General features: G+C 39.3%; 11 protein-coding genes across 25 annotated transcripts; 7 read left to right on the top strand and 4 right to left on the bottom strand.

Annotated features, from left to right (window-relative positions):
* Positions 1-2,417: 2,417 nt before the first annotated feature.
* On the bottom strand, positions 2,418-7,457 carry slc25a35 (solute carrier family 25 member 35). The gene is made up of 5 exons (XM_028595783.1): positions 6,886-7,457; positions 6,697-6,762; positions 6,422-6,574; positions 4,840-4,974; positions 2,418-3,521 (listed from the first exon to the last, which is right to left on the bottom strand). The coding sequence occupies exons 1-5, from the start codon at positions 7,255-7,257 to the stop codon at positions 3,336-3,338; spliced, it is 912 nt and encodes a 303-aa protein (XP_028451584.1). The 5' UTR covers positions 7,258-7,457; the 3' UTR covers positions 2,418-3,335.
* A 6,735-nt stretch (positions 7,458-14,192) lies between these two features.
* On the top strand, positions 14,193-18,242 carry grk1b (G protein-coupled receptor kinase 1 b). The gene is made up of 7 exons (XM_028595985.1): positions 14,193-14,888; positions 15,931-16,058; positions 16,478-16,635; positions 17,108-17,191; positions 17,363-17,487; positions 17,617-17,818; positions 17,959-18,242. The coding sequence occupies exons 1-7, from the start codon at positions 14,193-14,195 to the stop codon at positions 18,240-18,242; spliced, it is 1,677 nt and encodes a 558-aa protein (XP_028451786.1).
* An 8,113-nt stretch (positions 18,243-26,355) lies between these two features.
* Positions 26,356-30,352, top strand: LOC114567022 (claudin-15). Its single transcript, XM_028595910.1, has 5 exons — positions 26,356-26,572; positions 29,032-29,196; positions 29,813-29,894; positions 30,041-30,151; positions 30,253-30,352. The coding sequence occupies exons 1-5, from the start codon at positions 26,356-26,358 to the stop codon at positions 30,350-30,352; spliced, it is 675 nt and encodes a 224-aa protein (XP_028451711.1).
* Positions 30,353-31,998: 1,646 nt separating this feature from the next.
* On the bottom strand, positions 31,999-36,100 carry sat2b (spermidine/spermine N1-acetyltransferase family member 2b). Its single transcript, XM_028595259.1, has 6 exons — positions 35,965-36,100; positions 34,959-35,010; positions 33,092-33,175; positions 32,672-32,773; positions 32,491-32,531; positions 31,999-32,394 (listed from the first exon to the last, which is right to left on the bottom strand). Exons 1-6 carry the CDS (start codon positions 36,025-36,027, stop codon positions 32,215-32,217), a joined length of 522 nt encoding a protein of 173 aa, XP_028451060.1. The 5' UTR covers positions 36,028-36,100; the 3' UTR covers positions 31,999-32,214.
* Positions 36,101-36,965: 865 nt separating this feature from the next.
* taf6 (TAF6 RNA polymerase II, TATA box binding protein (TBP)-associated factor) lies at positions 36,966-42,871 on the bottom strand. 3 transcript variants are annotated; one of them, XM_028595564.1, is made up of 15 exons: positions 42,563-42,871; positions 41,070-41,245; positions 40,842-40,928; positions 40,546-40,699; positions 40,384-40,440; positions 40,173-40,292; positions 39,935-40,056; positions 39,607-39,684; positions 39,393-39,494; positions 39,117-39,299; positions 38,805-38,879; positions 38,595-38,720; positions 38,255-38,428; positions 37,806-37,997; positions 36,966-37,536 (listed from the first exon to the last, which is right to left on the bottom strand). In XM_028595564.1, exons 2-15 carry the CDS (start codon positions 41,223-41,225, stop codon positions 37,246-37,248), a joined length of 1,917 nt encoding a protein of 638 aa, XP_028451365.1. In that variant the 5' UTR covers positions 41,226-41,245; positions 42,563-42,871; the 3' UTR covers positions 36,966-37,245. The 3 variants fall into 3 exon arrangements, with proteins under 3 accessions (XP_028451365.1, XP_028451366.1, XP_028451364.1); XM_028595565.1 differs by having other exon boundaries at positions 41,070-41,260; XM_028595563.1 differs by having other exon boundaries at positions 41,070-41,227; positions 42,563-42,870.
* Positions 42,872-42,923: 52 nt separating this feature from the next.
* Positions 42,924-47,285, top strand: mrps31 (mitochondrial ribosomal protein S31). Its single transcript, XM_028595566.1, has 7 exons — positions 42,924-43,213; positions 44,569-45,063; positions 45,240-45,392; positions 45,978-46,121; positions 46,198-46,274; positions 46,536-46,676; positions 46,762-47,285. The coding sequence occupies exons 1-7, from the start codon at positions 42,981-42,983 to the stop codon at positions 46,995-46,997; spliced, it is 1,479 nt and encodes a 492-aa protein (XP_028451367.1). The 5' UTR covers positions 42,924-42,980; the 3' UTR covers positions 46,998-47,285.
* A 1,796-nt stretch (positions 47,286-49,081) lies between these two features.
* On the top strand, positions 49,082-62,952 carry LOC114567305 (forkhead box protein O1-A). The gene is made up of 3 exons (XM_028596359.1): positions 49,082-49,879; positions 60,436-60,627; positions 61,773-62,952. Exons 1-3 carry the CDS (start codon positions 49,283-49,285, stop codon positions 62,937-62,939), a joined length of 1,956 nt encoding a protein of 651 aa, XP_028452160.1. The 5' UTR covers positions 49,082-49,282; the 3' UTR covers positions 62,940-62,952.
* Positions 62,953-96,662: 33,710 nt separating this feature from the next.
* f11r.1 (F11 receptor, tandem duplicate 1) lies at positions 96,663-105,821 on the top strand. Of its 3 annotated transcripts, none has more exons than XM_028595140.1 (11): positions 96,663-96,750; positions 96,871-96,979; positions 100,535-100,594; positions 101,207-101,323; positions 101,821-101,967; positions 102,141-102,343; positions 102,442-102,544; positions 102,846-102,953; positions 103,456-103,468; positions 104,273-104,333; positions 104,503-105,152. In XM_028595140.1, the coding sequence occupies exons 2-11, from the start codon at positions 96,910-96,912 to the stop codon at positions 104,536-104,538; spliced, it is 918 nt and encodes a 305-aa protein (XP_028450941.1). In that variant the 5' UTR covers positions 96,663-96,750; positions 96,871-96,909; the 3' UTR covers positions 104,539-105,152. The 3 variants fall into 3 exon arrangements, with proteins under 3 accessions (XP_028450941.1, XP_028450940.1, XP_028450939.1); XM_028595139.1 differs by having other exon boundaries at positions 96,679-96,783; XM_028595138.1 differs by having other exon boundaries at positions 96,704-96,979; positions 104,503-105,821.
* Positions 105,822-106,783: 962 nt separating this feature from the next.
* Positions 106,784-127,765, top strand: ubash3ba (ubiquitin associated and SH3 domain containing Ba). The gene is made up of 14 exons (XM_028595532.1): positions 106,784-107,636; positions 120,776-120,829; positions 121,088-121,274; positions 121,353-121,551; positions 121,878-122,047; positions 122,251-122,459; positions 124,117-124,261; positions 124,483-124,603; positions 124,710-124,832; positions 124,962-125,054; positions 125,597-125,741; positions 125,836-125,942; positions 126,473-126,582; positions 126,681-127,765. The coding sequence occupies exons 1-14, from the start codon at positions 107,509-107,511 to the stop codon at positions 126,816-126,818; spliced, it is 1,929 nt and encodes a 642-aa protein (XP_028451333.1). The 5' UTR covers positions 106,784-107,508; the 3' UTR covers positions 126,819-127,765.
* A 902-nt stretch (positions 127,766-128,667) lies between these two features.
* On the top strand, positions 128,668-225,829 carry snx19a (sorting nexin 19a). 10 transcript variants are annotated; one of them, XM_028595524.1, is made up of 17 exons: positions 128,668-128,726; positions 135,940-135,988; positions 158,515-158,567; positions 180,966-181,057; positions 206,940-207,031; positions 215,951-216,119; positions 217,352-218,863; positions 218,944-219,082; positions 219,173-219,273; positions 219,361-219,480; positions 220,221-220,339; positions 220,799-220,889; positions 220,974-221,124; positions 221,581-221,704; positions 222,456-222,640; positions 222,777-222,864; positions 223,560-225,829. In XM_028595524.1, the coding sequence occupies exons 7-17, from the start codon at positions 217,376-217,378 to the stop codon at positions 223,687-223,689; spliced, it is 2,736 nt and encodes a 911-aa protein (XP_028451325.1). In that variant the 5' UTR covers positions 128,668-128,726; positions 135,940-135,988; positions 158,515-158,567; positions 180,966-181,057; positions 206,940-207,031; positions 215,951-216,119; positions 217,352-217,375; the 3' UTR covers positions 223,690-225,829. The 10 variants fall into 10 exon arrangements, with proteins under 10 accessions (XP_028451325.1, XP_028451322.1, XP_028451324.1 ...); XM_028595521.1 differs by having other exon boundaries at positions 128,715-128,808; XM_028595523.1 differs by lacking the exon at positions 215,951-216,119 and having other exon boundaries at positions 128,715-128,808.
* On the bottom strand, positions 205,032-215,098 carry LOC114566784 (beta,beta-carotene 9',10'-oxygenase). 2 transcript variants are annotated; one of them, XM_028595533.1, is made up of 12 exons: positions 214,954-215,098; positions 212,672-212,876; positions 212,359-212,570; positions 211,709-211,860; positions 211,494-211,596; positions 211,147-211,275; positions 210,883-211,043; positions 210,603-210,770; positions 209,545-209,682; positions 208,362-208,544; positions 206,973-207,083; positions 205,032-205,738 (listed from the first exon to the last, which is right to left on the bottom strand). In XM_028595533.1, the coding sequence occupies exons 1-12, from the start codon at positions 214,994-214,996 to the stop codon at positions 205,622-205,624; spliced, it is 1,722 nt and encodes a 573-aa protein (XP_028451334.1). In that variant the 5' UTR covers positions 214,997-215,098; the 3' UTR covers positions 205,032-205,621. The 2 variants fall into 2 exon arrangements, with proteins under 2 accessions (XP_028451334.1, XP_028451335.1); XM_028595534.1 differs by having other exon boundaries at positions 205,033-205,738; positions 211,745-211,860.
* Positions 225,830-288,358: the final 62,529 nt, after the last annotated feature.

Below are 288,358 nucleotides of genomic sequence, written 5' to 3' on the forward strand. Positions count from 1 at the left end.
CTTAGAGAGCAGTTTTGAATAACTTTAGAGTTCAAAATGTCCATTTCATGGTAATTTGTGATTGGTAATAAGGCTTAACTGTAGTCACATCACCGAACCATAAGACTACTGCGCACTGGTGCAGGAACTATGATAATAACTAATGATACTGACATTTTTAAACTGTGTGAAGAACCCATATTTAGTTGTAATTAAACGTTTTAATGGTCACTACTTATTGTTTCATGTTTTGTTAAAAACCAGATTCATTACTAAATCACATTAGTTGTAATAATCCGATTAAGTATGCAGTGCACAGATCATATTAAGAAGAGATAACAAAGTAAAGTTTCTGTATGGGAGGGGCGAGGTCATTTTAACTGTTCTGCACTGAAGCGACGCAAAGGCTCATGGAAAAAAAAAAGACATGTTCTGAACGTTTTTTGTCCTAGTTAAAGTGTGTTTTAATAATTTTCTGTTAATGTTTTGGGTGTGCATTTACGTTATCTGGGTTTTAGTTATGTATGGTTGATTAAGTGTTCATGTTTATCTACATTTACTGTTGCACCATGACTGAGACCCGGGTGGGGATTCATGGCTTCTGGGCAGAAGTGTTTAATGACATACACAGGTTGGAAATGAGTAACTCTTATCTATGGAGTGAAACCTTTTACACATTACATTGGAAAGCTTTGGAGTTGTATGTGTTGGTATTTGTTTTATTGGAGCAAATGGATTGAATACATTGGTCCTAAAATTAGATTGTTATAAAGTAAAAACAGTATTTATGAGAATTAATTATACCAGTTGATGTCAACTGCCTATTTTGACAGCCCGGCTGGGTTGCCAGATATACCTGTAAAAACGCAAACCCAACGCGTTACAGCTGTAATACAGCCATGAAAGCAGCAAACAAACGAACGGGATCAACGGAGATAGATTCATTCTACCCACCCTAAAAAAACTAAAAACACTCGCCATCTTTCTGAACGGTTGCATAACCAGAGACAAGGTAAAACACGGGTAAATATTGGAGATAGCTTAGAGCCCAAAAGGACATAGAGTTGACACATTTTCTCCTGAACAGGTAAGCGTTGAGCTTCATTCGTTTGTATCACAGCTAACGTAGGGATAGTCATTTTCATTCATTTCAACATTCATGTGCTCACATTAAATTATATAGAGTACTCAAGTTAGTTACTCACAAAAAAATGTAGACACAGCCGGGGAAGTGATCTGGTAACGCAAGACTAGCATCAAGCTAACATTGACATTGTGTGACGTTGGATTTAGCGTTCTCAATCTGGTAACTCCTGTGAACTTCGACGCTGGGGTGGAGGGGCCGGGGGAAACGAGTCTTTTCAGTATTTTGAATTTGGACTGCAATAACCATTTTAAACACTAGCTGTCAGTATTACATATTGCACCTTTAAAACTATAGTGTGTAGTTTCTGTCGCCCCCATGAGGAATACTAAGTAATGACAACAAAACTGTCGGCGCATCCACATGACACAAGCCTTCCGTGATCGCGCAACCACCCCCTACCCTCCTCCACGCAGTTGCTAGTAGCCAAGGAAGACACATGACACATTCAGAAGAGTTAATTATCTTCACTCGATTTTCTGTGCGCAAAAGTCGCCGGACGACACCAGTTTCTGAACATAGCCATACTGAGAAATGAGCTGATAGTCTTAATTAGCTTTGTAGCAACTCATTTGGCAATGGCTTGAATGTAACAGACATTCATTAATTTCAAAAAGTTACACACTAAAGCTTGAAGTTAACATGCTTATTTTAGACTAAATGATTTATGTTTACTAATGATTTTTAGTAATGACTACTAATGTAAACTTGATTTGTCTACTGCATCGACGTACCGCTCTGCGTTAATACAACTTGACCTAGTGTAAAAACGTCAGATGGTTTAAGGCAACGGGTTCCCACGCAAATTTCTAGTAAAGTCAACTAATTCGGGGTAACAGTGTATATCGTATGGTATGGAGGACCTGTTGACCCAACAGGGTGGAAAATTTTTAGCTAAGTTAACAATAGCTCTGTGTGAGTGATCCAGATTTAGCTAGCTAACTTTCTTCATAAACAGAACTTGTATAACTATATCAAATATGTTTGAATTTTTTTTTTTTAAATCAGACCATCTTTCTTCATTGTTTAGACTAACAGGCTGGAACTTTAATAGTGTGACAAATAGATTCACATCATGAAACACACTTTATGCTCACCCTACTTTACTCCTTTGAGTTCAATCTAAATAAATTATGTAATTTCCTGAAAATGGTCTCAACGCAATTATAGTCTTTTTTTGGAAGGCAAGAAACTACTAATTAACAGGGTGTAAAATTACTACAGGGATAACATGGCCTATAAAATAATAAAAAAATATTTGGAGTTTTTAAAAAAATAATTTCATGTCTTATAGTTTGTGTAAAAGGTTTATTACTTCGCACTGGCGACATAGTATGAAAAAGTATTTTTAAAGTGCATTTTTCTGTTTATGTGATAAGAAATAAATACCTTAATATATAATGAACATTTTTTTTATAAATATTTGACACATTTTAAAGAAAATATGAGGAAGTAATAAATAGGGACATAAATGTTGCTGCATAACAGGAATGACCCAACTGTAATGGCTCACTTTGTTGAATATCACCAAACCCAAATGGTGTAACCAGCAAACATTCCTCAAAACTTTGCTTTCAGGTCTATTTTAGCAGTTTTACTGGACAAGCTGCGTGCTTCATTTCATAATGTCATAATACAGTATGTTTAACTTTTTAAAAAAAACACTGGTTTAAACTATAACTTGTGCCAACTTGTAGAACAGCTGCTACTGAAAAGCATGGAGCAACAAGCACATTTCCAGCAATCATTTCAACATTAAGAGTTTTTGTGCCACTGTTTTGGCTGTTGGCACGATCCATTTAATGTCTCAAATGTGTGCCACATTTGATGCTTTCTTTGGAGGGTACAGAGTTGTGTCCAGTGCATATTATTTTAGGTCTTTTAAAATGGCATACACTAACTAAGGAGTTAAAGAGCTATGAAAAAAAGCTATGAGGTTTGACATATAGTATACTGTATATGAGGTCCAAGGGTTACCCTCTAAGATCCTATGTAGGTCATCATCATATCGGTCCACATGTGCAGTTTTAACATTTTCACCTTCTTACTGAGGCATTTTGACCCTACTAATGTGTTTTCTTATTGGAGTGTAACATTTTACCTTTGCTCTCTTTTTCCCCATCAAGACCATATTCTGGTTTTTCTTTTACCTGATAATAGTATCCTCATTAAATGAGGACTCATTTAACCTATGCACTCAGAGATTAATCAGTTACACAGTTTCCTTGTCCCTGAACTGCTGGTGCAGTTTGCGCAGTTCATCCCATAAAAACAAAGACAGAATGGTGTGTGGACCAATCCGGAAATAAGAGGCTCCCAATCCTTTGTAGAGTCCAATAAAGCCCTCCTTCTTCAGCATCTTAGAAAAGCAGTCAGCGAATCCTTTATAAAGCTGCCCCTAAAAAGATGAGAATGAAAGTCAGCCTGGATCTGATCAGCTGATTGTCCCAGCTAGATGTCATGAGTGTTGAGCTCTCCTTTTTATCAGTCACTACTTATTAGTTATAATCCTTAAAAACTATATATTATTATATTAATATTGTGATGCGATACTAGATATCATCTTAGATTTTGGATATCATTATATTGTAATATAACACAAGTGTTGTCTTTTCCTGGTTTTAAAGGCTACATTACAGTAAAGTGATGTAATTTTTGAACTTATCAGGCTGTTCTATTATTTGCCTTTACCCACTTAGTCATTATTATCTACATTATGGATGATTAAAGATCAAAAATCTTATTGGGTAAATATTTCTTAAGATACTTTAAGCTTTTCCGACTTTGATTGATAGGAAAGCTGTCGACAGAAAAGAGGGGAAATAGAGTGGGGAAGACATGCAGAAAAGGGCCCCGGGTTGCAATCCAATCTCCAGCCACTGCCTATAAGGACTGAGCCCTGGTACTGTACATGGGGCGCATGTTCAACTAGGTGAGCTACCACGGCGCCCCTTGTGTAAATAGTTTGTGAAAGCAACAATAGTCAACCCTACAATATCGTCGTAATATCGAAAGTTATTTTGTAAAAACTATTGTGATATTTGCCTCTAGCCTCTAGCAGAAACGAGGGCCGTGCTACAGAGGCCTGGTAAGCTCACTTCTTCCGAAAATAAAAATGTCCCAATTTCTCTCATTTACAATCTTAATAGTCTTCAACCCCAACCGACTCTGACTAAAGTGACATCACTTGACGCAATTTATCAGACTTTACACAGCTCCCTCTGGAGACAAACTGCTTTATACAGCTTTTTTTTCCACATATGCAGTTGTATTTCCCAAAACCTGTAAACAGACATTGATGTGGAAAAAGATTTCAGCCTTGGTTGATCTGGCGACACCTGTGTTTACAGGTGGTAACGGCTAGTACATATTTATGACTTGTGTATCAACCACTGAGGGTGGTAAACACACCAACTGCTGTTTCATAAATGCAACAAACAATGCATCACGTTGTCTTAATAAATGCAGTCGACAATGTTAACTGACATGGTAATACTGAACTCACAATTAAATGTTGTCTTGTGTGAAATGCGCACATGCACTAGCTTTCTGCATCAAGTTCATTACGTACATTTATCAATTCCTGTGAGGCACACATATACATAAAATATGTACATATAAGTACAGTATACTACATACATATAATATGTACATATAGTACATATAATATGATGAAAACCTAAAGTAGTGTAACTAACATATCAGTCTCTCCTCACCTTGCCCAAATGATCCACAGGCTGGTTGTAGAGCCGTGTGCTCACTACATCAAAAGGTGTCATAGCCATCACCACCACCAAACTGCTGATCATGCCAGCAGTTAGGGCGACCAACCAGCTGTCCTTTGGGAACACCTTAGGTAGAAGAAAATAATGTGGTTAAGTTACCAGACCATAAGGATATGTGAGGCTCCAGTCGCAGGATGATAGAGGTGAGAAATGATTACTATTATTAGTGCCTATGTTACACAAACACATACTCTCCGGTAGATACAACTTAATTGACCATTGTTATACTTCTGGCTTTTAGTATGAAAGTGCCCCAGTGAAGTGATATTACACCATATCATCATCATCATCATCATCATCATCATCATCATCAGGGTACCACCTATGTGCAGCTACTTCTAATTTGAACTGGCCATTAACTCCTACATGCAGTGAAACAGAAGAATGGTTCTATTATTACTGCCACACACTCTTTAGTAGCTACAGTCAAAGGTGTTTTTTTATGTGAACCTGATGTTTTACAACAAGTATAAAAAAGACAACTTTATTATGCACAGAAGAGGACATTTGTGTCACGCTTGATATGGATGGTCATACTAACAGTAAATAAAACAATAAACAGACAACACAGCAACAGCCAAAGCAAAACACTTTTTACCTCTTTGGAGGTATTTTACTTGCACCCTCACTGACCCAACAGCCAATTAAAACAGCTTAAGAGGAAGTCTGGGAAATCAAGGAAGTAGTGCAAGAAAACTAAACCAGGATGTGACGATTCTTTTCTGAACATTGTTTCAGACTCATTCAACTGTTATCAATTGGCCATTGTTATAGTTCTGGTTTTCAGCATGAAAGACCTGTTTAACTATAACTAAGTCAGAAACACCTTGCATCCCGTAAACCGGTGCACTAGTTATGTAAGCTCCGTATTTAACTGGAGCACTAGTTGTGTAAGCTCCATGTTTTCAGCCAGGGGGGGCCAATGAAAGGTGTCAAATTTCTATTCCAGAAGAGTGCAATGCCCCACGCATTGTCAGTGCCACAATGACTGCTTTTGTAAACTGTACACAGCTACAGACTAACAATTATCTCCTATTAAGCCTGCGAATAATGATTATTTCCATGATCAATAATAAATAAATAAATAAATAAATCTGCTGAGTATTTTTCTAGATCTAGACAAATCTAGACTCTAGATAATAGTAAATACAGAAAAATGCCCATCACGGGTTCAAAGAGTCCGATGAAACGTCTTCAAGCTTGTTATATCCTAAACCCAAATATCTTCAGCTTACTATCATATAAGAGAAAAGCAGCAACTTTTAACATTCAGCAGCTGGAACCAGCTAATTAGGGCTTCTTTTTTTTTTTTTTTTACCAGAATATTTGCTAATTCATTTGCGGCCTCTCAACTAATCGTAGCTACGGTATGTGAGTCATGCCAGACCCCAAAAACAGAAATGTTTATTATTGAACAGTGTGGTTATACGAAAGTATCACCACTGAATTTAGACTTTCACGTTGAGATTAAACCTCAGCAAACCCCGTTTAGGGAGTAGTAAAGTAGTCTGACCTGTAGGTCAATCACAAGCTCCTTGGAGGAGGAGAAGGTGGAGAGTTGTGCAGATGACCCCACGCTGACCCTCGGTACAGCAGCACTGGAGCCCCTCCACAATCCCAGAATGCCATGCTGTTTGTAGATGGCTGCCAGAGCGTGGATCATCCCCTGGCAGAAAGAGAAACAACATGTGAGGAAAACGTTGATGCTTGACACTAATATATATATATATATATATATATATATATATATATATATAGCCATATAATAATAGAATATGTTTGGGTTACCTTGTGTTTATATTGATGTCCAACTGCAATAGAGGAGCTAGACTGACTCTGCAGATGAGTCTTTACCTGTCAATGGAGAGAATTGTGTTTACTTTTCTCCTTAGTTGCATAATTGAAAGCTCAGCTTGAAATGCCACACATGACAAACCTTAAAAGGAACAGTACAAGGTAAATGAAGCAGCTACTGACCAAGTATACAGGACTTCCCACCACGGCTCCCACTACTCCAGCCAGAGCCCCTGCTAACGTGGTTTTGGCCGCGCTGACCCTTCCATTGGTGTGGATGTAACCAGTGTTCTCAATGATGGCGTACGAACCGAGCCTGACTCCATTCATAAAAAACTGATAAACGAGCCCGGGTGCCAGTCCCTTCTGTAAGCCGGCCAGTCCGTCCACTTTACCGATAGTGTAAAAAGCGTGGAACACGTTGCGATAGTAAACCTGGTATGAGCCCCGGCTCTTGAGCTCTCCCTGAAGCTGCATTCGCGTTTTGACGACCTCCAGCGGGTTGGTGAACAGGCACGCTCCGCACGCCGCAACTCCGCTCAGCACGAAATCCATTACGACTGTTCGTTGGGGGGACTGATGTGTGAGTGTAGGCCTGCTACAAGTCCGACCTGCCCTTCATATCGGAGGAGTTGTCCTCAGCGTCGTTTCTTCCCCCTCCCACTGCATAGATATGTAACAACCGACACACACCCACGGCTGTATGTATTACAAAAATCCTATTAACATACACCACAGTGAGACCAGACGCAACCAGGACGCAACGGCGCGCAGACATTGTATCACTTCAAGAGCTCCTCGTAAATTCGTATTTCGGAAACGAATTGGTAACGGTAAATTGTTGCTAATCGCCGAGTGTAGCCTACTATTCAATAAACCCAAAGCAGAAATATTCATAAGTAGCCCAAACCTTCATTTTAATGTATGCATTTATCTAAATAAATGGCCTAATGAAATACATTTCTTTAACATTTGAATTAGACTTTGCAGCAAATACCGCATTTTACTCTAACTCAGTTTTCCACTTAGTTTTGGACAAGAAAATATTAATTACATCGACTAAAAACTGTTGTTTGTTACTTTTCTTGTTGCTTTTCTGTAATGTCATCTTCCCTTCCACTGTGCTTTATTCGTTTTCTCATTAGAACCTAGAATTAATGGCTGAAGAATTTCTCAGAAATTGTTAAACTTTCCAGAAAACAACAACTGCATGTTTCTTCAGTGTGACATGCTGTTTGAATTAAGCTATACAAAACTGATAAAAGGGAAATCATGCTTTCATTAAAGAAACATTAACACCAACATGGGCTAACTAACAATAATGGATACTAGTATTGGACGTACACTCTATCCATCCCGTAAATGTCTCATCAGAGCGTACGTATGACGCAAATTTCCACAGGTATGACGCTCGTCTTCTCAGCCAATGAAAAGCCCTGTAGTGTCATAATGACTGTTTAAACTAGTTTTCCTACTTCCTGTAACTCAGACATTAAAACCATGGAGCTGTTGGAGCATCTTTTTTTTCCGCTTGCAGATTAAGAGCTTTTGGGATGCTTTTCAACATTGGATGATTTATAGCCTAATGATCAAAGAATACCATTTCTAACATGAAAAAATATAAAGTTTGGTATTCAACTGGAGTAGAAGAAAGTGGAGTTTGGGACTAATTTCATTATTTTGGCAACCTTTTTTATTTTTTACACAAATGTCGTTTGAAAAAAATCTGTATTATTTTGAATATGACATGCCTTTTTGATTCTGCAATAAAAAATAAAATAAAGTAAAAATGAATGGGCAGCCATATAACCACATATATCGAGTTGCCCCCATGTCTTTATACAAACCACATGGATGTAGCAATGACCCCATCGAGACCCCAGGATAAGTATTTATTGTCAAAATGCAGTAGCTAATGGTGATCTAAACAAAAACAAACAAGGTTTGTAACGTATACTTTGGGGCCAGTACATTGGAGGGACTGGTTTTCATCTTCAAACTTCATGCTGCTGCTGTAACCAGTCACAACCACATGTGAGCACCCTGAGAGTTTTTCAACAGCGTTAAACTATTTATTAAATAATAGGAAGAATTTTAGAATGAAGAAAACTGAAGGGAAACATTGTCTTTTTAGTCCAAAGTCTGAATTGGTATCCTCCCATTGTGATAAGGCCATAATGCAGGAAACTGGAGAGACAGCCTAGGTTAGCGAGGTTTTCTCGCCGCCCCATCAAGAGCAGATTTGGACTATCTCAGTTCCAAGTTGAGGTGGAGAGGCTGGATTCGGGGGTTGAGCAGGAGACCTTAGACAGAAGGCACCATGTCAGGGCAGAGGTAGAACCAGAAAACCCTGGAGGCCCGCCCTGGGGCAGGGCAAATGGGTGAAGTTAAGTAGCTCTGGAAGACAGACAGGCGGTCAAATAGACCAGTGGAGCTGCTCTGGAGCTCGGGCAGACCAGCAGGGCCGCTGTGGAGCACAGAAACTGGCAAGATTTTAGTCTGAAAAAGGCAGGTAATTAGTGTGGCTTCCTCCAGTTCTCTCTCTGCCCTTCTGAGCCTCCTGGCTCCAGAGATCTGACCGGCCAAGTTCGGCTGATCAGCTCTTGTGGCTTCACATGCTTGATCATTTAACCGAATGCTTAGCTTTCTTCTCCCCTTGTTGCCTCCATCTTTCTCAGTAACTACTTTAACGCCACAGACTGGTGTCAAAGCTTCTCTAATAATGGCTTTTGATGATGATGCTTCTTTTTGATTTTTTTTGTGGCATTTTAGGCCTTTATTGGACAGGAAAGCTTTAGACATGAAAGGGGGAGAGAGATGGGGGATGACACGCACTCAAACTCGCGCAGCTGCAGGACTCAGCCAACATGGGGCGAACGCTCCCACTGGGTGAGCCAGAGGCCGCCCCAGCTCTGCTTCTCCTTGAGCCAGAGGAGGCGTGGCTATGGCGTCCAGAGCTAGTGGAATATGAATGGTCCGAGCCAGTTTTTGGGTTCTGTTCATTTCCAATTCGGCAAGAAGCGTGTTGTCCATGTGGAACACTCAGTGATGAGGTGATAATCCTTGAGATGAACCGGAGGACGCCCCTCTCGCTGGCCCTTGCCGCTTCCTGAAGGCATCAGTCTCGGCCTGGGCTCCTTGATCAGTCTGCGTAGCTCCAGACGTTTGGTGAGAGTCTCTATCAGCCTTGGGCACATCAGCACACAGGTCTCATGACAGAAAGTCATGAGACCTGTGTGAAGTGAAGTAAGTACAAGTAAATACTGTGTCAACAGAGCAACACCATCACTCTCAATTAGAGATTATTGTCTGAGGGAGAACAGTGACTTCTATTTCTGTTTTTAACCACATATCTGTTTAATAAGCTAAAGAGCACTTACAGCTCAGCTGCATGAGGATCACAGGCATTTTGACAACTTCAATGTGTGTACAAATGTAATAGGATTTTTACTTTAATTAAACCCAGATGAGGTTTGATATTGATGTCTTTCCAGTTGTGTAAAGATGTAGACACACTATTTCTGTGCTCTTACCTTTGGATTATTAGATGAAAGGGCCGTGTTACAGATCTATGCAGATATCAGTGTCTTTGACCTACAAACTGAACTCCTTGTCCGGGTGGGTAGGTGAGTTTGTTCTTCGTCACTGAGCTGGATTAGAATGTGAATGTAAAATCGGTTTCACCTTTACTCCCTTTTAAATAGGATTTGGGCTTTGAGTCTTTTGAAGAGCCCCAGCCTGATGCACCGGACAGGAAGTGGGTTTAAACAAGCCTAAATAGAACTACATTTTATGTTTTGGGTCAAATGTTTCTGCTATTGAGCCACCTGTTTGTTTTGTACGGTTTTTCTTCCTTTGTATAAAATATCATCTCGCCTGGGAACATTAGCAGCGTCTAAATGTCAATTGTAGAATAAATTGAATAATAAAATATATAATAATAAAAATGCCAAAACCTGAAATTCTTGTAAGGCTGAACACATTTATTTATCTAAAATCTAAACTTGAGGGTTTTTTATATTAATGAAAATGCCTGATGTGTGCCTAAGTGTGATTTTAAATACAATAATGTTTTAGCAAGAAATACCTAACCTCTCTACAGATTCCTCAGTCACAACAGTCCATTATTTATTTAAAACCTGCACACACCAACACATTTTACGATTGCTTTGCCTCAGTTCTCACAACCAAGTTTCCACTGTGCAAAACTCAAATTAATTGGCCTATTTTCAGCAGCTACATTGATGCAAGCAGCTTTGTGTTTATCATAAATGACCAATTATTTGATCTCAAACCGGTGATCTGATGTAGTTTCTCTGATGTTTGACTGTCTTCAGCTCCATGATCTCAATCCCTCTTCTCTGTTTCCTATACCACCCTAATCCTCTTACCTGAAATGTATCCATGCCGTTTCTTCCTCTCCTGCTCGAGCATGTATGAATACTTTTGTAAAGATCTGGATTCACATGCAGTATCTACAATTAAGGGAAACAGTATGTTCTCATACAGTCATATGTATGTCGTTTATACAGACAATTTCAAAGGTTATGTAAAGACTTGCTTTAATTTACTCTGCATCTCACCTTTCATAATTTCTTATCCGTATGATTCAAAATATAGATTGCACAAGGAAAATAGGACAAATATCAATCAAGAATAGCATCATTCCACGATTATGGTTCATATTTTATTTTATTTTTTATATGGAATCCTTGAAACCAAGCATACATTCTGTGTTGAACAGTTGAAAGATGCCCACTAAGTTAGCACCTTGTCACTAATAACTGCTGCTGCTCACTTACACTAATAGCTTCTGCTGAGTTGCTCCCTCCAATAATGTCAGGGTGTAATCCTCACCATCTGATGAAGAGCCAAGTAGGATTTCAGGTGCAGATGCCCCTACCTTTTCAACACACCACACTAGGAATGAGGTCGAGGAGGGGAGAGTCAGAGACTTGAAAGAAAGAAAGTCTGTTCAAGACCTAGAAAGTACAGAGATGATTTCTATTTGTTCTGGTTGATTGAAGAACAAGGAGTAAAGAAGAGAGGAACATATATGTTCAATGCTACCCGGTTGGATTTAATTTAAGTCCTCATTTGACTCCCTGCTAGAGCAAGAAAGTACGGTGAGTGCTGCTTTATCACTATTGTGTAACTATGATGTAAAAAATGGTCTTTTTAAAAATAAAAAAAACTATTATGTGACATTATTAATTGGTTTTGCCATAAAATAGTATACATTAAATATTCCCTCAAAGATTTTGTTTCATGATCAATAATATTTCATAATTCAAACTTAAAAACTAAACGCTGATTTCAGCTGAATCTTCATCTCAGAGGCAAATATTGTAGTTTTTACTGCACTACATTTGTCTGACAGCTTTAGTTTTAGCTTAGTTCATTTTCAGATTGCAAATTTTCTGCTATGCCTTGCTGCGTCCTGTAACGCCCTGCAGTGCCCTGCTATGCCATGAACTACTACAACTACTATTTCTGGTCATTGTTCCATTATCTTTATTGTGACTATTATTGCCACAGTTCACCACACTCCCAACCGGCACTGGCAGACCCCGCCTACCAAGAGCCTGGGTCTGTCTGAGGTTTCTTCCTAAAAGGAGGTTTTCCTTGCCATTGTCGCACTAAATGCTTGCTCTTGGGGGAATTACAGGAATTGTTGGGTCTTTGTAAATTATAGAGTGTGGTCTAGACCTACTCTATCTGTAAAGTGTCTTGAGATAACTCTTGTTATGATTTGATACTATAAATAAAATTGAATTGAATTGAATTTCACACCCTTACTGTCCAGTGAAAACCATGTATCTCCAGATTTGGTGATCTTGAAAATGAATTTTTCTGATAAACTAAAGGATCAAGTGTTCCTAGCACAACCTTAGACATATACAGCAGTAAAATGCTACATTTACATTAACGCAGCAATACAATTAATCTAGCATCATCATATTATATATAACAGGAAAACACAGAAAGGGAACATTTTACTGCACAATGACTACTTCTATTACGTTTTGCTGATAATACTAACATACTTTTACATTGGCGACAATAACATTTCTAATACTTAGGGAGACTAATAAAGATACTTTGACTTTGATTTCATCTGTGATAAAATCCTCACTTTTAAGTGCTCCGCCTGTTTAAACTAATTTAGAAACAAGTCTAAAAATGTAGGTTAATTAACGAGGAGGTCAATCATCTATATTGTTAATCTCTGGTATCAACAGTTGGAGTTAAATGGATTATAAAAGATCAGGAGGGCACCTGAAGCCAGCAGTACCATTTTAGTACTACATGTACCAGGTCAAGACGGAGCAGATTATACACCCAGAAAGACTTCACACAGTGCGCGATCCATTGATCCACTTTACAATTTCTGTCCCATGTGTTTTGCAGGTAGATGTATTTATTTACATGTTGCACAAAACATGAAGGGCCCGGCATGAAGTATGATATCAGCAGAGATACAATAATGTTTGATCCCACAAATGTTCAATAATACATACATAAATCTAATGCAACAGATGCAGAAAATTTCTCAAACTGCGATTTAAATAAACAAGAATCCAACAAAAGCAGGCTGAGGAAAACTTCTGTTAACAATATATTTCAGTTTGGGAAATGCACTTTCTAGTTCAAATTACAAAATCAGGAAGGTAGCCTAATCAGCAGAATGGAAAAGACAGAGAGGAACCAGGCTGAGGAAGTGAAAAGCCTGAGCTGATGCTCTCCTTCCTCACAGCTGCCCAAATCCTTTGCCTTGCTTAATTGTTTGCACACGCAAGTGTATGCAAACTTAATCCTGCCCTGTCTGTAGAATCTGAAATAAAAAGCCCTCTTCCGTAACCTTTGTCTTTTGAACAGCAGGGTGCAGCATATCACAACATTATTCCTTCTCCACCGCCAATACTTTATCTGGAAAAAGTCATTCTGCTATCCTAATGCAGTGCACTGACAAGGTCTGTGTATAAGCAGACCATGGGGAAATTAGTATACGGAAAAAGTGCCATGGAATGCACTCAATATTGATGACTGATGACATACATGATATAAATGTCAGTATAACGTTATATTTAACTATTACAAGAAAAAAACAGCTTCTCTCATCATATAGCATTTTGTACAAAAATGTGTTTTAATGATTACATAATAATTGAATAGGTTTATAGAATTGTGCTGGTGCAATAGAAGTTATATCTGCTACTAAAAAAAATGGAAACACAACAAAAAAAAGCTTTTAACTGTAAAAGAAAGAGAGTAAAAGCAGAGTAGCAACATCAAAAATGGAATATGATAGCAGATTTAATCAAAATGCATCCCTCAATTATAATTTTTGTGTCTTAAAAAAGTCAAGAATCTGCTGTCACCAGAGTCCGTGGGGTCATAATGATTGAAAAGGCTCCTTAAATATACATTTTCAGCAGCATTAACTTCCTTACTGGTTTTGTGTGTGTGTGCCAGACAAACGTGCAGCCATGGACCTCGGTGGTTTGGAGACGGTGGTGGCAAACTCTGCCTATGTTTCAGCCCGTGGTAGTATGGATGGATCATCAGCAGCAGCCATGCGTGACAAGAAGATGCGGGCCAGGCTGAAGCTCCCACATATCAGAGATTGCGAACACATGAAAACATCTGTAGACACAACCTTTGACAACATGTGTATCAAACAGCCCATTGGCAAGCGCCTGTTCCAACAGTTTCTGGAGAGTGATGCAACCTATAAAAATGCTGGAGAGCTGTGGAAAGACATTGAAGACTACACCATATGTCAAGAAAAGGAGAGAGAGCAGAAGGCCCAAAAAATTGTCAATAAATACTATAAGTCCGCTTCAAAGAATTTTTGCAGCTTCCTGGAAGAGAAGGCCGTCACTCGAGTTGTTGAAGACTTCAAGCATGTCCGTGGTGACCTGTTTAAAGAGAGCGAGAGGCAGCTGCTCAAACACCTGGAGAAGGCCACAGATGGCTTTAAGAACAGCATGTACTTCCTGCGTTATGTTCAGTTCAAATGGCTGGAGAGCCAGCCTGTTGATGAGGAGTGGTTCAATGACTTCAGGGTCCTGGGTAAAGGAGGTTTTGGGGAAGTGTTTGCTTGTCAGGCTAAAGCAACAGGCAAAATGTACGCCAACAAGAAGCTGGAGAAAAAGAGGCTGAAGAAACGCAAAGGCTATGAGGTAAAGCACTGATGTGGAATCTAATGTTCCACCTATAGCCATTCATAGTGTCAATCAAAAGAGTAACAACCCAAAATCAGATAATTCTACTGGTAACCTTGTGATGAACTAGAAAGAACAGGTTGTGTGAGGATATAACCCAGTGAGTGAGCTAGTTTTTACCTTAACGGCTCAATGCAAAGAAGCTTGTGACTTTCTTAAAGACCTTACAAAGCAGCTCAGACATAGTACTCTATACTAAAGCCCACTGCTTCTAATAGCATAAGTAGATAATGAACTTTGAATTTGAGCAGCACTGTGACAAGGTATCACTTTTGTTGTTGAGTTAAAAAAAAAACTGCTACGCTAGTTGGGCCTTACCACAAGAGGAATAAAAACACAACCATCAATGGCAATAAACTACAACAGCCACATGATCCATGTATGGGGGCATATGCAGAATATCATTAGTATATATGTACACTATATTCACCTATCATAACCAGACCAAAAGTTCTTCAAATTAGTCCACTCAATTACACATGTTACAGTATGTTGAAGTCCACCCAATCAGGTGTTTTCAGTTATGGCTGATTAGACATCTGCTCAGGTTAACTTAACGTACTGATAAGAGTAGACCTATTTCTCACAGCACAGATGTAACTAGCATTAACGTCTCTGTTCCATTTAGGTGTGTCAGAACTAGGCTCAAATGTAAAATTGACATATTTTTGAAAACAGACTTTTTGACTTGTTATAGAAAGAAAAGCAAAGGCATGACTAATAATTGACTAAAGACTTCACCTGATTAGCACTGCTTGAAGTAGAGGGGAAGAAGACATCTGCTGAAATGACCTGCTTGAAACGAAAACCTGCGGACTAATGGCTCATCACGGCACATAGTTGGCCAACCCTTGAATAAGCCATATCAGAGAGCCAGCATTTAAAATACAAAGAAATGAAATGACATGTGAGGACATCAGAAGATGTCTAATCATTATTGACATTGTACATTCTTGCTTTTGTTGGATTAATCATGTTCTGATGTTTGATTTGTGGTCAGGGAGCAATTGTGGAGAAGCGCATTCTTGCAAAGGTTCACAGCCGCTTCATTGTGTCGCTGGCTTACGCCTTCCAGACCAAGACTGACCTCTGCCTAATCATGACCATCATGAATGGTGGAGACCTCAGGTGCTTTATATAAACACCAAATACAGCTTTCACACACACACACACACACACACACACACACACACACACACACACACACACACGCTCTATCTCTTTCTCTCCCTTTCTAATATACATTACATAGACTAATCTCTAAGCACGATGCCTCTAAAAACACACGCTACATACTGTTTTCTCTAGTTAACAACATGGGAACAGTGTTTTACTCCTTCTCTCATCTCTACTAATCAGCCTAAAGTAAATTATCCTCACGGTTGACATAGAGACTAGTCTCTCAGGTGCATCATGCTTTAAGTCAGAGACTCACTAAAGAAGTCTTGTGTAGCTTCTCTTCTCTATTCTAAATTTCTTAATTTCACAGCGGTTTCAGAAAGCACTACCATTGCATTAGCCCACTAACATCCCAGGCTCTCTTACAGGTTTCATATGTATAATGTGGATGAAAAGAATCCTGGTTTTGATGAGAAGAGAGCATGTTTCTACACAGCTCAGATCATCTGTGGGGTGGAGCACCTTCACCAAAACAGGATAATCTACAGAGACCTGAAACCAGAGAACGTGCTGCTGGATGATGCAGGTGAGCCATTTCCTCTTGCAGCATTTCATGTCTCTACATCTATGTACTGATACCACAGTCCCAAAAACACTGTCTCTGCCCTACCCTATCCACATTTGCTCTTCAACCACGTGAATGTTTTATTTTTATTTTTTTACAATACAGCAGCTGAAAACCCTGATTTATTCAGTCACTTGGGGGCCAGTATTACATAGCAATATCAGTGGGTTAAGCAGCTAACTGGCTTGAGCCATGACATTAGCTCACTTTTAACTGGAGAAAATCATCATAGTAACCTATGCATTGCCACTAACATGCTCAGACTGTTAATTATCTGAACATCAACTCACTCATTTCAGTCAGACAGCCTTTTTAAGCTTTTATCAGTCATTCTTTTAGTGGTAGTTTGGAGTGAATACATAATGTACAAAAATAGTTGGTTGTTTATTCAATAGCCATATGCCACTGTGGTAATCAAAGCCTTTTCACTCAGGACATGTCCGCCTGTCAGATATGGGTCTGGCTGTTGAACTTCCGCCAGGAAAAGACAAAACTACTGGATATGCAGGAACTCCAGGTAAGTGACCAAATCAAATATTTTAAGATCATGTCAAACAAAACTGGCCTGGTGGAAAGGAAATGCTAACCTCCAGGGTCAATGTTACCATGTAACAAAATATTTATCACCATAGACCAAGTTTCTCTATGCAGTTTATTGTGTGTGAAATTGTGTTGTCTATGAATATAGGTTTCATGGCTCCAGAGCTGCTCGAGAAGAAGGAGTATGACTACACGGTGGACTATTTCACACTGGGGGTCACCCTGTATGAGATGATTGCCGCCAAAGGGCCCTTTCGAGTACGAGGAGAAAAGGTACTAAACATGAACAGACGCATTAGGTGACTTTTTATGAGCGAAGAATATCCTGAATTCTCAAATCCTGTTTGCTCTTGGCACCAATTCTCTGTTGCAAAGTCATACTTCCATGTTCTCTTTCTTCAGGTTGAGAATACCGAGGTAGCTCGCAGAATCTTGAACGATCCAGTTTCATATACACCAGCCTTCAGCAAAGAGTCCAAAGATATCTGTGAAGGCCTGATGCACAAGGACCCTGCGAAACGCCTCGGGTTCAAAAATAACGAGTGCGAGGAGCTCAAGAACCAGCCCTTCTTCAAAGATATTAACTGGGGCCGTCTGCAATCAGGTGGGTGGCGTCTACAAAATCAGGTTACAGGGATAAACTCAAGATATGGATGGCACAAATAAAGGTAAAATACAAAAAGAATAGGTAATTGCTATATGCCATACTTTAATTTCTTTATGTCCTCTGTGTTCCATCCGAAGGTTTGCTACCACCACCATTTGTCCCTAGTGCTACGACGGTCTATGCCAAAGATATTGGTGATGTGGGCGCCTTCAGCACAATCAAAGGTGTGGTCCTGGATAACAAGGACACTGAGTTCTACAATGACTTTGCTTCTGGCAACATCCCGATCCCATGGCAGGAAGAGATGATTGAGACGGGTGTGTTTGGAGAGCTGAATATCTGGGGAGAGAACGGAAAGCTGCCCAATGACCTCAACCCAAACTACGTGGAAACCAAAGGTGGAGGATGTGTGCTCCTGTGAGCTGCAACAAATGGAATATGGAGTATTTATTGACATTAAAGACATTTAGATTCAGTTTGTGCTCATTTGGTGCCACCTAATCCTAATCTGTATTATCTGTAATTTCTATAATATTATGTTATTGTTGTATTGAATTAATATTATTTGTGTATTTCCGTATTAAGGTATTATTATTATTATTATTATTATTATTATTATTATTATGTACCTATATTGTAATGTTTATAGTGCGAATGTAAAACGAACAGCATGGTCAAACATCACATAATATTATGTAATACAAAATGTAAATATGGTTACACTAATAATGACTGCTGTAATCTTACCCCATATGCCAATTCTTTTGTTTAGTAGCTCACCTTAATTACAGACAAATTAATTAAGTTATTTCTTTTTTTAGAAGCTACATGTAATGTTTATATACCATACATTATTGGGACCAAAGAAAAGCCACTGTTTTGACATTGCAACATCATGTAATTATTATTTATTTATTTTATATAACAAATGTATAGTCATGTCATTATTATGGCAGACAGAAGACTCAAAAGAAATCAATAAAATCTGGTAAAGCACAAATATATGATTTGAGTCTCTTTTCTATGGCTTTACTGTAAACATCAGACGGCTGTCGACAAATGAGGAAAAGACAAAGAAAATAGAAAATAGAAGAAAAATAGTAAATTTGACTGACAAAGAATGTTGACATTAAAATAACTATTTTTGAACATTATTATTACTAGATCTTCAAAATGTTACTTCTAATTGACTTCTTTGATTTTGTACTGTCAATATTTTGTCCATTAATGTGTATTTGAATGGTGCTTGTTTGTCTTTTGTTTTCTTTCTGTGCCCAGCTCCTGCTTGAAACACAGATACTGATCTCACTTAGACTGATTTGTTTATAACAATTACTAACCCATAACCCGCTCTGATAAGAACAATTAAACAGAAACATGATGCAGTTCCCGGAACAGAAAGTACATCATGTGGAAATCTTGGAAAGCTGGATATTTGACGTGTTAATTACACCTGCCTAATAACGGCCTATTCTTTTTCTTTCACACAGGACTTTTAAGGTCAATTAAGTATCAGTTTTTCAGATTTATTTAAATTTACTTTGATCAATTTAATCTAGTGTAAGATCATGGTAGTGGACTGTCCATTACATCTAGCCCTGTTAAAACTTTCAATTAAGTCTCATTAATATAAATTAAGATAATCCTCGATTGAGCCCCAAAGGAGAAAATAAGGTGTGTCTATATTAGGGCTGTCAATCAATTAAAATATTTAATCACGAATAATCGTATGATTGTCCATAGTTAACCTGTGATTAATAGCAAATTAATCTCCCATTTTTATCTGTTCTAAATGTAGGCTAGTTCAAAAGTTTAAAGTAATGCTCAAGTGGAATGTGACACTTGACGTACTCCGGTGGTAACTCAATTCGCATTGACCGTACATGCAAATAACTTTTAGTCTTGTCAAGAGAACCATCTGTCTTGTAATAAAGCCTGAACAGGACGGCTCTCTTTACATGAAGTGTGTGGAAAAAAGCCTTTTATCTGTGATTCAGGATCAGGTTTAACCTTTGAAGTTGTACCCGGTGCAGCCCTGCCTGTTATGAGGTCAGGAAGTGATGAGACTTCACAGATATGACTCATATATACTGTATGGCTCGGATGTCTTTCAGATCACGGCAGCTTTATTTGAACACATGGTATGGGGAGATGCATTCAGCTCAGCGTTCAAAATCATCTCAAAATACATGGTGACTTTCTACTGTATTTATCCATCTCTTTCTGCTTATGTACAGTATTCTGGTTACATATTTTAAATAATAATAATAATTTTAATAATTGATACTGTTTATTGATCCCCAATGGGGAAATTACAATAATATATATAAATAACCTCCTCTTAACATGATTATGAACAACATGTTTATCCCGCCACTCTGGTGCCACCTCAGCTATCGTCAAAGGTGAACAGATGAACTTGGACCTAGTAGGCTAGGCTATCGGGACTTCTCATCTGACACTTGTAGTGGCGCCTCTGTACACACATGCCCAGCTGTCTTTTCTCACTGTCTAAAGTCACTCGTTTCAGTAAACACAGTAGGCTACATTTAAAGTCAAACAGTAAATGATTATGATAATTAACACACAATTCATACATTGGCATTGCACATAAGCACACATGAATTTCAATCCCAAACACTGCCTCACCACATCCATACATCTTCCTCTTGGCGTGTTCGGTGTAGGTGACGGCATCAAAGATCACGTTCTCCAAGAACGCCTTCAGCAGACCGCTCGCTCCTCGTAGATCAGACTGGAGATGCGCTTTACGCCCCCCTCCACGCGAACCACATGGCGGGTTTGGTGATTCCCTGGATGTTATCTTTTTTTTATTGATGCAAAGTTCAAACATCAAAAATACAACACATCAAATCATCAAACAATCATCAATTAATGTATTTGATGTAATTTTATATTTTGTACTTCATGGTCCCGACAATTTGAACTATCCTATACTGTGCAGCTCTTCATCATACTTATACAATTCCACATCCATCGCTTCAGTGTTGAACTGAAACACTACTGCACCTGTTTATTTGTTGTTGTTGTATTTTTGATGTTTGAACTTTGCATATATATATATATATATATATATATATATATATATAAGTTGAAAATCTGAGCAAACAATTTTTGCATACAGTATATCACATATGTATCATATATAAAAGTGATGTGACATTTCTTTATCGGTGATGCTTTATTTTAGATAACAATACACCAAAGTTTCTATTATGGACGATATTGTGATCTGTTACATTCCATTTCGTGAAAAACAAACCTCAAAAAACAAACAAATCATCAATTAATGTATTTGATGTAATTTTATATTTTGTACTTCATGGTCCCGACAATTTGAACTATCCTATACTGTGCAGCTCTTCATCATACTTATACAATTCCACATCCATCGCTTCAGTGTTGAACTGAAACACTACTGCACCTGTTTTTTTGTTGTTGTTGTATTTTTGATGTTTGAACTTTGCATATATATATAATATATATATATATATACAGTGGGGGAAATAAGTATTTGACCCCTTGCTGATTTTGCAGGTTTGCCCACTTACAAAGAATGCAAAATCTACAATTTTAATCATATGTACATTCTAACAGTGAAAGACAGAATCCCAAAGAAAATTCCAGAAAATCACATCATATGAATTTATTAAAATTGATAACCATCTGATGAGGAAAAACAAGTATTTGACCCCCTGGACAAACAGCAAGTATTCTGGCTCCTACAAGCCAGTTAGTCTTTCTTTAAGACACAGCCCCAATCCGAACCAATTATCTACATCAAATATACCTGCCTCACCTCGTTACCTGTATAAAAGACACCTGTGAACACCCAAACAACCAGCATCCAACATCACTACCATGGGCAAGACCAAAGAGCTTTCTACGGACATCAGGGACAAGATAGTTGATCTGCACAAGGCTGGGATGGGCTACAAGAGAATCGGAAAGCAACTTGGAGAGAAAAGATCAACTGTCGGTGCAGTTATCAGGAAATGGAAGAAGCACCACACCACCGCCAATCTCCCTCGGTCTGGGCCTCCACACAAGATCTTGCCTCGTGGGGTGTCCCTGATCATGCGAACGGTGAGGAATCATCCCAAAACCACAAGGGGGGAACTGATGAATCAACTGAAGGCAGCTGGGACCACAGTTACAAAAGAAACGGTTGGTAACACACTACGCCGTCATGGATTGAAATCCTGCAGCGCACGCAAGGTCCCCTGCTCAAGAAGAAACATGTACAGGCCCGCATGAAGTTCGCCATTCACCACCTGGACGACTCAGAAGAGGCCTGGAAGAAGGTGATGTGGTCAGATGAGACCAAAATAGAACTTTTGGCCTCAACTCAACTCGTCGTGTTTGGAGGGCAAAGAACACAGAGTACAACCCAAAGAACACCATCCCCACCGTCAAGCATGGTGGTGGCAACATCGTGCTTTGGGGGTGCTTTTCAGCCAAGGGGACGGGACAACTCCATCGTATTGAGGGGAGGATGGACGGGGCCATGTATCGTGGAATTCTGGACCGACATCTCCTTCCCTCAGTGAGAGAGCTAAAGATGGGTCGAGGATGGGTGTTTCAGCACGACAACGACCCTAAGCACACCGCCAAAGCAACAAAAGAGTGGCTGAAGAAGAAGCACATCAAGGTTCTGGAGTGGCCTAGCCAGTCTCCAGACCTGAATCCGATTGAAAATCTTTGGAGGGAGCTTAAAATTCGAGTTGCCAGGCGACAACCTCGAACCTGAATGATTTGGAGGCTGTCTGCAGGGAGGAGGGCCAACATCCCTGCCGAAATGTGCACAAACCTTGTCACCAACTATAAAAACCGTTTGACATCTGTGCTGGCCAATAATGGCTTTTCTACAAAATATTAACATGGTGTTTGTCCAGGGGTCAAATACTTGTTTTTCCTCATCAGATGGTTATCAATTTTAACAAATTCATATGATGTGATTTTCTGGAATTTTCTTTGGGATTCTGTCTTTCACTGTTAGAATGTACATATGATTAAAATTGTAGATTTTTGCATTCTTTGTAAGTGGGCAAACCTGCAAAATCAGCAAGGGGTCAAATACTTATTTCCCCCACTGTATATATATATATATATATATATATATATATATATATATATATATATATAAGTTGAAAATCTGAGCAAACAATTTTTGCATACAGTATATCAAATATGTATCATATATAAAAGTGATGTGACATTTCTTTATCGGTGATGCTTTATTTTAGATAACAATACACCAAAGTTTCTATTATGGTCAATATTGTGATCTGTTACATTCCATTTCGTGAAAAACAAACCCTCTCTTATCTGCTTTGTTGTAATTGGTGTCATAAATTGCTGTTTCCTGAAGATTTATCTGCTTGAACCAATCCTTTTCCCATGGTGCCTCTGTCTTATCTATCTATTCTCACGTCATCGAAGTAAACAGAATGATTGTTAGAAAATGTATATATTATTGTGTGTCTCATTAAAGCTTTAGATCATTGTGAACTGAACCCTGCTTCGTGTCATTTTGTTCTCCGAGCTCTTAACTGCTTTCAGGATCAACTCAGAGGATAAACCAGAAAACAATCATTATTGGATTGTTTGACTAACAGTCAAACTGTAATGATTGTTATTGAAAGGTTAAAAGATAAAGATGACCAAGCCTTTTCAGTGGCAGCTCCAAATCTCTGGAATAGTTTACCTATCATATAAGAACTGCTCGGACCGTTGAAGCCTTCACGTCCTTGCTAAAGACCCACTTCTATTCGTTGGCTTGCAATTCAAGTTGAGCTTTGACACCTTGACCTTTTTTCTACTGTTGGTTATTTTGTATTGTGTATTGTTTTTGTATATTATCCATTATTATTGTTCTGTTGAGCTTGTTAAGCACTTTGCTCAACTATGGTTGTTTTTAAACGTGCTATAAAAATAAAATTCAACTGAACTGAAAGGACACTTGTTAAAATTGGCTCAGTTTTTTTGGGTTACCGTTAAACGGATAAATTATTAAACAGCGGAGCATTTCATGTCTAACTTCAAAAGTTAATCTTAAATTAACACAGAGCAGTTCAGCAGTAAAAGTGAATGTTGGATTATATTGTATTACATGCCATTTTCAGGTATACTACTGTATATGTCTCACTGGCAAATAAAGTAGTGCAGAGGTTATGAATTATTTTTCAATCAAGGACTCCATACAAGATAGAGAATATACCCGGGCCCCCCTCATGTATATCCCTTGGAATAATTTAATGTAGCGTTTTTTCACACTTTCTGTAGTCTTAGTTATGTGAAAGAATAACACAAGAAATGTATAAGACATTTTAGACATTTATTAAAAGTTGCAAGTAACACTGTACATAAACAAAATATCATAGACAAATCAAGAGACAAGGGCTAATTTGAAATGCATTTCAGATACACGCATTTCAAGAGAAGTGTTAACTGAAGTGTTTCACACTTAGTATACATAGGCTAAACTAGAGACCATGCTGCGATGGGGTCACACCAGCCGCAAACCAAAATTGGGCCAGTGCCGTAAAGTGGGGCCCTCCCCTACTTCCTACCCATACTTCCGGTGCCCTTGCTTTGTCAACACCCATCTTCAAACTTGGCTTTTATTTTGCTCTCCAAAATTTCATGACTGGATCTTGCCTGTGGCCAAAATCTGGCAGACAGACAGACAGAAATAAAAACAAGGCAAAGTACTCTAAATCGCCTCTGTGGTAGTTCTCGCTACATCAGGTGTCTCTAGGAGATTTTTTTGCCATGATGACACACACACATACACACAGGGACTCATAAAGTGAAAATAATACCAGCGTTGCTGTTGAGGATAGTAATTACACCAGCAACTATGTGGTCAACTAAAAGTAGCTTTGGTGTGTGGGTGTGTGTGTGTGTGTGTGTGTGTGTGTGTGTGTGTGTGTGTGTGTGTGTGTGTGTGTGTGTGTGTGTGTGTGCACATTCATGTCCCATTAATGCATGTTACTGACTTAGCTTTAACCTTGTGCTTCCTCGCCTTGCAGATTTCTTTGGATTGTGGTGGCACCTGGATCGTGGATGCAGCTGCTGCTGTGGTCCTGTAAGAAACCCTGCTACGTGCTGCAATGCTATAACTATTATTATTATTAGTCATAGTTCTATAATCTTTATCTTTACTGTTACTATAATTGCCACTGTTCATCATGTCATTTTATTATACATACTGCTATAATTATTGAGTCATATTTCTGTATCACTCTCTCTCTGTCTCTGTCTCTCTCAGAGACAGAGACATAGAGAGTTGTGATCTTAGCTATCGATCATATGAATTAATAAGACCAGGTATTGAAACAGTGACTTTACCAAAAGTTATGCAAACGTCACATTTAAACAGCTTTTACTGAGAGCACATTACCAAACCCAAACATGAATCGTAATTTAAATTTAGCACAGTGGAGAAGTGCAGGTTTGTTCAGTCAAGTAATAATCTAAATTATAAAAATCATGGCCAAAAAGATAATTTACTGATCAATATCATTTTGTGCAGCATCATGGTTACATGGTCAATCACATCACTACCGTGGCTACTGTTAGACTCACATCTTCCATATAAGATTTCATATGAATAGATTAAAGAAGAATTTAAATAATTTAAGTAAAAATGTAAGATTTAAAATGTACAGTAGATTTTTACACCCAGGAATTCACTGCGGATGAATATATTAAAAGTTGTGAGGTCAATGTGGACACAACTAAATAAATCTATTACTTGACTGGGGAAAGGGCAAGGAAATTAAATATTGACAGATAAAAGATTATGTGTTGAAGCCTGCATATCTATTCCCTACTGTAAGTATATGACAGTACTTTGAACTGTGTGCTTCTGATTACTGGTCGGCAAATGTTTCACATTTGAATAGATACAGACTATACATTTTTCATAAGTTTCTCATAAACAAAGAATAGTTTGCCTCAAACAAAGGGTAAACATCTCTGTTTACTTTTTAAATAGTCATCCACACGGAGTATTGAGGAGGTGTATGCAGTACAGGTGTAAAGACTGAATATAAAATTGTACTGCATACACATCAGTACGCATTCTTGCATAATACTTATTGTATAGAACCAAACAATTCATTGTAAGGGTGTCTTTGAACAGCCTTGTGTTAATGCTTAACAAAAATAGACACTTTCTGCCTGTAATAAATCACGTGTCCCAGCCTTGTGTTTGCTCTGCCCCCTACAGAAGAAAAAGCTCATTGTATACCTACAGTTCTATGGTTACATGCCAGGTATGTGACATGTGTCCATTTTGGGCGGGAATAGAAAACTTGTAATGTAACTACAGCCACCAAATCAATGTTCTAATTTGTCCAGGTTTGAGTACATGAGGGGAAAAAATCTTTAGTCAGTTCTCCCACTCCCAAAATGTATATCAAATACAGAAGTTGTGAATAGAGCTCCTTTACAGAGGTATTATTATTACTAGTTTTGCTAATTCTTAATAGAAAACTAGTTTCAAGATGAAAGAGATCATCGAGGTTATAGCACTTTTTCTAGGTTTTGCAGGCTGGATATTGATTTTCATATCATTACAAGATCATTATTGGAAAAAATCCTCCGAAGATGGCAGCGCAATTACAACCTCCGCCATCTATGAGAACCTCTGGATGTCTTGTGCAAGTGATTCAACGGGGATATTTAACTGTCGTGACTTTCCATCCATTTTTGCTCTTCCAGGTAAGTAGAAGTAGCAATTATCTAATAGCTGGATTATCAATTTTACATTACAACATTTTGGAAAAGTTACTTTTTGGTATCTGCTTTAATGTATCTATTTAAATGAAAGTGACTTTTTCTGGTAATTAATTAATTAAAACAATTTGCTTAGGCTTTTATTAATATTTTATTTTCTGCTATTTTTATTTTCTCACTGCTGATTCAGCTTCATATACTGTAACAGCTGACTATGAATTTTCTAAATACGGCTTTATCAGATATCTGATTGAGCCAAGTACTTTTCTTCCTAGAAAAGTACTTTGAACTATACATACAGAATCAGACAGACCAACTAAACAAAAAGAAAAATAATACACATACAGTATGTAATGCAATGCTTGTGCTGTAATCTACAGCAGCAGCTGTGCAATCTAATCCAATAGCTCGGTAAAGTTTGTGAAGCTTGTGAAGTTTGAGGTTGTATAAGAGGAATTTACATCCACCTAATGGACATTTCTATTGGACTAATTACATTATATTTGTAGGTAAACACAGTCTTAATCAAAACAACCTCATTAACTTTGAAAACAGTATTAGAGAGCTATACAATTACCCTTACATTTTACAGATGCTTCTTTTTACTCTGCATCTTTAATTGTATCCATTGTATTTAATGCAATGCATGTGGTAATTGCATACGGTTTACTAGTTTTTGTGAAATGTTACTTCATTTTTTCAGTGTCCTCCTAAAAATATGATGTAATGTAAAACCACTAAAACAATGCATTTAGAAATGTCCATAAAGTCAACTTTGACATAAAGCAGTTAAGTCAAGCGGTTCTAAGTTCCTGTGTTTAGGTTTGAACCATTTGGAATGGAGTAAAGTGTAAAGTAAAAGGGTTTTTGTATTTGTGGCCAAAAGGCTGCAGTGGTACTTCATCACCATAATGATTAAGGTCTGATAACAAAAAACGCTACATTTGTTAAACTAAAGAAGACAAATCCTTTGAGCTCAGTTGTCAGACAAGCAAAGAGATTACCGGTATCTGCGGGGCAACAAACCTGGTCATCTGCTGGTCGGGATGGGATGAAGCACCCTCACCCCTCAATTCCACTAACCTACCCATCATTACTCGGACAAAGGGTGAAGTGAGGAGCCAAAATAAGACTTGATTCCATCAATAATGATTTGATATTATTAACACAGTGTTCAAAGCAAACGTCAAAAGGTGACAAAAAGCTTTAAGTCTATAGACGTTGGTAAGCAGACTTGAAGGCTAGACTTCAACTTCTTGTTGTCCCTTAAGTTGGGTCGTGCTAAATGGTATGTGGCCAACACAGAAATTGTTTTAGCAACCACTCAACAGAATGTTGAAGGCTGTGAAGTAGAAAACAAGAACGTCTTTACTCTTCAAGCTGTATAAAAGTTTGACTCCAAAAGATTCACATGGAATTCAGCTGAATCCCTTCACCACTGTATCAAACCCAGCAGTGGAAAAATGGCTGTTCTTATTTGCCTTTGTTTTCCTTGATCTAGACAGGATCTTAGTGTGCCTTTAGAAGCCTATCAGGAGCAATCTAGTACTGGCTATAATCTTTAGTAAAGACGAGTAATATAACATATGATGAAACAAGAGAGCACAACCCCAGTGAACCCAATGAACCCCAGAGCCCAGCCCCAGTGAACCCACTCATAAAATAATAATAAAATCCAACTCATATCTAAGAACTTATATTGATACCAATTAGTTGGAGACTGTTAACTACTTTGTTAAACATTTACCAAAGTGATACAATAGACGAGTGCTGTATAGACATGAAACACATGAAACTCAGGCCTTGTCTTGAGCCCCGAAGTAAATATTTTGTCAGTCCCTCATCTCATCAGAGGCAGAAACATATGCTTTCCAGTTCACACATATCTGTTTCTGTTTTGTTAAAATGGGGAATTAAAAATGGTGTATTAGTAAGGAATCAAACCTGCGTGGCTCCCCTTCAGCCAATTGAACATGATCTCACTTAAACTACAACTATACAGTAAGTTGGAAAGTGCTGGATGTTGGATAGATTAGAAATAAATAAATAAAAATATATTTTGTGTCGTGGCTCAAGTTGTATTTTGTACAGGCTTTGCCCTCTAAACATGTTGGTTAGAGGGTTCTGCCTTTGCTCATATGACCAGGGTTACTATCAGTGAGCATCTAGGAGGCTTACACCTGCAACAATATTCTTGTTGTTCTTGTTGTAATAGTAAATGTCATCTCTCTGACTAAAGCATGCATTTTTAACACAATAAGAAATAATGTGATGCTTGCTGCTACTAATGCAACTATGCATTTTAATTGTTTAAATATATATATATATATATATATATATATATATATATATATATATATATATATATATATATATATATATATTCATGTGTAACATGTTATAACAAGAATGTTTAAAAAAAAGAATTTAACGTTTGCACACAGGGTATGTTCAGGTGTCCCGGGCACTCATGATCACTTCCATTGTTTTTGGGACATTTGGGCTCGTGGCTACTCTCGTAGGAATGAAGTGCTCAAAAATAGGAGGAGAAAACTACGTCCTGAAGGGAAGGATCGCTGCGATAGGAGGAGCATTCTTTTTACTACAAGGTAAAGGCTTGGGGATGGATGTAATGGCCATGTAACAAAAGAAAGCATGAGCAAATGTTTGGTCAGAAGTCACTTTAAATGTGTTGTGTTGTTAATGAAGAAAGGTCCCTGCACCAACCATGTCTCTCTCACTCCAATCTCTATGTGTGCAAAAGATCAGAAAATGGGTCACCAATTCAAAAGGTTATCCCCACAAATCTGCTGATGCACAAAGCATGCCATTACCAAAGATATGTAAATTGTGAGAATAGGTCACACTATATAAAATACAAAAAAGTGATTCAGTTAGCGGACGCCGGTAATCTCAGGAACCTGTGTGTCCACAAACAAAATACTATTACCATAATTTTAGTTTAATTTGAACGGCTTTTTAATGTCAGAACTATATTTGTTTTATTGTATTTAGATGGTAATCATTCTCATAAGATATATCTTATAGAATTTGTAGAGTGGATATAAATGAACAAGCAGGTACCTTTGCTTTATATTACGGGCTTCATAAATAATCTTATATTGCATGAAATGGTTTTAGCCCCATTAGGACATTCCTAACATGGCATGGTTGTTTGCATAAAAAAAAACTTGTCTGAACTAAACAATGTGTTGTGTTTTGTAGGGATTTGCACCATGATTGCTGTATCTTGGTATGCAGCCATCATCACACAGGAGTTCTTTGACCCGTTTTATCCAGGGATAAAGTGAGTCAATACATTCTGCAAGAGTATGTCATTAAGGTGAAAAGAAATGGAACAATAGCTGAATGGCAGAAAGTAAAATTGATGTTAACCAAGGATTAAATACTAATACATAGATAAAAAATATGTTCAATGTTATTGTATCACAGGTATGAGATTGGAGCGGGCTTGTATATCGGGTGGTTTTCAGCTATACTTGCCATTTGTGGAGGTGCATGCCTGATGTGTAGCTGCATAGCCAACAGACCCGATGAAGAAATGTGAGTATGTGTTGCTGAAACGATACAACAATATAAATTCACAGGGTATAGTAGAATTGGTCCATATGCTCTTAACTGAACTGGGTGTTTTTGTGTTTTAGACCATATCCATGCCAACCATCCTCCAGAGGACATGTGCTGATGACTGTGGAAAGGTCTCAAACTGTCTCGAGCAACTATGGAAAAAATGCATATATCTGAGACGTGATTGCGTAGAGGAGAAAGCCGACTGGGTTGGACTGAATTCACCAAATTGTACAGTAGTTAAAAAGCAGTAACCCTATTTTGGAGGTTTATTGGCTTTATCCAATCCAAATCTTTAAGTGACACATATTTGCAGTATAAGAATTTGTAATGTTATGCATTGTGAAAATTGCATATGTAGTTGCTGTAGGCTTACAAAGAGAAACTGCAACATAATGAAAACTCTGATACTACACTGCTATAATCTAGAATTAGTCTACAGAATACAATAAACTTATTACATGCTCGCATTTAACAATGTCCAGAATGTGGTAGGAATCCCAATATAGGACCATTTATATCCCCAACAGCCTTAAATAACCACACCTTTAAAGGGGCTGTACTACTATACTGAAAAAACTAGACTGGTCTGAATGCAGGCAGCGGCAGGAACGCCCACTACTGCTTTAATTGGCTCGTGGGTTACAGGAACGCCCTTCTGAATGACGAAAGCCTTGAGGCACCGTAGACGGCTATACTCCTATGGAAAGCAATCGCTTGGAAGATATGCGATATGGAGCACTGAATTTAAGGAATTTAGTGTTAATCTGATCTTAAACTGAATTTTCCCTTGCGGAATAATACAATTTACTTTCACTATTTTGACTTTGGGGACAAAGTGAGTTGGTTGCAAACTGTGTAATGGGGAGACCCCGGGCTCTAGGTCTTGCGCTGGCTGAATTCGGGTTGACAGACTTCACGGAGATAAAAAAAAAACAAAACAGCGGACTGGGATTGCCTCCACAGCCACAGCCCTTACAGACTGTTCCCAAATACCGTAAATACCCAAATATTTTTCACGACCACATGCACTAACTTGCACGCGTAGTAGATGAGGGTGACTTCATTCTCTGCTCAGGACGCCATTTCTCTACTATATTTTAACACTTGAGTAACCACATTGAAACAAATGTAAAGCATTTTTATCCTTTTTTACATATATATTTCAAATGTGAAGCGTTTTCTTTTTGGGTTATTTTACATGTGTTCCTGTGGATTTCAGTATGTTTTATACAAAAATAAATACAATTTCTTCTTTTTAAACCATAAAAATGTTAATGACATTATAATTTCCAACATATTCCATGAATAGAGCTGTTGAGCAATGTGACTTAATATTATGAATGAAAAAATAAACCAGTTCAATGTTCAAATTAAAAGGAGTTTGGGGTTACAGAGCCTGTTTGCACACCATTCTCTCCTCTGACTCCTTTAACCAAAGCAGACAGAGCTGAATGTACAGTCCATTTAGCCTCAACATTTTCTCACTGCCCACTCAGAGTTGACAAATGATATCAATGATATAATTTCAGTTGGTTAAATCTGCCACCTACTGCAATAATATGGTGTCACATCTGGGATTGGATTTACTCCGGTCAAATTGTGTTCCTGGTAAATTGGCCAAAATATACAACCATCATCACCAGATTCTACCTTAGGGCTGGACTGTGTCTAATATGATGGCTGGGGCTATATTTTGCATATGTCATTAATGTTGATACAGATGCATTTTTAGGAAATTATGTCTTTAAAATGAATTTGCACTCTGCACTGAAAGGTGACAAAGCTTAACCATATGCACAAATGCCTGCAAAATGAAGGAATTAAGTTCAAAGGTACTTTAATGAAATAAAAGTATGTAAAGTTACATTTATAAAGTATATGCAGGTCCTGCTGATATTAAACATGATTTTGTTCAACAGAAGATAAGGTAGTGAGGAACCAGGTACAATGAAGCTTATTTTGGCACTGTCTTACAAAAGGGTGAATGTTGAACAGCCTCATCTTTCACAGCAAGACACATTTTCGTTAGCAGACTTCTAATCTTTAGGAGCCTCATTTGCTAAATTGTCCAGGTTTTGTCCATCAAAGCGTATAAAGTGCCATCCTTCGCTGACGGTTAGGTCCTGAGCTCCTTTAGCAGCGTAGAAGTCTCGAGTGGGAGCATTCCAGTCCAACACAGACAGTTGCAGCCGCACACACTGCTTCTTCTTCCCCACCTGAGAAAAGAAAAGAAGGTCATGCCGTTACCTCTTTATCACACAGATGGACAGATGAACAATTTTGTGCTTTAGTGGTCAACAAAAAACATTTACCTCAGCGACTTTGCTCAGTAAACCCTTGCCAATGCCCCTTCCTGTATAGGAAATTAAAAAAAGTTAAATACTTTCTAAAAAAAAGTTTATACTTGAGGACAAAACATTTACAGAAAAAAATGCCACATTTTACACAACACTTTCATTTCAGGCTACATTGACATTTCAACAAATATTCTACCTCTGAATTCTGGCATCACGTACAGGTCCTCCAAATATAATGACCGCCCCTTCCATGTACTGTAGGTATAAAAGTAAAGGGCATATCCGACAATTGTGAATCCTACATGGACAAAAAGAAACAAGGAATCAAAAAGACAAGACAATTTTAAATCCCTAAAAATATAGTGGAATTAGGTCTCTTATGTCTTGGTTAAAAAAAATGGTGAATTGATTTAAAGTCTATGGATGCTCAGTCACTGTGCAATGGCCAATGGCCCTTTACCTACCTTCAGTAGCTCTAAATAGAAATAGACAACATCTGACACTGTTGATTTATGAGGCCACACTTGAGTAGGCATCATGATTTGTTGAATACTAAATGGAAATATCTAAACAGCAAGGGCACAGACCTTTTATTATATGTTGATCAACAATTTACCTTCTTTAGATTTATGCTCCTCAGGCACTTCTGCAACGAGGCATTCAAAGAAGGGATTTTGGCAGAAACCGTCCTGCTCCAGTTCTAAAGTAAAGCCATAATGTATTAATACGCAATAAATACTCACTTACCCAAATGATGAGGCAAATAAAAAACATCAATACTTAAAACCTTTGAAGATTAATTTATTACTTGTTTACAACTCTCCTCTTATTCACTCTCCCAGACTCCCTGGAAGAAGAGATCTTGTATCTCAATGGGACCTTTCTGGCTAAAAAGAAATTGATAATAACAGCTAAGATTCAGGCACATAGTGACACTGCTAGAAAATAGTCCATTAGGCAATAAACAAGTTGAAAAGAAATTATATAACTCCAGCTGTGGATCACATGCTATTGTACATCCCATTTTTTTTTACATCTAAATCTTCAGGTATTATCCAGACTAAGCGGTTTACTTGTAAACATGTTGAATGCATTTCCTACTTCCTACACAGTTATATACTGTTTCAAACCTGCATGAAGTCTTTTTATATTCCTCTTTTATTGGTGCATTGCTTCCAATATGGCATATTATACTGCTACCACTTGTTGGTATGTATTATCTTCAGTCAGCAGAGATGTCTATCATGTCATCCTTATGCTCGTGGTGTGAGGTATAGTAGAACACTAGATACAAACTATTTGGGGAACCGCTCGTTAAAACATTGCTCTACATCGCTACTAGCGACCAAAAACGCAACTACGTACCTTTAAAAGCACTTGTATGTATTGTAGGCTACACATGATAGTCATACTTTGCTGTCTGGCTGTTGTATTTATGTCCAACGTTCCTTTATAAACAGACACTCAGTACTCAAGCAACTTACAATTTATGATATGATAGCAAGAGAGAATGCTTACTAACTCATACAGAACATTTTAATTGCATGGCAAATGATAAAGAGAAGAAAGAAGAGCTATGGACCCATACCCTAGCCTCGTGAGACCGTCCTGATCTCGCGAGCTCCAGTTTTCCACTCGCAGATCAGCCTGGCATCTTGAGGCAGAGAAAATTTGGAGCCGTTAGCCAAACGACCGGGCCAATCAGCGTTGGTTTTGAGGTGGGTTAGGTGGTGATAGACCGATGGTTTATCCAATCAGCTAACCAGTATTATCAGCCAGTGGTAGCCCTAATTCTTCTATGCTTTTTTTCTCTTGGATCCTTCTTTTGGAATATGGTCCGGGAACCTGAAATGGTGACTTTTATTCCTAAATTCTCGTTACACAAATGGCAAATATCCTTCACCGACATGTTGCTTGCATGCTGAGCTTACGAGCTATGCTTTGCCTGCAGCAGCAGGGGCGGGCTTGTGGTTGTATTTTCATACGCTTCGTAGATCTGATTGGTTGATTTGGCCCGTCTATCACCAACATAGATGATAGACAGATGGTTCATCCAATCAAATAACCAGTATTCCGCCCCTTCCCAAAAATTCGCCAACGGAAAGTTCCCAGATGGATATGCCGAGCAAATGCGAAGCAATCCATCTGGCGGAGTCAGGTTACCCATACCCACCCATACAACCACATTTCTGCTGAACTCTCCTGCGCTCCTGCTTTTTGAACAGAATCTAATCTCTAACTGTTTTGTTCACATCATTTATTATTTACCTATGTCATGGTTGCAAAGTCTTGCAATGATTATAATAACTAACGTTAACTAACTAAAATTGCACATTATACGCTTCAGACACACAAATATGGAAATCCAGGACCACTTATATTAACTGATAAGGTGGTAGGCTAAATGAAACTGTGACATCTTAAAGAGATTCAGCTTGGTTTTTCTTAAAACATGTTCTATCATTTATTAAGTGCAGAATTACCTTCATGAGATATCTTCACTTGGTCGGGCATGTTTTCATAAAACGCCAACTCCTGAAAACAGGGGAGGGTGGTAAAACGTTATGTGTGAATGTATGTAGCGTGTCATTTGACAAATATACCAACCTAACGTTACATGTAACAATTAACGCAACATAACGTTAAGGTCAGGTTTAACTTTAACGTTACATTCGGCATTGTGAAGCAGAACACCATTTTTAAGTTAGCTTCTGTTCAGAATATTACTAAAAGACGTGTTCGTTCTGATTTCTGGAGGAAGGAGGAGAAGCTTGGGTCGAATTGAAAGTTAAGCAAAAGGTTTAATGAAACTGCATGAAAACGACAAGACAAAACATATACACTGTAAACAGCGGACTGCAAACATGCTTCCCCTTTCGGGTCACAGTTCGCAGTCCCGTGACATGACAAAACAAATGTTAAACTGCAGCTGACAGCGGACTGAATCCATGCATCTCCTTGTGGAGTCACATCGAACAGTCCTGTGACATTCCCCGGATCATACATTTATTCCCCTACATCTGGGTGGTTTCTCAAATGAAATCTTCCCCTATTGGTCAGATGTCTCTCAAAAGAAAAGTTGTATGTTCCCAATCAGTGTCTTGAGGCTACACCCGGTCAAAGGATCTTACTGAGACGGTGTCAATTGTTTCCAAACTACAGCAATACTCGTTCTTTGTCTTTATCACGTCTGGCTCAACTGGCAATGGCTCTCAAAGTTGTTTAAACAATAAGTCTTTCTAGCGCTTTTACATTTATGCTAAATTAGCAATGACCTAATCAATTCTTTGGAAGCTTGAGAAGGTGTGAGCCAGACAAATGCTGATTAGTGTGGTGTGATGCAATCGGTTGATTCAGTGCTTCCTCCAGCTACAGTGTTCATTCAACTAAAAGTACATTTTTATCAGACATCACCAATGTTTTTACTTTTTTTTTTAAACCTAACACTTCGTTGTCGTATCGTAACGACTCAGTAGTACGGAGCCTCACCAATATCATTCTCGATATTTCTTTGCAGTCTTCTTTTGTTGCAGCCCGTACTTTAAAATCCATGTTTGTTTAATCTACCACAGTCCACAGAACTGTCTTCTTCCTCAGAGAGAAGTCAAATGACTATAATGGTGATTTTGCGTTTCCTAGGATAGCGAAGGCACGCCCCGCGCTAATCTGCCTCTGATTGGTTTACCGGGTATTCTTACCCTAACTAATCTCGTTTCTCACGCCTTAACCTAACCAATCTAACCAACGAAGGCAACCAGTAATAGCCAATCAGAGGCAGAGTAGGGCGGATCATGCCTTCGCCTTCCTAGGAAACGCAAATTTGACTACAAATCACTGAGAACCATGCTGAAAACAGGTTGAAAACTACGGTCGAAAACATCGAAAACAGGAAATAGTTCCGGTGTTGTAATTTTGTTTTCAAAATAAAAGATAGATACGTACACTTGTCAAACGTATGCTGTCGCATATGGCGTTGCTCTGCAAGTAATTTTAATTGGCGATTAAAATCAATTTCAGGCATGGACATTTCGCATGGAAAGCCATACAACTACAAACAACTTTTAATATCGGCCTCCTACCAGCATGATACAAGAGTTTGAAACTGGGGAGATTGTGTTTAAAAAAAAAAAAATTTAAACGTAAAAGTAGGCATTTCCCTGAATGAAGTAGTTTACACTGTAGTATTGATCATGTTATTCAAGTAAATATTTTAGGTCCTTTTTCAACCACTGACAGGGAGTCAGTAATAGTGTTTTTTGTTTTCTTTTTGCTGGCTTTTACATCACTCGTGGGGTTTAAACTGGCTTGTGATCAGTGACGACACCAAGCCAGTTGCAGAGAATAATGTGGTAGCAAACTGTTTAAACAGTTATCCAAGATATTTTGGTGTTCAGATACAACACTTGAGAAACAGTAAAATGTGCTGATGGCAAACTATACAGAATAATACTTTTCTTATAAAGTATTAAAAAAACAACAACATCCAGATAAAGGATTTCATACAAAATCTGATTTATTTTAGAGTAAAAAAAGAACATGTAATCAATTAGAATAGCTGAAACATTACAGATCTCACAGCTGGACCTCAGTTTTCAGTGGGCATTAACATATTTACAATGTCTAGTCACATTTGCTCTTTATCTGTCAAGAGTTCAGTTATTCCCCTTCATACCACTCCAAAGTTGACCCCCTTTAAGTTCAGCCCAAACAAACCTCCTTGTGTGTTCAGCTGCATCAACATGGTAAAAATCTCCACTACCTATACAAGTCTCAGTGTGGCGACTGTGTGCTCGCTCCAGGAGACTCAGACTGGTCTAGCTTCATTGCTGCTTCTAGTGGGGTTGAGGAAATTGAGGTTGGAAGCACAGAGCTCTTAGTCTCCAAAGAGGAAGAAGCAGACGAGGGCAGAGATACAACTATGTATTTCTGCATTGGCCGAGAACTTGTCAGTCCAGGGCCACTGCCAGACTCCAGTTTTACCAAAGGCTGCAAGGTTGAAGTGGCGCTGGGAACAGTGCTAGTGACCGGTGAGGCTGACTGGGAAGAGCTGAGGGTGATTACCTAGAGGAAAGACAAAAAGACAGATGTAAATTCATACTCTGAAGAGAAGGTTTCAGTAAATCCTGTAGGTAAAATTCAAGACGTTAACATTATTAATTAATACAAAATATTCTATTTTTCTGTATTTAATCATTTTTTATTTGAGATGGCAAATAAAAGATACATTTAAAAAAAAAATCATATCAGATCATATAATTTTATCAACACAGGCACGACAAGGAACCTTGTTGATGTGATGAGTGCAAAACTGAATAAAAATCCTGAAAAACCTGCTGGGTTGAAGAGGCTCCAGCACTGGTTGCCATGACGATGTACTTTGTTGCCGGGGGAGACGGCTGTGATGGGGTCCCTGGTCGAGGGGTCATCAAGGTGAGGGAGCTCGGAACCTTAATGATGCTGGGAGTGCGCGACCCTGCCGACCCACTTAACCCACTTTGTGAGACAGTAAGGGTGGGACGAGGCTGCAAAAAAAAGGATTCATCATTCATAACTCAACAGCTGTGTGCTAGTTTACTTGCATGTCAATTCTGCAATGCCTCACATTCACTCTGGACTGTAAGTGCAATGCCTAAATGATACATAACATACATACACACATATACATATACATTTTTTTTTTTTTTTAATGGCATCTTTTTTTCAAAAGCTTCCTTCCAGTTGCCTCAAATTTATTTATCCTTTACTAAACATATTATACTTATATAAGTATTACATTTACCTGTGTGATTGTTAATGTGGTTCTGTTGACTTGTTGAGCTTGCAGTGCTGCTTGAGTCCTGGCCTTCATTACATGGGTGCAAAGCATGGGTCCGAGGTAACCATAGTCTGTCCGATACTGCTCCATGTTGTCAGGCTGAGATCGGATCTTGGCAATAACACTTGCACAGTGTTTCTTTGAAAATTATACACATGTTGTTTATATGACATAAGTACTGTTCTGATACAAAGTAAGTAAGAAACAATTACTGATGAATGTCACGTCGTAGTGAAATATACATATGTATCAATCTGTGGGAAGTGGTCTACTTTTAAATGCATAATAATCACACACGTATTACCAGTAAGAGGCTTTGAACGTGGTCCGCTCCTATCTTATCAATATTGGAGACCACTGGTCCTTCCATCACCGCTTTGATGCGAGCACCCTCTATAGTAAGCCGAGGAAGGATCAACGTCTTAATCACCTGCAGGGGACAAAATCAGGAGGTTGCGGCCGATTGAAAAGAGTAAAATGATAAAGATCTGAGGAAAAAAAGAATCACACTCACGTCAGGTCCAAGTTCAGCAAGTCCAGCGATGCAGCCGTAACGTGTCGTCCACTGGGTTTTGTCATCCAACCAACTCTGAGGAAACATGTCAGTCTGGTTTAGTATGTGAAGTGTTTTAAATAGTGGTGTAAACCTTACATTTAAGGAGGGTAACATTTATCTTTAACAAGAGATCAACCCAAAAATACTGTATCTGTGGCTAGAAAAAAAAAAAAAAAAAAAAAAAATTCTAGAAACTATTCATGGGTTTTTCCTTTTCCCATTTTTTACCTCAATGTTTTTGGGAACAAAATATAAAACACAAAAACCCACCTTAGTAAAAGTCTTGGTAATACGGGACTGGATGTTGTTGGTCGTAGTACTAAAGGTTTTACAACTTTGGGCCATGAGGCGAGCAGCAAAGTCTCGTAAAGCCCAGTGGTTGTCAACATCTGGTCGCAAACACAGCTGCTTACTCACAATACACGTCACGACCGCTGGGATGAGCTCATGCAGCTGCAAATACAGATAGAAAAATTATAACATTAGAATAAAAGTATATGTTGAGATTATACCCTTCAATAAATAACATTGTTTTTCTACACTCACGTATTTCTCCAAATACAAGGTGGGGTTGTCCATTAGAGCTTTGACCATCCGCATTAGATAAATCAGTAGAGCCAGGTTGTTTTGCACCACATTCACACGAACCTTTGAGGAGAGCATTAAGTCAGTACTTTCAGCAGAGACATGCTTGGGTATTTCATATGAGGCGAGTAATGTTTTAGAACATTTGGAGAAGCTGAAAAGAAAAGACTCTCACTCCTTCAGAAATAAATGTGCTGAATCTTGGAAGCATCTGATACAGTCCAGGATCTGTAGCAATACTCTGTAAAGCTTCCTGAATGACAGGAAACAAAAGTGACATGACAGACCAGGTTAAAACTGCTATTTCTTCAGTTTGGCAGAATTCTATAATTGCACATACAATTTCCTGTTAGCTGCAAAGTGTTGCCATTTCTTAACTTTATAGCCAATTAACAAAACCCACTATGTAATTTCTTGTCAACAGGAAACACGAAAAGGTAATTACACTGTTACTCAGAATGTATACAACAAACCTTATGTACAGACAGACAAGCAGGACTTACAGCTCTCTTAGCTTCACAGGAGCCAACACACGCTTCTGTGATTTCCTTGTAGTAAAGCTGCTGTTCCACAGACAGCTCATGAGTGCTGCGTGGCTTCAACCTTATTAGACCCTTATCCTTTCCTGAAAGGCACAGATATAATCATAAAGAATTAGGGAGGGAAGAAGGGAGCAAGGTAGGAGGACAGGAAAATAAAATAGAGAAACATTGAATTATAATATAAACACAAGGTACTGACCTTTGCCATCAGCAGGCGTTGCCCCCTGACTCTTGCCTTGAATCGTACCTTCTTCATCCTGACCAGGTTTGACGACTTTAAGGGGCTCTGTGGATTCAACCTTTTGTTGCTCTTTTGGTGCTGAAAAGCAGTAAATAAAACACAACTTTAAGTTTTCCCAGATTTTTTTCTTTTTTTCTTTTAAGAGAGGAACATTTAAAACAGGGCTCACCTGGTGGTGGATTTTCTGGAATAGAAGGCTGCACACCCTCAATGCTTAACCAGTGGGCTGTGGATTAACAAACACGCATGGTGTATAAACTTACAGTCAAAACAAGAAAATACAATATCCGGGAGTATAACAAACGGCATGTAATATTTAATATTTGGGTACCTTTGAGAGACACATCTAGTGGAACTCTGGGGAGCGGTGTGTTAATAATGTCACTGAGGTCGACTTCCTTTTCCTCATAGAAATAAAGCTCTCTTCCACCACCGCTTGCAAAGCGAAAAGGGATAAACTCTTGCGACTGGAATCCATACAGGGGCTATAAAAAGAGAAATTAAGTTAGAAAACATGATTAAGAAAGGAACCAGAACAAAGGAACCCCTTTATGCTTTCCTTCAAATAACATCTATCAAGTGGTTTAATTAAATAATAAAAGTTTAAGTAGGCAAGTTCTCCCGTACCTCCACGTTTTTTAGTTTGAGAGCATTATCTATGTCACTGGTAGTTAATTTACGTCTCTTCCCATGACGCATGAATTTGAGAGCATCCTATGTAAAGGGGAGAAAGGAAAAATAATTTAAATATAAAGCTCATATATCAGATTTGACATAAAGACATTCAAGAATGTGGTTTCAAAACAATTTACAGACCCACAAACAAAATATCTGGTTTAATGATCTGTGATTTACCTGTGCAATTTCTTTAATTCTGTAGCTGACTTCTTCACTTAGGGCTGCGCAGCTTTCCTCCTGTAACTGCCCCACTCCCACAGACTCTGCCATGGCCTTCATGGATTCTGTGGGTAGGGAGACCGAACACTGCTTCTGCCGACGTTCCTCCGCCATGGCTAACAAAGTACACAGGTCTGTGAATATCACACCTCACATATCAACAAAGAAAAAAAATCTAATTCAAACAGATGTATTCCACTTTGGGTATATCATTTTCTGTTCTGTTGCCAATACTAAACACTCAAGGGGTCTGAAGCCACAAACAACATCCTGACATGTTATGTGATGGTTTAGCAAACATTATATATAGACTTAAGTCTACTTCTAAAGACACAATTCTGATGAAAGTACATTTGCAGTGTGTCTTCAGCCCGATTCCCCAAATGTAAATATGAGAAAGCATGTCTTATTGCAGATCAAACCCTAGCACAGATATTTTTTTACCAATGTAACACAGCCGCCTTATGCAGGCCATCGTCAAGAATGTAGTGTGTTCATGCATGGAGGGCACTACTTAGGGAACACCACTTAAGAGGCCAATCACATCACTGAAGGAGCTACAGGTTTCCATGGCTGCAATTGGAGGCAATGTGCATACAACTGGGTGTTATACTGCAGCTTTATGGGATGATGACAAAAAGTAAGTTAATGTTGAAAAGGCCTTATATGACATCTCAGTTAGTGTTTGCCAGAGATCATTTGGGGAATTCAATACACAAAGTACAAGAAGGTTCTATGGTCTAATGAGCCCAAAATGACTCTTTATAAAACAAATGTTTAATTTGCCATAAGCCACACAACTCATCAACATGGCAACATGAATGCAATAGGAAAACAATATGCAACATAAAGCCCAAGCAGGAATGGTTTAAAAACAATGTATGTTTTGGAGGGGTGAAGTCTAGACCCAAATAGTTTTGACAATACACTTCTATTTGTGGCAGAAATTGAAAAGAAAAGTGCACTTCATTATCCTCATGCAACTTCTGGAGAAAAAAAATTGGAAGTGACAAGATGTGCAAATAACACGGCCCCATCCGCATAGACGGAAGGCAGTCATTTCTACAGCACATGCCTCAATTATATATCGACTTATGGGGATCTGTACTTAACAAGTGTGTATCTTGTTTACAATGCAACATAAAAACTCCAAAGTATGAATACTTAAAAAAAAGGTATTATAAGTTACTTCATGTGTGTAAACAAACACACAGAACACTCCACAGAAAGCGGGTTAACCACTCGGACGGAATAACAACCAACTAGCTACACACCATACTCAAGCCACATCTAAAGTATATTCATGCAAATGCAACAACTTAATATCAAAATAAGAACAGCGTTAATTTCAAGCCACTTAACGACTGCATAGTTCTTTAATATTAACTTACAGTGAGCTAAATATGTGTTAACTTGCATGCTAGTAACTTAGCTTCCGTTGACATTTTTACCTGTGTGAAGTTGTCCTCTCCTTTCTGAGTTCAAGCAGGAACTTACACGAATAAAACCAGTCAATGTTGAGCTCTGCAACTATACGTATTTCGCAAAGCTAAGTCTTCTCTATGAATATCCATCTCCTGATATAAATAACTAACTAATTCACCGATTGAAGCTTGGATCTCCGTTCGTGAATTAGCGCTTATGTTCCATCGCCATTTTGAGTCACGTTCCGGTTGTGATATCGCGAGACTATAATTGAGGACCTTAGTGTTCGTTTGTTGAAAAGTAACTTATTAGAAATAATTGAGGAAAGTTTGTTTTAAATATCAAAATATCTAATACCACAATTAAATACTTTTACATAACGGAATTAAATGTAAATTTCCCTATGGAGAGTACCGTCCCTTTACGTTCTAGGTTATACTGTCTATGGTTCTAGGTTCTACACCGGTGTCCGGAACCAATGTTATCCTCGAGCTTACGGCGGGGACCTTATGTTGTAACATCGGAGACAAATGTCAGCGTGGAAGGACATTGCAAGAAGAAATCATGTACAGGCTTTTATTCCGTACTGTATACACGGCTCGAAATTCTTCAGTCAGTGTCTATGAGTCGTGTGTGTTGCCAGCTAAATGTAACAAGGCTACTGCTCCAGTTTCCAGGTGAGCTTGGCTTGAGTGAACGACGGGATATGTGATGTTTCCTTTTTTATTTAACGTCATCTAATGTTACTTTACGTTACTGGGTTGTTTTGGGTAACGTAATGTTTTTGAAAAACTTTGTACATTGACAACAATGAACAGTCGTAATAGTTTGAAAATGTATTCTTTCCATAAAAGCTGTGGAAGGGGCAGCTAATGTTAGCTTACTTAACCTGCACTGATGGGGCGGGACATTTTTGATTTGGGCATTTATTTGAACTGTTCTTCACGTGCATCACTGACAGGTCGTTTCCATGGTAGCATGAAGTAACAACTAAGACTACAAAACTATATGAATGCAGAGAAGATGGTCCCATCCAACAGGATAATTAATAGCTCAAGTAAAAAAGCAGATTGAAAAAGCAGTTATATTGACCACTGTCGATTTGTGATGTGAGGATAAAAGAGCCAACCAATGTAGTGTATGTTGTTGCAATTATTAATTAAGTATTTTTCCAGTGTTTTATTATCATCAAAGAGTCTCTTAATTGTATTTGTTATCATCAACAATATCATATAGCAAAAAATCTCCTGCTATATCATGATGTTAATTTAAAACAGTATTGCCCATTAGGCCTGCACGATTTGGGGAAAAATATGAATCACGATTTTTTTTTTTTTTTTTTTTTAGCTTAGAAGTGATATCACTATTCTCTGCCACGATTTTTGTCTCACAAAGTGTAATGTTTATTGCACACATGAACCATGACAAAACAAAACAAATTGGCAGTACCAAACAGATTTTTTTTTTGGCACCTATAGTACATTGCGCATCACCACAAGCCTGTAAACATAGAGGCTTCAATGAATAAAGAAAATAAAGTACATACTGGCCATTTAAGTACAGTAGGCTACCAAAAATAGTGACATATAACACATTGAACTAAATATGGCCCTGATACAGGCTCTATCTAAACTCCTTGAACATGTCTTTACATAATTAAAACATGTCAATCAACATGCTGCAGCTACAGCTTCAGTCTCTAGAGACATGGAGTTTGTCAATTTAAGTACAGTATCAAAAACAGAATGATTTTTTAGCACACTATTTAACTGCTTGCCTTTCATGTCTTCAGCTGTCCTATCAAAATAAAGGCAGAAAATGCACCCCCCAACAAAAATCCAAAGTCATTTAAAAATTAAGGGGTGAATCAAGATCGCGATTTTATAACGATTAATCGTGCAGGCCAATTGCCCACCCACCTCTAATAATAATTGTCATGCTTTAGTATTGAATTTCTTAATATTATTGTTATTCAAATCCATTTTATCCCTTACGATTCAGACCCCTATAATAATTAACTGTTTTCTTCTAGGGTTGCAAATGGAGGTGGAATCAAAGCCCTCAGCACAAGTTCGGTCAGGTTCTGTGAAAAGAAAAATGATGATACACCCTCTAATCAAGATCAGAAAACAAATGCAGATAAAGAGGCTGATCCCACAGAAACTCCAACTTTGGTTACACAGAAAGCTGAAGATGCCAGCAATGTCATCAATATGGTTGAACAAAGGGAGGAGGAGCCAGTACTGTTAAAGACAGATGATGGAAGTACCACGCAGCAGCAGGTGGATGTTAAAATTGAACAGGTCGTGGCAACGCCACAACAAGGGAAGACTGATGCAGCCAAGAGTGGGAAAGAGAGTCTCCTCGATCTTCTTGGAGCCATGAAGGTGGAAGTAACTAATAAGAGGAAGCTCAAAAACTTAAAAGTGAAGCCAAGTTATGAGTCTACACCCAAGTCAAAGCCAGCAGCTATGGAGAGCACCATCAGTATGTTTCAGAAAGCTACAGTGGAGGCTTCATCACAGAGGTGAGAGGCAGTTTGGAGTTATTAGTCCGGTTGCATTGCCACATGGTCACTGCTGCCATTGATTGTGTTGCAAGTTTGATTGTTTCACCTGTAGATTGTGCCTGAAAACATTTTTACTTACTTCAACCCTAATTTTGGGAGGATATCTGAAGCTCTTCATCACCTGTGTTTTTTAGTGAGACACTGGATCCTGAACTGGTTGCAGCTGCGTCTGCTGCTGCCTCCACTCTGCCTGACCGCAGCCAGGCCGAGTCTGAGCTGCTCAGGCAGCTGAGGCAGCACGAAGGCGTCACTGAGGCTCAGAAGAAAGGGGACATGAACAACCTTGGGTATGTGTCTAGTATATGTCTCCAGTATATAGGGTTGGGCATCGTTTGGATTTTAATGATTCTGATTCCAATTGCGATTCTTCATTTCGATTCCGGTTCTTATCGATTCTCAATTCCGATTCTTTGAAGGGTGGAGTTGAAACGGGTCACATGCTTATTTCACAAATAAGAGGAAAGTTTTATTTTGATTCAGTGGTGGTTTGCAGTTTTACAGGGCTTTTTCAACATAAAATAAAGGCACACTAGAATACTGCTTACTGTGCTCCAAGGCGGCAACCCAACAAGCGCCTGGCTGCTTCGGAAACCAAAACTTTTGCATGTAAACTTTGGAAGCCATGATCAGATTTGAAACCAAATCCTCCAAACGATTCCAGTAAAGAAACAATTCTACTGGAATTGTAATTTTTGAAATGATTCCAAGTAGGTATCGGTTCTCGATGCCCAATCCTACCAGTATATGACACTTAATGGACTGAATATTTAAATGAAATTGTGATATAGTTTTCTGCTATTTAATTCTGTATAATGGAAAATAAAAGGCCTCATTCACTTGTCATAAACATTAATCCAACAATATTTTCTCAGAGTAATCATCGCTGACATGAAAGTAGGAAAGAATCCCAACCGACAGAACGCTCGGCCGGCTAATCAGATCCGGTTTGATGAGGACGGGCGAGGATACACACACGACAGAGGGATCACTGCTGAGCTGGACAGTGTTCGGAGAAGGCAAATACATTCATCTTGTTTTTACTCAGATAGGTTTTGAGATGGACAATGTGTTTAATGTGTTTTATTTTTTTAGGAAGAACTTGTTCTCGGGGAAAAGACTTAACGTCTTCTCTCCCACTACTGATGAAGATGGAGTTGAGTCAGCAGTTGGTAATAAGAGATTTAGATTTTGTATTAAGCCTAATATAATTTATTTGCTTTGTTTGCTTAGTGGATAATGTATAGTGTTATTGATAATTTTTAGTCTTTTGAAATAACTGAGAATGGAGCTTCATAAATGCTTATTAACATGAGATTTTTTCATGCAGGCGGTCTCTGTCTCTCCTAAACAAATTTAATGTGACATTGCAAAAGCTCTTGGTTTTAACTTCATCAGGACATCTGCCCATAATGCAGCTCTCATATTTTCAGCACGGCCAACTTTATGGGACATGGACTATGCTAATCAGTTGTCTCTGTCAACCAACCAAACACCCCGCAACGGGCTTGAGGAAATGATCCAGTGGACCAAAGAGGGAAAAATGTGGCAGTACCCAATCAACAATGAGGCTGGTGAGTAATGCATGCTATATTCTAGCTAAATGTACGGAGAAGGAAAATAATGACACACTGACAAGAGTCTTTTTGCTCTATGTAGGCCTTGAGGAGGAAACCAGTGTCCCGTTCCATGAGCATATCTTATTAGGGAAACACTTGGAGGAGGGTTTCCCACGTCAGGGACCAGTGCGTCACTTCATGGAGCTTGTGGTGGCCGGGATGTCCAGAAACCCCTACCTGACAGTCCAACAGAAGCAGGACCACATTTCATGGTTCAGAGACTACTTCCACCAGAAAGAGGAAGTCCTCAAGGAGGCTGATGTTTACCTCAACTGAGCTTAAGACAGTTGCATGTTTTCCCATTTACTCATAGGGGCTTTGCAACTATGATCATCTTTACTCGTACAGGGTGGATTTCTTAACTCTTCCAGGAGACCTGTTAGAGTGGACTGGCATCAAGTCTGTTTCCTGGTGTCCAACATTGAACAGTATCTACTGTTTCTAAAATGTTGATTAGACTAGAAGCGCTGTTAAAATGTTGCTATTACAAGTGCTTGTATATAAGATTACAAACAATAGAAAGCAGCAAAAGTACAATCATGGCTTTTTGCTTATTTCATTTTCTACTGATCCACTGATCATTTGTTCAGCCTTTATTTGCATAATCCAATGCCAATGTAGGCAATTAACTGACATTAACGTATCAATAGCGTGATGACACAATTACATGAGAAGACGTTTGGCTTTTCAGTGTCTGGGATACCAAAATTTGTTCCAGAAATAATTGCCTGCTTTACGGTCATATCAATCCAATGGTTTTTGTGATACATAGGTGGTGATGCACAACATTTTTTGTGTTGAATTACACGTTATGGTTAACTTGATTACAATATTGATATAAAAGGTTCCGTTTTGTATCAAGGCACGTTTGCCGATCAGGTTACGTTAAAAAAACAGTGGACCGTTTAGTTGGATGGACGGTTAAAGACCTTCATATTCAAAGAAAACAGGTCGATGAAAATATTTTTGTATTCTTTTTGTATCAAAGGTCATACAAACACCTGCGATCATGATTAATGGTGTTTCCCTTGGCAAGTTGTAAAACAAGTATAATTCATGTGCAGCATCTATGACCTCAGATCAGGTTTACAGTATGAGCTTAAAAAGACCTTGAACCTTGTGCCCTTTGCAAGGGAAGTGCTTTTAAAGTCAAAAAACATGTTAACAATATACCACGCAGATTCCATCTGGTCTAAAAACACCCTCTGCAATCTATTGTCTGAGAAAGTGTGGAAAATGAGAGCTTGGCAGTTGAGAGTGCCTCATTTCCACATTTTGTTCACTTTTCCATAAACGCATGATTAGCATGATAAGATTTTGGCAACTTCCTGACTTGTATGGGTATAAAGCACCAAAAAAAGTGTTCTTGTGTGGAAAGCACCCTGTTTATGCTCAGAAATGTCTTATATGCAAATAAGCCACTAGGTGGCACTACTGCCAGCTATGGTTTACAGTCATTGGGGCCGCATAATGTTAGGATTTCTAACAATTGTACAACAAAGTTGGGACCTAACTATTTTAACAAAAAGCTACCTCTGCAATGCAGTAAATGTAATGGAGTAATTTTATTAACCAGTATAATAAAACTGGATATGATTGACCAACCTATATTTAAAGTGTCAAAACATTTAGTGAAGTAATGGCAGTATAATAGCAAATCTGTAAAGAGATTTTACTATGAAAACCACAAGGGACAAGGTGTGCTATTCATTGAAAAAAACAAAAAACAGTTGAGCATAGTATACTGTAGAGGTGGGCACATAATCTCTCTGCATGTTCAGCTGCCTTTATGGTGCATTTAGGTGCCATCAAAATGCCAAATACAAGAGCAGTTAATGATCAAAGCATTTGCAATGTGGGAGTTGAACAAGATGTAGAGCATAAATTCAGCAATAATGATGAATACTTTTATTATATGGTTATAAATCTGGTGTTAATAAGTAGGAAGCCTACTGTATTTTTTACGCGCTGCTTAATATAGTTCATACAAACTTTATTTTTTTGTCTAGCTGTCTGTCATGCAGGACACCATAGTAGTTCACGCAGTAGTAACTCATGGCAGAGAATTTCCCCCTACAGCTCCTAATAAGTAGCCATAGAGAGTATAATGTGTGCTTATAATGATTGCCTAATTAATTATCTAAGCTCAACTTCAAATTCTAAAGAAATTCATTGTACATAGTAGAATGCACATTTGATTTAAGCATTCTGGCATGTTTTCCAACCAAAGAACAATTGAATGCACCGTCAAGTTGTATAACCCTAACCCAGAAGACGGAGCCTGTGAGTGGGCCTTGAAGGCAGCATCAGACTTTGAGCGACTGCCATTACCTCTATTGTCATTACTGATAGAGCGGCAGGCTTGAGGGTTGCACCTAGTCTGTGCAGGATGGTGTGAACTTCAGTGAAGCTTGAACGAGCTTTTATTTGACTTTTAAATTACAAACCTAATTTATCTTGTCTGACTTAGAACTGGAATTTTTTTTACCTGTTGATTTTTGTTTCATTATTTAATATTTATTTTGCATGTGAGTCTGTGTGAGAGCAAGTTTGACTCAGACATGGCTGAGGTACCGCCACCACAGCCGGTCGAAATAGACCCGGAATTTGAGCCTCTCTCCCGCCCGCGGTCCTGTACCTGGCCGCTGCCCCGGCCGGAGATCAACGACCCGGCCAGCTCCAACACATCCTCCCCGCTACCATCGGTGCAGCAGGAGCCGGGAGGAAACAGCGAGTTCATCAGTAACCTCGGCTTGTTGGAGGAAGACTATGAAGAATATGCAGAGCAGAAACCGCCTGTGCCCTGCAATGATTTTCAGTGTGTGGAGGGAAACTGTGTGCAACCACGCCACCATCTCCACAACCACCATCATCATCCTCTTCAGCAGCAGCAGCAGCAGCTCCCGGGTCCGCAGCTGCCGCCTCAGCAACAGGTGCCTCTTACTGGTGTCGCACCCCTGGGCAGCTCCGGCCAGAGGAAGAGCAGCTCTTCCCGTCGTAACGCCTGGGGGAACATGTCGTACGCTGATCTGATCACCAAGGCGATAGACAGCTCACCTGAGAAGCGACTGACACTGTCTCAGATTTATGACTGGATGGTCAAGAATGTGCCTTACTTCAAGGATAAAGGAGACAGTAACAGCTCGGCGGGCTGGAAGGTAGGCTAAGTGTCAGTGTGTTGTTTAGGATGAACCGGAGATGTTTTGATGGTTAAAACGTAACCTTTTACTCCTTTAACGCCAAACTAAAACTATGAAAAAAACAATACAAAATCAAGATAAGTGTAGCCTAATTCAATGCAGTTAAAGGCACATACTGTTAAAACCCTGATCTGCCCTACCTAATGTGCAAGCAATCTTCATGAGTGTCTGACTTCACTGATGGACATTTTAGACTTTTTATTGTAGTGATCATGCAGCTTCATTTACTCTGCAGTCCTGCTTAAAAAAAAAAAATAGCAAAAGCTCACATAAATCACTCTCAACAGCAGTTAAAAAATGATTGATAAAATGACTGATTGCTGAATTATGTTTTTAGTAGGACCTGTGTTATTCCTACTACCCATGCCAGTGATGTCACAGCAACAGTTTTCTATCAAACTACCAACAGCAAAATAGCTGGTGTGACATCTCTCATTGCAATAGGATCAGTTCAACATTACATGACTGAGCGATTGACTTTTCTGACCTTGAGATCTTCAAATGCCATTTTAGCATGTTGGTTATTATCCCTGTTAATTGTTTTATTTAATTTAAGGCCAATATTGAGTTGAATTCAGTGGAATTGATGGTCATTCATCAGAAATGATTAATAATAGGGGAAAAAAAAATCTTGTGTGAAAAAGGGTATTAAATGTAGTTTTTTAAAATTTATTTTTGTATTTTATTTGATATTTTAATTACAAACAAAACAAAACAAATATCAATACAACACACACAAACACACGGACAGAGGTTACAGAAAAAAGGATATATATATATATACACACATATATATATATATATATATATATATATATATATATATATATATATATATACATATACACACATATATGCACATACATTCATGAAATCTATTAACATGATTTCAAAAATTTTCAGCAGTTATGTTTGACTTAGGCTGCTGAACTTTGGCATCAGAGTAACCTTTTGAAGTGGTTTCCTCTGTCAGTGTGAGCACACGCCTCTCTTCTGTGTCAGTGAGGAAACATACAGCACTGAAGCAGCAGAGAACCAACCAGCAAGTCCGACTGTAAACATCCAATACATGAGAATATTTCTCTCTGTACAATCCTGACGTACAACACTGCAGTCAGTTCAGTAAACTTAAGCTTTATTATACACCTGTTTGACTCAGGGGAATAATGTGCAGGAACACTGCATGGATCAACACAAATTTCAGATATACCTTGTCCTGTTCCCCAGCAAACCTTAGTGTGAACCGTCTATCCAGTGTTACCACAAAACATGCTGACTCATGGTCTATGCAGTATTATACAAAGCTGTGCTTTCTGGCCTGGAAATGTATTGGAAATATTTAGCACAAGTGAAAAGCAGTAGCCTAATGCCTGTACAAACATGCTAATCCAGGTCTTAATATTGTCTCGCCGGGTGAGGAAGTTACTCGGCCTTGACGGATAGAAATGAACTGAGGATAAAAGCAGACAGAGAAAGGAAAGTAGATGCCAATTACATAAAAGCTGCACACACGATTTGAGTCCAATTCATATTTCAGCTTCGCAGCCCTTCCTGTAACCCATGCATTCTCGTGAGACCTCATTTTGCAGTTATGTCAGGAAATAACTTTGTGAACCTCAATCAAATATAGTTTCCATTGTTTCACACCCCCTTGTGAAAAACTTGATCACAGTTTCTATTATGACGTATGGCTCTGCTAAACCTCCCTTTCCTCCTTTTCTTAGTCTTTCTGCAGTTCTTCAACTACAGTTTGTTCCATATACATTAGGTGCACTGGTTGATGGGAATGCAGTCAGGTTTTTTGGCCAGGGAAGCAGCGTGGAGCAAACTGTTCAGAGCTCCCCCGACAATAACAGGAGGTGACACAAACAGTTCAATCAGTGTTGGGGAGTGTGTCAGAGGGGAAGAAACTTGGGAGAAGGGAATGCTGGGAACAACGTTAAACATCCTCCATTCCTGAGCTGTGCGCTCATATCTTTTGTGTCCCTGTCTTCTAGAGTTTCCTCAGCGGATGCTACAGCTTGGAGAAAGGGATTGCTGCTCTTTATCCTACCCTTTCCTTCTCTGCCCCCACGTAGGCCTTCTGTTGAAGGTGTTTGTCCAAGTGGAGCTCAGAGAGTTAGACTTTTCATAGGCCAGCTGTTCTTTCAGCACCAAGATCTGTAAAAAAAAAAATAGGCAGCTGTCCCAATATCTTTTTCAAATATTAGATTTTCTATTAGTCCAATATTACTTAATTTTTTTTTAATTGATTTTAGAATCCACAGTTTTTTATAAATGTTTATGAACTAACAATAGCTACAACAATCAAATGACATCTAACCAAAAGTTCAACCAACCTCCCAGTGACTGACTCGTCATGCCGTAATTCTCTGCTTTGCTGCTGTCTCTAATGTTGGATTTCATTTAAAAAAATATATTAAAAGAAAACTCCTTTGTTATTAAGTAAGCATTTTACTTACAATCCTAACTAGTTTTTGTAGCCACTCTTATCATTGTGTACCTTTCAATGAAGCATGCAGCAAATGCCACAAGAACAATAGAACCAGCCTGTTTATCTTTAATATTAAATCAACACATCTCCACTTCAACCTCTGCATTCCTAAATGTTGGCACGCTTCGCTGGGCCTTGGAACCACCGGCTGATAGTTATTTTTACACTTTCCTGTTAAAAAAACACGAAAGTCCCCCCACAATGAACTGTGATGCATTTCCTGCAGAGTAGATGGAAAACAGTGCCATGTGTTAACATCCCCGCCCTGCAAAACATCAGGGTCAGGGCTGGAAAAAGAGGAGGAACCAATAGGAGAGACCATGTTTGGATCATGTTTGTGCATCTAATTCTATGTAAAGTAATGTTATTCCATTTCAGCGTTCCTGCCACATGCTAAAAGAAAATCATCAGTCTGCTTGTTATTATGTTTTGTGTCATGTCCTGCCCCATGTATTGACTTTAGAATCCACATGCGTGAACGTCCCCGATTGTAATGACAGATAGAGATAAGCCAGAGACCTCATGGTGGGTGGAGGGCATTGAGTTTGAACCTCTGTGATTATACAGCTCCACCTAGAAAACTGAAGGTGGGTGGAGGGCTGGGCGAGGGCAACGATGCTGCAGCTAGAGCTTCCTGTCTCCCTCCTGTCATGGAGATTTTTTACTTTTCCCTCTAAAAATCGTGTGGTGACCATGATGCCTTTACCAGAGGAAGAGAGGGCCCCCTGCCAACTGGGTGGACTGGTTCCCTCGGGATATTGGTGGTTCTATGAGCGGCAGTGTGCAGCATGCGAGGTACTTTACCATCTTACTGGTACTGCCACTGTTTTTCTCAGTGAACTGTGACCTTACATAATGGAACAGGATGTAGCAGCCCTGAGTTTAACTGGCACAGAGGCTCTGAGGTGTTCATTTTAAAACATGTATTTTACCGACAATTACTTGAACTTTTTGAAGGTATGAAGTGCGTAAAAGCCAATGGTTTATAATTTATATATATAGATATAAGGCAGTTTGCTTTATGAATAGATATACAGCTTTGGTGTGAGCCTGCAGTAATGTGTGCAATCACTGGCCCCATTTTGACCTGGTATTAAAATCCAATCTGAGTGATCTGATCAGAAGGGGATAGCTCTAAGTACAGGTGGAAATACACCAAGGACGTATTGAGGATGCATCAAAATCCGATCACTCAGACCACATTTGAAGGTGGTCTGTGAAGTTGTTTATCTTACTCCATGATTTAACACGAGTGTCAATAGGGCCCCTCCACTTCAAATCAGTAGCGATTGTGCTGTCTGGTCTGTTTGTATTTGTTCAGGATGAGCTGAGTTAGTGGAAAATACCATTTAACATGAATTAAACATCTCCCAGATCAAATTACAGCTGATGAAGTGCAAGAAAGATGTATGATTGTAGACGGTGGTGACATGAATCAACATTTGTCCCACAATGGCTTCAATTTCACCTACGCTGACTTTGATCCAACTGAAGTGTCTCAAGTAATTTCATGACCAATGAAAAGTTACTATACAGTATGCAAGTTTGAATTGTCATTGTGAGCATGTTAACATGCTGACATTGGCATCTAGCTCAAAGCACCAATGTGACTTTAAGTACAGAGCTGCTAACGTGGCTGTAGACTATTCATAGTCGTCTATAAAACCAGAGAAAGCAAATTCTAGAGTTTAAGTGTCAATTTTGAAATGAATCAGGTGTTGGTTTATGAACTCAGTTTGAGGACACATGCCTGACAGGAGGCTACTAAAAGAGGCAAAACAAAACCTGAATAACTGCCAGCTATTTGTCTTGGGATCACAAGGTTAAAAGGGAGGCCTTCCTTTAACTTAAGCGGCCCACTGAACGCTTCACATAACCCCATGAAGAAAGAGAGGCTTGGGGCAGGGGCTTTCAAAGAGGAGCGACCGTGGCTTGAGGGAAGGAGGGGAGCAGTCAGCTGACTGACTGGCTGTGGGCTGAAGCCTGTGTACAGTCTGCTGTCTACACATGTGTGCGTCTGTGGAATCTTTGGCATGTGGGTTTCTGCATTGTCCTCCAGTCCTGTGCAAGATAATACCCCCCTTATGTTCACAAAAAGAACCTGGCCTTAAATCCATTATGCAGAATACAAAAGGACATGGATGCCGAGGGAGGCAAAGAAATATGGTGTGTAGAAAGAGAAACATGATCAGGAGTAATTGAGATTAGTGTCCAATCCTGTCCAAAAAAAACCAGTTGGCCTTTACCCTGTAAAGTGTGCAAAAAATGTGTGTCACTCTCAGGATTAGGCTGAGAAAGATTAGAAATCAAGTTTCTAATCAGCTTAGTATTTTTGAATATTTAGTAGGATTTAAGTATGATATTATGTTTTTATAAATCAATAGAACATCCCGTGAGGATGTTTAACTGTGTCTACCATTGTCATTTGACCCCTTCTTGTTTATCTAAAGCTGAACTCTGAACACAAAGCTCCCCATTCTGTTTCATAGTCCCACTTTGAAGCCATTGCAGAAGTAGGTCACTCAGTTTGATGTTCAGTGTTAATGAAGTAGCTTGAATTGTGCTTGGAGCCATGAGGAGGCGATATGGTCCCCACACTACTACTACTACTACTTCTTCTTCTTCTTCTTCTTCTTCTTCTTCTTCTTCTTCTTCTTCTTCTTCTTCTTCTTCTTCTTCTTCTTCTTCTTCTTCTTCTTCTGAAAACAGAAAACTCACATTCATTTTCATCTTCCTGGGTCAGAGGAGAAAGGGGGGGTGCACAGGAAGACACGGACAGGAAGTGGTTTGTCCTTTTACTGTAATCTCTACAAGTGCTGTGCTCTCGTATTCTCTTATTTACACCACATATCTGACTGCTGTGTTGTGTTGTGGCTCTGATTTATTGTCAGCCATATGCTATTGTATTGTTGCACCAAAAAGGAGCCATCATATTATAGGCCAAGGAGTATCAACTCTTGTCTCACAAGATTAACCAAGATTATTTGCCTTTTTTCTTTACAAATAAGATGATTTTTTCCCCTTTTCATATCTGGCAGCAACAAAGCTGTTGCTAAATATAATACCTTATGTGCATTCTCTTGCATTTTAATTTGACAAAAAGTATCTTTCAGCAGAATTGTATTGTAATGATATCAACATATTGTTTCATAATTTTACAAAATTAATGATTTCGACCAATTAAGGATTTCGACCAATTTTAAATAATAATAGTGATTCGATATTTAAGTTTCTGTTTTACAAGTGTGTGAAGAGAGATCATCTTCATTCTTTTTATATGTAATTGTATACATTTGCTATATTGTGATATATATCACTATATTGTGATACTCATTTCAGACATATCACTAATGGGAAGCCAAAATGCATTGACATTATGAGCTACACAGTCAGTTAGCAGAAGTCTCAATGGCCAACAAACTGGTCAAGAAGTATACCCCAGCTGACCTCTTTGTAGTCAATGGCAGCCAACGAGATTAGCATACTTCCTTATTTCACTGTTAATGTGATTTTGATTATGGACAATTGTTCCACGTGTTTCCTCTTTTACTTTTTAACAACTTTTGTTTAAAAACTTTGGGACAGAAGCAACACAAAAAATGCTCTGAGGGCTGTTGCCCCCATCACTGAGGTCAATGAAGCTCTCATTAGAAGTAAGGCAATTTTTTAAAATTCATTCGGACTGAATGGATTGAATTGCGATAATAAAATGAGTCATTTCGCGATGGTGCTGATGCTCAAAAGAATGTATGCGCTGATTTACAGACATCTCTTTCGCCATGTAAGTCTGTGGGAAAAAAATCTTTTGGGGCCCAATGGCATCATGTGATGGATTTGGAAGTTGCAATCCCACCGTTTGACCACTATGTCAAATTTGCTTTAAAGCTTGGCGCACTTCCTGGAAGAATGTAGCAGCAAAACCTCTGAGTGTACAGAAGGGTGTGTTTTATTGCTTAGCATTTCAAATTTTCACTTGTAAGAGGAAAAACTATTTTATTTTATTATTATTTCAGAGTTACATAGTCTCACCTCAATGTTTTGGTGATAACTGTAGCTGCGTTAGGGCCACTGCATGTAGGCCTAGAGAATTTAAAGTGATTCTCTTTTTCCCTCCAATTTTTTTTTTTCATCACTAACTAAACATCAGGCTCCATCATTGATATAAAACCGAGTTAGTGACTTGAGAAGCAGCTGGCCTCCAGCAGTCGGTCTCCTGGGGGGATCCTCTGTCCTGTCTGTGGTCGTGTCTGGCGCTGCATGTAAAACGTTTGGACCAGTGGCAAGTGAGGCCACTTTCACTGTGGCTGCACCTGTCCCTGCAACTGGCCCTGGTTTGTTTACTTATCCTGCAACCGTTACTGCAAACCTCATGCTTCACTACACAAGCAACAGCAGCTGTGTCAATTCAAATGTTTTGAAGTCCACTAGGAGGAGTTGCTTCATGCTGCAGCCATTTGTTTTGATGATATTGATCACTGTTGATTTAGAGATCATTGGGTACATTGGAGGAGTTGTAAGATGGTGGATGATTCTCCATAATCTACACAGGTCTTCTGAGTGATACGATGTAGCTGAGCTGGATAGCAGCAGGTGGACTAGAGGGGCAACTGCTTTCTGCTGCACTGTATTTACAGTTAGCTGTATTTCTGAGCGCAAACTGGGGACAAAATTGTCAGAAGCAAATAGACCTTTCTTTTTTTTTAAGATACATTTTTTATTGATAATAAACAGGTAAACTTTCAATAATAGTACAGGTTTAGACTTTTAAACACATCACAAAACCTTATACCTCACAAATACAGAACAAACATCCCCACCCTCCCTCATCCCATGGCGACCCCCTTACCGACCCTTGTCCCTTATTTCTCGACCTCCCCAAGAAATAAAAAGGAAACAATACAAGCATACAGAAAAAAATTAGTCAAATACATTTATGCTGCACTCTTTCTTTAACCAAGGTGTAAGCTTCATCCCATGCATGTAGAGTTTTCCGACTAGCTCCATGTACCCGAGCCACAGATCTCTCCAACATAACTATGTCTAGAAAAGAGTTGGCCCACTGCTGCCACGACAATGTGTGAGGCGGTTGCAAATAGACCTTTCCCATGTCAGGCATCCCTGCACCAGCTGACCTATAGGACCAGTGTGATGTTAAAACCCAAATATTCTTCAGTGTACATGGTACCTGCTCGGCTCGGCTAGACTCATCCGCGGTTCCCCGTCCTCCTTTTTCCATTGCAGATTTAGTACAGGCTGGTCACCATAGCGCCGCCGCAAGAAACTACCGTGACCTAACGCGACACACACATAGAACGTCGAAGGTGTGTTGTTGCCACAGCCAGAAGACAAATTTTGTTTCAACAGAAAAAACCACCGCTGGCTAAACTATTTAAAAACAGCGGGATTGTTCACTACATCCCCGTCTGTCGCTAGCAATGATGACCTAGTGACTAGTGACGATTCTCTCCGACCAATCCGTAGTCTGCAGGTTTTCACGTCACCTTTTGGTATCGCCTCAGCTCGCTTGGAACCTCGACTGATGTGATACTAAAAAAAGTACCTGTTAGCAGGTACCAGGGACTTTTTTTCGTAATGGAAAACCAAAAAGGGCGAGTAGAGCAGGTACCATGTAATGGAAAAACGCCATTACAGGCCTCCATAATCTGTGCCTGGGAACTTCTTTTGCTGCCTTGAAAGGTCAATGAAGAGCACAGATTTCTTAAAGCCTCATATTCAAATGAGCTGCCATGCAGCTACAGGTGCACATATTTTACTACTTCAGCGTGGGTTAAAAAATCAGGGCCGTAACTAAATGTTTTATAAAGAAGTTTAGCAACGATAAAACCAATAGGTTTTATTTCAGAGACATAATGTGTGAATGGGGCTTCTCCTGAATTAGTGAGGCAGGGGATGTCTTTTGTTCTCTTTGGGCTGAGGTGAGGTCTGTCTCAGACAAGGATTATCCCCATGCAGTCCATACTCTATTGTGGGCACTAATCACAGGCTGCAGACATTTCCATATCACTAGTGATCACAGCCGTGTGTGAGAAAGACATGTCATTTGGTTAGTGGAATATAAGTTGGTTCACAGACGGTGCATCACACTGCTCAGATCTCACGTCCTCCGCTAATGACTCATTTCCTGTCTTTGGTTACAGATTGAAATCATGTAAAAGGAAGAAAAGGTCATGAATCAAATGAACACGAGTCAGATTGAGCATTGCATTTTGAGGCCATGCAGTGAGCGTTTGTACCTCACATCTCTCCAGTATGCATGTGCAGGATGTCCTGCGACACAGGAAGCCTTATTTAAAATTCTTTACAAGAGAAGGGAGGAGTCTGGTTCAGGAGGGGGGGTGAGGGGGGGAAGCAGACAGTCTGACCCAGCAGCACTTCACATATGATGCTTCTCCTCCTCCTCCTCCTCCATCCAACCTGTTTGCATGTCTCTGTCAGCGCTGGCTGAGGAGCTCGTGTTCAGCACACAGTGAACTCATTGACCCTAGCTCTGCCGGCAAAACATTGCACTCTGTGCCCCCTCCCCCCCGTCCTTACTTTGAACTCTGTAACCTCCCATTGTAGATGTATAGTTTGAAGTTGAATTTGCGGTGGTTCAGTGGCTTCGTATGGGGACATTCATCCAAAACAATACTCACAACATTCTTAAGCTTCTTCTTTTTCTGCAATTGTCATTCTGATCTTAGCCTTGGTTTTGCAGCTACATCAAATTATTGAAAATGTATTTATTTTATCACATTATAAAGCCATCCTCAATATTAAATAAATCATACTAGAATTTGAGTCACATTCTGATTATTAATATGCACTGAATGCCCCAACTCAAGACATAGGGTACATTTTTGTCCAGAGAGACCAGGCTAAACAGTAAATCTGTGTCCTGTCAGATGGATGCTCTCTCTGTTCCCCAACCATCGTTGTTTTTCTTCCTGAGAGAACTACTGCAGTAGGCGCCTCTGCGTCATTTTTAGAGTTCATAACATAGCATTAGAGAAAATGGACTGAATGAGGCTTTAGGTGTATACATGTTAGTACAAGGACAAATGTGACCACATACAAAAAAAAGTGAGCAAGTTGGTTAAACCCAAAGTAATAAGGATTTTTTTGAATCTGCTCTTTCAGTAAAAGTTTCACTGGTGGTGGAAGGGTGGGATTGGGCTCTGCAGATCAAATATGGTGTAAATCACAGGAAACATATGATTATGGCCTACAGTGAGAAAGACCACCCTAATAAACTCTAACAAAGGACGTTTCAAAGCAGCAAGTGTTCAATGCATAGCTTCAACTACAAGCAGTTAAAGTATGATAAAGGCTTAACAACATGCAATGAAACGTTTAACTGCTTTAATGTGAAAAAAAAAAGATAAATTAAACCTACAAGAAGAGGCTTAGTCTGCCAATCATGCATGTGACTCATACACGTCATGAAAATAGCATCAGTATAGTTTGATGTCCTTAGCCAGATATGTGATTTAATCAGGCTAAATAGTCAGAATGCACTAAAACGCTAACTTTAAATAAACAAAGCTTAGCTGATTGTGGCACTAGTATACTGTTTGTACTTTTTATTAACTTATCTTCCATTGTAGGTTTGGAGAAATAATTTGTTCAGTTATGTTGTTGTGCATTTAGTCTGTTTCATGCCATCTTTTATTTTGTTTCTCGTCATATTCAGTAACCGATACTGTACACTGGCTGTACTGTCTTACGAATGTACCAAATATTTATTTAGTATAAAGTAAAAGACACCACATATCCCATTCATCCCTCGTTCCTGTTCATCTGTTGGCTTCGACATTACACTCAACTACCAGCTTCTTCTCCATTCAGTATGAAAAATTACAAACATTTCCTCATTTAATTACTACTGAAAAGCCACCAGAGATAACTCACAGTTGCTTCTTTTTGTATCAGAGGGTCAGAATTTAAACAGCACTTTATAGATGCACTAGATATTTCATGAGGTCCACAGATAACTTTCAAATGATTCACTTTTTTCCAGAACTCCATCAGACACAACCTGTCCCTGCACAGTCGCTTTGTGCGCATACAAAACGAGGGAACAGGAAAAAGCTCCTGGTGGATGCTAAACCCAGAGGGGGGAAAGAGCGGAAAGTCACCTCGACGCAGAGCTGCCTCCATGGACAACAACAGTAAGTTTGCCAAGAGCAGAGGAAGGGCCACAAAGAAAAAGGTACAGTCTCCTTTAATTACTCTATTCATAAAATCGATCTGTGTATAGTTTGGCCATATAATTTTCTCACAATTGTGCTAAATCTAGGTTGAAGGAACCATTTTTATTTGCTCTTTTGCTGAGTGTTAAGGAGATCGGGCCCATTGTCATATATGTCCGATAAATATGAAGCTAAAGCCAGTAGCCTGTAAGCTTAGCTTAGCATAAAAACTGGAAACATTCAGCCTGGCTGTGTCCGAAGGTAATGAAATCTGCATGTACCTATGAAGGCGACTCATTAACTTGTTATATCTTGTTTGTGTATAACGATAATGTGTAGTTTTACAGGAGTTAATGTGCGGGAATCTTAGCTGGATGCAGTGACGTCCTGGAGTCTCTGCTGGTCGCCTAGTAACCTCACAGTGATGACAAGACTCCAGGAAGTTACTGCAGGTTTTTTGCAGCCTTGCATCCAATTTTGTGCAGTGGCCACTCGCGGTATTGTAACAAAAAATCCCCCTGCGGCCCAAAAGGATTTTCCCCATAGGCCACTATTGTAAAAGAGACGTCAAACTCATGCCTGGACACCTCAAACTGCAAACAAGGTTGATTATGACTCTTTCTATTCTGAATTTTCAATCCAAGGACATTTAATATTTGAAAACCTTCCCTTGTGCCAAGAAAAACCTGTGACGTCTCTGCAGTTTAAAGTCTATGGGCCGAGCAGGAACTCATGGGCGGGGCTAGCGGGAATAACACTACTGTGCATATTCAGGAAGTAACCCTAGAAGCGTAGAAACTTTTTTTTGCCGTATGCACTAGGCGAGCAACTCCAACTAACTGAATAGGCGCCATTTTGGGATCCGGTATCTAGTTTTTATTATATGTGTATTATTATACATACGTGGAATTTTGTCACCTTTGGACAGAGCCAGGCTAGTTGTTTCCCTATTAAGGGTATAATGCTAGGCTAAGCTAACCAGTTGCTGGTGGTAGCTTTAGATATGAGTGTGGTGTCGAGATTCTTATCTAACTCTCTGCAAGCAAGCTAATCAGCATATTCCCCAAATTGTCAACCATTCCTATAATTTTGATGTAAGTTTATACAATACATTGGTCTTTGTTATGGCAGTATGTGTGAGCTTTTAATGTTTTTCTATCCTTAGATGGCTCTACAGGAAGAGGTCGAGGGAGGAGCAGGCAGCCTTGGCTCCCAGTACTCTAACTGGCTGGGAAGCCCAAACTCCCACAGTAACGAGGACTTTGAAGCTTGGAGCTCCTTTAGGACGCGCACCAGCTCTGACGCCAGCACCCTGAGTGGTTGCCATTCACCTTTCCCTTCTGAACAGGATGACCTGGGAGAGTCTGAAGGCCATATGATATACCCTGGAGTGGCGGGGACCAAGATAACCTCCACCCTGCCCAGCCTGTCCGAGGTAGCTGGATCGATGGGCCAACATGGCTCAGAGAACGTCATGGAGAGTCTGCTGGATAACCTGAACCTGCTGTCTCCTAAAACAACGCAGCTGGGTTCTGACTCCTCACATTCATCAAATACTGCCATGCTTCAGAGTAGTCCCTACAGCTCTGCTGGCTTGACCCCGCACCCACAGAAGGACTACCGTAAGTGCATGTACAGCCAGGTGAGGATGAACTCCATGTCCCCTGCCCCCATGCAGACATTTCCAGAGACCAAGCCAGGCTTCAGGGCATATGAGAACCAGTATATCTGCCCTGCTGGCCTCCTCAAAGAGCTGCTGACCTCAGATGCAGAGGCCAGCAGAGATACACAGGCATCTCAGGTTGGGAGGGGAGGTTGCCTCATGCCCACTTACAGCCACCGGAGCCACAGAGGGGGTCATGATGGAGTAAAAATGATAAATCCTCCTCCAAGTCTCCCAGATCCTCATGTAAATCTGCACGCTATACATAGACAAGGTCCTTCAACCTCACACGATTTGAATAGCTGTAACATGATCCCCCTGACTAGTCTGACTAGTCTTTCAGGGGCCCCTCGAATGACCAGCCTGAGGACATGCATGCAGCTGCCCCGTGGACACCCGGCACACAATAATGCTGTTTCGGCAAGCTATGGCAGCAACAACGGCTACAGGGAACTCAGCTCGGTTCATCCACACAGCCATCATCAGGAGCGGCTGCCCAGTGACCTGGATAACATGTCCATTGAGAGGTTTGAATGTGACATGGAGACTGTCCTCCATGAAACCCTCATGGATGGCGGGGCCCTGGACTTTAACTTTGACCCTGCAGCTGGGCCTCATGGATTTCCCCAGAGGGTGAAGCCCACCACACATAGCTGGGTGTCAGGCTAGGATGCATGGTGGATCACAAATACATGAGACTGACAAGTAATCTGGCAGTAAGTACAGTTATTAAAACTATAAAAGATATAATGTCTTGTTTCAATGTCCCTGAACATTTTCCATTCTCCCTCACAGGAGCGTCACACCACTGATCACCTTCTTTCAGAGGCTGCAAAAAAAAGTAAATCCACAGAAGCTACCACCATCACTCTCCACAGAGCATCTGACAAAAAGTTATTTTCAAAAATGTGCATGTCTTGAGTTGCAGCTCCATGTATAACAATGCATGTTATTACTTTATATTTAATAGAGTAAACAAAGTAAGTTAATCATTCAGATCCAGATACTGAAATAATACGCAACAGCCCAAACTGTTTCATTAATAACTGTATTGAACATTTTAAGAATTCTGCAGAGAAAGTGAATGAGAAACAAGCCAGCATTAACAGACTAGCCTTTACCACATGCAACCACATGTTGCTCTGTAGGTGATGGAAGATGTTTTAAAATCAATTGTTTACATGCTACCAACTAGTGAAAGGAGACTGTTTTAGAATCATTTGGGGCCAACACAGCATCATATATTCAGTGAGATAACAGTATGGATAAATATTTCCACAGTCTGAATTAACCCATTAACCAGTGGTTTTTGGTCCAGTGCTTAAAATGTCAAGTATGATTTGAAAATGGCACCCAAATCTTTAAAGGAGGACTTGATATGACATTCTAGTAGACCAAACACCTGCTAAATGTGATGTTCTATATGGTCAGTGACAAGAATTTCAGTTTTTAAGGGTTACATTTAGGAAGATCTTTCAGCATCCAGCCCTTAATGGCAAACGATTACACATGGGTTAACCTAGTGAGATCATTCGTTTTTAAATGCAAGATAAACCAGTGTATCATCTGCATAGTGATACATGTATCACTATGTAATATGTACAGTGTATACACGTCTTTAAAATGTAAAGGACCCAGAGAAAATGTATGATAAGAACAGGATATTTTCAGGAATAGACCTCTGGACAAATAAAAAATATCTGATTGGCAAACACACATTGTCAAATCGAATATCAGTCATATCTTCTCACTATTAGATGTCATTGGAGACTGTGAGACAAGCTGCACCTCTGACTGAAATGAATTAATTATTCATATACTGTATGAAGTTATTTATTTATGTTTTTATTTTAAGTGTAGCTTTTGGATTATGCTTTGTACTTTGTATGCTTGTAAAAAAAACAATATGCGTGCCTATGCTGTGTACAATGTATATACTTTATTTGAGTTACATTATATTGTTATGCTGTTTTTTGTTAAATCAAACTAATATTGAATAAGGAAATTAAAGATAAATTAGATATGTCACCTTCTAAAAACAGTTCACTGAAAGTCCATATTGATATGAATTAATGTAGAGAAGTGCACTTTGTGAATGCTCCTTCTTATGTTAATAGTATTTTATTAATAATTAAGAGTTGTTTAGTGCTGGTGTTTGGGAACACCTATTGAGAATAATGCTTTTCAACCTCGCAACCTTGCCTTTTTGGACTCAGTGTTGCTGTCAGGGAAAAACCTCACATCTCTAGAGTACATGAACCTCTCTATCACTCTTGAAGTTATAAAAAACATTTCAAAACCACATTGTGTGTGTGTGTGTGTGCATGTGTGTGCGTGCATGCGTGCAACCGAGCAAGAGAGATACTGCGTGTGATACTTTGAGAGAAGCAGTTTGTGGAGAGGCTGATGGCGAGTTCCCTGAACTGACTGGAAATGGATTATGGTCTTCAAAGTTTAGCTGACACAGCAAAGGATTCACTTGCTATTTACCTCCCAGCAGCTACAGTTTTTTATGCACCAAAGAGTTGCCTACTCTACCAAACACATTTCAAAGAAAGTGTGCCAATTCACTGTGCCTACATTATCTCACGGATATATAATGCTGTACATATTATTTAGTAGTACATTTTTGTATATGAAGGGTTTAAATTAGGATTATATTGAAGTATTATACTGTATGTATAATTGTGTTAGAAATGATTGTTTACATATTTCAGTCCAAACCATATCAATAAATATATGAACACTCATACCTCAAAATAGTTTTACCTCTGAAGTGTTGAAGGGATTTTTCCTGACATTTTCCTCAGTGAGTAATGTATTAAATATTTTTGACACGTAATTTTGTACATATTTTTTGTTTTTCTTGTTTTGTATTTGATTAATGCTGATTGGACCTGTTCAAAGTGATGCACCGTCTGCCTTTGTATTTGTAATGTTTTCTTTTGCTTGGGGATTATAGCCATTAGTTTCTAGTAAATATTGTGTTATGGCACAGTAAGTCATTTTAAATTAAACATGTTTTTAAAAAAGAAGCATGAATTCATCTGTTCAGACAAAATTCAAGAAAAGGAATTCAGTAAACACAATTTAATTATATCTTGGAGTAAAGCATCTAATTATGAAAGCTTATCAAAAATAAATGTGTGATGTGATCATTTTAATAAAGAGTCAAATTGCTGCCTTGAACAAATGAGATGTTAACATTTAAGAACTGCTTTAGTCTGTTATCTTTCTTTTTTTTTAAAAGAGCGTATAATGCATTTTTATATGTAATCTCTGAAATTAAACAAATTCTAAAACCAATTTATGTGCACGGATTTTTTTTCAGGAAAAATGGAATGCTGCCTAATTTTACTTTTGATATCCAAATCCAGGTATTTTTGAAAGAATGCAGTTATCAATGTAACCCATTCATTGCATACATCACCATGTGCACTTGCAATTAAAGAAAGAAAATCAAAATGTTAACTGTGGCTTTATCATAGTATTTAAGGCAATATAATGGAAACTAATGTTATGCAGCACATCAGTGGCAACTGATAACATTTTCTGTATTTATTTTAAGTTGGAATGTTTTTCAGTTGCTGACTAATATATTAGTTTGATGTCTGTTCAAACATTATTTTCAGAGTTCCTTTGGATTTCTGGAACATTTTAAGATGCTTTTTCTTCAGCTCTGACTATGCCTAGGCATGGATTGGCCATCGGGAGTACCGGAAAATTTGCTGGTGGGACGGTCTATTTGTGTGGGCTGAATGAGCTGCTGCTGCACTCCAGTCGAAAACTTTTTCTTTTCTTTTTGATCGGCCCATAAAGAGAAGAGAGATCACATCATTGGCCCACTTGTGTGTCTTTCATATGGGATTTAAGCATGTCAAATGATTATTTTAGCACCCTTTGTCTACCAGAGAGGACAAGTTAGCTGTTAGTAAGATAATGTTAGTTGTATTTTAGCAAGCTAAGTAACTTGCAAACATAGTACTTTCTGATTTATCCACATTCCACTAACATAAGCTGCATACTGTGTACAAAATGCAGCTTTAGTTTAACTTACGGACTTGTCACTTGTTTACTATACAAGACATCTTGATGACAGCCATGCTCCACCCTCAATCTTTAGCCATCTTGCCATCACGAGCCTAGCCTCGTGAGACCGTCCTGATCTCGCAAGCTCCAGTTTTCCACTCGCAGATCAGTCTGGCATCTTGAAGCAGAGAAAATTTGGAGCCGTTAGCCAAACGACCGGGCCAATCAGCATTGGTTTTGAGGTGGGTTTAGGTGGTGATAGACCGATGGTTTCTCCAATCAGCTAACCAGTATTATCAGCCAGCGGTAGCCCTAATTCTGTTAGCCGCTCGCTAATGCTTTTTTTCTCTTGGATCCTTCTTTTGGAATATGAAATGAGTCACAAAATGGTGCCTTTTATTCCTAAATTCTCGTTACACAAATGGCAAATATCCTTTACCGACATGTTGCTTGCATGCTGAGCTTACGAGCTATGCTTTGCCTGCAGCAGCAGGGGCAGGCTTGTGGTTGTATTTTCATACGCTTCGTGGATCTGATTGGTTGATTTGGCCCGTCTATCACCAACATAGGTGATAGACAGATGGTTCATCCAATCAAATAACCAGTATTCCGCCCATTCCCAAAAGTTCTCCAACGGAAAGTTCCCAGATGGATATGCCGAGCAAATGCAAAGCAATCCATCTGGCGGAGTCAGGTTATCAGGAGCCAGGCAGCCTTTTTGAATAAGTGAGTACATTATCCTACTCTCTTACTTATCACTCAGCTAAATGAGAGTATTAGGGGCTGGTATGCAGGGTTCAAAATTAACTTTTTGTCCACCATCCATATGGCTAGTGAATGTTTTTTGCTTGTGAGTCAAGCAAATCTACCATTCTACCAATGTTGACCCCTCCTCTTATGTATATGTGTTGATGGGGAGTGCAAGGATGGTTGATGTATGGCCAATTTTGGTGGGCTGGTCTGGGTCTCAAAAGTCCAGGGCAGATTTTTTTATTCCTGTCCTAAGTCACTAAGGCCTATATAAAAGCATCCAAAAAGCAGCATGTCATGGGACCTTTAAACAGTTGAGTTGGCTGTGAGGAATGAGGCTCGTGCAGAATGGACAGCCATCATTAAGCACACATGCACTCCACATGCTCTCTTCCAGATCCTCAGAGGTCATGCCAGGTCACACAGGTCAGGAAGGGCTTCAAATTAAGGTCGCTTTCATTCAGGATTTTTAGGTTGTGAAATGATAAAACAATAGATAACCAAGTCAATTATTAATCATATACAAGAAACATATCAAGAATATATTATATATTATTCAGCTCTCCTTTAACTGCCTTTAGAAAATTAAAGTGTTTCCTACAATGTGTGACAGTTATGAGTCACCAGGCCTCAATAAGTGTTTCACCCAGCTCAAGTCTAGTGATTTGATCAGTGTTGATTCTATAATTTGGCAAGCATCATTTACTTCCATTGCTGGTAAATATGTGTGTGTGTGTGTGTGTGTGTGTGTGTGTGTGTGTGTGTGTGTGTGTGTGTGTGTGTGTGTGTGTGTGTGTGTGTGTGTGTGTGTGCATGTCTTTCTGCAATAAAAGCACACAATGGAGTCATGTGGCTGTTATCATATATTACATAATTTACTCAGAAGTGCAATAAATGAATGAAACAAGTTATTGTTAATTCACCTTATATTAACTGACAAAAAACTTCCCGTACCTCTAACACACTGTCTACAAATAGTTTCCAGGTTATGAGCCCAAGGCAGGCCCCTAGATTAAAAGCTTTTTGGTTTCTTAATGACTTTTGATCACTATCAATCAACCCTTCCGCCTGTGACTCATTCAGTCTCCACAGTTTCTTGACTAACTGGCATTGAATGAGCTGTGACCTGGGTTCCTGTAGTTGGGGCCTTAACAGAAGGTGTATATAGACATTTGCCGTTAATAGAAATGGAAACCATTAGTTGGGGTTCTCTTAAGGCCCCAGTATGCTTCAAACAACAAATGTCTTTGTAGTTTTGATGCAATTAATCATTCAAATGGGGAGAAAGGCACTCTTGGACAGTCTTCACACAAAGACACTCATGCTGTTGCACTTATACAAAAAATTGAAGGAAGCAGTTGAGTGGAGAAAGAAAAAGTTAAAATCCTGCATACTTTCTCAGCTTCGCACACCTGGTTAATCAGGGCCTGTTGGATTATCAGTTTTGAAAAGGACACTGCTGTGACATGGGATGTGGTGGCACATTTTTATCACTGCGGCATTTTTATTTTTGAAGTGCAGTTGTCTTTTTCACAGGTAGAGACTGGTGACTCTCCACCTCTTCCTTTTTTCAAGAGTTTTAGTATGTTCTTAATAAATAGCCACTAATGGCAGTTAACCCACACTGACTGCTGTGGCCTTTATTGAAACCCCTGTGTCTCAGTTCAGTTGTTAATTGTGTTTTTCTTTTACCACTCATATACATATAGAGCTTCTTGCAGGTTGTGTTGTAAACAAATGGTTAAAGTTGTTGTCTGTGGTGCAAAATAGTGTAAATAAAAGAATCATGACACATTAAGGTATAATTTTAAACCGGAGGAAATAAGCAGATTAATCTGTCATCTTTTTTACAACATGACATCATGACTTCACGTAAACATACACGCCCACTTTCTTAAGCCAAGTGGCGTGTTATCTGTATGTATTTTGAGCTATCCGTGTGTATGTCTATGTTGTATACAGCGGACGTAAACATACACGGCACTTTTCAAAGCCAAGTGGCATGTTATCTGTATGCATTTTGAGCGCCGTATAAAGCGGAAGGGTTGGGTTTAGGAAAAGAAGAACTGGTTGGGTTTAGTAAAAGAAGAAATCTACGGTTGGGTTTAGGAAACTTGACACGCAGGTTGGGTTTAGGAAAAGAAGAACTGGTTGGGTTTAGTAAAAGAAGAAAGCTACGGTTGGGTTTAGGAAACTTGACACGCAGGTTGGGTTTAGGAAAAGAAGAACTGGTTGGGTTTAGTAAAAGAAGAAAGCTACGGTTGGGTTTAGGAAACTTGACACGCAGGTTGGGTTTAGGAAAAGAAGAACTGGTTGGGTTTAGTAAAAGAAGAAAGCTACGGTTGGGTTTAGGAAACTTGACACGCAGGTTGGGTTTAGGAAAAGAAGAACTGGTTGGGTTTAGGAAAAGAAGAAAGCGACGGTTGAGTTTAGGAAACGTGACACGCGGGACACGATCCCCGGTCTCCTGGGTGAAAGTCCTGACCTATCCACCACCCCGGCCAACCTCCCTATGCAGATTTTCGCCCTTTCATACTATTCGCTATGGCGTAAATTCACACGCAATCGCAAGGTAATGGTAAGTCAATGGAGGCCAAACGCCGTTGATAAAAACGCTAAAAAACGAGTATGCGTCTTGATAAGACGCCAAAATGGCATACGAATTGGCGTGTCATACATACGCCACTTTATGAGATCAGTCTGCTTTTTTAGTACATTAGCAGGTGATAATTAAGATTCTTTATCAAAATACTGGAGTTTTCATTGAACATCTGTATAACGTTGCTGCTGGCTACGTTGAGCATTCAGAACATGAACTGGCTGCAACCCATGCCAACCCGCAACTGGAGAATTACTGCCAGGAAACTGAAAAGATTTGTATGGTAGCAAATTTGATCAAATTGTAAATTAGTCATCTTCCATGTGGTCTGTTTCTGTTGCCACCTGAAGCTTTTTCTCTACTGTAATACAAAACAAGCCTGAAGTAAGGAAATAATGAAGCATATTTTGATAAAAACAAATTTACTGGGCAGAAAGCAGGTCATTATAGTGTAAACATCTATCCACACTTTGGTTTCTGTCAAATGTGCCAAACTTGATGTCAGTGATAACAGGTTTGTTTCCTGTATGAAATGAGGCCAAATTACAGTTACAATACGAGGCAATGTTTAGTGTCTCCAACTTTGTTAATCATTTTAATAGAAGACTAAATTAAAAAAGATCATAATCATTTAGACACTTTTTGTCAATTGAAGATAGTTTCTCAATACACACAGCAGCACATATCACAGGCCTTGCTATCATAAGGAAACATGCCTTCATGTCACTGTCATCTTCAAAGGCGCTTGCTCTGTTCTTCCCATAGACTGTACCAGTCTATTGTTCTTCCATCACTCTATTCCCCCAACATATTCCCAGTTTAACACACACAGCCTGCATCACACACAATTAAAGTGATGGTTCGGAGAAATTCAACTTGATTGGGATTACATTATTTAATGATTAAATAAGGTAATGTCTCCAAACTTACCTCAATTATAACTTGTCTCCTGCTAGTTATACTACAGCACTTACTTTAAAAAAAAAAGTTTAATTAATAAATATTTTTGTTGCATCTCTTTTCGGTGTTGTAATTTGTAGATGTCCCTAAGCACTCGTCTTACAGCAGCAACAACAACAATAGCAGAGAGCAGAAGCCAGCAGGCAAGTGTTATTTACATACACTTCTGGTGTACTTACAAACTTTCCAATCCATCGTTTCATGAGTACATAACCTATTTGTACTAGTGTAGAAGTTTGGTATAATTTTGGGTATTATTAGTGGGGTCATTTACGAGATACATCACTGGATCCATTAGCCCCTGCGCTAAGCTATTCGGCTGATAACGCTACTCTATGCTAACTCTCCCAATGTTCGACCCTGGTGAAAAAAGCTTCTGGGGGGGGGTGTTTGGCTCGAGGTCATGGTGCAAAGGACCCTTAGGGTGAAATTACTCCGAACCATCACTTTAATCACACAATGAGAGCCATTCAACAGCAGGGAAGCAGATCAACAAGCCCAAACCCTTAAGTGGTTGTTGTTTCCAGAGCCCTCGGGTCACCTCTCCTGCTTGACTGGTCAATAAAGTGTATCAGTAGTAGCTGGGTGGCTGAGTGGTGTTAAAGGGACACCCGCTGCCATTTATTTGTCTGACTGGGGTCAGACTGCGGTTTTCAAATAGCAAAGCAACCGTCAACAGCCACCGTAGTTTTTCTCCACTTGGCGCAGATTTAAAAAAAGAAAATGGCACTACGCGTACACTATAGTCTACGTCCCACAACTGACAAAGTGCAGACGTTTTTCTGTTTTGTTGCCGATGAAAGGATTCAGCGAATACCCTTTGGGGTCACATGAGAATGGTGTCAATCTAATTTAATTTAGAATATTCCCTTCAACTTTTTGCTGCCCTCTGTTCACTCAGTGTTTTCTTCCAGAGTTGTATTTATTCAGCAAGTTGTATTTATTATTAGCCTAAACATTATAACATAATATGCATCAATATTTATAAATATGTGTAGATCTGCTGTTTATGTGCCATTGTGCATATCACGTTTATCACTAATACTTATTTAACAAACTACAAACATTTGTCTTTGTGACTCTGAATAATTATTCTGCAGCAACACGTAAAAAAATAAAAAAGATTTGTTCCACCGTCATTACCTCATGACACAGATGATTCGTGGTTTAAAGTGGTTTAAAGGTGTCCTCCTGTGCTCCCACTCCTGGTTGATGCTCCTAATTGACTCATAGAAAAAGCAGCAGAACCTCAATTAACATCTGCACAGAGCGGAAGATGAATGCATGTTTAATGCTCAGAGCTGATGGAGATTATTCCTGCCTTGTTTGTATGGCCTGGAGGGGCCCCACAGCGAGCTGTGGCTGGGCTAATTTATCTGTGTGGCCCAGGCACAATGCTAGGAAATTAGGTGGTCTGGGCCATTGGAGCTTTGTTAATATAAAACACAATATGCACATGCACACCCAGCGTCAGACCTGCAATGCATCTCTGTATCTCTCAGAGGGAGGCCGGGATAATGATTAATTCATGATGACATTAACCTGGCAGCAGCTGATCTAGTCCCTATCACATTTTTCTTGAACAGGAAACGGAGGAAATCAGGTTAGTCGTATGTTTGCAAACAGCTCTGGCTGAATCCGGGTGAATCATGGGTGCTTGCAATTTCATAAATGGCTCCAATTAAATGCTCCTGCAGTATGTTTTGTTTGGTGTTCAGGCAGTAAAAGTGCTTTTGAGAGGGAGAAGATAACTCACTCTAGCCATTTAATATAACATGCTTATAAAGTTAGAGGAATTATAAGACACTGATTTAAATAACTAGGTCAAATTAGAAACAAAAGAATACTGTGTTAGTGCTCTTTCTTCTATTACTGTTGGGTTATTAACCCAAACTAAAATATAGTATGGTTGTGGATTGTTATAATCTGTAGTCCTTTTCACACTTACATGTCACTTTTTGTTACTGATTGTTGATTATATGTATATCCTTTGCATATATCATATGCAAATTGTTTTGTACAAAAAGGAATACACTTGAGAAAGTGTTTAGGTGGATACACTAATCTTGTTTTAGTATGGATAAATAACCCAACAGTAATATGTAAAATAACACTAGCAATGGGTCAAAACAACCAATTGGTTCTGATCCCACACTTCCTATAATGCAACCAACTGATCCTTTTTATCAGACCACACTTCATTTAGTAAAACTGGCTTTTTGTTGAAAAATTGGAATCTTAAATCAATCTGAGATAACCTTGATGACATCATCAGGGTTATTTTCTTAGACATTATATAGCTCCCTCCAGAGCCCTATAAGAAATTATTTAAAAAAATGTAGAGAACCCCTTTAAGTGATCTGCATTATTAGTTTGAATATTCTTTACGTTTGTATAAATTACAAGAAGAGCACGGTTTGTTTTTCTAGTGCTAACTGTGGGGAAGTCTAGTTGAAGGTTATTTATAAGCACAGGAAGCCAAGTACTTTATTTTTATTGTATTGTAATTTGTATGTAATTTCCATGCAGCAAATATTTCCACTGGTTTCTCTGATCTGCACTATGCTTATTATGACAGGAAGTGACATCAGCTGCAGCTGCTTTATGCTATTCTTTTATATCTCTTTACCCTCAGTGACACGGTTTTGTTTACGCAGCACAGTTTCGATACTGCCCAAAATAATTAAATGTGATGCCTCTTCCCTCTAAAGGACCCTATTTATTCAACTCCTGCCTTTTCACACACTTTAGCTGCACTCTTTGCAATTAGAAAAAAAAAATGTGACTCTTAGTCCTTAGTGTTTTCCTTTGCATGAATGCTGAGTCACCAAACATGTGAACCCTACATTAAAGTTACACCATGATTATAGTTCTTTAAACTGATATGAAAATCTGCCTCTTTTTCTGAGAAAGCACATGTGAAAGACAGAGAGTGACACTGTGTTTTTTCGGCAAACACCAAACATTGTGCTGCTTGGGGGCTGCAGCTAATGGATATTATTAGGCAAGGCAAGGCAGCTTTATTTGTATAGCACATTTCAGCAACAGGGCAATTCAAAGTGCTTTACATAAAACATTAAAGAGCAATTAGAAGACAATTAAAAACTATTTAAAAACATTAATAAACAAATTAAAAACATTAAAAGACAAGAATAAAATTGATAGTGCAGTATAATAATAAAAGTTACAGTGCAGTATAAGAAATTTAAGTTAATAAAATAGATTATTTAAAGAAAAGCAACATCAAAAAGATAGGTCTTTAGCTTAGATTTAAAAGAACTGACAGTTGCAGCAGACCTACAGGTTTCTGGGAGTTTGTTCCAAAGATGTGGAGCATAAAAACAGAACGCTGCTTCCCCCTGTTTAGTTCTGACTCTGGGGACAACAAGTAGACCTGTCCCAGACGACCTGAGAGTTCTGGGTGGGTCATAATGTAGTAGCAGATCAGAAATGTATTTTGGCCCTAAACCATTTAGTGATTTATAAACCAGTAAAAGTATTTTGAAATCAATTCTTTGAGACACTGGAAGCCAGTGTAGAGACTTCAGAACTGGAGTGATGTGATCCACTTTCTTGGTTTTAGTGAGGACTCGAGCAGCAGCGTTCTGAATCAGCTGCAGCTGTCTGATTGATTTTTTAGGGAGACCTGTAAAAAGACACCGTTACAGTAGTCAAGTCTACTGAAGCATGGACAAGTTTTTCCAGATTCTGCTGAGACATAAGTCCTTTAACCCTTGATATATTTTTAAGGTGATAATAAGCTGATTTTTTAATTATGTTAATGTGGCTTTTAAAATTCAGGTCTGAGTCCATGACTACACCAAGATTTCTGGCTTTGTCTGATGTTTTTAACATTGTCGTTTGAAGCTGAGCACTGACTTTCAATCGTTCCTCTTTTGCTCCAAAAACGACCACCTCCATTTTTTCTTCATTTAATTTAAGAAAGTTCTGGCACATCCAATCTTAATCTGTTGAATGCACATATTTAATTGTTGTATTGGGCTATAGTTCCCTGGCAATAAGGTTATGTAAATTTGTGTGTCATCCGCATAACTATGGTAACTTATTTTGTTGTTTTCCATAATCTGAGCCAGTGGAAGCATGTTGATGTTGAACAGAAGAGGCCCCAGAACTGAGCCTTGGGGAACTCTGCACGTCATATTTGTATGCTCAGATGTATAATTACCTATATTCTTTAAATAGGATTCAAACCACTTTAGTACTGAGCCAGAAAGACCAACCCAGTTTTCCAATCGGTCAAGCAATAGGTCATGGTCTACCGTATCAAATGCAGCACTGAGATCAAGTAATACTAAGACTGAAATTTTGCCACTATCAGTGTTTAAGTGGATGTCATTAAAGACTTTAACAAGAGCCGTCTCGGTGCTGTGGTGTGGTCGAAAACCTGACTGGAAGGCATCAAAACTGTTGTTTAGCAATAAGAAAAAGTTGAGTTGTTGAAAAAACACATTTTCTATGATTTTACATAAAAATGGAAGGTTTGATATCGGCCTATAGTTGCTCATTAGTGTCGTGTCTAGATTGTTCTTTTTTAGGAGTGGCTTGATGACTGCAGTTTTCAGGGCCTGTGGGAAGATACCTGAGAGCAGACACGTGTTTACAATTTGTAGAAGATCAGAAGCCAAACAGTTCGAAACATTTTTGAAAACACCCGTTGGGAGAATATCAAGGCAACAGGAGGAGGTTTTCAGATGTTGTATAATGTCCTCCAGGTTTTTAAGGTTGATTGCACGAAATTGTGTCATGCTGGAATTTGTTTTGCGTGCACACTGTGACAACACATATCCTGTACTTGATATGGAAGCACTGACTGTTTGTCTAATTTTCAGAATTTTGTCTGTGAAGAAGGAGGCAAAGTCATTGCAAGCCTTGGTAGACAACAGTTCAGATGCTACTGGTACTGGAGGGTTTGTTAATCTATCAACAGTAGCAAACAAAGCACGTGAATTATTATTGTTTCTGACGATAATGTCAGAGAAAAAGGACCGCCTTGCATTTCTTAGTTCCAGATTATAATGTAAATGCGAAGTCTCTCTTTTTTTATTAGAATTTCACCAACTGCGTTCAGCTTTTTGACACACTCTTTTTTCTGTTCTCACAACTATAAAATTTCTCCATGGAGATCTTTTCTTACCAGAGACAGCTTTGACCTTAGTGGGAGCAATAGCATCAATAACATTTGTAATTTTACAGTTGAAATTATCTACAAGCTCAGTCACTGAGGCCCCAGTGAGGGCGGGTGTAGAGGAGAAAAGCTGAATGAATGATTCACTGGTGTTTTCAGTGATATACCGTTTTCTGATTAACTTTGTTTGAACACTTTTGGGCACAGAGATAGTGCCGTTAAAGAAAACACAGGAATGATCAGAGAGAGCAACATCAGTCACCACAACCTTGGAAATGTTTAGACCCTTGAGATAATTGTCAAGTTGTGTGTGATTTCTGGCTGACCACAGCTCTGCCCAAACTTGAAAACTGCTTTATCCTTGATGAACGCAAAGGACAACTTAAAACTGTTCACTTTATGATTTTTTTATTGTCATAAAGATGGAACAGAATAGGTTGATAACCTTCAAAACACAAAAACAAAAACCATGGATTAGTTACAAATTACTCTCAATTTCACTTTCTCAAAATAAGCATAAATAAATGTTACTGAATCCTCAAACCTAACCAAACAATCATTTAGATTAACCTAGGATCATTGCAAGTTAATAATTAGAATATCTATATCATAATTAAACTCATTTAATAATTCAACAATACACATGATTAGAGTAACGTTACTGTCAAGTTCTACGTTCACATAATAAAGTCTTCACTATTTAATTTGAATTGTATGTTACAACCAAACAAAAGGGCATATAGAAGCATGAATTCAACACATTTCAACACATTCTGTCCTACCAGTTGCGTCTTTGGATGATCAGGAGCTGTGGTCATTGGTATCTCTTCTCAGGAGTGAGTGAGAGCAAACATTTCGATGCCATGCACATGCACTGCTTCTTCTTCTTCTTCTTTGAAATTTTACGGCAGCCAGCATCCAATACGTTGCATTGCTGCCATCTACGGAACTAGCACCTTAATGCACTATATCCGATGATACAGTCCAGTGTCTATTAAAAATTTGAAAAAACAACGTTTTCCCCTCCCGCTTGATCCTAATTCTAAAATACTTTTCAGAGACACTTCTTCCAAGCCAATTCCTTGGAATTTTCTGAGTAGATCTTGTCTTTGACGGTCATAATTTCTACAAGAAATCAAAACATGTTGCACTGTCTCCGGATCCTGACATGAACACAAACCACTCTGGTGCTTACCTAAAATAAACAAATTGCTGTTCAGAAACGTGTGACCAATCCTCATTCTAGAAATAATAACCTCGTCCCTACGTCTACCCTCCCTTCTTGTACAAACATTAACTGAGTCAGTGACCTTACTAGAGATTGAGAATAAATGCCTCCCTTTATGTTCTTGCTCCCAGAGCTGTTGCCATTTGAAAATTGTTCCCTGCCACACAATACTTTTACCCTCCGCCTTGGATAGATTAATGGTGACATCTATAGCCTCCTTTTGAGCAGCTGCCTTGGCCAACTTATCAGCCTTTTCATTTGAGGTAATACCTACATGAGGTGGGACCCAGACGAATGATATTTCTACCCCTCTCCTTGTCACATCTCTAATTGCCAGAAGAATATCATATACAAGATCTTGACGACTCTTTGATAACCCTTTCCCAATACTATTAATAGCTGACACAGAGTCACTACATATCAACACTTTTTGGTTCTGAATCTGTTCAGTCCATCGCACTGCCATCAGAATTGCATACAACTCCACTGTGAACACACTTAGGAAATTTTTTTTTTTTACAAGCTTGAGCATTCCACCTCTGAACAACAAAAGCTGCTCCTGTAGCATCTGTTTCTTGATCCTTTGAACCATCAGTAAAAATTAGTATGTGTTCCTGATATCTTTCCATTACATGACATTGGAATTCACGCACCAAATCCAATTTAGGATTTTCTGACTTAATCCCAAGCATTTCTAAATCAATCTTTGGTACCTCCAATTGCCATAAAGGAACTGATGGCCACAGTACTCCTGGACAGAAGGTCTTGTCATGTATAGACATTTCCTGTGCTACTGTCTCCCCTGTCCATCCAAAACTTAGAAGTCTTGTCCCCTCTCTCTCCCAGCTTGCCTGAATAGTTATCTTAACTGGGTGATCACACCTCTGCCCCATCAAATTGACCCAATAGTTAGCCTGAAGTTGCTTTCTTCGCAGACAAAGTGGCATTTCTCCTGTTTGAAACTGCAATGAACACACTGGAGAAGATCGCACAGCTTCTGTACATATTCTCAGTGCCTTGGCTTGGACTATATCTAATCCAGCTAAAACTGACTTGGCTGCAGATCCATAAACCAAACACCCATATTCAATTCTAGCTCTAATTAAATATACATAAATTTGCTTCAAAGAAGCTACATCTGCTCCCCAATCTGTTCCAGCAAGACATCTCATTAAATTCAGTACCCTTTAACATTTATCTACCACTTTAGAAACATGATCCCTCCATGTAAGTCTTGTGTCAAAAAACACCCCAAGAAATTTAAAACTTTTAACCCATTCCAAATTCCTACCATACAATTCCAGTTTTAGACTTTCATCTATTTTCTTCCTGGTAAAAAACACAGCTTTAGACTTCTCAATAGATAACCTAAACCCCCATTTCCTTCCCCAATCCTCTACTAGGGTAAGAGCTTCCTGCACCTTCTTCAGCGTATACTTCACATTTTTTCCCCTTTTCCATAGGCTAGCATCGTCTGCAAATAGCGACTTTCCAATTCCTGGTTGAACACCAGAAAAAACATCATTAACCATTATGTTGAACAACAACGGACTAATAACACTACCTTGTGGCGTCCCATTTTCTACTACACACCTTCTAGATATGTCTGTCCCTATTTTCACCTGAATACTTCTATTATTTAAAAAGTCCATTACCCAGTTAAACATATTTCCCCCAATTCCTAGCATATGCATCTTGATTAAAAGACCCTCTACCCATAGCATATCATACGCTTTTTCTACATCTAAGAATACTGCCACAACAGTCTCTTTCTTTATCTGTGCTTTTCTTATGTCATCCTCAAGACAGATGAGCGAATCAATAGTACTTCTCCCCTTTCTCACATGCACTGCTTGTGGGTGCACCGGTTAATATGGTCCCAAGAGCACTTCCTGGAGGTTGGTTTCAACAGCTCCGGTTGCATGGTTGCCCCCTGCAGTTTGGGAGTGCTTTGAGTGCCCTGAGTGAATTTAGGCTTGAGTGCTCAGTATAGCTTGTAATCAGGAATTGACACAACACCTCCCACTTGACCTCCTGGTTCTTCAACCCAAGGAGGTCACACAGAACTGTGATGTGTTGGATTTAGTTACTCTATTTTTGATCCTGTTGCTGCTGCTCTTCAATTGGAAGCAAGACAACTATCCGTCTGACATCCCTGTGAAAAACTATTCCTGGTATCTTGATTGAATGTTTTTCCATCTTTTTAGTGGGCTTCACAGTTGCGACTGGGTAGCTGGGGAAGGATCGGAGATATACATCCCTCACAATTCCCTTCTTGTCAGTGTTAACGTCAATAACTCTGGCAAGCCTGTACTGACCTCTCAAGGCGTTCTGGTCGGCCACCCAGACAACATCCAGTCCAGTGTGTGCCCCTTATTGTGCGTGGGCTGTGTAACATGCTGAGTCAGTCCATAGCTCTCAAAAACACAACACAGTTCTTTGGTCCCTCGATCCTGGGAGTTGTTACAGATGTGTTAGTGTGAGCTTATTTTATAATGCTGGACAGATTAATCAATGACAGTGCACCATATCTTATAAGTTGACTTATTTGCAAAGTAACTCTCTAGACCTGTGTCTATTGAAAAGTATATTGACAAAAGTAAAACTTTCCCCTCCGAAAGGTAGTGGTTGGCAGATGTATCAAGTGTAAATAGTCAGTGCAAGTACCTAATGATGGCTTTGTTCAGCTTTAATGTACCAGCAAATCATAACAAGGAGGCAGCAAACACTTGTTTTTTTTTGGTTTTTTTTCCAAAAAGACCAGTAGATCCTGATCATTGACTGTAAATACCGTATTAACAATCCATGATCCTGATACATGGGGGCTCAATACCATGAACATACTGTGTGTTTATGGGGCTGTCAAATGGTAGTGCTAAACAAGAGTTCCCTCTGCAGGACAAAAAGTGGAAGCGCCACTACAAAACTGACAAAGCAACTACATGCTTTGATGACATCTAGTGTCAGAGGGAGATGTATACGTGAGGCAAGCTTGATATAAATCAGAGCTTTAGACGACCTGCATTGACTTTAACTTTTAATTCAGGCCATTTCTTAAGCTGATTGGGCCATTGTTTTTAGGGTCTTGGAGGATATATATATTTTGATTATCTTGAGCAAAAACTAAGAAGTATTAGTGTAGGCTATTCTATAGAAAAAGTGACCTGTGCAGAGAAAACAGAAAACTTGTATTGTGCATAACTTTTATTTGTTATTATAGTTTTAATTTTTTTATTTAATTTTGTTCAAATTAAATAAGAAGCATAGAGGCCCTAAATGTGTGTGTTTACAATGTGGAAGGCATGTACATACACTGTAAAAAGAAAATATTAAAATGGAAACAGATTTGAAAAAACACATAAAGCTACAATATTCTTTCAAACTACACATATATTGTGTACATGAACACATACTTGTACAGGAGAAGAGCGATGTCTAATTCAAACAATAAATGTGCAAAATGTTACACTTGTTCTCACTATATACCATGTTGGCAATGTCTGTCCATCAATTATTACTTGAGCTGCAACACATTCAACTTCAGTATCACTCTCAATACAAGGCTGCAGAGCTTAAACCTCTTCCTCGTCCACATAATTTAACAGACTTAGCAAGCTAGCAGCTACAACAGTCACACATCTGAATATCTTTTTAGGCTGTAGGGCAGATTAGCATCAAAGCACAGTGAAACATAGTGTACTGAAATTAGAGCCTTTTCCCAAAGGCCATCCCAATCAAGTATTATTGCTCTCCAAGAGGAGTAGAAAAGAGACTGTACTTGAGCAGCTTTGCTATAACCATGGTGTACCTGACACAGGGGTCCAGGTTAGTTCTATTTAAAGGTACTGAAGGTAACAGAGATTAGCATTGCTTGCTGAAAAGGCAGTGTTTGAGCAGTTATGTATTACTAATACTCAATAGCCATGTCAGCCATCAGAATACCTGCCTACTTTGTCTATAGTTCAGCAAACTGGTGAGACTGTTTATGTAATGTAATCCAAATTAAAATAAGCGGGTGAACTGACAGACACTCCTTAATATAACTCCAATCAAAAGGCTCTCTACTCAAGTGATTGAGGGAAGATCTCCACTTTTAATGTCAGTGTATATAATCAAAGCCATTTGTGTTTAGAACAGTAATAAGATGCAATATAAATCTATAGAAAGCATCTGTTTTTCTTTAACAAAGAAATACAAAATTAAACTATATTTTATTTGGAAATTAACGATATGAGTTTAGATATACTGTATGTCCCACTTAATCTTATTTACAAGGGGGACCTGATCAACCAAGAGATTTGCGACAGTTTCAGCATTGTGAAACTATAGTGTTCAAGGTACAGTGGTGAGAATGAGGTCTATTATATAAAATCTTACTTTCACACCTCAAATGTACATTTTTAAAGAATAGCCCATTGCTCAATGAAAGGTTGATTTTGTTTCTAATTTATTTCATGGCTTTTGGCTTTCTCTCTCTGCCTAAATAAAATAATATGAAATAAAAGCATCCCACATAGAGTCAACCACCAACTAACAAACCAGAGTGAGTCACAGATGAAGTAAGAAAGGTCCATTGAGTCATTACCCTGTGAAAGTGAGAGTTCATGGACTCAGAAGACCCACAGCCACTGGAAGTGACATCATCAGTGACAAAAACCATGGCGCCGATTTGAACATTACACTGATTGCAGAGCAGATTGGAAGAATCCCTGTAATAGAGCAAAATGTGAGTTTAGATATAGTTTCAGTTGGTGTTTGGAGGAAACAAAGACTCAAATAATAATAATAAAAGCTGAAGTTTTTTTTCTTTTCTTTACTCACTGTGATGGACGGCCATGCTGTTCTCCTTCCAGCTGCCGCCCTGATAAACCCTGCAGGTGTAGGTGAAAGGCTTCTCATCAGCCAGCGGGGCCCAGGTGAGGCGGCACAGATTAGGACTGACCAGGCTGACGTTGCTTTTCCTGCGGTCCTCTGTGGACACATAGACGACGGCGTTGGGGTAGGTGCTGCCCACCAGGCGGCTGTCCTGCCGGTACTCACAGTAGGGGCCGGGGACCTGGTAGGTGGGTGGAAACTCACAGTCCACCCTGACGTTTCGCTCCAGGTAAGTTAGACATGGAAACATCTGAGGCCCGCGAGGAGCGAACAGAAACGTATACAATGAGTTCACTGAAAGAGATGCAAACAGGGTGTGAATCAAAAACGTTTTCTTTTTCAATGTGAATTAAAGGCAGCAAACTACTGAGAAATGCTGAAGACAATTCTGCTGCAGTCTGCGAGAAAAACTGTGATATGAAAAAGATTTTTTTTCCAACAGCACAATGATCACAAACATAAAACCAAAGCTAAACAATGACTCAAGTCACTATTTAGTAAAGACATCTCTGGCAGCAATAAGAGCCTTGAATCTACTATGTGAATAGATCTGTATCAGTTTTGACATGGCAGTTAAAAAATAATGATATGCAAAGCTCTAACCATTGCAGCCACAAATTATTAATTTTGTTCAGCTCTGGATGCTGACTCCAGTTCATTATGCACTGCTGTTTTTAAATAAGGTACTTATGTTATGGAACCCCAATGTGTAATAATATTGAATAAATAAAGGGGCCATTATAAAATGAAAAAAAACATATGACTAAAATGTGTAAACCACATCTTATTAGTTTTATTAGATACATAATATATATATATATATATATATATATATATATATATATATATATATATATATATATATATATATTATATATTTCAAAAGTCTGTTTTTAGTTCTTAATGCATATTTCATAATGACTGAATGTATTATGTCATATACTGTCACTGTCATGATAATGGTGTTGTCATCGCTCCCACACCTCACAGCCAATCACATACCTCTGCATCTCTTAAGCTAGCAAGCTCAACAACTGCCACCAAATGCCAGTTAGCTCCTGTTAGCTAAAACAACAACAATGTCAAAGTGATTCTGAGTTATCCAACCAACCAGAGGCTGCTGCTGTAAATGAACACAGTACAAAGACACATGGACTAAACCTCTAGGTTTTAATGTTTACAAGGCTTCACTTGGTACCTAGCTAGTGAGCTTAACTTCACTAGCCAGACTGATTTGTGAGCTCTTATTCAGCATCAAAGTGAAAAGCTAGTGTTAGCAGTTTTAGCACCTTTTGACTAGAGCAACCATAGAGAAAGTCTTTCTTTTTGCTCTTCACAGACTTGTGTGTCTGTCTCAGAAGAACATCTTTAAAATTCTAAATGTAACAGAAGTAACTAACCCACTATACCCACGTCCTCCCTCCTTCCTCTGAGGTAACCTAACCATCTAGTAGGCTATAAACTTAACTCATGAACTACCACTACACCACTGGATGTCACCTCCTCATTTCACCCCATCTCCCATTCAATTTAGTGTCACAGTTTTCTGTAACTTGTCTTGAAAGTCACTAAATCCTCTGTAATAAAGCCGGTATTTGTTGAACTTCTACATTGGGATTGCATCACTTTAATGAAACTGTACTGACCTCTGTGGTGAAATTGCGTAATGACACCTTTGCTGCAGTAGGCTATTGAATTTGGACAATTTGGACTTGATCTCAAATCGCCCGCTTGACAACACAGGCATGTTATTATGTTTCCATTACTAGATTTCTTTTTTTTTTTTAGACATAATCCCCCACATGCCCAACATCAAACCAACTTTTGGCTACAACGACCTTCAATTTCAGCCATAGCCTAGATTCTTCAGTAGATTTAACAATCTGAAAATAAACAAATACAAAACAATAACACATACTGTGAGTAGTTTGATGCGTTATCATGATCCTGCCAAAGAAGAGACAGGCCGTGGCGAACAGGTGCAGCTCCATAGCGATTGGCGTCTGTCCGGTCAGATCAATAACCTTCACACTACCTTATGGCCTGGAAGAGTTCAACATGGGACAATATGACAAAGCTGCACATGCAGCCCCAGAAAACCATCACTGATCAATGCAGAAAAACACAAGATGACATCGTTAGAGGCACAAAGTAAACATGTAACCTATTAGTAAACTGCACCCTATATGTTGGGCCACTTAAGTTATAAATAGCGCAGCGGGCCTGTGCTGTTCTGCTGCAGCCCAAATGCAGAGCGGACTACGCCCATGCAGTGTCCTAGCTATGCAGCAAACTGCAGAACTCCCATCACTGTGTAGGATACGCATTTTTTGTCCTCTCTGCAGGTAAAAGAACCGGACAGGCACGCAGACATGCTTCTGATACACGCAAAAATGGTGAAATGTTAGATTCCTTACACTGTCGAAGCCTCTTTTTTTTTTTTTTAAATCCTACTCTGCAGATGAGACAGCCGGTCTTACCTGATGTGGTGCCTGTCCCGAGGTTGAGCTGCGTGCCAGAATGCGGAGCAGCAGCATCAGCATCTGCAGAGCTCTCACTGTTGGACTGAGGATACAGTTAGGGTTATTGCTGTGTACGTAGTCACTCAGACACGCACACATCCTTAAAAGACCATACCCTCATTGCACAGCAGGGATCCAGAAGCAGGGAAATTAATTTCACTTTCATTCATCAGGGAGCAAAGTTACAGCTCTGACCAGAGATTTGATGCTCATTCGCCCGTCATGTGTGACTCAAGCAGGACGAGGATGGGAAGTCTTTACTTTGGAGTTTATAAATTAAACAGTTGGGAGAATTGGCATTTTATACATAAAGGCAATATTCAATTTGCTTTTTTGCTTTACCACTACTCCCATCCAGGTTATTGTTTTAGGGGAACTGTAAGTTCTTGGTGCAAAAGAAGAGTTCCCTCTGCAGGACAGAAACTGGAAGCACCACCACAAATATGACAAATACAGCAATGTTTTGGTGACATCTAGTGTAAAAAGAAAGGTGCAGGTGCAGGAAATTCAAACATTTTATGGCTTCAGCAGGTCTGAGTTTGACAGTAAACTTTAATTCTAAATTTGTCCCATCCACGTTCATACCACTCCGTTTTAGCTTATTGAAAGTTAACATAGGCCTAATTGAACCACTGTACACCACTGCAATCTTGGTCGCATTAGAGACACAGAAACAACAATGACTGCCAAATGATCTTCCTGTTGTAACATTTTCTTTGTTGTTGTTTACTGCCCATGTCCAAATGCACTGCAGTTTACCTAGTACCTGCTGAGCAGCAGGATGGATTTTTTTTTTCAAAAGTGAATTAATCAATATGGGACATCATTAGAAAGTTACGAATGCAGCCCCAGAATACCATCACTGATTAAAGCAGGAAAAACATAAACATATTTTAATCCACATAGTGTCAAAAAGGAAACACACACAGTACAATACACAGTATGCTACTGTATCCAACTGGTACAATAACAACGGGCCTGGATGTGCTGCTCTGTTTGTAGTCCAATGCAGGCTGCAGATGAGAATACACCCATGCGGTGTCTTTACACTGTATTTTGGGTCAGAGGGACATTTAATAAGCTATTGGGGAAAATTCTTTTACATAAAAATATTCATATAATGTAGAATAAGTACTAATGTCCAATATTGTTTGGTATTGTTATACAGAAGAATGCAAAAGTGAAAAGAAAACCACTAATATTTTAATAGCTACATGAAGGAACATGGATGCCCATATCCATAGGCTATATACATATTTAAAGACGAACAAAAATAAGATGGAAGTTAGTGAAGAAAATGCAATTCTCATTTAAAAGTTAAAAATAATACAAATAAATATTTAAAAAACGGGTCATTCCTGCATTTTATTTGCCTGAAAAAAACTTAAATACAGCAATAACACCTTTCATGATGAAAATAATCTTTAGTATATATTTGAATTAATATGAATTAATTAATTATTATTAACTTGAATCAGTCAAGGAAACATGGAGGAATGAGAAAAACATTTTGTAACATATCATTTAAACCGTCATTTATTGATGGTCCCTAACTAAGCATCCCAGCTGTTGTGTATGGGGGCTGATGGGGAGGTCTAACTAGGCAGACTAGCTTAAAGTCAGAGATTCCGCTGTGTGCTGTGTGTTCATGTGTCAGACATGTCTGAACTAGATACTGTGAATGTACAACAATGTATTAGTATTGGTATTAGTATCAGTATTCTACTTGTCAAGTGTTCCTGTTTACAGTAAATGAAGTGTTCTGTTGTGAATAATCATTTCCTTTCAAATTAAAGCATTTTTTTTTACATAAGGAAAGCTTTAGGCTAATGCAGAAGATTGAGCATTCTTACTATATTTTAGTTGGACAACCCTTATATGTTAAAAAATGCCTTTCTTATAAATGCAGAAATAACAACTATGCCAAACAGTTTTTTTCCTTCAAATAACTGGAAAGGTGCATGGAATTAAAAAGTAGTGACTTAATGAATACTTGGTGCTGTTTGATAATATAATGGTTTAATGGTAGTATAGTACTACAGTGTACATCAATGAAGATGAATAGGTGATGGCTCCGTGTTTCATCTGCAGTGTATCGTCAGCAGCATCCAGCAGAGGAGCAGCAGGGATCACAGCTACAGAATCTTTATTGAATACTTTTGGCAGGGATCACCACACCTGATTTCTCTGCTTTTAAAAGTGAAAAGGGAGGAGACAAAATTAGAACAACAAAAAAAAAAAATGTAGTGTTGACATATTAAGTACAGTGTGTGAAATGGCAGATATATGCTCTGCTTTCACCGCTTGCTGTGGTTTGTGCCTTCCAGAGAGCTCTGCAACCCTTCTGTCAGTGTCCTGGGAGACTGCTTCAGTGTGGCAGTTGTTCAGCAACTGTCCAGGAAGGACCTTGACAAAATGGATGAGCAGTGTGAAGAGGATACAGTGAGAGGATACAGAGGAAACAGTGGGTCTAACTCAGTGGATTTGACAAGATGGAATGGTTGTTCTTAATGTTTTTCAGGCAACACAAGCCAGTGTTACATAATTTTACATATCCATATGTTAAAATGACATGCATTATGGATTTAGATTTATTAAAAAAAATACACACTAAAACACCTCATATCTTATCTTCATCATCCTATTTCGGTTGCAAACAACAAAACGGTGCTTCACAGCCAACATCTGGTAAGGAGTAAAACAGACCTGGGCCATGTTACTCCGCTGTGTCCCTTTTAAACCGGTCCCCTGTCCCAGCTTTCAAATTAAGTGTGGACTTCCTCTAGATCAGCTGCAGCTTTGACATGACTAGCCCTCTTAATAGGCTAATGTATCCCTTTTTTATTGTTAATGTAATATTGATGTAGTTATAAATGATACACCTATTAGCAGAATATACTCAGATACATATCCATGTGTTCTTTTGTTTTCCTAATAATGTGTTTTTTTAGGCAGATGTCAACGTTGTATAGATCTTCAATACATTAGTTGAAATGAATTATCTGCGTATTTGTGTTTTATATGTATGTATTTTAATTTATGTTGGCCAAAGGAGCTGAGAAACTGCTGACACGTATTGAACTCGCACACTGAATGAGGAAACAACAGCTGAGGTGTCTCAGCTAATCAAACCCTCATCACAACATTTCCTTTTTCTTTCTCATTCAGCCTGAATTCAATCTTTTATTATGAGGCTAGATTAAATGTGATCCTCTGTCCTGTGGTAAAACAGAGGGTAGAAATCAATACAAATCCTTATACAATACTGAGAAATGTCCCCAAAGTCCACTGGAGCAGCATTTTCTCCCCCTTTCTCTCTCCCCACTCCCCTCCCTCTCTGTCCCTCTCCCCTCCCTCTCTCCTCTGTTTCTTCTATAAGCCGACCTCTACTGTATACTACACCTGGCATCACACTGCAGAGCACTGGGTAGCTCAAACTGCACCAGACAAGGTGAGAATGATTCATATACTATTATTTGCTGGGTCTGAGCTATGGCAAAATATTGAACTGTGCTATGCACAATGCTTTTCTTTAAGTCTGGATGAAATATTAGGCTTAACACTGGAGTCAGCTCTAAAGCAAATATTTGAATGTAGGCGAGAGTAGCTTTGCATCAAGCAAACAAAAAAGAGCTGAACTGCTTTGTATATTTTCTTAACATATTAAATAAAAGCAGGGAAATACTATAATCAGCATGTTTGACTGGAGGGAGGTTAAGCACAGAAATGTGTCAATGTTGGCAATTCACCAGTGAAGTTTGCAGTTCATGTTTTTGCAGCGTAAAAACAGTCAGGCTGTATTGTATCTCAGTTGTTGAGTATTACGGTACAGTGACTGTTCTACAGTAACCTCTGAGAAAGTGTGGCATTCATGTCTCTGAAATCTGACCCCGCTCATTACAGCACAGTCAGCTTCATTTGATTTGAACCTCAATAATGTAAAGACATGACAGCAAAATAAATAGGCTAGCTGTTTGGTTCTGGTGTATAGTAATTGCCTGGTGTTACCTTGCGCTGACCATTTTATTAAATTTCTTTTTTTTTTGTTGCAGGAAAGTTGGGAGAATGTTCTTCCTTGCCACAATTTTCCTTTTTGGTAAGTATGTGAATTGAGAACCTTTTTTTTTTTTTCCTTTCATTATGAATGATACTGTCAAATGAATGAGTTTTTAATGTTGGTAAATATCTGATCATCTCTCTGCGTTATACAACACATAGGCTTTGCGTCAGCCCAGAAAGTGATTCAGTTAAACTACTGCTCAATAGATGAGCACCACCTCAGGATGGATTGCAAATATGCGCTTCCCGCTGAGTCACCAGAACCATTTTGCAAGTATACAAACGGCGAAAGACTCTTTGACACCACCGACCCAGACGAGGAGCAGCACGCCCCCTTTAAGAAGCGCGCCAGAGTCCGCATCTTCCCGGGCAACATCTGTCGCCTGCTGTTTAAAAACCTGCCCAACGGCAAGTCCAACTTCACCTGCAACATCAAATTTGCCGACTCAGGCACAGCATCCAAAACCTCAGTGGTTGAGAAAAGTAAGCTGCTTGTGCTCATGGCAATTGTTTACCACAGCTGTGCACATCCTGTTATTTTACAAAAAGAAAACATTTGAGTGACTGCCAAACAAAATGCTCCTCCTTCTGAATCTGCATTACTTTTCTTATTGCAGAGCTCCTCCTCCCGTGCTCGGCGTGGAGTGTCCTATTACAAAGCTGCAGTGGCCTACTACTGACCTTGATGACACTTCCCATGCTGCTGGAAATTCACTGGCTGTGAACAAGGCGCCAAACTGCTGCATACGTTAACACTGCACCCATAATCATCTGGTGACTGCTGTTAGACCCTCCTGAAGTTGTGTGTATGCACAAAGTGCAATGGGTTGAACTGAATGAACGTACAGGATGTATTTAGTATGTCACAGGCCTGCTGACTCTGCATCATACAATCAATACTAAGCACACATACTACTGCATACACTTTATACTCTCACATATAAGCGGTTATTGAAATGTGCAGTATAAATCTGTTGGATAGATCTTGATTTCTGACAGATGTGTCTAACAGGGTGATGAGTAAAAAGCATGAATGTGACTTTGTCTTAAACTGAAAGTCTATATTCTGTAATATTCGATATCTACATTCAATAATTTTAGTAATTTTATTAAACGTAATGAAAGCTATTTAGCTTGAGCCTTTAGTCTTAATAACAAGAAAGGAAGAGCTATATACGAGGACTGCCAATGAGAGGGATTTTAAAGAGTGCCGAAAACTGCTAAACCATCTAGCAATTTAAATTTCCCCAGCTCAAAAGTGATGAAACGCTGCGCTCCGCAATGTGACATTATTGAGTATCTGAGTATCATCACTCTTTAAAGTAAGCAATCTATCTTACCTGACTGAAATCTGTCCCCTGTGTCTTCTTCTTGGCTGCCAAATGATGGGGGCAGACCGAGGCGACCTTGTGCCGCACAGGCCCAAGATTGTGTTGTATTAGTCGATAAGAACTGGGCAGGGCAACAAAGATAGCTTTGGCAGGGTTTGCTCTAATGGCAAGCAGAGAAACAAAAAACTTTTAAACTGTTTTTGACTGACTACTAATAGATGCATGAGCAATAAAGTCTGTATTCTATTCTATTATGAGGAGACGATGTGTAAAGTCCCTCGATTATTGTGACAAAGAAAAACCAAAATACAAACTCAGTTTTTACTTTGCCTTTCACTTGTGCCTGAAATACATAATCCATGTTCAGCCGAGGCTTGTTGTCATAAATATACAGTATGTTTCTGAAAGCTATACGTTTAGTCAGATCCACAAGGTTCTATTTATACATGGCCACTGAATATGCTTTATATGGTGCAATGTTTTCTCTGATAATGTAAAGGATTTTTACTTATATATATATATATATATATATATATATAGTTGAGTAGTTGGTGTGTAGCCAAAGCACAATCATTTAATTGCACTGAAAAGCACTGCTGTACTATGTACTGTATAATGACAATAAACTGAACTGAAACGTAACAAATTTTCATTAAATGAAACTAACCAACCATTTAAATGTGTTAATGCATGAGCTCCAGCATGCATGTCCACAGTTAGTTTGTGTGTTAAGGTGAGGGTGCTGTTGATGTCCTGTAGAGGGTAGCCCTGGGTCAAATTGGATGGTACTTCAAAGTGTCAAAAAGAAGAAGAGAATGATTGCAAGGATTAGGCCCTACAGTCAGGCAACACCCAAATAAAAAAAAAAAATGCAACAGAGTATTGTGTCTGAGCAGGTAGTTTAGGGATTAATAGCATGTTAGGCTAAAATAATGTGTTTGCATTCTTACAATATCCTGAAAACAATTCACTTTAGTGGCTACTCATTACAGTGCTCATAAATGAGAGCTGCAATACCCCCACTATCCTCAAAATATGGATGTATTCACACTTCACTGGCGGGCCGCCACGGCAAAATCAACATAGAGGAAACACTGCTCTTTCATGGAAGTCTTGACAAATTAAAAACCATATCGCCAAAGGTTGGACAACCAAATAAGGTATGTAAATGCCCGAATTTTACAACCATAATTTTTTAACATCTCATTCTAAAACCGTGGGCGTTAATATGTGGATGTAACAGCCTCCACACTTCTGGGAGGTTTTTTTCCACAATATTTAGGAATCTGGCTGCAGAGATTTACTTCCATAGTATGTTCACATAATTTTACACCTACAGAGTTAAAAGATACAGAGTGACAATATTTTGCCTTGCTGAGGAATGACCAACTGTACATGCGCGCACAAAGTGTCAAACAGTTATATTTCCCTTTTGGCTGGTTTCCCATTGTATAGAGCAGACCCGTCGCCAGACCTCAGTCTTAAGGGGGGCATATGAAATGCATGGGAGGGCACACTTATTATTAGCCTACAGTACGTATACTTAAAATAATCGTATACTCTATTCGCACAGCATGTAATCATCACGTTAAACATAACCAACAGCAATATGACCAGATAGCCTACACCACATTACATAGAAGGAATTTTATGAATATCCATAAAACACATGACTATACAACATATTAGATGTAACACCAGTAGCATCTCTCAAACATTGCATTTTAAAGCAGTCAACAGAGAGATATGCATTGCCATGAGACACGCACGTACACACACACACACACACACACACACACACACACACACACACACACACACACACACACACACACACATTTTGAACCTACCAGTACTCTCTCCAGTCCCTCCTGTCAGTACAGCGGGAAGCGGCGTTTCTCCGAGCAGAACCTCCTCATCAAAGTGTCCTTCCACTCGGACTTAAACTTATGAGTGAGGTCCTTTTCAAAAGCAAGCTGAATCAGCTGGGCCTTGCGTTTGTGCAGCATACTGCGCCGATGGTCTGAGAAGACGCTTTTGAGCGTGGAAAATGAGTTTTCACACATTGCTGTGGAAGCTCCTAAAGTTAGGGCAAGGGTGTAGGCTGTGAGAACAGTCGGCATAGCCTGGAGTGCACAGTTGAATGTGCTGAGGATGTTAGCTATTGTCCGTTTTCCATCTTCGGGGGGAACCGGGGTGTCAGTCATTTTCTTCACCAGGAACTCACGAGCCACAGTATATTCAGATTCAACCACTTCAGTTCCAGCTTATACAAGGAGAGGGGTTACCTTTGATGGGTCCAGGAAATTATCCTCGGCCTCTGGGTTCAAAGCAGCCAGTGCGCCAATGAACTCGCTACTGCGCTCTCCAAAACGCGCATTCATCTCTCCTTGCACAGCATCGATAACACTGTAAAACAATCTCATGAACTCAGTCTTTTTGTCTATGTCACTTTGTGGCTGACCAACTGTTTTCTTCAACTGCAAATCCGCGGAGGTTCTTGTTAATTGTGCGTCTTCTCTTGCTTGGACCAGGGTCGGTCACCGGCACAGCCTTGGTGGCCGATGTTGGATGAGCGCAGAGATCCCACAGTGCAGAAAACTCGTTTTCTGTGCGCAGTGTCTTCACGCAGTCAGAAGCGCTGTTCACAAGTGTCACCGCAGTGAACAAGTCCATATCTTCGGCCTGTAGTAGTCTGTTAGGCGGCTCAAAAAGTGACAACAGTTTCATAACAAGGTGCGCAATTAAAAGAAAACTGCGCTGCGTAATGGCACGAAGCAGCCCCGTAGCCTCAACGCGCACCTCCGCTCCAAGGCCTCGTGTGTTTTCCACCTCGGTCAGTAATGTGGATATGTCGTGAAAACTCTTCACCACAACTTTGACCGTTGCCAAGTGGCCAGTCCATCTCTGGTCCAAGAGACGTTTCAGGGTATCGCCTTTATGGGGTTCCATTTGTGCCAAAATTAAGTCGACATGCTACCTGTCCTTTGTACAGAATAGCCACGGTTGGCTTCCTGATGAAGTTGTACAGCATGTTGGATACACCAAAAAAATCATCGACAGCTGCTTCGCTGGACCTCGCATGAATCACAACGAGATGAAGTTGGTGATTAAAGCAGTGAGTATATGGTATGTTACGATCCAGCTTGTTTTGGAGCAATTTCTGCACACCACCATGCCTGCCAGACATGAGTGATGCGCCATCATAAACCTGACTCAGGATTTTGTCCGTGCTGAGTCCGGCGCTGGTGAGCTCATCAATGATGACACCAGTCAGAGCCTCTGCATCACCTTTCTCAGATGTGGCCATTACCAAGAGGCGCTCACACACACCATGGTTTTCGTCAACAAAACGCACAACTACAGATATATTTTCTTGGCCTAAAGGATCCCGTGTGCCATCCACTTTAATTGAATACCAGCTATCGCCGACTTCACTATCTCTTCTGTCACGAGTTTGCTCATCATTTTGATAATCTCGTTTTGTATCTGTGGGCTGGTATAGCGTGCATTCTGTGGGATTGTTTTTGTAATCCTTGTCAGTTCGGGATCTTTGCGCGTGGTGTACTCAAAGAGAGACAAAAACAGCCCCAAAACCAGAATTATCTCCAAGTAACCGCAACTGATTCACCACTAAAAACTCCAGCATATCAATTACGGCTGACATGTAGTATATGTTGCGAGCCAGTTGCTCTGAATTTAAGAGAGTGGAAATCTCTTTTCCTGTCTCTCTACGTTTTTCTGAATCTCTCCACATTGCTTCACATGCTAAATGTTCTTTTGAAGCTGCATGCTTATTTAAGCCCTTGCCTGTTTTGATTGCATGTTTCCAATCATTGAATCCCTTAATGGAGAAGGTCGATAAAGAATGCAACATTAATGCAACACAAAATTAGCAACTATGATAATATAAAATTACTGTATTTTTTAAGAGATCTGTGCCTCAAGTGGGGGGGCACAAGCATTTTTGGGGGCGGGCCCGGCACCCTATGGCCCGCCCATAGCGACGGGTGTGGTATAGAGGCACCCCTCACAGACTGGAGTGAGCATGTTGCACAAGACACTTTTCAACTGAATTCCAACTCAGGTGAATATAAACCGGCTATGTTTAGAAAGGCACTACTGGTTTACTTTCACACTTGAAACATCACAGGTGCTCAGGTGGTAATGTTTTTACATTAATTGTGTTAATTAATACAAATCAATGCAATTTACATGCTTAGAAAAGAAACATATTATTGATATGACATGTTGCACTTTGAATTTATCCACATTATCACCGTTTCAAGTACATTTATCATACATGATTGTATAGTGCAACTATAATATATTTAAATTTAAAAGTTAAAATAATAGTAGTAATAGTAATCATTTTGGTATATTGGCATATATTTAGCTATAACCGAGTTAACATGATCACTTCTTACACCTTTTTTTATTTTTTTAAACATTTTAAGAATGCCACATCATTTTGATTTATGGGTGCTGCATGGCAGTTCAAGGATGAGCAAAATATGTGGCCATGATTCATTACTGACCAATCAAGAGTGAAGAAGGAACCGAAAGAGATTACATACACAAAATGTTTGCCTCAATCATCGCAAAACGATTAAAAAATGTTCTAGACCCTATTATTGATGAAGTCCAATCAGGATTCATGAGAAAAAGACATATCTCTAACAATATTCGGCTTGTCTTAGATATAATTGGTTATTCATATTTATGTCCTGACGATAGTTTTATCTTTTTCTTGGACTTCTATAAAGCCTTTGACACAGTAGAACATAACTTCATATTTCAAACTATTGAGAAATTTGGTTTTGGTGAATTTTTCTGTAAAGCTGTTAGAACAATGTACTGCAAAGGCAATAGCTCTATCAGAGTAAAAAATGGGACATCACCGAGATTTGACTTGCAAAGAGGCATCCGGCAGGTCTGCCCTGCCTCTCCCTACCTATTCATTTTATGTACACAACTTCTTTCCACCCATATTAAAAATAGTGCCTTAAAAGGAATTTCAATTGCAGAAAGAGAAGTTATCCTCACCCAACTAGCAGATGATACTACTTTATTTTAAAAAAATGCCAGCCAAGTGCCAATCGCTATCAAAACAATAGAATCATTTTCCGCAGCTTCTGGACTCTGCTTAAATCTGAAGAAATGTGAACTTTTTTCCCTTAAAGAAAGTGACACCTCCCAGATCTGTAACATACCAATCAAGGATAAGATTATTTATCTATTGATTACTATAATGAAAAATGAGGAGGAGAGATGCTCTGAAAACTTTGACTTGATTAGGGATAAGACAAAGAAAAAGCTTAATCAATGGCTGCAGAGAGACTTATCCTTGAAAGGACGAGTATTGTTGACTAAAGCAGAAGGTTTATCCCGTCTTACCTATGCAGCTATCCCCTTATTTGTCAACAAAAAGCTCTGTAATTCCATTGATAAATTACTTTTCAATTTTATTTTGAAAAACAAGACGCATTATGTCAAAAAATCTGTTATTATGAACACCTTTGAACGTGGTGGTCTTAACTTTCTGGATTTTACAACCCTTAATAATACTTTCAAAATAAATTGGATAAAGCAGTTTCTAATGAATCCCACTTCTACATGGAATTTTATACCTAGCTATATTTTCTCTAAAGTTGGTGGTCTTGAATATTTACTTTTGTGTGATTATAAAATAGAAAAAATTCCCTTAAGTTTATCTAAATTCCACAAACAAATGCTCTTAGCATGGTCATTAATCTACAAACATAATTTCTCCCCACATAGGTGCTTCATCTGGAATAATCAGCGTATTAAATTCAAGAATAAATCTTTATTCTATAAAACTTGGTTTGATAATAACATTATTCTAGTTTCCCAACTACTAAATGGTAATGGATCATTGCTGAATTATTCTGAATTCATTCATACTTTTGGCATTCCAATCACCCCAAGAGAGTTTGCAATTGTTATGGATGCCATCCCATCTGGTATTTTAACTCTCTTAAAAGGGACTGGAAAACCAATTTGCTTACCAGCTTTGGACCCTAAATTGACCTCAATTGGTAATATGTGTTTCGCTTCCACAACTAGAAATAATAATCGTAACATTCGCTCTTTATTCCAGAGAGAGGTCACCAGCACCCCTAATGTTGATCCCTATTGGTCTAACTTTGTTGACAACCTGAACTGGAAAATTATTTGGAATCTTCCTTACAAGTACCTTCTTATGAATAAAGTAAGAGAAGTCTCTTTCAAAATCATACACAGGTATTATCCTGCTAAGCAATATCTCCTTAGGTTTAAGCTTGACATTTGTGTTAACTGTTCGTTATGTGGAATATGTCCAGAATCATTGGTGCACCTGTTTTGGCAATGTCCCTACCAGCATGTTCTGGAAGGATTTATCTCGATACATTACTGATAAACTTATTGCTGATTTTTCTTTGTTGTGGAAAGATGTACTGTTTGGTTTCCATGACAACAAAAGTAAAAAACAGAAAGAAATATATCTAGTAAACTTATTGATCATTTTAGGGAAATATCATATTCACAAAGCCAAATTTAGTAACTCTAAACCTTCTTTTATTGCTTTTGGTAAGGAAACGGAGCAATACATCAAAACCATCTATGACTCAAAAAATAAGAAAGCTGCTAAAACCATTCAGTTATGCTCTTTTTTTAATGTTTTTATATGAATCTCCCCCTGGCTCTATTCACTACTGTGTTTTTTTTCTGTATTAATGAGTGATTGTTTATGCTGTACTGTACTGTTTGTATCGTATAGTTTTAATAAAGATTGTTTATAAAAAAAAAAAAACAGGAATCGAAAAAAATAAATAAATAAAAACAGGAATCGAAAAAAAAAAAAAAAAAAAAAAAACAGGAATCGAAAAAAAAAAACCTGTTTTTCCGCTTTGTCCCTACCCAAGAGGATCATATTACCGGAAGTTACCTATCTTGTTGTCACCTGGGCGGACTCCTCAGGTGAGAGCAAACGCAGACAGAAACTACGATACAGTTGAGTTAAGAGTTGGGACATTTAAGCGCCTAGTTGTTTATTCGACGTAAGGAAGATTTCTGAGCACTTTCTGTTACCTTTCCCAGGAGTATAGTTAAAAACGGACGCAGTCGTGTTGCTGGAAAATGAGCAAACTGGGCGACATGCTTGTCAGCGTTTTGGTTTCGGTGTCTTTGTTCTTTTTCGCCGTGACAGGTGAGTGGTTTTGGTGATACTTTATGAAGTTTGAGGAAAGGCGACGCGTAAAAGTATTTCTTGTTTAACTCAGTTTTAACACAACAGCAACAATAGTAGATACGTGTCCCTAAATGTTAAATGTAGGCGTACTGTTGGCAGTCGTGATGCAGTTGCTCCCCAAATGAACCTTGGGCCTAGTCTTGGAAACAAAATGTTGGCCTGTTGTGCTTATTTTGAGTTTAGGACGAATTTGACATTAGTGACCATAAAATAGGATTATGTTTTGTAGTTTAGAATTACAGGATATTTCAAACTTTTACTACAATGTCCCTTTTTAAAATTAAATTACAGCAATTGAGGAGAAAATGGACTAATGTACTGTAATGTTGGAGCAGCTGTAAATGTAAGATGTGGACCGATTTATTAGTGCCACCTGTTTTGTAAGAATTAAAGCCATTTTAACTATATTATAAATGTAGGAAGAATGTATGCAAATGTAACATGTGGTTCCACATTCCTGTCCTCAACGATATGATTAGAGTAATGTTAAAACAGAATTAGGTTCACTGATACCACAATTAGATGAGCACACCAAAGGCCCCCCAAAAAGTTGAATTACACTGCATCCTATTAAGAAAGCAATCATTCAATACTATCAATGTGTGTGAACACAACCCAGGTATTTAGCTTTCGCACACTTGTCAGTTTAGTAGCTCTATACATTTGAGAAAATTATGTTCACAAATCCAACTGCCACTCCTATTGTTTGGATTTTTATTGATGGATGGACCATTATTTTTGTATTAGTGTTAGGTTTATTTGCACAATTTTTCAAATGTAACGAATAACAAACCAATACAATGCAGGGAGAGGCGAAAAACCCAGTGGGCTTATTTGAACCTCCACCTTAATTTAAAATGTCAAACATCATATAGAAAAAAACACAGAGAAAATAATAAAACAACATAAAATTTATTCAACCATCGAGTACCCAGAGTTAAAAATCCAACATGGCTGCTCTGTGCATCAACAGTTGTGAAAGCTGTACTAACACACAGTTATAAGCACTTCTGTGTTGTTTGTGGCATTGCTAACCATGGCTAACCTGGCTAGAGCTAATAAAAACAATGAAAATCTGACTTGTAAATGGAACGCATTCAACTCTGGTGTGACATCATTCCCAGCTTCGGCTTCCGAGTTCCGAGGTAAATGGAATGCACTATTATCTCCCCCCCCCCAACCATGAAACTCACAAAGTATGCAACCAAGGAAGTAATTGAGTGCTCTGGTTTCATTTCACAATATACATCCATGCTTATTGTCATTCCAAAACTGTGACTGTGGTGCCTTATCTCAGCTGAGACTGCCTGTAAGAAACATCTGCAGGGTGTCAAGGAAGTCTGAATTTAAGTATCTACAATAAAAATGTCATTTGTAAATTTGAGTTAATATTATTTTGTTGGTATATTAATTTAAAGTCTTGCTATCTGTATTTTCATCTTTACAACTTTGCACACAGTTAAAGATTAACTGGCTCCTGCTTCTGTTTCCTGTAGTTGAAGCTTACACAGGCTTGACAACAAGGTAGTAGTTAAATCATGTAAATCCCAATACTTAAAGTAATGGCAGCGTAATGTAAAGTGGTGCAATAGACGCGTATATTATGTGACAGACAGGCCCGTGTATGCATCCATTAATACTTCAGTTACTCGTGACTCTGTTTTAGTTGCACTACTGATGACAACCACAATATTGGCGGTTCAATCCCAGGCTCCTTCGGCCTTGGATCGAATCGCCGTCCTGAGCAAGACACTGAACCTCAAGTTGTTCCCAGATGCTGTATGTATAGCTGTCCACTGCTTCGAATACTTGATGGTTTGAATTTCACTACACTGTACTGTCAATTAGGGCGTTATTCTAGGGTTGATAATTGGTGCTTTAACAAAATATCTTCACACTTAGATTTTAGATAAATAATCATCAGTAATGTGGACATAATGTCTAAGTGGGGAAAAGGCAAATAATAGAACAGCTAAAACAGGATGGTAAGTTCAGAAAAATACATGACTTTACTGTAATGCAGCTTCAAAAACCAGTAAAAGACAACACATGTCATATCACGATATTACAATATCTAAGATCATATCTGATCTCATATCACAAGATCGATATAATATCGATATATTGCCCAGCTCTACTGTCAATTGTATATGAGGAAAAATAAGTTTTGTGCCTGGGGAAAAAAGACCCATAGTGTTGACAGTTTCACTGGAAGTTTTCTTGCTCAGCAGAGAGGAATAAGGCACTATTTTTTTCTTTTTTTTTGTCCACACCCTGATGGCTTGTGACTCTTCAGCATGCTCTGAGTGTTTGACAATGGGTCTGATCTTTAACATGATGTCATACTGTTTAGCATTTGAGCTTTGAGAGCACCCTTCCATTCATTGGTAATGCAGTACTTTTAACCATAATGAAGCTTAGTACAGATAGATTGTGTATAATAAATCTTGTTTATTTGTTTTTAATATTCATTTTCCCATTATTTTCTCAATTCATTGATTAATTGTTTAGTTTATAAAATGTCAGAAATTTATAAACACTTTTTCCATTTTCTTATTGCAAATTGACTAATTAAAATTGCTGATTTTGTTCAACCAACAGTATAAAACTATAACATTGAGTTATTTATTCATTCAGCTATTCAGTATACCATCATGGAAGATGAAGGAATCTAGTATTTACATTTTAGGAGTTGGAACCAGATTTATAGGATTTAAAACAATTGAATGAAAGTAATTGCTGTTGTTCATTTTGATGCTTGATTACCACTTCTTTCTATCGATAATTTTTTGACCAAATCTGTCTTCTATGTAGTTGACTACACTTTTTAAAGCAGAGCTCCAATCTCAGATGGTATCTGATGAAAAGTTTAGAACTGATGCTAATCTGCGTCAAAACTGAATCATCCTCCGTCTACCGTCCTACCGGTCTTCATGTCTGCTTCTTGTTTTCATCCTTATGAATATTACAACAGAGCCTTAACCTCATATTAGGGAGATAAAAAAGTTGCCTTCAATTTGAAAAACTTAGGATTTCCGCAGTTTTCCCACTTGAATGCTCATAAGTTTTTATGTCATAAATTATGTTACCCTTTTTTTAAAGGTTGATTTTACAATGTTAGCGAGAGCCCAGTATCTACAACCTGGCTGTGTCTACTTTGGATGGCTACTTCTGCTACACCGACAGAGAAGTCTCTGCAGTCGATGACTAATTTATCATATCCATCAAGATTAAAAGCAATATCTTAACTTAGAGGAAGTGAGAATTTAGCACCTTTTTTTTTTTTTTTAAATTGTGGTGAAGAACATCTGTCACGCAAGTCTTACATGCTTAGCAAACTCAAACAATGACTCAGTCGTGCAATTAACCTTTTTAAATGTGGAAAAAAAACTGTTTGCACATTATGTTTGTATAGTCTACTATATCTGTTCACCAGTGGATATTACAAGGATGTATTTTATTGACAGCATGCTTCAAAGTCTAATTATGTGTTTTGTTTTGATCTCTGTCCAGGTGTAAGTGGCTTTACAGTCACCAGCAGCAACACCAATGTGCAGGTGCCAGAGAATCAAAGTGAGTCCTGAAACTCTAAAATAATTTAGAGAAGCCATTGTATGCCTTAAGTACCCCAAAGTAATTGCGTTTCCACTTTTTACACATTCACTCTGTTCTAAAGAGTAAAGATGGGATGGTTGGTATTGTCTTGTTACTCAATAGAGTACATGTAGGGACCCTCATTATGCTACCGTTGAAGTGTGGTGCTATTTTGCGCCTTGTTAGTGGTATAAAATAGCTATTTACCATGTACCCCAAAAGCTAGCGTTAGCAGCTAACCACCGGTTTGCGGTAGCTTGTTTAAAGCTAGACACGCGTTTGATTAACATGAAAAAAAATGTCCCAGAGAACGTTTGACTTGGTACACATATGTTATTAACCCCTAAGTTAATTTTGCGCGGGAAGTGTCCTTTCACTACTCAAAATGCTGATGTTTTAATGTTGTAAAGGTCCTCTTTATGTTTTCTCACTGGAGTAAAGAATGCCTGTATGAGTTTTCAAAATCTTAAAGATCATGCAGTAAATGTGCAAGCTTAAGAGGGACAAATTTCAGAATTGCATTTTTGTTTTTTTTAAGAACCGTTTTTATTTCGTAATACATATTTGTAATTGTGAATTCTACTATTTCAGGGACTGACCTTACATGCACGTATTCAGCCGACTTCGGTTCAAGCCCTAGAATTGAGTGGAAATTTAAGGACCTAAAAGGCTCACAGTCGTATGTGGTCTTTGATGGGAAACCAACAAGTAAGTAGTTTCACAATCTTTGTTTGTCCTTTTTGTAGCATTTTGACAAATATCAGTTTCTTTTCCCACTAAGGAAGTTTTTGTTGTAAAATCATGTTTGTTTATTTCTCTGTCTCTTTGTTAGGATATCTCAAAAACTAGTTTAAAATTTTAATGACCTTTTTGGTTCGAAATTGGGATCAGTGTTATCTCCTGGATTCTTTCCTGGGCCACCAGTATCTATTTTGAATATATCTGAACCAGTCTTAAATGATCCTACCAAAAGAAAATATTTCCAAAAAAATCCATAATGGTTTGCAAAATTGTTGTTCTTGTGGCCCAAACTGTATAGTACATGACCTAATTCCTAAATGCATTGTGCAGTTGCAGACACATTTAGGTGACACATTTGTCAGCTAAAAGTGATCCTGTAAAATGTGATGGCAGCAATGCATTATATGTCAATAAGTCACTTGATGCTTTTGAGTCTGTTCCATAATGTTGCTATTCTTCCACAGATCCGTATGCCAGCCGGGTGACATTGTACGGTGGTAGTAATCTGAGATTCTCCAAAGTGACCCGCACTGATAATGGAGTGTATTACTGTGAGGTGTCTGGCACCACCAGCCAGTTTGGGGAAGTTGAGGTGAAGCTGACTGTTCTGGGTAAAGATCTTTTGTAATAACATTCTGCAAACGCAGCTTTTCATTCATATCCACCCAGATATGAATGCATTTGTGATGTAAACTTCTTTGTCTGAAGTTGATGTACTGGAATGGAGGTTGTGTATTACTGTACATGTGGAGACCTGCTGAAAACTGAATGTTATGTCCCGCAGTGCCTCCATCTCCGCCCTTGTGTAGGGTCCCCACCTCGGTGACAACGGGCGGGGTGGCCCTGTTGTCCTGCCATGACACTGATGGCTCACCTCCGCCCCAATACAACTGGTACAAAGATGGCGTCCTTCTGCCTGCTGAACCCAACAAGATTTCTGGCTTCCAAAATGCCACCTACCTGCTAAATCCAGTCAATGGCCACCTGGTCAGCTACGACCTATTACTTTACATCATTGTTACTGAAACGGCTATGGTCCCCATGGCCTTTTAAAATTAAAAATGGACCCTTGTCTGTCTCTTCAGGAGTTTCCGGCTGTAACCAAGACAGACTCGGGTCAGTACTTCTGTGAGGCTTCCAACAGTGCTGGTCCTCCTCAGCGTTGTGCAGCCATGAAAATGGAAGTCCGTAAGTACTCTTCTCTCTTTAATGTTAAAAACATGCTTTAGCCTGAGCTTACGTGTTAAAGAGACAGTAATCTTTAAACCAGTTTCAGCTGGTGTAGAATGCTGCATGCCAACACATCAAGGAGAGTAAACGGGTTTAGCTGCATTGTAGGAACCAATGTATGATACGAACCTCATTTAAACTTTCTTTTGATCATTTGAGTGCTGCAACAGTTTAGAGTTACATTTTTCTGTTTTTACTACACCACAATGTTTGACTGTAATTCAGCTAATGAACCTCAAAATGTGATGTTTTCTTCAAGGTGACTTAAATGTTGGAGGAATTGTTGCTGGGGTAATAGTGGCTCTGCTGCTAGTGATCCTGCTGGCACTTGGCATTTGGTATGCTGACAAGAAAGGATACCTGCCCAGTGAGTTTTCTGGCCTTGACCAACTGCCATGCTTTGTTTATTTGCAAGCAATGATGTCTCTCTCTCATGGGTGGGCCAAATTCTCTGGGCGGGCAAAGCAGAGAAAGGGGAGGTAACCTTTCCCCTTATGATGTCATAAGGGGAAGATTCCAGATCGGCCCATCTGAGCTTTCATTTTCTCAAAGGCAGAGCAGGATGCCCAGGGCTCGGTTTACATCTATCGCTGTTTATAGCCACTGGGGCACCATAGGCAGGCTGAGGGAACGCATATTAATGTTAAAAAAAACTCAAAGTGACATTTTCATGCCATGGGACCTTTTTTAAAAAAAGGTTGTCAACTCCCACACATTGCCAGCGCAAAGTTTATTGAAAAAGCAACATGTTGGTCATTAATCTTTATACTGCATCAATCAAAAAAAATAAGTTTACAAACTTATACATATTTGTAATATGTTTCAAGTACTTTATACCAATGATGTTGTTTTTGTTCTTCTCTTTACAGAGAAGAAGGAAAGGTAAGAGCATTTTCTTTTTTTATACTTCCTAATGAACTTTAGCAGATAATCCATAGTAGGGGTGGGAATCGATTTGCACCTCATGATTCCGATTCAGAGGCCAACGATTGGATTCTAAACAGATTATTGATTATCGATTTCCATGCGTGATTTAAAAAAATGTATAAATCTGAGTTTGCAACTCAAGTTTGCTAATCACTTCCTAGACAAAGCTTAGATTTTGACATATACAGTATTTGTCACACAAGTTTTTAATGAAATGTTTTGTCTAATGAGGTTTTTATTTTGTAGTCATTGCATGCTTAAGCCTTAAACATGCATGAGAAATTCACCTTCTCTCCCAGTAATCTTCCATGTCAGAGGCTCGGTCATGTTTAAAGGTGGAGAATTGGCTTCTTTGAACATGAAACATGAAGTGGTCAAATGTAATGTGATAAAGTAGCGGAACAGACTATGTCTCTCTGTCTCTCTGTCTCTCTGTCTGTCTGTCTGTCTGTCCTCTTTCAGTCAATCTGTTTTCTGATTTGTACTTGTCTAGAGACAGTAACTTTTAAATAAAAATCAACACATTTAAAAAAAGAAAATTAACTTATCAGAATCGATAATCGAATCGATCTAGAGAGAATCGCAATGCATCTAAGAATCAATTATTTTTCCCACCCTTAATCCATAGACTGCATTGCCGCTCCAGACTGACTTAACACTATTTCCTCCGTGATATGCAGGGTTTCTTCAGATTCGATCTATAAACGGGTCTTCTCTCTTTGTGACTAGCTCACCATGTTCTTTTAATTTTCCCTGCAGCAAACCAAAGCCCAGCGCAGTCTACCAGCAAACATCATTGCATGGTGGTGATGAAGAAGATGTAAGTATGAGCATTGCTGTTATATATCACAGTCAAGTATGTTTAAGGGCAGTCTATAATTTCGGTTCAGTTTTTTTTTTTTTTTTTTTTTTTTTTTTTTTTTTTTTTTAACAGACCGAGCTTTAGGAAAAATGTTCTAGTTCTGATGTTGGATGTTTTTTTTGTTCAGGGGGAATTTAAACCGAAGTCATCATTCGTGGTGTAGTCTTCAATGACGACAGGAGAAAAGTTTGGTTTGATGTCTCTCAGCATGGGATTTTCCGGAGGTTTTTAGGGACGTCTTTATTTTCTCCTAAATTGAAGTTTTTATAGACCAGTGTGATTTGTTTGAGTTGACAAGACCTGTCTCAGATACATCAATGTTATGAGACCTCTTTCACACGTTGGTAGGTTATTTTAATAGAATAAGCTGTGGCTACTAGTGACCCATTTTAGCCTCAGACATTTTTTCCATCTATGTTTGGAGTGTGTGTTTCTGTGTGCTTTGGATTTACAAATACAAATGATGCATCTGCATGTAAAGTCATCAAATCAAATGTGCAGATACTCCCAGCACTGGTAATAGGCAAAATCTAGGTAAATAAGGAAAACGGATAGTTTTACAGCCACGTTTTTATTACATGTACTGACCCATCAACTTAATTCCCTCCAGTACATCTCTCTTATCAGTCAGTGTATCGAAGCTGAAACATTGTGGGAGCATACATGGATCATAGATTTGAGTGTCTCTGAGAGGTCTTTTTCTTTTAACAAACCCACAAAACGGTTGTAATGTACAATATTGTTTTTCTATTTAAGTTTGTTTTTCTTGTAAATAACAGTTTTCAAATTTGTAATTTAGAACAATTTGAAAAGCAGTTATCTAATCTTCCTGCCATTAAAATGAGCCTACTATTGCTTGTATGATATTAACATTTTATGTGCACATTCTCTTTAACACATGATTTCTAGTCTAACTAGTACCTTTTTGTCTGATTGTGTTGTCTGTGACATAAGTTTGTAAACCTCTTAATTACATTGGCTAAGGGAATTGGTATTTAACAGGGTGTAGACTGACCGTTCAGTAAACCTTCTGTTGAAACAAACTGATGTCAGCTGTGATGCTGCACTTTATCATGAATTGGAAACGGGAGTGTAAGGGTAATGTGTTTTTTTTATTTTTATTTAAATGATTACCTGTTTTTTTCATAAGGCATTGGTTCTGACATAATGGTACTAATATTAGTTCTGTCTACTTTCAGTAAAAGTGCATTATTTAGTTTCATTTGTTAACCACAAATCCTCAGGTCCATGTGTTAAAGTGGTTGATGAGGTCAGACATCAATATATCATGAGTTTATATAACCTCAGGTACAATATTTACATTACAAACGCTAGGTTTTCTACATTTCTTGACTTTTCCTTTTGTAGAAAATTTTAAAACTGAATCAGCTGATGATTGTAACTTTGCTTTATGTATTTGTTAATAAAATGCTGTTGATAAATCAATTCTACTGTCCTGTGTCAATAAGATATTAAGCTTTGCATAAACAGTTAAACTACAGTATGAATTGCTTTTCTTTGCTAATATTTTTCTTTTTATGAAGGAGTGTCAGGGTAATTGTTTACTGATAACGTCACACTGGCTGCAAATTAGAGCATTACAGTTGAAGACTGAAAGCTGGGTGGTGATGGTGCAGTGGATATGATGCATGCCTGTGGTAAGGGAGACCCATGTTCGATTCCCACTGCAATACATCAACCAATGTGTCCCTGAGCAAGACACTTAACCCCTAGTTGCTCCAGAGGCGTGTGACCTCTGACATATATAGCAATTGTAAGTCGCTTTGGATAAAAGCGTCAGCTAAATGACATGTAATAATGTAATAAACATATGCAAAACTATGTTATTGACCACAGCAGATGACTACTCCAGTGAAGAGCCTCATCCCTCTGCTCTTAGCACTGCACATTTGAATCAGGAGGAGTCTGGATGTAAATAACATACAAATATATCCTCTAGTGTTTTCCACGTGCTGCATATCCTCAACATCCCTTTGTGCCCATACAGTAATACTGAGTATATAAAAAAACTATTATGACATTGAGAACACAACACCATGTATAAAAATTACAAAGGAAAGTGAGGTTTACATCTAGCATCCAGCCATAACACACATTTTTACTGTGGAATAAGGTCTGACAGTTCATATAAACCGTAAATGCTCACCACAGACACAGTTCAAAATAAAATGCATACTCTTAAATGAGTAAAAAGGGAACTTAATTAAAATAACTGGAACTATAAAATTATGTTGTTTTTTTAAATGTAGCCTATAAATTAAGGGGATAGGTTTACTAAGTTTGCCACCCTACGTTGCTATGGCAACTGAGGATGGCGTGCTGCTCTGTGCTCTCCTTACTGTACACTGCGCATGCGTGGAGTGTCGACACACTTTCGCAGACAGGAAGTGTGACAAACATTTTCCACCATCCAGCCAGCCCAGCCCATGGATGTGTTATTATATTATAAGACCTCGGCACTTTTCATCATACTGTCTAAACTAATTTAGTATTAACTGTACTGCATAAGTGTTAAAAATGCGCGTCTAACCGAGAAGAGTGTTACTCTCAGTTTAACGCATATTCCGCCTTAAAAACGAGCAGACTTCCTGTTCTCTCACAAATCGGTGTACTATTCCTTTAACTAAAGGGGCCGCGCAGTTGAAGCTGCAACCGTTTACAGGCTAACCCTCCTCTCACTCAGGATCCATTCATAAATAAGACATCGTGTGGAAAAGGGAGCTCACACAACATCTGATTTTTCATTCAGCGGACCGTATGAGAGGGGCGAGCAGGAACCAGACATGTTCACCTCGCTCGGGCACTGTGTGTGTGTGTCGGGGGCACAGTGGAGAGAGCAGAAGTGAATTCCCATGGCTGACCCCCCTGCTGATGGTTTTGACTTTATGTGCGAGCCGTCAGGAGGCAGCTTGAGCCAGCTCAGAGCGTTTGTCAAACCTAGACAAATGCTCGTTTCCTCAGAAGGTTTGGTGTTTTATACGTGCTTCCGCCTTACACAAGTCATCCTGGTTTAAATAGTCTACCGCTTTCCCTCTTTTTATTTTTATTTTTTTGATAAATGACAATACACCAGCGGAGCAGAGGACCTGACATACCGATGGAGCAGTGAATTATGGCAGCTAAAGAGGAACTCTATGCCAAAGTGACGCCGCGGAGGCAGCGCCAGAGCCGGCCAAGCACCATCAAACATGGGTCCACTCTGGACGTGCTGCTGTCCATGGGCTTCCCCAAGACCAGGGCGTGAGTACACAGCTGCACTGTCCCAAGACACACACACACACACACACACACACACACACACACACACACACACACACACACACACACACACACACACACACACACACACACACACACACACACACACACACACACGTCATTGGGGTCAAGCCAAATTACCCCTTTTAACTGTTTTAACTGTAGTTGTTGCTCTGGAATACACAGCCATACTGCATGTTCCACAGCAAGTTTGTGCAAAAATGATTTAATGTCACTTATTTAGATTTTTGGTGTGCCATATGGTCTCTTTTTTTGTTGTTGTGTCAAATACAAAGTTACGTTGACCTTTAATAACATGGTTGTTGTTGCTACATGATAAGTGCAATGCAGAGTATAGCGGAGTATGTCTTCAGATCCTTGTAACAATACAAAATTGCAAACACTTCATTACAAGTACAACACTTTACTTAAAGAAAAGTATGTATAACTAGAGAAATGTACCTACATTTCAAAAGTAAAAGTAGGCCTACCAGTGTTTACTTATAGTTGGAGTACCCCCTGTCAGTTTTATATTGTATATTAACACATAAGCTGCATTTTAAAGTTGTGGATAATGTATTTGGAGCTATTTTTAAAAAACTATTGTATACAGTCATGTTAAATGTACTGTATAACATGCAACATATTTTATATGTGTATTGTCTGCAAAGTCACCGGTAACTGCAAATAAATAAGTAAAAGTAAAAATTGCCTCTGAAATACTCAAATAAAGTACTACTTAATAAAAGTACTTAATGCACTTACTGTGTTTTAGTTACTTTTCACCAGCAATGCAACAGAAAAACAGCATCATCACTTGTATAGGTACAGTATTTGTGTTGCTGTGTTTGTGCGTATACGTGTCCATGTTGTTTGGACATATTTCCCACTACAAAAGAAAAATACGAGAGATGCTCAGTGTTTTCTGAGTCACGCCTTTCCCTCGCCAACTCTTCTTGTTTTTCAATGAAAACCTGATCCTGTGGGCATTTCCTTCATGCTCCTCACCACTTTTTCTCATTCATCTTTGAGAGAAGAAGTTGCCAGGAAACAAGCAGTGTTGGCTTGTGAATGCAGTGTATGGATTATGTAATTGTATTAAAAAGTAATGTGTAGTCTGCTTGCTACTAGTGTTTGTGGGCTCAAACACTACATCTCAGTTAAACCGTTCATAATTATTAAACGAATGCTGGATAATTGTAGGTTATTTAATGATTGATTGTATTGATTATTCATATGAATTTCATAAGGGAATTTAAAGCAGCATTTGGCATTAAGTCTTAATATATGTGACATCAACAGAAGCATTTCTCTTAACCAGAGAAATTATAAAAATGTGAAATATGAAGCTGCTGCATGAATGGGAGAGTACCTTTATAGACATTCAAAATGTAACATTTATATTTCAAAGTGTGCTTTATAAAACCCATTTTAGCCTATTTTCTTCAGGGTAACTATGCCTATTTAACACCAGCTTTAATCCTTTTACACCTAACTACAGCCTTTGACGTGGCACGTATGGTCACACGTTTTACATCTCAGCCTGCTCCCACTGTATGAACTCTACCTAAATATATAATCTATTATCATAATGTCCCTTCTCATTGTTCGGGTTGTCAGTGACTCCCAAATTATATATCAAGCCTGATGATTTGAACAGCCTCATCTTACACAAAAGCCTTTCCGTTTACGCAGCGTGTATCAAAATTGTGTCCCATGTAACAAAAGAAATTTGGAATAGTTCACTATGAGTCTCTGACAGCAGCGGCAGTTATCTCAGAGTGCTGTGATTAACTCCCAGATCTTTTTCTTTCAATATCCAAATTGTAGGATGTAAATCTGTCTCACCATGTAAAACAAGGGACTCAAATTTAGGAATGACTGTTGGCAGTTATCAGAGTTGTGCTAATTATACCAAAAGTGTTAAACAGTCTTTATTCTTTTAACTAGACAAATACAGTACCTCCAAAATTAAGCCTTTTTTATCTTCTGCAAGCCTGGCTAAGGTCATCCAGGCTTTTGTTGATCCAGACTGCAGCTCTCTCTTCCTGCCTAATGAACCACTGCAGACACAATGAGTGACTGTGGTTGGTTATATTGGCAGACTCACATCTATTACTGATGAAAGACTAATATACTTTGATCGAAGCAATACAATTATAATGAGGCAGAATAATTCAACGTCATTACCTTCAAGCCTGTCTGGCCTAATGTCAATGGAGACACAATAACAACTGAATGAGAAGATACAGACAGTTATGTAATGCAACATGATGTCTATGCAGCTCACCCTGGGGTGTTTAAGTTTGCTGTGTTAGTTTGGCTCGATTTTTCTCTCTGGAGCTTATGGCACAGTAGTTATCACAGTAGTAGTATATACAGAATTAAGTAACATGGGTATTGTTGGATATAAAAAAGTAGTATGACTACTAGCACCGTGATTTTTTTGTTTTTTGATTTTTGTTTTTAATACCCAGCACCGACACAAAACACAAGTTTTGATACCAATACCAAAAAGATACATTTTTCGTACTTTGAGGAATATAATTTAATGTTTTACATTTATTTGTACAACAAAATCTTCTTTCAGGCTTAAAGCTTCTATACTGAAATTATTTTAATATTAATATTAACAGTGGAACCTGATCGATGTGTAAACCGGAAACTGTTTGCTAACGCTTTCCCCATAACACGGTATAATACGGTAACAATATGTGTCAGTGTTGTGTTTACAGCTTGCCCCCAAGTTTTTTTTTTTCCCTTTCTGTCTAAACACAAGCAGCTGTGCAAGATGCCAGCTTTCAGTACTGCGACGCTAATCCAATTCCTAGAAATCTGTGGCTGTGCAGATTGTCACTTTCTCTTCGGTTCAGCCACCAACCCAGACACTGCTGATGCTGTACAACTTCAAAATAAACTTCTGCTTTGCACGTTTTTGCTGTCAGGCCCTTCCCTAGACTTTGGTGGGAGAGGAAGAAGGAATAATAGGAACATCAGTTATCAGTTATCAGTCATAGCTTCAGGGAACAAGGTCTTCATTGTGATTGAGGAAGTTGTTTTTTTTAAAGCCAGCATGAATCATGCATACACATACACAGAAACTGCCCCTCTATTAAATTGGGGGGATTTTCTGCTGAGTCATTCAGGAATTGAATAGTGTAATCGGAGCTAGTGGACAGTGGTCTCTCCCTGTTCTGATCGTGTCTCGGAAGCAGATTTGGAAACTGATCCGACTGAGAATATGACAGTTTCATTGTGTTTGTTTTGCTTTTGGTATAGCTGCAGAATGCTAGCTTTGGACAAAAGTAGAGTTAGATAATTTTTTGTTGAACTATGAGTTGCTTTGGAAGTTTTGACCTTCCTTCCTCCTCCATTACCTGGTTTAACCAAAGCCACAGCCAAGAGTTTACAAACCACTGAGGTCAGGTCTTTTTAATTGGATCAAGGAGTTCTTTAATACTCAACTAATAAAAATAACTGTTTGAGAACTTTGCCTCTATTTTCTTTATAATCAGTAACCAATTACATAGTTTTTTCCAAGAAATTTCCCCAAACCTATTTGGAAATTTACAGATACCTGTAAAATAAAGCATTGCAGTTAAATTTCTCAACAAAATGTACAGTACAATGTACACAAATACAAAATCTTTTTTTTTTTTTTTTGGCCTAAATCTAATCCAGTTAAAATATAGTTAATATATAGTCCATATAGTCTATTTTTTAAGCAGAAATTAGCCTGACAAATATATTTCTAATTGTAGAATGTAACAAATAAAATCCTGAAGACTTGGCTTAACATTTGAATAACTCTCTGTTAAGGTCCAGTGACCAGTCTCCTGTCATGAGATACATTTTCTCTGAGAACTGAAATGGCCAGGCACTGTTGTGATATTACTGTATATCTTTGATTGTTGTTCATTTAATCCACTGAACCTGCTCTCATTTAATGATTAATAATTCCCTAATGTGTAAACTAGGCCTATGTGTTCTCTGACGTTTCTCTCATTGCACTTGTGTAAAGGGGGACTTCCTTGTATCATCGTGACCGTGGCTAAATATTATTTGTTGTAGGTTACTTTCCTTTTATATTTTCCACTCGTTCCTTTTATTGTGCCTGTGCAGTCTTGTCAGTGTATTCAAAGTCCTTGAAGCATATGACGCGTTTATAGAGGAACAATCTTGTGTGTGTGTGTGTGTGTGTGTGTGTGTGTGTGTGTGTTGTGTGTGTTGTGTGTGTTGTGTGTGTTGTGTGTGTTGTGTGTGTGTTCAGTTTTAAATGTGCTTGTGGCCAAAATAACTGGGCATGCTGGAGTCACATACACACCTGAAAATTGGGAGCAACACTTATCCCCCTAAAGAGTCCCTGTGCTGCTTGGCTGAACACAGGAATCTGAATTATAGTTATTGTGTTCTAAACAAAGTGGAAAGCTGAATTTAACCACCTGATTTTAAACAAATGAGGTGCTGCTAAGTGGTCATGGGAAGCAACTTTATAACACCAAAGTAAACAGACGGCATGTCTGTGGCTCCTTTGTATCTACTTCAGCTTTGCTTCGTTTCATTGCACAGAGGAACTAATGTGGCAATTGTGAGCAAGGGAAACAGGAAGTTGATGACCAAAATGTAAGAGAACATTGACTGCCGTGACGGAGGCCGTGGCCTTTTTACTGGTTTATCTGGTACTAACAACATGTTGACAGAGACATTGAACCATAGGAAGAGAATTTTCCTGCAAGGCTATACAGCATTGTCATGTGATATTTTAGACTAATCGCAGATGTTTCGCTGGTGTGTGGAAAAATCAACTGCCATAATTTGGTCAGAAAGCCTGTGCTCTCAACAACAATATGGCTCCTTTCTGAGTGGTCAATTACTACTTAAATAAATATATAACTCTGAAGTCACATAAAGAAGAAACACAGGCACCACAACAATTACCACCTAAAATCTGAAATTACGACTGGTTTTAGATTTATACAAATGCCAATTTATATCTGTAGTTGTTGGCCAATTGTTATGTTTTCTTTGGTAAATTGTGTCACTGAAATAATTAGGCAACAATTACTGGGGGGGCATGGTGGAATGTCAGTGATGTTTGACTGATTAGTGCAGTGCTTCATTATTTTTTCCAACCAACAGTCCAAAACCCAAATTATATTCAGTGTACAATGGCATAAAATAGAGAGAAGCAGCAAATCTTCACATCTGATGATTAGATTGATTAATTGAAAAAATGTTCTGCACTAGACTGACTACTGCCTGATGACATTTGACAATTTGACACTTAAAACAACCAAGCATGACAAATGTTCAATGGTTTGTGGTTTTTTTTGGTTCTTTTTTTTTTTTTTTTTTGCAATTTTTATATTTTTCCTCACTAGGAGCTTTTAAGAGAATTAAAATGTCATATCATGAATTGATTTGCGTCTATGATATTTGCTCTGTTTAAAAATGTTGGACTGAGTGTTTTCCATTTGATTGATATTTGGTTTTAATTGGTCATGCAAAAAGGGCACTCTCGGTTTAAGATTATGCATCCTCCTCTTGGATGGTAGTGAGCTCCAGTTTTATAAAACAATGGCAAAATCTATAGAACAGCTCTGTTTTGTATGCTTTAATAGTAATTCAACTATTGAGGTAGCTTTTATACAGTGCTTATTTCATACAGACAAAAACCTTCGCCTCTCACGTGTTCATTATGGTTTCATTGTGCTTCTCAAATGAAGACTTCAAAGCCACTGTGGTTACTGAACTGTAACACATCTAGCTGAGATAACATTATGTACGGTAAATTTTAGTTTTTTTTCATCCTGTCAGTCTGTGAAGCCTTTGTGTCTTAAAGAGGAAGTCACACAGACGTACATGCAAACCGTTCTTCCACTGACATCAGTTTCATAACTTCTGCCATTACAACTAAATGTCTCGCTCCACTTTAATCGTGCATGCAAAAAAGCATTACGAGAAACTTTTTTAGTTTAAACAAGGGCTCCACATAATAATTACTACACATAACTTATGCATGCATGTGATACTTTGGTTCCTGCACGTGCAGTGTGAAAGAACAAACTCTAAGCTTGTACTCAAGGCAGACTAGAGGAAATCGCTCATTTCTGGAAGTGGCTTGTGACCTTTACTGCTCTGTTGAGACGGTCGTTTGAGGGCGGCTGAAACAGTTGGATTTTGGAGTTTGGTATACTGACTGAGAACGTTTTTCTCATTAAAAGAAGGCCTGAAGATTGCAAACTTTACTGACTGAACAGAATACATGTTTAAAAATCTTCTGCTGAGGCTTTGTACTTCCTGACAGATCACTTTTCAGCTGATCTGTGTGATCTGGAAATCAAATTGTCAAGGTTTAATTAAAATAAGAAGGTCTTGATTTGGGTGTTTAAACAACAGCTGTAACTCTCAAACATATGCTTTGTTCACCTAGCTTCATATGACCGATCGGGGGACTTTGAGTGGGGATGCATCACTATTTTGGCACTGTGCCTCATTGGTAAAACATTTGCTTTGTTCACTTTGTGTTGTTTTGTTGACTTTACTCATGCAGCGCTAAAAATAACACTTGTGATGAAACGGCACACTTAATTGATAAGCGTTGATAATTATTAGTTTTTAAGCTTGATGGGCACCTAGCGAAGAATTGTTAACATTCTTTAGTCACACAAAGGCCCGCACAGTTAATTTAATGGTGTCAATCTCTGACTTGCTCTGTCTGCCCTTGTGGACTTCTCAGCTCTCTCCTTCAGAAATATTGAAGTGAAACGAGCAGAAGAAGTTCCAGACACTGGCTGTACACAGCTAGCTTTGTTAAAGATGTGGTGCTGAAACGTTTTCCTTGTCAGCTTAAAAGAAAAGCTGTATGAGTGTGAAAAACCATGAGCTGGTCTTGTTAGTGACCCTAAACAAAATGTTGTTGTACCAAAACACTCACAATTGCCACCATTCATTCCCATCATTAATTGAATAGTTTGACATTGTGTGAAATATGCTTATTCACTTTCTTGCCAAGAGTAAGATGAGAAAATTGTTACCACTTTCATGTACCGTAAATATGAAGCTACCGCTAGCAGCCACTTAGCTTAGTGTAGCCACAGATGGGGCGACAGCTAGCTTTGCTCTGACCCTGCTAATACCTCAGGATGTATTTAATCCATACACAATCAGAAATGTAAAAACCTTTTCTTGCAAGTTACGCGTTGTAACTAGCACAGACTCCATAAGTCACTGTGCTGCTTTCAACCAGTTAGCTTTTACATTTCAGTTTGTGTGTGGTTTAACAAATGAGGTTCAACAAGTTAAATAGTGAGCTTTAGAGGTGGATTTTTCAGCTTTAGCGTAAACCAGGCTAGCTGTTTTCCTCTGCTTCCAGTCTTTATGCTAAGCTAAGATAATTGACTCCCAGCTCTAGCTACTTAATACACAGAAATGAAGAGTGGCATCTATCTTTCCATATAACTCTTGGCAGGAAAGTGAATACATTTATCTTGCAAATGTCAAACTTTAATTTACACTAATTTCATTATATATATTATAATATTACAACTTTGCACACCTTTTGACCGTTTTTGTGTCCTTTTTTTTGACTGGGCAGTCAGCTAGTGAAAAGGGCGGTAACATGTGGTGTTTGGCTCGGCATGGGCTCACCAGGCTTTAGCATAGTCTGCCAGACTGGACGTAGGGAAGCACATTTCCTCTGCTGATGAGGCTGTCTTTAGGGTGCAGTCTGGAGGGGAGCAGCAGTGCCCTCCGCGCTGTTGGAGTGATAAGTGGTTAGTGATGAATGTTTGCCATTGGCTTGTAAACAGGAAATGATGATTTGCCTATAGAGTTGAGTCTGGGAGGGGCTCTTGGGAGTATATAGCTGTGTGTGTAGGTTGAGACCATAGACTGTATATTATTATTAATATTAACAGTCTATGGTTGAGACAGGGTGACATGGTATATTGTTAATGTCAGTTTGAAGTGCTTGTTACTTTTGGCTTAAGTTTATGAATTTATTTTTACTTCTTGGCTAATATGTTGCCATGAAAGGCAAGTTTATTCTTGTCACAGAAACTTCAAACACACTCCCACTATCACACTAATGATATACTATGAGAAGTATGCAGATTGTCTGATATTAAGCGATAACTTTCTTTAGCAGCCAGGAAGATATCCCAGTTTAGTAAAAAGGTCAGCTGTAATAAACCGTCCAAAGAATATTTACATATATTAAAAACCACAAATGCTGCTGTTTAAACACGCAACAGGCAGCCAGAACATTTTATCTGCAGTAGGGAACAGGAACAGAAAACTCTTGCCATATGTGGATGGAAAAAAATTATTTTATATAGTTAAAAATGAATTAGTTTCCAATACCGCTACCAGCTGTAGTACATGTGCAAATGAATTGTAAGCCGTCATCTCACAATGGACACTGTTATTAATTAAAAACAGTACTGCTGATTTGAAGGCCATACTAGGGGGCGACTTCTCTTCCTAGCACTCTCTACGCTTTTTGTCTAGCTGTGAACAGGAAATGCAGTTTAAAAATAACTCGCTCAGTTCTTGCTAAGAGCAAAGGAGAGGCCTCTGGGTTAGCTGCATTTATTGAGGACAGTTGGCCCATGACAGTTTCAATGAATATTCAGCTCAACAAAAACAAACTTGAATAAAGTTTATTTAAAAAAATACTAAGTGTCGAACAGCAGATGCTACACACATGGCTATTGTGCAAGAGGTACTGTCTTCCTGGCCAAAACATGGACCAGCTGGCCCATAAGAGAGAGACAGTGCCTGTGAATCTCCTCCATCTCTGCCCAGCGCTGCTCCCACACGGTCAATTTCTGATGTCCGCGTCCCGCTTTCTTCTGTCTCAAGAAATATAAACAAAACAGAATTGGCGATATATAATCCAAACACGTTATTCTTAACATATAGTGTGAAAAAGATAACACTTTGCATGTAGTGTTTGGCAGGTACACGTCCATGCAATATAAAGGCCAACAGGGGCTTTGAATTGTGGAGAATGGTGGAAGTCAAAACCCAGGGCCCCAACTAGGGAGGGCCTCCGAAAAGCCTGGAATTAAGTTAGTTTTCTCTGTGTCTAAAACTATATTAAAGCCACGTTCCCCTTCTGAAAGGTGAATTCCAATTCGTATTCCAAAAAAACAACCGTAATATGGGTGTGTTGATTAGAACCAATAGCTTGCTGGTATTATAATAGTTAGGTTGTTGATAGATGCGTGGAGCTGAAATTATTAGTCGAGTAATCGATGAACCGTAATCAATTATTAATTAAAATATAAACATTTTATGGTTTCTTGGCATTCTATTACAGTAAATTAAATATCCTTTTGGATTGTTGTTCGGACACTAAACACATTAAAGCAACACTAGAGAACTTTTCCCGCGTCTGTCCCCCTACAGGTTGGAAGCGGAATTGTCCATTACATTACATTATGCAAGTTTGCCAGATCGGGTAGTGGATCTGTAGTTTGAATGAGACATAATGAGACATTACGACAGCAGTAATGGACAATTCTGCTTCCAACCTGTAGGGGGACCAAAGCGGGAAAAGTGCTCTAGTTTTCCTTTTAATGTGTTTAGTTGATGATTCAGTTATTTGTGCATGCGTAAGAAAGGGGGGGCCCCACTGAGGCAACATAATGCAAGAATCCAAATTTTTTACATTGTGCATGAAATTGTGAAAGAGCAAAACTATATATCTCACCTTTTTAAAGTTTTCGTCACTGCAGTCTGAGCCAGGCCTGATGTCTTTCTGCTGTCTCGACTTTTTTTTTTTTTTTTTTTTTCCTTTTTAATTAACTTTATTTAGAAGCATACAAAAATTCAAACCGACATCCCAGAACATGGTCTTTGTTCAGTACTAGACACCTGAGAACATGAATACATGAGCACAAAATAAAAAAAGGGTATCTTGTAAAAGTGTGGGAAAGGGGATTCATTCAAGTACATTTCTAAGGAATCAAATTTTAATGAATTTTTACGACCAAAATGTGTAACCGGCGATTCCGTGCTTTACAAAGTGTTTCTAACCTCTCCTAGTGAGAGCAGCTCTATCATTGTTATTACACTGTGAATTGTTGTGTCACTTGGAAATTGGTGCAAAAACGACACATGGCCCGCCTTCAAGCATAATTGTGTAAAGACACAATCCACAGTTAATTGTGAGCATGCTGGCGGTTATTTACCTGGGTGGGGCTACAGGCACTGATGGCTTCAGCTAACACACTAGCAGTGTTGTCTAGCTTAGTGCACTAAGCTTTTCTATTTTCTCACTAAGCAGAAGGATCCTCCAGAAAACAAAAAAAACAAGAAGTTTATTTAAACATTTAAATTCAACTTTAACGTTGAATGTACAAAAAAGTCCCATTTCTCCATAACATAATAAATTATACATTTCATGAATTTTTATATTTTCTGTAGTCTAAATATGCACTGTAAAGCTTTTTAGGGGAACAACGTAGTACAATGTAATAAAAATAAATAGTAGATCAGGCTAGCAGCATATAGTCAATATTAAAGGATTAAGAGCAACTATCATTTTGTTTCATACTTTTGTGTGTTGGCATAGACAGTACAGTCTTTTTCATATACATTCAGCCATGAAAAGCCATACACAGTGTTAACATCTTATTCCATCTACCATATAACCCATTTACAGTCCTGAAGGTTAACCTCCAGCCTCCTGCATTAACATTTTGAGCGAATACCAAAGCATCTTTTGTTTTTATTTATCCTCCTCCAGCATCCCACATCAATAAGTAAAAATGGCAAACAACACCACGCTGTATTTCATGCTTGATAATGTATTATTATTTATACCTGGAACAGTGTTTCTAGTCATTTAAGCAGTCTAAAAGCAGATTCAATTCAAGTAAACCTCTCTGAGCGTAAGACCTTTTCTATTATATGACGTCTCAAGGGTTTACTCTCATAAAATACCACAGAGATAAGAGGCAAGCAATCCAATGTTCTAGCCTGGATTGGATTGTGTGATTCCTCAGTCACATCTGCTTGTAATCTCATCGTGCCTTCTGAGAGAAAAATCCTCTTCTTTTCCTCCTCCACACAGCACCAGGTGGACTCTCTGAATAAGACAACTGTAGCCAGCAAATGATTCTCTGTCTTACATGCAGCAGTGGTTTATACTGTAGGAATACAAATTGATTAATTAGGTCAAATGTTGTCAGTTGCTGTCTGCCAGGATAAAGTGAACAAACAGGGGACTTTAATTCAAGTTTTGTCTTGTGCTTTTTGTCTGTCTTCAATTCAGATTTACCCTGCATATATTTGTGTGTGCATGCATATAGTAGCTCTGTGAGCCATCTGTTAGGTTGATGTAGCCTTGGCGTTCCCATGCTGCATGCTGTGCTCGGTCAGGGCACACTGCCCCGGGGTTCAGGGACTTTGCCGTATCTTGGACCCTCTCAGTGGGACAGATTTAAAAATAGCTCATCGAATTTGAACGCTGGAGTGGCACAATGAACACTGTCAATGTCGGCACACATAGAGAGCTGCAACACGTCTATATGATGCTGTGAATTAAGTCAAACAGAGGCTCTGCGATAGTGAAGGAAACAGCACTTCCTGCTTGTTCATTTTACTTTGATACTAGTGGTAGATGTTTGTTTACTCTTCATTAGATTGGCCATTTAGCCCAGTGACAATTAGTAGAGCCTGGCCGATATATCATCGGTATCGGCATTTATATTGGCCGATAAATTAATATGTTGCCGGTGCATAGTTTGTCCACCAGAGGGCGCTCTACAACGTCCCGGTTGGCAACACTCGTGTTTAACCCTTTAAGTTTCATATTTTAAGTTTGTATTTTTACACATTTTATTTATCAGAACTTTGATATATTTTGATGTTCCTCTGTTCTGTTGTGACAATAAAACAAACAAGTTTATTTTTAAACTGCCATATCAAATTGTTTTAGTGAGGACTCATAAATAACTACAAATAAGTAATGTTAGAGAAATCTGTTTGTTTTATTACGCGTTTTTGGATATTTTTATTAAATATATATCTGCCGATATATCGGAATATCAGATTTTTAAATCACCAAATACTTTCCAAATAATTCGTATTGATATCGGTCTTCCTTTATCGGTCGGGCTCTAACAATTAGTGCTGTCTTTATGGACAGTTAGCCTTTAGATAAATGGCATCATTATGGAGGCTCTGTTTAAGTGGAAAGTTTGTGCTAATGTGTGGCAAATCTTTTAGTTCACCTCAGTTCAGTTCAGCAGTGCAGCCACGATAAACCAAGCAGTCCACAATCGCATCAATTAAAACCAAAACATAACAATACAGGCTTTGCAGACTAGTGTGTTCAGTGTGATAAATAAAATATGCCACTGATGCGTTGATTGACTGAAAAACTGGGCAGAGATGAAGAATTACAGTCACATCTAGATACTCAGTGTTAGTCCCCTCGAAACCGAAGAAAGCTGCTGGAAGCAGTGAATCCCTTCAGAGGTTTTATAAAAAGACACTAATTAGATTTTGAGCACTCAAGAGTAATCATGCAATCAGCTCGCAAGAAGTTATAGTTTTATGAAATGACACAGATAAATCATGTCGTAGGGCATGGACGATGCCTTTTTCTTACTGTAATATTTAGGGGGTCTTAATATTGTGACATTTGGCTGCTACATAAATTTATTGTTAACCTAGAATGTGAGCTGTTTTGCCGCCAAAAACCCTCTCCTCGATAACACAGTGCTCATTATTAAGTCATTGACTGAATCACTTGTAACAGAATCATGTTCACATTCAGATGTTAAACCCAGTATACACTGCATACTGGGATTTGCATCTACTGAGCTGAACAGACTTGGCTGATGATAGAACCAGATATTTTTGATATTTTCATAGCAAAGAATGTGTTTTAAATCCGTATCAATGCTGTTTCATGAACCTCTGGTCTAAATAATAAACTCCTGTTCTGAATTATTAGGGTTATTTTACTGCTCTCTCGGGATGGTTGTTCTTTGTTCATTGGTCACGTGGAAGCACAGCAATCTCCTCCTAATAAACACGGTCCGGAAGAGAAACTATTGATTTTGTGACTGTGCTTTGATCTCCATTTCTCTTTCTCTTTGCAGCTTGAAAGCTCTGGTTTCGACAGGAGGGAAAAACGTCCAGGCAGCTTGTGACTGGTGAGAGCTACACACTCTCTTACCCACACGCTTTCCCACACGCTTTCCCACAGTTATTAATGCACAACTGGAACGCAAACAGAAACGCTGGTAATGGTAACTACAACATCTAGTGACCTAACCCCCTCAACATTGTATTGACGTGTCACTGTGCTAGTACAACAGTACTGCCCTCTGTTGGACATCAGCCATCCTCTCTCTCCTACTTAGCTCCCACTCCTCACTTATCACTTTGTGTATCCTTGTCTGTGGCTCCAGGCTCTTCTCCCACGTGGATGACCCCTTCTTGGATGACCCACTGCCCAGAGAGTATGTGTTGTATCTGCGACCCAGTGGCCCGCTGCTCCAACAGCTCTCAAACTTCTGGCAGCAGTCCCGCCTCTCTTGTGGCAAGAATAAGGCACACAACATCTTCCCCCACATCACCCTCTGCCAGTTCTTTATGGTCAGTGTCTGTAAGTGCTCATGTTCTGGCTGTTCACAGCAGTTTTACATTTGATAACTTCCTGTTTTGCTGTCTCAGTGTGCCGACGGGAAGGTGGAGGCTCTGGCCGATGCTCTCCAGACCACCGTGGCCAAGTGGAAAGGTCGTATACCAATGCCCCTCCCGCTGGAGCGCTACACCTCCTCAACCTTTATTGGCCTCTTTGTGGAGGAGCAGATGGCAGAGGTGCTGAAGAGTTTCGCTTCTGATTTTGCAACTGAAGCAACCGCTAAAGCAGGTTTGAGGCCCCCTATGTTCCTTTGACGGAAATCACAGTAAACATGTACCGTCTTGTAGACCCAGTGTACAGGGTTAATGTTCCCAGGCCTGTTCGAGAATGATGTCGTTTAAGAGGCTCTCATTTTGATATTCATATGTGGACAGTTGTGGACTAATTGCGTTTACTGTAATCATATTTTGGGGATGAGCCAAGCAGTATCACCAGATACATTTTCATTTTTCTGTCAGTGGAGACCCGCCAAAGAATGGAAAACAGTACGTCATTGTCATGAGTATACGTAAATACATCTGCTGTGCACATTTCTCTCTTTTTCCTTTGTCCAGATGTTCACGTCGAGCCTCATAAGAAACAACTTCATGTCACTTTGGCATACCACTTCCAAGCCAGTCACCTTCCAATTTTGGAGAAGTTGGCTAAAACAGTGGATGTGTCTTCAGGCTGTGACTGGCTGGCTGTGCTCTACTCCCGGGATATTCGGTTCGCTAATCATGAGGTTTGATTTGCTTCCATTCAAAATTCGTACTTCCTCTTAACATGTATGTTTCCCACTTGTCTGTTAAGTCAGATTTCTTTTGGACATGAAGTGAAAGAAATGTTGCTACAATCATAATTATCCCTAAAAGAATAGATCCAAGATCTTCATGATTATTCTACAGTACCCCTGTCTAATAGCTGTTAACCATCTGCCCCCTGTAGACACTGCAAGTCATGTACCCGTATGTGCCTCAGAATGACGATGAGCTTGAGTTGCTGCCAGGAGACTTTATTTTCATGTCTTCGGGGGAGCAAAGCAGTGCCAGTGAGGGCTGGCTGTACGGCACCTCGCTGGGATCGGGGCTGTCGGGCCTGCTGCCTGAGAACTACGTAAACCGTGCTGATGAGTCTGACACTTGGGTCGTCCATGGGTAAGGATGGGAAGCACGATATCCACAAACGCCATGTGTTTCTTTCTTGCAATGAAAACTTCAGTGACACATAAGGAGCCCTACTAGGAGGCCCTGGGATCGGATTTGGTCAATGACTTGCACATACAATAACAGAAGTAGCAGATCATCACTGATTGCTTCTCAAATCCACCATGTGCCTTTTTGCAACCACTTCACAAATCAGTGGGTGTTATCTCAAAACTGACAATTCACAAATCCCTTCAGTGTTAAGCACAAATGCACACAAATAAGAGGATTCTAAAGATGATTGGAAAGATTAAAGGCAGAAAGAAAGAAAATGCATCATCATCTTGGCCTGCGTCTTGACCAGATGTGTATAAAGTACTAGAGACCCATACTTGAGTAAAAGTACAAGTGCTCTATCAAAAAAGTGACTTAAGTAGAAGTGCTCTTTAAGCACAACACTTAAGTAAAAGTACTAAAGTATTAAAAAAATGTTTGTACTTAAGTATTGTAAGTAGTTTATTTTAAAATCTATTACTCAAGTACTGAAAGTAAAAGTACAAGTATTGTGTTATTTAGTTATTAAAGAAAGCAGTCAAAAGTTTGAATATCATATTGTTTATATTATGTCAAATGTTTAGCCTAAGGCTGTAGCCAAAGGAATTAACAAATATTAGATATATTAAAAATAACAAATATTAACAAATACTGAAATAAAATGTACAATTATCACACTGTGCAAGTAAAATGAACATCCTCTTCAGCACAGTAACGATTAAAGCCCCCAAAAAACGTATCACACACTAGCTAGTAACATGTGTGATGTAGCTACCATAGGCAGTATATATGTAGCTACAGGAAAGTTAGCAAGCTAGCAAAACACAGATAAACTGGCAGCTTCACAGGGTCAAACGGTTAACATTCAGGACTCACTGCAGAATGAAACAACTCAGGAATAGCTTAATCTGATGCAACAATAGCTAAATAGAAAGAGTACAAACTTATCGTCTCTGACTTCTGAACGGGCAACCGTAATGAAAAGAAACACGACGCAATCTCAGGGATTTCTTATGTAAATTAGCGTACGCAACTAACGTACACACACTGTAACCTACACAGTCTCCGTAGCGTGAGGAATTCACAACAGTAACGAGTAACTATGCAGCACATAAAAAATCTATCGGAGTAAAAGTATTTCAAAAATATGTACTCAAGTAAAAGTGGAAGTAGGAGAAAAAAATAATACTCCAATAGAGTACATGTACAGCCTTTTAGTACTTAAGTAGAGTAGTGAAGTAGTTCTACTTCGTTACTATACAGCTCTGGTCTTGACTAACCGTTTGACTGGCTCCTTCGCCCACATTACTACACTCGTTGAACAGGTTATGCTCCCTCCCTTCCTCCTTCTTCCTTCCATTCATTGTTCTCACTCTATTGATGTTTTCAAGACCCATAAACCCCACTTTTACTCACTGACTTTACACTGTGCCTTACTTTTGCTTATCCCTGTGTTTCTCTGTGGTCATATGCTGTACGCTGTATTTCTGTAGGAGTTTGTTGATTGTGTGTACATCTTCTTTAGTTTCTTTCTTTGCACTGTGGATGAACGGTGTTGTATTTAAAGTGCAAGTGTGAATAAAGTTGAATTTTCTGTGTTTTATCTGATCCTCAGGTCTCACTCTATGCTCACCTGTGCCTCTCCATCTAACTCTGGCGGCGCCGTGTCTGGGTTATTATTTGATGGACAGCTGAATGACAGTCTGCTTGACAGTCTTATGGATACTCCCGGCCTCGCTGGCCTCTGTCCTCCTATGCAGGTACAGCATTATTGTATTATGTGACTTTTCCTATGGCTTGCAGAAAAACAAAGGTATCGTCAGGCTGCATGCTGAAGTGAAGAGAACATCATGAGCCTCACTGAGTGCGTTTATAATCCCAATAATTACTGTGTGCTTCTAGCAGGAGCTGAAGATTTAATGCTGCTTTAATGCAACCTTTCTCTAATGCTTCACAATTTTAAAATTAATCTTTATTTCAGGTGTTGAGGCCAACCAGTCAATCCTCCCTGTCCAAAATGAGACTGTTTGTGTGTCGCCATGGGGAGAGGATGGATGTGGTGTTTGGGAAACACTGGATTACTCAGTGCTTTGACTCCAAAGGTTAGCCTGCAGGGGACATATAGTCATTTTTATACTGAAGGCTTACATTAGACACTTAAATTTAGTAATCCCTTCTTGTGTAAGATTCTCATTTGTGTTTCCCCAGGCCGATACATTCGCTCTAATCTCAACATGCCAACCAGCCTGCCAGCTAGAATCGGAGGTCACCGGGACTATGATAAGGATTGTCCAATAACTGTGTTTGGCTCCACCCAGGCCCGTCTTGTAGGTGGGTACATCTTAAATACAGTTTATTTGGATGTTGTTAAAACATTATTATAGATTACTGAGGCTTTTAGGTTTTTAAAGATTGTGTCTATATAACAATTAAATCACGTTGCATTTTGGTCCATTTCAGGTGAAGCCCTGTTAGAAAGCCACACAACAATAGACTTTGTTTACTGCTCTCCTTCTCTTCGCTGCATCCAGACTGCTCAGCACATTCTGCAGGGTAGGACCTCATCAATACTCTGACCACAGTCACAGACGAGTTACACTATATCTATTCAGGTTCTTCAGCTGACATGTTAGGCATGTACATTTCAAAAAGGTACCGCTGCATGATGATGATGATGATGATGATGATGATGGATTTTTAGTTTTGGGTCTGAAACCCTCAGTTTGGCTCGGATCTCCAATAGGATTTGTCTAGTTATATAAACCTACAACAAGACATCTGTGGTACCTAGAGACATCATTAGGAAACACAACGGATAGGAAAAGAAAGAGGTTTATCAGGAGGTCTAACTTCTTTTTCCCCATTGCAGCAACATCTAATTAATGTTGTTATTTTTTGTCACAGCCTTTTAAACTTCCAAGTTATTTCATGTTAGGACACGTGACCATCATAATTACTTATTGTTATACACCTTATTTCATGTGAAGGTGTATTTATAGATTTTCTGTAAATTAAGAGCAAGACAAATTGACATGACAGAGTAGATGGAGAGACATCTTCCTGCCTGACCATTTCTGTTTGTGTTTCTGTGTCAGGTCTCCAGCAGGAGGGAAAGACAAAAATCCGTGTGGAGCCTGGATTGTTTGAATGGACGAAGTGGGTGGCAGGCACATGTTTACCCGTCTGGATCCCCCCAACTGAGCTGGCTGCAGCTAACCTGAGTGTTGACACAACATACAGGTACATAGCGACACCCACGCTATAGAATCTATAAGCTTTTATCTGTGATGCTGCAATTTACTATTGTCCTTTCTATTTACCGTTTTGTCCCTAGACCTCATATTCCTATAAGTAAGTTGGCGGTGTCAGAGACCTATGACACATACATCAGCAGGAGCTTCCAAGTAACCAGAGAGATCCTGTCAGAGAGCAAAGGCCTGGGTAAGGTGGAGTTATACATATTATCCAGGGTTTTTAAACTAATACCACCTTTACTAAGCACCAAATGTTGGCAACATTTACTGGCTACAAGTCCACTTTCTTTTTGAGATGATTACATGTTAATGCTTATTGTTAACTGATGCTTTCCTGTTCTAAATTTAATCTCTGGCGGCCACTGTACACTAAGCATGAGCCAATGAAATCAAAACTGAACAATGGGATCTGCCTGAAACAGACTCCTGCTTTGCTGGCCCTACACAAAGAAAATGTACTGGACTCTACACGCCATACCATAAAACCTTGAAATTGAATAGGGTGACACAATAAGCACTTTGTTTTTAGCTTGCTGGCCTTCTGATTCAAGATGTTTAATTTGGATGCTTTCCTAATCTTCATACTAAAGGAAATAAGTCAAAGAACCCGAACATTTAATGCTGCATATTTTTTGACAACTGAGTGCCCATAAACAGTAGAGAAAGCTAATGGTATCTGTGGAATGTGGTTCCATGTTCTGTATCTCTTTCACACAGGAAACACAGTCCTGATTGTGGCCCATGCGTCCTCGCTGGAAGCTTGCACTCGCCAGATACAAGGCCTCAGCCCCCAAAACTCCAAGGACTTCGTCCAAGTTGTCCGAAAGGTCAGTTTGCTGCTTTAGTTACAACGCCTCTTTCATTTCTATCCTCTCCTCATCTCTTTTTCTTTGATAACATGCACATCTGTCGTCTCTTTGTGCAGATTCCTTACTTGGGTTTTTGCGCTTGTGAAGAAATGGGAGAGACCGGGGTGTGGCAGCTGGTCGACCCACCCATCTTGCCTCTGACACATGGACCCAATCACAGTTTCAACTGGAGGGAAATGCTAATACAAGACTGAAGATGTGCTGTTTGGCTCTCTATCTTTTGGGCAGCCCTGAACTGCTGAAAAAAATATTTATTTTTAACCCACTCTTCTGCTATAAACCCAGCCCAACTACCAAAAAAAACAAAACACGTCTAGCTTCCGTCAAAAACATCATGCAAATGTATTCATACACACAGCTCAGGAATGAGAAAATACAGTTTTTGTAGAGATCACGGCAAAAATGAGCTACAGATTGGACGGCAGTTTGTTTCCCCCTTTGTTTGTACGTCTTTGCCCAAAATGTGGAGGTGCTATGAAAAATATGTACCGGTATAGTTCTTGATGGTTGCGCATGAATCTGGTTTTATGGCTCCTCCTCAGGCTCTACAAGACGTTGTGCTCTGCTGCCTTCTTACACCGTGTGACAAAAACTAGATGAGAAAGACTTAAACCACAGAAATATTTTTTCATGTGTCAGAAATTATTATTTAACTTGTAGCTATGACCCTCCTGCGAAAAAGCTCAAAAGAAATGTTGACAATCAGACAGGGGAAAACTAATGTGCATTGTTTCTGGTGCTGAGGTGGGTAGTTTATGATACCTGTTTTATTCCTGTAAATGTCATATCATTAAGTGATTCTTCTAAGTTAACATTTATGTGCACACATGAATATTTTACCTCCCTGTAATGCAGTTTTGATTAGCACCCACAGGAGCAACCAAGGCAGTGTGACTTAAGAAAATTAATATAATGAAATATAGACTGCTGTTGAGTGCATTGACTAAAACCTTTGCTTGTTCATCACAACCCTAAAACTCTGTAAGCTTGATAACCACGCTGCTTTTCAAACACTTGGTGCATTTTATTTCTTTGGTTATGTCAAATGCTTTAAGTGCTCACTGCCTATACCATTTATTTGATATATGACTCAAAAATGATTAAAGCAAAGTTGTGGAGTTATAAAGGCCGTTACATACCAGCCTGTGCCATGTGTTCTGTGAAAACATCACTTCTTCACGTTAGTAATCAGTGGGAATTAAGGTTGCTCTTAATTTTCAGTTCTGATTTTAGACAAACCGCAGTGCGGCTGTTATTGTTGTTAAAAGAAGAAGGAAAAAAAAAAAACACGAGCAGGCATTGCGCAGCTAACACTTCAAACAGTTACTGTCTGTCTTGCATCAGTATCAATATGCTGTTGATGCTGAAAACATATACCAAATATTTTTTTACTGACTGTAACTTAGCACCAGTTGCAATTGGCCTATCTGTCACATGCAGCGCAGTATTAAAAAGAATAAGGGGCATATAAAAAAAAAAACAATAGAGCCTTTTCCACAGCAGACATTTTGACTTTTGATTGCAGGAAAAACACAGGTGTAATTAAAAACATTAATGATGGGTCATTTTATTAAGTATGCAAGTAAGCTATAACAGTGACCCGACATGCACCAGGACTTCCCCTAAGTGGAATGCAGCCATCATTAATGTTATTAAACACACCTGTGCTCCTGTAACGTGTTACATGACACAATGCTTGATATATTAGTTCTGAGACTCATAATTCTGGAAATAAAATAATACAATTTAAGAATTTAGATTTGTAATGTTGATATTGTTAATGATACATTTCAGAATACTGGCTCGCTATTCTCAGAAGTTTTTAGGAATTCCGAGTTTGAAATATCTCCAACAGGAAAAGACTCTTCAAGAAGCACTTTTGGACAGTTGGAACCCTGAAGGGGATTCATTGATACTTAACTTTAATAAGCTTGAAATGTTTGGAAAACGAAAAATAGAGACCGTTACTGCACGAAGCGTTTACTTTTGTGACTGACGCTAGCTAACGTATACAGCGAGACTTACTTTAGCCAACTATCGCTAGTTTAGTTAGTCGGTTACTAGCTAAAGGTTCTACTGATAGCCGTACCTTGCTAACTCAGGTGAGACATTTTGTGTTTTGAAGTCTGCTGAAACGTTGATTTCATCTGTGGAAGCGTCAACAAAAAAAACAACCCTTTCAAGGTAACGTTAAAGGCATTAGAAGCAGCTGTAATTTAGCTAAGTGCCATATAATAACGAGCTACAGAGAGTATTTCTAGCTAATGGAGCCTCATGTTGCAAGTGATAAATCGAAGCTGAGCCACGTATCACCACACTGTCTTTGCTCATAATTGTGTAGTGTAGTTAAATATGGTGATTTAAAAAAAAGTAAGCATGTTAACTTTAGCTACATCCATTGTACATTTGAAAGCACTCAACGATTTTATGGTCTGGAAACAGCTGCCCCACCTAATTTCAAGCTGCTCTTGATACTTAAGGTTACTTTGACTATGATCCCAACTTTTATGCATGCAAGGTAAATGGTGATGGTTTTTATCTTGTGAACATTTCCATACAGCTTCTGACAAATGTACAAATGTGGATTTAAACCTTTGAAATAACTGTAATTAATACATATTTCAGTTTAACCATCTTCACTTTATCAAAAAAGTAAATAATGAATTTCGAAGATAACATACAGCCGTACTTAGATATTAATTATGCCATTCATAAATTGCCTGAAATACAACGAAACATAATACAAAAACAATTATGTCAAAAGTGTAAAATGTACCATAGCATAATCTCTCCTGTAGGACTTGCTTGATTAAAAAGATGAACATGTAACACATCATGAAATAAGAGTCGGTCTTGACTGTATCAGGCATCATTATAATTAATTCAGAAATTATTATGAAGAAACCTTTTGTGCCCTGAAATGTTGCTAACCATAAATTCAATACAGCGTGGTTCTGAAGGGGTTGTAGCCGATTCTGTGGTCTGTCCTGGGACCAGTGGTCTCTGGCAGGGACCAGTGGTCACAACCACTAGGGGCGCTAGAGACACTGGTCGCGACCAGCTCCTCAGTGGTCTGCCCTGAGGTCCCTGTGGTCTGTGAAGCGGCTTTAGTATTGTCAAACCCTTCCTGTCGTTTTGGCAGCACTGTTAGCTGGATAAATGTCAGAGATCACAGTCTTTTGTCTATAAAATACACTATATCATATATATTATGATTATTATTGTTATTATTATTGATAATGGAGATCCGTGTGGTCAGGACCAGCTGGTCTCTGGCACGGACCAGTGGTCACAACCACTAGGGGCGCTAGAGACACTGGTTGCGACCAGTGGCACAGTGGCCATTAGCAGCATCTTACTGGCACAAAGGGCACTAAAATTACTGGTCTTGACCACCTCCTCTGTGATCTGTTCTGTTCTTTGGACCAGTTGAGTGATCTGTGGAGTGTTTATTTTTAATACAACTTTTCACGTTTCTCAAAGTGTGAGCAGAGTCGCCTAATGTGAGAAGCCATAATCGTTTGTCTATCCAATGCTATTGATCACTATTATTAATAAAAATCATAATAACAATGATTAAATTATTATGATTAGTCGTAGTTGTATGAGTAGTACTATCGACTATGCAGGTCCATGTCTTCCTGACTGGTTTAAACTTTACCAATGTGTTGCATTTTTCAACGATCAAATTCAACTTAAGTAGCCTACAGTACAGTGACAAAAGTAACAGTCGAATCATCTTGATTGATCCAGCACCTGATCACCTGATCGTTCAAAGGATTTTTTCTGGATAAAATCTGGAAAACCCTCAAATCCCGCCAGGATGTCAATTGTGGACTGCATAATAGAAAACATTTAAGTTCATGACAACATAGGAAAAAATAAACAAGGAAGAGGACAGATTATAAACATAAAATAATGGGTTGGAATTATATAGAACTTTTCTGGGCACTGAAAGTGCTTTAAATAAACCATTATTCTCTCTTGCTCTCTCTCTCTTTATATATATATATATGATTGGCCAATGGGTCCTGATAGGGCCTCTTGTGGCTTTATAAGCTTCTTCTTCTTCTTCTTCTTCTTCTTCTTCTTCTTCTTCATTTGGGGCTTATATTTAATGACATTTCAGTTAGGCTATAGTCAAAGACACAGAAGATGGCTCAAATCTAAAAAGAGTCTGATCACGTAAGCATATCTCGACAAATAACAATAAAAACAATAAAAGTCAAAGATTACTTACACAGATCGTTGGAATGGGCCTGGGAATCCCAGGAATCCAAGCAAAGTATATCCTAGACCATATTCTCCCCTCTTTGTGGTTTTACAATGAGCATACGGCGTAATAATCATCTTTTTACGGCTGCTAAAATTGACGATACTTTCAAACAGTGGGACAGTATGGGCCTTTCAACATGTAAAGATTTTTTCCTAAATAACATCTTTCTCAGTTTCACTGACTTGGTCAGTAAATTCAACATCACTAAATCCAGTTTTTTCAGATATCTTCAGGTTCGTCATTTCATTTAAACACACATCTCATAATTTTCTCAATTGAGCACTCTGACCTGGAGGATATACTGCAGACCCCTCTAACCTTTAGAGGCCAAATCTCTAATATATAATTCAATTATGTTCAGTTCAGTTCAGTTAAGTCACTTTATTATCCCAAATGGGAAACTTGATATGCAGTTAGAAGCGAAAGATAAAAAAAACACATTCAAGCCACATACAAATAGAGGCAACAATACAAGACATGAGTACAAAAAAGATTTCCTGTGTAATACACACAACAGAATTTATCACCACTGGAACAATCTCTAAAAACAAAACAAGTACTGCATTACATGTGCAAATTAAGCTGAGTTATTGCACATGGGACAAAGGAGTTTTTACCCCTACTGGTCTTAAACCGAGGTATTTTAAATCTGCGACCTGATGGGAGTATTACAAACTCTACAACTACTACTACAAAGAGTGAAGGGGGTGGTTTATAGATATAGACCGGGCCTTGTGAAGAAGTTGCTGGTCAAAGATAACCATCAAAGGGGACTGTGAAAACACCTTACCAGCCACCTTTACAATATGGCTTTCTTAAAATCAATGACCATATCCTTGGTTTTTGTGGAGTTTAATTGGAGAAAGGCCTCATCACACCATTGGACAAACTCATCCACAACTGGCCCATGCTCAGATTCATCTTTACGGAGCAGGCTAATGATGACGTATCATCAGCAAACTTCAGAATGTGCCTGTTCTTATGCTGGCTTCTACAGTCATTGGTGTAAAGAATGTACAGCAACGGGGACAGGACACAGCCCTCAGGAGAGCCAGTGGAAGAGGAGCGCTGTTCTGAAAGCCATTAACCCTAAACCTCTGAGATCTACATGTTAAAAAATCTGCAATCCAGCCGACAAAATTTCCATCAAAATTAAAATAGGTATGCAGTTTAGCACCTTAGGGGTTCCGCTTTTAGCCACCGGAACAACATTGGACTCCTTCCATAACTTTGGGACCCTTCACTGCTCCAGAGATATCCTAAATATTTTACAGAACACATCACAAAGCTGTTCTGAACAGTGCTTTAGCAATCTTCCTGTAATAGAATCAGGCCCCATGCTCTTATTTGTCTTAACTCTCTGAAACTCTGCCTTAACATCATGGGCATCAAACATCTGGCTCGGCTTTGTGGAAGAGGAATACTCTTTGCATATTTCTCTAAATTGCTCTGTGAAGTCATGAGTCTCAAATCTCACTTTACAGTATTCCATGGATCCTATCAAAGCAAAATGGGAAAAAGATTTAGGGACAAATATATCAGATCATATGGGACAGAGCTCTAAGCTGGGTGAATGCGACCTCTTCTTGTGCACGTTTGAATTTGATTCAGTTTAAAGTTCTTCACCGTATGCACTACAGTAAGGTTAAACTGTCCAAAATATACTCTGACATGGATGACATCTGTGAAAGATGTAGAATGGACAGAGCAGATTTACTTCACGTGTTTTGGTCCTGTTCCAGGTTGAGAGAGTTCTGGGCTTCAATATTTGAGGTCTTAAATGAAGCCTTTGATTTAGATCTACAACCTAGCCATACAATGGCCGTGTTTGGGGTAAAAGGGGGTGATATTGTAAGGTCCAATGGGAAGGAAAGTGTTGTTGCTTTTGTCACCTTAATAGCACGACGGAGAATACTACAAAAACATCTACACCACCAAAAGCCTCCACATGGCTTTCTGATATTATGATGTTTCTAAAAATAGAAAAAATCAAATACTTTCTTAGAGGATTAACCAGAACATTTTACAAAAACTGGGATCCTTTACTGGCTTACTTTGAAAGACTTACTACACGTCCCTCTTAATAACTGCTAAGATTTGTGAAGCACACTGATTACACTATTTGCTATCATGAGTAATAGAAGAAAGGTGTTTTTATTATTTTTTGTTTCTTTAGCTTTCCTTTCCTCAAGGGTTTGTTGTGGGTGGGATGGGGTTAATTGAAAGAGGTCTTGTTATTGACATTGTAATGTTGCACTTTATCTTCTCTAAAGCAATAAAAATACTTGTAAAAAAAAAGAATGAGCATATGATCAATATGATCACACCTGGCATCAAAATTGGAAATGGCTTCTTATTGGCCAGGAACTGAATCACCAACAGTTTACTTAATTTCATTAGTTTAAAGGCAGTGGCCATGTAGCCATGGCATGATCGAAAAACCAATTGAAAATTAATCTTCAATTCTCGATGGAAGACACCGACCTGCATAGTCGATAGTACTACTCATACAACTACGACTAATAATAATAATTTAATCATTGTTATTATGATTTTTATTAATAATAGTGATCAATAGCATTGGATAGACAAACTATTATGGCTTCTCACATTAGGCGACTCTGCTCACACTTTGAGAAACGTGAAAAGTTGTATTAAAAATAAACACTCCACAGATCACTCAACTGGTCCAAAGAACAGAACAGATCACAGAGGAGGTGGTCAAGACCATTGACATATATATAATGGACCAATAGACCCCGTTGCTCTGGACGGAGACCAGTGAAGGCTATTAGAACAACTTTTCCGGTGATCTCTTGCTTTACTGCGCAGCCTCCAACTGACAGAGACAACGTAAATGTGACGTGAGCAATGTGTCTGAAAGTTGTAAGTCTTCTGGTAGCTGTGCCAAGAGAAATCTCAATCATTCCCAATCTTATAGAGACGGAGAGTGTAGGTATATGTAAGGAGATAACATAAGCACAGGCTAATTATTGCTAACTAACATGCTAGTTAACATTAGTAATTAAACCTAAACAACTAATGTAAGTCTAAACTGCCTGCAAGCTTCTCCTGTACTATACGGTAATTCCTCTACTGTGCGACAGTAAGTCACTTGGTTATGACACAATTGTTAGCCTATTTTTACAAAAACGTCTGCTACGGAGCTATAACGTGAGGTACAAGGTAATGGAGCCTTTTATACATTGTCGTGTTTCTTTAGAAATAAACAACGGACAAATAGAGTCTTTAAACGTTTCAGATGTAAAGTTATTCACAGTCAAGTGACGTAAAAAAAAAAAATGGCGGTCAGTGGAATGCTATCAAAAAGTGATCGCTTTGTAGCAACAAAATGGCGCCATCGTAGGTTTGCGTTCTGAACATAGACAGTATATAATGGACCAATAGACCCCGTTGCTCTGGACGGAGACCAGTGAAGGCTATTAGAAGCACTTTTCCGGTGATGGCCAGCTTTACTGCGCAGCCTCCAACTGAGAGAATGTGACGTGAGCAACGTGTCTGAAAGTTGTAAGTCTTCTGGTAGCTGTGCCAAGAGAAATCTCAATCATTCCCAATCTTACAGATACGGAGACTGTAGGTGTATGTAAGGAGAAAACATGGGCACAGGCTAATTATTGATCACTAACATGCTAGTTAACATTAGTAATTAAACCTTAACATCTCATGTAAGTCGAAACTGCCTGCGAGCTTCTCCTGTACTATACGGTAATTCCTCTACTATGCGACAGTAAGTCACTTGGTTATGACACAATCGTTAGCTTATTTTTACAAAAACGTCTGCTACGGAGCCATAACGTGAGGTACAAGGTAATGAAGCCTTTTATACATTGTCGTGTTTCTGTGGAACTAAACAACGGACAAATAGAGTCTTTAAACGCTTCAGATGTAAAGTTATTCGCAGTCAAGTGACGTAAAAAAAAAATGGCGGTCAGCAGAATGCCAACAGGAGGTGATGGCCAGTTAGCAACAAAATGGCGCCATGATGGCTCGAGTTCTGAAGCGAAGCTTACCCCCTTGGTTCTGAAGCGAAGCTTACCCCCTTGGTCAGGACCAGTAATTTTAGTGCCCTTTGTGCCAGTAAGATGCTGGTAATGACCACTGTGCCACTGGTCGCGACCAGTGTCTCTAGCGCCCCTAGTGGTTGTGACCCCTGGTCCCTGCCAGAGACCACTGGTCCCAGGCCAGACCACAGAATCAGCTACAACCCCTGCTGCACCCCTAGAAAATGGTAAAACTTTGTTTTGTTCTGAGAGTATAAATTCTTACGTTTATTTGGTAAGCAGGATCCCTGGATAACAGTCTATACACAATGAAAGTCATCTCAAGATACATTTTACATTTATATTAGTTGTTACATTAGAATAATTTTTTGTTTCAAAATAATATAAAAAGAAATGAAAAATAATACAGTCTGGACACCACTAGATGGTGCTATTTGATGACCAATATCAGTAGCCCTTTTATAGTGAACTACAGGCACACTTGAACATGGGCCAGCAATTTCTAAACATTTTATGTGGGTTATGTGCACTACATTCTAGAGGATCAGTATTTTAACTGATGGGACTAGTAGTGATTCGGCAATAAAGAAAATCTAATTCAAACAGTAAATATTTCAATAGATTAAAGAGTTTTAGTGTAGTATTTAAGAACCTGTCAAGAGATTTGCTTTTTCATCCAACCTGATAAGGATGATGTATGAGACTATTCTGAGAATATAGGAAAGCATGGGTTACTTTGCTTGGTTAAAAAAGACCACATGGTAGTATAGCATTGTATAGATATAGCATTTGTAAAAAATAAAACCATCAGAAAAATTATTATTGTAAGAAGTATTTGTGACACTAATGATAAACTCATTAACAAGCTGATTACTGTTTACTATCCCATTGAAACAGCTGATACCAAAACATATCTTTTAAAGCATTTTACATGCACTCTTCATAAAATAACATGAGTCAAATAATTTTGCTTGGCGCTTACTGGTTATGTTACTTCACCCATGCATTTTCTTGCAGGATATTAGAGGACAGTGGCAGTGAAGACCAACATCCCCGCAGGCAGCAGGTAGGTGTTAAGTCGTGCATTTGCTCGTCTAAGACATATATTGTAGTGAAACATTTGATTGAGATTGGTTCTTGTCTCTGTTTCCACTGTTTTTCAACTATCATGAAAGTGAGGACATATGAAAAAAGGAGTAGCTGTACTGGTGATTTGCAAATCTGACATAAATTGTAATTTAAAATGCATTCAGTCAAGAAACAGCCACCTGCATTAGTCTAGAGTAGTTAGATTGCAATGCCAAATTACAACCGCAGCATACTTTTACCCGTCATGTCCTGCCTCCTGCACCCCTTGCCTAAACCAAACTGAGTATTTCCAGTAGGTATTTTATTTTATTTTTTTAACTCCGGATTCCAGACCTGATTCTCTGGACATTGTCTGGAGTTCATATGAGAAAACGGCTTAGATAAGAATGGGAATGTAATTTTTAATTCATATACTTTATATGTAACGGCCAGATGTAACTATTTTTGATCCAAACTAGCTCAAATGTAAAAAGTCTAATAGTGGGGGTGCAGCTCAGGTGCCTATATGTATTGATTATGAGTTACTCAATTAATTTTAAACATCAGTTTATTCATTAATTAATTGTAATCAATATAAATTAATATTCTTTAAAAAAAAAAATTATTTACTAATGTGTCTTACATTATACTCCATCTCCGTTGCTGTTTGCCTACTACAGTTTGGCTTTTATCCACACAAGCAAAAAACACCATCTACCATTTATTTTCAAGATATGCACTCTGCCACACTTACAATGAAATAGCAAACCCCTTGTAAAACTAATTGGAGCTGACATTAGAACATCATTGTTTCCAGTGAGAAAAACAGATTTTCATTTCTCCCTACTCACCTACTGTATTTTCTGTCATCTGAGTCTTTTAGCATTAACATGATGTCTGAAAGCTCAAAAAGTACTGTGATTTGAGCTTTATGTCAGTGATGATCCAAGAGCTGTATTTAGAGCCTGTATGTTGTTATCCTACAGGTATGTTTTTTTCCACCCTAAATCTGGGTTGTTACTTTGTCAGTTTTAGATATTTGGTTGCATTGGAAAACTGGTACAGGAACATGACCCTCTGAGCCATGCACCTGTTGTGCAGTATAATCTAGATAATAACCAGTGTCTCTCAGCTGTGGCATTTTGAGTCCAGTATTTACTCTCCTTTTAGCTCTGTTTTGGTCTCCACCATCTCCTGGGGGAAATATCCAGCTCTTTAGTTGTTAGATGCTCCCTTGTTGCTTACTTTGTCTGCTGCCTACTGTGGCTGGAAACAATGTTGATAAAAACGCTAAGATTGAATCAAAAAAGTAGATGTTGATCGTAAAAGGAAAGATGCTAAAACTCTTTGTAGAGCTGAGGGGAACGGCAGAGTTGGGTGATAATTTTGCATGGGTTATTCACTATGAATCCTATTATCCTACTATGCATTACACATAGTGTAATAATAGTTGAATCTGTTAATAAAAAAAATAATGATTAGAGAAGGTGTAATTATTATGTAAATTATTTGTGTTAAAATGGGGAAACAAATTAGCAAACCGTTTCCTATTTACAAATCCAGCAGATATGGAGCAACATTAGCATTTATTCATCCCGCCCCCATCATAAAAATATTTGATCTGTAATGATCTCCGAATAAAAAAAAAAATCACAAATACGCACAACAGGCATCATTCAAAATGCACTGTCCCTGTTGCTTGCACTGTTGCTCATCAGTAAACTAGGCTGTTGCTGTTTTCTTTGTTAGTGCAAAATCGAGGAAACTACTGAGTTGTTGTCATTTGTAATAGCATTTTGGATTCTACACCATAACTGTAGAGTTTGCTGACTTTTAAAAATGCAACTGCCTGACAGCACCTCTACACAGAAAGAGTTTCAGCCTTGTTTTTCATTCGTCCGTCTCACAGTCTGACAGAAACAAAAAGCTTTTATTTTTAATCAATACAGTTGCATACACAGACGGCTACACGTGTATACGCAACCCAAAGCATATTTTTATGCTTCATATTACACTAACATACCTGTTAGACCTGTCACCTACTCAAACAAGGCCATGGGACCAATGAATGTTGTAACATTGACTTTAATTCAACTTTAAAATGATAAGGTAAGATAATGTAGGATTAGGCTACATTAGTTGAATTAAGTGATCATTCTCATTTGACTTTTTTGAAAGAATGACTGGACTACTGTCTGGAGATGGCTCGAATAATTTCATATTGATGGGGTTTTTGTGATCACAGATTTAGCCTCTGAACAACGGTGCTAGTCATCCTGACCACTAATAGGGTTTGACACAGCTGTCACGAGTTAGTGAGGCCACTACATATTCTCAAGAGGGCTCAACTGGCTTCAGAGTACAAGAACAGGGGGATGTGAATACTGCAGCAAATGGCTGGACTTCATCTAAACATATTCAACTATAGAAGTGGTACCAAGTAATTGATGACTCTTTTGATTTTGGAAAACATTTCAGTTCTGCATTGACCTCTGTAAGCACTAGTTGGGCTATCAGATATTAGGCAAGTAAGAGCTAGCAGGAGCTATTTGAGGCCAACTTTTGCCCAAGGGAGGCATTTAGTAATGTTTCCAAAAGCCCCCCATTGCCTCTTTTTATAAAACTGAAATGTCAACACCATCATCATGATAGACATTTTTGCCTGCATAGCTACTGTAAGGCATTTTGAAAATTTCTAATCAGGGTCAGTAATACATTTGTTATAACATGGCCACTGTTTATCAGGGAATTTTATGTGAATATGATGTTGCCATGCTACACTTCAACTTAACTTTCTTGTACATAGTTTGTATTGTGAATTATGCAAGTAAAAAGAAATGGGTTCTGTATTGTACCTACAACTACAACTGCAGGGAAAAAGCTCAAGAAACAGCAACTTCTGAGTCCTTTTCTGTTCGGTCTTAGAGCTGTTGGGGAGAGAGGGAGGGGAGGAGAAGGAGGGGGAGGAGGGAGGTGGAGTAAGGCTGGAGTCCCACATAAGGGGAACCACTAGCAAAGGAGTCGTTTCATACCGTGCTCCTCTGAGCTGTCTATGCTTCTCTATGTTTGTATACGCTGGGAGCCAGCGTGCACCTGTGTGTTTGAGCCCTCACTGGTCTCTCTCATTCCAACTGGTTGTTTATCAATGCTGTCATGCTAGCAGCTCGTGCAGCAATCAGCAGGAGAGAAGCAGAACTGGACTTGGTGGACTGAAAATAACAAAAACTCCGAGCAAAAGAATTGTGTTTGGAGAGTTCCTGCCTCCATCTTGAGACAAAAGAATTCTAAGGAACAAACTTGCCAAGCTGGAATGAAGGACTGACAACAAGAAGACTTGTGTTGAAAAGGGTAAGTTGTGCACAGTTGAAGTTACTCTAATTTGTTGGGTTTCAACCAGGATCAGTATACAAGTTTTTACCTTCTTGTACAACTGCTATACTATCCGTAAGTAAACTGTACAGTACTGTAGCACTCCTACAGTTGAGCTGTTATTTATCTCTTTGTTAATGTGTGTGTGCACACGTGTGTGGTGGGGGTGTGTGTTGTTTGTTGGGTTTTATGATGCATTGGCTGGTCTGTGGTCCATCTTTGGATTAGACTCAGCTGCTTCGGTTCTTTCAGGGTATGTCTTGTTTTTTTTTGTTCATTTGTTCAGACATCTCACATGTCCAGAAATAAACACAGGCACACACTTCCACACACAGGAAGCAACAGGACAGTGTGATGTCTCCAGAGCAGACAGGATTTTCTCCTGCTGGTTCAAGTAACAGCAGCCTACTTGTAAACCAATAATATGTACCCTTATTCCAATCGTAATACCATTGTAAATAACTCATTCAGTCTGGAGTGTTGGTGGTAGATTCTCTCAGGAGAGTTTAACATTGTGGGCGAGTTTGATGTGTGAAAATGTAACCTTGGTTTTTGTAACAAAAAATACCATATTTGATATTCCTGGCAAGTTTGTTGCAGTAGTCATTCACTGTATTCACGTTCTGTGGAATTGTTGCTTTATGCTGTTTTTCAATGTTGGTAGTCGGACCTGCGGTTCTTGTGCAAAATTCAAATGTATTCAAATAAATATGGGTAAGCATGATCAGGAGCACAAAGGACACAGTGGATGCTTGCATGCATTGTGCTGTGCATGATGAACGCAATAGAGAGACAGCCTGCTACTGTAACTGCTAAAATAGTGCGGCTGCTTGTTTAAGGGCAGTAGTGAATATTGTTGGCAACTTAAATGGATGTTGACAGACAAGTGCAGAATGAATCACTCTGGCAGTATTAAATAAAAAAGGTGGCAGAAATTAAAAGTTAAATGAACATTGTGTGTTTTTCCATGTATTTATTGTACAAATGTTCATCAGAGCTAAACGTTATAACGTTATAACAGATCAGAAATGTTTTAGGTCACCTTTGAGATCCAGTAGCCTCCAGACACAACACAATTTTGGACCTGATTGGGGAAAAAGACCTGTGGACAACCTGAGCCTGATGTGATAAATTAATTTTCAAAAATGCCACATTTTAATTCAACCTCATTAAAAAAAGAGTAGCAACGCATGTTTTCCCCTTGACTTCACCGTTCACATTATCTGCCTTGACTGAAAAACAAGTTTTTGTCCTGCAAGTCAAAAATGATCACGAGTAACATACACCACATGATCAGAGCTTGTAGCAAGTCCACTTGGATCCACGATCATAACAACCGACACAGACCCAAAACCCATGGCTGTAGAACAAAACCTGGACCTGATTTGTTTGAAAATAATTTGGACCCTGCCCAACTTGGCTCCTGAGTCAGAACTCGATTACTAGAAACCAAGTGGATCTGTGAAGACCTATACTCTATATTACAACAGGACAGCATTACAAATGTCCTTTTAACTCAGCTTTAGTAACCTTTAGCCATAATAGCCCTCTGTTCTTCACGTGGGTTGCATTATTCATCCAGCTCCAATATTCACTCTTTTTTTTTTTTTTTTTTTTTTTTTTTTTTTAGCCACGTTTTCTCCACAAACTCTTTAGCTAACTAGATGTTTGATTTTCTGCACCAGATAGTAACTATCTTTTTTGTCTGTTATTTGGTGCTAAATAGACTTGTTAATCATCATTACATTAATCATGATCAATCATTAAATTGATAATTTTGTAGCACAACTAATTGTGTATATTCTGTACAATAACTAATTCAGTAACTATTGCCCTCAATTGTTAGCTTTTCCCACCATAGCTCTGTGATGGACAACCCATGTTGTGATATCTGGTACATGCAGATGGCTGTCATGTTCTGGTATATTTTCTTTTCTGTTTAAATATACATTGCAGCATCTACATAACTGAATGAATTATTATGTTATTATATTATGTACAGTTTAAGGTTAGGCACACTCAAAATTGCTGACCTTCAGCTCCAGTTAGTGTCTGTTGTGAGTTAGGCAGTTTGAAAATCGACATGCTGTCCAAGGATATCCTGAAGGGAAACCGGTTAAAATAGCTCTCCTATTTTTTCACAGGTCTCTCTCTCCGATTACTACTTTTGGAAATTCTGACTAACATCATTGTGGCACCGTATTTAGTGATATTGCTCACAATGCTGTGGGCCTACAAACTAGGAAAGCTGAAAGTGTGTGACAGGCACAGCAGAAGACAAGACATGGGTGTATACAGTAGGATGATGGAGTTACTTAGAGTATGCTTTAAAATGTAAATGTATTTCAAACAACAGAAATGGGGGTGCTGTGTAGGAGTAATGTCAAAAATTATTTACAGAAAAGTGGTGGGGGTTATTGGGAAGGGAAAGGCATGTTTCAGGCTCTGCATGCTTCACATTCTTAGCTGCTGACCTCTATGGAAAATAACAACAGCCGGGCTTGAAGGTTACCCTGCCCTAGCCAGTGCCTGAGGCTCGTTCCTGGTACCAAATATGATGTTTGTAAGTCTAGTGCTGTACTTGTAAAATCTGTTAGGGTAGATATGGCACATTAAAAGATAACTTAAAGTTAACATTATTTTTTTCCACATTGCCCGGCTTGAGCGTTCAAGGCTAGAAATGTTAAAGGATAGTACTATCCCTTGTAATTGTCCATCTCATGCAGGTTAATAGTGTGGGCTATTAGGCTACATTTTCAGTGGGACCAAGTTTATTAAGGATTATTGTCCTTTTGTAGCAAAAGCTCTATAAAGGGCTAAGGGCACCTGTTAATATGTGGTCCATCCAGGGGAGACCGAAAGATATCTTCGAGATAAAGAGATGGGGTTCATTACAGAAATATTTCTTTGTATGTTTGATTGTGATGGGTCATCAGTATAGGGTGGATCATTGCAGTCAGGAAATCAGAAAAATTAAGGGACTGAGGTCAGTGTCACAGGCCAAATTGAAGCTTAGGCAGCGAGTGAAAGGATGTAACAGAAAAATGGCTTCCCTGCTGTAACTGGTATGAGGCTTAGGGCTGAAAAGACAATATCATTGCAGTGATCACACACCATTTCACTAAACGGTTTAGAATAATCCCTATACAAACCAAAGGTCAAAGCATTAGTGAAAACCTCTGCTTGACGGATTGCATATGAAAGAAATATCTCTTAATGAAAATGACCCTGTTCTTCTCTGACAGAAGGTTTTTGTGTCAATGCCACTGTGATGACGAGGCACCCATGTGATAAAGTTCAGCCCTAATAGCATCAGATTTTGGGAATATGTGTTCTCTCATATGTATTATAATATTTGTAGGCTTGATGTTTGTACACATTTATACTAAGAACTACCAGAGCATCATTGGAAGCAAAGAGTAATTTTAGTATATCCACTATAGTCCTATGCACTATAGATTGGGGAGCAGACATTTGAAAGGTAATGCTTCTTGTTAACATTTAGGATTGGTTGTGGTATTTTATACAGTAGGGTCTGCTTCAAATAAAAAATGTTCATAATCTCTTGTTCCATGTATGAAAATGGTGGTGGGCAAAATTGCGCAGCTTTGGCATTAAACCAAACATAATTTATTCCAGTGTGGCAGAATGAGTTTACGAAAAATCCTCTGTGAAAGGAAGAAGAATAATCATCACATGAATAAATACTGCTAAAATTTCTTTAGAACTTTATAGCTTTAATTTGATGTAACGTGGAGAGGAACTGTAAACTCGTCAACACATTAGAGTAACATTCGTGCTGATTGCTTGTTCATTATGTAGTGATTTTGCGATCAGATCTGCCTGAGACCTGCCACCCCACATGCAGGTATCAGGAGGCCTTGTGATATACTGTATGTGTCACATTTATTTACAGTATAGTGCTCTAGTCAACTTTTTATTTTTTATAAATCTCCCCTACCCCCTACAGTACCGCAACATACCCCTAGGGGTACGCGTACCCCCATTTGAGAATCACTGCTCTAGTGTACACGTGCATCAGGTTTACATGTGTTTAGTACTTTATGGAGCCATATCCTTGTGTCAAGACAGTGGTTAGAGATGACTGGTCTGAACCTGCTCATTTTTTTTTTTTTAAGGTAGGACAGCCCCTCGTAAAAGAAACGACTATAAACTAACTCCTGGTGTGCCTGCCAGACCACACGCTCCCTGTCTGCTGTAAAATATGACCATGCTGCTTCCCTTTTTCTCTCCTCACTCTTTGCCCTTTTCTGTTTTGTGGGGCCTCATCGTGTCAGTCACAGTAACCTGGTGGTTGCTTCTAAGAAATCTGGCTATTGACCAGAGAACAGGACCAAAATAAACAACATACTGTGAGGGGATTAAGAGCTTCTAAAATTACAGCCCTCAGAACATATCCAGATGTTGCCTTCCTGATCCTCCTCAGGTAACACACGTGACAGAGCTGTAGTGTGCAGAGGAGTGAACTGGCGAGAGTTGCTCATGAAGAGCACCCCTCTGGAAACTCTTAGCATTTTTTTGCCATCCTGGACTCCATCTGGTGTGATCAACCTGCTAGAAAGGCAGAGTGTCTCACAATATGGAACCGGCCCTTTGTTTCCAGCTGTCCCCATACTGAGCCAGTGAAAAAAACACACGAGTATCAGGCTTATTGTAAAGAAAGAAAGAAGAACTAAGGAGGTTTTAACCGTTGCTTAAGGTTAGATGCTTATTAAATACATGAATCTGAAGCACTCTTGTAGTAAGGACAAAGTTATACCTAAATCGTATGGGGAAAATGACAAAGGCGAGGCTAATTATACAATATTATATAGAGACTATGATAACATTGGGTACAAACCCCAAACTGCAAGAATCGAATACAAGTACATTAGCTTCAAAAAAGCCAAAATACAAAGAGCCACATGTAAGTGCAACATGTAAGTGCAATTGTTTTTTTAAATAGCATCATCTTCTAAGCTAAGGTGCCGTCGGAAGAGATGTGTTTTTAACCTGCGGTGGAAGATGTGTAGACTGTCAGCTGCCCTGATGTCAATAGGGAGCTCGTTCCAACATTTAGGGGCCAGGACAGCGAACAGTCGGGATTCTGTTGTGTGATTAGGTGTCCTGCGCAGTGAGCAAGCAGCAAGCAGATTGGCTGATGCAGAGCGGAGTGGACGGGCTGGTGCGTAGGGTTTAACCATGTCCTGGATGTAAGCTGGGCCTGATCCGTTCGCAGTACGTTAACTCAAGTACGAAGCAGATGCAGTCAGCAGTTGGTAACCAGTGAAGGGAGCTGAGGAGCGATGTAGTGTGAGATAACTTGGGTAGGTTAAAGACCAGTCAAGCTGCTACATTCTGGATGAGCTGCAGAGGTCGGATGGTACTTGCAGGCAGACCAGCCAGGAGGTAGTTGCAGTAGTAGACATGCAATGACAAGAGCCTGAACCAGAACATGAACAACCTTCCGGGTTAGAAGGGAACATATCCTTTTGATGTTGTGCAGCATGTTTCTACACAATCGGGTTGATGCAGCAATGTTTACAGTAAGGGAGAGTTGGTCGTCAATTGTGACACTCAGGTTCCTAGCAGTCTGGGTGGGGCCTACCACCGAGTTGTCAATGGTGCCTTTTTTGGTTTTCCATTACGAAAAAAAGTACCTGGTACCTGCTAACAGGTACTTTTTTTAGTACCTGCTCAGTCGAGGTTCCAAGCGAGCTGAGGCGAGCCGAGAAGGTGACGTGAAACCCTGCAGGCTGCTGATTGGTCGGAAAGAAGTGTCACTGATCACTGCATTGCTAGCGAGAGACGGCATTTTATAAGGTCCTGGGTGGGAGAGCCCTTCCCTGGAAGGAAAAGCAACTCAGTCTTGTCAAGGTTGAGTTTCAAGTGATGTGTGTGGACATCCAATGAGAGATGTCAGTCAGACAGGCAGAGATACAAGTTGCTACTTGTGTTTCCTAATGGGAAAAAGAGAGAATTTGTTGGGTGTCTGCGTATCTGTGGTAGTAAAAGCCCTGTAAGTGAATAAAAGAACCGAGAGAGGTGGTGTACAGAAAAAAGAAGAGGGTGCCCAAGACGGAACCTTAAGGGACCACAGTTGTGATTGGACAAGGTTCATTATCATACCATTTCACTTATGTGGCATAATCCAACTGATCACTAATGTGATGTTTTGTGGGTGTGGAGTTAGAAAGAAGCGAGTTGACCAGACCTCTGTAGTCCGCTCCTCATCTTAGTTTAAGGCTAGTTGTTCGAGGCAAGGCACTACTAGCATAATGCACCAGAATCTCTGACCGAATTGTGGTTGGAAGAATTTTTGAGAGTTTTGACTATAGACATTTTTTACAGCTGTGACAGTGATGCACAATACCAGGACCCTGCAACCGAAACAGCTAAATGGAATTAAGACATAATTAATTTATTAATTGTGTTTTTTTCTGTGGTAGCAAACAACTGCCTTCTTAGATGTTCTGCTACAAACACAGCCACATGGACATCCCTTTTGAGTCCTTTTTCATGTCAGTGGTTGATTCAATTCAAAGATTCACTGGCATTTTAGCTTTACTAATAGTTTTCTTTTTCTCCCCTCTCTCCTGACAAAGTTGCCTCTTCAGCTTACTAGAAGGTAAACCAGCTTTGTGTCTATTTTGGATTCTCTAATTGGAAGTTGTTGCCTATGATTTTAGAGTTTAGCAAATGCAAAATAATAAGCATAGAGTTTAAGACCCTAGATTTACATCAGGTCAGTCACATCAACACTTTGTCACATCACGGGGAATCATTTTATTTGGTGTTCGGTGTAATTTTTACATGTTATCTAGTGTAGAAATTAATGTTTTTGAACGTTTTGGATGATCTTATATTATGGTTGTGTGTGCTGTATTAAAGCCCCATCAATACTAGATGTTTTAGGCAGATATCGATAGAGACCAAGATATGTACTGAGCACGACAGTTTACAGTTGAAAAATAAGTTTGTCAGTCCACTATTGGGGACAGACTGTGTAATCAAACCTATCTGGCATGTCTGCACTGCAATTTTTTGTTACCCTGTTGGCTGACATACACTAATACGATATATCTGCAATAAGCTAATATATGCCAATATACTTATATCAGTGCATGAGGGATGACCATATGTGAGGATAGAAAGCAAAGACTGGGTTCTGAGTAACCCTGCATTTCCTGTTGCTCTCCATCATCCCTTAGGGATGGCTGCATTTAAAGGGGTGATAGAATGCAAAACGATTTTACCCTGTCATAGTTGAATAATGACAGTTCGGTGGGTAAATAGGACATACATAGAAGCTCAAAGTCCCATTGACACCACTTTACTATGAAAATTTCATATTTTGAAACTGCCGCCTGAAAACGGGCGAATCCCAACAAAGCTGGAAGTTGACGTCAACCTCCCAAAAACAGGAACCTTTGTCAGCCCATGGGTGTATTAAGAGAATGGTCACGCCCCAACATTTACATAGGCTACACAACTGACCTGAGATCAGGTAGTCTTCTGAATCTAGCTAGGTCACGCAGATCTCTGCTATTCCATTACATAATTCACTTCTGAAACTTTTTTATGCGAGAAATCAACTATGTAAGGCTCAAATATGCGCCGTTTTACGAAAATGGATGGCTAATTACAAATTTTGTCGACTGTGTGTTGGAATTCAGCGGCGCTGCCTGTGTTGTTGCCTCGCCGCCCGACCTGCCTTCCTTCACACACCCTGGCCTGCTATGAGGTACTTGGAGCCCACAGGACTCCATACCCCTGCAAAGTCACCGTTTTTTGGATAATGGACTACTAAACGCCGGTGCTCTGACAGAGCTCCAGGGCCTGCAGCTCCCCTCTTCCTGCTAGCTAAATGCCCGGTGTGTGTGCGTGAGAGCACGGTCAGCGAGCTTGTTACGCCAGCAATCTGTTACCACAGGTTCCAGTTAATCTTTTAATGTGTGTAATTATAATTTGTTGAGTTATTTAAACAAACGATTGGGGAAATAAACGCCGCTTGTCCCTGAGTCTCATTGATAGAGCCTGCGGCTGGATGTAGCTCTATCAATGAGAGCTAGCTCCTCTTAGAATTCCTCTGAAATTCACAAATATTCATTAACTTAAAATCGGACACCGTTGTTAGCTTTATAAGACCTTTAAGGAGATGTTGTATAAGTGGCGTGACGAAATTCAAACTGTAAATATACACAAATTTTGCGGAAAATGAAGCTAACTATCCGTGATTTGTAGCTAGCTACACATAGCTAGGATTGAAGGGAGTCATAGCTAACGAAACCCCCCCTGTTCACAAAAAGTCATTAACTTGAAATCGGACACCGTTGTTAGCTTTATAAGACATTTAGGGAGATGTTGTATAAGTGGCGTGACGAAATTCAAACTGACAGCCAGCCTAGAGTAACTGGAACTGTGGTAAGAGATTGCTGGTGTAACAAGCTGGCTGACCGCGCTATCACTCTCACACACGGGCCATTTAGCTAGCAGGAAAAGGGGAGCTGCAGGCCGGGGTCTGTGGAGGAAGGCAGGCCGGGCAGTGAGGCAGCAACACAGGCAGCACCGGCAGCTGAACTCCGACACACAGTCTTACCAAATTTGCAATAAGCCATACATTTTTGTAAAACGTCCCATATTTGAGCTTTATATAGTTGATTTCTCGCTTTAAAAAGTCTCAGAAGTGAATTTTAATAACGTAATAGCCCGACAAACAATGTATAACTTTGCAGTGAGACCTGCTGTTGAGTCTCCCATGTGTTTCTATGTAGTTTGCTCATACCAATCAGCGCGTAGATCATTCTGAATATTCATGCGCATACCATATTTGGAAGAAAAGCTCTTGTTCCAAATAGAGCCATATTCACAGGTTAGTTAAGGGCCTAATAAAATAGCATTTGGGCAATTTTCAGCCCAACCAATGTTACATACCCCATTAGGAGACCTTAAGGAACAGTGTAAAATACCCTATATAATCATTCTATCACCCCTTTAATTATCCCTTCAACCACAAAAATCACTCATATCTTCTGTGAGCTTTTCACTTGGACTTTGTGACAACACTAACCTCAACTGTTGTGGTAACTGTAAAACAGAGTCAAGTTAATACAAATAAAAATTAAGATGGCAGAATAATAAAGATATAACATGCAGTATTATCCTAAAAAATTATAAAATAGAAACTAATAATCCCTCTCGATCATCACTTATGACCCCCAACCAATAACGGCGTGCAGTGTACAGCTCGTTCACATTCCCAACCTCCACTTTGCCCTTAAGCTTCTCAAACTCACAGGGTTAACCGACACAGACACATACAGGATGAAGCTCTGCATTCAAACAATGTGGATAATCAAATTTGCAATAAGGTTTGCCTGCGTAAATCAAAAGTGGTTTGCAGTGTGCAGCATCTTTGTTAAACCAGATTCTACTCAGGAAAATATAAGTATATGGTTGTAGTATAAGTAGTTTTTGGATATTAATTTGTTGAATAGGATTGTTGAGAAAAATAAATGGTTTGCATAATTGCAATTGGGAAAAAACAAAACAAAACAACAAACAAAAAAACAGTGTCACAACTTGAAATTGCAGGCTTGGACCCAAAATACAGAGGGTAGAGACGGGGCAGTGGAAGATTTAGAAGGTTTATAAAATAAAAATGGCTTGCAAACAAAAAGGCAATCTGATAACAGGTTACTAAAGATCCAACACAAAAATAAGGGAACAGAGGGAAACAGGCAAGACTTCAGCACACAAGGACAGACGCAGAGATTGACGATGATCGGACAACAGACAAAGAAAGCACAGAACATCTTTTACCAAAACATTGCCCTGATTGACATTCCTCTTACACAGTTTCCCAAAACTATGCAAGATAGTTGAGTCCTTTGTGATGTAGATACAGTACCCGTACAATGGGACAGTCGTTAAAAACTACGGCTACGGCTAACTTATCAAGGCCTAAAGTAACAGTTATCACTGTCACAGTCGCCTGGAGCAAGTTCAAACTTTGTATAACATCTTTAAAGTATACTGTTCTTTGAAATTAATCTTTATGAAATTAATTTCAATTAAATACTCTGGAGTCTAGGTTATGAAATGGTCTTTTCCTCTTGCTCTTTTCCCTTACTGCCAACAGTGCACAATATCCTCTTTTCTATCCTGCTATCCATTCCTCATAGTAAGCCTCTGCATCGTAGGCTGAATCAGCATTATGAGTGGAAAATACAGACCCTTGGTCCAGGGAAAAGCCATTATATGCAGATATAATGGCTTCCAGTATGTTGGTCCAGTATACTTGCTGACTGTGCATTTTCTTAGAAAGGCAAAAAGACAGAAGTGTACATTTCTTAAGTTTTTCTCCTTATTTTGGAAAGCACCCATGGATATTGCCTGATTTGCTCTTAAATTCTTAATTTCTTAAAAGTGTAGTTAGATAGTTGCTGCTCAAAAGAAACAATATGAAGCAGTGAATTTAAAAGGATGAAGAGTATCGTTACTTCTCTGCTTATTTGTTGTGATGGTGATATGTCAAACATTATATCTGAATGTAAACGTAAAGGTATAAAGCTGCCACAAGGCAGCTGACACCATACCTGCCGACACCATACCTGCCAACACTCCCTTTTCCCGGGTTTCTCCCGTTTTTTAGCCCTATGTCCCGGACCCCTCCGGGTTTGTTACTTCTCCCGGGAAACTCCCGTAATTTGCATGGCCCAAACTCCTTTATAAATAATCGGACCAATACCTTTGTCTAATGTTGACCAGTTGCCAGATCTTGTATGGAACGCATCCTATTCACACAATCCACACAACATATACAACCCAGTTGCGCAGTTGATCTCTGCACAAGCTTTGCGGAAAGTTCAGACCCGAAAGCGAGCTGATAAAAAAGGCAGGTGAAGGCGGTGTTCCTGCATAATCGTTTGACAGCTCTAATTTTAATGTAGGGCACGGTGGGGTTAAAACACAGCGGGTCTTACAGTACACTTAAAAGTTGCTTTTAGTGCTGCTAAATAAAAATGAAATAGGGCTATCAGCATTAATGATGCGATTAAGGGCCGAGCATAACGCTTACATTTATTTTACACTTCACTTGGCTTCGCGTCGGGACAGCAGCCCCACGCACACACAGCCTGTACTCCACAGAGAAAGCAGCCCAACTGGAACTGCTGCAAAGTGCAAACGCCGGTGATCACTGGACATCAGTGAGTAATCAAAAGAAGTTACTGCACACTATATTGACTCTGGTAAGTAGGGTTGGGTACCGAAACGCGGTGTCAATAGGGCACCGGTGCCGACATAAACGGTAGTAACGAGACCGAATAAGAATGAAAATTTCAGTGCCTCATTTTGGTGCCTGACTTTACACTACACCTGACAGCAGGTAACGTTAGCTTACCTTTAGCTAGCAGCTGGATTAAACATGGTTAAAATGCTGACAGCTAACGTTAATAAAGTGTGACTGTATTTCACTGTAGAGGATTTCAACACCGGGATGTAACTGTCTGCTCTGCAGCGCAGCAGCTACCGTTGTCGGAATTAAACAACACAGACAGTGCGTTCACTTAAAACAGTTAGCCTTGTGGTGCATTCAAAGTTATTGTAAAATACCCTTTTCCCATCTGGTGTTTTTTTTTTTGTCGTTCAACAGCAGTTTACTGGTGAAATAAGTTATTGTTATAAGTTATAGTTATTACATTATTATTAAATCTTTAATTTTGACCATGGCCTTAGCAATAAACAAGTTGCAGACTGTTGTTTAGTACCCTTCTTTTTTTTCTTCTTCTTTTTTTAACTTTATTAAAAAGTACCAGTTCAGGCACCGTTTAGGCACCGTTTTAAAAGTATCGCTTTCGCACCGGTATCGGGGGAAAAACCCAAACAATACCTAACCCTACTGGTAAGGATGGGGATTTTTTGTTTTTTAGTTAGGTACTTGGAGGAATTGTGCAATAATGACAGATTCACACATTTTTCTTTTGTTTACAGTAAATAAATAATAAACAAATACAAATCTTAAAGTCAGGTTCATAAAGTAACTTTCCTTGTATTCATTTGATTCCCAATCAAGGTACACCGGTAAGAATTGCTTTCCATTGTTAATATGTACTTAAAAACAGTTCTGAAATGCAAAATAATAGAATTTTAATCATATGATAAAACACGCGATTAATCGCGATTAACTATAGAAATTCAGCGATTAATCACGATTAAAATAATAATAATCGTTTGACAGCCCTAAAAATAAATAAAAATTTCTGTCCAACTGAAGTCACATGTAGTCATTACCTTCTACTGTCAAAAATGATGGTGACTTTCCTCTCCTGATTGTCCCTCCTGGAGGGGTGGGTCATTGTGTTTCTTTGATTGACGGCAGTTGGCATGCTAATCCCTGGCAGGGGCACGGAGTGACAAAGCAAACATATTTGTGCCGGGAACTGTAGTTAACAAGCCATTGCCATGTTTTGTTAGAAGTGGAATTATTGTCTAGCGCCACCATGAGGTTGACATTTTTTCTTTATTAGTGAAATATCTCAATAAATATTGGATGGATTGGCATTAAAGCTTTAGTGCGTAACTTTTTATATTAATGAAATGGTTATGGCTGTTACATTCAAGCCATAGCGAAACGAGTGCATACAAAGCTAATTAAGCCTATCAGCTCCAGAAAACACTCTCTGTATTTCTCATGTGGCGACTTTTGCAAGTCAAGTGAAGATAATTACCTCTTCTAAAGAATCCATCATGTTTTTATTCATCTTCTGTGTCCTCCTTTGGTTACAAACAACTGTGTGGAGGAGGGGTGGGGGTGGTGCGCGATTACGGAAGGCTTGTGCTCATGTGGATGCGATGACAGATTGTTGTCATTACTTAGAATTCCTCATGGGGGAGACAGAAACCACACACTATAGCTTTAAATTTGGTACATGAACTTACTTTCTGACGTTTCTTGCTCAGGATGAATATAATAACTTTAGTGATCCCATAACTTTTCATCTAGTGCCATCATCCGCTTAAAAGTCACTTTGTCCAATACTTTGTTTTATGACCAAATACCCATCAGCTTTAGCGATACTTGTGTTTGGAGCTAATTAGAATTAATTTTAACATTAATGTTAGCATGTTAAAGTAAGATTGTGAAGATTGTAAACATTACACCTGCTAAACATCAGCCAGTAAACATACTGAAATAAGCATTCAGGACAGATATGTCCTTGGGACAGTCCTCTCTTTCGGTCCCGCCTTTTTCTCTCTGCCTCCATTTTTTGTCTTTCCTCTTTCATTTTAACTAAGCTCTTTGCTTGACTGGCCATGAAGGTTAAGATACTTATGATCATCCTTGTAATAGTCCACTGGTTAACCAGCCATAGCACCTAATTTTCTTGAATATGCTGAGATAAAAATAAAAAATCTGGATTGCCTACCAACCCACCAACTGTGAAATAAGTCAGTGTTTTGTGGACTACCTAGATCAGAAGACACATGATTCAGCAAGCCATTCAGATGTGGCTCCCCTTTCTATGGCACATGCAAGCTCATTAGAATATACCGCCCCCACCTGAGTATCTCCAACCATGGCTTGAGAACTACCTTAGCTAAGGTGCGCCATATTTTTCTTGCAAGCGATTTTGAGCAGACTGGGCTCTTCGGGAATGGGGCTTAAAGAGACAGGCACTAAAACAGTATTTGAGACAGAATGAATACAGGTATATTCAGACAAACACTATGAGAAAAAGAATGTGTTTTTGAACATTAAAACATGTAAACATATTCTTGTAGAAACCCCAAATACCCGTGTCTCTACAATGGCGTTGGCAAGTGAAAAGTTGTTTGCCACATTGCCACAATTTTAAGAACAAGACACAAAAATACCAGAATTTCCCTTTAACAGTGCCACAGTGTGCCTGATCATCTACCTTGCACTATTTGCAGTTAATTGGCTGCAGCTGTTTCACTCTCCACAGAGATAGGTGCCTCTCTTTTTCTGAGTTTGTGTGCATTTTTATTGTGCTGTTTGCATTGTGCTGGAAGAAAGAATCTCAGCTCATTTTGTAATTTTTGTCTGTATCTGCATTTTTTCCCAACATGTAAACAAATATACGAGCACACACATGCTCATGCAAACTGTACCTAACTAGCAGTAAATCGAACAGAGAAGGGCCACCTGGTTCCTGTGTGTTTCAGTGAGCTTTACTTTTAGGGCGAGCCTCACTACTTAGTTAAACAAAAGGGCCTCCGTGTTGGTCCTCTAGATAAACACACTTTCCTGAGAAAACACGTACACGGTTACACTTTAACCTGCCCAGGGAGGCCACAGCTACATCCTCCCGGACAGTTTAGGTCAGACTGGGCTATAGTTCAGACCCGCAGCGAGAATCATGCGCTGCACATGAAACCATGCTGGCCTGTCAAACAATGGAGCCTTTGACAGCCATACCCCCCTCCCTAGTCCGCAGTACAGCCAGAGCACTGTCTCTCTTGGGCTTGGGTGTCACTCCCCATCTCTGTTGTGCTCCCCTGGAGCTGACCAGCTGGATTCTAGGCTCTGGGATGTGAGAGCAGCAGCACAGAGGACCTACAGTCAAAGTTCAGACAGATTAGCCCTGCAGAGAGGCCAGCAGCATCTCAGCTCAGCCAAGTCCAAGCTTTTCCTGCATAAATAACCTGATGAGCTTGGCCACTTGAGAGGAGGTTGTACTGGTCCTTTTTGGTCACCACAGATAATCTCAGCTCTGGTCTGGCCCCTCTGTCCTGCTCAGGAATGCTTTTGACTTTGGTTGCTTCGTTGGAGTTGGAATTAGTGTGTACACAGGCTGTGGTGCAGTACACGCACAGTGAAATATCAAATTCATATACACAATATGCATAATTTGGTGTCTGAATATGATCTCACTATGACAAAGATGTGAATTAGAGTCTATTCTTAACAGTTAACTAAATCAAAATGTTTACGCTTCATATTATACTTGAGTATAAGCACTATTTTTCAAAGCATCTTTACACATTTAAGTAAAATACCAGAATGGCGTTGAAAGTAACATTTGGCTTATTGCAATAACAGTTTGTCTACTATTGCACATATTGACAAGGGTTCAACTGAAAGGAGAGGCACACTCTGTTTGCATTACAGGTACTGTCAGCTATGTTTAGGTTGTACTGTATAGAGTTCATACAGTCATGTGTTTCCTCACTATCTGTGCATGTTAAACACAAAGGTAAAAGGAGGAAGCATACAGTATATCACTATGCCTATATTAATGGATAAAGAAAAGAGTTGACTGTATATACAGTATGTGGAGGCAAAAATACTGTTTCTAAGTTTTAGTCTACCGCGATGCCGTAGTGACTGTTGGGATTTATGTACAGAAAGAATGTAGGTTTAAATGGAGTAAAAAGCCTGAACACTTTTTGACATTTGAAACAATGAATAAAGGGTTCTTATCTCCTAGGTAGATGATGAGCATTAATACAAGCAATGACTGTTATCTCATGGTGTAGTTATGCAGAGCTGCCACCTCCCCCCTGCACAGCGGCAGTCGTGTAAACAGACAGCGCTCTAGAGGAATGCTGGACTCTGTGACCTCACGCCCCGAGTGCTGTTACAGTGCACTGAGTTCAGCTGAAACAGCCCGCCCCATGCTGCGCCTCCCCAAAGCTCCGCCTCGCCTTACCCCAGCCTGAGGCCCCACAGGGTGGAAAAAAAACACCTCTTTCACCCAACACCACAGCCTCTTCACGTACATGCACATACACAAACATGAACGGACACACACACACACACACACACACACACACACACACACACACACACACACACACACACACACAGAGGTTTGTGGCACTATCTTTGTGGGGACCCGTCATTGACATAATGCATTCCCTAGCCTCTTACGCTGACCTTAACCATCACAACTAAATGCCTAACCTTAACCATTACCCTCACCTAACTATAACCTAATTCTATCCCTAATCCTAAAACCAAGTCTTAACCCTCAAACAGCCCTTTAAACTTGTGGGGTCTAGCATTTTGGCCCAACAAAGCTGTCGGGACCCCACAATATACTGGTCTCCCAATTTTTGGACCCAACGAATATAGTTAAACAAACACACACACACACACACACACAAAGACAGTAGTACAAGTACTCAAGTTCCCTTTCTTTACCACCCCAGCTGTCAGAGCAGCAAGTTCTTGTAGTTCCGACAGCTTCAAGATCTCTTGCAATTCAACATGTACTTAGTCCTCTTCATTCATTTCATCTTGTTGGGAAAAGAATTATGCAAATGGTAGTTGAAAATTGTATTTTGTAAGCTTTAGATATTTTAGGTTTTTAGAAAACACTGAATGTCAGTCTATGGTGAAAAAAGCTTATGTCTGGCACTAAGAAGCCCCTTTACTTTTACTCAGTGTTTTCTCTTGTCAGTCAGTAGTTGATATTTGCTAACCTCTGGGTGTGCCTATGTACTGAGCTTGATTTTGTGTGGAAAAAAAACGTGTTTAAGCAATTTTTATCCAAAAAAAGGGCAGGGTCAATACATGTTTTCTGAAAAATCAAGCTCTGTCACTGCTTAGAATAAACATTCAGTGGAAGCAGCTTGGGAGAGGCACAGTATAGTGTCAAGCAGACACTGCCCTCTGCTGGAGAAGCACATAGTGGAGAAAGGGCAGGTCAAAAGGGATGGATGCCTTAAGATTTGGGTTTGTGAAGTCAAACGGACTCACATTTTACACAAAGAAACAGCACAGAAATCTAGAATTGATATAAATTCAATGTACTTCTCAAATTGTTGCATGCCAGCTGTAATTGGCCAGCATGGTGCCCCAATGGTTAGCACTGTGGACAGCAAGAAGGTTCTGGGTTCAAATCCAGGTCGTTCCGGGCCTTTCTGTGTGGAGTTAAGGCACTGGCTCAGATCGGGAGTTGGTCCCGGGTGCTGTAAATGGCTGCCCACTGCTCCCTTGAGGGATGGGTTAAATGCAAAGAATGAATTTTGCTACATGTATGTGACAATAAAGTACCTTTACCTTACCTTAACCCCATTCACATCTCATGAATAAATCAAGTAAGTCATCAGGTGGATTTAAAACCTAGCATGAAGTTGAGTTGCAGCTGCTCACCTGTCATGGATTATGAATCTTAAGTGGATTGTTTACATGCACACCTATATTCCACTTTTATTCTGAATATGACAATATTCCAGTTGGATATTACGAATAAGGCCTTTTTCCAAATGTAGCATTTTCCGATTAAGATGTGGGATAATCCAGTATTATTCAGGTTTTAGAGGCATTCTTTGGACATTGTAAATATGCGTCTCATTCAGGGTTTTTACCGCAGGGTTATGGTCAGCTCTGTGCGTTGCTATGGTTGCTGTACACAAACCAACCACCCAACAGTTTGCAAGGCTGCAGAGCCGAAAAGAAGGAGAAACACAGCTACTTTCGATACTACTTTTCGACCTGTCGATATGACTTGGATATCGACAGGTTTTTGGATATGCGCACACATCGCTAATCCAACCTTTTCAAGAAGCTGGTTGAAGGAACAAAAGAGGGAGGCTGTGTTCGCACAGTCCAACAAGTCCGCCACCGCTGATGAACTTTGAAATTTGAATTTTTACACAGCTACATGTAAATGGGAATATTAGTGGAATATTCACTTTCTTTAGCCATGTAAACAGCTTAGTCAGAATATCGTCTTTTTTGGAATAAGGCCAAAAACGTGAATATTATGTGCATGTAAACACAGTCATTGATTGCAGTAAAACCATTTAAACCAGACACTGATGATTATCACTTAGTGGCACGTCCTCACACAAGGGGCCTTACCCATTGCATTGCTTGTGCACACAGTTAGACATGTAGATGCAAACACACATACACATGCACACAGACACACAATCACAGTTAGCCGTTGTCTGAGGAAACAAGGAGCTGTCTGGTGCCATAGCAACCAATGCGGATATCCCACCCTTCTAGAGCAAGAGAGGGAAAAAAAAAAAAGGAAGTGGCAATGACAAATTGACAAAACCCTAATGAGATTGTAGATAAAGAGATGACCTCAGACTATCTATCTATCTATCTATCAATCTATCTATCTATCTATCTATCTATATGTGTGTGTGTGTGTGTGTGTGTGTGTGTGTGTGTGTGTGTGTGTATGTATGTATGTATGTATGTATGTATATATATATATATATATATATATATATATATATGTATGTATATGTATGTATATATATATATATATATATATATATTTGTCTGTCTGGTTGTCTGGCAATATGTCACAGACAGACTAAATGGGAAAGTGGAAGCATCAAAGTGTGGCAATGTGGCGATATCAGGGAATTAGAGGAAACCAAATGTAAGAAATAGAATAGCAGAGCGTGGGTGAGATAAGGGGAGAACACAAACTGATGGGGTAGGAGAAATGAAACGAGGCAAGAAGGAAAAGACTTAAACTACTCTCTTGGGCATGTCTGTCTGTTATGAGCACAGAGCCACAGCCTGAAAACACAGACACTGCATCAGCCTGCCTTACACCACCGTGACTCCCGTTTCAACTGCAATCTTGTATGTATTACTCTTATTCTGGCCCTTATACCAGGTTACATAACCTACCAAGCCAAATCCTGACCTCAATCTGCAAAACAGTCACTCTTGCTCTGATTAATATTTTAGACTCATATCAGCACTGAAATATGTGGAGTACAAAAATGAAAATCTGTCAGACATTACAGAATTGTTGTTCGGCAAGGATTTGGACTGCTACTTGCTGTACTTTATTTTTTTTATTTAACCAAGTAAAACCTGTGAGATAAACAATCTCTTTTACAAAGGGAGATCTGGCCAAGAGAGCAGCATAAACGTTACAGGCAACAATAACCCCAAGAAAACAGAAGAAATACATTAACATGTTGAAATATTAAAATACCTAGTCACGTACAATGACAAGTACCAACTGATTAATTTACCATTGTACTTATAAGAGCTTTAGAATCAGGCAGAGAGACACATTCTTTTATTTTCAAGTGTTTTTGAAGGCTAGTCCAAGTGAGGGGAGCAGAGCACATAAAATACATTCCCAGTTCAGTCTATACACTTGGAGCAAATTATCTATTGATCCTTGTTTTTCTCATCCGTAGGTGGCTGTATGACCTTCTGTAGTGGGTAGAAAGCAGAAACCTTGTTCCCACCGGTAAGTTGAGTCTCACTTCCTGGGCTGGCCTGCAGGTGGAGGTCACACCCAGTACTGTGTGCTCTACATACTATACAATACCAGCAATAACGCCACAAAATAATCCACACATCCTTTCACCATTCTTATCTGCCAAGTGTGGTGTGATGTGTCAAAGCGACAGTTCATTGATGGCCACTTCCCCTTAGTACTAAGTATGTGAGTGTGAATCTGTGTTTTTGTTTTGTCTGTGTGGTGTTGGTGCTATGTATGTCAATGGTTTATGGCAAACGGCCACATGAAGTGACTCACAGCACTGGCTTGACCTAATTTTTTTATACCACAGTGTCATTGTAAGGTCTTTTCGTGATGCCAGCCAGCTTCGCCCATACTGTTGAGCTTTGATGTGCTGCCCAAAAGTGAGCTTGGAGCTTGTCAGTGAGTCTGTATAGTCAGCGAAGGTTTAATGAGACTTGAGAGAGGCCATGACTTTGACTGATATGACTGAATGATAGATTTAAGGTAACATGTCTCTTGTCCTATCATGGAGTGGTACGACCTCTAATCAAGATCATCATAAGGCAAATGACCCTCAACGTAAGCCCAAATGACCAGCTTTGTGTAGAAATCCTTTTTTTCCTTAAAATACTTTATCCTAGAGTGACCTAATTTTACCATTTTTATGCTACTTGCTGGGATGAATTAACGTGATAAAGTTGAATTTACCACTCTGGGTAAATACAGCACTGCAAAAACTAAGCACAGGTGGATTATCCCTCCACTGCATCCCTGCACTCGTCCCTCTGTGAATAAAAATAAGGGTAGTGAAAAGCAGCCCCTGCTGGTGCTCTGTTACCTGGGGTGGCCCCGAGTACCTCCTCCACCTCTTTAGGAGTGCAGCCCCACCTGATGCACACATCTGCTTGCCCACTCATCTACGCCACGGCTCTGGAAGGTGGGTGGTTGGCGGGGGTGGAGTGGGGTTGGAGCACCAGCCAATGACGCTCCTTATCCTCACAGTACTCAAGTGACTTGACACAAGTTTTCAACCAATCACAGAGCACTGCAGCAAAGAAAACAGCAGTAGTAAAAAAAGAAAAAAAGAAAAGAGTAAATACAGTGAGAATTTATTCAAAGGGTGCATTTTTCCTGTACGTCAGCACAAATCACAGCATTCTGTATGACAATATTACAATATAATGACCATGTGAAACCATGTTATGCTGTTATCAACTAATGCATATAATTTTGATTACTAGGTCTGATAGTTATTCATGGTTGATACCATATTTTGAATTTGGGACATGCAGATGTTCAAAGTCTAAATTCTGTCTTCCATACTATATCTATAGAAACTGCACACTGTAAGTACAATTAGGCGTGTAATCAGGAACATTTGACCTACCACCTCCCGATCTTGTACAGTATTACTCTTGACAACATTAGCTAATGGGATGGCGGAATCCGTTGCATTTAAATACATATTCTCATGTTCCCTGTTGAGAAAAGACGGAGGAAGACAACTACGAGAGGGGATTTTTAGTCTCTGTCTGAATACCAGGTATTTATCCCCCACTCATTCACTTTCTAATTTCTATCTCCTTTCCAAACTTTGGATTGCCCCTCAGCTTACCATGATGTCTGAGCATAATATATATGTATGACAGCCCATTAATTCATACAAAGGCAATGTTACAGCAATTACTGCCTTTCATTGAGGAGAGGAAGATTAGAGTTTTGTCGGGGTATTGTGAAAGGGGGTAGATGTCTTCCTGCTATACATTGAAGCCATAAACCTCCATATATCCCATTAAGGACATGTTATTGTGGCCTCAAATATGTGGAGAGCCTTGTTGTTACTGTACTGCACTCCAAACATAGCCTTTTTGTCTTTTTTCTTCTCAAAATCCTCAAAGTATAAACTTGGGGTGGATCTTGTCAGTTTCAGTGTCTATCAAGTCAGTTACAGCAGAGAAAAAGCCTATTACCTCGTCTGACACAGCGTGGCAGTTCTGTCAAAATGTGCTAATGCGGTTCGTTTTGTTGCATTGTTTTTCCTTTTTCCCCGTTCCGACGATAGCCTGCCAGAACTTCCTATAATTGGTCCAAAAGTCCAAACCATCCAGAAAATATATTTTAAGTAGCATTAGTTGGTAAATGATCTTCAGCCTTTGACATGTGCATCATGATGCTGTACTTTCTGTCATGATTTAATGCAGTAATATTATGTTATTATTTTATTCTAAGTGTTGTTCAAACCGCCACTGGGATGGCAGCTACATAACGGAGATTCTTTCTGTTTTTTACTGGCATGACTGGAATGTGTCTGAATTCCTGTCACACCACCTTAACTCACAAGGATCTGAAAGAGACAAAGAAGAAAACCAGCCACATATTTTCTCTCACAAAAGTTAAACTGAGAGGTTACTGAAACATAGCCTGATAATCAAACAATTACATTTCATCTAGCTATTTGAGTCACTGAAATGATTGGAGATGTGGGCAGCGATTCAGAGGTGTGGAACAAGGCTAACTGAAACGCACTGCCTATAGAGCTGGGAAATCCTTTAAAATGATGTCAGTATTAGGATGTAAAACTAAATATTGTCTCAGGTTTTGGTTGGTATGATAATCCTGAATTGTATTTAACTATGTTTTATTACTGACTTGAACTGAATTATGATGTAGCTAAAATTACGTATTTTTAACAGCATTACAGTTCAGTAAATGCTCTGATTACTGTAATGACTTTAATAATTTTTTTATCTTTCTTTGTTTCAAGTAGTTTATGAAGACACCATGTCAGTGTTGAGGTACTGATGGAAAAATTCAATTGATTCTTGATTTTTTTTCAGCTACTGCTTGCTCTGCGGCTGAGTCTGATAGTAGACTGCGGCATTATGCAGGTTGGTGTGTAATGAGGGTTTCAGGAATGTGATTGGTAGATGCAACTTGTGTTGGAGCTGACAAGAATCACTGCAGACCATAGTCCCTCTGCCCACTGTCTGTATCAGACCCTCCACAGTGGTGTCTGCACATCCCGTAGTGCCTTCAAAACACACACTTGATTGCTAAAATTTGGGATTTTTGCTTGCTCATAATGGCTTTCCACTATTCAGAATCATGGCTCAAGTGGTATTGCAAAGACACACCCAACAAAGTTATCAGATTTATTGCTTTTGAAACAAAAGCAGTTGTTCTATAGAGACACACACACACACACACACACACACACACACACACACACACACACACACATGCACACACAGTATTGAGTCATGCATCTGAACTACTGACCCACAGTTGAGGAAGAGTACAGTGTACAGAGTACAGTGCTCCTTTGGTATGAATGAATACATGCAGGGACATGAGTCCAGTAGAATAGGATGAATTTGTAGTATGTGTACATATTGTATATGATTGTATATGATTGTTATTTCAGTGTTAACATAAAAAGACAGAGAGGAAATTAGGGAGGGAGAGCCTGTAGTAGAGGCAGTAATACAGTGCATTGACAGTAATAATATTTTGTTTACATTTCTGAATGTGCATTTTTTGAGCACCATTCAATTAAAATGTGACTGTGAACTAAAATAAAACAGCACATTGAAGTTTCTGTATTTATGGCCAAAGAATTTATCAGTAATACAGTTAAAATGGGGAAAATGTGAACAATTGCATTGCAGGTCGGTTTAAGGTGTGCGCCCCTGAATTTTCTGCCTGTGCCCTCTTCAGTTAGGGTCTACTGTACTCCTAGTAAAAATAACCTGCTCTGCTTGCAGTAGTGGCAGTCTTTTTTTTATTTTATTTTTTTTACAGTCAAAAACGTTCACATCTCCAAATCTTTTGCAATATTAGTCTACTTTAAGCCAAAAAGAATTGCCCCTTTGCTTTGTTAAACCAATTATAAATTCAAATCAAAACAAATGCTAATTAATCACGAATTGCACAATGACTGGTGTAAAACTCCACAATTTCCCCACACACCAAAGAAAACAACTACTTGCCACAAATCTCAATGAGAAAAGACAAAGGAGAGAAGCCGCAATATCAAAGAGACCCATCTTCCCCGTAAGGGATAGAAAACACAGTTCAGGGACAGATAGCAAAATATCTGTGATTATCTTACGTTAAGTAAGTGTGGCTGGTTGGAAAGAGAGGAAGATACAGACACCATCTTGGCTCTTATTCAAGTTGACCAATCGCCTTTGCAGTCACTCTGTTAATGCGTTTCTTTGCATACTAGCTCACACACACACACACACACACACACACACACACACACACACACACACACACACACACACACACACACACACACACACACACCCCTTTACTGCACCTCATCAAGAATCAGAAGCTCAGACATTTATAAATTTGTTATAATTTTAAGCCAAAAAGCAAATACCATTAATCATTAAATAAACAATGCCAGTAAGGGATAATTTAGAATCTCATTTATCATGATGCCGGTAGCTCAAGTCACATCCTTGCATGCGTTTTTGCTTTTAGTCAGTGAACTCTTATTGCCTGAGAAAGGCTAATTGCAAAAGTTAATTGCCACTTGTTTGTTGTACTAGACCGATTTACTCCAACTCTCATTTTTTCAGACTAATTACTGCCATCTCATAGATTCAGACCATTGGCTGTCCTGTTCCTCCTGTACAGCAAACATGTATAACAGTGGTAATGTCTCAATGTTTGGCATTTTCCAAACCAGAGTGCTCCACTAGTTGTTTATTAAAATAACTCAATGACGCAGCTGTGAGAGTGATTGTGAGAGAGTGAGTCCAAAAATTAAAAAGAGTAACTTGTTAGAGGTGAAAGACGTGACCGCAGACTGCAGAAGCCACAAGGATGCAGTGTCTGTGACATCACTCACAAACATTTCTGAAAGGAAGGTTTTTAATCCTGGATTTGGGTTTGCCAATTCAAATGTGGGCAGAGAGGAGGCAGCCTGCTATGAAAAGCAAGAGTAAACTTCCACGACTGACTGTGAGAAGCTGAGAGGCCTGTCAGTCAAGACTGTAAAACTAGGGATGCCCTGCTCAATTTTTTCCCCTAATCTGTCTATATATATATATGTATATATATGTGTGTGTGTGTGTGTATATATATATATATATATATATATATATATATATATATATATATATATATATATATATATATATATATGTATGTATGTATGTATTTATGTGTGTATATATATATATACACATACATACATACATACATACATACATACATACATACATACATACATACACAGAGAATCAGAAATCTGACTTTATATAGCCAATACCAAAACAAATTCCTGGATCGGCCCCAAATCCTGACCCTGCAAATTGGCACTGGATTTACTGTTGCTACAATATATATTAATTATAATTAATATTTAATATTTAAAATGTTGTAGATACTATTCGTGACTGAATTTTGTTTTCTGTATTTCCAAAGACGTTTTCTTGGTGCAGTATTGTGTGACCATTTTTTTTTTTAAATGCAGCATAATGTAATTAATCTACATTGGTTTCACCACTCAACAGAGTTGGTTTCTGCTTTGACTTTTTACCTGTAACCATGATTTCTTGTCTTGCTTGTTTATTTTATCATTTTCACTGTGTGATTTAATGCAATCATATAATACTGTGTTGTAACATCCTAACAAGAAATATAGTAGATAATTATAGTATTCAATGTTATTTTGTCCTCGTTTCATTATTATTATGTTTGGTAGTTGCCCAAATTGCCCCTAATTTTTTGCGGCTCAGTTGCACAAGCTTTCTGGTTGAGTCACTGAGATCTTTATGCAAATCAAGTTGTGGCACAAATATGCCCTCCAAAATAGTACTCGAACAGACCAATCCAAATTCATTCACAGTTAAAGCATACTTTGCACACAGATGGAATGGCCTCTCACTCACATGCTTAGCTTGTTGTCTGATGCTCCTGCAGAGGTCCTGCAATGGACATTGAACAGCCAAATGGAGCAAACTGAGCAGTCTTTTGAATGACCTGCACCTCTAAAAAATGTTTTCTTGTGCTTCAATAACTGAAAGTGCACACAGTCTTGTTGAGTTGAATATATTGCATCTTATCTGTCATTATTAGGTGCAGTGTCAAACTAAAATTGACAGCATCAAATATCATTATTTTTGTTTCATTTCCAGGATAAGATTTAATCATTATGCACAGTAATAATGTTAATTTAAAAATAAACAAATCCAAACAACTTTAATGTGTTTTGAGATGCTTGAGATGCTAAACTATCCCACTTCAGCTGAAGTCTATCTATTAGGCCAACCTCTCTGTAAAGCTGGCATGTGTCTTGCAGCCAAGCACACCATTAACTGGGGAATTAGAAACCCTGAGAAGTTGTTAATCACCACAGTCATTCACATTCCACATAGATTCTACTCTGCTCAGGACCTCTGTGAGCTGAGGATGGGGCATGGTCTGGGCCAATGCTATTGGACCCGATGGTCTTTAATTAGAGGGAGAGCTTGGCAGGGACTGATGGAGGAGAAAGGCTCTCAGGATGTCCAGGGTGAGAGGGTTCACACACAAAACACTGGCTTTTCATCACCGCATGACTCACTCGGTGTGTAAAGTGTGTGTGTGTGTGTTTGTGGTGAGAAATCTGTGTGTGCGCTCGTACTGTATGTATGTGTGTGGGTGTGTGTGTGGGTGTGGATGTGGGTGTGCACATGATGGCGCGTGCGTGTGTTTCTTACCTCACTGCTCAGGCATTTCAGTAGAGAAAGTTGTGTAAAGAGAAAGAGTGGCTCTCACAGTGTGGGTATTCATGGATCTGGCCCCCGTGGGCCGGTCCGGGCTCCAGTGTTCACAGACAAAGCCTCTCCAGCAGGACCCAGACACACTCACACAGAAAGGGGAGCAACAGAAAGAGAGGAGCACAGGAGAGGGGGAGACAAGGTAACAAGGGGAGAGAAATTGGAATAGGGGCAGGAGGGGGCAAAGGGAGAAGTGTCTGTTTGGCAGTTCCTATTTGCCCAAGAATGCAGGTGTGATGGGCTGTCATCTAAAACTGGACCAACCCAAACCTGCTCTGCTTCAGTCCAAAATCTGGAGTATTTTTTGTCATGTCTGAAATGACATCTGACTAACAACCACCTTTATTTATTTTTTTCTTCTTGCTGCCGGCGGAGTCCATAAATCTATCCGACACTCCTGGGGAACGGGCTCCTCCCTCTCTTTTTACATCAGCCAATCCCATCCCTCTCTTTCAGCGCTGTCTACACCCTCTAGCATTAAGCCAGCAGCTTGAACTCCTAGGATTCCATGAGAGTTTCTTCCACTTGGCCGTCCTGTCACTGTTCCCCTTGCCTGGCCCCTTCCGTAGATCGGGTAGCCTGGTTCACTGTGTCCTTAAACAACCCGTGTGCATGTACAGGAAAGGGGCCCGAAAGTGGGGAGGCCCATCTCCAACCCTTAGTTTCTAGAGAGTCAGACTCACACTGGAAAATCTCTACACTGACTTTTCCTTATTGATGAACTCCAAGGTGAAATTACCACAGTCATCATCAAGAGTAATATTACTGTTATCATTGGATAATATATATATATATATATATATATATATATATATATATATATATATATTCTGTATACAGTGCTGCTCATAAGTTCATGAACCCATGCTAAAGTTGACTAAAAAGAGGAATAAATAAATAATAAAATGTAAATAAATAAAAATAAATAAATGTTCTTCCTTAAAATACAGGGGGCATAAGTATAGACACCCCTATGTTAAATTCCCATAGAGGCAGGCAGATTTTTATTTTTAAAGGCCAGTTATTTCATGGATCCAGGATACTATGCATCCTGATAAAGTTCCCTTGGCCTGTGGAATTAAAATAGCCCCACATCATCACATACCCTTCACCATACCTAGAGATTGACATGGGGTACTTTCCATAAAATCATCTCTCAATGCAAATCAAACCAGCTATTGGGCTAACTGAAATAAAACCATGCCAATCTCTAGGTATGGTGAAGGGTATGTGATGATGTGGGGCTATTTTAATTCCACAGGCCAAGGGAACTTTATCAGGATGCATAGTATCCTGGATCCATGAAATAACTGGCCTTTAAACAAAAAATCTGCCTGCCTCTATGGGAATTTAACATAGGGGTGTCTATACTTATGCCCCCTGTATTTTAATGAAGAACATTTATTTATTTACGATACATTATTCATTCACAAAGAAAATTGGTGTCCTTAAAGGTTGGATTTTTCCTATTTTTTTAATTAAGGCATTAAGATCAATTTCCAAAAGATGATTTTTTTTATTCCTCTTTTTAGTCAACTTTAGCATGGGTTCCTAAACTCATGAGCAGCACTGTATAAAATATGTATAAAGCATAATGTGTGATAGCTACTCAGCATGTGTACAGCAATAGACAGGAAGCATTTAAAAATGTTAGTAATAACAAGAAACTTACATATTCTAAAGATAAGCATCTTTTCAAATTATTATATGGGATATATTGACATACATACCCATCAGGGGATGTTAACAGGGTTGTCGGTCTCTAAATGTCTGAACTTTTCTGAGCACACCTCTCTCTCTCTCTCTCTCTCTCTCTCTCTCTCTCTCTCTCTCTCTGCGCACCGAGCTCCATTGGATCTTCTACGAACGGTGACGCCGTTATCAATCAAGTATTGATTAGTCAGGAGGCGGTGCTTTCACACCGGTTGATCTCTAATCTCGAACATAACCTGCTCCCGAGCAAGTTAGGTGTTCAGCATAAGTTACCACGACGATTTAACCCGGTAACAAGTGATCCACCTTGGTGATACACAAAACCCTGGATTGAAGTTACTGCCAAACCTTGCTTCGTAGTAGGCCTCAGCTCCTGTCGATTTAGTACATCAAGCTGTCTTCATAGTTATTCAGAGGCTGTTGATATTGTCATTCTTTGATACTGAAGGATTTTGCGGAATGCTATCCATCAAAATAATTATTGAAATACAGAATTCTGATATTGTTTCACTAATTCAAAACCATTTGTGAAACTCTTCAGGTTGAGCATAAAACATTTTTTGACTAATTAATCTTGAAGGTATTTTTATTAGGCCCTGGTAATTCACTAGTTGCACTGGCTTTTGTATTAAATGTTGTACTTTTAACCCTTGTGTTGTCCTCGGGTCAAATTTGGCCTGTTTTTAAAGTTATTATATCAGAAATATGGATTTCTTTCAACCAAATTGCCCAAAATTAACACGGATGAATGTTGTATGTTAGGTAAAATTAATGATGATATTTCATTGAATTTTGGGTGTTTTATAAAAACTTTTAGCATTTGAAATTTTATTTTAAAGGGTTTTTAAACAGCATTCTGGCTAAACTTTGACATAAACCAGTCTGTGATCTACTCAACATCTTCTGATCTTAACTATTAGTCAAAATAATTCATAATTTCTGTTTTTTTGTATCTCAAAAATTAGGCTATGTCATTTGAATTAGGTTTATTGACCATTAATAAACAACAGTGACAAAAACGTTTTAAGAAAGCATCAAAAGCATTGCAAAAAAGCGTTAATTTTCAATTTTGACACACAAGGACAACAAGTTAATGGTCGATGGGAAGACAACCCAAGGGTTAAACAGTTTGACAGATTAATGGGTTTATGAAATCAAATGTTGGCAGAAACTATACCAATTAACAGAGGACGTGATGGATTCATTTTAAAGTTCCATTTAAGAATTATCCTTAATGTCTCTGAGGCATGCATTAAAGTAAATAGTAGTAGCACTTTTAATTTAGATACATTACTAAGCTAATCTTAACTCGTATAGAACTTGGGCCTCCCATCTCTCTCCCTATGGATACTGTGGGACACTTGTCTTGTTTTGAGATGGGTGGATTGATGGATAGATGGATCATTGATGGATGGGTGGCACCTGCTAGGATGAAATTGATGGCCTTGTCCTGAGGCAGACAGATGACGCCCCTTTTAAACTAATGATTTGAGTTGTCATATGCATCATAGGTTTTATGTTTGAAGGCCATGATTGACCCAGTTATGTATGTATGTAATGTAATGTAGGTGCTTATAGTAAGACCTGGTCCAAATAAGTGGAATGGACACACAAGCGGTACAAGGTGGTACACTAGAGGTTTTTGGAAAGAAAATAAACGTGTTTATATTGCTAATATGGCCATATTTTGTAAACCGTGAGAATCAGTGTTCACATTGCTCGTGAGGAAAACTTCTGACACTTTAATTATAGAAGAAAAAACAAACAAAGTTCAGTTAGCAGTAGAAAGTGTTGACCGTTTGATGGCTTTATAGAATTAATTTTATAAGATGACGCAATTATGTATTTCATGGCTGCTTTGTTGCTAGGTTGTCCACATTAGTCCTGAGAGATTGAGTGACTGAATGAGTGTCTGCTGTAGGAACACGTAATCATTTCTCAAGGCTCAATCTTAAATTAAGTGCACAAACCTACTAAAATGAAGATCTGAGCTCCTTTTGATTGGGTTAGATTTGCAGATGTTTTGGTGTGCACTCCAAATCTTGCACTGATTAGATTTAGCCTCCTTTTTGGTTAGTAATGCATACATGGATGAGGCTGGATATTGTCAAGATGGCAGCATAGCTATTTAAAAAGAAGCATTCATTAAAATAATACTTAGCAATGCATTTTATACTTTGTTATATTCTGTTTATAGTTAAATATGTATACAATGAAATAGGTTAGCCTTTTTAAATTATTTTCCTAGTACAGCTGTGCTCCATTGATGTGAAAAATGTAAATGAAAACCATACATGTTGTGTCTTCATTCTTAACATATCTCAGTCAGCCAACTCACATGGAGTGGATTTAATAAAATTATAGAATATAGTTTATTTAGCCTCTTACCTAGTAAATGAACTAAGCAAAAAGGACAATGGGGAGTGAATGTGGGAGAACTTAACTCCGAGCCTATGTTGGATGCTGAAGTAGAGATGGCGCTTATGAAATCCTATGGTGAGCAGCTACTGTACAGTAAGAGCAGCAGTGGTGTGAATGAGCAAAGAGTGAGTTGGATATGAGTTGCAGCAAGTCGTGTAAGTAATGTAATATTGCATTGCTATGAATATATCTAGAAATCTTGAAACCATAAATCACTCATCTGTCATTGTTGGATTGTTCTGCTCAACTACAGATGAACTTTGCAGGTTTTGAGAACAATGTATTCACGATACAAAAACTATCATTATCTGCCTTTTACACTGGATCATGAAGGAATGGCTGTTGAATATGGGGATATCGAAGGCACGGTAGACACACTGTATATGGCTTTATGATCCCTTTGACTCCTGATCCCCTCAAATCCCTGGTGACCGAGAGGCCACGACCCCGGCATCTGCCAGCAGTGGCAGAATGAGAGGCAAGCTATGGCTGTCTGAGTCACACCTAGACAGATGCTGTGTAAGATGAAGTCTCAGCAGTAAACCCGCCCCTACACTCACTGCCACTGACTGAAAGTCTAATAGGGCAAGATGAGTCATTACACATCGATCCTGACTTCTTTGGCTTGAGGCTACACAAAATTATTTGAAGCAGACACTTAAGATATTAGGAACACCCTAATGACTCTGGTCTGGTCTAAAACTGCTATGAAATGTGTCTCAGTGTGAAATATGAATATCCAAAGCCATTTTATTTTATAGTGTGCTCAATGTAGCCTAATTCGCGATGCTAATTAAAAATCAGTAACAACAGTATGACTGAGTACATAACTGAGACAAACCAAGAGCTTAGAGATACCTCAAGGGAACGTGGTCGCTCACTTTGTTTGGCCTATCAACACACCATTGGTCTTGTGATTCCAGATGAGATTTTGTGGAAGATTTTATTGCTGTTGGTGCCAACATTCAACTTTCCTTGAAAATAAAGTACTGTAATCGATAGTGTCACAGGTAGAAGTAGTAGGCCAAAATAAGCATCACATTCATACTTAACAATAATTAAGGACTGGAAGTTGCACTGCATTGGCAAAATTGCAATGGTGAGTGTTGCAGTAAACCCAAATCCAGGCTTTAAAACATCCCTTCAGAAATTGATTGGTGACTTCACAGGCACTACGTTTGTTTTAAAGTCTAGGGGCCCTATCTTGCACCCGGCGCAGCGCAAAGCCAGACGCAAGTGTCTTTGCTAGTTTAAGACAGACACAGTTGTCAATTTCCCGTCCAGCGCCTGCGTCATTTAAATAGCAAATGCACCTGCGCCCATGGGCAGGGTGGGAAATTTACTTTTTTGAAATTTACAAAAAAGTTAATTAAAGATGCCCAATTTTACCAGCCACTTTTTCCGGAACTCAAATTTCTAAAAGAAAGTGCACTAGCATATTTTGAATTGCTTCAATGCATTGTTTATTATTATTAATACATATTTTATTAATATAGGCAAATAAAAAGTGATGTGAAAAAAGCCTGCAAGACCATGGTAAAATTGTGTTTGGTCAGTTTGGTCATATGCTACCGTAATTGTAGGCCTATATGTTTAATGAAAAAAAATCTCTCAGTAACATAGCATTAAAAAGTCCCTCCAGGATTTCGCAGCCTTTTTTTTTTTTGATTGTTGCAGCCCAAAATGCCTGATTTTGCGGCAGCTTTTTTAAAAAATTGCAATAAAAGTTGCCATGTCTTTTGTATTTTTGTTGCAATGAAGTTGCGAGAGACAGTGAAAGTTGCTTTTTTTGTATAGTTCTTTAAAAATAAAAAGGAAACTTATTTTGTAGTCTAGTGTTCCTAGTAACCTTTCCAAAAGGCTCAGGATGCTGCAAATGTTGGTATGATATGAAAATGGCTGGTGGATTTAAGACAAAAAATGATAATTCATTGAATGAATTCATTATTTATTTAACTTTTTATAAATTAAAAATGCAATGAAAATACAACAATACAGCGTGTTTTTCCTCGATGAGATCTTAATTACAAGAAGAACAACTTGTGGCAGTTAAACTGGAGGTCATAGATATAGATATAGATATAGATTATAGTGCAGCAGAACTTGCAGCTGCGAGCCGGCGTTCTTAAACAGAATGTAACTCAAAACTATCCAAGGCACGGGACAAAGCCTAATAAAAAATAACCAGTAGGCTAACTCAGATACAACTTCTGCACCAGTCTACTGATGTTTGTTGAGAAAGATAAGCATGTTGACATGATCTGGGGTCAGACGCAACCGCTACCTGGTGACCGACAGTCCAGCCGCCGAAAACAGCCGCGTTGCCGGGATGCACAGATCTCGATCCGCGCTAACTTGGCCAGCCCGGGAACCTTATTCCGTTCGTCGTAGTGAGTTTCTACCAGTCTGGTGATGGTACGTCGTGACGAAATGTGATATGCTGGTTCCAATATCCATGTCAATGAACTTGCAGATCCCTTGGGTAATTTTCTCTGCTCGTTGTGCATCGCAGCTCCTCCGTGCTAACGCCGAATTTATGCTAGTTTGAGACTGAGAGCAGGATGCACCGCGGCGGCCACCAACATTAACCAGGGTCGGATGCACTTTGTTTAGTGGTAGGCTACATCATGTGAGTCGTGGCCGTGTTGTACTTATACACGGCATCTCAGTGTTTGCAGTGAACTAAGTCGTTTTAAAAAAAAGGTATGGAGTCAAATATTGCCCCCTAGTGGTAAAATGTTTAATTGCTGCCACACTGTGAAATTAATTTAATTGCTTCAAGACTCACACTACGCAACGCAACCAGTATCAGTTTAATCGATAACAAATTAACATCATCAACGAAATTCTACCGGGGGTGTCGCCACATTTTTTTAACCGATAATTTTCCTTTCGTCTGTACCTCAGTTCAGCTACATGGTGTCACGGACTAGTGCTGATAACTACTTGATAAAGCATTTCATTGTTATTTTAACAGCACATTAGTAAAATGTGCCTACGCTTATGCACAGCGCGAGCACACTATACTTGTTACACACTATGCTTGTTACACACGCAGAGCAGCAGCACACAAACAGGCTAAAGATTACAAATAAAAATATTACGGTGCAAATCCGCCATCATAATAGCAATGCGCCAAGGTACAAACGTGTCTGGCTTTTAAAGGGAATGGGAGATGACACTCTGATTGGTTTATTGCATGTTTTGCCGAAAACACACCTATGAATTAATGAAGACACTAAGTACGACCATTTTGAACCATGCGCCCGGCGCACGGACCCTTTTTTCCGCCGTCAAACTAGCAAAAGTGGATTTGGACTATTAGGGGTCTAATAAGTATAAGTAAAACTAGTGCAAAACTTGAGCATTCAGTTTCCTCACCTTTTATGTTTTATTTTTTGAATTATTATTTTTTGAAAGGTTATGACACACATCACACAATATCATAATTTGTGGTGTAATGTGCGTTACTCATTTAAAAAACTAATCTCTTTATCCTTAAAACAGGTTTTTATCAAAGTCCACGAGAATTTAATTGATTCAGTTATTCATCTTAATAGGATCCATATTTAATCTCCAGACACACAGATTTAATAAATAGGTGACAATAAACTACAAGACAAGAACTATTATTGTTTTTTATTCTTTGCTTGGTTTCTAGCTCATCGTCTAATTCTGGTGTTACTGTAACTACATTGTTATTTACACTGTGTGGGGCCTAGTGTTATAGGAGTAAATATAGTGTGTATGTTTAGTCTTGAACAAAGCTTTCCATGTACTATTTATGTGAGTAAGTATTTGTTCTTAATGTGTGCAGCGGTGCGTGAACGTGAACTAAGTTTAATGCACGTAAGTGAAGCTGTTTTCCTCCTTCCTTCCTGTTCTGAAATCTCCCTTGCTGCAGACTGTCTGGGGTGCAGAGATGGTGGATGGTGGATGGTGTGGGGTGTAGGGGAGGTAGACAACAGACATGGCGGCAGGCCAGAATCAATTGGCAGTGTAATGAGATGGCCTGGTGCCCGGTAACCATGGAGCTACCCTCTTTGCATGTCTCCCAGTGCAGAGTTCAAAATTAAACTGAATGAATGAGAGAGAGAGAGGGGAGGGAGGGGAGGGAGGGCAGGGAAATAAAGGTCTGAAATGGCAGGAGTGGAGGGTGAGAGAAAGAAAGAAATGGCAAGAGAGGAGGGTGGCGGATGAGGGGCTGTGGGCTATTTCAAAGCACTGCTGTACAATTTAACTTGAGCCCTTATTTCAGAGGAGGAAGATGGAGGGGGCAAACGCCCCATCCAGCCAGGATTTTTTGTACTCTGAAATATATGGAAATACAGTTTCTATACATCTGCATTTTGCCACTGGCTGTGCACTGCCAGCATTTAAGTAAAGAATAAGCGCTCTTCACAAAGAAAGAAAGAAATGTGACCTCCCTGCGTTAGTCGCTTAAAATCGCCTGTAAATCTCATTTCTTCATCCCCTCCTAGACCCACACTCTTCCTCCTGTCATGAAAGATGTGTTAATATTGAGCATTTGGCTGCATTCTTAAAGTGATTAGTACAAGCCAGTGGATCCTGCAGATGAATAGAACTTAAGTAATTATTTCAGTAATTAGATCTTTTTGTCCTTCTTACAGCCTTACTCCTGCTTTGTCATTGTGCGCTCTCCTTTCATTACTCCTTCTGCAAAGCATTTTAAGAAGCAGTGTGCCACCCATAAAGGATAGCTGTGCTTTGTATGTCTGATGAAAAGTGTTTGGTGGTAAAGTATGTTGTCAAACACCACAGTACAGACAAACCATAATTAGTAATACTTAAAAGGTTATATCAGTACTTTATATCAAGATTATAATTATGTTGAGAGAAAAAAATATAACATTTCAAAAGTTAGAAAACCTTTAAAATTTAAATATATCATTAATTTACATTATTTAAGTGTGTCAAGAGGAAACCAAAGGTAAACTTGAATAATTCTTTAGGAAGTAACAATAATCGATGTAGATAATGCAACTTGTTGATAATTTTTAATAACTTTTGTGTGTCACAATATGATACTGTCAACTGATAATCAACGATCAAATCAAACATTATGAGGACAATTAGGAAAACTTAGATTTTTGGTTGTTGCACAAAAGCCAATAAACCAATCTTTTTTTTTTTTATTTCAAAAGCTAATCTCTACTAATCAAAAGCTTGTCAAGTGCATGCTGAGGATAAAGTTGTATCTCCAGTGGCAAAGATTTAGTTTGTGTGTGTGTGTGTGTGTGTGTGTGTGTGTGTGTGTGTGTGTGTGTGTGTGTGTGTGTGTGTGTGTGTGTGTGTGTGTGTGTGTGTGTGTGTGTGTGTGTGTGTGTGTGTGTGTGTGTTTTGAGTAAAGCTTGGACTGCTACTTATCTTGATATGACCTTTGCTTGGACTGGGATGCCGTCTTACGTTTTCCAATCAGTGTTATTTAGAGGAAGGGAGAGCGTGATATACTTCTAGTCTGTCTCTTCAGTTAAAAGCATGTTCAGCAGTAGGCCTCATGGCCTGTGAAAATTGCTCAGGCACTCTCTGCAGAAATGGCCCAGACTTTGAGAGTTTTGAGTGCACGTTGAGAGAGAGACGAGACAGTGGGCCAAGATGTCTGTGGTGTGGATTAATGTGGAGGACTGGAGAAAGGGTGCCGCAGTTGTGCGTGAGCAGAATATTTGATGTGGGAAGCAAAGGGAGGAACAGTGAGGGACAAGCAACTGCAAGAGATGGGTGAGATGAAAGGAGGAAAAAAAGATAAATAAATGGACTGAAACATCAAGAAGTAAAGCTGTATAAATGAAAATGTACAGTAATAAATACTGTTGCTGTATTGCATCTTCCACTCCTGCTTTATCCTGCTCTCTTGTCTGATTGCACTCTACAGTGTAGGCTTTAAACATTCATTCTGTTGCACTGGGTTGAACTTGGGGATCACATCTACACAAAGGCCTTCACAGACAGTTGAAATATACTTCAGTCAAGTGAAATGATTAGATACCGCTGAATATAACACATGTAGGAAACAAGGGAGAGAATGAACAAAGCAAGTAGTATCTAAGGCATCTGGTTACATTTGGTGTCACAACTAAGTTTACTTACTGACTTATTACTGTCCCTGTGAGAAATACTGTAGGCACATCTGTAACCTTTATGAAATCACTTCTTATGTTATGTACTACACACCTCTTCTCTTTTTGTTCCAAAGTCTCTGTCCTTATGTTTTGGTTGTGGTAAGCAGCAACATTTTGGTAGACAAAATGCCTTTTGTTAGACAAAATGCTCCAATGGCTTCCAATGGCTATACATACACACCGATACTTTGATCTTCATACTTTCATTATCATGAATGTATGTAATTAGGGGTTGTGATTAAGCAAATTGAATACTGTGATATTTTAGCCCCGTCATTGAGGAGCTGTTTAAATATAAACACAACTCCAAGTGTCCATCATACTCTACCCAAAATTACAAATTCTACCCAGCATAATATATAGGTATTTTTTTTACAGCTTTTAATTACATATTAGTGTAGGTTGGACTGTGGGTGGTTATCTCATGTTTTGACTTTTTTTGCAGTGCTTGCTCCCTGGGAGGCTACAATTTGCTTGTATGTACTCAGAAAAGCATTGCAATGTTTTTTTTTAAAATGCCAATAGACAAGAACCACTTTTGAAAGACCATTACTGGACATGAGTGTACTTTGGAAAGCACCCGTTACCCAGAAGTCACTTGGTACCAATGACTAGCCTGAATGGTGACATGTAGAGGTATTTGTTGCTGGAACACAGACACAACTCTGACTCATCTGTGAATCAGAGCCTAAAAACAAATAGTTAAGACAGTTATGAGTACATTATTGTTGCTGGTTGTAGCCTTTCTTGGAATCTATCATATGTTAATATGAGAATAATATACAGTGTCTAATTCTTGCTTTAGGCATTTAAATTGCTTAAACATATTATTATAAGCAGTAGACCATTTGAAGTGGAATGTGTTAGCTAAATTCTCAAAATGCATGCCTCTTGTTAGCCTGCCATCCCTGTATAAAAAAATACCGACTCGTTCATGGGGGCGGTTCCCTAGTCGCAGGTGAACAAAACGAACTGGGTCCTTTCTCGCTGTTAAAGATTAACAAATCGTCTACTGATTATAAGTAAGCTGCTTAATAGATAAATATATTAATATTCAGGTGTAAATTAAGACTCTGTGGGTTTTAATCCACTATCATGTTGAAGATTTAAAAGTAGTATTAATATTGTTCAAGTGCACTTGTCATTCCAAATGAAAGTTTTTTTTTTTTTTTTTGATGAGGATGTAGAAACTGACCCAAAAAACCCCATAGTACATAATTGCATCAAAGTCCTGAGTGCTATAAAAGATTTGGGTAATAAATACACTTTGTGATACAGAAGTATGAAGGCATTTTAAGTCATGCAGTCTGTTATCTCTCTCTGAAGGACAGCGTAGACCCTCATAAGGACATTGAGTAAAACTAGAAAATGGGGGCTGCAAGGTCAAATTTTGTGTGAGGAGTCCTGGACGTGCTGTTGTGATACCCCATTAATAATGCTGAATATTGTTTTAAGACCATTTTAAAATACAATATAATATACAATATAACAGTGTTGTAGGTATATCATCTGACATTACTTTAGAGGCTCATCCTGTACCAATAAAGGACAATTCCTAGCATTCCACAGTCATCACCAAGAGTAATATTACTGTAATCCATTGAATAATATATGTGTGTGTGTGTATATATGTATATACATATATATATATATATTCTCTATATAAAATATGCATAAAGCATAATGTGTGATAGCTACTCAGCATGTAGACAGGAAACATTTAAAAATGTTAGTAATAACAAGAAACTTACATATTCTAAAGATAAGCATATTTTAAAATTATTATATGGGATCTTTTGACATACAGTACAGCTTTGCTGCTTTGGACAAGCAATATTATCTTTAATGTGCCTTCACACACTGACATGCACTGTGAGCTATGCAGGTTATCAAATTCCTTGGTGTTTGAATAACGGCGCCGCCAGAGACCAGCTCCTGTCGATTTAGTACATCAAGCTGTCTTCATAGTTATTCAGAGGCTGTTGATATTGTCATTCTTTGATACTGAAGGATTTTGTGGAATGCTATTCGTCAGAATAATTTCCTTTCTGGACAATTCCTAGAATGTCACTTACACATTTCTCAGACGAAACGACATGGGTTTCCTTGTTTAAAGGTGGCAAAATTAAAACCAAAATGTAAGCAAAAAGGTTTCTATGACACTGATGGGAGGAGTTAACATTTCACTTCTCTGCCGGCAACTGCACCTGTGACACTGCAATAATAGATTTTTTCACTTAAACACTAGTAAATCACACAGTGAATTATTAGTTTTATGTTGTGTTCAAAAGTTTAAAGTTTAGTAGATGTACCACACCATGGCTGCAGCTTTTACAGGCCCAAGATGGCCAATGATGACAACACATACAGTAAGAAGATAGTAACCAAAACAATCAAATACAATATTGATCCATGTTGCTCAGGCCTGAATTCTTATAGTAGTAGTTTTAGTTTTTTAAATGTGATAATGATTTTTTTCCCCATTGTTGGCAGCCCACTTTCTCTTCTCCACTTTCCCAGGCCCTGTGGCAGACTTTAAGGGGTTACCTTGTTAAAGATTTGGGGTTATGCCCATGCCGGTTGCTCTGTTTTCTTCAACCTTCTGTTTTGGAGAGGCCCTTTTCTGTGGCGGCACTGTGACAGGGTTCTTGGCAATATCCTGAAAGTCAAATCTGTTCATTTAGATTCAAGTGGTGACCATGGAGCAGGGAGCAGCCCACTGGCTGTAACTAGTATCAAGGCCACCTAATGTCCTGAACTAAACATAACACTTTTTTCATAACATGCTGATATACATGAGTGAATCTATGTGTGAAGGTGATTCTTGTATTTCTAAAATATGGCACATGCTGTGGCTTCTTGTGCAATTTGTAACTGCTTATGAACTGCTGAAAAATGAGCATTTGTTCTTCCTGAGGTCAGACGTCCAGGTCAGATAGGGTTATCATGTTTTGCTTTAGGACACTTTAGCAGTGCAGCTGCTTACTGGTATGGGGCTTCATTGAGTACAGTCTAACTACACAAGAGTGTAGAACAGCTGAGCAAAATCTGAAATAGTGCCTCCAATGTTGGTGCAGGTTACCTCACTGGTGGGTTTATCTCTCAGATGTAGGATGGAAATATTTGGTAAATGAGTGGTGTATATTCTACCAAGAACAAGAACTGCCCTGTATAAAACAGATCTATCTAAGTCTATTGCTGTAAAGAAAAAACAACAGGCTCAAGTGTACGGAAGTGGATTTCCCCCACCCATGGTTTTTTTTAAATGGGAAAAACCAGTATGGACTCACATAAAGTTGTACCCGGTTGCATAATTTCTTTATTTAATAGGGAGTTTAGAAAATTAAATCCATTGCTCTTTTGCATGTTGCCACTTGTCTTTCAGCCGATTGTTGCCTTTTGTTGTTAAATTAATCCAGTAGCATTAGAGCAGATGCACATCATTATACTATACAGTGAATTATGCAGTCCTTATAATCAGTGATGTGTCACCTTGGCAATAGTACATGTTCAGAGGTTTGCTTGGATTTATTCTTTAGTTTAAAGGGTTGAATTCAAAGTTACATGCAGTCTTTGGCCTTGAATCTTGAATCTGCAGAGCTTTTCAGGGAACACAGGAGCAAAGATACAATGAACAGAAATCAGCTTGCAGATAGAACATGGAGATACTCTGGTAGAAATGCGCTGATGTGGATACAGTATATTACTGACTGCAGCAGTCTGGCTATTAAACTACATACTGTTGTGATTGCAAAAGTGGTGCCGAGGTTAAGTACTGCAAGACTGACCAGAAGAGTGCAGTCCATTCAAATAAATCAGCTTTCGTGATAATTTATTTTAATGTTGGAAATAAGGGAAGATTATGGGAATTTGCAATTATGATGTTGGCCTGCAATGCTGAAAATAAAAACCATGGACACACAAATAATTCAACAATTATTGATATGTAAATATTTTCTTTTTATAAATAGAAAATATACAGTGATCAAACTAAAGTCACTTGTCATGTAAGGCATTCAGGAGACATTAAAAAAGAACATTAGACATAGAGCATTAGGACGACCCATTAACACAGACAACAGTGTGCAGCATCAGGATGTGGGCATGTGGGAGACACAATAAGCCATATCAGCCTTTCTCGTTTACAGTCATAGCCTTCCTCTGCATTGTGGGCTGAGTAGAGTTTCTTATGGATGACAACACAGCTGTATGCCATTCGTCCGGTCTGAAAGACAGCTAATGGGAAAAAGGGCATGAGTGAGGAGAGGGAAAAGAGGGAGCGATGCTTGCTGAGTCGCCCAGCCCCCACCTGAGCAGGACGGGGAGCACCACTCTTCCTCTTTGCTCATAGCTGCTTTCTCCCGGCCCTCCACAGCCATTTTGGATAGAGGAAAAAGTGGCTGCTTTCTCTCTCCCTCTCTCACTACGTGGCATAGCTTTGGAAAGGCTTCAGCTGCTGTGTTGTAGCAACAGAGAAGATACGTTTTGCAACTCGCACTTGGGAGATAATATGTTTGCAGAGAAAAAATTCTGAAGCGAAACTACCTTTTTGGGGGTTTTTTTATTAATTTTTGTTTCCCTTGCATTCAACTGCTAAGCCTCTATCCTCTTTGCTGTTCACTTTCACTCATGCTGTGTCCGTTTCTTTATTAACTTGCGCTTTAGTTTTGTTGGCAGGTCCTTTCCCCTTGTCTCTTTTAAGTCATATCTTTTCTCATCTCTCAATTTGATTTTATGCAACAGAGTTTAAGACAAAGGGATATGTCCAAATTTTGGCAGCACTAAGAAGAGACAGAACTGCAGCTAAGGATCCTGCTGGGATCCAAAAAGCCAAGCAGAGTGAAGCACCAAAAAAAAAAAAAAAAAAAAAAGAAAACACAACCCTTTCCTTTGCTTGGTCACAAATTCCACTTTCTCTGTAGCCAGCCTTGCGCTGCCACTCCTCCTTATCCACATCTTACCGCATTCAACCTTTTGCCATTTCTCTCTTGCCATACCTTTTTTTTTTTAGGCGATTTCAGGTTTTTGTACCCTGGAAAATGGGCACTGGACAACGTGTTAGGAGGGCGTAACAGACAGAACGAGGGGATGTTATCTTCTTACTTTTGCTTGTTATTTAGCTTTTATTTTTTTTTATTTTTTTTTTACGGTTACTGTTATTGAATCGTTGTTGTGGTGCTTGTAGTTTTTAGTCTTTTTATGTGTTTTAAAGGGTATGCTTGGATTACCACGTGTTTGTAAGTGTGTGGTTTTAGGAATGTGTGTGCACGGGTATCCTATCTGTCAACGTTAGACTTTCTGTTCTGATCACAGTCAGTTTTTGATGATTTGTATATCTGCTTTTATAGGTTTCTTGATTTATTCTGAAGCAACGGCCTAGTCTGGTCCTCAAGCCTGACTCCATCTGATTCCAGAGGATGTCTCACCATCTGCCCTGCTGGTATGTTTGTGATTTATAATACTTATAGTTTTCTCTCTTTTAGCTTGGTTCAGTGTTGTTTCTATTCCGCACCATATGATGCGTACCTGATGATTTGTTCACAGTACATGTTGTTTTGATGGTGTTCCTGGCTGGTAGAAAGGTCAAAGAAAACACTGTTATTACACATTATGGAATCATTTATTAAATAGACTGTATTTATAACTTACCAAAGTTATAACTGGCATTATATTTTGTATTGCACACAGGTGCGATTTAATATGATTTATCATTTAGTGTTATTATAGAATATTTTCCTAGAAATTTTAGATTTTTTATCAGTATGAGATTGAAGATTGACTTGGTCTTTTTGCTAAGAATACAAATGGTCTTGTAATGGGCCTGAGACATTTTGTATATATTGTGGTATTTCATTAAATACTAATAAAATGGCATTTTATACAGCACGCAATATTTTTCTGAATTCACATCAAATTGCTGGCATTTTGCATTTTTACACAACATACAGTATATTATTCTGTCTGACCCCAGAGGAATATTATCAGTAGGTTACACAAACACAACGTCCATCTCACATGTCATGTGCTCTGGCCTTTTCAGTCTTCCATGGTTTAATATCAAAGCTCTCCTTTATAAGATACACAAACAGAAAATATGTTTTATAGCCACATTGGAAAGGTCGGAATAAATATAAAACATGAAAATACATTAAAAGGAATAATATTTTCTTTTAATCTCAGTCAAGGATTTAGTCCTTAAGTATTATACAAGTGAAAATAGACTGAAAATGGAAGATATCAACATTTGTACTCTGGGTTTTGATAATAATGTGTTGATGATAATGATAATAATACTGTATTGTTAATAGTGGCTCATTTGCTAGAGCGCCCACTGGGTGGGGTGGTATGTTGAATGCGTGAAGTTCACAGGATCAGATAGTAGAATGACTTGCTGTTTCCATTTTTTCTGGGTTTCGTCTTCCTTATTTGCTCATGAAGGGGTAATGTCAGCTGCCACAAACCCGTAGATCCGAACTTGTGGTGACTGGCTGCACAAGCTCGTATCTATAGGTATGTGTCTTCCTGGCAACTACAGCACCTGCGTCTGTCTGTAAGAAAAACAACTAGCTCAAAGTAATTCTCTTCAAAGCAGATTTTGACTGTATAGTCAGAAAGATGGGAATTGTTTGACTTCATTACAGTCTTGGCTATACAGTAAGTCATTTATAACACCAAGCTCTCCTTGCTTGTGTTCTCGACAGGATATTCTCTGCCAAACTTACACCACGTGTCCAATCTTTACACAGTGACCCCACCCAGGGTGGGAGGGTTGGACTGTATGCGGAAATGACATGACATTATAAAAAGAAACCGAATTAGGCCATTAGGTCAATGCTGCAAATCAATGAACAGGGCTGCTTCACAGCAAAATGACAGGGTGTTTGCATAACGTTGATTTGTCAGATATGTTATTGATGGATTAGCAAGAAATTCCTATCTGGTTATTTTAGCTTAAGCTGTTTTTAAAAAATTTTTGAAAGATGTCCATGTGTTGTAGTAACGATCTACATCATGATATAGTTCGCTTTCACAACATCCTGTAATTTTAACATGATAGATATGATCCATTTTGCCCTAGAAAGCGGCCATCCTGCAGTTTCCTCCAGTGTTCCGCAGGTTGAGGTAGTAGGTTGTATAGTTGAGAGTGACACCACAGGAGATAACTGTACAGCCTCCTAGCTTTCCCTGAGGAAACACCACACACTATGGACACTGATGGATTAATTTACCAACACCAACTTTTGGGTTTGGACTGGGCACTGAGTTTGTAAATACATTGTCTTTATATCAGGTGGTTTCATATCTGGTCGTTAAATATTTACTTTGACTATTCACAATTTCTTTCCTTTCATACAATGTTTCACATTTTTCATAGGGTGTAGGAACAGATAAAAACGTGTGTTGCACAAACTACTGTAGCATGAACATGGAAAATGTGCCTCTCTTATGACATTATTAGTGGCAGGAAGACACAATTAAAACAATCACAGGGCAGGGGACAATGAGGGAGAAAACATGTGAGCGTAGGGTGGAAAAGTACCGGTACCAACATGCTGCAGTGAGGTCTGTGGGCCGCTCTAATGAAAGAGATGCCACCGAAGGGAAACACCATACAGCCGCAGGGGGAAGAACACGGTTTTGGCAGCCAATTATGTACAAAGTTCAGTTTCACTTAACCAAAGCAATATATTTCCTTTGCATAGCTATGTGGTAAAGACACTGCTGTGATCACAACAGTCAGTAACAACTTTCACTGCTTCAACTCAAGAAGTCCAACGGCCCCTGAAATCATCTAGATCCCTGACAGCAATGTGAAACACGCTGATTTATTGCTTTATCTGAGGCATTCTCAAATGAATTTCTTGAGCTTTGTCACAAACTGAGATTTGCTCTTGGCTGCTCTTTACAGACATATTTCAGCTTAAATTTTGATCTCCGTTGCAGACTACATTTTCTAAACTCCCAGTTGAAGATGTTTAATTTTCAGTTATGGGCTCCTATCAATAGACTCCACCGCCGAATGTGACATTCAAATGAAATACATTTTTAGAAATTAAATAATTTATATATACAGTATATATATATATATATATATATATATATATATATATATATATATTGTTTGTATAGGTTATCAAGTAATATGGATCATTATGAGCAATTTGCAGTAAATTATACCACAGTTGCAGGATTTTCTCCTGATTTACCTGAGTAACACAGATGTGAAAATCAATTATTCCAGCTACATCTTTATTTGAACATAATAAAAGTCATAAAAGTAGGTTCCTTATGCAGTGTTTAGTCTGATCTAATCTATTAAGCAAAATGAGGAGGTGGATGCAGTCCTTATGGTATCCCCGTGCAGTGTGCTGCTGTGTGCAGATGTGTAGAGCATGGGGTGGTGTGATGATGAAAGACTGTTTCCACTTAAACTCTTTGCTCTCTATCCCAAGGCCACCGGGTTCGATGGAGGTGGAGTAAGGAGCTCTGTGGGCCAGAATGAAGCGGGGGCCCTTAGTACGGGGCAGCTTCTGCAGTACGAGAGAGCAAACAGTCAGTTACAGTAGATACAGAGTGACTCTACTGTGTTCTCTACTAGTTTTTTTCTCAGTGCATAATTACCCTGCTTACTCTGTTTTTTTTCCTGGTATGGGCACAGTGTTTTTTATTTGCATCCCTGTCTATGTGAGATATTTTGTTGTGGCCATGGGGTTGTGTGTTCCTATATACTACAGCAGGAGGCATGCAGGAGCTGTCCCTAGTGACCCCCCTCAGCACACACACCATGCCCTCGTGGAATTAAGTGTAGGTTTTCATTGTCTACAATGAAATTTTCTATAAATAGTCCCATGTAGCTGTTCTAATGTTAGTTCTGAGTGGCTCAAAGTGTCAACTTCGCTTAAGAGGAAGTGAAAGTAAAGAAAGGTACTTTGTAAAACTGAGATTAAATGAATGGACCCTTTACTGCAATATAGTGCATGTGTTGAGAGGACACAGCATGTGATGTCTGTGACCCAGAGAGATGCATTTGCTTTGAAAAAAATACTGCTGCAATAGAGGACAATATCTGATGATACTAAGTCAGAAAGAATGAAAAATGTAGATAAAGTGAGAGCTTGTGTTTCTGATTTCTGATTGACCTTGTAATTAAAGATCCTCTCAAAGAAACCAGTAGAGGGAAAGAGGGTGATAGTGTGGGACCACACAGGCCATTTTTCTGCTGTCGCTGATCTCAGCCCATTGTGTGTTGTCCGTCAGAGGAACCCTGTTCTGGTAATTCCCACTTCTCCCCATTTGTCTCGCTTTTCTACCATCTTGTCTCTCGTCCTTTTCTGCTGCTTTACAGCAGCTAATACTGATAAAGTATAAGACTACCACACCACCAGGATTCCAGTTACATTTCCTGAACTGCGTTTTCTCTCCCTTACTCCCTCCTTTTTCTCTTTCGATCTTGTTCCCACCCTCCTTTTTCTCCATGAAACGCATGCTGTAATACCCAGTCACTCTCACAGACACAGAGGGAGAGGGAGACAGGAACAGAATACCGGACTTGCCGACTGGAGAATGATTTTTTTTTTTTTTTCTTTAATGAAAAGGAGCTTGAAAAGAGACATTGTAAGATCAAAATGTGATAGCCTATCTTTCTTTGCCTTCTTTCTGTCTCTCTTCTTCTACTGTATGCTCTTTTTTTCTCTACTACTTTCTCCCTCCTTCTCTACCTTTCCTTATCTCTCCTTCTCTGCATATAGCAGGCCTTTAGAGTCTAAGTGATTTCAGCTGTGGGAGGAAATGAATGGATGATATTTATTTCTCTTACCCCGCTCTGCTACTGCTGTTTCGATGCTATGTATGTAACAGACAGAGGGGCAAGCAGAGGCTCTACAGTTTCTCTGCCCTGGGGACTTGAGCCTGCAATCCATGAAGCATGCAAGGCAGAGGAGGGGAAGAAAATACAGAGGCACAGACACAGACAGAGAGGTGTGATATAGCGAGACTAAAGCGCCTAGTAGGAGCAGAAAGAAAATGTGAGACAGATGGAGCCAGCAGACAGACAGACAGACAGTGGAAGAAAAAGATGGGTAGTGGTGTCACATGGAGAAAGAGGGGTGAGTAGTTGCGGGCGATGGCACTTCAGCAACAGGCGTTGCACATTTTTTCCTATTATTCACTATACTGTGGCTGTTTTGGCACTCTGTGTCTGAGCCTATTTTCATAGCTTTTAAACATAACAGCAAAATTCAGATGATAACAAGAACTTCCGCTTGTTTTTTGTTTTTTTAAGGGCTTATGTAAAGCTGTGATTTATATGAAAAACTTTGTCTACTTCATTGGATTGTATTTGGCATGCATGTGGGTCTGAGTGCGGTTCATTTGCATTGGCTTTCTTTTCATTCAAGTAATCATTTATGTATTTTACCTTACCTTATTTAAATACTGCTTTTCTTCTACTCCTTCCTTCCTGTCTTTCTTTATCATTCTGTTTCTCATTTGCCATTTTTTACTGCTCTCCTGTACTAGTAAGCATGTACAGGCCCATTGATCTGCTCTTTTTCCTTGTGCATGGCATTTTTTATACTGGTGCCCACTACAATGCATCTTCTTGCATTCTTATTTTGTAGAGACATTTAAGGAATATACTTTGCTTTTATTCTCTAGATTCTGTGTTGCTGCTTAATGTCCTTGTATAGTGGCTTCTTTCCTCCATAGTTTCTAAAGTTACTGTAGTGTCAGTCATACATATTTATTTTCTATTTAAACCTATATTTGCTATATTTCTTGTTCACCCACTTTAACCCTTTAACCTCACTTCTGCCCTGCCTTTCATCTCTCTCTCTCTCTCTCTCTCTCTCTCTCTCTCTCTCTCTCTCTCTCTCTCTCTCTCTCTCTCTCTCTCTCTCTCTCTCTCTTTGGCTGCACATGGTACAGTCTTGCATGTCTGAGCAGCAGACGGCTAGACAGCAGCAATCTGCTACAGCAGCCTCATGTGCTAGTCCGAATGATCCATTCAACAAAGCCTGAGCTAGTAGCACTGAAATCTCTTCCTTTACTTCTCTCTCCAGCTTTCTTTTTCCCTCACCGATCTCTCTCTTTTCAATTTTTCTGGCCACATCCTCCACTCCTCTGTTCCTCTGCTAGGCTGACCGGCACAGACATGCAGAGAGGACTGCGGCAGCCTCCGCCACCACAGTCAGCAGGGTGAGTTTTCTTCTTATCTTCTCTCCTTCCTCGCATCTCGTCTCATCACCCTCCCAGCCTCCTATTCCCCCTCCTCTTCAATTTGCAGGCAGTCAGATCTCATTCTGTCTACCTTACAAATGAGCTTTCCCTCCATACAGCCAGACATGATTGACAGGTGCGGTCTCAGAGGACTGACAAGCCTGCGTGTCTGGAGATGGGGTATCTCAAAATGTAACTTGTAAGGAGCTTTGCCTTTTTTTTTTCTTCAAGTGATGGATGGGGATTTTTATCTGGCAGTGCAGTTTCTGTCTCTGCCACTGTCCTTGTCGTCTGACTGGTACTGTTGCGTGTACACGGTACAGCATTTTGGCATTTTGAATCAAAGATGTTGTACTATTGCTTATCATAGCATGATTCGGCCAAGCCAGGCTGTGGCAGCGACAGGGAGGCAAAAATATGCCATTCTTATGAACATCATGTGATAATAAAATGCTGTCTGCCTGGGTGTGTATGGCCATTCATTGGTGACTACAGTACAAGTGTGTACAGTACGTGTGTGTTAACTTGCAATAAGATATGTGGAAAGGTTTTGTACAGTCTTTATTTGTGACGTGCTTGTGATTTACGGCGTGTATCGGTATTTGATTCATGCGCAGAATACCATGATACATGATCGTCTTATGCAGTATAAAAGTGTTATGGATGAACTAATGCATGTGCGGTGTATGCATGCGGACCCCAACTTATCAACACCAGACTGGAGTTAAACTGGTGACTTAGGGTACAGCACAGCACAAAGCCAGCAAGAGAGAAAGCTGCCATTGTGTGCTCCAGGCTCAGCCACAGCGCTCGTGTAGCAGATGATCTACTTTATGTCGCATAGGAAAGGCCAAACAAAAAGCAATCTGTACCTCTCTCATTCCCTGAGACCCTAACTTGTGACGTTTTGCTGTGATGTGCACGGGTTGGGTTCTTGGGAGCTGCGAGGGGCACTCACACATCTCTGTAACCTAAAAAAAAAAAAGACTAACATGGCGGAAAGACACAAAGCGCAGCAAAGAAGGGATGGCTTCGCTTTTTTAGCTAAACGCAGGCGACAGAGAATGTTCATATGATCCACCCACAGAGCGAAAATAAAGATAGAGGGGAACGAAAAGGAAGAACATTGGGTTTCTTTCAGGATATGGAGGGATTTAGACCCAGAGGCTGACACAGTGTGTGGGGCGTTGGGGAGAGGGGGAGATGGATATAGGAATGTGGGTATGAAGGACACGTGACTGGAATGGAGGGATGTCCAGACAAGGTGGGGTGATATGGCGAAACACTGTCATATTTACAGTATCCTGGTTTTTTTGGGCAGGTACAATGAATGAATGAAAGGAATTTGTGACTTAGGTTACACCCACAGTGACTAATGTTACACATGCTAACATAGACGAACAGCACAAGGAGCTCACTCAGGCTGTTAAAAAAAAAAACGTTGTAGACTAACTGTACTGTGTAGACCTACAGTCATACACTGACAATATGTCAGTGTATGTAAGTATTTATTTTTATGCAGCTGAAAAACGTTTTAGCACTTGGGCTGCAAAATGCAAATCACCCTTTGAATATAATGGGATTCTGTGCTTTACTTTGTTATATACTGTCAGACAAAAGACACAAATTCACCATGACTCTTACTATTTCCTACGGGCTCTTCATGTCTCATCTTGAGAGCAGCACAAAGTACTGGAGAGAGCGTGACACTGAAAGCTCGGTACACTTGTGTTTGACCTCATAAAAATGATCATCGTTCTTCTATACCTGGTGCACCTATCTGCGTGTGTATCTTTGTTACATGTGAATATAAGATACCTAATAGGGAAACTCAGTGCATTGTTGAGTGAGAATTGTAGGATACTTGTGCATGTGTGCAGCAGGGTGCCAACCCAATGGGTGCCAAATCAAACTATGGATAAAAGCAGGATTGTATTACGATTCACAACTACAGTTAAAAGCTGTTACACAGTGTGTACTGTGTTTTAATGGATGTTATTAAAGGGTAGAATGAGTGAGACAGTATTCGGTTCAGTTTTTTGATGCTGTCCTGTACGGGGGGGCACTTCAGGTGTACAGCTGCTGAAGCCAAGCGTATCATGCATGCTAAAGACTGTCTCACTGCTCACAGTTCTCCTAAAACTACCGTTCAGTGTGTCAAAATGTGTCTGGATTCAAATCCCTGTTCTATAATTGTTGGGTGATCTGTCATCAGAGTAACAGCTTCATTTCCAGCTTTCCCCTCCCTTTATCCACACCTACACTGTGTAACCCTTTACATGTCTCCTTCCTGTTCTTCTTCAGCCACTCTGAAGTCACTCTCAGTCTTCCAGGGAGCTTCAGCAGCATTTGAACAGCTATACTGTTTGATGTCGCTCATTCTTTCATTAGTTTGGATGGGATGTGATGCAGTGATTATGTGGATAAAAGGACAAGTAGCTTTGAGCTCTAATTCTGTTTCCAGCTTTGATTTGAAGGCATGTTTAGCCACGTCAGGTGAACGGTTGAAGAAACAGCTGCCATTTTTGGTAGAATCCCTCAATGCTAAAGGAATTTAGAGATTAATTAAAAAATGCATTTCTACTCTTCGGTCAAACACTCCTAATGAGCATTGACTTCCGTAAACCTGCAACTCATTTGCATTGTCACACACTTTCTTATTGGGAGTTTTGCTCCCCAGCCTGGTTTCAGTTTACTATGTGAGAATACAGCTGTAAGAAAGGTTGCCTCAGAATGACTACAGCAGTAGGTAATGCAGGTTCCCCATTTGTTTATAAGGATAAACAAGCATATCCTATCAAATAATCTCTAAACAGAGATGCAACAGAGCTCAACAACAAAAACTGTACAGTAGAATCTGAATAATTTCATTGCCATAGTTGGAAATACTTCACTGCTGGGGTCTCCAGCTACATGTGATCATATGCATATCGAGATGTTATTGTAATGCCATCTTTCAATCTTTGAGATTTGCTTTTTAAAGAGAATCAGTGAGAAAAAAACATTTATTGTACAAATAAGCAGAAGTACATTATCTCAACAATTCTCATCTCCCATGTGTCTATACACACACACACACACACACACACACACACACACACACACACAAACACACACTTTTACATTCAGGTATTTGATGGTAAAATGTAACTTTTGTAATGTGATGTCGTATCAGTACAGTGGGGTTTCCTACTTGGAGCAGCAGGTCTGCATCAGTAGGTCATGGTGTCAGTGTTTGCCTTGTTCAGCAAAACCATGCAGAGAGAGTAAATCCAGACAGACAGTAGGGAAGAGGAACAGAACAAGAAACATACTGACTATTTGTAGATAGGATTTGTGTTTGATTTTGAAATGTCATCCTCTGCTCTGATGAACCAATTGTAAGTAAACTAAAAAGAAGCTAACTTCCATCTGTGCAGTTAAGCATTCACACTGTACATCCATCATTGTATGTGTAGGTGGGTGTGTATGCTTGCACACGCCACAGTATTAAGACCTCCCCCAACAGCCTTGCCCTCCGGTCTCTCCCCTCGATTTTTTCCAACATGTAAAATGGCCGACCATATATAGAACTGTAGATCCTTTAGTGTCTCTCACTGACAACTTGTGTGGTGTGAATGTTTTTTTTTTTTTTTTTTTTACTGTACAGGCAGGTTTACTGTAGTGCTCACAGCTGGACCTGCAGTGGTGGAAATTGATTGACTGGAAAATAAAGAAAGTATTAAGACGAGAGGCTTTTGACTGACAGTAAGCAAATGGATGTTATACTTCCATTTTCAGAGATGAAGGATAAAACATTACACGATTCAGTATATGTTGTTTAGATACATTTACCATAGCTGAGCAGTGTATGTACAGTTCTTTATTGCTGTCAGTCAGTTGTGGACTTACCAAGTAATGAGGTAATGTGAGGATGAGGTTGCTCAACATAGTGTAACCAGGCCTGTTTCCATTATTGTGATTAATTAAAAACAGGTTTAGTGACATTTCATGATAGCTCTGCAAATCTGTTCAAATTGTAGTCAGAAAACATAAATCAGCAGATAATGTCCTTCAGTTAAAAATACTTTTGAATGCACTAAATGAAGAGGGCGTACTGTAATTCGCAAAGCAACCATCAGTGATTTTCTACTGCATACACTGGGAGCAAACCTTTGAAGCATGCAGCTTTTTTTATTTTTCATGTCTAAATGCATGAATAAACACATATGTTATGTGAGTGTACAGCATATGTCAGTGAGTATGGTTTTGTCAGCTTTATGTCCTCATGTCGTTTCCAGCTCTTCCCCCGTGTGCTGTGATCTCACTCACGCTCTCACCAGTCCCAAGATGCCCTCTGATCGCCGGATCAGAGGCCGGAGTCACGTTTGAATCCAGCTCTCAGTCTTTTTCTGTCTGCTGCTTGTTACAGTAGCTGCTGTTGCTCCAGCGGTAGCAGCAGGTGTGTCTACCTCCTGTGCCCCCCCTCCTTCCTGTTCCCTTATCACTGCAGTACGGCAGCTCTGTCTGGGAGTCAGCCATTCCATTGTTCTCGCACCCCCTTCACCTAAAGGTGCTCTTGTGGGCGTTGGCGCCGCTCTGCCTGTCCCAGCCCATGAAACAGGACTGGTTCCAAATCACTGTGATACTTGGCACCTAGGTGCCCTGAGCGCGTTGCGCCTACGGCTTTTCTGTCTCCCTTTTCTCCCTGGACAGAGCTTGCTACAGTTTGCTGCAGACCGCCGCCATCTTGTTTCTGCTTGTTCTGCTGGTCTGCCCGCCTCTGCTGCACTCAAACCAAATTGTCGAACCCAGCTTCAAGTGTTTGCCAGCGTCTCTCTCCTTCCACTGTTGTTTTGTGGCATGCCAATCCTGCCTTTTCATAGCTTTATTACAACACTTCCCAGCTATTGGATGCATTTTTATCGCTGCACAGAGGCAGACACACCTGAAACTTTTAGGTGTGCATTATACCTGAATGGTTGTCACAGAGCGGAGGCTGCTGGCGCTCTCATCACAATGTCACAGCATTTATACTTATTAGTACAAAACGTGACTGTCATTGGTAAGATATATTTGAATGCAGACTGATGTTATAAAAAAATTCACTCCTTTTTGCAAGATATAATTGTTATTTATGCATTGTTATCTATCCCTGATTCTGCAGGCATTTCTGTTTATGGAGCCCAGTGTATGAGAATTGAAAAATAAGTGGATGTGAGTAGGTGGAGGCCAGAGATATACAGCAGTGAGGTCAGAAGGTCTTCAATCCTCTGAGAAACTCTGCCAAGAAGATCTATACTAATGAAATCGTGAAGAAAACAAACGGTCCCTCGAGAACACATCCATACATTCGATGTTGCCAGTTAAATTTTGTTTTACTTGTGTCTCTGGATGAGCATGCACTGTAGCTTTGCAGTGATACTGTAAATGCAAGGCCAAAAGCAGCCTTGCTTTGAGGTTCAAATGCTGTCACCTTTTATCTGATGTTTGCCTTTTTAGGTCAGTGGAGACAGCCCTTTGTCCAAGCAGCTGTGAGTCAGTCACAGAGCTGTTCAGTCCCAGCTATTACGAGTATGCAAATCACAATCATATTTAGTTTGAATGTGATGTGGTTCAAGAGAAAGAACAAAAAAAAATGGGTAGAATTCAAGTCATTCCTGATATTAATATCAACTGCATGAATAGAATATACTGTATGTGTAAATGTTTTGTCTGAAATGAAAAACTCCTTAAATGACTTCATACTCACACGCTACCGACAAATGAAATGTTGAACTAATCATTGACAGTTTAAACCCTTATTATGTACTACTATCAACTAGTATTTGTCATTATTAACTGATGATATTGTTATATTTTACTGACAACTGTAATAACGTTGGACATTTTTATTTTTAAGACAAACTAATGAGGCAGTACACATAGCAATAAAGCAAACGATGTTAAAGCAGATGCTTTTTGACAAATAGAATAGTTAACAAATAGGAGTGCCTTTTATAATATTAAGCAATCAAATACAGCAACACAACAAATGCTGCAATTTAGGACCTCAAAAATTAATTGTCACAGTCAACAAAATTGAACATTTTAAGATCCAAAGGTTTTAGCATGTATTATTACATCTCTTTGCAAGTGCCATTATTTTCACACCACCTTATTTTAGAGATGACAATGTCAGTCTTTTGGTCCAGAGGACAGAAATATCTCCGCACTCTTTGATAAACCTATTTACAGATTTCCATGAGGATGAATCCTAATGACTTTGGTGTTCTCCTAACTTTTCACCTAATGCCACCAGCAGGTAAAATTGTTCACGTATCCAGTAAAATATCTCTTCATCTATTAGAAGGACTGGCATAACATTTTGTACAAATATTAATGGTTCCCAGATGATGTATCCATATGACCTCTCGCGCCACCATGAGGTAGACATAGCTGGTTTTGTGGCAAATGTCTCAACAACTACTGAATGGATTGCCATGGAATTTTGTGCAGACATTCATATCCTTTAGTGATCCCTTGACTGTTCACGTGCATACCAGTTAGCATGCCGATGTTAGCATTTAGCTCAAAGCACTGCTGTGCCTAACATGGCCTGTATATTGTCAGGTGTGAAAAGTTGCGTTAGGTGACGTCCCATGGGTATTTATCATGTGTAGTCTAGATCTCTGATTCAAGTGTGACTCTCATATAATGTTTTTAAAACGTTTGTTTTTCTTTCATGACCACTGCATAAGAGTTTCTGACAGATATAAACATGTCAGGAATTAATGTTTAGGCTTGCTGCATGTGAATACCATTGCATCTTATCAGCCGTGGAAAGTACTTCAATACAACTGTAAGGTACTTTTAATTAGTATTTTCATTTTCTTCTACTTGTCTATTGTACGTTTTACTTCTCTATTTTTATAGCTTTAGTTACTTTGCATATTCATATTAATTATACAAAATATTCTTTGATGTGAATAGTGGATAAAGAGGAGACTTTATTGATCCAGTGGTGAAATTCACAAGCTACCTGCCAAGTCAAACTTCTGCTGTTATGTTGGTGATAGTAGCTCAAAAGTAATGCAAAAGTAGTGTAACACATTACAATTCAGAGACAGTAATATAGTAATATAACTAATCACTCTCAAATGACAGTAACTAGTAATCTATAATGTATTACATTTTGGAAGTAACTTGCCCAACACTGCTGACTGGTCACTGACATGTTCGAGCAGTGTGAATAAATTACACAAGTACAGCAAGCTATTGATTATCAAAATGATTTGTAGCTATCTTGCTGTAACTGTTGGCGAGCTGCATTCCTGTTATATTGTATTCCCTAATAATTTTGTAGTGAATTATCTCCATGGCAGCAGAGTAGACCTAGATCCCATGACTTGGTGCAGTTTGCATGTGGAATGTAAAAAGATTTCAGGCACTCTGTGATGAAGGCCAGATGTTTGAGTTATGTGTAGGAAGTCAGTTGTCTACAGTTGCTACTGGATATGACAGTAATGCAGCCAGGCACCAGCACTGGTATCTACTGTATATCAAATTTAGGAAGGCCCTCTCACATGTTATGGATTGTATGTAACCAATACATGTGCTCGGTCTTCAAAGAACATCACATAAACAGAGGTGCATAAATAAAAATAGAATATGAGTTGCTCATGAATTCCCTGGTTATAGTTTGCATAGCAACTAATCCTGTTTCCCATAAAGGAATACTTACTAAACCTCAACAGAGTCAAGAGTGGTTAAGAAGGTTGTTGATCACTATGATTAGTCAAAAAATTAAATAAAAGTGGGCTATCATATTACCGCTGTTGGCGAGAACTTCAGATTTAGATTTTTTTTTTTTAACTCATAATCATGTTATTAATTATTACATGTTTCTCCATGGACAGTGCCAGGAAATCCATCAGCTGCTCTGTATTCTTAAGAAGTTTTAGATTTTGCAGGACATGGTGGTTACAGTATTAAGGAGTAATGCAAATGTACACATGTACAAAGCAGTCAGCAGTACAGTACATACGTACTCCTCCTTCGTGGCCCTTTTCCCTCGTTCCTTCTCCCTGCTTTTTTCTGCTCGTCTAAAACACTGTTACACACACCCCAGCTTGTCTCTGTGTTAACACACACACACACACACACACACACACACACACAGCACACACACACATACACACACAGCACACACACACACAGACACACACCATCTTTTGTTTGGATTCAGAAGGCATTGAAGGCAGATCCTGTGGCCCTTCTGAGGAGAATGTTAATATGCCTGCTCTGGTCTCTCTGGGGACGAAGAGAATGGACTCTGGCTGCCAATGCACTGTCACACCAACCTCGCTCACTGCTGTCGGTGCTAAAATTTATTTAACTACCCTCATAACTGAATCATTAAGAGTTGCTCTAAATCGTATTTTCACATAATGTGCAAATAGCGTTATGCCAAGTGGGCTATTTGTTGTGTACTTAAACTTATTTCACTTTGTTTTATTATTGCTATTTAACATGTTTTGGTCCATAAGAGTTTTGTCAGTATTTAGCATAGACTGTATCAAACAGCATAGACTGTATAAAACAATTTAGGTACAGACGGTGGCTGAAGAGACAGCTAGAGTTTTTGCCACACTTGCCAAACCATACTGGTCAGTATGAGTTCTAGTATCTCCTAAACAGATTCACCGAAAGTTGAAGGTGAGGCTGATACTGGGAAAGACATTCAGTGTTTGGTAATTTAACTCTCTCACACTATAATCGGTAATGCAATAATAGCCAAATGATCTTTTAAACAGAACTGCTTTAATGATTTTAAATCATATTTTTCATAAATATTCATACATTTTTATACATTGTACCAAAACCATGATTTCATGCTTTAGAATATTGTTTGACAAATGAAGCCTATTTGCGTTCTGAATTAAATATGCACATTTATTATATTATACTGTACTGTATCTGTAGCTGTAGGGGGGCAAGTGAGCACAGTTATTTACATAAACCTAAGTCAATTCCCAGATAATGCTCTTGCGTTAAGTACAAAAGAAATGTGAAGGGTTTGACTAAACGGTCTTAAGTCAAGGTCCACTTACTCGCTTGTTCGAGAGCTTTCGGCTGTTTTTATCAGCAGGCAATGGGTTAGGATACACCACTATCTTATTTCCCAATAACTGTCAAGCACACATGAACTAAGAGCACTAGCCATACAAAATACTGCACTTGCTGTTTACACCTGTAGGTTTAACAAGCAGTTGCTTATGGTCGTCTTAATAAACTATTGTACTGTCAATGAACCGTTCCTGCACTAAAGTTGTCTTTCACTCATTCATTCCGTTTCCTTCTGTTTCCGAGCTGTGAGAAGGGAATATGCACCGCACTGTCCACCCCTCTCCCCAACCCGTCTCTCTCCCCGTCAGTCCTTTCATGATGAATGGCAAGGTACGATAATAGCCTTCAGGTTGCCATAGAAATGAAACAGGGGCCCAGTGTGTGATTTTTTTTTTCTTTCTCCAAGCATAAATGACAGAGGACTCTGAGGCAAACTCTTTTTTTTTTCCCGCCCCTCACAGGCAGCTCCACACTTTGCTTTCATATTTTCCTCCTCTCACATGTTTTCTTAATCAGCATTTCTTCTAGGCCTGTTTATACAGTAACTCCTCTGATGTGGCTCATTAATATCAGAATCGTGCAAAGTGAACATGATTAAGCTGCCAATGAATTTAACCGAAAAACAAAAGAATTCCAGTCCTCAACTATGCGGCAGTGTCTATTTCCATATCACCGGCACCGCGAACAGTCCAGACCGTTTTTATACTTGGGCTTTGAGGTGATCTTTGGCCAATCTGCAGTTAGAAGCTCTGCATCTTAAGGATTGGATCACACTTCAGGTGTACAGTGCATCATTTTCAGATGGAAGTCCATTCATTTTCTAAACTGTTGTCAAAGACCGCATGTTTTGAATTTTATCCATGATTTCTGCTCTTCTGTGTCTTCAAATTGCATCATACAATTTGTATGAGCTAAAAACTTTAGCTGCGATAAATCACACGTCCTGTAAGTCAGTTGTATTTTTGTACTTTTCTTGTTCCACAGCAGAGAGATTTACACACAGTTTGTAGCAACACAAAAGCATTATCCATTAATTGCATCATATGGAAAAGGTATCCAAAACAATCCTCCTTAAACCTGTGGCCTCTTCTCAGTAAGACCAACAGTGGGGACAGTTGCACACCTACGCTACAAACACATACTGTATTTAAAGCTACATTGTGTAAGAGTTTCTCCCATCTAGCGGTGAAATTGTATATGACAACCAACTGAATATTACTTTCTAGCCCTTCCTCCTACGGTGGCCGAACCCGAAATTAGCTCTCTCCATCGTTTACACACAGCTGTTCTAGCCACTCCAATATTAACTTTGGTCTTGTTGCTTTGCCTGTCGTGTTGTCGTTTTAATTCTCTTTTTCGCTTCCCTGGCGAGTAATCTCCCCCTTGCATTCGTCACGGTGCCAGTAGGTGTAAGAGGGCGAAATGCGGAGGTATGTCCCTCTTTGGCTAATGTATCTTAAAGATGGAGGCGCTACATGGCTGCCGTCATTTGAGCGACTCGCTCGTATGTATTCTGAATGATTCTGAATGTCAGATTCTACGCTTACGAGAATACTTTGATTAGTTGGTGGAAGTAATTACACATGAATGAGTACATATTTGTGAAAGAACAAAGTGTTTTTTGCTAAGAATCAACAAAAGAAAATTACACAATGTAGGTTTAAGAGAGGAGTCATAAAACTGTCACAGCGACCTCGATCATCAGCAGTGTCTTTTGACTTTGAAGGACAGTCAACCTTTATGGAAATTTGCAATTTATTAAATGTCACTGTCAAATGTCAATGTGCCCCATAAAAGCTTGGCCTCATGAAATGCAGGTAAATCAGGTACAAAATGACTATTCATCTTTAAATTGTACGGATGAAATCCTCTGAAAACAACATCTGTCTGTGGATGGTGCCGTCTGTCACTGTCCACGTGTCTGTAGCTCGCTGGCTAGCTAACATTAAGACGGCCACGCCTCGGAGTGTCCATCTTTCTGTCATGGACCTGTTTTGCTCAGGTCTCTGTGGCCATTGCAACCAAAGGATCTTTTGGCCAAAGTCCACATGGCACAAAAAGGCAGCAGCATTCCTGATGTCTGTGGCTAATCTGTGGTGTCAGCTTGTGTTAACGCCGCACCGCCAAATTTGAGGGCACACAGGGCCGGAGAATATTAAAACTCCCATCAGCAGCATTCCTCCAGAGGAGGGCAGGTCTGATGAGGGCAAGGGTCACCTTAGGTTGAACGGCGTAGCGCCGCTCGTACTGTAACGGTCTGATCCACTGGACAGGAGGTGGGGCCGGAGCAGGACAGAGGGAACACACTTCAAAGAGGGAGCGCTCTTTCCTTGTCTATCCTCATTGAAACTGGGCTAAATGAGCTTCGTGGGGGCTTTTGTTCCTGCTGTTAGACAATTCAGAGACTGGATGGAAGGTGCCGAAAAGGACGGGAGGTCACATGGGTAGTTAATTATCCGCTTCTCAACCTGCAAGACACTTTCTGCATGCCACCCTAATTGACCTATAATGACCATGAGATATTGTTCTGCTAAATTTGAGAAATCTAGCAAGTGTAAAGACAGACTGTTCCTAAAATTGCCACATGTCAAATTTCACACAGCCATGAGACAGAGACTTTGTACTTCAGTGCAGGCATTTCTCTTCAGATATCCAACCCTCCAGCTTCTTACTCTGATTTGAATACTAATATCCAAAGAGTGAGACAAAAGATGAACCATGACATTAAATGTAGATGCAAACTTGCTGTGTTTTGGGGTTTTTGGTTTAGCAGAGCAAACTGTGACCCATACCTGAGCTCACCACGAGCAATACGATAGCTGGAAAAGTTACCGTATTTCTGGTTGTCTCGGGCTGCTCTGCAGACATGTAACATTTGCTCTGCTCTCCCCGACTCCCAGAGGGGCAAGGACAGGAATGCATTCAGGGTCAGGGGTCGGACAGCCATGTGCATGTGCACTGCTGTAGCCTGGCAACAGGTGCTGTGCAAGAGTCAAAGCCAAGTCATTTAATGTTGCAGCAAACCTACATTTTCTATCTAACAGGACATTTCCACATTACTACCTTTCATCTGCAGACCTCTGTTTTAGAAGAATGTATCTCAAAAATATTCAGCCTTCTTTTTTGTGATTTGTTGAAACAGTTAGATGTTAAACGAGCCGAACCGAGCTGGGAGTGTTAACATCTGCGCCGAAAGAGAAGCTCATAGCTGAGGGGTTGGTAGTGTCTCGGGGAAATGATAGCTCTTGCCAAGGTATTCCTTCTCCCTCCTGAGAGAGGCCCCGCCATTCACCACTGTGAGGTCAACAAGTACAGACCATTTCCCACAATGCCCCTGAACGGAGAGGGGGAAAAAAACCAAACTTAAATATGCAGGGCTGTTCCTTTAAGATGGTAAGACAGGAGCTGCCTGAATGCGCTCGGAGACAGAGCTGCAGCCAAGATGGAGAGAGGGAGGGAGAGGGAGAAAACGGGGACGGAGAACAGAGATCTTTTAGTGATGTGGGAGAGGATAAAATTGCGTTGCCCTGCTTCTGCAGCAAAGCTGCTAAGTTGAAATTATTCATATTGTAAAATTATGGGTGTCAATTTGCTGATTGCACCGCTCAGAAAAAAAGGAGTCTTGTTGCTAGGAGAGGAGAGATTCAGCCTTCTCTTATTGGCCACTACGATGCGTAAGATGGTCCAATGAGAGCCCTCTCCCTAACAACAGTGCAATAGTAGAGCTACCCCCACATGCAGACCTGATTAATATGTCAGACATGTTTTATGGGTTAACGTGAATCAGGCTGCATGTATTGAAAAGACTGCAGCAGGGATTTAGTGTGTGGATATATAGGTGGTGTGTGTGTGTGTGTGTGTGTGTGTGTGTGTGTGTGTGTGTGTGTGTGTGTGATTCCTCACATGTACATGATTAACAGGAGAATGCAGCGCACAAAAGAGAAACAGAAGTGAAAAACTCTGTTTTAGTAGTCTGATGTTACTTGAAAGAGGGCTGCAGTATATTTAAAACACACTGTACAGTTGTTAACATGCTGTGGAGCTCAAAACAAATCTGTCAGGGAGTTTGATATATGTTTTACCTGTCAGGAAAAAAACATAATTTTTATTTTATTTTCTCTGACAGGATGGTAAAAACTGATTCTCTCTGCCATCTAAAAGCAGAGCTGGAGTTTTAAAGGAAAACAAACATTTTAAGAAAATGCTTGTTTGCTGTCTTTGATGAAGTCGGATGGGAAGATTGGCAGATCACTTTTATCACTTTTTGTCCAGTCAGTGTCCAGAGATGATTCATAATCAGTAGCTGGCCAGTGGCCACCAGTGGTACCAGTACTTGGTTTTGTTTAGAATTACAGTATCTCACAAAAGTGAGTACACCCCTCACATTTTAGTAAATATTTCATTATATCTTTTAATGGGACAACACTGAATAAATTACACTTTGCTACAATGTAAAGTATTTAGTATACAGCTTGTATAACAGTGTAAATGTGCTGTCCCCTCAAAATAACTCAACACACAGCCATTAATGTCTAAACCGCTGGCAACAAAAGTAAGTACACCCCTATGTTAGATTCCCATAGAGGCAGGCAGATGTTTATTTTTAAAGGCCAGTTATTTCATGGATCCAGGATACTATGCATCCTGATAAAGTTCCCTTGGCCTTTGGAATTAAAATAGCCCCACATCATCACATACCCTTCACCATACCTAGAGATTGACATGGGGTACTTTCCATAAAATCATCTCTCAATGCAAATCAAACCAGCTTTTAGGCTAACCGACATAAAACCATGCCAAGTTCTAGCATCACTTGTCTCTGTCAATCAGATGTTTTTAATTATCTTTTTTTTTTTAAATGTCATTCCTACATACTTTTATCTTGTTGTTGTTGTTGTTGTTGTTGTTGTTGTTGTTGTTGTTGTTGCTGCTGTATTAGGCTGTTGGGAGCTCACATAATTCCCATCTTAGCTCCACCTACTGTTAACCTGAGCAGAGGTCTAATCAGACAGAATAAGTGAAATAACAGTTGTGATGTTTATCAACTTACATTGGGAGGGTAAATCATTTTGGCGGTGGGACAGATTAGATTCATGTTCTGCTTTTTCTTTTTTTACCCCTCCAATATTGTTTCATATTATTTTTACTTCATGAAGTACATTTATATTTACTGTGATATATTCAATTTATGATATATATTTTTTCTTGTTGTTCGCCGTTTGTGTTTTAATACAGACTGAGCTGAGCGATGCTGCATGGTCACCAGTCAAGACCCACTGTAGTGGATAACTACCATCAGTCAAATTGTTAAAGCTACTCTAATCAATATGTTTACATTAACAATGGATCAAATGACTGCGTGTAATGTGTAAGGTGTCGCTCGTAGTGACAAACCCACAGGAAATTAACTCTTTTTGCTAACATGTTTGCCTAATCAGCTGCAGCTGATTCAGAACGCTGCTGCTCGAGTCCTCACTAAGACCAAGAAAGTGGATCACATCACTCCAGTACTGAAGTCTCTACACTGGCTTCCAGTGCCTCAAAGAATTGATTTCAAAATACTTTTGCTGGTTTATAAATCACTATAAATCAACGGTTTAGGGCCAAAATACATTTCTGATCTGCTGCTACACTATGACCCACCCAGACTCAGGTCGTCTGGGACTTGTTGTCCCCAGAGTCAGAACTAAACGGGGGGAAGCAGCGTTCAGCTTTTATGCTCCACATATCTGGAACAAACTCCCAGAAAACTGCAGGTCCGCAGTAACTCTCAGTTCTTTTAAATCAAAGCTAAAGATCTATCTTTTTGATGTTGCCTTTCTTTAAATAACTGTTCATTTGTTAGACTGAAGTTGCATTGATGACACTGTATGACACTCGATAACTGCTCTTTAATGTTTAATTTCTTATACTGCACTGTAACTTTTATTCATGTATTTTATCTCTCAGTTCTTTTAATTTTTATACTGCACTTTTATTCTTGTCTTTTAATGTTTTTAATTAGTTTTTAATTGTTTTCTAACTGCTCTTTAATGTTTTATGTAAAGCACTTTGAATTGCCCTGTTGCTGAAATGTGCTATACAAATAAAGCTGCCTTGCCTTGCCTTGCCTAATCGACTTTATTTTGTGATTATACATCAATAAGCCTCCAAGTGACCGAAACAGTCAATTATTGCAGCTTTCAGTATCTGCTGTTGGCTTATAGGTGAATAAAATTCAGTGAGTAGTGCATGCTCAATAACTAACTGTATTTAGGGTTAGGGTCTTCTCTCTGGTAGCCTTCCTGCAATGAGTACTACAAATAAGATACCATTATTAAAAGCGTAATTCAGTTTCTCCATAATATAACATAATATGTCTTCAGAGGGTCCTGGTGACTGCAGCAGTACAGATGTTCTCAGTGGTGTCTTGACTTCAGACATCTCTTGAATTTAGACAAACGGCAGCAGCATTCAGAGCTATTCATATCACAAAGGAGAAACAAGCTAAAAATAAATGTTGTGCTTCTTATTCCACAGCTGATTACAAATCCTGCTAGAAAATCACAATTCCTGACCTGAGCCACTACTGACTGCTTCAATAGATGTTACAAGACTGCTGCCGCTCCCTGTACCACAGTACAGTCTGTGTTAAATAAGAAAATTAAACCAATGCAGAGTGATCGATATAAAAATGATTGTTCACACGCTGATGGTACATGTTTATATTTTTTTTGACAAAACTGAGTTCAATTCAGGTTTTTGTGTAATGCTTGTTGAAAAACAAATATAGATCTCTTCGTCAATATGACTTAAAAAAACAACCTTTTTTTTTTGGAATTGATGGTAACAGGGATTTGTTTGCTTCCATGTCTGCTACAGGGAAAGATATCTGTCAGCACTTATCACTGCAGAATAAATAAAATAGCAGCTGGTGGATTCCTGTTCAATGAGCTGTACCAACTGAAGTGGATCAATGTAAAATCACGTCAAATCTCTGATAAATCCCCGTAATTATTTGTGATAGTTCTATTTTGTCTTGTCATGCTTCTGTTGGTGTATATTAGTGTACTAATGTATTGATTGAGGGGACTATTGTACTCAGAAGTACTTGTTGTGGAACTCTTTGAAAGTTTCAGACAGAGAAAACTAGTGTACGGTCACATATTATTCATGAAATCCATTTTGACTTCTGGAAATCACCTTTGTTCTAATATAATGTACCGTAATGCATTAATCATGTTCTGTACTCCAAAGGCAGACCTAAAACTTTGAAAACTTAAAATTGGCTAGAAATAAAATGTAAGATTTAGAGGTTTTCTCTTAAGAGCTTGGTTCCTGTTGCTTTAACCGGCTGTCAGGAACACACAGAGAGGTTTTTTCTTTCTTTTCTATTCTATTTCCCTTTTGTTCACTTCTCTATGGAAATGCACATCTGTTCTCCAGCCACACGCAGCCTAAAAAGTGAATTAGGAAGCTTTAGTTAATCATCTGCTTTAATCCATTGTTTTTGATTTATTCCAACTCTTTTTATTTTTTGTTAATCGTTCTTTTACTTTCTTCAAGTTTACTCTTGAATAGCCCAAATCAATTTTGTCAATTGTCTTTGTTTTTTCCATTCTGTCTTAAGTCAGTAAAAATAAAAAATAAATACAGTTGTTAAGGTCACAGACTTGGAAATAACCCCTGTGAGGTTCAATGCCAGGCTCCTACAGTGTTTGCAGTATGTTTTTCAAGTGGCAGGGTGGGCTGGCAGTTACAGACTGTCCAATTGTGAGAAGGTCACAGGTTTAATCTCTCTTATAGCCAGTGTGCCCATGTTAAGCCCGCCTCCTTCAAAGACGTTGCTCCTGCCTCACCCCTTTGTTGAAACGGTTCTATGAGCCAAAAAGTGGATCGGTTAAGATTCACAATCATGCATCTGAAAGCAGAATGGGCTGCTGTTTATGAGGGGACACAATACAGAGAGTGCGACACGCTCACTGAAGGGACAAGTTGCACTGTTCACAAACCCAGGGACTTCCTGTTGTCCAGTTGCACACAAACAAGACAAAGCATCATGCAATAGTTTTTCTTTCTGCCCTATTTTCTTTTCTGTAGTTTACATTTTTATTAACAAATCCTGGTCAGGTAGTGAGTTCAGTTCCTGACTGCAGATTTAGGGCACGACTCTGACAGCAGCTGAAAGGGGGTCTTGTGCTGACCTCTAGTGGTTGATGTGTGGATTTCTTACAGCAGACAAAAAAAACTCATTTAGCACATATTTTTATTGGTTTACCGTTTGTGTGTGATCATATATGTGTGTGTGTATGTGTGTGTGTGTGTGGGGATCATATGATGGTTTCTACTTAAATGTAGGTATAGTGGAACAAGGGAGTAACAATTGGGACCATATTTAAGCACCAGTTTTATATGTGTATTAAAATAAATGTGTATTATGTGCATTTAAACCTATAACAATGGTATAATAAATGTATTTATAGCTCTAATTCAGAACACTTGCTACACTTTGCCTAATGAACATACAGTATGTAATGAGTCACATTGAGTACCTAACAGTATGCAGTTTCCATGTTTCCATATTAGCAAAACAAAATTGCCAGCGACCACTGTGATCATTTAATGTTAATTAATGTTAGCGTAATATTTGCATTGATTTATCATGTGCTGCAGGGTCGTTAGCACACTTGTTGGCTTACTGGGGATTAATCCATGTTGTGAAACAGAACTCCTCAATTGTGCTTGAATACTTAGCCTGAGACAATATTATTAATGAAAATCCAATGTTTTGCTCTGAGCATTTAAATTCTTCATCCTTTTTTAAAAGACAAATCTGACTTAAAAAATAGTGTGAAATTTGATTTAATAGCATTTTTTCTGTGTAAATTGTGGGGAAAAGAAAGATTGCAAGTATAGAAATTCTAATTCAGCGACTAACAGCGTGAAGGCTCTAAGAATAATGTGGAAGTTAAATGTGGTGATGATGATCACTTGACCTGACAGGTTATTTACACTTAAATATATCAAACAAAATATACATTTTAGTGTAAAACTCCCAATAATTTTTTATTCAAAACATAATATAGCTGTCTTTTTTCTATCTTTATATTGATACAATATAAATGATAAAGCTACACATGAAACAGCTGTTTTCATATGTTAGCACATTTCACCATTAGCTTTTCAATTTCGATGTGTGTAGGATGCACAGACAATGCAAAACTTTGTAAACACACTTGACAGTTCAGACAGAGGTACACATTTTATTGGCAAGTAGTGTATAAAAATCAAACCTGTAAAAAAAAAAATAAACATTTGAGTATCAAAAGAATGTTTGAAGAAAATGTTAATTTGGCACTTGATTGGTTGGAGGGTCATGCAACCTGAAAATCACAGGCTTGATGTCTACAGTATAATAACTCCTGAGTACCAGTTTCAGGTTGGTATGAAAGGAATATCATTCACAATATATATAGATTATATTTAAGTTTGTTAAGGCTCTTAATGCCATTACTGTAATGTTACTGCAAACTAGTTTAGAAAAACATACAGTTAGTAACAGAAACTATTCAGTCAGTAACAGAAAACTGCATCTATCTTCATATACAGTGCAGTAACTCCGTACTATCAGCAATATAGTGGTTATAATGATTAGCACTGCATTAGGTATTGTTTTATTTATAGTCATTCCAGAAACACTTTAAATGTAACCGAAACAGGTTTAGGAAGAAGCATTGAAGGTGCCATGGAAACCATACGCCATGTTAACAGGCACGCTGGCTCTTGCCAGCTCTTCAAATGTCTTTGCATCCAAAACCAGGAGGAATGTTCCTTTATCCTAGAGAGAAAAAGTTTGGTGGAATAACTATCAAAAGCCACAGAGAGCACCAACACATTGTATTAAATAACGTGTGAGTGTTTGACAAAAGTGGCACAAGTACTGTTCAAAAACATGCTGCTATTTATCGGAAAGGAAGAGGACAAATAGAATTTGTCATATTAGAAATATTTTGAATTTGCTCTGCACGCTCTCAGTCTTCCACAGTGCTGATTGACAGACTATATCAAACTACTTCTGATCACGACACAGATTCATTTTTAGCTGTATTTCTCCTTCGACCTTCTTTATATGTCTGCATTTCATGTCTGATTATTTGTCTTTTATTGTGAAGCACTTTGCGACAGCTGCTCTTAAAAGGGGCTATATAAATAAACTTACTTACTACTTGATTTATTTTTACAGAAACTGCATAGTGAAGAGAAGAGAGAAGGTTAATAATACACTGAAGCACAATATGCTGTCAGGAAGGAGCACAAGAACAACACCTCGAGATGGCTCACTCTCTTTTACATTCTACACTCTGAAAAGAAAGGATTGATTTCAAAATACTTCTGTTGGTTTATAAAGCAAAATACTTTTCTGATCTGCTGCTACATTATGAACCACCCAGACGTCTCAGGTCGTCTGGGACAGGTCTGCTTTCTGTCCCCAGAGTCAGAACTTAACATGGAGAAGCAGCGTTCAGTTTTTATGCACCACGTATCTGAAACAAACTGGCAGAAAACTGCAGGTCTGCTGCAAATCTCACTTCTTTAAAATCAATGCTGGAAACTTTTGCTTTATTTAAGTAATTGTCCATTTCTTACACGGCACTGTAACTTTTGTTCTTGTATTTCATTTTCATGTCTGTAGCTGTTTTTATATTTTTAATTGTTGTAACTTCTCTTTAATGTTTTATGTAAAGCACTTTGATTTGCCTCGTTGCTGAAATTTGCTATACAAATACAGCTGCCTTGTCTTGCCTGGAGTTAATAACAGACTTGGAAGAGAAAATGAACAGAGATCAGGTCTGCCACCTGGTGGTAACTAAAACTCAAGAAACCCTATGCAACTGCAACTCTAAAGTTAAAGATATACACTGTATAAAGTGGCACATTATGTTATTATTAACACTGTTGTAACTCCAGAACGACCAGCACTTTCAATACTAAACTTTTGACAAATTATTACAGTTCTCTTCATGTGCACTCTCCTACAGTTGCTGTACATCTTCAGAAACAGAGTGTCTTACCTGTGAGGGGGTGAGAACCACAGACAGGATGACACCATCGTCCTCCTCCACAGCATCAGGTGACGGCACAAACACAGGCTCTGATGGGAAGAAACCTTTCTGGTACCAGACCTGAGGTCTCACACACACACACAGACACACACACACACACACACACACACACACACACACACACACACACACACACACACACACACACACACACACACACACACATTTTACATACTTTATTTGATTCCACATTACAAGTCACATTGTTATAACTTATACAATTCTAAGGGTACAGGAAATATTGCCTTTTCCAAATGAACATGCTTCATATAGTTGCTGAGATTGAACAGTACTTTGTCAACTGTTTGTCCCCCCCCCAATGCAAAGTCCAGGGATCGCCAGCCTATGTACATGACCTAGGCTACCAAACGCTAGCACAATGAGCTTGCATTTGTACCCAAGGTTCTCAATGGTAGATAGCAATGACTGATATTTTAGAGTCTTAGAACAATAAGAGTCTTCCATAAACAAGTCAAATGCACATGACACCTCAAAGAGTTTAGCTGTTTTGCCATTCTGAGAGATGTTAACAATATCTGGTGTATTAGCAATTCCTAAAAAGTGTTTGCAGGTGAGATAAACCATTAAGACTGTACAGTAGTGTGTTTAAAGATCTGCTCATCAGCCATGCAGGGAATCTGAGCAGCAATGAGGTCCACAAGTCTGTCATGTCTGGCAGTATACATATAGTCCTTTAAATGATGGACAACTGTTCATGATGTGGGCTACTGACTCCAGGTGTTGAGGAGGGTCTTGCAACATGCAGAGGGGTGAATGGATGGAGGGAAGCCACAGTGATAAGTTGTATTTTGTAGGAAGAACCTGCAGACGTGCTTTTATACAGAAAGTAAGGATCTGCTCATTGATGGTGGCGTTGCTGTAGATAGTGATACAGAGGGGTCCGCGCAGGGCACTCACTCACTCACTCACTCACTCACTCACTCACTCACTCACTCACACTCTCACACACACACACACACACACACACACACACACACACACACCAAAATAGAAGCTTTGTGTACCGCATTTTACATTTACTACTTTCTTCTTTAAGGGTAGTTAGTGTAGATTATTATACTTGGATAATTAACTTCAATTAAACAACAATGGTAACAGCTGTTCATGTTGACATCTTTACGAAAACAGCAGTAAATTCTACCTTTGTTCAATGTCTTAAGGAATTAAGAGTATTATTGTGAGATTTTAGCATTAAACTGATATAGATATAGAATTGCCTAAACTGTTTTATGTAGTGGTAATACAGCCATTGTCCCAGGATGTGCACGCACGCACACACACACAGACAGACACACACACATACACATACACACACACCTTGAGTGTCTTGTCCTTCAGGTCCATCTTGAGCAGGGAGTCCCCCACCAGGTGTCTGAAGCCACAGCCATAGAAATAACGGTACGGCCGTGTGTTATATCTCCCATAGTTTATCTGAGGGAACTCCAGGCCACCGTACTCGTGGAGGTCATCTCCATGGAGATCCTCGTGTTGGCAGAACACCTGTTGACAAAGAGTGAATCAACGGTCTATTGTCACTTAAAATCAACAGAGTTTTTACCATTGTCCTCCATGTGTTCACTGGGTATTAACCTCAGTGTATCTTGTCAATGGAATTTTGATGATCTGTTATAACACTTAGGATCAACGGGGCCCCGGTGGAGAGGGTGGACGGCTTCAGATCCCTCGGTGTCTGCCTCACAGAGGGTTTATCATGGTCCTCTTAGGTCAGCAGCAGCTTGGTGAAGAAAGCCTGTCAGCGTCTCAGTGACACTCATTCCAGATCATTTATATTTCGCCATTTTATTTTTCTCTGAAACGTACATCCATATAGTTTCTTTTGTAAAATATTTTACTTTATTTTATTCTCTAGTATTTTATTCTATTCAATTGTTTTTCAATTTAGTTATATAGATAGTGAGATAGTTGCCTCTGGAGCGAAGCACAAAATAATTTCACAAAACGTTGATTTGATTTAAAGATGGGAACTGTTTCATCCCTGCTGGTTAAACATTTGGGAGGTGAAAATGGCGACTGCAGTTGTACCTCTGGGACTGTGACAAATTTGAAATCTGTATAAATCAATGATTGTAGAAACCATTTGGAAGAATATGAAGAATTTAATTGTTTTGGTTGCTAAATGTGCATGTACTCCATATATGTGAAATAAATGCCCCAAATCACAGACTTTATTAGTATATTTCTAAATTTAGCAATACATTTACTGTTACATATTTAGTGATTACTTCATGGCATTTAAGTTGGTGTTTTCCCCCATTCATTCTACAACAAACTTCAGTGTCTTCTGTAATAACAATCCAATAATTGAATCAATTTTGAGAAGTCTATTGAATTGAGAAGTCTACTGAAATTTGTAATAGAGTATTTTACATCATGGTATTACCACTTCTAATTAAGTAAAGGAGCTGATTACTTCTTCTGTACTTCATCTGTTTTGTGCAGCACAATATGAGCTGTCGGGACACATTTCTGAACAACTCACCTTATCTTTGCTGATTTTGACACATGTTGCCGCACTGGAGGGCCGCACGTTTAGGTTCTGGTCTGTTGGGGTTTCGCTGGTCACTTGAAGGGGCAGAACAAAACGCCGAGGGAATACCCTGCACATGGTGTTGTACACCTAATGACACCATACAGGAACTATGAAATATGGGCGCAGGTTATGGATTCCTCTTTTACAGTATATCTTTTTGTCTCTCTGGCAAAGAGACAGAAGCATCATAAACAGATCTAAAACTATGGATAGAGAGAAAGCAACAAAGTTAACACTGAAAAAGTTTTCTTCCTAAAGTATTTAGAAATAATTTATAACAAAGGAAAAAGATGAACAAAGCCCATAATGCCCTGAGCAGCTATTTATTACTCAAGAGAAATTACGCTTGATGGTGTTTTAAGCCATCGACTTCAAGGCAGCGCTGAGACCGTCAACTTCAAGGCACCTAACCCTAACCTTAACCCTAAAGGCTGTTTTAGGGTTCTACGGAGGCTCAACGCAGAGCTTTCGCCGTAGCCTACTTATGTGGCCTGATGTTTATACTTGTGTGTATAGGTGTGCGTCGAGCCGGCATGTGTGTGTGTGGGGAGTGGGTGATAGAGCGAGGGAGAAAGTGAGAGAGTGAAGGCAATTAGCTTCGGAGCGAGTAGCGACTCTAGAGTCATAGTGAGAGAAACAAAGTGTCTCTCCTCCTCTGCTTTCTGACCAAGTTGGGAAATCTGTAGCAGGAAAAGTTACCCCTCTCCTTGATTTCATGTTGTTTATAGAGAAGGAGAACCAGGAAATGAGTCGGGGGGAAATGCAACGCTACCAAGCCAGGGCCGAGAGACGTGTGTCGCTGCGACGTGTAGTTACATTTTTCGAGAGGTGCACGTCAGGCTACGCCGTAGGGTCCGGCCTAGTGTCTGCCATGCAGCGCTGCCTGGAAGACGACGTTGGGGGCTTAAAACACCAAACATTACATTACAGTGTAAGAGTATCTCAGGGTGGATATTTCCTTGAGTAACTGCACAAAAGAGTGTTGACTTATGTAATTATATACTGACCTCATCTAACGCGTCTCCTGACTTGCGTAAGTTCTGGATGAGGTAGTTGTTGATGGCTTGGCCGTCGTCTGAGCAGCACATGTCGAGCATCAAGAAACCATCTTCCTCGAAGGCGTTGATCTGATGGAAGGTGGAGATAGCCTTGGTATGGTAGTTCACTGAGCTGACCTGTGGCACAGAAAACACCATTAGATGATCTGGGATCTAAAGCAGGAGAATTTTTTTTTCCCCACTAGAATTTCCATCGAGCTTCCTAGATTAGACATAAATCACACCTCACCTCGCCTGTTAGCTTGTCAACGAGATGGAAGACAGTTTCCTGCTTGGGATCCCAGTAGATACCGTCGCTCAAAGCCTTCCCCCTCAGCTTGCATGTGACTATCTTTAGCAGGTCCATCTTAATTGGCTGCTCAATGAACACCACATAGTTCTCAGACATAGCTGGAAGAAGGAGAAGGGTGTCACTGGGCTTTTTAGCCGATGGCGGCAGCGTGAAAGACACAGACATCACCAATGAATGATTTATCTAGGGGTGCTGGCTTACCAAAGCTGTGGTAGTAGGAGGGATGAGACTTGTTTGCAGGTACAATAGAGCAGAGTATTTTGGCTCCTTGAAGGGTTTCTTTGGCATCCGTCTTCTCAGGAGGTACTGTGATGATGTTGTACAGGGCTCCTGAAATGCCCGGGATAAAAATCTACCTTGTAATAGCTTTTACATACATTTGCTCTGACGTTTTTAAATTGATTGAATAAAGATTAGATGTGAGCAAGCGATGACAGATATCCAAGGATCACAATCCAGTTTTTATCATAAAAGAAGATGAGACACAAATCGTCGTTGATTTATGTAAAACTTAATTAGGGTCTTGTGGACGATATCATGGGACTAACCTTTGCTCCCATAAGAGTTGCCCATATTGTAGGTGGTACCATCAGGGTCATAGTGTGGGTGAGCAGTGGCTCCATTTACAGCAATAAACTTGCTCCAGTCTACCTACAAAACATAGCAGAGGAAGAGGGCAAGATGATGTTATGGCTGATATAACTGTTACTGTACTACAAGAAAGAAGACAGATGTATGTATGTCCACTGGTATCAATATTTACATCTATTACTCCATGGTTATCGTGATGGTAGGCTACCTTTTCCAATGTTTCTAAGTTTTCTGGGTTCACTTTATGAATGAAATTTGTCTCCGTGCTGACATAGAAGTCACCCTTGTATTTCACAAAGCTCACACTTGCATTGTCTGTGGGCTCTGTAACAGAAAGAAAGGTTATTGAGGCCTTTTTTAAATGAACTAAAGCTTTTCTCCTTTAACAGAAATCTTAGTAAATAATTTTCTGCTTGCAGTTACAGTGAAAAGTCCAGTGGGAATGTGAAACTATGTCAAAAATGTTCCCTCTTTGGTTCCCCACTGTAGCAAGTGATTATGTAACCTTAATGTACACAAAGTACTTTAGAGGCTCCACCCCTGGCCTCACCACAGATTTAGCAAATCAGAGTTTGTACAAACTGGATACTACATGCTGGATCAATAGTTTTTTCTTCCACCTGATTTAGATTCTCCCTCTGACTCTCGTGCTCCTTCTAAAATTACCAAGCTGGTCTTATTGAGATAGAAAAAAAGACGCAACATTCTTGCATGAGTCAACAAAAACCAGTTGCATGCCATGTTGATTACCATGAATCCTTTCCCTTGTCACACATTATCTATTTATACTTTACTCCATTCCTTCTTATGCAATCTACTCACCCATCATCTCAAAGCGAGACAGGAAGCGCTGGAAGAAGTTTTTACAGGGGTCGGGCAAAGCAAGGGTACCAAATTCTGACATCATGATGCGGTCCTTTTCGCTATTCTTCTTGTAGGCATCGCTGTGCAGGAACCGACTCATGTATGTCACCTGGCCTTTGTCGATCTTGAACTGGTGTAGCATGGCCATCCCATCAAACCAGTGGTTGAAGCTGGGATGAAATACAGACATAAAAGCTTAATCACATCTATTTGGAAACTTTTTTTTTCGTTTTTGTTGTGCAGCAATGCATTAAGGTGTTTCCCGACTCACTGTGTGTTTCCAAACTCAAACTTCCCCGGGCCATTGCGGAGGAAGTTGCCATTGATCCAGGAGGGAATGGTGCCTTGTACTTCAGCGGAAATGGGCTCGGGGGTCTCTACTACAGAGCGAACCAGAGGTTCAATTGTCTCCAGTCCCTTCAATGCTGAGGTGATGCATTTCTTGTCCTTGCCATTGTCAACAGGTTTGGCATCATCTGTAGGAAACACATATACTGTATCATAACTATACTGTTGTTACCTAAACCAGACAAATATAGGGAGATGGCCATCTTTTGACTGGTAAACTATTAGGCAACAACCTACAATGCATTGGCATAGCCAGGTCATTTCTGACCCTGCCCTCAAAGTAGGCAGCTTGTAGTCAGCTACAGATTTTAAAAAGTTACCGAGAAGTAGACACCCTAACCCAGGCTTTAACCAGAAATATGTATTAGGTTATTTGCAAGGCACTAGGACAACATTATATACAAACTGGACAGCTGAAATTAACATACACTGGCTATTAACAAGCTGGGCAATCACATTTTTTTTGCGATCTGCTCTGCGTGCGGTGCATTTAGTTTATTTTGAGTTTAACTTAATTTGACTTCATGGTTTTGCAGCGAGTAGCAATGTTGTCACCGGGTCACTGTTGTGGAAAATCTCTTTGGTGTTCGGTGATGAAGCTGGAAAATAAGTTTGACTGACACGTTGGAGTTCTCTAAGTTATTTTCTTTATTCTTTTGCAAAAGAAGGAGACAGTTTAACAGACTGACAAGCAATCTGAGAAAGTGTGACAGTGAACAAAGAAACTTCAGGGTTCTTATAGCTGAGCATGAGATGGGAGGGACTGTTTTCCTGCTGAAGGTTGCGGAAAACCTACTCATGTAGAGCTGAGCTCTGAGGCTTTCTGTGGAAGGCTTCCTCGAGTTGCAGAAAACCTCCTCAGCCCTCTGCTTCGTGTAGTGGGAGACAGAGGGGGCTGCATAGGCTTGCATGACAGATACAGGAAAAGCTATGATCACTTTTTTTAGAATAATGGAGTACTACTGTATACTAAATCCTTATAACTGATATATTATATTATATAAAAAACAGAGTAAATGTTGTATAGTATAAAGTTAATATATATAAAATGATGAGAATATAAAAAACATGGAGTAATGGATAAAATATGAAAGAAATATCACACATTAGTATGACATATAAAAACTTTCCACTACATCACCTAAAGCCATACCCACCTAAATGGGTCCGGGCTAAGCCCCAAACCTCCTTAAGTCCTAGAAACGTCCCTGCTACAATGTCCAACAAATACACTCAACATAGGACTTTTTAGCAATATCCCTAATTTAGTGTGGGTGGATGTATTTGACTGCACTCTGCACCCAATTGTAAACAAGTTCATGTTGTTTCGATCTCTCCCCTGATCAACAAACAAAATTAAAATGTCTGTCACCTGTAACCCTGTCTGGATACCAAACTGTTCTGCATAGTCATGATGATCATTTCCTTATTAGGAAGTGTCTCAAATGTCTTTGAAATGCCTGTACAACCTGAATGCATACTGTTCAATCTGTCCCAACTTGCTCAATTTGAAGAAGCAGATGTAGAAAGATAATATTTGATGATGTGTTGATTAATAATTTACACCAGCTGCCTGTGTCCCTCTTCAAAGGTGAGCACTGCCCTGCTTATCACAGTATGTGTTTTGAGAGAAACAATATTTGTATTATGTATATCATCTGTAGAGGAAACAGAGTCGTTGTCTGCAAGCGTTTTGACCGTATGCATTGCACATTTCCTGTAGCCTAGCCTATACGTTGACTGAAGCCTATAGCCTATACTGTCCATTGCGATTACATATTGTCAGTACTACATTTAGCCTACTTAAAAACAATGTAATAACTGCAGTTTGGTCACTATTTAAAAGACCTTTAGCCTGTGAAAATTAAACCTGACACAACAGGAGTTTACCGAGTGAAGAACACTCTGTCCTGCCAACTGTACAGTCTTGATCGCCCATCACATCGCTGTTTACAGTCAACAACGTTCAAAGAGTACAGTAACAACGATACAGTAGCAACACGTATAGTATAGTTTTTATAAATGCAAACATGCGAAATTAGGTTTGAGCAATAAGGGTGTAATGTGCATTTCAAATGTAAATGGGTCTTAAAATGTGCCAGCACTGCTCGCAATACACTGCGCTCTGATATCATAAGCAAGTGAATATAACTGCTCTGTCTTCTCTGTACAGTAAAACAAGCACAAAATGGAGAAGGCTGTTACCTGATCTCTCGAGCTTCACGGGAGGCATATCAGCAGTTAACATAGATGGACAAAACTGCTGCTCTCTAGATCTGAGTCCTGCTGGACCACAATTGCCCACGACTAGTGTTGACGAACTGACCGAAGAGCCGGTTAATTAACCCGACTCGTGTCACTGAGCCGGGTGAATCGAGTGCCATACGTCAATGAACCGACTCACTCCTGTTTTTTTCTTTTACTTCATTCGTGCCGTTTGTCAGTACCCGATCCGTTCCACCCATAGACAGTACGCGAACCGGTGACCGAATCTATTAACTCGGTAGGCCAACCAACAACCGTCCGGTTGAACCGACTCTCGTAAAAGAGTCGGTTGTCCCATCACTACCCACGACGAGAACTGCATTAGTACAGAGCGCATTTAAGCCCAGCCCGAGGAGAAAATAAATTTCCGCTCTGCGTTTATGTTTAGCTAAATATGCAGTTTAATAAACCGATTATATATCCGGGTGGTATACTAACCTCACTCCAAAGCAGGATTGATAAACGGGGCAAACCAGGCATGAGTAAGACAAGATAATTAAACTCTGGTGACCAATTGCTGCTTTACAGCTAGGGACATCAGTACAACTACTTCATTTAACATACAGACATAGAAATTCAAAAATACAATGTAAAAATCAATAAATAATAATAATAATTATAAATATTATATATATATATATATATATATATATATATATATATATATATATATATATATATATATATATTATATAATATATATATATTATATAATATAATATAATAATATTAATAAATATAATAATTATATTATATTATATTATATAATATAATATAATAAGGCCTAAAGAAATGTAGAAATGAATTGAAGACCAACATGTATTTATTTATTTATATAACCTATGTAGGCCTATTTGTTAATGTATTTCTACATACTTTATAGATATTCTTTTATTTGTTAACTGACATATTTATTTATTTCTGTATTCGTTTTTAGACCACAGCTGTGTTTGCTTGCTGGCTGGCAGGTCAAGTGGACACCTAAGCATACTTAGCTAGCCAGATAGATAATCTTTGTTGGAGGATTAAAGTAATGTCCCGGAGAAGGAGGACATCCTATAGCCTACGGCCTGTATTCATGTTATAAAGATCCTACAACCCTTCAGGTAATATATATTTTAATAACTGTCTTGCTGCTGGTTTTACAGCTTTGTGAATATATATATATATAACCACGGAGTCATGTCAGTAACGTTAGACTGTAAAACGTAAGGTAGCTGCATGCTGCGTGTACATTAGCCCCATCTGCTAGCTAGGCGTACAGGAACGTTTGCTTTGTAAACAAGTCTTGCCAGAGGCGTTTCTCCAAATTAGTCATAGTGCCAACATTACAACCATAGACAGTAAAAGATTACAACATGCAGCAGAAGATTGACTGTCCCTCGAAGTTTACAAATTGCCATGGCAACAAGTCCCGCTCTAATGTGATAAATAAACGATGACGCACTCATACTGCATTTTAATTAGCTAGTTTACTGTTGCCATTGTACTTCAGTGCATTAAACTCTATCTATTGTTACTAAACTGTATACCATATACTATTCTACTACAGATAAAAAAAAAAAAAAATAGGAATAGCTATTTGGTTAATATAATAATTTATAGAAAAGTTCATTGGAGGAAAGTTCCTAAAATGTAATTTAAGTATGAGTATTTCATTTCAGAGAGAAATTTCACACTACGCATACTTCACTATGTAATAGTCAGTTTTCAAATTAAGATTTTATACAGAACATACAGTATCAGTTTATAAAATATGATCCATGGTTACAGATTGAAATTAGCTCCACCTTGACTGACAAAATTGAAGTACCTCTTACAGTACATATTAATACAGCAATAATAATGATCCAATAATGTTATAATGTATAACACTAACACTCTACATTATGAGTACTTTAACTTTTGATACTTTAAATACATGTTGTTGCTGATAGGCTACTGATTGATTGCTGATAATAATTGACTGTACTTTTACTTGAGAGAAATTTTAAATGCAGACTTTTAGGGGGGTATTTGAATACTTCTTCCACCTCAGGAAAATTGATCAAGCTTGGTCTTTGAGTAGTTTGCTTCCCCATAACCATTATGGTACAATTCCTTTTTCTGCGCTGGTCTTGAACTGTATTTTTTGGGGGGAGGAAATGCATTAAGTGGCTTGTAAATATAAAACAGTCTCTCATAAGCACTCAGTAGTGATTTTGTGATTGGCAATATTATAGGCTGATTAATAAGAGAGTTACAAAGTCGTTAGGTCAGTGTTTTGAATTCAAAGCAAGCAATTTACAGCGCCACTATTCCTATTCTAACAGGATATATCATTGTCATTTTTCAACAGGACACATTTCACGTGCTGAATTTAATGCCTTCCACAAAGAGCTCTGATCACTGGACTTTATCAGAGTTATTTGGGCAGCGGAGGCTGTTAGGGCTCGGAGCTTTGCTGGCATGGCTTGTCCTCTTCCATCTCCTTGTGAATGTTTGGCTCCTCTGCGTCTTCACCAGTCTCTTGGTGGTTCTCGGGGGTTGGCTCGGGTCCCGTGCTGTACTGGACGCAAACAGCCTTCTCCACTTGGAACACTTTTTGCCTCTCGGCAACATAAACCTACCTCTGTCTTCCCCTGAACATGAGTGGAGGTTGAACCACGAGATCCACAATGCTGTCCACAAAGCGGTGCGTGACTTTGTGTCCTCGTGGTATCGGACTCTGCTGCCAGAGGTGGAGGGGGAGTTTGAACGAGCAGTGCGTAATTCAATGCTGGAGTCAGTGATGGAACTGAAGGAGCGTGCGCGGCGAGTGGACAGGAAAGCACTGGTTCAGCGGCTGCTAGAGATGTATGGCTGTCACCTGCAGAGCTACATGACTGCAAGAAAGATACAGTCGACGCAAAAGGAGAGCATCAGCCTCTGGCAGCTCTACAGTGAAGTAGATGCCCCTCATCCAGCTGTGAGCAGTGTAGCCACTGAGCTCAACTACTCAAGAGCTCTAGTTAACCTTGTGTTACATGTGCTTGTTCCATACCCTCAGATGGAAACCAGGACTGGAGGTTTTGTGGTTACAGAACTCATCACCTGCAATGTGCTGTTGCCGCTTATAAGCAGGGTGTCTGATCCTGACTGGCTCAACCAGACCATTGTAGACATAATCACCAAGTCCAGAGAACCACAGGAAATCAATGTGGATGAGCTCCCAGCTGCAGCTGCACTATACAGATGTATACAGGAGTCCTGGACCACCTGCAGGTCACCATCTTCTTCTGATGATCAAACCAGCTTCACCAGCAGAAGCACCTCTGACTTTGATGATATTCAGAGCCAGAGTACTATCTGTGACAGGGATTCCTTGCAGAGCAGCATGGTTAGCCTGACGTCTGCTGGGAAAGTAGAAGGTTGCCATGCAGATTTGCTGACACCATGCAAAGTGAACTGCTGTCCACTCACAACTGGCCACTACTCCCACTCACTAGAGCCCAAAGGGGTTTCACTGGACTCCTTAATTCATTTAGACTCTGAAGATGACCTGCCAGGAGGCTTTTGTGATTGCGGTCCTCCAACAAACTTCTGCAATGTAATGACTTTAATGGACGATGAGGCGTTTGGCTGCTTTGGTCCTCTGAAAAATCTTGGGCCAAAGGTGGTGGTGCCCGAGGACTCCAAGTGGCCAGCGGGTATAGCCCAAGAGAAATCCCCATGTCCTCCAAGAAGACTTTGTCTAACCCCCTGTGACTTTGATACCCCCAACAACCAAGCTGCACCTTTGAACATCCAGAATGTGCAAATATCTGGTACTGTCACTGCGAAGGAGACGCGCGGTACAGGCACATATCCTTATACTCTCTACACTGTAAAGGTAATGTCACCTCCTACTTCCTGATTTTTAAATATGTATTATTGATTATCACATATTAGCTTCCACTTTCTGTTTTACAGTTTGAGAAAATGGTTGAAGCAGAAACCAGTGGCCCTCTGCAACCTGCATCCTGTCACACCGTCAACCGGAGATACAGCGAGTTCCTCAACTTGCAAACACGTTTAGAAGAGAAGCCTGAGGTCAAGAAAGTAATCAAGAGTAAGAAATTATCCTACGCGTTAATTGTCCATTGACCTTTAGAATGCCAAGACAAGATACGTCATTGCAAATCAATGTCATGGATTTCAGATGTCAAAGGCCCAAAGAAAATGTTCCCTGACCTTCCATTTGGCAATGCAGACAGCGACAAGGTTGAAGTCCGTAAAAGCCAACTGGAAACGTTCCTTAAAGTAGGTTTTGGGACCGTAACTTCTATGAAATGAAATTAAATGAAATCATTTCTGTGATGCTGTAATTTGAAAGATTTTTTTTTCTAGCAATTATGCAGCATTCCTGAGACATCCAACAACGAGGACATGCAGGAGTTCCTGGCTCTCAACTCAGATGGTTGCACATATTTTGGAAGAAAGCCTCTTGTAAAGTCAAGAATTGATAAGGTGAGAAAAAAATCTGCATGCTGTCGATCCTGTGAGGACAGAGTGTGATTGAAAAAAAAACTTACTTTATCATTTCTATGATAAAATGAGATAAAAATGAACACAATCGAGATAAATCTAATCAAGTCTTAAAGGACTAGCTCAACCTATTGGGAAACACTTAGTCTCTTAAAAGATTGATTGAAAATATGTCTGAATGAATGAATGAATTATTATCGTGTATGGCCGCTTACACGGCCCATCCATTATCGGATTAGTCAGAAACATTTTAAATAAACACTTATTTATCAAAATAAGTACATACAGTATAGGGTACAACTATAAAGTTTACAATTTGATACAAAAAAACTGATAAATACAATGAGGGTACAAACATAAAGTTAACATTTCAACATAAAACCCTTTCAGACCAGAATAAATTATGGTACAAATAGAAAATAAACAGATCAGGCAAATACTGTAGGTATTCCAAAGAAGTAGTAAGAGTATATGTATATGTATATGTGTAAATAGAAACATAAAGCTGAAGCCAGCAGCCGTTTAACTTAGCTTAACATAAAGACTAAAGGAGAGGGGACAGCTAGCCTGGCTCTGTCCAAAGGTAACAAAATATGCCTACCAGCACCTCTAAAGCTTCTTTATCAACACTACAGATTCAATGGAAAGTGTGATCTGACTGTACTTTTTCACCCAGGGAATTTAATTATCTCTTGTTTTCTCCAACTTGAATGCCATTAAAGATGATGGAAAATGCCTTAGACACCTTGAAGACAGCTTTCCCTCAACCTGAGTCCCTCAGTCCAACAGAAGACATTGAGGGAGATAGTGATGGAAGAACAATGGACAGCAAAAAATACAGGTGAGAGCTCCAAATCAGTCCAGTGGCATTGTTCCCAAAATGTCTGCCAGGTGAGCGGCATCTACTTGTGACACCTCTTCACAGACCAGATCAACCAAAGAGTAATGTCCCCTCTTAGATTGAGTCACTTGAATAAATCTCAGAGGCTCCAAGATGTAACAATATCCAGGGATTTACAAGAAAAAAACAAAGATGAAAGAAAGACATGAATCTGATATAAATCATTTTTATTTTGCGTAGCAGGAATGTTATTATTCAGTCCTTGTGTTACCCCCTGTTTCATACAGTCTACGGTTACCCCCCAGGCAACACAGTAATACATTCAAAACATCCAGTGCAGGGTGTTGAAATCACTACAGAGTACACTTATGGAAACTTTAAATGATCTTGTTTCTCTGGTATTCTTATGAATTTGTAAGTGTTTAATTTGTATGTCTTGTTTTGTGTTTAACACATCAGGAGGCTCATGTTCCCAAGGAAAATTTCCACACCTCTCAATATACCTGACCTACACCCTAAAGTGACATACTGCTTTAGTGAAGGCAGCGCTGTAAGTTACCATACTTTGTTTGGTAAATGTGTTTTTGAAACAGAAACTGTCACAAAGCTGACATTTTTTCTTTGCTTATTATAGGTCCTCAATGGCATGTCAATGTCTGGCCTGGAGAGCTTCGTCAAAGAGCAGGAAGGACTTTTATGTGGGCCAAATGGGAAAGAGACAGCAAAGCAGAGCTGTGAGCAGCCTGGCAAAGACAAGAAGATTTCAGGGAAAGCTCATGGGACAGGTAAATATTTACACAACAGGGGCAGCCTCTAGCTCACCCAGTAAGAGCGTTCGCCCCGTGTTGGCCTGAGTCCTGCAGTGGCCGGGTTTGAATCCGACCTGCGGCCCTTTGCTGCGTGTCATCCCCTATATCTCTCTCCCCCTTTCAAAGCCCCAAAAAATAATCTTTAAAAAATATATATATATTTACACAACAGTCTTGTCTTAGTTAGTTTTATCCATGCCAGTACGGAAGTGTTGCATTCCTTGCAGCACTGGAGAATGAACGTGCAGTAATGCATCATCGCCACTTGGGTGCAGCAAAACAACACTGTTAGTTTAGACATTAGATGCATATTTCTAGGAGTCAGTTTCCATCATTGATGCGTTTTGTCTGTGTCTATGTGTTTTAAGGTGTTCCCAGTGTTGTGTTGATGTGAATTTATTTTGCGTCTGTGTTTGTTGCTGTGCACTGCAGACACAGCTGTGGCAGATGTTGCTCTGAACATTCTGTGTCTGCTGATGAAGGACCAGTGGAGTTGGCTGTGCACTGAGAACATACAAAAGACCATCAGACTGCTCTTTGGCACCTTCATTGAGAGGTAGGAGTTTATTTTAGCTTCGGTGTAGCTTTCACAAGTATTTTCCTCCTGTACATACATTTTGCAACGTGTAAATAACTCAGTATTCTACTCATACGCATTATTATAATCTTTAAGGCTGACACAGGAGTTGAAATCTACTGAAATTGATACTACTTACACATGAAACCGATTTTGCTAGCATGTGACATTGTGGCTCTCAATTATTTTCCCCTCATACAGCTGACCATTCAGACGCTGGGTCCTTTTCTAGTATGTGAGGCACTAAGTGGTTTGTAGCACACGATTGCTGCATGACATTCTTTCAAATTGCCTTTCAAAATATTCTTTGAACGTGGCGCTAATGCCTTAATGAGAATCTAGAATGACCACTAGGCTTGTCATTACCACAGTCTGTGGGAACTGTACTTGTCTAATCTGTAGTGTCCTGCTGACATTAACTAATTATACTGGCCTCCATTTTTGGACTGGACATATGCCTCTGGGAGTTTTAGGGTTCACTAAGCTTGTCAGTAAACAATGTTCATGCTTCTGCAATGGTTTATAGAGATTTAAGAATGCTTGTTTTGTGTTGCTTCACTGTGTGATCAATGTCTTTCATTCCCTCCTAATCAGTCAAAGCATGTTTGCATGTACTGTACAGTATATTCATTTATTTTCTGTCGTTTGTTCTATACAGTGGCTGATATCTAGTAGAAAAAGCTGATGCACAGAAGAACACTTTTGCATTAAAATACTGATTCTGTCTTAGATGGTTGGATGTAGGAGTTGCCCACCTGACCAGTGCCCCCTGCTGGGTGATTTACCTACAAGTGCTGCAGGAAGCTGTATGGCCAGGCGGCATGCTGCCTGCTCAACCACGGCCGGAGCGAAGTGCCGCAGAAAAAGAGGAAACCAAGGAGCAATGTCTGGACTGTCTAATGCAGCCACTGCCTGGTATGTGACAGATACAAGTATTGTTAGATTCAGATTGTAGCTGTTTGAATGCTAAATAAATGCTATTTGGATTTTTAAAGGCTCCTGAAGCTATGTTGTGCTTTTTTTATTTTTTCCATTATTTGTCCCTGAGCAGAGCTCATCACTGACATGCTGGGAAGTGAGAAGTACAGACTGAGCTTGGAGAGTATGCTGGAGTCTTTACAGGATCATCAGATAAACAAGTGAGTCAACTACCACTGTTGAGTAAACGCACGTCTGTTTCTGCTGTTTTAGGACGGCTACACTCAGGATATAATCATATCTATAATGCACTAAACCGGACAACAACAAGGGGGGTAACGCCAAGCTACTATCTGTATCTGTTTATGTCACAAAAATATCTGTATATGTATTTCGATCATACCAAAAGTGGGCGGGATTTGCACCAGAAGTTGTTGAAAATTGTGTAATCTGTTTCATTTTCTGTATACTCCTCATACATATATCTGTTTAGCTGCCAACAAAAAAGCATATTTAACCATACCTGAAATAATCTCATAATGAAATGTATTTGAACCTAAATTTAAAAAAAATAAAATAAAATGGGAGGTCAGTGGAAAAAGAACTGCCTTTGACCTCAAAAACGGGAGTTTATGTTTTAAATGAGAGGAGGCCCAGATTAAGGTAAAGTTGATCCTAATTGTCTATGATGAAAAATGAAAAAGCTATTGACCAAGAAAAGGGCTATAACAGCTCATGGGGCAGACTATTGCATCATTTAAAAAAGGAGATCCACATTAAAATTGATTTAGTTGACATGATTTAGTCACTCACAGTGCCATACATCATACACTACATATTCTCTATTTAATAATTTCATTAAACATTGTTTTAATAACATGCCTGTCATTAACCATGTTTGTGGGATTACGTGCAGGCATCTGATCTACTGCATCTGTGACCTGCTGCTGGAGTTTCTGATCCCCGAGTCGTGCGATGAGGCCCTCCAGGGGTCTCTGCTGCAGAGTCTGGCCAAAGACACAGATAGGGACAATCCTCACATATGATCAGCACATGATAACACCCGGATGCCTCACAGTTGTAGGCAATTGATAGATAAAGTGCAGTACATGTGTATATGGGTTGTGACATATTCATAATGGCCTAGCCACTAGAGTCCCCAGGGTGATGGCACAGGATAGCAGCAGGCATTACCTGATTGGTCAGTGGAAACAGGAAGCTAATAAAGTCCCCTTCCTTGTAACATAAAGATGAGAAAGACAAGAATTGTGTGAATATTTCTGATACACCTAAAGAGGACACACCAGAAGGAAACAGTTGGTTTTGCTGGCTCACCCAATCCTTCAACTTCTGTTCTTATGTCCAATTGGCTCATGGGATCTAGTGCAAATGTAAAATTGTATTAATAAATAGGCAATTAGTTCACTTATACCTGCAGGCAAAACACAGGCAGGTGGTCTGTAACTATTGATTGTTTTTTGTTTTTATTGATGTATTTATTCATTCAATCATTCAGTGAAATCTTGTTTCTGAGGCTTTTCGCCTGGTGAAATTATACCTAACATATTTTTGAGAGTTCCTTCTGAAGTATGACTTTTTATGATATTTTTAGATCAACAATTGATGTGTTGAACTGTTTTGGTGTGTAAAATATACTCTCAGAAGTCTGTTTTAAGATTGTATGCGAGTCTTTTATTTCCCATCGTCTGATAATTGGTATCCTACACTTCTCAATTTGATTAGTTCCTTCAGCTGAGTAGTGGGACAGCTATCAGTGAAATCAGCTGTGCTCTAAAAAGACGAGCCAGGTAATTGCTTTCAATATTTGACCTTGAATACACATTGTGTACTGTGAGTCAGTAAACTGCACAGGTACAATTTGTTCACTCATGGCTGCTGAGGTGACTTATTTTATTTTGCTTGTACAATTTCATATCTGTCTCCTGTGGGCGGAAATGTCTGTTCATTACATTACATGTCATTAAGCTGACGTTTTTATCCAAAGCAACTTCCAATCAAGGGCTTTCAACCATGAAGGTACAAACTCGGACAGCAAGAATCAAGTGCAAGGACATTAGCTTCAAATTAGCAAACTACAAAGAGCCACATGGAAGTGCAAAAGACCATATTTCATTTAGGTGCATATATTTAGTTTTTACAGTTAATTCTTGCGTCATTTAGCTTTAAAATTTAGTAAAACTTTTAAATTGAATTGCCATAACAATAGTTTGTATTGGAATTGGCAGTGATGTTTGAGGATGTCTCGATTTGCTTTTATGTCACTGTCTGTGGGAACCAACCTTGAATGAATAAATGAGTCAGACAGAGCACTACATGTGTGAAAAGAGCTTAAGATTTGACTCTTGTACTTTAAATGATTCACCTAAGATCCCAGACTGAAATGTCATTAGTAAAAGGGACTTAACATAAGTGAGTAAGTGCAGGCAGTGTTAGTCTTCCCATGATCTTTTGATCCTGACCAACCTTTGAAAAGTATTCGCTGCTTCACAGACAGTCTTTTTGATGAGGCTATAATAGTGTGGAAGATTAACACCTCTCTGCATGACTTATTAAACCATGGTAAAAAAATTTCCTTTTAAATTTGACTTAATGGGGGAAAAAATCAGCAGCAGCTACAGTATGAAGTGTTTCCATATGGCAACAAAACATTATCGCCCACAACATAAGAAGCCAAATTTTTTTGTCATAAAAGTTTGCTCAAATTCATTTAATCCAAATAAATGTATTTGTGTCTGTTTCGGGGCCTCCGTGCCATATGTAAAAAGGCAAAACTTCGTCCATTCACTGACTGAATTCGGCCTTCTCTATTAAATACGGGTATTTTGACTATTTTTTAAAGCTGTATATATTTTCTTCTTGTTTTTATGTGATTAGTTAATTGTATTTCCCCTCCAATACTCCCTGTACTGTTATTTGTATTGTAATATTGATGTAAAAAAGTTGAAGGAAATTGAGGCACAAGAGGGTAAAGTTTAAAAAGCCTTTTAAAACTTTACCTTTTTGAGTAAAACTTTAAACTTTACACTTCTGAGTGCCTCACTTTCATGAAACCTTTTTACACTAGTAAGATCCCCAAACTGAAGAGTACCAGAGGGACAATCTGTCTGGACACACCCAAGCGAGCTGCACTGACTGACTGTGATGTTATTGTTTGGGTAATAAAGTTTGAAAGAAAAAAAAAATAATTTGTTTCCTGTGTTCATTTAATACATCCATATGTATATACATGCATGGATGTAGGTAATACACCACCCTCACCCCATTATGGATGCACAGACAGAGACGGTTTAGAGGATCTTTGGTAATATGTCAAAGGGTACAGCTAGCATCCTCAGATCAAGCGGCGCTGGTCGACTCGCTAGCATTTTCTGGCCAATTAAAAATCTTGAATATCAATGTGGGCGGGGTTAACCTTTGACCGTTGTGTGTGATACATTTGTGTGCGCTGCACGCACGCCGTGGCGCAGCGAGGTTCAGAAATATTCCGGTTTTGTGGTGAGATATAAAAAATGTCAGGCTACCAAGTTAAATAACCAACAAGTCACAGCAACAACAAAATAATCCATAGTGAGATATTTAAAGAAACCACAGTTTGAGAATATAGCTAGCTTAAATGAAGCTAAAACAGCAGGAGAATGGAACAACTATTATTCTTCCATCATGCATGTAGCAGTTACTTGACAGTTGCCTCCACGATATTTTCCCAAAAATAAATTCAGTCCTAAGGGCCAAACTTAAAGTGAAGTCTTGCGGTGTGGAGAGAATGTTTTCTACAACAAACAGAATTAAAACGCGTCGACTCGGATCATCAATGACCAACCGGACTTTATACTGGAACATAAACTGTCAGATGCATTGGATTACGATGAAGTCATGGCTCCATGTTCAACTTCAAGCCAGGCCGCGTTTATGCCCGCCGTGGCCGTTGCATGATAAATACTGTGGTGGTCATTAATAATATATGATGCGGTTAGGTGCGAGTCTTGGTCACATTTGGTGTTGGCGGTTAAGTTAATTGTTAATGATGAATTGTATGAGGAGATTGGAAACTGCGTGGCTGCTTGATGGTATTTGGTCTGGCTGGCTTTCCTTTGGTCTTGTTGTTTAGGTCAGCACACATCAGCTGTCGTCTTTTACACCTAGAGCCTGTGCTCATGATAATATTGATAAATAACATAAATATTAAGGTTGTTTTGTGGTATGAAAGCAGGATGGTCTTGGAAAATGTAGACTCTGGAAAACAAAACAAAATTCCTAAGTAACGATAGGCCCAGGTATATATTTTTTTTTTTTCACAGGCCTGTCCAAATGTTCTGCCAATGCAACCGGAACACATTCATTTGAAGATTATGGTTGTTAAGGATAGTACCACAACCATTTCAGACTTGAGGGAACATCACCTGCATCAGTGAAAAGTAGAAATGACCTTATAAACTCTGTTGCATTACATTCAGTCTGACAGACATGTCTTGCTGAGTGTCCTATGTAGAGTTGATGATGTGCCCGCTGACTCTAAAGAGGTGGCCCTGGAGCCCTGCAGATAGAGATACCACAAAAATTCCCCCCAAATCGGCTTGTAACCTTTAATAAGAATGAAGAAGGTAAAGTTTAAAAATATTTCCCTCCTGCTGTCTTCTTCAAATTTGTTTATTAATAATAATAATTGGAGATATAGGTGGTTTAATAGACATAAGCCATTTGATGAAGGTAACTTTGTTTGTGAGGCAACACCGTTGTCCTGATTTCATCTGTTGCCACGGAAACAGCGTATACAGGTGTTGTACAACAACATGTTGACCACTTATGGAATATTAAAATTGTTTCCAGGCTTCCAATATATGCTGATGGTAAACTGATGTCTGCTAAAATCAGTTAGGTCTTTTTTATCAGATACAAGCTCAAAGATCTGACATAGTTGGAATCAGTTCAAAGCTCAGAAATAGCAAAAAAGAGGCAGGCTTGCTGACCATTTATGTCATACACAAAATACAATGCTACGGTGCAGAAAGTGTCACCTACTTATCACTTAACTCTAGGTAGAGACATCTGGAATGATCAGTTTTAATGAAAAACATTTTTCTTTCAGTTTATTTAAGTTTCAGCAGTAGGATTCATTAGGTGCTTTGTGCAACAGAAATACAATAAAATGCAATCTGTGAAAGTTTCAATACAATAGTCCTGCAACAAATACTGTCATTGTGAAGCATTAAGATGACACTCTGTCTAAAAGGGGAAGTTGTATAAGGGGTGGACACAATAACAGGAACAACACAACACAATCCAAACAACATCTGTGTCGTTTTCCTGATGCTGACGTTCACATATAGAAACTTGTGTTAGATGTCAGTGTGTTGTGCGCCCTTAGTTTCCACGTGCAGTTCAAAAGAACGTCATAAATTGGAACTTAGGAACATTAAGCACAACCCACTTCCTTTCTTATGATATCATGGGCTGATACTGGCCGGCTCCCACCTCCTGTCTCATGCTTTGGGACTTCACTGGCAGCCAGAGGAGACAAAATGCTTAAGCTGCATAGATGGTGGCCCCATACGTGTCAAAGTCATAGCAGCTGTATTTTTTCTTTTTTTTTTTTTACACAAATCTCCCAATGGAACAAACCTCTGTGAAATTTCACAACTAATCTCTGACTGACATGTGGACTGCTACAAGCTCAGATTTATCAACTACTAATACTCTTCTTCAGACACCACTTCTGCTCCTCCTTTTTATTTTCCTCCGCTGTCTCCTATACGCTGCTAGAAATCCCCAAACCCGCAGCTGCAGACCCCACCACACCTGGGGCTTCCACTCCACACCTTCTTCTCCTCCACCCAGCTGTAACATGTCCCCTGCAGCTGCACATCCCACTACACCTGGCCAGCCCCCCTGTCTTTTACAAGAGATGAGGTGAGGGGTGGAGCTAAGGAGACTGCGGCCAGGGAAAGCAGCACGTCTGGACGGTGTGTGTTCGAGATTACTGAAGGACTGTGCAGCTCAATTAGCGGAGCCTCTCCAGAAGCTCTTCAATTTAAGCCTACTGGCGGTGAAAGTCCCGGTGCTGTGTAAAATATATTGTCTTGTACCAGTGCTCAAAATGGGACGGTGGTGTTGACATCACACATTATGAAGACCCTTGCTTCTCCGCCACATAAGACAACAGTTTGCACCGGAACTAGACTAGACCTAGATCTCCCCCCATTCAGTTTGCTTATCAGGAACACCTACATCAGGAGTGGAGGACACGGCCCTCTACAGGCTGCATAGGGCCTACGCCTTCCTGGATGTGTCTGGTTCCTATGTGAGGATCATGTTCTTTGACTTTTCAAGCGCATTTAACACCATTCAGCCCCTCATAGTGAGAGAAAGATAAGCTCAGAAGTATGAGGGTGGCTCCCTCCTTGACTTCCTGGTCTATGGACTACCTAACAGCAAGGCTCTAGTTGGTCAGGCTGGGGAAGTATGTTTCTATGTCCCTAGCAAGGTTATAATCGTTAACGAAAACGAACGAAATAACGAAAACTAGATGGGGAAAAAACATTGTCGTTAACTGAAATAAAAATAAAAACGAGGCATTACAAAAAAACGATAACTAAACTAAAACTGTAATGTCTGTTTGCAAAACTAACTAAAATGAAATAAAATTATCGAGTAAATGTCCTTAGTTTTCGTCTTTGTCATGTCTTTCACAGAGCAAATAACATATCTTTCAGAGTTGACATTTCCGACCTGTTTTATTCAGTCTATGCCGTAGACATATAGGTTCCGACTGGGAACCCAGAAATTCCGACATTCCACGTCAAATTGAACGCATGTCCGTGCCCTTCGCCTGGCATCATAGCGGTACCAAAAGTCTGAAGAAAGCGGCAGAGTCCTATCTGATTATGACTGTGTCAGATAAAAGCAAGTGCCTCGCAGTGGAAGGTGGTAAAATAAGTGGACAATTAAGGGAAAAATCCCACGAATTTGAAAGTACATTTGAGAAGCGCGCACAAGGAGGCTAACCTAGCTTACCTTAACAAGCAGTGACAGGGCAAGGAGAAGGCAATGCCCCCTTCCCCCGAAACAGAAGCTAATATAACCCCGGTACAGGGCATGGATGTATGGGGCCAGGGCCGGACAGCATGACGGAGACAACCGCAGGAAAGAGAACACTACAGGAGGGCTTTCACCGGCGACCCGATAGCTGCTGGTTAGTAAATACGCATGAACACTAAGCGTGAGGAAGCGTGGGTTAATATGTGTGTTGATACTGGGATGTCTAGCTACACAACTGTGGGAGTCGAATGACTTCAAAAAGTTCGCCACTTTACTCGAACCAAAGTTCAAAACACCTGTTTATGTATGTCTTCTTTAGTCTGTTGGCTATTTAGGTTTTTTCCTGACACAGTTACTAGCACATTTTGCACTTACTGCTGCGTCTTGTGTAGACTGTTTACATACAGTATCTCACAAAAGTGTTTTTTACATTTTCGTAAAAATGTCATATCTTTTAATGGGACAACAATGAAGAAATTACACTTTGCTACAATAAGGTATTAAGTGTGCAGCTTGTATAACAATGTAAATGCACTGTCCCCTCAAAATAACTCAACACACAGCCATTAATGTCTAAACCGCTGGCAACAAAAGTCAGTAGGCTACACCCCTATGTTAAATTCCCATAGAGGCAGGCAGATTGTTATTTTTAAAGGCCAGTTATTTCATTGATCCAGGATACTATGCATCCTGATAAAGTTCCCTTGGCCTTTGGAATTAAAATAGCCCCCCCACATACACATCACATACCCTTCATCATACCCCCCACATCATGACATACCCTTCACCATACCCCCACATCATCACATACCCTTCACCATACCCCCACATCATCACATACCCTTCACCATACCTAGAGAGTGGCATGGGGTACTTTCCATAAAATCATCTCTCACTGCAAATCAAACCAGCTATTAGGCTAACTGAAATAAAACCATGCCAATCTCTAGGTATGGTGAAGGGTATGTGATGATGTGGGGCTATTTTAATTTAACATTTAACATAGGGGTGTACTAACTTTTGTTGCCAGCGGTTTAGACATTAATGGCAGTGTGTTGAGTTATTTTGAGAGGACAGCACATTAACACTGTTATACAAGCTGGACACCGTGTAATTTCTTCAGTGTTGTCCCATTAAAAGATATAATGAAATATTTACAAACATGTGAGAGGTGTACTCACTTTTGTGAGATATGTATTTGTGCTCATCATATGTACATTTTATGTACTGGCGTTATTGTTGAATATATTGTGAATACATATTTCTAAAATTGTATGATGTTTTTGTTGAGTTATTATTACACAATACTTTTTTTCTGACCTTTCTGAGTCTTGCCCCCAATAAATAACCCATATTAGAAAAAAAGACTAAAACTAAGACTAAAACTAATAAAAACTAAACTAAAACTAAGCATTTTCAAAAAATAAAAAATAAACTAAACTAGCAAAAACGCTTTAAAAACTAATTAAAACTAAACTGAATTTGAAAACAAAAAGTCCAAACGAAATAAAAATAAAAACTAATGAAAAATGCCAAACTATAATAACCTTGGTCCCTAGAATGCAGCACGGGGGCCCTACACGGGACGGGTCTGGCTGTTTCTGTTCACATTGTATACATCCAACTTCAAATACAACTCTAAGTCCTGACACATTCAGAAGTATTCAGATGCTATGGCTGTTGTGGCTTGTGTGTGAAGTGGACGAGAGGGAAGTAATATAGGGACCTTGTGGAGGCCTTCAGTGACTGGAGCAATAAGAACTGCCTCCTCCTGAACACCACCAAGACTGAGGAGATGGTGGGGGACTTTAGAAGATCAAAGCCAACCTGCCAGCTGGTCTGCATACAGGGGGGAGGCCATTGAGGTTGGGCAGAGCCGCCTCTTCTCCCTCAGGATGCTCAGATCTTTAGATGTATGCTACGATTTGCTGCACATGTTTTATCAGACTGTGGTGGCGAGTGCCTTGTTTTATGCTGCAGTTTGTTGGGTAGGCAGCATGACAGACAAAACAACAGGCACCTGGGCAAGCTGGTCAAACAGGCCAGCTCAGTGCTGGGCAGGAGACTGGACACACTGAGGGAGGGGCGTACCTCAAACAAACTGTGCGCCATAATGGGCAATGGCAACCACCCTCTCCACAACATCCTGGCTGTACAGAGGAGCATTTACAGTGAGCGACTTATCTCACTGCACTGCAGGACTGAGAGGTTCAGGAGATCCTTTGTCCCCACAGCCATTTGGCTTTTTAACACCTCTTAATAGGGTCCCCCTCCCTTTCCATTATCTCCACTATCTATTTTCAAGGGCACATCTATTTTCAGTTGCTGCATCTGGGGCTTAGCACTGCCCAGGATGGTTGTGATTGGTTTAAAGAAATACAAACAAGGCGGAGCATTTTTACCCCTATCCCAGAATAGATAAGCGGTGTAGCCAGACCGTACTCCAGCACTGACACAGAGCTGTGACTGTGACCGACTAATCCTCCTAGCACCCTCATCAGGTCAAAATCTTAATTTATCCATCACTCAGAGTCTCAGAGTTATAGCTAACTAAACACCTGCAAAACTAATGACATTTCCATCAGCCTCAGCTATAGTTTGTGTTGGCTGCTAATAGTAAATGTTTGCATGATAACACCCCAAAAGTGGTAAGCATGTATAGCATCAGCATGTGTGCATCCCAGCAACAGCCTGTTCACCCTGCTGCTGTCTGACAAGCTGTCGTACCACCAGACTACAGAGCAGCTTCTTTCATCAGGCTGTAATACTCAGCAACTCATCCTTTGTACGCCACCATAAAAAAATGGTTTTGTTTGGTTATTCTTGTGTAGCATAGAGGGACTACAACTTTTTCGTTGTGCAACCCTGTGTTGTAGAATGGCAATAAATGAACTTTGAATGTTGATGTTAGCATTTAGCTCTCAGCCCTGTTGTGTACATCCAAGAGCTGCTTGTAGCTGTAGACTCTTAATCTCGTTTTGACTTTATATAATTACAAACCTATATAGGTAGGTGTTAAAGTCGGTATTGCACTGCTAAGTGATACAACATGCTTTTACTGCATCAAGAGGACTTTCATTCTTTAAAATGCTGTTCACTTTCTGTGTTTTTAAAAATGCTGCAGAAAATACCTGCATGGTATACAAATGATGTACTGTAATGACTGCAACCAGTGCCATGTTGCTGTTAAATTTTGTTTTATACAATGCCCATTTGACATTGTTTTACAGATAATCATTAATAATGAGTTACTGGTCTTGTTACTGGGTGTGTCGACATTTGATCCAGATGGATGTTAAATGTGGCCTATTTAATCACGCTATCTACTGTCTGCACTCAGGCCAAAGGGCATATTGTTTCTTTCTACTGTTTTAGGATATTTGGTAGACAAATTAGCAAAAGCCTTTGAAGCAGATGTCATGCCTGTTTGGGTTGTGGAAAATGTCTGTCCTCTGGGTGAAGCTCCCAGTGTCCCACATCACTGGAGAGAATAATAAGATGCTGCTGATGATGCCCAGAAACATGTACCATTAACATGATGATGAAATCGATTCCTGATGACTCCTAATGGCCAAACGACAGATGTCCTGTACACGTGTTATATTTTGGGTGCCAGCTAGAGGTGACACTTTACTCACTGATCACAGTGAGTCCCACCTTTACACCACAGCACTCGCAGTCCAACTAAAGCAGGCCAGCAGCTGCAGTATCATGAAGTGAGTAAGTTTAATGGGGGAATTCCATCTTTAAAAGATGAATGTATACTCTTGCCATTTGTGCACACACTCCCAGATGTAGCGATTACTCAGAGTGTCAGCTGAGGTTAACAAGTGTGTATGTGCTACATATGAATGTCTTCCATCTTGCAGTTATTATCACAGAGTGTAATTAAAAACACAATCATACTTGAATCTTTGCAGATCACCAGTATTGTCATTTATAATAACATTCAACAACAATCTCGGAATATGACTGAGTTTGACACAGAAACGCACCAACATCTCCTGGTGTTGGCGTGCCTAACCGCTGACTCTAGCATCTGACCTTTTTACGTAGATGAAGTGAATCTGGTTCCTGTTAGCCATGTGTCGCCTGCTGCTCAGTACAGATGTGCAGTGAGGCCTTATAGGAACTCTGACACCCCGCTTCAGTGCCCTACTTCCAGCTACTTAAATGGAAAAACTCCGATGACCAAGCTTTCTGGAAAACAATGACGTATTTCAATCGCAATATGACTTTATCCAATTGCAATCCTCCCTGCTATACTCCACCCCTGTCCTATTTTATTTGACTGATTGGCCAGTAGTTCGGGTCAAAGAAGAAGTAGCGTGAGAGCGGACAAAGAGGTAGGCAGCTGTGTGTGAGTGGACTGGTATTCTGTGGTGTTATGAGATAAAAAAAAAAAAAAAAAAAAAAAAACATCCCTTGCGATAAGCAGAGGTAAAACATGACGCCTCAGGGTTGGGAAGAGGTGACCCCGAGTTTAACCATCAGTCATTCTCAGTTCTGGTAACTGTCTGCTTCTAATGGCTCTTGAACTCTTAACAAGTCCTTTTTGAAAGTTCATCAAGAGTTTGTGCGAGGTCAACATGATGTTTTTAAAGCCTATTGCGTTGAATATTAGCAATCTCAACAGATTCTTGATACATGCTTTGAACAATTTTCACAACTAAAAACACACTTTTATGTTAGAGTTTACAAACAGTAATACATATACTTTGTTTCCTTGCCGCTACAGTCAGTTTGAATAAACAGAATCAAGGTTTGCCAAAAGGAATCCTAAGACCAAGTAAGAATTGTCAACTGCGAGCAGTTTTTCAGCACCAGAGGTTTCCGCTTGCTTTAAACCTGCAATAGTTGATATATTACCATTTACATTAAGTTGATACAGCAAGGTTTTGGCAAACTTGCTTATTTACACATCCAGCACTTATGGAGCAACATTAACATTAGGGCTGCATAATATATCTCTTTTTATTTATTTTTTTGCCATCGCGAAATGAACTGGCTCAATAGGCACATCGCCAAAGGCTGTGACAAATCGCGAAAGACAAAGAAAATACTAGGAGAAAATGGCACTTTAAAAGGTAACGGTCATTCTCTTTTTAGTGGAGCCTTTTTATTTTCAATTCAATGTTCAATTCATTCAATAAAAGAATGTTGGAAATAAATTCCTTTTTATTTGTTTTCAATTCAACAACCAGTTTGCTGTACTTAAGCAGACTACTGAAAGCGGCAGAACTGAGCGCCACTTTTAATTTAAGTAATAACGTTATTGCGATGTTCAACAATGCTATTGCAAATCGCATATTTTCCTCATATCGTGCAGCCCTAATTAACATTCATTTGGAATCATGTTTCTGGTCACCTGGCAAATATAAGTCTAAGGTTGCGTTCACACACACTCAGGTTGTCATCAGATGGTCCGGTGCAGGGGTAGTGCGCTTAGGCTGCGCTGGTGGTGGCCATAGCGGGGAGCCGGTAATTTGACTAAACACTAAGAGTAGGTAAAAAATGAAACGCGCACTTTACTGGCCAGTAGTTTGTGTAACAGCTGCAACAAGCTCCAGCACAAAGCACAGTCCCTCCGTCTATTTTCTTTCTCTCCTTCTCCGTGAAATGAAGCTTCTTTCAAGTGTGGTTGGAAATCTTGCGAACTATAAAAGATCTGATAAAAAATTATTGTGAAATACATAAAGTCTACTCATGCATTTGGGGGGTAAAAGAAGACAACAGGACGTCGCACAAATAGGCCATTTAAGAGACGCTCCCACCGCCGCACAACCCTGTGGGGAATCGCCGGATCGCTTTTTCTGGTCTGAATTAATATTGACTCTCTTTTAGCTCTGTTTCTTGTCTCCACCAACTCCTGATTGAAACACCTGTCTATTTAGATGCTAAATGCTCCACTGTGTTCATGTCAAAGATCTTCAGGGGGACCGCATGGTGCAATAATAGATCTTCATTCAATCGAAAGACCTTGAGCAATTTTTCTGCATTGCCTGTCCGTCCTTCAGCATTTGTCAGCTAAGTCATTAACTGGGTCTTTCTGCTCTTTAGTTCTGGGCAGGTAGTGTAGGCTACAGTGAGTTTTATATTTCACAGATAACAGCTGTTTGCTGTGGCTGACAACCACACTGAGTCACTGCAAAGCTTCATTAAAGGTCCAATGTTTAGGAATTTGTCCCATCTAGCGTTGAGATCATATATCGCAATCAACTCTCTCGCACCACGCAGTTCAAAGTACCTATTACAGCTACGGTAGCCTTCACGCTTCAAAAAGCCGGTCTCTTGCTCTTTTCAATATCCTTTTTCTGGGCGAGGAAGAAGACTACTGTTCCTAAAATTTGGATTTTGAATATGTGTGGTCCTCCATGTTTCCTTCTTCAAACTTGCCGGAGCCGGGAAGCTACGATACCCATTAGCAGCACCTGTGAATTTATCACGTGACAGCGAAAATGCGAAAGGTGGAGCAGTATGTCCTGTATGTCCCTTACCGGCTAACGTAGTTCAAGATGGCGCGTCTACCCCAGTTCATGCAAATGTAAGATTTAAAGCCAAAAGGAATACTTGGAATTGATGGTGGTGGTAAATATTCATGAAAAAGGACAAGTTTGTGAGCAGGCAACACAACTAAACACATTACAAACTGGACTTTTAAGCTGAGAGGAGCTGCAGATTCTGGTGACCATTCTCTGCAGGTTCATTACTACGAGTGACTGCTTCCACATTACACATTGTCATTTAATAAATTGTTATTCTAATACTGATTATAGCCACTTTCACGTCCAAAACTTTTGGAACTTTGAAAACTTGCATATTAAAATGCTAACCTCATGCTAATTTGCATGGGTCCATGGGACCCACCTGTTACAACAGTGTCTGTAATTTTGATATAGTGATTTCAATGTCCTTCGTCATCTGGTCTTTCCATTATTACTTTCCAATGTAGCAGTGTCACCAATTTTTAAAGACCTGTGATGTAAAGACTGACCAAAGAATGTCTGTTGTTTTTCTTCATCCTTTGAAGAGGAAATTCTCCTCTCAGTCCTTCTTTTCGACGTCCACTCAACTCCGCAAGTACAGAGTTGCCCTGGAGCTGCTAAGGAGTCAGTGTCTTGCTCAAAGACACGTCAGCAGGGCGAATGCTTGCTGCACAAGGATTTGAAATCGTTGAGTCCAGTTGAGAGTAAACTTCCTCACTTTAGCTCCCTACACTTGCACCGCCAGTCAAAACAGACATTACTGAGGTCATCAAGGTGCTCTGTTTGGTATGCGTTTCAAGAGTGGGTTGTATTTGAACGTTTTTCTCTACCACAAATTACCATGTGGGCGATCCCAAAATAGTGCAAGTTACTGCAAGTTTGGTAAAAATATTTGGAGATCACAATCTGTGTCCTAACTGCTTACCCTGCCCTGTACTATGTAATTAGTGGCTGTCACCAAAATGATGCATACTCCCACTCTCCAACTTACATAGCTACTGTTTTAACAGGCATGTGCCAGGGACTGACTTTACAGTAGGTGTCTCTATGGAAAAACATCAGACTATGCCACTAGTTCCCAAAATGTTTAGCTTTTTACCCTTTACAGCCAAGCAATCACAGGTTGCATATGTTTAGAGTTGTTGCTTTTTAGATTGTTTCATTGTAACTAGGGGTGGGGGGGAATCGATACAGCATAGTATCGCAAATTTTTGCGTGGCAATACTGTTTCGACACACAGACGCCAAGTATCGATGTAGCATACCCTCCAAAAGATGGTCTGACACTTGAACTGATGATTTTAGATTTATTGGAAATCCCAAACCAACGTAAGAGGCGGTTAAAAAAAAAAAAATAAAAAAAAACAACAAATGCATTAGCTACCTTACCATATTGTTTCAGAGCATTAGCATAATTTAGTATTAGCTCATTACACAGAAAGCTAGCAACAGAATGGGTCTGCAAGGGAAGAGTGGCGGAGTCTTCCTCCCACCTTGAGGATACCGTCTGTGTCAAGAAAAACATCAAGGTGGTGCAGTTTGTTGCGACATGGTAGTTGACTTCCTTTGTTTAACAACTTAATTTCTTTCTCATATGCTTGACCTTGCAGATCTTGGATTATGACACGCTCAGAACTTTCCTGTTCAATCACTGTAGAAAGAGCACTTGATTTGATTTTCTTAGCCCGTCGCAAAAGGCGGGCCACAGCCTTGATGGCTCGGGACCATGATGAAAACTTGGACAGGCAATCGGCAAGACTCGTTGTTTCTGTGGTTTTAGTTTGCAGCATATGTACTTTTTTGATTTCTGGATCTCCTATGAATAGGTCTGGTGCTACATCCTTTGGTGTAGATATTTCCTTTTCCCAGAAGAACATGGGACCAGTGAACCAGTTACTGTAGATGTAAGCAGTTCATTTACAGTTCTTCCACGGGAAGCACCATCTGCTGGGTTTTCATCTGTAGGGACATAAAACCATTGCTGGGGGTTTGTGCTATGGCGGATCTTCTGGAAACGGTTGGCAACAAAAGTGTGAAAGCGTCGTGCATCGTTATTTATGTAGCCTAAAACTACCTTTGAGTCTGTCCAGAAGTACTCTTTTTCATTAACATATCCAAGATCCTCCCTGAGCATGTTGCTGACGCCGACTGAGACCACTGCTGCGGTTAATTCAAGCCTTGGTATCGTAGTCAACTTTGTGGGAGAAACGCGGGCCTTTCCTATGGCTAGGTATTTCAGCCCATAGTTCGCACAGCCAGGGGATGACACTGCACCGAAGAGATGGACCTTCATTCGGAACTCTTGAGGTGGTGTGTCTGTGTCTCCTCCTTTCCACCACAGGAAGTGCAGGTAGTTGCGGTCATCCTTCTGGACATGGAATTGGTGAAACATTTTCTCTATGTCACACATGAGAGCTATGGGATGCTGTCTGAACCGTATGAGGACACCCGTTAGGTTGTTCATCATGTCTGGCCCCCTTCTCGTCTGTTTTAGTGTCCTTAAAGTCTGACTCCAGAGCACTTATCACATCCATCGGTGTTACTGGAGGGAGTTCCTTTACTGCGACTCTGTGACACAGGCTGGATCCTGTTTCATCCAGGTGCGGTGTTGAGCAGCCCACAATGCTCCATCCCAAGTCTGTAAGGATAGCATAGGGTTCGTTGTCTTTTCCTGCTAGCACCTGTCTGGGTGTTAGCGCCCTGGGACAGTTGTAGCCAATTAAGAGTCCTATTTCACAGCAAAGGAGAAGTGGAATCTTATCTGTGATTGTTGTCAAGTGAGGCCACTGTTTTGCTGTTTCGTGAGTGGGTATATGATCACGATTCACTGGAATGCAGTCTTTAGTATATGAAGGAGGAAGGTCGATGTGAAAGCATGAATTGTAGCCTCTCACACGGAGTCCAGAAACCCTTTCAGTCTTCATGATCATGCTCTCTCCAAGCATGGTGGTAAGTTTCAGTTTCACAGGGTAGGCATCTGCTTGTAATTCCTTGCTTACCTCCTTTTCGATGAATGTGCTGTCACTTTGAGTGTCTAGTAATGCATAGACGAGCTGCTCCTGGGATGGATTTGTAGCAGAGGACACCCATACAGGGACGATCATGGAAGTACTGCATGACTGACCCCCTCTAGTGACGTTGAGTGCCATGGCTGCTGAGATTTCATCTGCTGCGTTTGAAGCTGTGTTTACAATGGATAAAGGCCTTTCTCTACCTTCATGTCTTCTGTAGTTTTCATCATGTAGACAGGTCGGGTGCTTTCCCTTGCACACATCACAAGTGTGGCGGTGACGACATTCCTTGGCGCTGTGACCTGGTTTCACACATCCGTAACACAGTTTGTTTTCCCTCACATGTTTCCGTCGGTCTTGAAGAGACCTTTCCATGAAGTTTGGGCAGTTGGGGAGTTGATGTTTGTCATCTTTGCACCATATGCAGGGGAGCCTTGATCTTCCATTGCTTGGTATTGATTTATCACTGTTTAAGACAGTTTGAGTGCTGAAGACGTTGGCTTTGTTTCCCTTGTGTTTCTCTTGTCATGGGGTGGGTTAGATGTGTGAAGAGCATGTAGGGAAGTGACTGGGTTGCATGCTATCTCTGATTCTACTGAAACAAACTTCGCAAAAAAGGTGGGAAACTTTTTATTTTCCATGAGGGCTGTAGTAACCCGACGATTCCAACTAGATGCTACCCAATCAGGAACTTTCTGTGTTAGCTTTTGGTTTTCTTCACAGTCACTTAATATTTCTAGACACTTTACATGAGGAATGGCTTGCAGGCAGGCATTTAGGAAGTCTGAGAATGCTCTTAACCCTTCTGCATCTTTGGACTGTATTTTTGGCCATTTTGATAGTTTGTCCCTAAAAGCTCTTTGGACGAGAAATGGCTGACCGTAGCGTTGATTGAGCTTATTACATGCATCTCTGTATGCCTCTTCATCATTTCGATAAAAGGTGCCTTCAAGGCATTTGTAAGCAAGGCCACTGACGGATTTCTTTAGGTAGTAAAGTTTATCAGCTGAAGAAATACCCTTTCGGTCCATAAGTGACAAGAATGAAGCCTTCCATTCAATGTAGAAAATTGGGTCTCCACTAAACACTGTGGGCATTGGCATTGGGAGTCTGTTTATGGCTATGCTGTCACGGATTGCTTGGGCCAGATAGGACATCTCAGTACGTGGCACTGGTGTTGCAAGGTGAGGGTCTTGGCTGTATACTGGGGCGTTAGGAGTGATCTGTCTGTTGTTCTGCTGTATGGGCTGACTATCAGTATCCTGTCCAATTTCTCTGTCTCATATTTCAAGTCTGGCACAAGCAGCCTCGACGTCCCTTTCTGCCTGTAGACTCTCTAATTCAGACTTCTGCACTTCTAATTCCTTTTTGTGTTGCTCTTCCATTTCTCTTATTTTCTCCTTTTGATTTCTTTCTTCCTGCATTAGTTTATATTGAGCCTCCTTAGCAGCGAGCTCTGCGGCTGCATCTGCCCTTTTTGCTGATATGAGCATTGATTCTGAATGACGACTGGCACCTGACTGAGAGGCTGTACCATATATGGAGTAAGCATAGTCGTGGGCTAGTAGCTGACGGAGCCGGTGCCTTTCACACTCTGCATCAAAGTCACCATCTACTGCTGATAAGCGTTCGTAGATAAGCTTTATAATGTCTCTAGTTACAGCCTCACATGCATCTATTTTGCGTCTTAGCTCAGTGGTTGGTGTGGCCTGTTTTCTTATTTCATTATAAAGTCTCATGAGATCATCCTTTCCCTTTTCAATGGTGTCTGCCATTGTAGACAGTTCCTTTTCTGTTAGGTTTTTCTTTAAATTTTCTTTGGATGTTCTGATTTGAATTCTCCATTGTTCGTACAAGCTAAGCAGTCTCTTTTCCTTTTTACTCAGTTCTTCCTTTTGGTATGTGAGTATTTTCTCTGTGGGCACACTAATACGTTCTGAACGACGTGGTAATGTTAACCCATCGGCGTCATCCATTTTGTGCTGAAGTTCGGCTAGTTGTTTTTTTCTTACATTCAGTTAACTCCTTTAGTTCCTGCCTTGACATGCCTTCATATTCCTCTTGATCAAGTAAGCCTCTACTTTCTTGAATTTCTATTTGTAGCTTACGTATTTGTTCCTTTATGCCTTCCATGTTGAGTACAGTTGTATTATTCACTGTTGACCATCACACTAGATGTTGCAACTCACTACACTGTATGCCGTGTCTTGCCGTCTTCTCATGAGTTCCATAGGCAGCGTGATGCAGCAGGTGCAGGTCAAGCTCTTACTGTAGCATACCCTCCGAAAGATGGTCTGACACTTGAACTGATGATTTTAGATTTATTGGAAATCCCAAACCAACGTAAGGTTTGGGATTTAAAAAAAAAAAATGCATTAGCTACCTTACCATATTGTTTCAGAGCATTAGCATAGTTTAGTATTAGCTCATTACACAGAAAGCTAGCAACAGCTACAATCGTTCAAAACAACTTCACCAACATCTTAATGTTACAGTATTATGATAAATACTAATCTTGTGCCTCTTCGAAAGAGTGCTAAAACATTAAATCTCTCACCGTATAGGCATGTTACTGTTTTCCTCTTTACCGTCGCATGTAGCAGAAAAACTAGTTAAGTTGTCAGCGAGTGACTTTCAAAATAAAAGCCCCTCCATTTAGAACAGGAAGTAAGGCACTTGAGCTTAAACCAGCTAAAATACATAATAAAAAAATAACCGTTCAACAAGGTTATATCTTCTGTAGAGCTAAACATGCACTGGGTTATTTACAATCAATCTGTTATGTGTTGGTCAGTTTGCATGACAATCCCATTTTGCAGCAATAAAATTGAAGGTGAACAAACAGAAATGCATCTTTTTAGATAAAAGTACAATACATGCGCTGCAAATACACACAACACAACCAAATACACAAATGCGCTGCAAATACAAAAACAATGCAAAAAGAAAAGCACACAATCCCCTTTTTATCTTTTTGAGATGCGTTTTCTCTCATTTGGTGGGTTTGTCTCTAGTTTATTGGCTCAGGTCACAGGTGATACTCAATCAGCAGACGTGTCTGTAAACTCGTGGTAATAAAAAGGCAGAGCGCTCGCTCCCTGTGGGGTCGAAAATCAAGCTGTTATCGTGACATAAGTATCGTGATGATATCGAATCGTGATGCCTCTGGTAAATCCCACCCCTAATTGTAATATATTTTAAATCCCTGAAGAGGTAAAAGAGCAAAGGTTTAAGAAAAGTCAGTGTGTCTCGCAGAAATGTCTTTTTTTTTTTTTTTTTCTTTTTAATCTAGAAACACCTCAGATTGATTTAGCAATACTTTAAGGGGTCCTAACACTTAACTATGCAGCAGCACAATGCTCTCAAAATACTGTATTAGCTTGTGATAGTGAACATGTATCCATCTCTCTCAGTAATCACTTGTACAGTATCTTTGCTGAATAGATGAAACAGTGATTTATAATGCGAAACAAGGACTAGAGCTGGGCAATTTGTTTCCCTAAAAAAAATCTGCGATTTTTTTTTTTATAAACCCCCTTTAAAACAAAATAACTGCGAACTGTATTTGCAACTGTATTCTTAAAATATATTTTAAAAATATATATTTATTGTATTTAATTAAAGTGCATCAACATAAACAAAATTGCAAAGGCAAACCCTTTCTCTAAGTGAAAAGTCAGTATGCAGTGTGCAACAAAGATTTTTAAACATCCAAATTATTTATACTGTATTTGGATTAAAGAAAATCTAAAAAATCGATTTTTTGAAAATATGAATCGATTTGACCTACCAACTCGATTTTTAAATCAAATCGATTTTTTTCCCAGCCCTAACAAGGACTGGTGCCAAATCCAAATCCAAAACACTAATGTCAGTTTGCAAGCATGTGAACATGTTACAGAGGGGCCTCTCTTTCTGTTTTTGTTTTTGCTGGACAGTTTTATAGCTCCTCTTAAGAGATCTTTACTCTTTGGCATTCGCCCTTCATAAATGGATTGCATTTTTTTCAAGCTCAAAAAGGATTTTAACTCTGAGTCAAATTCTTTAAATCTGGTTGGACAAATTTGCTGTTTTTGTTATCTCAATAATTTAGTGCAGAACTTCAATTAGCCATGTAAGATGAAGTCTGCTTTTTTGTGTCTCTTTCTGAACAGTGTTCTCATGCCATTCTGCTATTGTTTCCCATCTGCCAACAGTATAAAAGCATACATAAAGTGTATACTTTTATAGCTGTTGACAATACTGGCATTACAGAGAAATATCTTGCACGCAGCTTCTAGACAGCAGCTGTCTCAGAGTAATGAAATAAAGCATGTCAGTGTGAATTCTCTTTTTCACCTGTAAATGGATGGTAGGGAAGATGTGTGCCCCTCAAAATTCAACATTATGCAACATGCTTGTTAAGTTTTTTCCTCCCCTCCTCTGTACACCTTCTTTACATGATAGTAGTTACAGGCTGTACCTCAAAGGAAGTGTAAAAAGTGACACCACCTGTCATTTTAATAACCAGCCTTTGTAAGCCCTCGGCAAAGGCCAGGCTCATGCTCGGAGTCTTCTCTGTTTAAACAGGTACAGTACAACATGGTAATAAGGCTGCCACGGGGTTTGTTTTCTACTATAAACTCTACAGTGCTCCTTGCACCATCAATAGCATGAACCATCATTTTAAACCACTCTGTGTAGCATAAGAAGGGTAGATACTGTATTTCCATTTGTTTTATGGTGTTGAAAATGCTCTAATTTACAATACTGACACCCAGTAGCCACTGTAGATAATATACTGTATTTTATTACACTCTACATCAAGGTATATTGTTGTTAGATGGTACATTGGGCCATGCATTGTGTGAGGATGTATGATGTCATTGCTTGAGGACAGTGCAAGAAACAGATCCTGTATGAGGCCCAGGGAAAGCAGTCATATTTGACTTGTATTCAGGAATTAAACCAAGCTGTCACTAGTTATTCTGACCTCTACATAGGCGGAGCACAGGTGTGTGTGTGTGTGTGTGTGTGTGTGTGTGTGTGTGTGTGTGTGTGTGTGTGTGTGTGTGTGTGTGTGTGTGTGTGTGTGTGTGTGTGTGTGTGTGTGTGTGTGTGTGTGTGTGTGTGTGTGTGTGTGTGTGTGTGTGTGTGTGTGTGTGTGAGAGAATCTAGCGGGATTCAGGGTATCATCATGGAAGAATGCAGTTTTTACATTGTGCCAGGTTCGAGATTTGATATCAGCAACATGTGGTGCAGGATAAGATGTAATGAGTAAGTGTTCCACAGTGCTGGCAGAGGTTAAGATATGTAAGGTATAATTTAGTGTCACTAAGTAGGAAAAGCACATGTGTATTCAATAACGTTAATGTTAGTAAGGTTTGATGATGAAATACCACCATGGTTCAATTTTTAAAGTAAGATAATAGTTTGGATTTTTTGAAGTGGGATGGTATGATGTACTCCTTCATAGTCAGTGTATTACCTACAGTAGACGGCGGTCAGCATGTTTCCAGTTTGGAGAAGCAGGCAGGAGTACCGGCACGGAAGCTAAGGAATGTACTGCTGTGGATAGGGGCAGCAACAAAACATATTTTAGCCAAAAAAGGCCCACCTAAAAAATTTAACATCAGTTTAAGTGTACGGTGTATTTAAAATGGTATATTTTTCACAGCTTTACCTTGCTGTCAGACAGCCCTTTCCGACGGGAAACTGAAGCCATATTCTCTCTTCAAAGCCACCAGACTCCTTTTGACAAGAACAGTCATTTGACCTCGCAGAACACAGGAGTTGCTGGCATACCGCTGCCTCCGTTCCAGTTTGTGTTATTGTGTGACTTTGGAGAATCCGAACTAACCCTTTTAAAAGAAAAACTCTTACTTCAATATAGCACCTGCAGGGCATTTCTGTCCAACATTTGTTTTAAAAGGCATCTGTGCACATCATACTGTCATGACCCACAACTAACAGAGGTACTGAAGATTTCATGGTCCTGGTATGGTCAGGCTTTCTGTCTTTGACAATGCTGTGCCATAATACTGTACTTTTTGAGCAGATGTGAAGGTACAAAAAAAATAAAACCTTATTACATCACAGTACTTCTACAGTACCAAAGGTGGCTTGCTGCAGTAGAAAAAGAGCATGTTCAATATAGAAACTCCCTTTGGTTTTGTCAAAGACTGTCTGTCTGAATAAAATTCAGTTTGTGACTGTATTGCTTCCCTGGTAAGAAAAGAAAATCATGATTGATAATTATTATGATTACAAACACTTAATAAAAGTGACACTTTTGTGACATCATTTGCACAATAAAACACTCGCCCATTGTAAATTTCAGAGATGCAGGAATCAGCAATGTACAGTATTTTACATTTCTTTTGATTAATCATTTACTGCCCATTTTAATTAGGGACATATGAAATTCTATAGTTAAAAAAAGTAGCAGTAATCTTTAAGTTTGTGTGTTATACAGGTCTGACTGATCAGACCTGTCAGAGGCATGCACAGTGGTCATCCATCCTCGTCAGTGGAGGAACAAAAATCAGGATTTATATTGTAGATCTTAACCCCTCTCACCCATCTGCAATATTTGCAAAAATGACTGAGAGCTTTTTTTATCGACCTGTGTATAAAACTCTAGCAGTCAGGTCCTCACTCTTCTGTTTGTGAAGTGACCTGTGTGAAATGAGATCTGATGGCTTTATGGGGTTTTTGGGACTTCTGGGAAATCGCTGTAATTGGATTAAGACTTGTGACTGCTCTCCTAAAGTGTGAGACAAAAGCCATGAAATACCAGCGACCAGGCTGCGAACAGATTTTAAGCAGAGGTTTACACAGTCTGTTTTGTTGATACAAGACATGCAATTTATAACACTATTAACACTCTATGAATGACTAAACAATCTTGTTAAAGCTAAATGACTTCAGGATAAAGATGTGTTCTGGATCTTATTTGGATTCTTTGGAAACTGTGTTGTGTGTTGCAATGAATTCTCACATATCTTTCATAGTCTTGCATTGCCAGACCTTACTCCACAGCCCTGCGGAAGACGGTCTGGCAAGTCCACACAGCATTGCAGGATGGGAGAAAAACGTGCTCTGGTTTATTGGCATTTCTTTAAACCAATCACAGTCGTCTTGGGCGGCGCTAGGCGCGGTACGGAGCCAAGGCGGCTCTACAAAATAGCCTCAGAAAGGAACTTGTTTTGGTGGAACGTGTACGTTCAAAGCTTGTTTTAGTTGTGCAACAGAAAACTCAGATTGGACAGATAGTCTAGCTAGCTGTCTGGAATTACTTTCCCGAGATCTGAGAAAAGGTTAACCATAGTCCTCATAAATCGACCCGAGGTTAAGGGCGTTTTCACACCTGTAGTTTGTTTGCTTTGGTACGAATCAGTTGGTGAGTTTGTAAACTTGGAGTGATTTGCCCTCGGTCGGTTTGGTTTGGTTTCACACCTGGAAAAATCCAAGCGTACCAAAATGCGCCATTACAAATCACGCAAGAACGTCCACTCCTCTTATTGGTCGGATGTGTCTGGGGGCGGGAGCAAGAAAGTAAATACATTAAGAAGGTTCTGTGTTCTGAACTAGTGCATATTTCTTGCATCTCCATGGTCAAACCAGCTCATTTCATTAAAATGATCAGACATTGTTTCGCGAGAGACGTTTCTACGTCTGCTCTGGTCACAGAGTCTTCGCTCTGCTCTGCCGGCGTCTGTCTCCAATTTTAGCAGCAGCTGGTTTGACCACGGAGATGCGAGTGACGGACGGCGAGCTTGACCGCAGTCTATTTCTGTGATAGAAACACTGCAAGCTGCTACAATTTGCTGCTCGGCTGCATCGCAGATTGCTAAACACACCTGACTACAGGAGACATTAGGTCAGACATGCGGAGTGTGTATAGTTGGTGTGGTTCGAGTACGGATCACGTTCTCACCACAATTTAACCGCTCCAGAGTTTGATTGAAAGCGAACCGAGACCACCGAGACTCTTCAAGCAGGTCTCGGTATGCTTGTTTGGTCCGCTTTTGGTGCGCACCTGAGTGCGAATGCCGCGTTCTCACCTGCACTGATGAACCGCACCAGCGGGACAAACAAACTCTAGTGCAATTCAGCCGAACTAACCAAGGCAGGTGTGAAAGCGCCCTAAAATACCAACGCAAAGAAAGCCCAAGGCAACGGATATCCGGCCTAAATGAGTGAAATCCAGCGGAATTTCCGCCGGCAACGGAGCAATCACGGAAGTGGAATGTCGTGGATATAGACTATATCTTCCAAAAGCGTGTGTGTGTGTGTGTGTGTGTGTGTGTGTGTGTGTGTGTGTGTGTGTGTGTGTGTGTGCGCACCTTCATAGTAGCATTACCAAATGGCAGACTGTCACACATAGACCTTGAATTCAAAGGGTGCATGTTGTTTTTCTGATTTCAAATGTAGGGGTAGAGTGTAAATGGAAGAAATTTCAGTGGGAGGAACTGCTGTTGTAACAAAAAAACTTGACATAATGCAGAATAATCACACTCAAGCCAGTGCTGACGTATGACCGCAGTCACCTTAGTGTCTGTCAGGGCTTAACTTTACCATCATTCATGTGATCGATATTGATGTAACACGAACATGGAGGCTCTTTGAGGACTGCATGCCAGCAGCCAGAAAATTTGGCTGAAAGACTTGGGGTGGAGAGGGAACAGGGAAGTCCAACAAATTGTCTTTCTTACGCAATATTTAAAGAACAAAATACCATTGTAGGTCTGATATTACAATAGAAATGTAAAGCGTCTCACGTCATTAAATATTTCCAAAAGATTGCTTATTTATTTCCACTCTTTCTCCCTGTGACTTCACAGTATGTAAACGATAAGTCTACCTATTTTCTACAATCATTGTACATACTATGGATTAGGGAGCTGGATTCTACTCACCTGAATGCAGCATGTCAACAACCACTTTCAGCTAATTAAACCAAGTTGATGACATGTTTATTGATTGAGTATACAATAAAAATAGTTTTTAAATTGAGCAAAGTAATCCCAAGCCTGTTGTCGTCCTTTTAATAAAGCTATGAGTGATGAATTTACGCAAATGATGAGCCAAATTCAATTCAAGTAAATGCCCAACTCAGCTGGACCTCCAGACCTCAGTTGTATTTTTGCTGTACATTGTGATCACATACATCTCATGATGCAGGGAGGATGAAGAGAGAAGTTATATTACTCGTGTGTGCTGCTCTTGAACCAGAGTTGGTCTCCGTCCTGTGGAGTCAAAGGGTTTGTATTAACACTTGGCTTTACAGAGAGGGACTTTCTGAAACTGGTCTTGTTTTGCCACAACTAAGAACAGTCTCAGAAAGCAGGCACAGACACTCAGGAATACGAGCATAGTGTTCCCCCTCACGTCACATTATCGAACAGACATCAGCTGCTCTTCACTCTTTAAGTGTCTCTGATGCTTTGGCATCTCACTGTGATTGGACTGGGATTGCTGAGAATGGATCTCATCAGCTCATATCACCACCCTCACGCTGTGACTTATCTATTTTATCACTTTTTTCCCCCTCTGCATGTCATGTACTTATTTTGTTCAAATGGAAAAGGCTGCTGGTTTACATCCTGGCTATGAAACCGTAATCACAGTTTTAACCAGAAGATTTCCAAATCTATATTTTAAAATCCAGCATATGTAATTCATAAAGCAGCACAACACCAGAAACTGTTTGTTCTAATAATGTCTTGTTCACATGGGACAACTGAAACTATTTTCTTTTTTCAACCTGAATTTTCCTTACATATTTTAAGCTCCTTGTGAGGATTGTTGTTCTTCCAATAATTCATGCAGTTCATATTAGTGACTTGAATTGCTTCAATTGTTCCAGCCCAGAAACCACACAAACATTAATCTGTTCTTCTGGACAACTTTTCTGGTCCCAAACGGCATGTTTTGTCACCGTTTCTCTCCACTATGAAGCACCTGTAATGACACCAGCGCCACCTATCTGTGTAGAAGATGAGTCGACTCCGGCCGGCCCTGCGTCAGGCCTCCACCGCAGGCAGTTCTGTGTTTGGCGTCAGTAAACCCCTGCTGGGCTATGTAATACCTACAGGAGTGGGCTGGTGATTTATTGTACAGGTGTTGGGAGGCTCAGAGCTGGTGGAGCTCCAGTCATAAAACAATGCTAGGGGCATGTTCACCGACGAGCAGGGTCAAGACGCACATGTGGACAGGTGGAAACACACGGTAGCTTTCATTCTTATGCAGATGGAAGTTTTCCCACTCAGACTTTCATACATGCGCAGCATTGCGCACACATTTATTTGACTATTACATCAAGGACAGTTCTCTCTGGTTTTCTCCTTGTACTCTGTGTTCCAGTGCCAGGTGTTGTGCTGGTATGAAGGTGCGGATGTGCATTTAATGAAAGACAAGGGAGGCCTGAGGCTTCTTGTCTCAAATCTCACAAATCTCAAATGCAATTGTTTTAAGTCATTTTCCATTTTTTGACTTTGTGTTCTACAGAGGATTTAGACTTTTTTTTTTTTTTTTTTTTTTTTTTAAAACAAAGATGTGAGGAAAGATGTCTGTTGATGTTAATTGAAGCACTGCTTCCACATGACTTTATTCACAATTAAAGGAAAGTCTGAACTTTCCATATTCCCCATAATGGTAACATTCAATGTGCGTGCGTGCGTGCGTGCGTGCGTGCGTGCGTGCGTGCGTGCGTGCGTGCGTGTCTGTGTCATCATGGCAAATTAAAGAAAGGGACAGACTCTCCAACAGAGCATCTCAGACTGAGGGGGGAATGCAGGTGCAGCAGCCATAGGCAGTACACAAATTAAGTGTTTTTTTACACATTAAAGCATATAAACAGTTCTAGTAGAATCACAAATTAAAAGTATAAATCTGAAAACAGCATTTAATAGGTCTCCTTCAAAATGATTTCACGTTCAGCTGAAATTAAGTGGTAATGGAGACATGATCTCTTTAATTTCGTCACAAAGGCAAGGCTGGGAGACAAAAGCCTGCAGTTCAGACATGAGAAGTTCCGATGGTGGGAATTGGGTGGAGGAGGGTTCCCTGGTGTCTCTGAGAAGAGTAAAGTATTTTTTTAAGGGCCACAAAGCGCCCTGATCTCTCAGTGAAGGATATAAAGGCCTTTGATCAGTCAAGGAGATGTCTGTAGAGCAGACGTGCTAACTCAAGGAGGATCGGGTCTTCGCATGGGATGTCTCTGGGATATTCCTGACCAGAAACTATTAATATTATGTTGTTTGCAGTTTTGCTTTGAAGCTCCAAGTTTTTCAGTAAGAGTTTAGAGCCTATTTCATTCAGACACAGATCATCCTTCATTAGAAATATAAATATTCTGGTGCAAAGCCACACATGTGTTAGGGATCATTGGACATATTTTAACTTATGGAGACTAATAATATTACTACTGCTAATAATATGAAAAATATCCAGAAATGGAAGCTAATGGAGACTACAAATATAGCTGGAATTCTCATCCAGTATTATATGTCCGCAAATCCTTCATTAGGATTTAAGTGCACTCAGTTTATTTTCACAGATAATTTAATGCCGTATGAGTTGTGAAACATCATATTTTCTCAATTTGCAGACAGGGCCGCAGTGGAATATTTTGGGCAATTGTACAAATATGTTTTAGCCTTGATTGGACAAGTGTTCTTCCTGATATCATAAATGCTCAAATAAGAATTGGATAATGTGTGGTTTGAAACTAAAGGGATTTGAAAGAAGGATATATTAAGGATGAGAAGAGTGGTTGAAGATGGATATTAACAGTGGGAGCAGTTTGGGTGCTAATGCTGTCATCTCTCCTTTTGCACTTGGCAGTCCAAAGCTCCTATCTAGAAGAGCAAGCTTTGTTACGTGTCATTTTTCACTTTGAGGTTTGGTTGAAAATATGCTATTCATGTCAGCAAAATCTCTTGCTGATTGAATGATTGTAAGAGAAGATTGTTTATGCTCTAACTTTAAAACCATGTGCATAAGAATGACATCAGAATAAAATTATATAATCAAGAACATATTTGCCGATGAGTCATCCAGAATACCCCTTTTCATATAGGGGTATTGTGACCAGGCTATCAGCCATGATTTATTTAATCCTGGAACCTTTTCTGTTCACTCAGCAGTGGTTTAACCTATTGTTATCAGCCTGGATTAAAATACAACAGGTGCATATTGCTGTTCATTTAAGTACTGTTATTATTTAAAGTTGTGACCATTATTTTTTTTTATAATTATAAATTTGTCATTGTTACTGTTATATTGCTGTATGAAGACTGCTGTTCATATTGTTGTAAGAAGTTTGATGAATATATTATGGCAGTTGTTGAGATAATTAGAAAAGGCTGATAACATTTCAAATGTGTTTTAAATGAAGTCTGTTACTAAGGGCAATACATACAATGCTGTACATTTCTATAGTTCCCCAATGCACCTTCAATTATTTTAGTTTATAGTTTCTTTTTTTATTCTTTAACAAGGATCATGTTTGTTCTGCTTCCATGTGCATTGTATTTGGCATTCTTAGCACACAATTTGTGTTGTCCAGTAAACTGGGACTATAATTTGGGAGGATTGTACAATTTTAAGAACATATCCTAACTGTACAATCCTCCCAAATTATAGACTTAGTTCACTGGACCAGTAACTATCTAGTGATGTAGGCTACTGTACATTCATGTAACAACAGGGAGAGGACACCTCAATGGTTTTTGTCCTTATATTTTGCCTGGGGGGAAATAACTGATGAATATACTCTGTTCCATTCATGTTTATAGTGTGCATGGAATTTATCACTTTATTATCTTTATAGTTTCTAGATTTTACAGTGCAATTTCTTCAGTGTCTTTATTTTCTATGTCCATATATACCAGGGAGCAAGGCATATAAATATGTAAATATATATATATGTAGAGAAGGAAACTCGTCTTCTATAAAAAATAAAAAAACGCGAGAAAAAGCGTGACAGATAATAGCGGACAGACTAAATGATAGTCTAAAAATATACATTTATGAACTACTGCTCTTAAATGAAACCATTCAATGTGTCACTTGTCATTTGCAAAAACAAACACCTGTACACTTTGCATTAAAAGCGAGTAGTGGAAGTTATTATGACTCAGGAAATTAATATTTTAGCCAATGAGAGAGAGGGAGGAACAGAGTGAAAGAGATATTTACGCTTCATATTCTAGCGTTATAGAAAATGGATCTTCATGGTAAATTTCCTGAGTAACATTATCTTCTGCTTACTTTTAAGGCAAAGAGTACAATTGTTAATTTGTGCAAATTTGTGCAAAAATTCTAAATAGCTCAGTGTGCCATGTAGAACTACAGTATGTCTGTACTTAGTAAAGGGCCTCAGGCAAAGTGTCTGTTTGTGATTATAGTGTGAAGGTTACTGAGAGCATGTGAAACTACAAAATCTTTGTCAGAATAATGCAGATGATAGGTCCAATAACTGGATCGTTAATGGACCTAAATTGAAATGGATGTTGGTTCCAAACATAATCTAAATGTGACCCACTCATTACTTTGTTATCCAAGTAACCTTAAAAGTGTCGCAGCCTTTTTCTCACCAAAATTCTGGAATACATAACTTTGTGTATGTGGGAATTTTTTAATTTTGCTTGTTCAAAGACGTGTAAATAGAGTGTTGAAGTAAGAATGGTTACAATCACTGCACTTGAAAAACTTTTATTAAAAAGAAATCATCACTGAAGTAAACCAGATCTGACTTGCAGTCGACAGCTGTGTCGACAGTGTTTCATTAGTTGTAACCACAAGTTAAAAAAAATTCACTTAAAAATAAGCCAGAAAGAAACTTGATTTACAAAGTGTTTGAGATGATGAAGACTTACTGTACTGTAAGACTAAATCTAGCATTTATCATAAATATATCTTGACATCAACATTACTTGACATAAGACCAAAGACAATTTTTGCAATATTAAAGTGCTCATATTATGCTCATTTTCAGGTTCATAATTGTATTTAGAGGTTGTAACAGAATAGGTTGATGTGGTTTAATTTTCAGAAAACACCATATATTTGTTGTACTGCACATTGCTGCAGCTCCTCTTTTCACACTGTGTGTTGAGCTCTCTGTTTTAGCTACAGAGTGAGGCATCATACTTCTGTACCATCTTTGTTGGGAGTTGCACATGTGCAGTAAGTACTGCTAGCTAGTCAGTTGCAGAGTATGAGGAAGTGCCATGCTAGCAGCTAGGCGAGCATTATAACGTGTGTTACAAAGTGACGCACGTTCGTCACGGAAGTAAAGATTGGACTACAACAGAGCTGTTTGGAGCAGTTTGTGAACAGTGTTTTCTGTTGGAGATGGTAAGTCCCTTTGGGGTGGACTTTGGGCTTTTTCACTTTGTAAACCTATAACCTGCACAAAAAGATATATAACATAATAAAGGAAAGGGGAAAAGCCAAAAAGCATAATATTAAGGCGACTTTTCCTGCGGATGTGATTTTCGAGAACTATAAGAGACAGACATATTTTGTATTTACTTTTTTACAACAATTTAAAAGTTAATTTAGATGCTAAATGTGGGCTGGACCAACACATTCTCACTCTTTCTTTCATACTACTCGCTACCGATGTCACTCTTAGTACTACGTCATCTTACCGCACAGCGGTCGAGCTACTGCTATGCCTGGTGCGTCCCATACAGCTGCTAAAGGGGGATTTTTGTGTCTGTATCTGACGCTGAGAGCCACTGACCAAGCGTCAGTGTTTCAGGAGTTGGGAATGAGAACAGGTTGGCTGGACCAAGCTCTGAATACACAGAGATGAAATTGATATCAATATTGCCATCTACATCCTGGTAAGAAAAAGAGCGCATTAACCAGAATGTGAGTGTTAAGAGTGAGTAAAGGTGAGGCAAAAATACAAATCAGCCTAGTTGCATGAGATGGGATGCAAAAGCTGGACGATGATGTTGATGACAAATGACAGACTGACTCTCCATACTCACAATGCACAGCACTAACGTCATACTACTTCCTGCATTAATATTGAGCCATTGGCTGATTGTAAATGCAGAAAAAATGACTATAAGTTGGTTTTAAAGAAGGGTCATTTCCAATACTTTTATTTATCAGTTACATATCACTTAGTGAAAAAAGCAAAAAGTAATGACATCACCATACTAATTACTCAACAGCAATATGCATTGCATTACTTTTGTTACTAATAGTCAACAGTTTCTACAACTCCAAATCCTAAGTACCCACACATCACATCCTCTGTGTTTATTATGTAGAAGTAGAAAACAAGACATTATGGTTTAACAAGCAGCCTATATTTTTGAGGTAATTACTGATCAGCTGTGGCCTCGGTGACTACACACAGCTCTACAGAAGTCCCGGCCTTATAGTGAAGCGACAGGATTCACACATCCTCCAACTCCAAAACCACGTGATTCCTGAACATAGACTTAGCGTTAGCAAGCCAGCTAAGAAGACAAGACATGTAAGTAAGACAACTTTGCAGATGGTAGAGGCTAATCGCTCCCCTCACCTCCAGGACCTGTTTCTCCACTGAACACAGAGAGACCAAACTTATATCAACCCTCCATCAAACTCCCAGAACAAGCCAAACCCATACAAATGTCCAAGTACCAGACTTAAATAAAAAATAAAATTGAAATTGTAATCCTTTACATTACTTGGTAAAAAAAAAGTGGGAGTGCGTAGGAAGTAAGGCCTACTGGTCATTTCTCAGGGATGCTGTTATTCAGATTTCTTCTGCCAGAAAAAAAACAACTTAAAGAGCAGATGACTGGCTCAGCAATGAGGTGTCCTCCACCTAATCCTTTTTTCTCTTCTTTTTTTCCAACTTTGAATGGTCTTTCCCTTGATTTTCAGGGGTATAGTTTGGAGGGAGATACTGGAACACTCAAAAGAGCGAGTGTGGTTTTTCTGCTTTGATGGCTGTTTTTCTGCCAAGCCATGGAAATGTGTTGTAGCGTTGGGGTTTCTGTGATGTGATGCTGATTCCATCACAGCGTGGCTGTGCGTCAACCTCCGGGAACCTCCGGGGGTCGAAGCTCAAGGCCCCATCAATCTGTAACAACAACACGCTGATGGCTGAATAACACAACATATGATTCAAGAGATTAGCTGGCCTTTGCTGTTATTTTCCCCTGAGCGATAGCAGTGGAAATGTTGAAGAGAGAGTCTATGGATACTGGAACAAGTAAGCGGCAATATGGAACATAAATGTTGTCATTGGTTTTCCTTGACTCTACACTTGGTAGTATATTATGTTTTTTAGTGGCGAAATGATTGTATCAAATGAATCTGGATTTACAGTTTTCATGTCATGTCATGAGAAAAATGTAAATGTACCCCTGTAAAGATTTGTTGTTATATTAATTATACCAAAACATGGGGATCATTATCACTAGCTGCTTCATATAAGTGAATTAAAAGTAATGCTTCAGGTATTTTATATGCCACCAACCACACACCCTCAACAACCCAAACCAGGAGGGGGTCTCGGTGCTGCATTTTATGTGTCCTAATGAGCAGCTGTCCTCCTCAAAGAGGTTGATAATGGCTATTTAATACAGAACCTTTGGGTTTTTTGTGCCTCATACTTTATGTGAGCTTGTCATGTGATTATTTAGTATTGCTATAAGGTACATTGTCCCATTTTAGAATTGGTGTGTTCCATAAAAGTTTTCCTTGATATAACCTGTGAGTGAGAGAGATCAGTTTTATGACAAACCACTAGCAATCGTTATTTATCTGACCGGGATATATAATATTTGCATGAATGATTACACTTCATGGGGGTACATAAAATATTTGAAACAACACTGACCTTATGACAGTTGTTTTGGCGCATTAATAAGCATGTGCAGCCAGACAGCACTGCTTTATGAAGAAAACCAGCAGAGCAGCTTGAGGAACACACTGCAGGGTGCTGTGGTTTTATGAGTCATCCCATCGTTCGTAGACAAAGCACTTAATCCTGAGACACCCATGCTTTAAACTGCAGGGTGGACTCTGGTCATCCTGTCTGTGTGCTGTCTTCCAGGAATCTGCTGCTCACATGTGCATGCAAACGCACCCACATGGACGCGTGCACAAACACACAGGTTTCCCCTCAGGAATGACAAAAAATAACATTTTAAAAGACACAGCTGCAGTTTTACAACATGGAGGGACATCGTAGCATCCGATACCTTCTTTGTTTTTGACACGTTTGCGGTGTGGCTCTAGGGCTGAGGATACTGGTCGGTCTTGACTGATACAAAACAGCAACTGTTGGATAGATTGTCATGAAATTTGATACAGACCAGATCCTACTGACTTTGCTGATCCCTTGACTTTTCATCAGGGTCAAACTGGTCACTTATCCTGTGAAATATATCCACATCTACAGAACTAAATGGATTGGCATTTACATATGGCTCTCAGCCAATGAATTTTAATGACTTTGGTGATTTTTCTTCTTGTGCTACCAAAACCATTTGTGGTTTTCAGTGATGTCTTGAAAATTATTGGATGGATTTCTGGTTCAGTCATTCATGTTCCCCACAGGATTAATTGTAAAAAATTTTGGTAGTGCCCTGAATTCCCATCGGCCTCTGTACTTTGGTTTCAGTGCTAATTAGCTCCATGTTAAAATGCTAGAATAAGATCTTGAACATGGTACATGGAACACTACCTGCTAAACAGCAGGTGAGGCTGTTAGCATGTTGGCAGTAGCATTAAGCAATCCTGTGCCTATAAGTCAACCTCACAAGGCCCATTTGCATTTACATACAGTTTAAAAACAGCACATTTCTTTGCGATTTTCAGAAAAAGTGATGATTTAGGCAGATGCTTACTTGAAAAATAGCTTCATAATGTGCTGGTAATTAGAGGTAGACCGATTAATCGGTGTTGCCGATCAATCGGCACCAATAGTTGATTGGTGGAACTATCGTTATCGGCAAAAATCCATACCGATAGTTTTTCCTGGTTGTGTCCGTTGCTGGAGCGGCTGAGAAGTGCGCGCTGTCATTCATTACACAGTACGCGAGAGCTGAGAAGGGTCTGCTGGCATCATGCATTACAATAGCGGCCTCTAGAGTGTCTTTCTAGCCTTTACAGGTGATTTACTAACCAGCCTGGAACTTGTGCCTTTTTTCGGGGTTGTTGAGCATTAAATTCAAACTGTAACATCAAAGATTTATCCACTTGATGTCCATAATTCATCACGTTTTCGGTCATTTCTGCCGCTAACTCCGTGCTACCCATAGACAGTAGGTGCTACCAACAAGGGAATCTCCCATGATGCCTGTGTTTATGTTTTCAACCAATGGGAAGGCAGGTCCGTCACACATTATGCCTTATATGGGCATCCAAGTGAGAACAACGAGTATAGTGGGAAAGATGGATCCCTCCAGGTCAGAGATTGTCTGTTACCGTTCTAAACCGACAGTTTAACTGTTTTTATTTATTTATTACTTTTTGTTTCAGTTTGAATCCATGTCTGTCTTTTATTGACTTCAATATTTATATTTATTTCATTTAGCATGTTTCCATGGTTCAATACAGTTTTTTTTATTTTTATAATAAAGTTCAGCACTGTTTTACTTGGAGTGTCATGTTTGTTTTTATGCAGTATGAATTCTAAATACTATCGGTCGATTAATCGGTTATCGGCAAATACGGCCCAACCTAGCTATCAGTATCGGTAAAATCCACTATCTGTCGACCTCTACTGGTATTATTCATACTATTAATTTCTTTATAAGAAGATAAATGTTTTCAACCCGTCCGCAACACCATTTGAGTCCTACATTGTACAGTAAGTCCATCCAAGTAAGAGAAAGTCATATGTTACTGTCAGTTTTCTGCCTTCTTCTGAGTAGTACTTTCAAGTTCTTTTTTACATCCCCCAAATCTACTGTAGGGCATTTTTGGCCTGAACTTAGCACACTGTCCCGCATATAGATTTACAATATGTGCTGTGTGGGTATACTTAACTTTTCTGAACTAGTTTTCTTTTTTCATTCTTTTCCACAATGTCATTACACCTGAAAAATGCATCCATTTACATTTTCCCAGAGCTGTTTGTTAGGGCCTGCAGCACAGTATGTACATACAAGCCTTAGCTAGTGTATAGTATATTCAGCTAGGATCCCAATACTTTCAACTAACACAACAACTTACAGTAGACCGATGAGACAAACCTGTCGGCTGTTATTAAACAAGAAAGAGATGTGGGCACTCAGACATTTAATTGATTTTACAGTTATTCATGTGTGTCTATGTCAGTTAACATTTTTGATGCGAGCATCATGCTCTTAATTCAAACTGTCCGGTTTTCCCGGCATTTTACTGGATATGATATTGAAATTGAAATATCTACTTGCGATTGTTATCATTTGCTCTTTTGTAATGAGGATAAAGTATCACTGACTGACTGAGCCAGTAAACTTGAACGTAGGGATGAGCAATATATCACTATTATATCGACATCAATATATGAAGCCAGATATCGTCTTAAATTTTGGATATCGTGATATATCACAAATGTTGTCTTCCTGGTTTAAAAGGCTACATTATAGTAGAGTGATATCATTTTCTGAACTTACCAGACTGTTCTAGCTGTTCTATTATTTGCCTTTACCCATTTAGCTATTATATCCACATTATTGGTAATTATTTATCAAAACTCTCATTGTCTTAATATTTTGTGAAAGCACCAATAGTCAACCCTACAATATCTCCGCGATATCGGCATTGATATATTTTGTCAAAAATATTGTGATATTTGATTGTTTTCCATATCGCCCAGCACAACTTGAACGTATCCCATGCTGCAGTTTGGTGAAGGAGAACATAAAGTAGCACACTACAGTATACTGTAGTTTTACTTGCCTATTATGTCTTGTAATATTTGTTTTTATTTTTTCAAAATGATCAAGGTTGCTTTCTAAAGACAATGAAATTACTTGTTTCTCCTTGTGTAAATAAAAAAGTTAGAGTATGTCAAGATAAAGCAGTGAATGTGTAATTTAATCTCTAAACAGGTTCCTGTAATATTCGTAATTCAAGACACTATAAAATGTTTTTTTTTTTTTTTTTTTGTCTTTACATAACACAATGGCATTTTTGTTAGAAGACAGATGAGATCCATTAACTACATATTTAGACAGAAATTAGAAATAAGACACAAATTGGAGTTTTCTGTCCAGTTCAAACTGTGACAGTGTAGTGTTTAGAGCAGAATCAAATATGTGTCTTGCCTCCATTTAGAGAGGATCTTAAACCTTGAGAGCTTATTTGATGGCTCACTGTACCAGAACATTCTGAAAACCTGTCTGCACTTTCTACCAGGTGCTTTCAATAAGTTTCCCTCAGACTGAAATGTCCTTACATGGCGCTCTGCTGAGTCCAAGTATTACTAGTATTTACTATTACTCTTTCTTTTCTTCCAAAATAGCTAAATAAAACGTTTCACCACCAGTCTTGTGAATTTATGGGGGACTGGCTCACTTGTTTAATGGGCACATCAAACCACAACATATTAGACTACAACATGATTCTCTTAGTGCCCTGTAATTTGAGCTGAAAGCGGAAAAAATAATGAATCTCTACTCAAGTGATGACTTTATAAGGCTGGCATCAGATTTTTGGTTGACTTTTTCCATAAACGAATAAAAACAAATCTCCAAGACAAAATTGCTACATTTAGAGGGAGATTTCCACATTCCAGCTCCTTAAGTGCATCTGTCCAACAGGTTTCAGAGTGTCAGAGTGAACTACATAAACATAATTACTTAAGATGAAAGTAAATTGATGATTAATCCAACAACTAGAAAAACACATCTGACAGACAGGAAGATGATTGATTCCCTTTTTACCACCTCAGTCTGATGGAACAAGCAGATCTCTGCTGCTGCCTTTGCTTACTCCTCACCTCAGTGGGACAATAAAGATTATAGAGAAACATTTGGATTTGGTGATTGTTATCCTGACTCCATTGCACTCAGCGGTAAACCTCTTGAGCGTACTCCAGAGCTTACAGATGTGGACAAAAGGATGACATCATCAGCAAACAGCATGGATGCAAGCAAATGGGACTCATGCAAGAACCGTTTCATATTCTTATTCTCAAAATTGTCTTCCTTTTTTTCTGTGAGGTTTGTTCATACGAGTTTTACAAGATGGATTGACAAAACTCTCTTTACTAAACAAACGTGTTGTAAATTGTCACTCCAGCTGCACCACCCACAGAAGCACAGTGATTTCTTTAACTTTTCCAAACCCATGTAGGCCTGTAGAGAACTTCCATGACTCATTGCTTATCTGCATTGCATGCACTGCACAAGATCACCACTTTTTGTCTAGCCAACAAGTGAATTTCTGGTTCCCATTATGATCCAAATGATGTAAGACTTAATTATTTTGTCAAAATATTAGTACTTAAATCAGCAGTGGGTCTTCTTTTATGTTACGATTTGGACAATTTCAGACTAATGAGGAGTTCAATGAGTTTTATTTCAATGGAATTCTACAGGTATTTCCTGACAGAAACATAGTGTGGGCATTCTTTGAACTTCTCTTCCTCTGCTTCTTCTACCTCATCTCAAATATCTGACATCAAAAGTTGGATCTTGTGAGAGTTTTTGTAAATTTGAGAGCTCACACATTGTTTAATCTCCTTTTCATGAACACATAAGCAGGTAAGTCAGTGATGTTGAGGTTTTGAAGTAAAGTAAGAAGTCCTGTGTTTTTTCGGTCTTATGTAATCCCAACATAAAGCTCAGTCAACACCTGTGAGAGTGTTCACTTCCCTCCTGCAGCTGAGTGAGGCTCCTGACTCTTCTTTTTTCACAGGTTGTGCAGGAGGAATAGGATGTGGGTCAGGGCGTACCGCTGCAGGCATGTGTATTTTGTTTGCTCAAGTTATATCAGTCAGTGGATCAGCTGTGGCTAAACAGGCATGGACTGTTATTCATTTACCACACAATGGCTGTTTAAGGAATTTGAAATTGTGTCATGAGCTGGCCTACATGTTGCTGTGGAGTAATGGTTGGTTGCTGGCTTTTACTTCTTCCAGGCTGTAAGTGATCAATTAGGGGCAGAGTTTGGCAACAGATTTTACACACTTTTTTTGGGATAAAAACTGGCATCCACACTAGTCTGTTGCATTTGAGCTCCTTCCTGCTGCCGTACACTCGCGTGTTAATTTTGTCGAAAACGATAGGGCAGTTTTGTAGTTTATTTCATACAATAAGAAAATAGTTTGGAATCCAAGCTTAGTTTTAAAGATTTTGCATATTATTATGTTCAGATTCACATTAGCAACATATGTCTACATTGTAATTGCTAAAACCTTTTGTTGGCTGATTTAACTCACTAACAGTAATTTAAAGGTGCAATATGTAATATTGTATGTAATACTGGCAGCTAGCGGTTAAAAAAGTTACTGCACTACCAATTCAAAATACTGGAGAGTCGTTTCACCCGCCACCTCCTGCTCAGACTCGAAGTTCACGGAGGTTGCCAGGCTGAGACCGCAGCATTCACAACAATGTTGCTAGACGCTTTTCTCACATAGCCAGACATTACTCCACAGCACAGCGGAGTAGCTAACGTTAGATGCTGGCTATATTGACAGTCATAAAAGCCCGTGCTCACGCGGAGCTCTGTAACCAACTGACAGACACACTTTTTCGGCTTAAAATTACAGTATGAACCGCTAAAAACACAACAACTTCACTGTCCTCTCCACACGCCAGTCAGGCACACTTCCTCGGCTTAGAATTACAACACGAAACGTTAAAAATACCACTAACTTGCCGACGGAACACACTTCATTGGCTTAGAATTACGGCAACAATCGCTAAACACACTGCAAACTCACAGTCCTCTCTTTCCGATTTACAGCCCCCCTCTCGTGGCTTAAAATAACTCACCGTTGTCGGCTGCAGCCGCTGAACTACACGTTGTAAACAGCCATGGGCTGCTTGCCTGGTCCTCCCGGTAACGTTAGCTAGCAGTTAACAGGGTTAGCATGGCAGCGTTAGCCAGGACCAGTCGGGATCACTTTACTGGCTATGTCTCAATTGTTTTTGCGAGTAACCAACTCAGGTACTCCAGCTATATAATTCAATGTGAGTACACAAATGTTGAAATGACAAAAAATGCCCATCCCTAGTAGCTGTGATAAATTAGCCTGAAGCTAATGCTTACCTGTTCAGGAGAAAATAAGCCAACTCTGCGTCCTTTTGGGCTCTAAGCTGTCTCCATCTTTCAAATACAACTCCAATATTTACCAGGGGGTTGTTACGTCTCTGGTCACGCAACTGTTAGAAACATGCTGTTTTCTTTTTTTTATGTCATGTAGAATCTATCTCCGTTGATCCTGTTCGTTTGTTTGCTGCTTTCATGGCTGTACTACCGTTACAGCTGTAGCACGCTGGGTTTACGTTTTTACAGGTATATCTGGCAACCCGGCCTGCCTGTCAAACTGGGCCGTTGATAACAACACACAGATCAAAACATAAACATAAATTCCGTCACGGAATGTAAATTTCAAAAAGAAAAAATACTGACATTAGCATTGTTGTCAGAAAAGATAGTATTTCAGTTTAACATGTTTCCTAAATATCTGATGAGGCACTGGTGTCATTTTTGGATTTATTACAGTACAAATATTACATATTGGACCTTTAAAGGTCCAGTATAATAAAACCATGGGTTTTATATTTAATAACGTCATACTCACCAAGTTACTGTATTGGCCCAAATAGAAGATGACCTTGATTATAAGATGACTCCCCTTTCTAACACCTGTTAGAACACCCAGACTACTGGGAAAGTTTTCCTGACATACTATTGTTGCAAAGATAAGATAGTCCTCATCCTTGAAGTATTTTCTTGTCAAGTGAAACATTGAATTCTTTTATAAAAAAGACGTAAATTCTGCATTTGTGTAGCTTGTCTCTCAGTCAGATTCTCATGCTCCCCTGTCAGGTTCTAAAGAGGTTGACCAAAATGATTTTAGACTATCTTTTTGAATTTTTGAGTCTCAGTAAATACTTTCTTGATTACAATATTATTTTAAATGTTAGAAATTCATTAGAATCTAAACACACTTCTACTTGAGATGCACATGTATGTGTTGCAGGTAGGCCTGCACGATAAATTGCGATCTCGATTCACCCGTTTGCAATTTAATTTTTAAATGACTTCGATTATTTATTTTTTTCTCCTTCAATTAATTTATTGAAAGCATTTGACATTGACTTGTTTTAATTATGTAAAGACATGTTCAAGGAGTTCAGATAGAGCCTGTATCAGGGCCATATTTAGTGTTATATAGTGTTATATGTCACTATTTGTGGTAGCCTACTGTACTTAAATGGCTAGTATGTACTTTATTAAAATAAAAAATCATGGCCAAGAATCATGATATCAATTCTAAGCTAAAAAATCGTGATTCATATTTTTCACCGAATCGTGCAGGCCAATAAGGGATAGGTGAAAACATGCTACATTTTTTTGTCTTTATTACACTCCCAAGAAAAGTTATACGCATCCCCCATTTAAAATTTTCTAACATGCTTTTCAAGGAATAATATGTCACTTGTTTAAAATTCACTGCAATATCCATCGCTATCGCAAAAAGTCTTTACAAACCTTTTTTTGTTTCATTATTGAATGGCAGGATTGGTAGTCATTCAGCAGAGTAGTGAGTCAGTGCACCGCCACAGTAAAATTCCACTGGCTTCATCAGGTCACCTACCGAACATCACCTGAGGGGATTCCTGTCATAAGTAGTAAAATTGACTCGGACATGTGTGGGGTTGCCCTTTATAGAGCAGGATGCAGTGCACAGGCCGAGGGGTCAGTCCTTCCATAACATACTTAGTAAATCAGACAGCAAATGTTAGACCCCAGGCTTGGTGGGGACATCCCTCACATTTATTATGGCAATGATATTAACAAGTGATTGCAATTGGAGTTTCTTGACAAAACATTATTTTGAAATGTTTGTAACGAAATCATATGTAGCTGCATCCATAGTTAACAAAAACAAATGTGGCCTGAGTTTAAAACAGCATCTGCCATCATTTATTTCAGTTCAAAGTCCTCAAGTTTTACAGTCTATCAAACAAAAAAAGTCCCCATGAAAACATGAACATCATGCACCAGCACCGGCAGACATGCTCATGCTTGTGCTCTCTTTCTTTATTGTATTGTATCCAAGTCTAAGCTTCAGTGTGCTGTAAATGACCACATTTTGGCAAGTCATGACCAATGGCTCATAAAGTATAAAGGAGTTGTGACAATTTATTTGATTTACATGAATCATTATCCTCAAATCCTATGTCAGTATGTGTGCTTTTTTTTGGAGATAGAATAAAAATGTGAAAGTTTTATTTTAGGATGCACTTTTGGTGTATAAAAGCTGGATATGTGAGGCTCCTGTAACAATTATGGGGAAAAACATCTTTGGATGAAGTAATATTCATTTATCTTTATAAAGGTACATTTTCTGTGATCACAACCTAATTCATGTTTAAATCACTTCAAAATTATACGTTCCATTATCTCCATTGTATTTGCTGTGTAACTTGATTGAGTCATCACCCCTCCTTTTGGAAGTGGAGCTTTTCTTTGCAAGCCAGCTTTTATATTTTATTCATACGACATGCCTGGACCCATGTTTCTCTTTTTGCTCTGATGGTGCAGATGAAACACAAATTGCAGGCTGTGTGCTGAGCTCACAGGCGCCAAGGTTTGGTGAGGCAGAGCTTTAACACTGGCAGCTTTTAAGCCTTTTGCTTTGAATTAAAGCCACTCTCCTCTTGTAAGACGGACACCACATCCATTTATGTCGAAGCTTCTTTGGAGATAGTAAATCATTCAGGCCTTAATATCTTTATACTTGTTAATTACATGCACATGGCATAAATATAGAAAAATCACATTGGAATAAGTTAAAGACACAGACATTGTTTGGGGGGTGTTCAAATATGAACCTGTGTTTTGGAGTACTTTAATCTATGACTGATGTACGTATAAAAGTGTTGCCACATATCATTTGAAGGGTTCATTTTGTCCATTTTAATTTATTTTACTATATCATATTTTTGTGTGTCCAATCCAGGGAATATCAAAGTAATGTTGGTTTATTCATTTTTAGAATGGCCTTTATCTGTTTTTACAAGTAAACTCTTGATTTGGTCTCACTGAACACCATGTGGTGACCTAAGACACTAGTATTGTTTGTTCACAGCTCTACAGTACATCCCACATCTCCCCTGTTTCTCTTGCCGTAGCCCATAAAGCATTACAATGCATGTTGTTTTTATCTGAGCCAATAACATCAGGTGTTTCTACTTAAGGCTCCACGTACGCTCCAAGTCAGTGGTCTCCAGTCCCGAGTCATTTCTCAGTATGTGTTAGAAGTAAATTGCATTCATCTTGAATCAATATTTTCTTGCTCTTCTGAAATATTTTCTCATAATTGTGTAATCTGTTGATGATGACAAAGAAATGTGATACACTTATAATGCTTTATTTTTCTGCCACGCCAGTCAGAGCCAGGTGTGGTGTGCTGTCTGCGTCATCAGGACTTTAGCTTTCCATGTTTTAAATTCAATTTCCACATTGTTGTGATATTGCTTCTTGATACCAGACCTTACTTCTCAGAACCAGAAAAGAACTTCTGACACAATCGTATTACGAGAAAACAAGAATAAACGTTATCTAAACGTTAACATTCCCTTCTATAGCTCCGTAAACCATGTTTTCAAGTCAAAACAAATGAAATCAGGAAGGATATAGATTAAGATATAGTTTAATAGTACACAACATTAAATAACACTGTCCATTTCAAACAATAAAGATGCTTCTCCGGTTTCTGTTAATGTTGAAGACCTCAATAGAGGTTTTTACAAAACATGTGAATCATCAAATACCACTGCAAGCATGTCTGTGAAAGATACAACATAAGCTTTCCATATAAAGCATGACGTAGCTTGTACGTATCTCTAATGCAACCTTTTTTCTTTCTCTGCACATGTTTTACTGTTGATCGTCGTTCGTAATCCCCAGTGTCAAAAGTACGCCAAGGAGAGAGAAGATTCATGGTTATCTCTGTGCTGTTGCTCAAAATGTAAATCTCTCTAAATCTGAGTGAGTTATGCAATCCAATATACTGAGTCTAAAAGCCAAAATAAAGAATATTGGGTTATTGCACTCACAACCTTTTAATTGGTGATAAAAAATGAAATACAACTAATATTTGTCCCCTCAGTAAGTTGATCTGACTTAACTCCACTCTGATTCTGAAAAATAACTTCAGGACTTCACATCCAAGCAGTTTTATTTCCAAAGCATTAAGGACACCTTATTGTTTCAGAGCTCAAGGGCAGCTTTATTGCACTCTGTTGGCTCAGATGCGTTTTCCATGAGGCTGTTACCCTCCATCATATAAGGCTCCTCCTTGGCAGGTTTCATTAGCTGAATGGGGACAGTCTGTCCCGTTTGTACCACACGAGGTTCCACATCCTCAGACAGAATTTACTCCAAATAACTGTTTAGCTACATTGATTGCAGCTGCTGTTGGTTTGTCAGTCTCATTACATTATGTGGAAGCTGTTTATCATCTATCTGCATGTAGAGCTGAAACAGTATCTGATGTCACTCAATCAGAGAGTTCCATCTTCAATCAAACAGGTCTAAATGCGAATTGTCATTGTCACTCCTGAAAAGTTGCACTGTAATTGCCACATCTTATTTCTTTCAGCGTCAGTGATTTAGCCAAATGGTACTTGTGTACCATGTGTAACTTTGTTTACATGTGTTTAACTGTTCCAGCTTACTTATCCGTACTGTAATGTGGCTCTCTCATTCAACATGGAGTCACTGACCTTGTGATATGCAGTCTGTTGCTTGTGTAAGTCTGAATGTTTACTCTAAACTCAACTGTACCTAAACTCAAGACTTCCAAAAACTATAAATCCTCCCACTTCTTCCGAAAACTTTGCCTTAGGAACATACAAAAACCACATCTAGAAGGAAATTCATACAAATGACCATAAAACCATTATAATTGTAAATCTATGTAAAACTATGGTTTGGATGCAGGACAACATTTAAACATTTTCAACCACCCAAATTAACGAGTGAGCGGCAGTAAAATTGATTTGCTTAGTATTTGCAGAGGTGGTACTTAAACTGGAAGGGAATGTAGTTTAAACTAGAGATGGCCCGATACCATTTTTTGCTTCCCGATTACTGATTCTGATGCCTGAACTTGCGTATCGGCCAATACGGAGTACCGATCCGATACAGTGTGTCATATATTTTATTATGTTTACTAACTATATACTACTATCCCTGTATGGATGTGATATTATTTCTATCTTTGTCAGTCTGGCTCAGGTTAAACTCTTTGTGAAACATAAAGAAACAATGAATGCCACAGAAGTTTCTTTTATTATCCAGTTTGACAGTCAGTTATAACGGAAAAAGAACATAAATAAACTACTTTAACGTAGATTTTCTTTAGGGCTTTATTACGTGGTATCGGATCGGTGCATTAACTCCAGTACTTCCCGATACCAATGTTTTAGGCAGTATCGGAGCCAATACTGGAATTGGTATCAGAACATCTTTAGTTTAGACTGAAACAATAAAATGCCACAATGTCCTAATTTGCACACAAAGATTTCATATATTAATTACCGTTGATACAAGAGACAAAATAATTTAACTGACTTTTTATAGTTACAAGAGTGTATAACTGGACCATATAACTGGATTCTTCCTGGAGTCTTGTCAGCACTGTGAAATTGCCAGGGAACAAGCCGGAAGTGTTGTAACTATGGTCAGTTACACCACTAGTCTTGCACTTATCCCCCATAAAACCACAAATTGTTGTTTTTTACATTTCAGCTTTTGTATGAAATAAATAAATGAGATAAAACGTTTTAATTATTGAGCTTTAGAGGTGCTAGTAGGCTGTTTTTTATGTTTGTTTGTTTTTTACTTTTTGACAGAGCCAGGCTCGCTGTTTTCCCTTGTTTTCAGTCTTTATGCTAAGTTAAGTTAACAGACTGCTGGCTCCTGCTTCATATTTACCGTACAAATATGATAATCTCAATTTCCCATATAACTCTGGGCGAGAAAGCAAATAAGTGTATTTCCAAAAATGTCAAACTATTAACTTAACCCTTCTTATTCATACCATTACACATTGAATAATTGATCAAAATGTTGCCTGTAGAAGATCAATGTAAGCAAACATAGACCTATCACAACAACAAAGACAGTATTGTCTAATACATGGACATAGTGAAATGTTTTCTGCTTTGCTTCCCATTTCATAGCCTTGATGCTAACGTATATTTTCCCTCCTCTTCATCATGCCTGGCAGGCAGCTATCCTTCACATTGTAAAACCTGCTCTCTGGTTTAACTATTACTCTGGGATATATCAAAGCTGAGATTCTTGGATGAGTTCCACATCCATTACTTTCTGCTTGCTTAGCAGATTGTACTGTTAGTAGGGAGTGTAATTCTGTGTTGTGAACTTTTATGAACCAAGGAATAACAGAAAGATTTTGAACTGCTTTCAGTAACTCATCGCTACAGCAGGATGTGTAGAAACTTTAGATTCTATACTACAAGTGAGGTTTAGCTCGTTCATCCTTAAAACATTATTTTGTGAACACATCTTTGCTATATGGAAGTTGGATGTGTCAAGACTTGTTCAATTGTTCGTGCTTTTACAAGGCCAAACTAACACTGTTAAGGAGTTCTTTTTTGACTACAAAAGTGAAAATGTTCCCCTCACAAAGGCAGATTGTTCCACAGGTCTTTGAATCCTCTCCGCTTGTAAGGAGGAAGAAACCAGTAACTATTACAGTTGACTTGACAGATTGCTGATGACGGTGATGATTTCAGGCCTCCTTTGCATCTGACATTACCATGTTTCTCATATCCAGATCTTCTCTAGATGTGGTTTAACTTCAGAGGAAGAATCCATCTCTGAGAAAGAGGTCTGTTCTATGCGGCTGTTCTCATCACAGCTGTGATCCATGTCACCACCATCCAGAGACGTATTCAGTTGTGGGAGTTGAGATTAATGGAAGAGAGAAGAGTGAGTGGCCACAGCATGTGCATGTGTGTGCTTGGAAGGCTCTGAGAGAGATGATGATGTGTCCTTAAAAGGATGAAGAGCACTGTCTGCCAGCGCTCTTTTTTTCTTAATGTAGTTATACGGACCGAGTTATTGGAAATGTGGTTGAATCCAGTGTTGTTACAATGTGCCCTAGAGATGATGGCGATTTTTGTCCATCTTCTTTCCATCTTGTGTGCATTTACCTCTTAGTATTAGGTGTTTATCCTAACAGAGTGCCACATTATGGGATAAAGCTAAAACTAAAGTGGGAACTATCATCCATGCAGATTGATGGAATGAATTAGTCTTGTTGTTTTTCACGTGGTTTTTTTACGGTTATAGGCTTTCTGTAAATGATTAGCAGGCAGGAGCTCTAGCTTCGGTTTGTAAGCCTTCAAGCAAAACACTGATCACAACCTGCAACATTTACAGATTCCCAGGTGAGGAAAGTTACTTTCAAATGAACTCATTATGATTTGTTACTTTTAGCAAAACCACCCATGCTGCGAAGTCGTTTCCATATGGTTCAATGTTACTGCCCTTACTCTTGCAGTTACATGATTTAACAGGTCATAGATGTCACCTCAGTTAAAAGCTGTGAAAACATTTGATGTTTGTTCATATTATGCTACAAATGCTGTCCCTGTTGTTGTATCACAGTCTTTGCTTATACTTTTATTTGCCTCACTTCCCTGAAATACATCAAAAGATGTGATCTGATATCACCTGTTCATTTTTACATTTTTTCAGTCCATTAATTGAGTTCAATGATTAGATCATTTGTAGTTCAACACCAGAATACTGCATAAGCCTTCAATAAATGAAGAAGAACATGAAATGAACATCAAATACTGATACAGTACCAGTCTAATTTCCCGCTCTTATTTTTCTTAAAATGTTTGTGGGTTCAGTCTGTTTAGTTGTTTAACATCATGCTTGTGTAAAATAAATAATTTGCTGCAGCTGCGTTACAGCTGGAATATAATTTTCTTTCCAACCACAAGAACTTCGTTATTTATCTGTGCTGATGTGTCACATCCTGACTAACAACAGTTACCGTAGACATTGTTGATCACAGTATCATCATTTGTGGAGCTGGTTTTCTGCCAAATGTTCATTTCTCGGAGAGTAAATGTTGCTGTGCGTCAACAGTTTCTCTGGGCTGTAATGGGTGACTCAGCCCTCCTGCTGAATACGAACTAGCAGCTTTGGTCATTAAAAGAGGAACTCCATATGCATATGTAAAAAGTTGTTTAAAATCTTTGTGGAACCAAAGGAAGCTGCACAAACTCTGTTAAATGACCGTGTCAGTTGGGGCTGAAGTTTAAAAAAATGTAAATAAAAATCTTCTCTCCTTGAGGCTATCGGCATAAGGCTACATTAGCTGTTACCAGAATCTCTGACTGAACATGTGGTTGAGTTGCATTGTGGGTAATCTAGGCACCAGGTTTTGACAAAAAGAAGAGTAAAAACTGTCCATCATGACTGACAAAATTACAGGAGCCCAATGCTAAAGCTCTATATAGAGTTACATTTTATTCTTTGAGTCACACATATCAGGATGCAGAGCTGAAAGTCCTTCAATGACGTTTTCACAACTTTATGAGAATCAACAGTGTCTTACTGCAACAGGTCAATTGACTGTGGATGTACAGAGAGACTTTTAAGTCACACGTGAGTGCCTGTGCTTCACTGGCTGCTCCACAGTGGACTGTGAAGGAGTCAATTTCTGTAACTTTCCGAAACTGACATTCACGCCCACTTCACGCAGCAATTGGCCAGGTGTGCAGAGGTGAAAAAGTAAACAGGGTTTGAACTTCTCACCAAGGACATGTTTAGACTGACTTTGTCCCTCCGTAAAATTACCTAGCGGCCTAATTTGAATGGGGCCAGTCAAGTGATGCAGCGGGGAAAACTGGCTCAACTTTTGTCGGACAGCAATGCGACGTGACCTGGCAAAGTACGTAGGGTGGCAAGTCAAACACATTTGTGGTAGTTTTCTTTGTGCGTAAAATTTCTACTGGTCACCTTGTGATAGATGCAACAAATGCTAAAATAACAACCACCATGATAACTTCCCAGAGTTGTAAAATCCTGTCTTTACTCAAACTCCAACTGGACTTCCTGGATCATATTTCATGTCTCACCGATACCTGAAGCAACACCATACCCTCCACCAGCGCAGACCCTTGTGTTATTTTAATGCTCTGTTTTCCGTCTGAACACTTGCTAACAGAGACTCGTAGGACATTACGGCAGATTCACACCTGCAGATAAATAGATGGTGGAGGGCAAAACCTCTCCCGGACCCCAAAACCCCCAGCAGCTTGGAAGTCTGAAACTGTAATTAAGGTCGTAATGTTGAATAGAGTAAACCTCCCACGTAGAGAAAAGATGAAAGGTCTATAGAATATCTTTATTGAGGTAATTGAAGGTTTCTTTAAAGGAAAACATTACAGGACAACTGGTAGTTGTACAGCATACTGTAGCTACTGCACCTGTGCTGTATTGTATGTGCAGATGAATCTTTTTTAGGATTTTTTTTTTTTTTTTTTTTTTTTTTTTTAAAGGGAGCTACTGTGTTGATCCACTGAACTTTTGAATGGTTTTTGTGCTGAAGGCTGTCGTAGATTATGTTTTGCCACGTTTTCTGTCTTTCAGGAAAAATTTGTAGAGCTCCTTTCAGTAAACTGCTGCCCAAAAATGTTTCTCACACAGTTTTAACAAATTTTTTTTCCCCTACACAATTTCATGCCAAGATTTGCATTTTATGTGACACACCATTTGTGGGAGTGCATCTCTACATATGGAACCAATTTGCTGTGAGCTAATGAGTTTTGCAGGTGGTTGGACTTGTTGCGTGCTACACTGTAGTCATGAACAGAGAGCAGATACTGCAGTTTGGCTGAGGTAACTCTTGCCTGCATTGTTACTTAGGGCATAGTCATATTGGGCTCCATGTTTACCTTTGATGATGTGTTTTACTATCAGATGTTTTCTCTCCACTCCCTATTGGCAGTGCCTAGAATGCACATTTTAAAAGAAACCTAATGTGTGTCATATTTTTAATCCAAATGTATTTTATTTTAACAAGAATTCTGGTTTTTAATTGGAATCGTGACGCTGTCACTGCAGCTGAATACAGTAGGGATATACAGTCCAGTATTTACATGTAAACAGTAACTTATACCGTATGTAGAGCAGAGATATACTGCTGCTGATGTGTGACTTTTCTGCTGAAGAAATTTGTGCTGAATAAAATTGATAGATTTAGCCTTGGGGAGGAAAAAAAAGAAATGAGAAGGGGAAAATAGAATATTCTGTGAATGAGTCACAGAGTGAAGGGTGGAGTGATGTCGGCCCAGTCTTCACAGCTGAGGGGGAGAGAGAGAGAGAGAGTGTTTGTTGGGGGTGGGGGGCACCATGAGGATCATTGGGGCCTTCTGGACCCAAGCTGTTGTTCTGAGTACAGGCCGACACACATACAACCACGTATACACAAATAATACACACACTGTGTTGTGCCTGCAGAGTAGACGGTGTATAGCAAAGCTTCAGTTGTCCTCAGACTGAGGTCACTCCTCCTCACACTGAGACTGTATCACATGAGCAGAGAAATGTTTAATTCTTCATGACCTTTGTGCTTTCCATGAAACAACTGCTTAAGATGCTCAAAAACTAGCTTTTCAGTAAATGTATTTCAAATGTGATTACAAGGTAGCAAAAAAAAAAGTAGTTGTACTGAAGAGCCCAGGAACTTTTTTCTTCTTCTGTGTTGCAAGTGTGACTTTATTTGAATGCAATTCATGTCCAGTTGTGGCTCGGAGTCAGCAGGCTGAGGTGCTGGTCAGCCAGATGCTTAATGGATAATTAAACAACAGTTGCAATACTGTGTGAGTGTGTGTGAGTGAGTGAGTGACCACTTACCCTTAAAGGTCCAGTGTGTAACGTGTTCAGTTGTTATCAAAATCTGTGTTGCCCGTTCACAAACTTGTCCTTTTTCATGAATATTTACCTCCACCATCAATTCCAAGTATTCCTTTTGGCTTGACATTTTACATTTGCATTCGCATGAACTGGGGTAGACGCTCCATATTCATGCACCATCTTGAAATACGTTAGCCGGTAAGGGACATAGAGGACATACTGCTCCGCCTTTCGCGTTTTCGCTGTCACATGATAAACTCACAGGTGCTGCTAATTCTGCTAATGGGTATCGTAGCTTCCCGGCCTCGGCAAGTTTGAAGAAGGAAACATGGAGGACCACACGTATTCAAAATCCAAATGTTTTTTTTTTTTAATCAGAGCCTCTTGATCTTTATGCATCCAGGGGCTGTCATAGCAGGAAAAGCACAGGTGTAGCTAATGTCATTAACGATGGCTCGTTAAGAGAAAACACCTGACATACTATTGCCATATAAGGTTGTTAGGGTCCGGCAGACACAGAGCAACATCCGCATTCATTTGGAGCAATAATCACAAAAAGCGTCAACATTTCAAGCCGGTGTTAAACAATTATCGTCTTAGACTGTGCTGCGGTGAGAGGACCATAGAATGTCAATTAAAATTTTCTTCTAAACATGTTTAATATTGATTATTTGAAATAATATTTGAAATATTTGTCATAATTGTCATAATATGCAGATTCAAGAGTCAAGCAAAAGAAAAGCAAAGAAGCTATTAACAATCACAACACCTGGCTAGTACTCGGGGACTTTTGTCACACATTTTGTGTCCAGAGAGATGAGGGTGGTCTGTAAATTCTGTCATTATGTGTTTAAAAATTTTTTTCATTGAATAACCTTTTACAGAAACATTAGCTGCAATACGCATTAAACGTATTGCATGGCGGAGTGGTGACTTGGCTGTATTTTTTTTTTACCATGCGAATTCTGTTGAAATCGTCTAATCAAAACAATTACTGAAGGTCATAAAGAAAACTACTGAACAAATTCAAACACATTCAAACATCACATACTTGTGGCTGAATGAGCTTTGTGCATTTATCTGTGCCACTTTTCAAGCTATCAACAACAAACCGAGAAACCTTAACTACACTACAAATCTGCTCCTTACAATATACTGTTAAAGCTTCCCTGAATGAATGTGAATGTGTGCCTAATCATACTCCAATGCTTTTTGCACAAGTTCAGTTTTGGTGAACTAACACAACTCCTGACTGTTGATTTCAAGCTGTCTTGGCAGTGGTGATCCTTGGGATTATATTTGACCCTGCACTGCTGATTTAACCCTTGTGTTGACTTCGGGTCACATTGACCCGTTTTCAATTTTTGTTTTATATCAGAAAATATGGGACGTAGAAATAAGCGCTGAAAATGTGTAGAAGAAAAATGTAACAATTTAAAACGTTGGAAAAAGCGAGAGTGCTTCAAAGCGCTGTGCGTGGGTTTTATTTCTATGACAATGACATTAACGTTAGCTAGGTAGCTAACGTAACGCCACATGAACAGGGGGGTTGACTACACAGCTAACAACAAGCTTACAACACACTCAGCACTCAACATTCAGTGTCCGGCTGATCTGCTCCCACAAAATGGGCTTTTCTGTCTTTGACGACACCAGCGCTTTTCTGAAAAGTTCAGAGATTTTCATCTAGAAGAGCTCAGAGCGTCTGCACAAAAAGGGCTGTCGGAAAAATGACCCTGCGCAGGCTTTTTCTCTAGGCACCCGCATACGCTCTCTTCTCTTTGGGAACAATTGAAAACTCTGGCGCTCAAAATAAACGCTATGTGGACACAAGCCCTAAGTTATCAAGCTTCTAGCACCACGAATGGATGCACAGAGGAATTTTGCTTTCTGGTGTGCAGCATAGAATTTTACAAAGAAGACACACCAAAGCCCTTTCCCAATTCCCAGTTTGTGCATCCCCAATTCCTCAATTCCTCTCCTCGCGTCTTAGTCCTGCCCACAGGAGATCCGAGCCGAGGCAGAGCCTCGAGGAGGTGAGGCAACAGGCATTTAACAAACACGAGACATCTCTGCCTCAGAGCCGTCATTAAAATCGTCAATTGTGTATTATTTAACCCACCCGTTAATAATCAATGCTAATTTGTATGATCCGACCGGCCCCATCCGTAACGTTAACCACAAGGCTGCGGATATTATCACTCTCTCCCCTTTTCGCTCTCGCTCTCTCTCTCTCGCACTCTCTCTCCCCCTTCCACAAAGGATACATCAGTCTATCCTCGATTATAACTCCTCCAAGGAGCCTCCTAGATCCTCACTCCTCGATTTGCATTTTAGGAATTGGGACATCCTTCAACATGGCGCGCTGAGAATGATTTCCGGGTCACAAGCCGGAGGATTGAGGAGTCGAGAAGGTACAAATTTGGGAAATGAGAAAGGCCCCAACTATTCATCTGTTGCCCTTGATCTTTGTCATACATTTTTCAACAACAGTATATCGTTGATAGTTGATAGAAGTTGAAACCCATAACCATGGATTGGGTTGCACCAACCATTCGTAAAACCATTACTAATTGTCTGCGTACAGTCCCTCCAAAGCTAGCTATTTTTATACCAGTGAATCATTAAATTGGGTAGCACCATTTTAAAATGTTTTGTTCATAAAGACTTTAGTAATGTTACATCTGTTGTGCTGTCTAATTATAAAACATTGTGCACAGAAAATCACTGTAGCATCAATAGCTGTAGCCTAACTTACAGAGAATTAGTTTTAGGAGAGAAAATAATATTAACCTAAATTGCCAAATTGTTAATGTAGGTATGTCTTAGGGTTATTCATATAAGCAAAGAAAGAGAAATATGTGTGTTTCAGAGTTGGTCGTATTTACAGTTTAAAGTGCTAATATTATTAGCATTTTCAGGTTCATAATTGTATTTAGAGGTTGTACCTGAATAGGTTTACATGGTTTAATTATCAGAAAACACCATATTTTTGTCATACTGCACATTGCTGCAGCTCTTCTTTTCACCCTGTATGTTGAGCTCTCTGTTTGGGAGTCACACATGTGCAGTAGCTAGGTAAGGACTACTACCCAGTCAGAAGCAGAGTATGAGGGCGTGCCACGCTAGCAGCTAGGCGAGCATTATAACGTGTGTTACAAAGTGACGCACGATTGTCACGGAAGTAAAGGCGGGACTACAATAGAGCTGTTTGGAGCAGTTTGCGAACAGTGTTTTCTGTTGGAGATGGTAAGTCCCTTTGGGGTAGACTTTGGGCACAATAAAGGAAAGGGAAAAAGGCAAAAAGCATAATATGAGCACTTTAATGTCCAATTATGCTAACCTAGCTGACATTATTAGGTCATTTAGTCAAATGTTTTTGAATTGTTTTGTTATTTGAGGTACAATATTGTGTTATTTTTTTGGTAAATAAAATCAAAGATCTTCTCAGTTTTCATCATTATTGAACAGCATTATATGAAGTGGCAGGTCAGATGTGTTGCGCATACCCCATATTACCTCTTTTACTCTTTACTGTAAATGGGTCTTATATTAATAAGCTAACCTTAGTTTTGTCAGTTAATGTAGTTAGCTATGCAACGACCTCACATTTACTGTTACATTAATCTCCACTGAGTTAACCCTTGCATTATAACTAGGCTACGTTTAAAGTTACAAAGAGCTTGTGCAAGTGGCCTTTGAAACAATACTAATTATTTCTATACAGTCCTCTGTTGCTTTCAAAACCCCACGCTTCCCTTATCTGCATTTTTTGTTGCTCTTTTCTTTCCGTCTATTTAATTATTTGAATGTTGTGGTTTGGATGCATTCTTTCTTCAAGCTGCCGGTCGAAGACCCTCTGGCACTTTCTGCCTACAACCCCACCACAAGCATTATTTCAAAACTTGATATATAAATACCTAGTGTATTAAAAAAAGCTGAGATCAAAGAATCCAAACACTTGGTTTTATGTTTGTACGACATCACTAAAGACACTGATTTATTGCTCTGTCCTGTGTTGAAATGAACTCATACACTGATGGCATCCTTTTATCTGGTACACTGGCCCATACCCAAAACCACACCTGCATCAGGGGAAGCCAAAGATGTCGGTGTGCTGAAAGGGCCTTTAGCTGCTGTGACCGCCATAATGAAGACATCCACATCCGTTTTGAATGAACTCGAGTCTCTCTGACTGACGCTTTTGGCAGCCGGCCAAACATAGCCTGTGGGTCAAGGCACTGCAGGGGTGTCGAGTGAAGGACACTACAGAAATGAATATCCTGCCAGACGTGTGCACTCAATAAGTTGTTTGAACTGGCCTACTCTGTAAATTACACTTCTAAAGAACACAGTATGCAACTATTCATCAGTGTCTGTCAGAGGATTTTTATGGTTTTAATATGATAATTAGAGGATCTAACAGAGGAGTTAAGATTGATTTAGGCATAAGAGGTAGTAGGAAAGTACAAGTTATTGGTGCTCTGACTAGTTGTCTCTGTAACATATATTCCGCTGCACTACAACTTGTGTTTTGTGACCAAAGATGGTTGATATATTTTTTTTTCTCTGTGTAATTTTACAGTAGTTCCTGCATTGCTAAGCAACAAAAGAGAACAGTCCAAAGTCAAAAGGTGAAAATGTGGACATATGTGTGGTTAACGGAGAATTTAACAAAGGTTTTTGCAGGAAGGGACTCAACACTTCAATTTGGTTTTGGACTTTTAGTCACTAAAAACAGATAACCTGTGTAGCTACACTGCATGTGTATTGTACATGAGGCCCTGCGTGATCCTGTTATTGATACATCATCGGATAACATCATCTGTTGGGCTACCAGCTGATTGGTAGCCTCAATCCATTAGCCTAAGTATACTAGGTGGCCTATATAACTTGTCATTACTAACTATTACTCTGCAGATTTCTAATGCAGCTGCCCGTGATAGCTGTAACTACACTGTCAGCCAGAACCAAAACAACGACACATGCTACAGTAATTAAACAAAAAGTCCAAACAAAGCTATAAATACCTTTTTACAGAGCGTCATGTATTTGGCTGCACCATCAGGAACATGGGACAGGATTGTGGAAACATCTGTAATGCAGCAAACAGCACTCAATGACATTGGGGGCTTAAAAGACCAAACACTGCAATATTTCTGTATCATCAATATAGTAACATAAATACAGTATACTTAAATGCATTACATCAGCAGTCGGCAGGAATATGTGTATCACCCCTGTGCTCGTGGCGTACCCAAGATACAAATGATACTGGGAAGTGTTGTTCCAGTATGCTACAGCATGTGATTCGAGGGCACAAAGACCTATTGCATTTTTATAACTGACTTTTCTGGTCACTTGAACAAGAATTTGTATTAGTCAAGTTAGATTCCATCATGGCTTCATGAGGAGGAAGACATTGATCACAGGGAGTCAGATGTCCCAGAGCTCCACATTTCAACATGTATCTCTTAGACTGATGAAAGCCAGAGCCATGAGTTACTGTGACACTACTTTCTTGCCTTTCTTGATCGTCTTGTTTGTGTTCATGTGCACCGTGAAGAGCCTCTGTGATTCGTATTTATTCATAGGGGAATTGTGTGTGCAAGACGAACTTGAAGAGAAACAAACAGCCTCAATTAAATGCTTTATTCAAACTTAATTTCTTTCTATGTGAACTTACACCGGCATGAGTTGGTAAATGTTATATAGTTACTATTAACATGTAGGAGAGCAAACTGTGATAGGGGACTATTTTGAGATTTCATTCAAGCACACACTGATGAAGGAAAAAAAATGTTCTCCTACACCAAGAGTTTCATTCATAAGCATCAGGTGACTTTTAATGAAACCTGTTGGTATAGTATATTTGCCATTTGTGTATTTATTTAAAAAATAAAGTCTAACTTTAGCACTGATATCAATGAACACAGCAGTAGAATAGTTGAATATTGCCAGTAAAACATTTCATGTCAAAATATAATTGGCAAATTATATTACTTTTCTCCTATGTCAACCCAATTATCTTAATTTTACCATGTAAATACTTCAATTACAAGAAAGAAATTTGATAAACTTTTAGTTAAAATAAGGCAAAGAAAACATCCTTTATCAAAAGATGTCACAGTAGGAATATTTTTAGACATCCTTTCTCAAACAAAACTATATGCTTATCTGCACAGAAAAAAAGCCGGTAATAGTTTCACATTTATTAGACCACATGTGTTTTAAAAACCAACGCACAGCAAGCTGCATTAAACAGTTGAATTAGAAGCGTCCCCGAACATAACAAAATAAATAGAAAATAATATTGATACTGTGAAATGATACTGTGAGGTTTCAGGGTGGTTGATGGTATATCAGGCTGGAATGTGACTTGTTCACCCACCACTATACATTTTAAGGACCTTTTAAAACAGATATATAGACTCCCATATTGAGTAGGTTGACTTGTTTTGAGAGGAAACAAAGCAGGTTGTTTTCATTGGAAGTGAATCATGTCTGTGATGAATACATTGAAAACAGAATGCAGGCACTGGAAGATTTCTTTGAACAGGCAATCGGCTATAAATGGGCCATCAAAAATATCAGAATACAAAAAATAATGATAAACTGTATAGAAGAATCTGGGTTGTAGGCGGATGTAAACAAGACACCGTTAGTGCGGTGGTGTCTCACTTAAACCTGCAAATAACACAAATGTTTAAAGGATTTCACTTTTTAAAGGAGCTGTACACGAAATACTGAAAAAAATTGCCTCTACTCAGCTCTCACTGTTCCCTAAGGGCCTGTTCACATTGTACGCATCATGCGCTGCGCTCGCCGCTAGGTTTTCCTCTTCCCAACTATATTTGTTGTGCTTGCCGCCGGGCGCAGCGCAAATTTACGTCCTACATGTGCCAATGTTTGAATGCACGTTATGTCTGCGTTCGGTGTTTACATCAGACGAGCAGTACGCGACATTATGTAGGATACACAGTAGTGATTTGGTGGTGAAGATGTTTCTGTCTTTGAACCAAAAGAAAGCCTTGGCACTTGCCCTGGTTGTGAGGAGAAGACAGAGGAAGGCACCCGCAGCAGCAGCAAGAAAGGTGTGGGTGCATGAGATCCTCAGGTCCAGAGCAGTTGGGGGAATTCCGGCTGCAGGAGCCTATATGTGAACTTCAATGAAAACAAACATGACCTGTGTCAATCAGTCCAAACATATTTTACTTCATATAAACATACAAATACAAATATATCCTATAAATACCTGTATGGAGCTGTATATCAACTTGGTATTTGGTTTTCGCAGCTCACAATAGTACACATTTCTCAGATCAGAGATGACAATAATGTGTCACATAGGGAATAGTGCTCTCTTACAGAGGGAACCGTTAAATATGGACAACAACACAAAGCAGTTTCAATATCTTGGTATAAACAATGGCGTAAGGACTTGTCAATGGCGTAAATACTTGCTTTGGACATGCAAACAAAAGATTTCAATCAAAATACACGCTTTTGCAGGTCAGTCACTATGCGGTGCAGTTTACACCAATTGTTTTAAGAAATGCACTCACTGTTGTGCAAATGCAAATTATTTAACAAATGCGCCAAAGTATCTGAGAAAACAATGTAACATAGTTATGACTGTATGTCAGTGGAGACATGTCCATGTTGTTTTCACATAGCTAAAACAAACCTGAATGATTTAAATTAGGAGGCTACAATAAGCTACACATCTGGCCTATTATGGTGGAAGTATGCACCACAGCATAGTTTTGTGTCCGAGGTCTCTGTACGACCTTGAACTTGTGTCGTACAGCTCTGGGAGATAGCTGACGGCCAAAATCAACCTCTCGTCCATGTTCAGTTTGTGGCTCCACGTGTATTCGGTGTTTACTTTTTTCTGTGTTTTTTCAGACACCTGAATGCACGTCACAGCGCACCGCGGCTGCAAAATGCCGCTTGCAACGGCAGACCAGTTCTTGCGCGCGGAAGCCATTGACAATAATTGGTTTCATAGCGGAGTGCTGCCATTTGCGCGTACAATGTGAATGGCCCTTTATAGACACCGGCTATCAAAACAAAGACCAGAGAAGTTCAGATTACACATGTGATTATATCACACACAGAGTGTGACTTTATTCTCTGCTCAGGACACCATTACTTTACATAGCAAATATTTGTTTGCTGCTATATTATTTGTTCTCAATGTCGAGCACAGCCCCTTTAGGTGCATTTTGGCAAGAAAACTGTCCTAGGCGATCCTGTATGTTAAAAAAATATATATAGTCAGCAAATGGCATTAGAAATAAAGGTTATAGTTTAGAAATACTTTTTGACAAAATGTGTCCAGCTAACAGGCAGCAACATCTTTTCTGGCATGAGGGCTGTGCCGTTATCAATTTCAACTTTGGAAAAAAAACGGCCAGTAAAAGCCACGAGACTTAATTTAATCAATTTTACTTTCATAAATCTCCTTTAAATCCTCACGTTCCAATCGGATTCTGAGCCTCATGCCGCCGACCAGGGAGCGCTTTGGACCATGTAAAATGGGGCTGATGGTGAGCCACCACCATGCTCTGCTTTGTACTGCTTTTCTCCTTTTTTATTATTTTTTTTATATAAAGGCACACACCATCTAAACAAATTATGATGACAAACGATTCTTCAAATGACTACAAAAATTGTATTTGTATATTATGTGACATAGCAAATGCTGCCAAGCTTCCAGATAAAGAAACCTTTTTTTTTTTATACAGTCCCTAACACTCTTGGACACTTGGGTCTACAAAAAGCATGCTGGTCTTTGTGGCAAGCCAGACCATGTAGATGGAATGTTGTTTATTGGAATTCAACGTCTTCAAGCTAATTCATTCCCCAAAACCGTTTTCCAGCCCACTGTGTCACGACCCTGACTCCAGGGACCATTCCCAGGTTCTCCGCTAAAACATGAACATCAATCATAGTTTATTCTTTGAAAGAAAGCGTCACGGATTGAATGAACTCTGGCTACAGTTGTCGGGTTTCTGACCACTCTCCTGGGACATTTATTAACCAGAAAGGCTGTGAGAGCTCACAGGGACACTAGCCAGGCAAGGCATAGCTCCAAACCATGGCGTGGCCAAAATCATTTTTTAATATTCCTGGGAAGGTCCCACCAATACTCAAACACAGTATTACATTAGTAATAGATATCACTTCTCAACCCATATTTTACATGTGGAATCTGCATTTGGCTTCAGATTTAATTCTATGTGGGTAATATATTTGCTGAACTGCTGACAACTTAAGATAAGGTTATAAAAGCCGATAGGTTTATCTCTGTAATCTTTTCATTATTATCCACCCCGGAATAATACAGAAAAATTTACAGAAATCATGTTCTTACTCTCTGCTTTAGAGTAAGACAAACAGTAGGAGACCTGTGGGTCAGGAGATTTCTTGAGGTAAAACAGAACATATGTATGATGTTTGTGTCCAATAGCAGCTCATTAAAACTCTGCACCCACAGCTTTCAACCATATTACCATAGAGCTGGCTTTGGGATGGAGGGATGAAAGTCTCCATGTAACCTCTGTTCACTTTCTGATGGAGCTTTACATGTATCTCCATTTTATCCACCCAAAACACATAGACACTCTACAGCTAAGCTCTGTTCTGTGTCACAATCTGTACAGCTAGAGAAAATGAGTTTAGTTGTGCTGAATCTTGTCGAAATTAGGTCTTTGTGTACTGACAGTTGAGCATTTTCTTCATTTTAAACTTTATTTTATTTCCATGGTATATTTGAATTGGTAGATTTGAGTCAAGTGGAACTAATTGGGTTTTCTAAAGAAAAGTAAAAGTAGTTAGAAGTGTACAAGAGAAATAAAACTGAACAGAAGACCTTTTATAAGTATATTATTTATATTGCGAACCAAACTGCACGATTTTAGGTCAAAGATATTTAGGAGAAGCCAAGATACTGATACCTTAAATGCTACCGCCAGGATCAGTAGCATACAGGAGAGTCACCACCCAGGAAAAGGTTACATGTCAGACACGTTATAGTGGCTTGGGGCAAAATGCCTTAAAAAGTTCATAAACCTCTTGTGATCTTAGAAACTAGAGGCAAAGCAATAACCCATATATTTCTACATTGCTTCACTGATCTATGCATGAATGTCAACACTTTCCCAAGTGAGTCACCATGATTTGTGGAAGCATACAACTGGGAGATTCTTTCCACTAGGTTCTCTGAGGAACTTCTTCAGTAAACAACTAATTATGTAGCCCTTGGGCATTAGCAAATGTTGGCAACAAAAAAATAAATATAATAAACCAAAGAAATTAATATTGCAAACGACAACACTTTGTAAGATCTCCAATCGGTTTTAACATAAACATGTTTGTTTTAGTGTTATAAATGTAATGTTTTTTTGTACTTCAAATGCCTATCATAGATGAAACTAACCCTAACCCTTAAACATGACCTTTTCTTAAACAGACATCTGACTATTGTCTTGCATTGCCTTGACTATGCCGCATAGGTGAAGAAAACATTTTGGGTTTGATTTTTTTTTTTAGCCACAGTAGTGGTAACAGTAAGATGGATTGCCATGGAATTTGATACAGACGATCATGGTCCCCAGAGGATTTATTCTGTTGACTTCTCCTCGATAGCGTTGTTTGTGCTGAAGTTGCCATTGATCTCCAACACTGTTCACCATAACAAGCACGCATGAAAGCTGCTGTAGAAGAAAGCAGGAAAAGTCAACTGTGAAGGTTCTTTGTTAAAACTTTTATAGTGGCTGTTTGTTGCCACTGCTTTGTATTTGCTTTATGTGCTTCTGGTCTTTATGTCAGGTGATTGGGTCATGGTTCCCATAGACCAATGAGCCAATCGTCAACAATGAACCATGTGCAGTTAGCCCAGCCGCAGACCTTGGCGTTTCAAATTTCGAGAGGCACACGTGGGTCACTGCGTTGGTCACTGCGTCGGTCACTGCGTCGGTCACAGTTACATAATAGCAGTCTGCCACGAGAGGCATGCAGTCGGTTTTAGCATGCCCATGAGCTAAAGATTATGAACACAGTAAACATACCAGTGATACATCAGCATGATAACATTATCAATGTGAACACATTACCATGCTGACATTAGCATTTAGCACAATGCACCACTCTACCTACAGTCTCACAGAGCCGCTAGCATGGTTGTTGACTCTTGTTGATAGCATTTTTGCATGGCTACTGCCTACTTTATGTGCAATTCAGGTCTTTGTACATGCTTTCTAATATGAGCATCAGACCATGTGAGTGGAGTGGTGAGAATTTCCACTCCTGTTATAAATGTATAACTACTATGTGTTTTTAGTATTTCATTTTCATTACTTAAAAACTTATGTGGCAACAAGAGCTACCTCCCTATATATTATTCAGTGCAACATACAGCACATTATTTGTAGATGTATTCTTACTTTTTCATTAAATATGATTCTGAGTGTGCAGAAAGATCCGTTATACAATCTCATTCTTTTGTGCTCGGTTTGGTGATGCATTTGGCAGCTTAACCTCTATTCATGACAGCCCTTTGAGCAATAGGCACATAATGTATAATGTTTGGGCCCATGTTCAGTTGGCCTCATTCTTTTGGAGCTCTCTTACGACTCCACAGCACAGCCCTATCAGCATGTGGGAGTGACTGACAAAAGAACATAACTCTATGTTGTTTTGGCCATAAAGTAATAGAATAATGGGAAGATTGTCATCTTGTGACAATCTAAAGAAAATTTAGGGTTATGATCAATTTTTCTAAGTCTGACACTTCTGACCCTCTTAGATTGTGATTCAGTCCAGAATATTTAAAGGTAAACCTTGCTATAGTTATGGCATTACATGCAATTTGAATTTCCATAAATTGCCTGGCTGACTGATATTCCTGCCAAACTAAAGCCATATTATGTATTCACAACCAATCTGATGAGTATGCTAGCGGCTCATTTTCTCTTGCTCGTTTTATCCTTGTTTATTGTTTTTGTGTCTTTTATTTTTGTACATAATGTGACAAGGAACAGCAAGTGCTGCATAATCACTTGTAATTGACTTATAATTTGTTTCAGGCAGCAGCTTTAGAAAAATTCCAGCTCCACTGTCGGCTTTGTTTGAATCAAATAATTCTCCATTACGCCAGAAAAGCAGCCAAAGATCAATGAATTACAAGGAATATCAAATTTATATCTCAAAGCACCCACAACACGTCACGCAGGTACCAGGACGTCAACATGCTTTCTCTCTCTCTCTCTCTCTCTCTCTCTCTCTCTCTCTCTCTCTCTCTCTCTCTCATGGGGATGAGGGGCCAACTTTGAAGGCTGTGTGTTCACAAACAGTACGTATTGTGCCTTTAAGTCTATGAATCCTAACGCTTGCTATATGGGTCTTTGATAGAGTTTGTGTTTTCGACAAAAAGCCTTGCTGTTTTCAATCAGCTTTTGGTAACATGAACCAGGATGACACTGTATTTGAAAACTCAATATATCAGCTCTTGATTTAATTACTCTGAACAAATGTGCAAAGGCAACAGTTAAGTGGCTACTGAGCCTGTGTAAAAAAAAAAAACACATGAAATTACATAAAGCAATGATTACCTTCAGAAACCACAAGCTCTCTCTAATCTGACTGTTGGACAGTTTATTAAATGATTTGTGCTGTAAGGAAAATAAGAGGGGTTATCATTACCATATGTTTTATTCTTTTTTGTTTTTCATTAATTATAAATGTATTGATGCCTCAGAGGAGAAAGTATATGTGTTTTTATTGTTCTGCCTGGAAAGCTTTACTAATTAAAGTAGAAACACTAAAACTGTAACAGCAGTTATGACCCATGTGTTTCAGTTTCCTCTCAGTTTAACTATGATAATCCTTTGTAAACCCCAGAAAGGACTTTATCATTAGCAACCTAAAAGGGGATGGCAGTGTCAGTCGGCCCCCGGCCGACCTCTTTGGTCCAGAGTGAAATGTCTCAACTGTGATGGTTTGGTACAACATTTTGGACATAAATTCATGGTTCCCAGATGATAAATCCTAACGACCTTTTGTGATCCCCTGGCTTTTCCTCTATGTCACATAGTGTTCACATTTGTGGTTTTGAATGAAATGTCTCGACAACTAGAGCTGGGCAGTATATCGATATTATATCGGTATCGTGATATGAGACTAGATATCGTCTTAGATTTTGGATATCGTAATATCGTAAATAGCGTAAGTGTTGTCTTTTCCTGGTTTTAAAGGCTGCATTACAGTAAAGTGATGTCATTTTCTGAACTTACCAGACTGTTGTAACTGTTCTATTATTTGCCTTTACCCACTTAGTCATTATATCCACATTACTGATGATTATTCATCAAAAATCTCATTGTGTAAATATGTTGTGAAAGCACCAATAGTCAACACTACAATATCGCTGCAGTATCGATATTGAGGTATTTGGTCAAAAATATTGTGATATTTGATTTTCTCCATATCGCCCAGCCCTATCGACAACTATTGGATGGATTTCCATGAAAGTTGGTTCATATTCCCCTCAGGATGAATTGTTATCGCTTGGTCATCACCAGACATTTTATGTAGTGCCACCATCTGATAAAAATGTAAATTTGTCCCAACCTTTAGTTTATGACTACATACCTTATATCTAAGTAAGACCTAAAGACTCCACTGTACTTTGTGATTAAGGTTGGGTACCAAAATCTGTACTTTTTTGGGTACCGACTGAATTATGTCGGTACTACAGAGGACCGATTCACTGTAAATCAAACGGTGCCAAATTTCGGTACCTGAGGGCAAGTAAGGGCGAACTTCTCTGTCCGCTCTGCATGTTGACAGAGAGAGAGGCTCAGCTCCGACACACACGCAGAGCTGTGGTGCGGACAGAGCGAAACTACGTTGACTCGGCAGTTTGTTAAAGTCACAGTGAGTCACGGCAATGCCGGTTAAGCGGTTGCAAGTGCCGTTACACTTTACAAAACCACGCAGACGCCGTTCGCTGCAATATAACATTAATGCCGAGCCGAAGGCGGTCACGGTGTGGTTAACACTTCCTCTAAAGGCTCTGACACACCAACCCGACGGCCGACCGTCGGTAGAAAAGGCAGTCGTACTGATCGGTCGGCTCCCGTCTCTCAAAAAACTGCCACGGAACACACCGAAGCGACGCAGAGTAGAGCATACGTTCTGCACATACGCGAGACGTAATACGTCTCTATAACAGCAGGCGGCACTAATCTGTATTGTCGCCCAAAAAATTAAAACCGGAAATGACGGAACATCTCTCTAGACCTAGTAAACACAGAGCATGCTGTCGTCAGTCATTGTTTTCATCAGAGAGTGTTGATAGTAGTCAAGAAGGATCGTTGTTGTCATTACTCGCTGAACGGAAGAAAATACGATGGCTAATAAGAAGATACTGGCGTTGTCACCTCTCGGGCTTCTTCTTGTGGAAGAAGCACTGATTCGCTAGTCAAGGGCTAGCAGTCCTCCAGTCAGATTGGTCATTGAGTCTGACTGCCTGCTGGCCGATACAACAAGTCCAATCGGCCAAAATGGATGCCGACGGCTCCTCCGACTGACGATGGCACGGAACACACTGAACGGACTCCAGTCACCGACCTTGCCAGACTGTCCGACGGCCGATAATCGGGTTGGTGTATCAGAGCCCAGACTGATCTCATAAAGTGGTGTTTGTATGACTGAATTCGTATGCCATTTTGGCGTGTTATAAAGACGCATAATCACTTTTTAGCGTGTTTATCAACGCAGTTCGGCCGCCATTGACCTACATTACGTGTGAATTTTTGCCGAAGCAAGAAGAGACCTAAGTCCATGGAAGGAGGTTGGTTTGGGTGCTGGATGGGTAAAACGGTTTATTGTTTTCCTAAGCGTGTTTTGTTCGTGTTTTTGTTTTTTGTGTTACTAAAGCCTTTCCCAATATTCTTTTCTAAAGCCCAACCTTTTATTTTATTTTTTTACACGCATGTGACGATGTTCTCACGATAGTACATCACGTTCTTGCAACAACGCCACGCCACATAGTGTGTATGTTTACAT

The sequence above is a fragment of the Perca flavescens genome, chromosome 13 (assembly GCF_004354835.1).
Source record: "Perca flavescens isolate YP-PL-M2 chromosome 13, PFLA_1.0, whole genome shotgun sequence".
NCBI classification, from domain to species: Eukaryota; Metazoa; Chordata; class Actinopteri; order Perciformes; family Percidae; genus Perca; species Perca flavescens.

What these genes read in the sequence shown, in the direction of transcription:
- mrps31 (XM_028595566.1), top strand. Translation starts at nt 42,981, where the DNA reads ATGGTTCTAGGTTCTACACCGGTGTCCGGAACCAATGTTATCCTCGAG. An exon ending in GCTACTGCTCCAGTTTCCAG is followed by an intron (nt 43,214 to 44,568) that starts GTGAGCTTGGCT and finishes GTTTTCTTCTAG; the next exon opens with GGTTGCAAATGGAGGTGGAA. An exon ending in TGGAGTTGAGTCAGCAGTTG is followed by an intron (nt 46,275 to 46,535) that starts GTAATAAGAGAT and finishes TCATATTTTCAG; the next exon opens with CACGGCCAACTTTATGGGAC.
- ubash3ba (XM_028595532.1), top strand. Translation starts at nt 107,509, where the DNA reads ATGGCAGCTAAAGAGGAACTCTATGCCAAAGTGACGCCGCGGAGGCAG. An exon ending in GTCCAGGCAGCTTGTGACTG is followed by an intron (nt 120,830 to 121,087) that starts GTGAGAGCTACA and finishes CTGTGGCTCCAG; the next exon opens with GCTCTTCTCCCACGTGGATG. An exon ending in CACCCAGGCCCGTCTTGTAG is followed by an intron (nt 124,833 to 124,961) that starts GTGGGTACATCT and finishes GGTCCATTTCAG; the next exon opens with GTGAAGCCCTGTTAGAAAGC.
- f11r.1 (XM_028595140.1), top strand. Translation starts at nt 96,910, where the DNA reads ATGAGCAAACTGGGCGACATGCTTGTCAGCGTTTTGGTTTCGGTGTCT. An exon ending in GCAGGTGCCAGAGAATCAAA is followed by an intron (nt 100,595 to 101,206) that starts GTGAGTCCTGAA and finishes CTACTATTTCAG; the next exon opens with GGACTGACCTTACATGCACG. An exon ending in GGTGAAGCTGACTGTTCTGG is followed by an intron (nt 101,968 to 102,140) that starts GTAAAGATCTTT and finishes TATGTCCCGCAG; the next exon opens with TGCCTCCATCTCCGCCCTTG.
- LOC114567305 (XM_028596359.1), top strand. Translation starts at nt 49,283, where the DNA reads ATGGCTGAGGTACCGCCACCACAGCCGGTCGAAATAGACCCGGAATTT. An exon ending in ACAGCTCGGCGGGCTGGAAG is followed by an intron (nt 49,880 to 60,435) that starts GTAGGCTAAGTG and finishes ACTTTTTTCCAG; the next exon opens with AACTCCATCAGACACAACCT. An exon ending in GAAGGGCCACAAAGAAAAAG is followed by an intron (nt 60,628 to 61,772) that starts GTACAGTCTCCT and finishes TTCTATCCTTAG; the next exon opens with ATGGCTCTACAGGAAGAGGT.
- taf6 (XM_028595564.1), bottom strand. Translation starts at nt 41,225, where the DNA reads ATGGCGGAGGAACGTCGGCAGAAGCAGTGTTCGGTCTCCCTACCCACA. An exon ending in ACGTTCAAAGCCTCTTACTG is followed by an intron (nt 38,429 to 38,594) that starts GTAATACGTGTG and finishes TAATTTTCAAAG; the next exon opens with AAACACTGTGCAAGTGTTAT. An exon ending in GAGCCTCTTCAACCCAGCAG is followed by an intron (nt 37,537 to 37,805) that starts GTTTTTCAGGAT and finishes TCTTTCCTCTAG; the next exon opens with GTAATCACCCTCAGCTCTTC.
- sat2b (XM_028595259.1), bottom strand. Translation starts at nt 36,027, where the DNA reads ATGGATTTTAAAGTACGGGCTGCAACAAAAGAAGACTGCAAAGAAATA. An exon ending in GGAGCATAAATCTAAAGAAG is followed by an intron (nt 32,774 to 33,091) that starts GTAAATTGTTGA and finishes TTGTCCATGTAG; the next exon opens with GATTCACAATTGTCGGATAT. An exon ending in TACTGAGCAAAGTCGCTGAG is followed by an intron (nt 32,395 to 32,490) that starts GTAAATGTTTTT and finishes TTCTTTTCTCAG; the next exon opens with GTGGGGAAGAAGAAGCAGTG.
- snx19a (XM_028595524.1), top strand. Translation starts at nt 217,376, where the DNA reads ATGCCTTCCACAAAGAGCTCTGATCACTGGACTTTATCAGAGTTATTT. An exon ending in TAAAGTCAAGAATTGATAAG is followed by an intron (nt 219,481 to 220,220) that starts GTGAGAAAAAAA and finishes ATGCCATTAAAG; the next exon opens with ATGATGGAAAATGCCTTAGA. An exon ending in ATGGACAGCAAAAAATACAG is followed by an intron (nt 220,340 to 220,798) that starts GTGAGAGCTCCA and finishes TTAACACATCAG; the next exon opens with GAGGCTCATGTTCCCAAGGA.
- grk1b (XM_028595985.1), top strand. Translation starts at nt 14,193, where the DNA reads ATGGACCTCGGTGGTTTGGAGACGGTGGTGGCAAACTCTGCCTATGTT. An exon ending in ATGAATGGTGGAGACCTCAG is followed by an intron (nt 16,059 to 16,477) that starts GTGCTTTATATA and finishes GCTCTCTTACAG; the next exon opens with GTTTCATATGTATAATGTGG. An exon ending in CTGGGGCCGTCTGCAATCAG is followed by an intron (nt 17,819 to 17,958) that starts GTGGGTGGCGTC and finishes TTCCATCCGAAG; the next exon opens with GTTTGCTACCACCACCATTT.
- LOC114567022 (XM_028595910.1), top strand. Translation starts at nt 26,356, where the DNA reads ATGAAAGAGATCATCGAGGTTATAGCACTTTTTCTAGGTTTTGCAGGC. An exon ending in CCGTTTTATCCAGGGATAAA is followed by an intron (nt 29,895 to 30,040) that starts GTGAGTCAATAC and finishes ATTGTATCACAG; the next exon opens with GTATGAGATTGGAGCGGGCT. An exon ending in AACAGACCCGATGAAGAAAT is followed by an intron (nt 30,152 to 30,252) that starts GTGAGTATGTGT and finishes TTTGTGTTTTAG; the next exon opens with ACCATATCCATGCCAACCAT.
- LOC114566784 (XM_028595533.1), bottom strand. Translation starts at nt 214,996, where the DNA reads ATGTTAACTGCTGATATGCCTCCCGTGAAGCTCGAGAGATCAG. An exon ending in CTCCTACTACCACAGCTTTG is followed by an intron (nt 211,044 to 211,146) that starts GTAAGCCAGCAC and finishes TCCTTCTTCCAG; the next exon opens with CTATGTCTGAGAACTATGTG. An exon ending in CAGGAGACGCGTTAGATGAG is followed by an intron (nt 209,683 to 210,602) that starts GTCAGTATATAA and finishes TGGTGTCATTAG; the next exon opens with GTGTACAACACCATGTGCAG.
- slc25a35 (XM_028595783.1), bottom strand. Translation starts at nt 7,257, where the DNA reads ATGGATTTCGTGCTGAGCGGAGTTGCGGCGTGCGGAGCGTGCCTGTTC. An exon ending in TGGGAAGTCCTGTATACTTG is followed by an intron (nt 6,763 to 6,885) that starts GTCAGTAGCTGC and finishes CTCCATTGACAG; the next exon opens with GTAAAGACTCATCTGCAGAG. An exon ending in CTGTGGATCATTTGGGCAAG is followed by an intron (nt 3,522 to 4,839) that starts GTGAGGAGAGAC and finishes TCATCTTTTTAG; the next exon opens with GGGCAGCTTTATAAAGGATT.